This window comes from Pungitius pungitius, chromosome 5, assembly GCF_949316345.1.
Source record: "Pungitius pungitius chromosome 5, fPunPun2.1, whole genome shotgun sequence".
Classification (NCBI taxonomy): domain Eukaryota; kingdom Metazoa; phylum Chordata; class Actinopteri; order Perciformes; family Gasterosteidae; genus Pungitius; species Pungitius pungitius.
In genome coordinates this window covers 18,844,311-19,092,420 of record NC_084904.1, presented here as the reverse complement: position 1 = coordinate 19,092,420, position 248,110 = coordinate 18,844,311, and the positions used below count along the sequence as shown (strand labels likewise).

The 248,110-nt window shown below is 46.2% G+C and overlaps 13 protein-coding genes across 19 annotated transcripts; 5 read left to right on the top strand and 8 right to left on the bottom strand.

The window, feature by feature from the left end:
* Positions 1-57,097: 57,097 nt before the first annotated feature.
* Positions 57,098-60,054, top strand: znf703 (zinc finger protein 703). Its single transcript, XM_037483519.2, has 2 exons — positions 57,098-57,773; positions 58,230-60,054. Exons 1-2 carry the CDS (start codon positions 57,510-57,512, stop codon positions 59,727-59,729), a joined length of 1,764 nt encoding a protein of 587 aa, XP_037339416.2. The 5' UTR covers positions 57,098-57,509; the 3' UTR covers positions 59,730-60,054.
* Positions 60,055-73,135: 13,081 nt separating this feature from the next.
* Positions 73,136-83,781, top strand: erlin2 (ER lipid raft associated 2). 2 transcript variants are annotated; one of them, XM_037483039.2, is made up of 12 exons: positions 73,136-73,244; positions 74,361-74,468; positions 75,543-75,624; positions 77,043-77,089; positions 77,288-77,349; positions 77,466-77,591; positions 79,467-79,540; positions 80,396-80,454; positions 80,690-80,781; positions 80,864-80,953; positions 81,460-81,539; positions 81,624-83,781. In XM_037483039.2, the coding sequence occupies exons 2-12, from the start codon at positions 74,362-74,364 to the stop codon at positions 81,798-81,800; spliced, it is 996 nt and encodes a 331-aa protein (XP_037338936.1). In that variant the 5' UTR covers positions 73,136-73,244; position 74,361; the 3' UTR covers positions 81,801-83,781. The 2 variants fall into 2 exon arrangements, with proteins under 2 accessions (XP_037338936.1, XP_037338934.1); XM_037483037.2 differs by having other exon boundaries at positions 73,200-73,299.
* A 2,146-nt stretch (positions 83,782-85,927) lies between these two features.
* On the top strand, positions 85,928-88,447 carry ch25hl3 (cholesterol 25-hydroxylase like 3). The gene is made up of 2 exons (XM_037482810.2): positions 85,928-86,747; positions 87,492-88,447. The coding sequence occupies exons 1-2, from the start codon at positions 86,308-86,310 to the stop codon at positions 87,865-87,867; spliced, it is 816 nt and encodes a 271-aa protein (XP_037338707.2). The 5' UTR covers positions 85,928-86,307; the 3' UTR covers positions 87,868-88,447.
* A 3,386-nt stretch (positions 88,448-91,833) lies between these two features.
* On the bottom strand, positions 91,834-95,250 carry bmp10 (bone morphogenetic protein 10). The gene is made up of 2 exons (XM_037482065.2): positions 93,468-95,250; positions 91,834-93,064 (listed from the first exon to the last, which is right to left on the bottom strand). Exons 1-2 carry the CDS (start codon positions 93,865-93,867, stop codon positions 91,998-92,000), a joined length of 1,467 nt encoding a protein of 488 aa, XP_037337962.2. The 5' UTR covers positions 93,868-95,250; the 3' UTR covers positions 91,834-91,997.
* A 485-nt stretch (positions 95,251-95,735) lies between these two features.
* On the bottom strand, positions 95,736-105,359 carry arhgap25 (Rho GTPase activating protein 25). Of its 2 annotated transcripts, none has more exons than XM_037482063.2 (11): positions 105,053-105,359; positions 102,184-102,386; positions 100,886-100,973; positions 100,156-100,269; positions 99,661-99,865; positions 98,394-98,526; positions 98,208-98,281; positions 97,937-98,058; positions 97,505-97,659; positions 96,578-97,119; positions 95,736-96,149 (listed from the first exon to the last, which is right to left on the bottom strand). In XM_037482063.2, the coding sequence occupies exons 1-11, from the start codon at positions 105,114-105,116 to the stop codon at positions 95,948-95,950; spliced, it is 1,902 nt and encodes a 633-aa protein (XP_037337960.2). In that variant the 5' UTR covers positions 105,117-105,359; the 3' UTR covers positions 95,736-95,947. The 2 variants fall into 2 exon arrangements, with proteins under 2 accessions (XP_037337960.2, XP_037337959.2); XM_037482062.2 differs by lacking the exon at positions 105,053-105,359 and adding an exon at positions 102,564-102,689.
* A 362-nt stretch (positions 105,360-105,721) lies between these two features.
* Positions 105,722-116,619, bottom strand: cds2 (CDP-diacylglycerol synthase (phosphatidate cytidylyltransferase) 2). Its single transcript, XM_037482064.2, has 13 exons — positions 116,431-116,619; positions 113,473-113,615; positions 113,103-113,199; positions 112,592-112,689; positions 111,934-112,073; positions 111,142-111,200; positions 110,524-110,606; positions 110,286-110,373; positions 109,981-110,049; positions 109,671-109,823; positions 109,254-109,373; positions 108,923-109,026; positions 105,722-108,554 (listed from the first exon to the last, which is right to left on the bottom strand). Exons 1-13 carry the CDS (start codon positions 116,500-116,502, stop codon positions 108,416-108,418), a joined length of 1,365 nt encoding a protein of 454 aa, XP_037337961.2. The 5' UTR covers positions 116,503-116,619; the 3' UTR covers positions 105,722-108,415.
* Positions 116,620-120,823: 4,204 nt separating this feature from the next.
* neff1 (neuronal intermediate filament family member 1) lies at positions 120,824-130,674 on the bottom strand. The gene is made up of 4 exons (XM_037481784.2): positions 129,709-130,674; positions 123,812-124,129; positions 123,321-123,445; positions 120,824-122,666 (listed from the first exon to the last, which is right to left on the bottom strand). Exons 1-4 carry the CDS (start codon positions 130,450-130,452, stop codon positions 122,309-122,311), a joined length of 1,545 nt encoding a protein of 514 aa, XP_037337681.2. The 5' UTR covers positions 130,453-130,674; the 3' UTR covers positions 120,824-122,308.
* A 6,098-nt stretch (positions 130,675-136,772) lies between these two features.
* On the bottom strand, positions 136,773-147,751 carry mxd1 (MAX dimerization protein 1). Its single transcript, XM_037481785.2, has 6 exons — positions 146,867-147,751; positions 146,091-146,190; positions 141,903-141,932; positions 139,856-139,970; positions 139,104-139,260; positions 136,773-138,775 (listed from the first exon to the last, which is right to left on the bottom strand). Exons 1-6 carry the CDS (start codon positions 146,931-146,933, stop codon positions 138,579-138,581), a joined length of 666 nt encoding a protein of 221 aa, XP_037337682.1. The 5' UTR covers positions 146,934-147,751; the 3' UTR covers positions 136,773-138,578.
* An 816-nt stretch (positions 147,752-148,567) lies between these two features.
* Positions 148,568-151,671, bottom strand: snrnp27 (small nuclear ribonucleoprotein 27 (U4/U6.U5)). The gene is made up of 6 exons (XM_037483627.2): positions 151,497-151,671; positions 150,415-150,541; positions 150,167-150,270; positions 149,983-150,062; positions 149,258-149,322; positions 148,568-148,871 (listed from the first exon to the last, which is right to left on the bottom strand). Exons 1-6 carry the CDS (start codon positions 151,531-151,533, stop codon positions 148,817-148,819), a joined length of 468 nt encoding a protein of 155 aa, XP_037339524.1. The 5' UTR covers positions 151,534-151,671; the 3' UTR covers positions 148,568-148,816.
* A 1,331-nt stretch (positions 151,672-153,002) lies between these two features.
* add2 (adducin 2 (beta)) lies at positions 153,003-168,302 on the bottom strand. Of its 3 annotated transcripts, XM_037482908.2 has the most exons (16): positions 167,378-168,302; positions 161,999-162,035; positions 160,890-161,086; positions 160,312-160,453; positions 160,026-160,177; positions 159,583-159,663; positions 159,343-159,492; positions 159,088-159,231; positions 158,708-158,806; positions 157,884-158,060; positions 156,722-156,970; positions 155,679-155,795; positions 155,501-155,587; positions 155,268-155,394; positions 154,447-154,518; positions 153,003-153,285 (listed from the first exon to the last, which is right to left on the bottom strand). In XM_037482908.2, exons 3-16 carry the CDS (start codon positions 161,034-161,036, stop codon positions 153,029-153,031), a joined length of 2,001 nt encoding a protein of 666 aa, XP_037338805.2. In that variant the 5' UTR covers positions 161,037-161,086; positions 161,999-162,035; positions 167,378-168,302; the 3' UTR covers positions 153,003-153,028. The 3 variants fall into 3 exon arrangements, with proteins under 3 accessions (XP_037338805.2, XP_037338804.2, XP_037338807.2); XM_037482907.2 differs by lacking the exon at positions 161,999-162,035 and having other exon boundaries at positions 167,378-168,301; XM_037482910.2 differs by lacking the exons at positions 154,447-154,518; positions 161,999-162,035 and having other exon boundaries at positions 167,378-168,301.
* Positions 168,303-176,163: 7,861 nt separating this feature from the next.
* Positions 176,164-193,553, top strand: hk2 (hexokinase 2). The gene is made up of 18 exons (XM_037482783.2): positions 176,164-176,441; positions 178,321-178,483; positions 179,871-180,019; positions 180,958-181,077; positions 182,389-182,484; positions 183,978-184,077; positions 184,799-184,982; positions 185,374-185,535; positions 185,721-185,954; positions 186,763-187,067; positions 187,188-187,336; positions 187,441-187,560; positions 188,660-188,755; positions 189,815-189,914; positions 190,040-190,223; positions 190,937-191,092; positions 192,195-192,431; positions 192,579-193,553. Exons 1-18 carry the CDS (start codon positions 176,379-176,381, stop codon positions 192,721-192,723), a joined length of 2,763 nt encoding a protein of 920 aa, XP_037338680.2. The 5' UTR covers positions 176,164-176,378; the 3' UTR covers positions 192,724-193,553.
* Positions 193,554-199,373: 5,820 nt separating this feature from the next.
* Positions 199,374-210,039, top strand: npffr1l2 (neuropeptide FF receptor 1 like 2). The gene is made up of 4 exons (XM_037482786.2): positions 199,374-199,585; positions 206,722-207,079; positions 208,004-208,103; positions 208,456-210,039. Exons 2-4 carry the CDS (start codon positions 206,740-206,742, stop codon positions 209,462-209,464), a joined length of 1,449 nt encoding a protein of 482 aa, XP_037338683.2. The 5' UTR covers positions 199,374-199,585; positions 206,722-206,739; the 3' UTR covers positions 209,465-210,039.
* A 6,419-nt stretch (positions 210,040-216,458) lies between these two features.
* Positions 216,459-246,445, bottom strand: tet3 (tet methylcytosine dioxygenase 3). 3 transcript variants are annotated; one of them, XM_037482464.2, is made up of 11 exons: positions 245,906-246,445; positions 245,130-245,189; positions 230,597-233,453; positions 228,526-228,616; positions 225,765-225,858; positions 224,889-225,097; positions 224,644-224,794; positions 224,440-224,529; positions 223,978-224,115; positions 223,459-223,813; positions 216,459-223,289 (listed from the first exon to the last, which is right to left on the bottom strand). In XM_037482464.2, exons 3-11 carry the CDS (start codon positions 233,403-233,405, stop codon positions 221,482-221,484), a joined length of 5,745 nt encoding a protein of 1,914 aa, XP_037338361.2. In that variant the 5' UTR covers positions 233,406-233,453; positions 245,130-245,189; positions 245,906-246,445; the 3' UTR covers positions 216,459-221,481. The 3 variants fall into 3 exon arrangements, with proteins under 3 accessions (XP_037338361.2, XP_037338363.2, XP_037338362.2); XM_037482466.2 differs by lacking the exons at positions 245,130-245,189; positions 245,906-246,445 and adding an exon at positions 238,651-239,347; XM_037482465.2 differs by lacking the exons at positions 245,130-245,189; positions 245,906-246,445 and adding an exon at positions 236,973-237,399.
* Between the last annotated feature and the right edge of the window lie 1,665 nt (positions 246,446-248,110).

Sequence of the window (248,110 nt, the reverse complement as noted above, 5' to 3'; positions counted from 1 at the left end):
TTATCGTAAACATCTCAAGTCACACTGGTTGAGTTGAGTCACGTATTTATGACACAAGCGCCTTACATTCCTTTTTCCTCTCACTATAAGTTTCACAATAAAAGCCCTAGTGTGCATAAGTAGTTTGCATATGTTGTTTAAGCCTCCACTGTGTGAACATTTTCAGGAATATTATCACTTTTGTTTGGTTCAGTGGTTGTTTGGCCATGAAATCCGCATTTAATTTACTGCAGCCTCACTTCTCCTTCTTCGCTCGAGAAGGAGTCCAACACGGCCTCTTTTAGCCAAAAACCACAGCCGAGCCTCCCTGACACTTCGCAGACGTCCACAGCTGACAGTGTTAAAACCTCAATACAATGATTTACAGATTATGTAATTATGAATGAATGAGCTAGTTTACTCAGTGACCTTTTCAGAATCTATTGAGTTGCCTTCACCCCGACTCTGAATAACATGTAATTCAGCGGTTCCTAATCTTTTTGGAGGCATTGCCTCCTTTGAGGCTTCATAAAGCACTTTGAGGCACCGCCGAGGAATTTCTCCATCTCACATTGTCTTTTAAGGGTTGGTTTATTTAAAGAAAAAAATTTACATTGAGTTTCCTATATTTTTAACCTGTTTGTGACCTCTAAGTTTAATTGGGACCCGCCCGAAGGAACTAAAATAAACTGAGTAAACTACAGCTTATTGTTTTCAGCTAATCGCAGTGCAGCCTAAATGATCACTGTCATAAAAAACTAAAACTTGATTGCACAAGCGACTCCGTGGTCCACTGTGTGAAAGACACAAGGCTGGAAATAGAGAAATTAAACATCGATTCCAACTGTAAGTGCATAAAGCACAATTGTTCATGCATTACAGCTACAATGGCTACAAGACTTAGACAGCGATCTTCTCTAAGTGACCCCTGGGTGCAGTTAAGGGTAAGATGGATCCACAGTGCAGAAGATCCGGTGGTCCATAGGGCAGAGGGCCGAGAGGGGCGAGGTCACTCCGGCTGCTTTGGGAGTGTGAGGAAAACAACCAGTCGTAAAGTAGCTATTGATGAAGTGGTCGAGGAAAGGAAGGAAGTCGCAGCGCTAGACCGAGAAGGTGGGAAGGAAACACATTGGGGGGGGGGGGGGGGGGAAACCATGATTCCGACATTCCCATCATGCTCTCAGTAAGCTATTTTAAATACAAAGAGATACAAATAAATAGTTGTTATGGGGCTGTCTGACGTCCTGTCGGGCCCCAAAGCTCAACCCCTTGTCTGGGATGGATGTGCAAGGGCACTGCAGCGGAGGTCTATATGAGGAACGCTAGAAAAAAAATACAAGAGAGCCAGACCAGAAAACTCCCCATCTGGGTGGCAGCGCTGATTCAACAGCGGACAGAACCCAAGACGGATCATCTGTCTCCATTATGGTCTCCCTACAAATCAGCTACATTTCCCCCTTCTTCTCCTCGGCTGCCCACAGGCTCACGGAGCCCAGCTTTTCCATGCGTCTCTTGGCAAAAGCAGCGAGAGAGAGAGAGAGAGAGAGAGAGAGAGAGACGTCCGGCGAGGTGTGTGTGTGTGTGTTTTCTGGGTGGTCGAAAAGGTTGTGCGCCGAACCCCACGCGCTCAGACGCGGGTCGACCACGAAAGCGCCCGTTCTCACAGCTGAATAAATGCCGCCGGAGGGGGTTTGCGAGCATCTCCCGCGAGCCCCTTTTCCTCTTCTGGCCCTGGAGCCGGGAAGGAAGCGTTTGGGCTCGTCCTGCAAACGTCTGTCTGTTTCTTAAAGAAATGTTTAGATCAGGATGTTCCTCACTGACAGGTTCCTAATAACTTCCACACAACTGCTGACGCTGATTCAGATGCAGAAACAATTCATCTCCCTCACGCCCCAGGGGTCAAACAGCTGTTGTCGCTCATGATTACATTTCTGCAGCTTTCGTTTGTATTTTGGGTCTATTTTCTGTGTGTTTGGAATGAAAGGGCTATTATGATTAAATATTGCCCACGGTTTCGACATTTAACGATGCCGTGGGAACTGCAGTTTAAAATAGAGTTGATATGATTGCTCCAGTAAAAAGAAAAAAACATTAGAAGGGAAATGAAGAGCTCTTCTGTTGGAGGTGAATTGCATAAAAAGCAAAGAACACTGAGAACAGGCCGTATTCAACGAGGCATCTTCCAGACACATTTTCAAGTACAATATTCTATTCCTCTGTTATATTTACTAAAGAATGGAGTTTGACGAGTTTTGATTGGTTTGAGAGAATAAGCCGATCATTCTTTTTACGGGGCAAAGATTCTGAGCATGACTATGATTGAAATGTTTTAAGGATGAAACGACCACGATAGAAAGTATTCTCTTGATTTAACGCGTTGTTCATGAAATGTGGCACTTAAATCAAAATCCACATACCAGCACCTGACATTTCAGACTTTGTTTCATCCTTACAAAGAACGAGTGAAAAGATCTGAAAGCAAACTGAAAAATGTGTTTTTTATGAATAAATATTTCATTATTTCCTTAATAGTATATTATTACGTGGACAATTTATTCTACACTGCCGGCATCGCTGATTCAACCAAAGTGTCCACTCAAAGGAGCTCAAAGGACACTCTTTTGATGGACAATCTAAACAGGAGTATCATAGCTCAGGATGATGACTGCCTGGTTTGAAAAGATCCAACTTAGGCCCCAAAACAAATAGTCCTTAGGTGGAGATTCACACACACACACACACACACACACAGATGTTTCTACAGGGCTGTTGTTGCCGTGAGCAATTACAGCTCCTTATCTAACCGTCAGGATAATGAGGTTACGCAGAGAGCGAATTCTATCATGTCGGCATAATGAGATTTGGGCCCGTGTCTCGCGTCCTAGGGTCGAGGACAGAGACGGGGACAGGGCCACAAACCGATACACGCGCACGCACGCACACACACACACACACACAGACACACACACAGCTTTCTTATCTGTTTCACCTCGGATCTCTGTCTGACATTCAGGGGAAATTGCATTCAGGCTCAGTGTGTGATGCAGTATGTGAATGACTGAGGCTCTCCCTCCCCCCCAACCCCCGTCATACCAGAACCCCCCCCCACCTTCATGTTCTCCAACTACCCCACCACCACTTCTGACAGGCTGTTTGATTTATGGCTCCAATTCCCCAGCGCAGACACATAGACGCAGGCCGCACTCCCAACTGTATGTATGTATTTTAGTTTCTCCCACAACTCTCTCCCCTCTCACTTCTCTCTCACTCTCCCTATCTTTAGCTCCGTCTCTCTCTCTCTCTCTCTCTCTCTCTCTCTCTCCGTTACACACACACACGCACGCACTCACACACACACACACAGATCTCACACACATCCTGGGTGTGGTGATTGATTATCCTAGCAGGACTGTCTGGTGTATTTTTGATTCTTTTGAAATGTAATCTCTTTGAGCAGTACAGGGAGCGTCTCGTCACACGTACGCATGCACACGCGTGCACCCAAACACACACACACACACACACACTCACACACACTCAGGAGGTGGAGGCAAAATGAGAGCGTCTTGGAAAAGGCAGTGCAAGGCTTTTTTTGGTACCATGTTTCAAGTTGAGTACACAAACAACTTAATCAAAAGTCGGGGGGGCAAAATGGGAACGGAGCAACTTTCGGAGCGCAGACTAACAAGTCGCAGTGCCGATTGACATGTCAATGGCAGCCTGGGATCGGGACAATTTGGCCAAGGCTGAATCTGGACCTAGAAACAAGAACAACACAATGTCCTTCCTCGCAAAGAACCCAAATGGCCCCACTGGGGCGGCTCAGCGGTCAGAACTGTGCGATTCAACATTTTTTTTGGTCCGTCACGAACGGGTCCGTTCTGCAGCACTACTATAGCTTAATTCTGAAACAGTTTATTCCCACCATAGAGGACTATTGACTATGGGGCGTTGACACGGGTTTTGCCGCTCGGTTGGCTGCTGATTGTTTGATTGATTAATCACGTTGACAGTAAAGGTTCACCGGCTCAGGCTGATATTTAATGGGAACTTTCATTTCCGGAGGATTTTCTGCTTGGGGGCAACCTGCTTGAACTGTATTTGTTGTTACGCTACTACTGCTCCTATTGTCAGGGCAACTATTAACGTAAAAAGGTCCTCTTCAAAGTGCCTCATCCTTGTAAAAGCCGGTCTTAGTGGTTTGTCTAACTGAACCCTTTATGCACTGGTGCAGGGTCTTTTCCTGAGAAAACTCAGCAAAAGGAAGACAGTGAAAGACTAGAAGAAGACACAGCCTATTCCTAACAATCTCTGTTTCCACTATAATTTAAGGCTGCAGACACAAACGGACCAACTGGGATGTGTCTCAGGGCTCTCTCTCTCTCTATATATATATATACTGTATATATATATAAATAAAATGATAGAGCACTGAGTGTGTACTCGTGTGAGTGTTTGCCTGCACTGAAACATGCATCCATGGCTGATCTTTATTTATTCCCCCAGGTGATCGATCGAAGGCAGGCACTCATTCATAATGGGCCCTATATCTGTCTGTCTGTCTGTCTGTCAACACAAACAGGACCATTACACACAACCTCATCAATACTCCAGAGAAACTACTTTTCTCTCTCTCTCGGGGGGAAAGATTAGCAACAGCTTGAGCCATTGATAAAGTCTGCCAGGGCTAATGATTTTGTTTTAATGTATTATTTACTAAGTGTGTATTTTATTTGATTTTTTTACATGAATGTAAGAAATTCACAGTCACACATAAGGGTTATAAGATAAGAGTTATTTGTAGTTTGGTCACATTCTGTGTATTTTTTGAACAACTCTTGGTCAGCGGTTGGCTTTTTTCGAATGAAAAACAAGTGAAATTCCGCCCCTTGTTTTGTTCGCAGCATCGAGTCAGATCGTACACATTGCACCTTCAAGGACCATCTGTAGAAAATAAAAAAAAGTCTGCAAATGCAACTTCATTTACCAACCGCACAATTCATGAAAGCCTCAGTAGTGTAAAGCCTGACATTTTTTGACAGCGGATTGACACACAAATTACATGTGCATGTCATGCAGACACCCAATAGACCATAAACAAAGCGGGATGTGCCTCCGCTGTCTGACTCTGGACTATATATATACAGTACATATATGTGTGTGTATGGCTCTTCAGAAATCTATGAGAGCCAGAAACCGCTGCTCTTTAAATGGAAATGTGGTTGCCAAGAATGTCATGGTCACTGTATTTTAAGAGCAGTAGGTGCAAGTTTCGCAAATTACCAGAAAACATGCAAGACCGCACTGATTATACGCTTCAGCGCCATCAAAAATTCTCATTTTCTCACCCTGGAATGCCGGTGGTCTTCTATCACTCAACGCAGCATGCTGAACATTTGACACGAGGCCCCGGAGAAAATGATTTATGAGGGACACATGGTAGATTTCTGTGTTTCAGTCCGTGGAGCAAATCCCTCCGGGGTTTTCTTTTAACGTTCCCAACACCAGACACTCAGCTGTGTCCTCAAACGTTTGTGTTTGCGTGTCCGTCGGTTCCTGTGATCTCCGGAGACGGGCGGACTTGAGACGGCTGATAACACACTGAGAGTCGCACACTGACACACACACACACACACATCGTGATCCGTGGGCCCACCACAGATATGTGGACTGTACATAATCTCACAGTCTCACGTTCGGGCCCGGGTTCACCGCAGCTGAACACAGACACACACGTTCCCATGGTGCACTCTGTCGGGAGAGAAGCCTCCGCGGGGGGAGCCAGCACATCGAGGCGGAGTGTGTGTTTGTGGAGTATTGGACCACTTTGAATCAACCGAACCAAGGGACTTCCATCATGTTTAACTGAGGGATTCCGATTGGCCTTTACTGTGAGGAAGGACCAGGAAACGAGTATTTAGAATTACTCAAGAGAGGAAAGTGAAGCAAAAAAAAGTGCGCAGAGTGTGTGTGGCTGGTCCATTGCTGTTGTGTTGGTATCTCAGATGGCAGAGAATATTTTCTATACCTTCACTTTAAATGAGAAGCATTGCAGCGGTTTAGTGTTTAAAATGTAAATCTCATAGAGTATGGTTGTGCATGTGGTGCCTTCACAGTCCCCAGGCCACTGTGGGGAATTAAAGCTGCAACCTTTGAACCATTACATAAACATTCCTTCATTTAGCCAAATCACATAAACAGTTCCAGTGTTTTGGGCAATGATTTTAAACCATTAAGTCAGTTTAAATAAATAAGTCGGGCAGATCAAGAAATGAAAGGATTGGGTAGTTTGACAACAGTATGTCCTTTACTATCTAAATGCAGCTCAGTGCAAACCGTGTTCCGAAATGTATAGATGATTTATATCCAATATTTTACCTCTCATATCGTGCCTGGGCCTTATATTTCAGTGATTTAGGTGAGCTGACGCTAAGAGCTTCGGCCGCTCGCTCTTTAACCCTCCTCTGCTTTCCTTTGGTCTCCTCTTCCTGCCTCCTCTTCCTGCCTCCTCTTCCCTCTCTCCACCTCCTTCACCCCCAGCCATCCGTCTCCAGACTTGGCCAGTCAGTGGCAGCTCCATTGATAGGGTAATCCGGGCCTGATTAATGACCCGATAATCAGAGGGGTCCTCAGATCAATCATGGCAGTGTGATCAATAACCCCCGGGCAAGGCGATCATTAGCCTGCTAGAGTGCATCCTCTATTAGACCCGCGGACCGAGACAAAAGATGTAAAAGAAAGAGAGGCGATACGGGGGTGAAGGATGGAGGCAGTTTTTATGAGATGTTAAGAGCAGCTTCTCCGTGCTGTGAGAGAAACTTTCCCAAACGGTGAATATTCATATTCACGCTTGTGTAGGTAAGAGGTAGGAGGTAGGAGGCAGGAGGCAGGAGGCAGGAGGTAGGAGGTAGGGAAGGACTACAGAGCGCTCCACAAACAAAGTGACATTGCAGCAGTACAGGTGGCAATGTGTCTATCGGTGTAAAAAATGTGCAAGTGTGTATATTCAGGTGTGTTTGTTGGTGCGTGTGACTGGGGGCTGTGTGTAGGTGCATCTCAGTGTGTGTTTGTGTGTGTTTGTGTGTGTCAGCGGGGTGTGATGGCTTCTGATTTATGGGTTGTGTCCCTCTGTGCCAGCTTTCTGTCTGCTCCCGCATGGAGGATGAATGGACCTCTGTCATTCCAGCCAGACCTCCCGCCTCCCTCCCCCCGCCCCCCCTCACAACTCCGTCCCTCTTCTTCTCCCCTCCCACCTAATGCAGTCGCCTCTTTCCCAAATAGCGTTTTCGTGATTGCCCGCAAATGCATTTAGAAGCAACTGTTTACGTGTCGCTATAAATGTTCTTCCTCTCAGCCGATGATGTGGGTAAATGACCCCTCGCTAAGAGGGGCTTCAGGCCCATTAGGACGAGCCCGTCTGTTGTCAGAGGCTCAGTCCGGGACGTCCCGTGTCCGTGGCAGAGGAAACATTCAGCTGTGAGGAAGCGTCAGAGCAGAGATTCGGGAAAAAACTCTACTTCTTCCATTTTAGGCTCTTGGTTCGGGGAGTTTTCATCGGCTGCAATAACATTGTTCTCAACAAGTTGTGTGACATGTTTTACTGTGTTTGAGAAGAAAAACATCCTCACAGAGAGAGAGAGAGAGAGAGAGAGAGGGGTAAAGCTGAGGCTAGAGACCAGCTGTTTGTTTGTGGGAGAGTGTGTGTCTGTGCGTGGGTGTGTGTACAGTGAGTATATGTGTTTGTGTGTGAACTGCTCAATGTGCTACACAAAGTAATACAGCGCATGCAAACTGCCGCATGTTTTAGTATACGTCAACTTGTAAACTACATCTGTACACATTCATATCCTGCGTGCATGTGTCCGTGTGTATTCCTTCGGGAATGTGTTTGTGTGTGTGTGTGTGTGTACCACTGCTCTCTGATGTGGCAGCCCGCTGTGTGTACTCATTTATGTGTAATGAATGCTTATGAGGGTAAACAGATGGTGTGTTAACATGGTAAAATATGATCCGCTGGCAGACAATATGGTGGCACGCTGGTGTTTACAACACACACACACACACACACATTGCACCCCGGGACAGCGCAGCAGCTTGACAGCCGCCTGGCTTTACTTCACACATCCAAATGGGATGAAAAGATATTCCACATACTTTGATGGATGTTTTCTTTCTGTTTTAGGCTGCACTGTGGCAAAAAGTTAGATCATCTGAAACCAACTGCGGGAGGACGGACACGTGACCGGCGGCAGGGACAGAAAAGGACACAACGTCGTGATGATAAGCTACATAGCATAAGTCTATTAAGTTTATTTGATAACGGAACAAAGTATAGTAAATACATTTGAACAGAATTAACTGGACCTTCGAGGAGGGGGGCGGGGCAAAAAAAACACCTGCATCCAGGGACCGTGTCGGGCCACCTGGGGGCAGCGCAACAAGCTGCAAACTTAACACTGCGGTACCTGCATCACATTCAGGTACACAACCACCAGCAGTCTCTGTTGTTGTTGTTGACCGCTGTGTAACCTTTATCCTTTGACCTCAGTTTTAGTCTCCACCAGCTGTTGATGGGGACGTCTGTTTCTCAATCTTTGCTACAAAGCTTCCCAGTTTGTACCACCTAGGTGGCAACTTTGTTGCCTGCTGTTGCTGAGTAGATAGTGGGGAGATGTTTGCTCTGAAACATCTGGAAACAACAGAAATTGTGAAATGTTTTAAAACCAAAACAATAAGCTGAAAGATGCTAAAACGCTCTGTGAAGCGCAGCGGAACTATATCGTTAGGCACAGAGCCTGTTTTGGTTTGTCACTTTTCATTGTCGGATTTGTTAGATTTACATACGGAAATACAAAAAGGTTTGCGTTATTGTATATGGACTATTTACTTGAAAAAAAAGTTGGGATGGAAAACCAGCCCTGGACTTGTGTTTATATGAGAGCATAACTCTTCAAACTTAATTGGATAAAGCTTGAAATGTCAAAAGTGATTACCAACTCTCACCTAGAGAGCCCATTAGCCCACAGCTCTACCACCCAGACGCACAAACACACCTCTCTGTGACCTCTTGGCATAGGTGTTCTTGACAAATAATGACAGAGGTGTTTCAGAAGAAGCCAGACTAAAGAGGGAACAAACTCCAGGATGACACACACACACACACGCACACAAACAAACACACCTACACACACAAACACTGAGGTAATGACAGATGGCTCTGCCCACTCCTTTGCCTTTCCATTGCTAGCTTAGTAATATTCCCACCATTATTCTCCTCTATATGCAGCTTCTTGGACCACAATGCCACTGAAAGGCAAAAAGGCGGCAGCCTCTCAGTTGTTGTTGTTGTTGTTGCATTTCCGTGGCTTTCCAGCAGTGCATCCAGGATCATATGTTGCAAATGCCCTTGCATCTTACACAGCGTAGATATATTGCAGTCATTTAATAAAAAAAGCACACTCAGAGCCCAGCCATATTGAATGCATGAAATAAAATGTGATAAAGATATAGCGCACTGTAGGATACTGACAATAGTACAATATTAGCATCAATAAATACAGTAATTAGAGTAGTGATTCTATCTCAGGACAATCAGATATATTTTCGGCACCTGGTTTAAATCTAAAAAGTTGGACCATTAAGGATTCCTGCTCAGTATCCCTGAAGAGCTTTTCAGATAAGTCAGATCGTCTTTCCATATCGTCATGAAATCTAAGCTAACAGAACTGACACAAAAGCCTCAGAGTTTGTTTTTTTTTGACTCGTGATTAAGACTCACGTTGCAAAAAAGCTCCACCCACAGATGCCGATTGGTTTGAGGGGAGCAACGCACCCTCACCTTGTTTAACCCCCGCTCCAGCAGCACGTAGCTCCCGGGAGGCCAGCCGGGCCCGAGACCAGCCCGTCGGACTGTGATCGGGTCTGAAGCGGTTTGTCTTGGAGGGTGGAGATTCTTTTATGTCGCCCGTGGTGCCAGAGAGGCAACAGGGGGGGGGGGGGGGGGGGGGCGGCTGTTTACCGTAACTTAAAACCAGAAAAAAAACAGCATGACTACACAGGTTTTGGCTGGGCCGAACAGGCCTCCATTGACGGAGGCCAACCCCAAAAAGGCAGCGCGGCCTGGATTCTGTCAGCAAACACGCCCGAGAGCCCGACCGGCGACGCACACATCCACGCTGCCGCGCACACTCCGGAGCCATCTCACCCCGTGTAGCATTTTACTGTGCAATCATCAAAGCACCATTAAATCAGAAGTGACTGCCAATAAAGGCAGGAAATTGCGGGCAAAGGATTACGATGTTTGCATGATGAGGGTGTGTGTGTGTGTGTGTGGGGAGGGCAGAGGGACGTAATCGGGGGGGGGGGGAGGTGCGTCACAAGATTTATGTAGCATTTACTGTTGAGCAAGTCGTAAAGCGTGATTACAGGGAGGGGGTCGAGGAGCCACAGCCCCAGCAGGCGGGCAGGCAGGAAGGCGAGGAGACAAGAGGCCGAGGCCTTTTCACCCACAGCGTCCCTCTGTTTGTCCCTCTGTTTGTCCCTCTGTTTGTCCTTCTGTTTGTCCCTCTGTTTGTTCCTCCGTTTGTCCCTCTGTCCCTCCGTTTGTCCCTCTGTTTGTCCTTCTGTTTGTCCCTCTGTTTGTTCCTCCGTTTGTCCCTCTGTCCCTCCGTTTGTCCCTCTGTTTGTCCTTCTGTTTGTCCCTCTGTTTGTTCCTCCGTTTGTCCCTCTGTCCCTCCGTTTGTCCCTCTGTTTGTCCTTCTGTTTGTCCCTCTGTTTGTCCCTCTGTTTGTCCCTCTGTTTGTCCCTCTGTTTGTCCCTCTGTCCCTCCGTTTGTCCCTCTGTTTGTCCTTCTGTTTGTCCCTCTGTTTGTTCCTCCGTTTGTCCCTCTGTCCCTCTGTTTGTCCCTCTGTTTGTCCTTCTGTTTGTCCCTCTGTTTGTCCCTCCGTTTGTCCCTCTGTCCCTCTGTTTGTCCCTCTTTTTGTCCTTCTGTTTGTCCCTCCGTTTGTCCCTCTGTCCCTCTGTTTGTCCCTCCGTTTGTCCCTCCGTCCCTCTGTTTGTCCTTCTGTTTGTCCCTCTGTTTGTCCCTCCGTTTGTCCCTCTGTCCCTCTGTTTGTCCCTCTGTTTGTCCTTCTGTTTGTCCCTCTGTTTGTCCCTCCGTTTGTCCCTCTGTTTGTCCCTCCGTTTTTCTCCTTTCATCCGCCGGTCTGTCACCAGCCCGTAAATCCGCTGCAACAAGACCTCAACCGATCATCTCCGACTGGAGGAGCTTCACGGGCAGCGCTCGGTGTGGGCAGCGACCGACCGACATTCCGACATGAGAGACGCAAACAGGCGACACAGGCAGAGATTTGGATTCTGAACTGCTTCTTTTTTTTGGGGGCGGGGGATGTTTGTCATAAAATTCCTAAAACCCGCAACAAAACCCGCTTTCTCGGGCCTCTTGGTTAGAGCAACACGTATAATCATCTCCTTAGCTCTCGTTAGCTGACGGCGGCTAACTGACCAAAACCCAGTAGACACATTTGTAGTGCCACATTCCCCCTTCGGCCCTGGGCTGGTCCCTATGTCCTCCTGAACGACATGTTTGTCTCTTCAGCTGCGACGATGCTGAGTCATGTTTCGGCACTGATTGTGTTTTTCTGGTGCTTGGTCATAGGCAGGAAGGATACAATCAGTTTGTAGAAAGAACCTGCCCAACGTGGCAGAAAACAATGCTGACGGGATCGTGAGAACCCAAACAGAACAGCTGCGCAATGTAAAACCCAAACAATCGATTTAAAGACCCTCAAACACACGTTTTAGGGTAGATAAAGCGTAAAAAACTTCATCTACTGGATGATGATGATTTCATGAGAGCGTATGAAGCAGAGCTGGTTGATACTACGATATGATTGGCCCGTCGGCGTGTGAGGGGGCGGGATTTGAGGTAAATTAGTGCACGTTCAACCTCATTCACTCACATATTTGACTTCATATGCATTCTAAAACATAGGCTCTTTAGTTGAATGGTTGCATTCTGTCTGGAAGCACATTTACATTTAAGTACTTATTGCCCGGTAAAAGAAAAAAAACACGGCTGTGCATTTCCATCCAAATAAAGAGTTACTTCTCGGTTTCAGTCGCATGTCCCTAATATAAATGGGTCGGGCCAATTTGGGTACAGCTAAGCAAAGCCCGATCATACCGCGAGGACCAACGAATCACTCCAAATATCACCACATCACGTCCAACAGTGGGAGCGGGCCGTGGACACGTGGGCTTGTTTACGACATCTTTGATGTGGATTCTCAGGGGGGAACAGGGAGGACAGGCTGTGTGAGAGAAGGCTCAAGTGAGACAGCCGCAATTTGTAGCTGGGGAAAATTCCTGGAGATTTATGTCAGTGTTTACAATTCGCCTCCAGCCCTTCTCTTAGAGGAGGAGAACATGGCCAATAAATCGGCCCCTTACAAACGGATGGGACGCCAGGAATCTTTTGAACCGGGTCAAGGGAGATCCCTCCCCTGAGTTAGTATAAACCGGGGGGGGGGCCACGGCGGAGGGCAGCGGGACGTCACAGATCATGTGATCGAGTGTTACCTTCTGTCTCCTCCCTCCCTCCTTCCTCCAGGACGACTGGCCAGCGAAGGAGGTACAGAGATGCAAGTATAACCATTAAATCAGTTCACAAATCAAACGTTTAATTTGTATGTGCGTGATGGATCAACATGTTGGTCTCTCTAAATAATGAAGGGGTTTCCTTATGTAAACTGGCTAGTTGCAATTCCACTTAATTTTCATTGGAAATAAGCTCAGATTGGTTTAGTTTACACATTCTTTCTCTTCATGTTTTATATCACAAATTAATTGTTAGCAATTGTATCTAAACAGATAATAATGATAACCATAATTTGATTATTATAGTGTGTAAAGTTAAAATACATTTTGTGTACGCAAATAGAAAAAAAACATTTCAATTTATATTATTTTGTTGTGTAAATGACCGGATGATAACATTTTAATCCTGTACTTCCTTGCATCATTTAAAAGTTTTAATAGCAATGAAGGACAAACTCACAAAAAGTGCCATAACTGCTAAAGGCCAAAAGTGCTAATGAGCCACTTTAAAGGTCATACAGGACATTCAGATGAAACCTCTCCTTCTCCTCGTGAGTATATCTCACAAAGAAAAAACAAAATGTTAACCCAAGTGTAAGCATTAAACCCTTTTATAAGTCCTTAGACCATTCCTCACCCTGCCCATGGCCGAGGGCCCTGGGGAGAGGTCTGGGGTCGGCGAGAGATCAGAGAGGGTTATTCTGAGGTCAGCGTCACTTCAAGAAGCTGTTTCATTGAAAACCGGCCTTCCTCCTCCTCCTCCTCCTCCTCCTCCTCCTCCCTGACACATGAATCACTCCTCTCCTCCCCCTGTCCTGCTAACCCAGGCCGGCCCAGGCTGCACATGCTGTTTTTCTCTGTTTGCTGTCATCAGTCACACACACACGCACACACACACACACACTGAAGGACTATTAGCCCTGCTGTTCAGTAATGTCACAACTGTCTGGCAGCTCAGAGAGGGAGAGAGCTTTCACCACATAAACATACAGGTAGTGAGAGAGACAGAATTAACCTGCTGTTTGTCTTGTCATTAGTCTACTGGGTGGCAGCTCGGGAAACACACACACAGAGACACGCACACACACACACACACACACACACACACAGAGCTAGCTGGCAGGTAGACAAAACAGTGATCTCTTATTCTGTGAAAGGCCGAAGCTCTCTCCAAACGAAGCACTCATCTGCTGTCATCACTCCTATTCTAACACTTCAACGCTCTAAACACACACACACACACACAGGCAGAGACACCTATACACTCTCTCACACACACAGACAGACACAAAAGTAGAGCGTCACAATAACATCAGGCTTGAGGAAGCAGCCATATTTGGACTACACAGCTCCAGTGAGCCGCGGTTTGTGTGTCGTGAGTTTGTCAGCCTCATAAAGGTCGCACAATCCATTCTGCACTGCCCCGAAATAATGAGATGTAGAATTTCTGTGAGATACTTTACAGTTGCTCACATAAATACTGTGTCAAACAAAAGTATTAGAGACCTGTATCAGTATTTATTTTCGCTCAACGTCACAACCGCAGATGGAATGAAATACAGTCTGTGTGGCACAGCTGTACATTGTTGACAGGAAGCCAAAACCCCACTGATAGTGAGATGGTGCTGCTGAACAATAATTCACTATCATTGCTTTTCCGTCAGCCAGAAGATGGGTTATTTCTATATATACCTATTCCTCGGTATGCGGTTCCCCCTTCAATCTGATGACATCATGCACATTCACCAAAAACTCTTGTGTCCATTTGGGGAAAACCTTGCTGCCGGAGACCCAGACCACATGGATGTGACCGCTGGAGAGGAGGGGAGACTGAAAAGAGGAGGAAGAATAAAATAAGCTTCTCTAGAGGCAGTGTGTGCGGAAACACTACCGCTTCTGTCCACAGGGGCCGCCAAAAATCCAAACAAATGAAATGCCTCCTTGTTTGGTGGAGTAGACGTTTTGCTTCCAGCTGATTCCAAAACCGGGAACATGAAGAAGTCCAATATTGGCTCCAGTGGTTTGTTGCATTTATTGCTGCCAAGCTTAACAGTACAATACAAGCCTCATTTGTCATAATCCGGAGAAACTTTGCTTCTCTCTATTGCTAAGTGTTTTTAGTGTCATACAGACCTGATCCCTGTATGGTTCACCTCACAACATCACAGATAAGCAGTAATGTGACACTCATAGTTATACAGTGTTACTTTTTAATGGAGACGCACTAGTTTAACTCTCTGGCGGGCTGTGATGGATTTTCTGTCAGAGACGGTATTCTGTGTCCGAGAGACGAGGCCGCGACATGAACATGATGAATCCCACATTCCCTTAATTGCTGTTTTACAGTTCACTGACAGCCATCAGCTAAATAAGCTGTCGCGCGCACAACGCAACAACTCCACTCCTAATTTTTTTCACTGAAGCGAATGACAGAGTTACCTTTTGTTGTGATCTTTGCGTGCATAGTTTTGAGGCCATCCCACTGCGTCGGCAGCCAACAGGTGAGCTCTTATTGCGGCTTCATGTGCACTCAATGCTCTCTGGCGAGCAGATTTGTTGTTCACATATTTCTAAAGTTCCATCCATGCTTTGTGATTTAAGGGGTTGCTTTGAAGAAGCAGTTTACAACACCATGTCACTTGCAATGTTATTGCTTTGTTAGCTTGTGTTATGGCAGCAGGAGAACATGTGGATCTAAACCGTTAAAGTATTGTTATTTACGTTTTTTTCCATCTCTTTTCCCCTCTTTCCTCATCTGTGTAGTATTGTTGTTCATTCATTTTGTTTTCTTCACTGGGGTCTGCATTGTGAACCGCTGTGTTTATTCTCGACAAAAACCAGCATAAACATGACAAGATGTTTATCTACAAGACTGTTAAAGGTTTTAAATAAAACTGAAATGTAAAATGAAAAGGGAAAATTTGTTCCACTGATATGATAAAATACATTGGCGGTTGAGGAGAAAATGTGTTTTGGAGGTTAAAGAATAACTTTATGGGCTGAAAAAACAAATGTACAAAAAAAGGTATTATTTCCAAACCTAATTCAATACTTCTGATATCTTATTCACAAAGTCTTTTTTTAGTTTTAGGACACAATATGTGTTCTGAGAGACAAAACACACCAGGTATAAACCTGAATGTCAGCACAAAGGTCCACAATAAGTTGTGCGACTCAAATCGGCTCCGGCTAAACTATAGAATCCATTTTTGCATCCGTTACTGACTGTGGACTTATTTTTGTTGTGTGTTCCATAAATTAAAATACTGTATATAGTGGATTAAATTGTAAAATCGCATATTATTCTTATTTTCAGCCTAGTCCTTGTGTAAAGGGCTCAGTTAGCCGTTAGCTGTAGCGACTTAGCATTCAGTCAGAGCTTCCTTCCCGGCAGGACGGGCTCCTGGACAACAAGGACGACAAAAATGTGAACCATTTCTTTGGGGTTTAATCAAAACGTACGCAGCGCGCACAGCCCCCAAGTTACACTAAACATAACGTTTTGTAAGTACACCTTGCACCAGCATCTGTTCCCACTTTGAGTGTTAAACAGAAGCCCTCAAAAAGTACGAGTTGTGTTTGAATCCCAAACCTGGTGGTTCAGAAGAGGAAGAAGAGGAGGAGGAGGAAGGAGGGGAGACGGGGCGGCGTGTCACGGCAGTCATCAGTAACTGTCGCTGCAGGCTTAATTAACTAGCCTCCTCGTTAGCATTGCTGCTCCCCCCCGTTTTCTCCCCCTCCCTCTCTGAATGGGAGCGCCTGATTATTCTGCGCTCCGGTCGCAGCCAATTACAGGCTCCAAATGGAACAACATTAATCAAATCTTTAGCATGGTGGCACACCCGGAGGTATCAGATTGCGGGAGGGACGCAAAACTAATAAGTCACTGTCACATGGCGGTTCTACCGGCGTTTAGCAGCCGGCATCAGGGAGACGGGTGAGACGGGCCCGTCGCCCGGGTGTGTAACATGGAGCCTGATCTGGAAACCATTAGCATGACATGGCAGCAGGAACCCAGCCTGTCCTCACTCCACACTCATTTTTTATGCCCCCCCCACCCCCCGCCCCAAAACCCCTTGTCTAACTCCTCCCTCTTGCTCTGTTCATTCTCCTCAGCTGTCAGGCAAGTGAGGAGCGGGGCAGGATGAATTGGATGAAAGAAAAGGGTGCAGACGTGATGAATAGAGAAATGTGAGACGTGGAGGGGTAATGAGAGGGAAACGGTAGGAAATGGTAAGGACAACGAAAGGGGGGAACGCTGAGTACTTTTCACGATCTTTGGACAGGGAAGATGAAGAAACAGAAGAGACACTTTCTGCCAGAGTCCTGCTGGACGAGAACACCCAGAACTAAATGCTGCTATTCAGACTCTGGCCTCCCAGAGAGTGGCACTGGATCTGGAGCAAGAGCCAAACCCCCCCCCCCACCCTCCACTACACACAACACACACACACACACAGACCTTGACCAAGCAAACTTTGTCTTGCCTTCCCAGGTTTTGGCCCAAACTATGGAGCCCCGGTCAGAGCCGGCCAGAGGACAGCGCTGCATAATGGCCTCGTTAGGACAGATGATTAAAGCCCCACTGAAATGTGCTAAATGCCTGTGTCACTGAAGTGGCCTTTAAACGGGCATAAATAAACAGGAGTTATGCGGACGGTTTGGGTGCGCACCCTGGCAGCATAATAAATTACAGGGTAATGATATTAAAAGCACAGAGTCGTTAAGATGCCAAGCGGAGACGCCATAAATCCCGGCGCGGGCTCCCACTGGCTGTCCCCACGCTGAGTAATTAAAGCAGATTTATGAGGCGCATTACATCAGTGCTAGATAGTTCATATATTGGCCTCCCTTATTGGACGGCCTGACAGGCGGCAAAAAATATTGTTTCGAGTTCCGCGGCCCCTCGAAGCCGAAGAGATTCTCCCGGCACTCCGTCTTTTGTGACGGATGTGAGGGATTGGACCGCTCCACTCCTCGGGTTTTTTCACCCTCCCTCTTTTATTCCCTCCCCTCGTGCTCGCCGGGAGGAAACAAAGGGAACAGACAGGTGAAAGGCCCGGGAGGGGGGGGGGACATCGGGAGAGAGGAGGAAAACTGATGAACACAATAGTGTTGAGGAATTAAGGCCAACAGAGGTAAACACTCGGTGGTTTGTGTCGTGTCCTCCAGGCGCAGGACGGGGTGGTGGACTTTCACCCAGGAGACCTCTGACTGTGACCCATACAAAGACCTAAAGTAAACACTCTTCTTTAGGCTTTGTACATGATAAAGATGTCATGTGGGTTGTGTTTCTACGCGGTGCTACTAACTTTTTGGCGACTCCCCGATCAGTCGGATCCAGGAGTGAGTTACCACGGTTACGGGTATCACCGTCACCCGGTGTGACGCAAGCAACACAATTCATGGATTGTCTGGTAAGTGGAAGAAAAAATGTTGGGGTACGTTTTTCAATTCATTCTCCCTTCGCACTTACATATAATGAGCCACTGTGCATAGATGAGCATGAATAGAGCTCGTCTAAGAATTAAATCCGGCTGTCCAGGCTAAGCCTCAGAGTCTAAGTCACGTTCACTTGTATCGCTCTGGTTGGTTTCAAATTCGCATCCAAATTCAAAACACAGAAAATAGTCCTGTTCTATTCGTTGAGCAGCATTTCCACTGACTTAAGAAATGTATTAACTGTCAATATCTTCACCTGTGTTGTTTGCAATAGGTCCAACACACATGATATACACAAAGATATGCAGAATTTACTCATGATTGCATAATCAACCTGATAAAGGTATTGAAGTCATGTTTCCATTGTGCTTGCTTATGAAAAAATCGTATATATACATTTCCATAGTTGTACACTTTTTAATGGTTACAATTCACTTAATATCTCAATTAAATCACTGTTCTCCTCGACTGCTGATGAACCTTAAATGCCCCCACAGGAAACACACTCCAAGAGCTCGACAACTTAATTGGTTTTGCTGCATGTAATTTTAATAGCTCCTGTAATTAGGTTGCTTATTATAAAGAATCAAGTCATAAATCATTTGAAACATAGTTGCACAACGACATTTCCCGTCATTACAAAATGTTTTTCTACTGCTCCGAGTGAGCCGCTAGAAGCCACATGCAGGTAACCTGAGCATCGTGCTGCTTAAGGCCAGTCGGAAAAAAGAAAAGAAGGAAAACAGGGAGGTAAAAAAAGTCAAGTCAAGCGGATGTTAACTACCTCTGACACTTGTATTATCATTATTAATCAGTGCTTTTCAAGGAACAGATTTAAATCAATATGAAGGAGTGAAACTAATTACTGTGACCATTCGGATCAATTTGGGGGACTTACATTTACATTTATGTCAGTAAATTCAACCTGTTACCCTGGACCCGAGAGGTTGGGAGATATGGTGTGATTTCTAATTGCGAGGACATGAACCAACTAACCATCAGTCTTCTCTCATCTGCAGCCCGAGCACACTCGCACTTCCTCGCTAACGTATTCCCCCTCCGACGTTACACACTACCTCCTACACTCAATGCGGCACAATGCCGTTCTGCCCACAGACTAAATATTACCGTCACAAGACTCCAAAACAGCTCAACCACTGGAAATGAACACTATGCACCCAAACCCCTGCAGTGTGTTCCCTCTTTCTCTCAGTCTGGAAGCCATGTGAAACCATCACCTCTTAAACGAACCGGTGACCAATATGCCACTACACACTGGAGAGTTGAGCCTGACTGCGAGTGGACACGTTTCCAAAGAAGGAAACGAGTGGACTCGCCAATCCCATTTTTCAAATGTTGAGACCTGGCTCATTATCTGATTAGCTTATGAAAAGTTGGCGTTTGGCAGAACCTTGGTCTTCACAGCACAGCGCTGATAGCATTGTGGGAGCAATCAGAGCATTTTCTTATTCAAATGACTTATTTTTTCTACGTTAACCACAAAACAAAAGGTGGCAAACTGCATCTCTTATCCTCTGTACGTTTATATTCAACTCCTGTCTTCTTTATTGTCTTTGTTTCAGACTGCCGTGCTTCCCAAAAAGCGTTAAATATCTTGTCATTGCCTTTGTCAGTGCTTTTTCCCTTTTTTAAATATATATATATATATATATATACATAGCAGCACCTTTAAAACCCACTTTGCAGGTATCAAAGGTTGATGTAAACATTAGCAGCGTCTGCATTCTGCAGGTGTTTCAATGTGAGACGGAGTATTTGATGAGTCTCTGCCAGAGGAGCAGCTGGGTTTCTCCTAATGTCCACCCTGAGGTCTATCTGCTTACTGTGTCGTTTAAAAAAAAGTTATCCAAGGTACAATTTTAATTTCTTTTGAGAGAGGGACGTTTTTAAAAACGCAGCGTCTCTGCATGTTTCTCCCAACAGGCGGAGAATGAGAATGAGAGCGAACCGCGGCACATCCACTCCATCACCGCGATGGGCCTTGTCATCCTCTTCTCTCCCTCTCCTTCCCCTCTCTCTCTCTCTCCTGCTCGTGCACTCGCCAGTCCACTCCCAGTAGTAAGGGCGGGGTGTAAAAGTTCACTCCTGCCTAATCCATCAACCACCCTCCCTCCACAGCCCCATCAGCTATACGCACACTGACGCAGCGCCCCGGCCCCACACCCGACCCTCATTTTTTTGTCTTTTTACAGCAAGGAAGTGGCATCAATTAATTAAAGGCTAAAATGGTCCCTGTCCCCAGGCTACGCAGAGGGCCGAAGGGTTGTATCTGTGGGGATGGTTGGGTGGAGTCAGAAGCCTGGGTGTGTCGTTGTGTGAGAAAAAAAAATTGCATAACTCTGTTGTTTGGAGAAGGGTAACCTTTACTGCCCACCCCTCTTGTTAAGGTGAGGGCCCGCGCCGACTAAAAACAAACTGTGGATCGTTGGCGCAGTGGAAGGGATTACTCCACGACTCTGCATTTTTAAAGACCAACTGACGCAGCTGAAAATCTCCGCTGACCTTTGGTGGTTTAGCTTCTCATCTTTGCTGCAGTGAGAGTAGAAGTGGAGGTTGGCCAGTGCACTGTGACGTCACCTTCGGGGTGCCGTGACTCGTGCAGGACGTTGGTAGTTCATCTTACTCCAGTGAAGTTTGTCGTTTGGAAAGTGAAGCCTTTTCACAGTGAACGGGTTGCGAATCAACACTCTAAGCGCGACGAGTCGAGTACAGAAGACAACAGTCAAGTAAGTTCAAATAAGCCAGAGTGTTTTTGACCTAAATATTTGTCACGGGAGCTTCGAAGGCCAGGTGACCAAACGCCCCCCACCAGTATGTCCTAACAGGTGCTTCAGGCTCAGTGCCCTTGTAAGGACACACGCTGCGGTACACTGCTCGGCTGTTTACTCTCCCAGTCAACCAGCTGCACTGCGCGTTTATAATACTCTCATAAGCGCGCTACAGATGGATATGGGTCTCCTCGCCGCCGCTCGCGGGCTCGTGATTAATGAGCAGCACTCGGAGCCGCGTGTGTTGCCGCCTCGCAGCTCCAAACGTGTCTTTCCGGACCCGACATTTTGTATCCTCGGTGAAAAATGAGCTCCCTGGTGTCGTTCATTACGCTGTTCCGCTGCCAGAACTCTCCCGTGCATATTCCTCTTCACTAAGCCTCGCGCCATGCTTGTTCTGCGCGTGGGTGTCCGTGTCGCTTTGCATCTAACTCACTTATCGAGACAGCTATCCAGTGAAATGCAATACCGGGGGGGGGGGGGGGGGGGGGGCGGGATGGCTTGCCTGCAATCCGGGAGCCGTTACAAAGGCAGACAAGTCAATAGAGGAAGACCTGACAGGCAAAGCAGGAAGGATTTCAGCGCTCCTTTAGGAGGACACGCCGCACGAGGAGCCACTTTGCTGCTGTGCAGTAACACTGACATGACAGCAGGCCAGTAATCACAGTTCCACCTCTGAAGTTATAGCTGTTATTTGGTCCGTCGGAGAACGGAATCCATTTTTGTGACATTGCCACAGTGAGCAGACTGAATCGTACACACCTAAAAAAAGAGAAGTACCACAATCTATACACACACACACACACACACACACACACACACAGTGCCACACACGTACACACTCCCCGCTACTCAGTAGTCTCTCAAGGGCACATTCCAATAAAGCGGCGTTGGAAAACAGCCATCTGATGGATTGGACCTGGATACGGCAGCGCAGGCAAATCCCCTAATGTGGCATAAATAAGGCCGCCGCCGCGCGCCAATCGCTCTCTGCAGACAATGCAAATTACGTTGTCAGGCGCAGTCACTTCCTGCTCGCTGTGCAGCTAACAAGAGTCACCTGCCAAGGCGCGACAAGGAGAGGAGGAGCTACCGGAGGGGGGGGGATAGAGAAATTAATTAAAGTGGCAACGGACCACACGCACGAGCAGATACGCGTACGCACACAGTTCTAAACAGATGCGGACGCGGAGCCACACGCACACACAGAGGTGGTGTATATGCATTTGATTTATCTCCCTTTGCTCCATGTAAGCTATAGCCGCTCTCTCCTGTGGATCTCAGTGAAGGTCGACGCGACAGCTCTGCTGAGGAAACAGAGGTGATGTTGCTCAGACATATTGGAGCTTAGCTCCCCTCGTGCCTGCCAGCAGATCCTCACGAGGGCCGGCGAACTCAACACGGAGGCCTGTGGATAATATCAAGTGCGATGCATTGTGCTCCATCACAGCAGCAGAACTTCCCACAGCTGCCTTGGAAAGAATCAAAGCCAAGGGCAGGAGATTCAGGGTCTGCTTCTCGTCTATCCTCTTCTCTTCACAGTCATTGCCCAAAATTGTACCTGTGTTTTGCTCTCCATGCAGCTGTTGTGTTAAATCACGTTGGTTCCAGGCCAGCGCTGTTTTATTCTCGTTAAACTTGCATCCAACGGGGCTTTATTGCAATGGAGGAAATTATTATTTGGCTTGGGTAGTCTTCTACAAATGTAATGTCCCCTTGTAAAATGTAGTGAAGATGCGGCACTACGCCGACGACATGATGCTTTAGCTTTCTAGACCTTGAAGGTCGGAGCAATAAACAGACCTCACAGTGTTCATTGTCAAACAGTTAAAACAGATAGTTCTCATTAGCCGTCAGCTCAAAACGTACAGTAGATCGCAATTATGGCGCCATAAGTGGACGCATTCATGAGAGGAATGCTTCAAACAGTCTGCAGCTTTCACACGGCCCCGCATTCCCGCAAACAGGCGAGAGACCCACAAGTGCTTCTTTCCTCGCGAGCTCCCATGTACAGAAACAGCTTTGCCCTCTCTGTGTCAAACATTTCCTCCCTCGGCCGCCTAAAAAAAGTGTTTCCCGACGCTGACAGGGAGAATGGATGGCCTCCATTACGCCCGGCTACAAACACATTCCGCCAGGATGAAGGGGCCGTAAATTATCCTCCAAGCGAGCAGCCCAGGCCACAACCGAGCCAACAAAAGCCCCCCCCCCCCCCCCCCCCCCCCACACTCCTAATGGGGTCGGCCCATCCGCAGCCTGCACCGCACTGAATCACACACCCCCTTCCCAAACATACACTGTCACCTGTGTGTATATAAACAGCGTGTGAATGTGTTTGTGTGTATATCTTTGAAATGGCAGAGGGGTGTGGGGGTGTGGGGGTGGGGGGGGGGGCTCCTTGAATCAAGCACCTGATAAGAGGTCCCCAAAACACACCATTGGAATAAGTGAGATCTAACATCTCTATCTAAGACGTCCAATAAGCGGCAGCATGGTTGCACAGCAGACTCACGCCACATTGCAGCACAATAACACGTCTAACGCCACCAGGCTGCAGGGCGTTTCCGCGGGAAACGGTGTGTGTCGGGTCAAATTCGGTTCAGTTCAAGTCATGTTGGCAGCTAGATCAATCAAATACGCTGAGACGTTGCCCTGTGACGCGGTTAAATGCTTAAGTGTGTGCCCATACCTCGTTACGTGCAAATGGCGGAGTGCGAGGAAACATTGTGTTCCCGCCTGGTGCAGCTTGTTCCTCTGGTGACAGGAACCTCTCAGCCCAACCTGCAGCTCTGATAGGAATCTGGGTCCCTTTCACCGATTGACAACAAAACCCCCCGGAGGAGAAATCCTCACGCCGTAACTACCTCTCCCTCTTCTTCCTCGTGACACTTCATCCACACGTTTGTCTGGGCCGTTATTTTTTCACACAGCTGGGGAATTCCTGAGAGGCCTGTTGTTAAACATATGGGTAACCAAGCGTGGGACATTTTTTGGATGCTTTGTGTGTCTTTGTTTCTGAGTTGGTGTATCTTTGAATGACCATTTTGTATTTGTATAATTACTTATACACTAAAGTATTTCTATCAAGGTACATTTTGCACATTAATATAGCGTGGTACGGATGTTTGTAGGTATTATCATGTTTAAGTTTTTATCCATTTTTTTTGCTATTGCGTTATCTTTTGTAAGGGTTTACATTACGTGAAGAGAACAAAGAGTTTTTTCTTTTGCAATTCATAGCACGTGGTGCTGATTGCTTTTAGTGGATCCACCAATTCAAAGAAATTCAAAGCTCTGATGAAAAGAGTGTTCTGTGTGTATTATTCTGGGACTGTTGGAGAAAAACAGTGACAGGTTCTTGTTAGTTTCAGCAAGCTAGCTAGCAGCTAAAGTGTAAGCTATAAGTAGCCCCTACAAACTGGCAAATACAGTAAATACAAGTCACCAGATAAAATTTGATCCAACATTTTAGGTCAATATTTATCAGTGTATATATATTTTATATATATATACATTCACTCGGCAGGGAGAGAATATGTTTTCATGATTTGGGTGAACTGACCCTTAAAAGAGGTCCAAATGGCTGAATCAGCACTACAGCTCACTGAACCCTGTACCTGAACCTCATAACCTAAGGTAATGACCCCCCTCCTCCCCGCTTAGGCTCTCACCACGGGGCCGTGGCCAGCTGCGGCATCCCGCCTGAGGTGGAATGGTGACAGGTCACATTATACCTGGGTGCTGACAGGGGGAAAAGAGGTCAGCCGTGCCGTCAGGGCGGAGAGGGAGGGAACAGAGGAGGTGACGGGAGCGGGAGGAGGTGGAGTGAGGAGGAAGGGAGCTGCTCTTGTCGGGGCCTTTTCCTGAGTGACAGGCGGCACAGCTGTGACACACCGATGGCGCATACCAGCACACGTGGGCTTGAGTCCACGCGGGGGCGGAGAGAGTTTTTTGCTCAAATAGCTACCAACAAATATTTTGAAAAAACACCAAGCCGCAGCAAGATAGAGTCAAATATTGTCTGCCTAGGTGCACGTTTTGGATAGTATTATCTGCAAATAGATTTTAGCATTTCACATATTCACTTTTTGGTCTACTTTTAGTAAACAACAGTTAATAAATATAATCAACCCGAGCCAAGATATTGCTGGTTGGTGCACTGTCCTCCCCAGGGCCCCCCTGCAGCCCTCAGTGAGCAGCTGGTGTTTGGTTGCAAAAGCAGCTGTGTCCAACATCAACTGTCTTTAGGTGCATTAACTGATAAAAAGGTAGAGTTGAGATCCTCCCATCTGGGAACCCCCCCCCTCCCCCCCCCGCTCGTCTTTCTCTTCTCAAGTTTGCACAAAGAAACACACCTGAGAACCGCACACCTTCTGCACATGAGCACATCACATCAGTAAAGGAAAGGAAGTGACTCCCTACGTCATCCGCTGCATCCGATATCCTTCTAAGTTCTCTTTTTAAAATGATATCCTTTCATCCTGGAGATGGGGTTGAATGAAAAAGTCCTCGGTGACCCCAGAGAACCTTTTGAAAGAGCTGGGTCAACCCCACAATAAATCTTCTTGACTAGATGTATTTACTGTGTTATGATAGTAATCAAAAAGAGTCAGAGTTCCTGTCCCTGAAGGCTTTGAAGAGTCAGAAGCAGGAAATCCTGTGACGCATCAGTACCAGTCAATACTTGCAGCAGTGTGCTCCTGGTGGTCATCCTTACATCCGTTCTCATTGGAGTCCCAGCTTTGGGAAAACGTTCAGTCCTTGAGTTTGGGAAGCGGGTCAGGTCACTGAGTTCAGGCAATTCAGTTTCAGGACAAAGAATTAACAATAACCGTGAAGGATTCTACCATCTACCGTCTGATGGTCTCGCTAAGCCAGTGGTACAAAGTCAGTAACTTGAGCACAAAGGCTAATCCAGTAGCACAAGAGGCCATGGAGCAGAGGAAGCACGAACATTTGTTACGATTCATTCTCCAGGTGTTTACATTTTTCATTCATGTCCATTCATTTATTTATTTTTGTTCTTACGTGACACCATTTGCCAACATTTCATTTCACTATTCAATCACGTCAAATGGAATTATCCGTACATCTCTTCATGAATTAATTGAAATCACAAAGACAAACTCAATATTTCCAGCATGCTGAAAAGTATTATTTGACAAGAATTAATACGAAAATGTATAAATTGTTCTCCCTTCTTTGGTTTTCATTTCATTTTCTAGTATGCATGCATTTATGTGTGTGTGTGTGTGTGTCCTCGGCTTCCTCTCCCCGTGGCTGTGGCGTAGGAACTGGCCACCACGAGTCATCGCTTTCCTGTCAGCGCCCTTCGCCCCATTCATCAGCCTTTTAATGAAGCACCAGGTTTATTAGGCTCCCACCGGCTCTGTCCCGACCCCCCCGCGCGGGGGGGCAGCTGGCGCCCGTACTTTGCCGACGGAGCGGGTGTGCTCTCGCTGTGGCCGCAGGTGGGCAGGCCGCGGCGGCCTGTTGGCGACGGATCGTAAGCGAACGCGCCCCCAGCGCGACCCCCTTCTCGGTTCCCTCTTTCGGGTGCCTCGGGCCTTCCAAGACAAGATGGATTCTGGTACGAGAACCGACGTGTGAAGGAAGAGTAACCAACCTCACCAAAACTGTTCCCGGGACTGGGCCGAATCGACAGAGAACAGGCAACAAGTTGTGCGTGACGCCGCACCGAGGCTCACAACACAACACAACATCAACAACGGCCTTTTCCCTCCTTTAAAACAGTTGCAGAGAGGTTTAACCTCTAACCACGGTTTAATCTTATGCAACTCGGATTTGAATCATTTTGTTCCTTGTTTTCCCTCGTTCCTATCTCTCTCTTCCACAGACATCCACACACACACACACACACACACACACACGCACACACACACACACACACACACACACATACACACACACCGTTTGACATGTTCACTATGATGACAGGCAGTCAAATCACCCTGCTCACATGACATTTGCACAGTGTCATCTTGCTGGTCTTATTGCGCCTTCATTAATGACCACAGACACACACACACACACACAGAGGGAGATAGGAATCGCGGAGCTATTTGGGTATGTCAGTCTGATGTGCAGAGCAGTTGGGCGGCTCACCAGGCAGAATTACATCAAACAGACAGGCCTCTTCTATGGAGGTCTGGCCTCTCTCGCTCCGCCACGCATTGACACACACACACACGCACACACACGCACACACACATACACACTTTGTCCTGCAGGTAATTAGAAGCTGGAGGTCTTCCATCCAACACAAACTCACCCACTTGACTCCACAAATATTGATAAAGAGTCTGTCCACAGTAATTCAAGAGCAACCACGCAGAAACAGAGTGTCTCATCAATGCGCTGGCGGCCATATTTGATTTCAGACGCACACAAAAATATCCATCGACCAAAAAGGTCACGTGGGGACTTCCGGTTGGGGCATGTAGGGAGCAGACGCATGCGGACTACTACTATGTTTTACCTTAAGACCTCCTTTGTGTTACTCTTCAAAAAGGTCACGTGTGCGACAATAGAGACAAGACACACAAAGTGAGTTGAAATACCACAAACTATTAGAGTGAAGTCAAGCATGAGGCACCAGTGTCAGCCAGGGCAGATCCTCCGGTCGTCTTTGTCTGCCTGTCTGTCTGTTCACCTGTGTGTGTGTGTGTGTGTGTGTGTGTGTGTGTGTGTGTGTGTGTGTGTGTGTGTGTGTGTGTGTGTGTGTGTGTGTGTGTGTGTGTGTGCTGGCTGTTTGCCGCTCAGCCTGGAGTCTATCCAGGCCATCACTCACACTTTACCCAAGGAGAGGGCGTCGGACAGGTTTTATTAAAACTCTGTCAGAGGGTGTTTGTTGGATACATTGTGTGTGTGTGTGTGTGAGAGAGAGTGAGCGAGTGAGTGTAGGTGCATCGGCCTCGGGCTCAGAAGAGATATGATCTCTCCCTTGACGTGTTCTTTCGTCTTGCCTTTTTTTTCTTCTCCTTGATGGACACTATTTCGGTTTGTCCTTCCACAGGACCGACTTAATCCACTGTGTGTGTGTGTGTGTGTGTGTGTGTGGTTTGTGTAAAGCAACCTTAATCATGAGAAAAGCAAATACACAAACACACCAGAAAACTAGGATGGTAAAAAATAAGTTCAGATATTTGTTTTGTTTATCCGAATACAAAACTCGAGTCACGTGCAGCGGAAAATAATTGCTTGTAATAAATCCTCTTGTCACAGAACCTTCAGTGCACAAAGTGATGCTCGAAACTCGTCTCCGATGTAAGAGATGTGGAAAACATTTCCTCAGTCTGCACAAAGATGATTGACAGCGGTAGAAGAGTATCGTACTCAAACAAAAGTACTGCTATTTTTGAGAAATTTTACAAAAGCAAAAACTTCTTCACACACACTTTTCACTTTTACTTTTCACACACAAAAAAAAAACGACAAAGGAGCAATAAAATATGCAACAGAGATTCCCACAGCAATGTTTACTGTTTTCACCACAATGACGGCAACCCGGGTCCACAGCGGTGCGGCGCATCACAAACCCCCCCCCCCCCCACAACACACATGGAGCTGCTGAGAGAGGCGTCACAGATGTTCTCTCTCCACAAATGCATTACTCCGCATTGTGAAGAGGGCGAGTGAGAAGGCGCAGTAATTAAAAATGCCGAGACAAGGCCTTCCCTGTACGACAGTCACCCCCCCCCCCCCCCCACGCTGCTCGCTCCCATCAGCGGGCCGTTAGCTTTTAATCACGTTGAGATGATTTATTTAAACGTCAGGCAACGTGTCACCTCGCTTCCTTTCATTTCTCCCAATGTTTGTGTTCTCTGCCGGGTGATGGATTCATCTTCAGACGACTCCAATACGACTGATTCACTTTGAAAGATCAGAACCAGATGTCGAGCCGAAAGAAAGTTCTGAGCGGGCCAGGAGAGCCGGCTCACCTCCTACCTCGCTCCCCCCCCGGCCCCCCCCCTCCCTCCCCGTCCAACCTGCTCCTCCTAACTTCCGCTAAACTCTTGGCTTCAGTTTATTTTTTATAACACACCTTTCTCAGAAGTTTGAGCCGTCCTGTTGAGAACCGACACGTTGCACCAGGTCGTAAATCTGGCAGTGTGAAGTTAACCTGTATGTGCCCCGTGTTTACCTCCTCCCCCCCCTTTTTTCCCCCCTCTTCGGTCACTCAGCACCTTCCACCTAATTTATTCTCCTCTCTTCTTCCCTCCTCCTGACCAACTGGCTGACGTTCTTTCTCTCTTCAGCTCCAACGATGTGGGTTTTACTGATTTATTGAGCCCATGCCCAGAGAGTGTGACCAGACCGGTAAATACATGCTCGAAATGAGTCCACATACTAGTTTGAAACTTATTCTGCTATCCCAGAAATATACATATACTTTTTCTCGATTTATGTCACTCTTCGCTTCCGCTTGATGTCAAAAGCGTTTGGATCATGAGACTGAAGTGGAACACGAGTCCTGTTCCTCGGGATTCTGGCTCCCACAGCCACAGTGTTTGGAGTTTGGTGGTGAAAAATCCTTCTGTCCCTGCAGAAACGCCTGGAAAAAGCAAAGGGCCCCTTGCAGGGAACGCTGCAGCGCTGACACTTTGACAGTTTGCCATGAGTGACGTCTGATCTGTACAAATTTCAGGACTAATAAATCTACCTGTCAGAGCTTGGAACTTGAAAGGGCCGCAGCCCCGCGGCACAGCTTTAACACAACTTGTGTTGATGAAATTCTGTAGGCTGGAGAATTATAGCTGTCAGAAAAACGCCCACATCAAACCTGAAGCCTTGGCGTTCCTTCTTTTTTTCCCCCCTCCGCTCTCTCAACACTCATATATTGCTCATTCACCTCTTTCCTCCCCCCCCCTCCCTCCCTCCCTCCCTCCCTGCTGCCTCTCCCCTTCAGACGTCTCTCTTTTCCTTCCTTGTCTTCTTTCTCGCTGCTCGGAAAATGAAACATAGGCGTCCTTTCATGGTTTGACGACCATCATTACATCATTTTGACACCCTGCAGACCTGCCCCCACCCACCCACCCCCCCCCCACCCTTCACCCCCCGAAACACACACACACACAACTCCCAGTTTTTTTAATCATTTGCTCTGCCAATACAAAAAGTTTGCCAGCAGACAATGAGTTGTCAGGGGCTACGGGTGTGACTCGTCGGCTCTCTGCTGGCATCAGGCCATGACGGAGGACAAGGAGGGCGAAGCGGCCCCATTGGCCGGCCCCGGGGGGGTTAAGAAATGCAGCCCCCCCCCCCACACCGTCAACGGAGTGTCAGAGTCACCAGCCGGGGGTCAAGCTGGCTGAAAGGTGGGAAACGCTGCACATGATTTCACAAGAACGGGGTGGTGGGTGGGTGGGGGGGGGGTGATTTAAATACCAAAAAAAAGCCCATAAATCAACTTCCCCACCACTCCCCTCTTGCCACCTCCTCCCATTTCCACATCCTTCCAGGCCCACATGCCCGAACCGCTCCCTCCCCTTCTCACTGGATTTATTCCTGTTTATCTTTGATCCTGGACCCGTTTGCTCCTCACCTCCTTTCAAGCCCGGCCGATGCTTCCTGTTGGTGATAAATCATCCCCGAGTGTTTGGATACTTTGCTGCTGCCTCTGATTTTTCCTGTAAACGCCGAGGGAGGGGGGAGGGGGGGGGGGGGGATCACATTTGCATTCTTCAAAGCGCTGTCGTCGGTGTAAGAAGTTCACTGGAGTCCCGGGGACGAACGGCAGCCCGAGCTTATTCGATTTAAATGTCAAAAGGTGTGTCTTTTGCATGAGGTCGGGGCCCTCCCAGTGACTGTGTGATCATTCACTTGCCAGATGAGCCTGTGAAGGTGCTCCGCTTTGTCATTGAAACGATTCAGTCAGCTGCGTCAGCCAGGTGGAATTACACCTGTGGGCTTGACAGAAAAGTGAAATTAAAGTGAAATCGCAGTTGGAGACACGGTGTCCCAGCGCCCAGGGAGGCTGTCACGCCCGCCAAGAGTTCAGACGTTCAGCCCTCCCCAGCAGCCACTTTGTGCCCGTCGTGCCTGACTCACTCCTTTCGGCGTGCCGTTCAACGTGGCTAAACCGTGAATCGGATCGCGTTCCGTGACCTCGATCCGCTTTGATCCGACCCGAGCTGTTGTTCATCAGTCACGTCGCACGAAAAGGGCGACAATAGAAATATCTTCCGTTCATTAGCCCCATGCCGAAAAAACAGCGGCAGGCATTTACACTACACACACATGCGGGCCCTGCCGCGGCAATCTGTCAATCCGCGTGCTTGTCAATCACCGCGTGCCCCAGCGGGGAGTCAGCGGTGACTGACAGCCCCGTGTGATCTCTCCCAAGGGCTGGCAGAACGGCAACAAAAGGCCCGGCCGCGGTAATTGGCAAAGATAAAGACGTCCCGCAGAAGCGGCACTGTCACTCATTTGGCTTCAGAGCGGCAACGCGGCACGCCGAGGGTGAACCGGGGGGGAAAGTTTGCCGGCCAGAGGGGCCAGAGGGGCCAGGGGGGCCAGGGGGGCCAGGGGGGCCAGCTCGGGGTCACTTCCCCCTGGCGACTTGGCTGAGAGGTGACCTGTTTAAACTAACACACCACAGCCCCCCCACCCCCCCCCACCCTCCAATCCTCCTCTGGATTCACCTCTCTAACCTTCTCACCTCCACTCTCCCCTCCCATGTACGCCCTGACCTCTGACTGACCCGTTGGCCTTCTGCTTAGGTCAGCTTCAGGTCTGTCTGCCCAGTCTCGCCCCCCATCCATCACACACCTGGTTCTCATTTCTCACATTTCACCTTCTATCAGAGCTGCGGGAGGGAGAGGGGCGGGGGGCACCCTCTGCCCTTATGTCTCCTTGTGGGGTTGTGGAGGCAGAGGGTGGACAATGTTAAATAAAGCCTTGATGTACAAGACCGGCCTATTGAAGCAGTCTTGAAAGGCAGACTCTCGTCTTATAAACAATAGCAGGGACCACAACTAAAAGGGGAGATCTAACACAAATGATCCAATCCAATAATAGTAAAGTTAGTAAACAGGAGTCGCTATCCACTCTTAGAGGTCAGATAAGGTATCCATGTCCTCTGAAGAGGCCCTGTCACAGTGTGAGTGGGTTACCGAGTGTGTCTCCGGGTGCCCTGTATCTGACCTCGCTCTCTGTCCTCTCTCAATCACCCATGTCTCCTCAGACACCTCCCCTCCTCCTCCACCTCCTCTTCTTCTTCTGCTGCTACGGGAGAGCAAACCGATGGAGGAGGAGGTTGGTGGGAGGGCTCCCTCGCAGTGAAAGCCTCCAAAGAGGGACCTCCTGCACAGCATGTAAAAGCCCTCTCTCATACATACACACACACATACAAGGGGATCCCGTGTCCGCCTGCCTGGCTCCTCCCAGGGTAGTCATTAGTCATCAGGCGGATCAAAGAGCAACCGCAGGAAGTGAAAGGACCCTGACAAGGAGGAGTCCATCTGGCTGGCAGGCCATCGCTCATCCTCAGCCGACAGCGAGGGACACTCTCCTCCCGACTGCCGCTTCCGCCTGAGGGGGCCGCTGCCTGAAATGTGGCTCGCTTCTAAATACGGGACAATTTGTCTTTGACTGAGGCGGGTGTGGCTGCATGACAAAAACGCGTGTACTAATATTTCACATTTCACATGTCCCGAAACCATTTTTTTCCCATCATATTAAAAGTCAATTTCATGTGGTGCAACTAATTTCCCTCGTCAAACGAACCGCTTTCTCCATATAGGGCTTGTGTGCTGCTTCTCTGCTGATGGCCGCCGTGATGATTGCGACGCTGTCGGGGGAGTCCCTGTACGCAACTGATGTCACTCTTGCACAACAGACCAGTTTTCTGTTTGTGTATGGTCAAAGCAACCAAGACAGAAGAGGATTTGGTAGGTCCTTTCTTTTCAACTTCCTAAGCTAAGCTAAGCTAAGTTTGGCTAATTGCCTCTAAGCTCCATCTGAATACAAAAGTCACTCTTGTTAGGGCTTCAAAAAATGTATTACATTCTTTTCAGCTCTTGCGGAGTAACGCCGGCGGTGTCGGTAATGATAGTGATTACGAGTCCTTTAAAACTATAGCTGAAGCGAAAGCGAGCAGAAGTTACCACAGCGTTGTGGTCCCCTCGCCCGTTCCCCCACTCCCCCCGCCACCCGCCGCGGCCTGTCTGCAGGGTGACCCCCAGTCCTGTTCGTGCTGTGACTGAGCGCCTCGCCTGCCACACAGGAGGCATCAATTACAGGCCCGGGCCGTCCCGGTGTCACTGCTCTGTAATTAATGGGCTCTGCCGGCACTGCGCCATGGGGCTTGGCCTCACCGTGAACTCCCCAGGAATTTGGAGACAAACACTCACTCACACACACACACACACTCACATACTCACCTGGGCTATATGTTGCGTGTGAGTCGTTGGATCACACCTGTTTATTTGATTGTAAAATGCGCCAAAGCCACGCACACACCGACACGCGGAGGAACAGCCCCTCCGTGTGTCAATCAGCCAGACAAACAGAAGCACAAGGTCACGGGGTCATGGGATCCGGATCCCCCTGCTGCCCTAGATCTCAAAACACACACACACACACACACACAATGTTGAGACTCCAGCCAGACCAACACACGGAATTCAGTCGACTTCTCTTTTTTTCAACACCCTGAATCCCTTTTGACTTTGAACCAAAACCTTCATCCTTCAAGCCAGCCATCCTCTCAGTACTTCCCTCCAGTTCAGTTCCTGCTTTCAATTCTCTTTGTCCCGTCTCCCTTCCTCTCGCCCTGTCCACCCTGCTTTTTTTTTCTTTCTTTTTTCTCGTCTTTTCTTCCTTTGCCCCGCTCCCTCCTTCAAACATCACGCCTGGAGCTGACACTGAGCGTGACCCTGCCTTTATTGTTGCGGCGGGGGCAGAGGCGCAAACACAGGGCAGGGACTGTCACCCCAGTGATTAAAGAGCGCATGTTTTCAGTCAAACCTCTCAGAGGGGAGTGATCCCAGAGAGAGAGAGAGAGAGAGAGAGGAGGGGGGGAGGGAAGGGAGGGAAGGGGAGGCTCAGTCGAGCAGGGAGATAAAGAGCTTTTAAGGTTTTCACAGCTGAGGAATGAAAGCGTTTCGGAAAGTCACTAAAGTGACATTTGGGATTGATGCGTTGCGCTATTAGGGGCTTTTTTTATTAAAATGAAAAAACGCGTATCAGTCAATGCTTTTCACTGATTACACGATAAAGGCTTGACATATTTAAGAAACGAAAATCCTGCTCTGAACTTTGTGTCATGCCTTTTGGGAGCTGCAGACCCACTGAAAAGATTCAATTAGTAGGGAGTTTTGACATCGCATGATGCTCTAAGTGCAGTTTCAGAAGCTTGTTATGCACTAAACCTGTCCTACTTCAACACGTTATTAGGAAGAACGAAAATTTGGCATTGTCACCGTAGCTCCATAAACCCTAATTTGAACCAGCACGTGTGGAGGAAGGACCAACAAACTGCAGCTACGGGGGGGGGGGGGGGGGGGGGGGGGGCGTGCCCTTGGCGGCTCGGGACGAAGCAAATAAAAGAGCGGCTTGTTGAGTTATGACTGCGCGTAGGAGAAAGAGTGAGTCATAGCTGGGACATTTTGACCATTAGACCTTGCTCCGCAAAATATTATTTTTATTAATGTGAACAGGAATGGGTTTCTCCTACAACACTCACGAGGATTAAAACAAATAGGGCCATGAAAGTGCCAGGCAAGGAAATAAATAAACAAATATCATCCCTGCCTCCATATTTCATGTAACAGTCACCTCCAAGAGCTGTGGGCCTCTGTGTTAGGCGTCCAAGCTAAACATTTGGAAGTTTGCTCAGTCGTAAATTAGCGGCTCGACAGTCAAAAGTGTTCAAACTCGTTTGTCAAGCGCTGCCTGCCTGCTTTTTTTTTTTTTCCCCCAGCGTTTAAATTCATTACGCCGTTTTTTTCTTTCTTTCCAAAAGGCCTCCAGAAAAGTGTTTGCCAGTGCCTCTGAAACTAAAAGCCTTTGACTGTACCTCACTGTGTGCTGAGACCGAAATCCATCAATTTGCCCACACTGAAGAACGCTTGAATTAATTCTCATCAAAGTACAATTTATCTCCACTGGTTGCTGTCAAAGGATTGAGCTCCGAAGAAGCTCCAGGCATCAGATTGGCATTCACGCCTCATCAGCTCAACAACTATTTTTGTTTAACTCAACAGTGGTGTTCTGCTAAAGTGGGATCATTTCTATTGACACGCTTTTTTTGCCTAACATGCCAGCGCGGGGTAAACACAGACGATGACGCCTTCGGCTCGCGACTGCAGACAAACAAAATGTCAAACAAACAAATGTTGATTATACCTAACATTTCCTTATTTACCCTTTACAATTCACAGACATGACACTGACAAAATAAACTCACCTGTCCAGCTACGACAGGAACAAATGCGCAGAACAAGCCACGTTTTTTTTATCACTTGTCGGAGTGAGTTTTGACACCGGAGTGAGTGTGTGTGAAAACTGGTCATCCAGCTGTTCTGCCACATGGGGAAAAAGGGAAGGAGGCCCTAAACACTGACACTTCTAGGATCACATCATCCCGGGTGTTTATGCACCACCACAGCCACTGTTTTCTGCACTTCTAAAGCTCACAAGTGATTGCGTTATAAGTTGCGCCGTATATCTTAGCGTCAGCTTTCCCTCCAGGTTGTTAGGGGGGGGGGCGGCTGTAACTGAGCAACAGTTACAAACTACCTAAATGCATGAGCGAAGGCCGCTTTGGTCCGGAGTTGTTTGGGAGTCTTCTTGACCTTCTCGATGGCTAGTCCGGCTCTTATGGACAACCTTTACAACGTGATGTCTGTTTTAAAACGGCCTGCGGCCACAGTCGTCACGGTGCCGCTCGCCCAAGCCGCCTCCTCCGCTCTCCACCACTCATCCGGGAACCTGCCACATGCCAGCTACCATCTTTCATCACCACTGCTAGAGCCACGTACAGATTCATTTTCCCTTCCCACCAACCCCTTGTGTGTGTGTGTGTGTGTGTGTGAGAGAGAGAGTGTGTGTGGTCTGCGCGACTGCTATGGAGTGTGTGCGTTGTACCCAAAGAGACAGAAAGGCATACGAGCATGAAATCCACCGAACCTCCTCTAATTCCCCCTGTAATTTATGGCTCTCAGATACATGTCAAGCTGAGGCTAAACAAACGGTCCTTTGTCGCTGACAGCAGCCTTTGATCAGAATGAATCGGATTCGCTGTCTCGCTGCTGCACCGGATCTGCCCGCCATTGCTGCCGTCTGTGCCACAAGGATTTCTACTCATGCACACACACACACACACACACACACATACACACACTCATAGCACCGCCTAATGGCGCTGAAAGTTTTCCACCCGCCCCTTAGCTCACACTGGCTCTTCCTAAACTCAAAGCACGACACCCCTCCTCAGCTTACCCTGAACTTGTGACCCTTGCTAACAGCCCCCCCCTGCCCCCCTCCTCTCACCCCCACAGTCCCTCTGCAGGATGTCTTCATGGCAGGCCCCTGGTGTGATTGACAGCCGCGGGGGGTGGGGAGAGCGGGAGGTGAAGCTCTCGGGTCGAGCAACAGCAAGCAGAAGAGCGGGTTCAACATCTGTAAAGTCAAACAAGCTGACGTGATCCCTGTGAAAAACCGCCAGGCCGGCTCACACACACACACACACACACACACACACACACACACATTCTCACCTGTTGGCGACCATGTTGGAAGCCACTCACCACGGATTGCATGTAAATGAAAACATCGGGTTTTGGCTGGGATGCATTTGAAGTATGTGGAGTGGTGAGAATCTATTTAAGCTGTCAGCCAGAGGGACTGTGTGTGTGTGTGTGTGTGTGTGTGCGTGCGCGTGCGGTAGCACCGTGGCGTGATTAAGCGCGTCACTGTTGGCCTGTGGGATTGACAGTAACGCCGGCTGACTCGGGCCCACAAGTGTGGGGGGGAGGGGGGGTGGCACTTGTGTAACAGAGACACACACAGGCAGGTACTGTTCTCCCCGCCGAGCTCAAAACAAACCGCCGTTGACGTCGCTGTCACCAACACTCATCTCTGGCGCTCAACGAGATTACGCTCAACCGGCGGCGGAGACAGAGGCCTCAAATTAAGCAAAAGCGTGTGACAGCTAGCATGTTCAGCGCGCCGGCTTCCTGCAGGCTGTTTTCTTCCGCTTTGCTTCGCGTGAAATGTTATCTTTCAGCGCGCATTCCAAAGAGGGGGGGATCAAAGATTAAGTTCAGGGTAGATCCCGGGGAGCCGTTTGATGAGCAGGCACATGAAAAGGAGCGAGGGCGGGCTCCAAAAAAATAATAAAAAAAAGGAGACGTGGACCTTTTGAGGCAGAGATGCACTCGAGACATGCCCGGTGGACAGATTGGATTATTTGACTTTCGCAGACGTTGTTGTGATGACATTCATCGCTGTCTCCATCACGGCACACACGCCGATACCGTCCTCCCCGCCCGTTCACTCACCCACACGCACACGCACACACACACACACACACACACACACTTTGAGACGTCTTATCCCCTCGCACACATGCGCTCGCAGACAAACACGCGATCCGCGACCCGCCTACCTACCCCGCGCGCTCACACGTAGGCGTTTTTGGACAGAGTGAAGTTGTCAGGGAAATTGAGAGGAAATGACACAGGGCATATTTTCACAAATCTCCCCTGTTGGCATGCTCCGCTCTGGCACGGGGCCTGTCAGCAGCCTGTCTCCTCGGTTTAGCCGTCAGACACAGTCAGAGTGCCAAACGCACTGGGACGCGCTCGTCCCCCGACAGGAGGGAGGACAGAGAGAAATGTCAGGAGAGAGAGAGAGAGAGAGGGGGGGGGGGGGGGGGGAGGAAAAGTCAGATGTGATTGAAAGAAAAAGTCAAAGTGAGTTAAAGCAGTGGAGCGATTAAGAATGTCGCATCTTTATAAAGAGGTTAACTCTGCTACTCTCATTGCCGCCCCCTCCCCCCCCCCCCCCCCCCACCCCCTCCAAACAGAAATGTCAAAATGCCCAGGCCATTATCCCTTTCTACCGGTAACTGTAACATAAACCGCGCGGCCTCGGGGCGCCGTGCGTCACCGCGACTTTGCGAGAGTGACTTTGACGAAAAAGGTGGCGGCCGGCCAAGGCGCGCAGTCCCCCCATCTACCTGCTGCACCGGAGGCCCCTGCGTTGACCCTGATGGATGTCTCCCGCATCCCCCCTCCCCGCTGCTCTGCTGTTTACCCGAACGCACACACACTCGCTCCACCGGCGGTGTGGCAGAGTGCGCCGTCCCACGACTGCAACAGACACTCTCACTGTGCTGTCGCACGCCTCGGGGGCCTCAGCCTCCTGTCACACGGCCCAACTAATTAGCTTGGCATAAAGAGGAAAAACACACACCGGAGATGTTGCACATATTTTAGAACTAATGCCCGAGACCGTGTTTTACCGGATGACAGACGCGGTGGATGAGGTGAGGCGTTCGGGGTGTTGCGCCGTGTCGTTTTTTAGAGGCCGGAATCGCAAACTCACAGCGAAGGAACCGGATCCACAAAACGGAGCCAAATACGTTTGGAATATATATTGATGAACGTGGGATCACAAAGCTTGTGCTCGCTGACAGCTGCTGTAAGTAGAGCGGTTGAGTGGGTTCCTAAATATGGTCAAAGACCGTCTCTTGCCGCTCCTTGCTCCTCCTCTGGCCATTTGCGTCAGCTGAATCTCACTGTCTCCCAGAGATCACTGTTGATCTTCCATGTTGAGTAGAAATTAGAAAAAAAAAGCTGCATTCCGTAGAGAACAGATCCCTTTTGGGATATTTTTCAGTCACTTCAAAGGTTTAGAAAAGGTAGAAAACACAGCGGCAAGCTGGCGACGTTCATGTTGCAGGGTAAACATTTGAGGGAGAATGGAGGTCAACCTGCTCTGTGGAGCCTCGTGGGAAAGACCCGCGGCCAGAGCCACCTCTCAGCACCAGGCCGTCTGCAGCGTGGACATCGCCGGGGGTACAAACAAGGACATGCACGCCTGCTGCCCTGTCCCGTGTGTGTGTGTGTGTGTGTTTACATCATTCCACTGCTTTCTGCCGGGGGGAGAGCTTTTGATTATCCTGTCCTGGGGGAGCCATCTCTCTGGGGGGAGCACTGGGGTGATCAGCTGGTGGCGATAGCCTGTCACACGCACCACCTTGCGGCACGCGCCTATTGCCTATTGGTTGTTGTTGTTTTTTTGTTTTTTTTACATGTGCTCCACGGGCAGTGTGAGGTCACCCAGTCCTCCATTTCAAAAGGAGACAGGGTCGAGCCAGCCGGGGGGGGGGGGGGGGGGGGTGGGCCCTCGTGGAAGCGACCGGTCACGTGTGATTTTCCAGTCCGCTGCTCCATGGACGAGCAGGTCCTCGGGGACACCGACGGGCTCGGAGACGGTCAACCCTTCTGCTGCGGCCTCGTCCCGGGGGGGCCAGTCGTCGTCCCCCCCGCCAACCGTTTTTTTTTTGTTGCAGTCATCGTTCTCCCTCTGGGGGCCTCAGCCGTGGTAAATTATGCTTACCCACACCATTATTAGACTCATTATAGACCCATTTGAGTGGCTTTCAGCCTGTCACCGGCGCTCGACTATGTCTTCGGCTTGACTTGATTTCCTCTGACAGGCTTTTCTTAATCTAAAAGACAGGGGAGGGGGGGAAGGGGGGAAGGGGGGAAGGGGGGGGGGGTGGAGATGAAAGACTGCAGAGAAAGAGAAAAAGAAAAGGAGTCAAGCAGGACGTTTACAGGCTGATGTGGAGCGTTGACTTGGTTTTATGGGGAGGCACACGTTGCAGGTTTTGGCGTTGCTCGCAGCATTTTTTTTTAATATTTTTTTTTGCAATTCACTTGGAGACACATGGATAAAAGTGGTTTTAGGGGAAAGAAAACTGGCAGGCTGAGTCCATCTTGCTGGTTGTTGACACATTTTTAAACACAGTTGAGAAATGACCCTGGTTTCTGGAAAGCCGAGGCCTTTCAATTTGACTGCGCTTGGCAAACCGATGCAACTCACTCGGATCCCCGATTGCCTGTCAACTGCTGGGTCCGCCGTCCACTCGTCTTCCTAAGACCCGTCCCCGCTAAGCCCTCCGCTACATCTTGCGTTCTTTCATCGCTAACATGATCGGGAATTCCCCGGGAGGAAGGGAAACTTCGTGAAAGTTTGCAACAGCTCAACTTCTTGCTAAACAGAGCCAAGATCTGTTAATCTGGGATGGCTCATTTGGAAAATGTGGCTTTGGGGCTCTGTTTCCCTCTCGCCTTTGCCAAATACAATAAGTATTGTTCATTTATCCGGTTGAATTTGATTCAGCGTCAAGCTACGGCCCTGCTGAAGTGTTTGATTGAATTTCCTGCTGGACTCGTAACCTTTTATGTCGCCGACAGCAACCTTTTTTCTATTCTTTAAAAACTCCCCAAACTGCATCAGTCGCAATCATTATTTCTTCATCTGTGTTTCCCATTATTTTTCCAGATATTTCTCTTCATTTCACCTCTGGAGCTGTCAGGGGTAGCTGTGGGTGATATCATTGTCATGTCACTGCTCATTTACGTCACGTGGAATGACAGCGAGGCCCGGGGGCCAGCTCTCTGCTCCTGATAAAGGCCGATCTAATCCATACCACGGTGTACTTTCTCCCACTCAGCTCTTCTGTTCTTGGCATTGATGTCTTTAAACCCAAAAAGCATCTCTCTCTCTCTCTCTATCTCTGTCCCCCCCCCCCCCCCCCCTCCTTACATGTGTTTGCAATTCCCCTCCAGGGGCGGAGGTTATGATTCAACAGCGGCATCATCTCAATTCGTCTCAAAGCACGGAGCGTCGCGGGAGAAAAACCGAAGTGGGAGACGAGACAGCCCTCTCTGCCCCCATTTCGGAGGCAGGAGCCTGAGTGGGTTTGGCGGAGTTGGACGCGAGGCTCGCTCTTTGGGATGTGGGAGTTTTCAGAAGAGAGTGCCACGCTGGCCTAATCACATTACGGGTGTCATATTATGTGTCAAGCTGTCACTTTCAATTTGAGCCACCGCTCGGGAGGGGATGGCGTGGGGGGGGGGGGGGGGGGGACTCTGGCTTTTCTTCATATTTCTGTTTTGATTGGGTCTCGATAGCCGATGACCGCCGATCATACGTTCACGTTTAGCTTTGTTTGCGGTGTGGATGCGGGGTTGTTGTGCGTCCGTGGGAGCTGGGGCAACCGTTCCCGCTGACCTGCCCACTGAACCCATGTCAAATCCTATTCTTGTCTCCCGTTTGAACTGATGTCATGTGTCTCATCGTCAAATCTGTCACACTGGTTGACGTGGAAACTGTGTCGAAAGGCGCACAGGGTGTGTGTGTGTGTGTGTGTTCAGGGAAATCCTGCTCAACTCAATGAGCGGGGTAAATTGAGGAGATACAGACTGACAAGAGGGAGAGAAGGGGGGAGGAGGGGTTATGGGGTGGGGGGGGGAGAGAGGGGCGTGAGTGCAGTCAAAGCCAATTGTTCTCCAATTGAGTGGAATGACTCAGAGGAATTGGTAGAAGTTGGGTCTTTTGTGTTTAAGCGGCCGAAACATTTGAGCGATGGAGTTGAAATTCTCCCTATTTCTCGACTCTGCTGTGTTTTTACAGCTATTTCGGATCCAGCAATCACTGTCCTCCCTTTCTCCCTCTCTCTTTGCCTCCCTCCGTTTATCTATCGCTCTCTCCATCTGTCCCCGTCCGATAGATCATCGCCGCGGTCGTAAAGCCCAGCAACCTGTCAAGGCTGAGGGCTTCTGGCTGCCCTTTCAGACGAAGCCGGAGTTTCAGTCGACAGAAGGAACAAAAGTAAGTGGAGATGAGGCACAGAGGGAGGAGGGGGCAGAGAAGGGGAAAGTCTGGGCCTGGTGGCCATGCTGACATCCTGAGACATCCAACTGGGTGTCTGTCATTTCCAATGGGTTTTCATCTCAATCTCCTCTGAAAATGCTAAATATTCCCCTCGATCAGAAGGCTGTAGCTGGTAGATTTCCCACATATGATTCAGGACAACAGTGTGTGAAAGATACAAAACACAAGGAACAAGGTTATCTTTGTTAGTTACAAGACGCTAAATGGCCCGTAGCTGATTCAAGTCAAAAGTTTAGATAGATAAAAAATAGAGTGAATGTGAAAAAGAATGCGTCTCTCTATTGAGAGGGTCATAACAGGGCCTCTGGGAGGGCTTCCATCTCATACAGTATGTAACTCTATGAGACAGATGCAGCACGGAAGTCACATTTTTTGCCAAATCCTGTATGTCTCATGCTTGTGTGAGGCACTTTGAGCCTTTTAATTCAGTCACTTTATTGTAATGCAAGACTGATCCTTTGAAGGGCCGTGCTTCCATTGGTCGTCAGCATTATTCATGCTTATTTCCACTGTGATTCTGGCCAAATTACAAAGCCCAAATGACACAGCACAAGGACTTGATTATCCAAATGCAGTTACCAAGGCATCCATATGAGCACAAGTAACTTGTCATGCTCCGAGTGTTTCATCTGACTTGATTTATTGTGGCTCATTTACATTCCAGCCTCTCACAGAGCTAATGGTCCATAAATCCTGTGTAGATAATGTCCATAGATTAAAGTGGAATAACAGGCATTATAAATCAATTCCAGAACAGAGTGATCTGTTGTTTCAATAATGCGCACCATTAGTTGGAAAAGCAGACCTCGGACACACATGAATGCATGTGCAACACTGTATTTGTCTTTCTCAGTCTTGTTTTAGTTCTGCAGTTGAATGAATGTTTGTCCCCCTGGCTCGGTTACCAAACCCACCAACGTTGGTTTTGGAAATGCTCCTAGGTGCTGAGTGGGAAGATTGGCAGCACATTTTACAGGAAATTGACTTGGGGTTTTACAGAATTATGTAATGAAAGAAGGGCATAACTTTCCGTTGACCCTTTTGTGACTAATTGAGGGTATGTCAATATTGAAGGCAAACAGTGCTCAGGGAGCACAAGTTGCAGAAGCTGAAGGTGGGTGTTCAGCAGTTTAGATCGGCCATCTAAATGTACAATCCACAGAGCGTGCATGCTTTAGGAGAACTATGACGATGAGGTAAATCTCCACATTAAAGGGACAGCGTACAAAAGGTTGTGGAATCCAGCCGCGTGGTCGCATAAAGAAACCAATTGAATTCACCTTCACTTACTCCTCCTTTTTAAGACCACAGTCACTGGCCCACTTTATCGTAACAGCTAATCAGCCACGATGGTGAGATGGCACATTCATAGTTCATCCATATTTCTTGTACTGTGTTAATTTGTCTTATTGTTCAATGAATGTACCAACCGCCACAACAAATTTCTTGTAAATCCAACGTACTTGGCAATAAATGGTTGTGATTCTGAATGAAATCAAAGATTGATTCATTTTTTGTGAACGTTTTATTTCTGCAAACTTTCTCCGACCCTTTTATTATCAATTCTAGTTTCAACCAATGTTTCCATACTGCCCGAATGAACGTTTGCACAACTCATTGACGTGCAGCGTTGGAGATGCTTGTAGCTTCTGGGTCTTTGCAGACACGGGATATTTTTGGTGGCCCAGAACTCTAAGAATTACATTTAGAGCTCCAGTCAAAACACTGGTTTAAGTTCTCGGGTTCCAACACAAGATCCCTTGGTTGTGAGAAAAGTTCCTGCGGTTGAACGCTCTGTTTCTTTCTCTCTCACACACTTCATTGTCAACATTTTTAAACATATTGAATCTAAGGTGGTACCCGAAAAACTGAAAAATGTGGGCTGGTTTGTGAACCAAGAAGGAAGGGAATAATATTTTACGATGGAGCAAAAGTTATGGACTGCAATAAAGATGCACAGATGTGCTACTTGTGCAGAGTTTTTGGCCCTGGAAGGCCACATTAATGTGTCACATTAAAGTAGACCGCCTTTGTGCACGCTCCACACATACTTTAAAGAGTTGTTATGCCAAAATTCGTAGCAGAATACATCGTGTCTCTGGTTCAAAGTGCACCGTGCAATGCAAATCTTGACGTGTGTCAATCAGCAATCAGAGGAAGCACCAGTGCTGAGAAAGACAGAGAAGATATAAGTGAGAAGGAAATTCAGAGGGAGAGAGACATCAAAGGCCGAGTGTTTTCCATACAAGAGGGCGAGCAGGGCTTCAGATCAGACAAGCTCTTCTGTAAACAGCCTCCTCAGATCCTGCCAGCAGGAGGTTCCCCTTCAGCACGCTGCTTTGTCTATCAAAGTGCTCCCACAGTGGTGAGGGGGCCACTGGAGCAGTGCTCCTTGCCACTTCCCTCCCTCCCTCCTCGTGTAGAGAAGGCCGGGCAGCTACACCCCCCCCCCCTCCCCCCACTCCCCCTCACCCCCCCCCCCCCCCCCCCCCAAACACTGAATCACAAAATAAAAGTGATTATCTCCTCCCCTCTCCACCGGGACTTCCACCTCCTTTTTCCCTTTTCCTCCCTCCAGCTTCTCCTTCAAGTCTTTCAAAGGTTCCTCTCTCAAAACATCCTCTTTCACCTCACTGCCTGCCTCCCCTCCTCTGCCACCCTTCAAACAGCTGTTTTGTTCTAGGGGGGGGGGGGGGGGGGGGAAACACTTTTTTCACCATATATACTTCTACTTATTCTGGTCTTTGGACCGTGGCATAGTTTCATGCATCTAAGGCAACCACAGGAAGGAAAAATGAGTCACGGAAACAGCAAAGAAAAACGCTCCACGCGGGGGCCAAAAGACAATAAAGTCCGCATGAGCATACAGCTCCTGCTTTTGAGTAGAAAGTGTGAGGCACATTTTTCTCCTTCTTCCTCTTCCTCTTCCAGTCTTTGCAGTGGGCTTCAGGAGCCGGCTTTACAAGCCCTTCCCCGCTCTCATCCTCCGCTGATCAAAGCCCTCTCGCACAGATATATTTCCCCTCGCAGACAATGCCTCTTCTCAAGGTGCTGTCAGGTTCCCTTCTTTGCTTTAATTTCATCTCTTAAACTTTTTTTTTTTAATCCCCGTACCCCCTGCCTCCCTTCCCTCTCCTGCCTTTGTGCGTGCTGTCAGCCGTGACAGTTTGTTGCCAGGAGGGACTTGTGGGAAGAGAAGGTAGGTGCACTTTTACAAAGAGCCGCCGCCTGGCTGCACCTCACTCACACTGTCACTCAAAAACAGCTCTCACACACACACACGCACACACACACGCACACGCACACAGGCGGGGTGACACGCCCCGGCTTTTGTGCACCGGCGCTCACACTTTCACACTCAAACCCGCACAGCGAAACATGACAGAAAACCTTGACCTTGCGTTTGTTGTGTCACGTAAAGGTATCAGCGCCAGAGGAAGGGGGCGGGGGGGGGGGGGGGGGGGGTGTTTGGGGGCTGTGAAGCCAGTTGAACTGTCTGGTTGTCTCAGATCATAAGCCAGGAGGAAACTTGGAGCGACAGAGGCGTGATGGAGCGCTGGCAGAGCCGCTGACAGGGGCTTAGATGACAGACAGGGGCTGACGTCTCCACGTCGCCTCGGGGAGACACGCGGCCCTGGAGTGAAACCCGAGGAAGCCGTGAACCACCGCCCCCCCCCGATCCCCTCGCAAGGCCTAATCCCTTAAAGTTCACACACAAAGACGCACCAGTGACAGAAGGGCTGGAGCAAAATGAGGAAGACAAGAGGAGCATCTTTTAATTTCCTGAAAGAGGAGAGAGAGAGAGAGAGAGAGAGAGTGAGGGAGAGAGAGTTTGCCTCGAGGGGAAGGGTTGAGTTTGTGAAACATTAATCAGCCGCACAAAGCCCTTCCCCAACCGCACGTACTCCCTGCCAACCTGAACGGCTTCATCTGTTCTCGTGGAGGCGAGCTGGGGAATTATTCGGAGGGTTCAGCGCTCACTCGTGATTTGACCTTTGTCGAAGATTTCGTCCAGTCATGTTTTTGCACATTTTACATTACGGAAAAAAGGTTGTTTTTCAGGTTAGAAAATGAGTCAAAAGGACCGGCTTGTGGTATTTTGGGGGCATCTGGGGCAACGTTGGCCATACGGTGATGGCTGACAGGGTTACATAGAACCAATGTTTCGTTCTTTCATGGCTGCCAACTAAACGTGTGAAGTAAAGAAACTCAATGAAAACCCAACTAATTGTGGTTTTATAGGATAAAAACGCATTTTCCATTCCATTCCTGCCAATTAATACCACTAAATCCTCTTCCCTTAGACATTGCATTCCTCTTTCGGAGGCACGTCACCAGTGTTTCATGTTTTACAGCTATCGTCACGTAAGGAGGAACAGCTACCTGAGTGCGTTATTGTTGTCTGACAATTGAAGGAGCATCAAAGAGGGATTTTTAAATGCTACCTGTTAACCAAAGTGAAGAGTGATTCATTCACGTTTGAATTGAGACATCAATCAAAACCGGCTTGACAGTGTAAACCATTGTTTCCCTCACGTAGAGACGTCTGCGGTAGTTCGGGGGCACCACACCCGCTTGTGGAATCCTTAATAATAATGTTTATCAAACAGTGACTTGATTTATTTGTTTGTTTTTTTCCTCTTGTACGTTCATCCTGTCAGTCGGAACGGTGGTTTTGGCCGGTCGGTCATTCCAGCGCTGATCTGTTGTGTTTCATGGTGATTTTTTTCGAGACCGTTTCAAAATGAGGGGCTATATGACGAGGCAAGGAACATATACCCACAGTGTAACGGATGGTAAAGGCTCGAGGTAATTTGGTAGATCCTTTTAAGGGCTCAGACAGATAGCGAGGCTCGTAGAAAAGACCACGTACGGATTTAAAACCGTCTACGCATTTGCAAAATCATCTGCATTAGTATAAACAAATTTCCACTCCGCATAAGGCCCCCCGCTGCTTGTAGGGGGGGGGCTTTTCTCCTCCTCTGTCAGTCTCGCTGAATAGGCAACCAACTGGGTGCCGTAAAAAAAAACCACCTCCAGCACTTCAGTAACCTTCAGTGTAGAGTGTCACGGGCTTAACAGAGATGATTGTGCTGTCTTTGATGAGCAAAGGTGCCTCGTCTCACACCTCCCTTTAAAACTTCAAGACTTCCACCACCCAGCACCCGGGAATGAGGATATTAGCTTGTCAGGGGGGGTGACAAGTTTAGCACAATAGGGGCGTTTGCCCCGGAGTGGATGTGTCGGTCGAGTCAAAGGGCCGGAGAGAAGCAGTCACATGCTATTAGGCTCATGCTGGTTAATTTGAAGGAGGAGGCATATTTTTTTGCGAGTTCAAAGCACGTTAGAGGCTCCGTGTTCAAACCCACTCGTACTTTGATATCTGTCACAAAACAATTTGGAAAGTAAAAACGCCATGTTTGGTGTGTCTGTGTCCAAATGGCCGTTAACAACTTCAGTTTGGTCACGACAAAATGCCCTCGGGACAAAACTTTCCCAAATATGAATCAATGTCTCTACGTGCTCACTGAAAGTCTCCGTCAAGTGCATTTTATTTTATTTCCTTTAAAGTTTCAGCTCTTCCCCAAAGTAAAAAGAAGCATTCGAACACGTTGATGTGTGAGTCGAGGCTTGTGCGCCCGTGCATCTGTCACCTTGAAGGCTGTCTTTTGTGATCTCAGGCGTGAATACCGAGTGGGTATCTATGAGACACGATGTATTCTCCACAGTTACAACTCTCTCTGCCTTCCTGTGTCTTTCTCCCAGTTCCTCCAGTAGCAAACAACGCATTACTTTGAGTGACAGCTCCAATCATTCTACTGTGTTTTGCCAGGCAAGTTCAAAATGTGACTGACACTCAGCTCATTGGATGGAGGGGGGGGGGGGGTGGAAAGGGAAGGGGGGGGGGGGGGCGAGAAATTAAACAGAAAACAAAATCCTCCCTGCATGACAACTCCCCCCTCCTTCTGCCATCTTCATCCCCCGCCCCCCCCCTACCCCTGCCTCCACTCCCTCCCTTCCTCTCCTCCATCCCTTTCCATCATCTCTCCATTCCTGTCATTCCTCCCCCCCCCCGCGAAATCCTTTTTGATAGCGAATCACCACGGGCCCCGCCAAATGACAGATAATCCTTCACAGTTTTATCACTAAACCCTCTTCTTCTTATTTTGTCTCGCAGCATGTACAGTGCGTGCAGCGGGCGTGTTTGCTGATAGGATCTTCCAGCCGTCACCAGCCACGGCAGATCACCGCCAAACAAGGGAGGAAGCTCGCCTCCAGAGCCGCGGATAAATAACCATAATATGCCCTGGTTTTTATTTTTTATTTTATTTAAATGGGAGAACATTTACATGTGTTTAAGGACTGATGGTCACGGTTCTTCAGTTCTCTACATTTATTACACCTCCCACCTCTTACAGACTAAAATAAAGCTGCTGGATAGATCTATTCAGGATGTGTAAGGTACAACCATAAATTAATAAGATTGTGTCATTTTATTCAGCTGGGTTGTTTACCCGTACAAAACCCCTTTTTCTGTATTTCATGATATCTTAGTTACAGGAACTACATTTGCGAATAGAGGTGAAAGTCAAAGGGACATTTGAAGCATCGAGGCTGAAACATTTCAGAGTTACTTTTAGTTTTAAAACAAATATTCCATTCAACATTTGACGTAATCTCATCAAAAGGCGTGTAAATAGCACGCCACTTCAAGGACATCTGAGCTTTATTTTAATTCCCGGCTGATATTATGTCACTTCCTTGCCCTGAGCGATGCTTTTTTTTATTCTACTTGCTCCCAGTAGACAAAATTGTGTGAATCAACACGCCAAAGCAAAATGTTGTGATAACGACCAGAACGACTTAAGGAAATGGTTTGAACTGAATGCCAATACAAACAACAATTTATAAATGTATTATTTCAATTTAATGATTCAATTTCAACCTCCTTTCAAAGACATTTTTTTTCTTCCCAATCCATTAACAGATGTCCTTAATTTTGAGAAAAGTATGGATTACATGTTGTCAATTGTGAAAAGATGGCACCAAAATAAGTCACAATCGAAAACATGAAGCTACTTTGAGAACTGTCTTTGAGGGCTTTGACGGAGGTTACAAGTCAATCGACTGTATGCAAAGCTGGGTTTTGGGAACGTGTTTTTGAGCATATTATAGCTGGTCATTATCATCTGTAAGTTAAATTTTTGAGGAATGCAGCCTGGCTGGATTATGAAAGAGAGCAACGCCTCGTAGCACCGCCTGATGACAAATGCAGAGGAATTAACCAGATGATTTACTCCGGAAATCTGTACCTTCGGTAGTGTGTTGGGCCTGAGGGATGACTCTGATCCAGCAGAGAGAAAGGAAGACGGACAATATAGACAGCAGAGAGCCTCGATTTCCTCTTCATTGTTCACAACATTTGCCCTTCGATGTTAAAATTCTCCTGTGATGAGGAGGTAAATCCTGTCGGCCCTTTTATTCGGCGCTCAGATATATAAAGAAGGGTGAGCCTGAGAAATCATTTCTCACACCTGCACAGGGCGTAATGCCACCATCCCTCTCCCTTGGAATCCAACAGGCAGTAAATCTCTCAAAAAACACTTCCTGTTAGCTGCCTCATAGCAGATCCACTTCTCATACAGATGATGTTATTGAAGAGGGGATGTCTAGAAGCACAAAAAAATAATAAGAGAAAGAGGGGTGGAGGTGCAGATCAGGATCAACGTGGAGAAATGATAAGGCAGAAGAGACTGGAAGCAAAGTCAAGAACAAAAGAAGGATGAAAGGTTGTGTAATAAGCAAAGGGTACATGAAAGAATGAAGCTGTTACGGTTAATTATGACAATCTGACGCACTGACTTCTCAACATCGCAGAGGTATTAAATAATGAATCAGCACGAGGGATATTCGTGGCATAGTTTGTGTCAATACATTATACTTTCTGTGTGTGTGTGTGTGTGTGTTTGTGTGTGTGTGTGTGTGTGTGTGTGTGTGTGCACACCACGTATGAATGTGGTTGGATTTGCGGGGAAAACATGATTTATGTTGAGCAACTTTGATCTTCTAAAAGGCTGGATTTGGATTTTACACCACAATAATTCCCCCTGGGCTCAGCTTAAATAAATGATGTGCCTGTTGCTGGTGTCCAGGGAAGCTTTTATTAGACTGATCGGCACAGAGGAGGACTCATGTGCAGACTGGACATGTGTCCCCAAACGTTCCGTTTCATCAAGTCACAAACAAAGGCTTTAGTCCCTCTGTGGCTTCGTTCGGTGAACAAAGTAAAAAGAAACGTGCGGTTTAATCCATTCCTTCCCGCTTATTCGCGTAGCCACGGTGCACAAGGTCAGCGACGCAGCCCCGGAGATGGACGGGGGCTCTGTGCTCTTTGCTAAAAGGCACTTCAGCGCAGGGGTGTTTGCTGACTTGCGGGGGGGGGGGGGGGGGGGCCTTGACCTTGTCTCCTAATGTCCAAGGCCACATTCACCCTATAACGGATACAATATACACACACCCGCATCCCTCGGGGTCTTGTAACCGTTGAAGAGTTTACAAGAAAACCTTTAAATGATTTAAAAGAGGGTGAGATTTCTGTTCGCTGCGGCGTGATCTCCAGGTGTGTTTACACGCGCACGCGGACGCACAAACACACACGCTTTTACAGTTGTTTTACAGAATGAGGTCGCCTGGACATGAGAACACGTAATGCTACCCGCCTTAATAGGTCAGGTCTGCTGTCGGTTTATTCTTTTGTCAAAGCAAAGGCCCGAGGTCGTCCGAATGGCTCTTTTCTGCACATAGAAACAAGTTCACGCCGCGTTCACAACATCGGACCCGAGATCTCAGATCTTCCACGTTCTGACACAAAATGATCCGTGACAATCAGCTGTCAGTTGAATGAACTCTCATGAATGAATGTTATCATGTAAAAACGACCCGGTGTTGATTCCCGGAACTCTGAATCTGATGCAAGGAAAGGGTTCATTCATTTGCATAAATACGTTCCAGCTTCCTCCTGTCTCAGATGACAGGACCTGTCAACAGAAGAATAGTTTCCTGCAGGCGCGGTGAACGAATGACCGGCCAAGGCCGCGCACTTTTAATAGCAGCTGTCACAAACACTGTAAATTTTCAACCCCGGAAACCCGCTCAATGAAAAGAAAAACCATAAATCCAAGTCGCTCTGAATGTGTCGTCTCTTTCAGTGACTCGCTCTCCTGTCGCAGAAGCCTGCGTCGGCTCCTGCAGGTCTGGTATTTATCGAGGCCGATGACGAAAGACCAAAACCTGAAAAGTGGAAAAAATGTTGACACTCAAAGGCAGCTGCTAGCTACGCTAACAGTTTAGCATTAGCCCACCACTTGGCTCCAAACTGACATATGGAAGCAACTTTTGAATGTTTTGCCATCACATTTAAACTTTGAATCTCCCCTGACCGTCTCATTAAACATTTTTTTTTAAAACATCGTTTTAAAATCTTGTATCATTTAATCTGTCCCCGTGAGGCGACTTGTCTCTGTTAAACTACTCCCAATTCCACATATGGTGAGCATAGAAATATCACCTAATCTCTCCGAAACGCCCAGATTTTGTGGTAAAAGACTTGTGGTAGAAAATGTGGACCACAAAAACCAGGACCTGACTCGAGAGAGAGCGAAGCAACAGTTTTGGGCTCCGAGGTGTTAAAGGAGTTCCTCTGTCTCTCCTCGTTGCTGGCAGCTGGAGGTGCTCAGCACTGACTCTAACGTGGAGCTTTGAAATAGCAATCAATGCCTTTATACGGCAGGGTGGGAGGGGGGGGGAGGCTCGTAAAAGTGTCGTTGAGAGGAATATATGATGTCGTATTTCACCCTCCCCTCACTATTTTTACACACTGAGTTATGGCAGCAGAAATGTGTCCCCATTAAAGGTGATATGATGTATTTTTTGCCTTGTCCAGAGACTCATTCGTCACCGCGGACCACAAAGAAAACTGCACTTACTCTTTCACCCTTTCCTCTCCCCATTCTTCCTACACGCCTCACTCCGACGCCGTTCTTCTAACGCCGTCTTGAGTAATTTACGACGCAGCGGTAATGCGACCTGCTGGCAGGAACTGCAGGATTCTGTCTGCTGCTGCGCATGAAGACGGGACGGAGCTGGACACGTGCACACGGCCCTTCACGCGCTTAGAGGGGCCGATATATGAGAGCCGAGGAGAGGCAATAGTATTTTGAATATCGTTAATAAATTCTGTGAAGAAAACGGTGAAAAAGGCCGACCCGATCCTGTCTGCCAGACAACAAAAAGCTAATTCAACTAATAAAGTTCATTCAAACCTTACGCATGCTAGCTGATCTTAAAACAACGTTGTAGATGCTTGGAACGGCACAGTTCACCAAAGATGTGTGGTTCCCAACAAAGAGTTTAAATGTCTCAGTTGGAATTTTCATCTTGACTTTCTGTGACTGAATTGAGTCCTTTTTCTCCTTTATGTGGGTTGAATTTTCAAGTCCAAAATGCCTCATAAATAATTACGATTAATGACTATTTTAGTTCCAACAGCACTGAGAACATTTCAATTTCCCACTTTTAAGTTTACTTCAAGTACTTTATTTGAAAAGTCCTTCCAGCCTTTATCTGCTTCAATGCAGCGAACACAAAAATAGGTTTGACGTCGTATAAATATCATATTCCCCAGAAGCTGCTTGGTTCCATTATCACCTTCATCAGTATTTGCTGCAGTGTGTGGTTCGAAACCTTCACCTAGCGAACCTCCAACCTCCGCCTTGACCAGCACTCCATCACGTCAAGCTGAAACGAATCAAGAAGCTGTATTCATCACTACCATAAGGGAGCACAGTGTGTTGCCGCCGCCGCTGCTATGTTTTGCAGTCACCGGGAGGAGTGCGTGCGTGCGAGCGAGTGTGCGTGCGTGCGTGAGTGAGTGTGCGTTGGCTGCTGTTGCGTTGTGCTCTCAGCGTCCGCCGGCCCAGGATTAATCTCCCCGGCGGAGGCGGTAGCTAAGGTCAGCGAGGGAAATATTTCATAAGTGTCACTTTGGCCCCCGGCCCTCAATGCGGAGTTGGAAATGAGAGCGCACGGCCGCATAACAAACGGCCATGTGTGACTTTGTGAGGCATGTAGGGGGGGTGGCGTGGGGGGGGGGGGGGTGCGTGATATATGGCGGTGCTTTACTTTCATGTATTCATCTGAGCTGGTGAATTACTGCCAGGAGCAAGCACGGTGCTTTGTCACCACAAGGACCCTGTTGAGACAAATATTTTTGGCCACACGGGGGTCTTGCCTGGAATCCGTTTTTTTTTTCCATTAGCGGGCCGTTCTCCAAACTTTTCTTTTATTCAAGGAGAACTCATGAAAGTCCTCCCCAACTTCTTGCCACACCCTTTTTTTTGTCTCAGTTCAACTCAATGCAGCAGGTTTGCACAAAACAAAAGTGCATTCGCTTTTTTCTTCTTTTTTTTCTTCATTGGGGCTTCGATAGGTTTCGTGCACGTGACACTCTCACGGATGCAGGTTGTTGTGCTCCCGCGGTGACCCCTGGGGCGGGTGGTTGGCAGGCACATGCCGAAAGATTAACGGCTTGGGCGGAGCGCTTCAATAACCGTTCTGTTTGATGTGTCGAGCCTGAAGGGCGTTGATTTACTTACACGTTCATAGGCTTTTAATTGAGCAATGCCATCCCCTGTCACATCAAAACGGCGGCGGCGGCTGACCTGGCTCTGCCTCGCCTGCAGGGGTAATGGTGATTGACACGCACCACTGAGCCCCCGCCCCTCCCGGCCCTCGTCGCCGTCCTCGGGTGGTGTTTGGCAGGAACTTTTCAACCACAACTTCAAGAAAGTCCTGTTGTTCAATCAGGTCACGGATTACGTCTTTCTCAGCTACTATTGAGTGGCTGGATTGAGCAACTCTCTTTTTCGTTTTTTTTGGTGGTTGCATGGGAAGGGAGGACAGGTTGAGCGTTGCAGCACTGCTCTCCTCCCCCAACAAGGGTTGACGACGAAGACACAGATACGGTGACTCGGCCCGTGGGTGCAGGGAGCCGGATTTACTTTAACAGGCACGAGGAAGTTGTGCATTATCCTTACGCGGCTTTTTGTTGTTCCTTTTACCAGACCTGTTATGGTTCCAGTAGATACCATGACTGTGCTTCTATCTAAATGCCCCCCCTCCCATACCTCCTCCATCATCAAGCCAATGGGAAAAAACGACAAAAACATCTTTTGATCTCAACTGAAATTTCACACAGCGTAGTAGGACAATCTGATCTGGCCCGTCCTCCTCCTCCTCCTCCTCCTCCTCCTCCTCCTCCTCCTCCTCTTCCTCCTCTCGCCGTGCCTTTCAGGTGGAGCGTGCGCGGCCGAGGCGGGAACCGTTCCGCACCCCCCCACCCCTCCCCACCCCAGGATTCGTTAATAAAAGTGGCAATCCGAGAACAGAGAGGGGGAAGCCTATTATCCCGGCGTGACAATAATGCAGACACATAGACGACAGGTAGGCAGAGTGGATAAGAGCGTTTAGCTCGCGAGACGTGATGAGCTGACAAGGGAGACAATCTCCCTCCTAAACCAGAGAGATAAGGTTGTCAGCCGCAGCACACACACACACACACACACACACACGGACACGGACACGTGTTTGAGATGGCATCTTGCACAGTACAGCCTGTCTCTTTGTATTCGTGTGGACGGTGTACGTTTTGTTGCGTGAACGCATGCACATTTAGCTGTGAAGGGATTAGGACGTGTGTGTCTAAGGCAGAGGGAGAGGCCACCGCAGAAAGACAAACCAGGAAGTGTGAATACATTAAGTACACTGGTGTAGATATTGTTTGTGGACCCTTCAGCTCAAGGAAATCCTTGTTTCAACATTCTGTCCGGGCCTGGAATGTTGCCTGCAAGGCTCTTTTTAAGTGTTTGGGTCTAAATGCCGTGTCTGCTACACCCCATGAAACTGTCTTAATCCACTCCCCCCCCCCCCCCCCTTGGTTTTATTACTGCTGGAGAAAACACTCGAGGCAGAGCAGAGCCCCAGCCTCAGGCCTCTATTCCCATTCCACACACCCCATAAGTCAGTCACAGATAATTAAATAGGAGTTATTTACACTTGTTTTCCCTCCTCTGCCTCGCTGGCGCTTTTATCATTTCTCTCCCCTTTCTCTTTCGTACAGTACTGCGCGCGGCCAGACCTCGTCAAAATCTGGCCCGACACCACCGAAGGCCTGTACAACAAAAAAGGAAAAAAAGGAAAAACAAGACTCTCTCACGGGCTCACATCAACGTCAGCCCCTCGTTAAACAATCACGCGGAGCATCTACGCAACGCTAATCCCCGCGTGTGCCCTAAAAACACCTCGGCACTTCCAGACAGAGCGGGAGGCAAACGAGCACATGAGCTATTTGCTCGAGCCAGGTTTGAGAAAGAAAAAAAAAAAATACCGCTGCCTGGTGTCGGCGTTGTGTGTTTATTCTGCAGTCAGGAAAAACAGCAGCCTTTCAACGCAGGGGATGAATTAGTCAACGCGAACCAACGGAACCATGGCGTCCATTACGGGCCTCGTCAGCTCTGTAAATCACAAGAATCGCATCGGGGCATGTGGGGTCCGCTCCTCCTCACTCGGGTCATACGGGGGCCTCATCCTTTGGGGGGGGGGGGGGGGGGGGGGGGGGGGGGAGATTTTGTTTGGCTGCTGTCTCGGTTCGAACCCACTGCTCGGACAGAGCACATGGAAAATGCCCCCCCCCCCTCCCCCCCCCCCCCCCCCCCCCCCCCCGAGGGCCAGCCGGGACCTGGTCATGCTGAGAAGCCCCTTTTAACGGGGAGAGCTGTTCTCTTAAAAATATCCACAACAGGAAACAGCCATCAGTCATCGACACGCCAAAACAGCTGTTACCAGCCTACATCAAGGGGGCACATGAAAGGACTTGCTCCCTGTTGTTTGAGCCTCATTCTCTCGCTGCCTTTGTCTGGCTTTTCCCAATGCCCTCCTCTTTGGTCTCCTTTTATACGCCCCCCTCCTCCCCCCTTCCCCCCTCTTCCGTATTCACCTCCACCCACACTGCAGCGACTTACCCACTCGCACTTTTAACAAGTGGATGACTGCGAGATAACAAGGGCTCTATCGGAAACCGGCACAACTTAACTAGCAGTCAGGGCTGTAAAGAAAAGTTTGAAATCCCCTTTAAGCTCTCGGCGTTACCTTTGAATCTCGCATGGATAAAGCAGTTGTTATGTTATGCGTCACCTGTTTATGTGTCTCACCGCCAAAGCGGTGACAGACAGCTTTAAACAAACAGACGGATTCAAAAGAAGAGTGTAATGCACTCAGCCCGCCGGCGTGCATAACTGCGCTCGCATGGTGCAGGGATCTCTGCAGGTCATTGAAGCGTGAGTGGCAGTGCGTGGGCGATGAGTGAGGACTAAGCCTAATGATGACAGGTCAAACAGTGTCGCTGTTGAGTGAAGCTGAAGGGATTTCATCTTCCTCTCAGCTGTAGAGGAATATGGGCAGCCATTGTGATCAAGGAGCAGGCTGGCGGCAGGGACGGTTTGATGTGGCCTGACTGTGTTGTGAAATGATGTTCTGATCTCTCAAGGCAATAAGCAACGATCCAATGGCACTTTAAATGGACGGTGTTGCAATATTTCTGATTATGGATTGGGTGGTTATGAGGTGTTGGAACGAGGATGGAAATCCCCTTTAGGACGCCTTGTTGTACTTTATAGGAAATTAAATGGTTTGTGGGCTACTGAGGAAGAATATCAACTCTTGGGTCATTCGTTTTTACTTAAATTAAAACCTCAAATAAAAACTAAATGTTTTTGCTGTGTTTGACTGTCAAGTAAAAAAAAAGTGAAGACATAATTAACAAATGAAAAATTTGATAATCATGATAATTAGTTTTTAATCTGGCAAAACGTTATCTGGCCGAGTAGCAGTGAGAGGTATCATACAAGAAAGTTATTAGCATAATAAGAATTATAGTTCATGAACAGTGTGTTATTTTTATTTCATTTAATGCACCCAGAGAGACAGAGGCAGACAGATAATTCTCCATAAATGAGGCTCACCGGGGTCAAGAGTCTTTTACTACACCGTGTATAAAGTCATATTTATGATACAGTATTTATATCTGGCAGGTTTAGTTTGCATATGGCTTACGGAGGGTCACTGACACACATTTCCACCCACGGCCCACATTACTGCCTCGTAATGAGGGTGTGGCCAGAGCACACGCCACGCCCCCTCGCATGGCCCCGCCCCTCCTTGCGGAGCGCACACTTGTGATTGGACGGCGGCGCCTTGCTTTGAAATCCCTCCCATCTCGTCGTTAGTATGTGGAAGAAGTGTGAGAGAGACTGCTGCAGAGGGACGGGGATGCACACGCTGCGGGATTGTCACGCACACAACGAAATCTGCGGGGATATTTCTTTTACTTGCACTCCGTATTTTGATGAGCAGTTTTTTTTTGTTTTTCTCTCTTCTGGCTTGATTATTTCTTTTTAACACTGGATGAAAGGATATTTAGGAATAATTAGCGGTTGGTAGAGGATGACATTTGACCAATTCTTTCGTCTTTAGAGACAGCTTGGGTCCGACGCGGAGGACGCGCACAACGCAGCTAAATATTCTTCCGGATTACCGCACTCTCGCACTACTTTAAACGTACCACCATGAAACGTGCCGGTGAATGATTTTGCCAGCAAACCGTGGGTCCACTCGTTACGTGCCGTCATCCTTCCTCGAGCCCCGCTCCAGATGAGAGATTCCCCCGGTGGACCTGAACCGTTTTTACGCAGAGAGTCCCCGGAGCGCAGCATCGCAGACGCCAGCGGTGACCATCACCGGAGAGGGGCGGAGAGACCGTCCGTTTCCGTACCCACTTCTTGTCCTCCAGCGGATCCCGCGCGTCAGGCTAAAAGGCTTCCTATCCGGATCGTGAAGATGTTGACGGCGCACAGCGGCCACTTGCTGCACCCGGAGTATCTCCAGCCACTCACATCCGCGCCAGTCAGCATTGAAGTGAGTTCATACTTTACATTTTCTCCAAGAACTGTTGGTATCATCTGCTGTCGCTTTTCCTGCTGAATTTAATCATATGATATAACTCCGTGGCGTAGGTGTGACTCTAGATAAAGATGCCCGTATGTGCGCCATTTTACGCATAGCGTTTTATTGGCAAGCATCGGGGATATTAATACATGAGTAAATGACTACAGTTATTAAACAGTTCAAATATAATATTTAATAAGAAGAAGAAAGATAATTTTCCTTTCCCAAAAGTGTATTACTTACTTTTTCTTTATCTCGGCTATAAATTCCCAACTCAGGGCAGATTATTTTTACAATCTAGCAGCATGTAGTGTCCGTCATATTTTCATTCACGATTGAGTTTGTCAATGTCTTAAGATGCTATAATTTAATCCATGTAAAAACAAACAGTTTATTTACTTCCTTGCTCTCTTTTTTCCTTCTCAGCTGGATGCCAAGAAGAGTCCTTTGGCTCTGCTGGCCCAGACCTGCTCTCAAATTGGCAAACCAGATCCCCCCTCCTCTTCCAAGCTGGCCTCCCTTTCCTCAGGCAGTCTAGGAGACAAGGAATCATCAAGCCGTTCCTCCAAGTCCGGAGAGCAGCACCAGTCCCATGAAGACAAGTCCAGCTTCAAGCCTTACTCCAAGTCATCAGGCGACAGCCGTAAGGACGTTCTTGTGTCAAAGGGGCATTCAGATAAAGCAGCCTTCAGGGTGCCAAGCGGAAGCTCCGGCAGTAACGCGGCTCCGTGTCCATCCTTTCCTCCCCATTCCCAGTCGCCCAGCTCCAGCCCTCCTCCCATGCACACACAGAGCCAGAGCCACAGACAAAGCCATTCCCCCTCCACGCAGCCCCCGTCACACTCCCAGGCCTCGCACATGGACAGCAAAAGTGGAAGCTCGGAGCAGTCCAGCTCGGACAGTAATAGCAACAGCGCTGGCAAAAAAGACTCAGATAAGTCAGGAATGGACGGGGCTCAGTTAGCCAACTCCAGCCACATACGGGCCAGCGCCAACTCCAGCAACGCCAGCTCCGCCGGCAGCCCGCGTCCGGAGAGCAAGTCCGACCCACAGGTCTCCTCGCAGTCCGGCTTGGGCTCCGGGCACATCGCCCCCGTCTCCCCTTACAAACCAGGACATTCTGTCTTCCCTATGTCTCCCGCTACCATGGGCTACCACGGCTCCATCGTGGGGGCCTACGCTGGCTACCCCTCCCAGTTTGTTCCCGGATTGGATCACGCCAAGTCCAGTTTGGGGTTAGGACTTCCTGGGAAGCACCCGAGCTCCAGCCCGCTCACCGGAGCCTCACCTCCATCGCTGATGCAGGGCTTGTGCCGAGACCCGTACTGTCTGACGTACCCCAACGCACCCCATCTGGGAGGAAGCAACTGCTCCACCTGCGTCCACGATCCGTCCAGCCTCAAGTCCGGTTTCCCCCTGGTTTACCCATCCCACCACCTCCACTCCCTGCACCCCAGCTCCTTGTCAAGCAGCACCGCCCCCACCCTGTCTCACCCCCTCTACACCTACGGATTCATGCTCCCCAACGACCCACAGCCTCACGCTTGTAACTGGGTGTCTGTCGGAGGGCCCTGTGACAAGCGGTTCGCCACGTCGGAGGAGCTACTAGCCCACTTGCGCACCCACACAGCAATGCACGGCATGGTGGACAGCAAGCTGTTGTCGGCCTACCCCTCATCGGTGTCATCGACAGCCTCCTGTCACCTCCACCTGTCCCCGCACAGCAGTCCCGGTACCCTGCCCGGCTCCTTCTCCCTCAGAGGCTCTCCCGGCTTGGGCCTGGCTCGCTACCACCCCTACAGCAAATCCCACCTTCAAGGGCCACCGGGACTTCCCATGACCAACTTCCCCTCCTCGGCCTATTACTCCCCCTATGCCCTCTACAGTCAGAGACTGGGCTCGGCCTCGGCCCTTGGATACCAGTGATATATCCGAAATAGCGGTGGCGTCAAAAGACTGCCGGCACCAGCTTGGGCTCTGCAGAGCGTCTCGGAGGATGGATTCTTGAGATCGGGGGCATCGCGCCCGATGGCCCGCCTGCCAGGAATACCACCTGACTCAGGATCGTGACTGACGCTCCCAAGGCGCAACAGACTTTAGTCATTGAAGACGGCAGAGCTTGAAATAATGGAATTGTGGGATTATTACAGTCTATAACAGTCTTGATTTCTCTTTTTATTTCGGTTGTCTCTAAATCTGTCTCCCAGAACTGAAAGTCTGTATTTATTTTTCACTTAAGCGCTTGGTATTCTCCGTGGAGTGGGGTGGGGGGGGGGGGGGGGGGGGAGGGATCGGGGGGCAGGGGGATTTGCTGTCGGAATAAATTGTTCTGAAATATTCTAACTGAAAGAGAATGATATAAGTATAGTACCATTCTGCCTATCATACACTCTAAAAATAAAAACATTGCACCATGATGAAGATGGACTGTGAAGCTTTATTTGGAGGACCTCTTTTCATCTTCTATCCTGTCTCGTGTTGGTATTCTTTTCCTGCATCTTACTCAGACTCTGGAAATTGCATGTCCATGAGAATTACCGTGAACAATGCCATTATTTTTATTTGTAAATATGCAAAGATGTAATATTTTTTGATGCTTACTTGGGAGCAAGTTGGGGTCACCAACGCAAATGGTACAAAGGTCGGAAACCAACCAGAAGGGAAAAGGTCTTATTTTGATAAATAAATCATACCTGATTGCATTTTACCTTGATTTCTTCTTTATTGTTTGCATTAAATAGTACCCTTTTTTTGTCAAAGCGTCAGAGGAAGGAGTTAATCTGGCAGCATGCTGCACTGTACTTCTCTTGGTCTATCAACCATTATGGCTTTTACAGCCAACGCTCTACGTGGCTGCGCGTATTAACTCATGGCTGAAATCAGTTGACAGGGTTGTCCCAAAGAGGGCAGGCCAGGTCACATTAGCCTTCTAGCCATCTCCGAAGACCTCCATTCCTCCTCCCTCTCCATAACCCACATTGCTTTTGTTGTTGGGAGTTCTGCTTTCAATTGCAGATTCTTGTTTGTCAGGCCCGAAAACAGCCTCCTCAGCAAAGTGGATGGAGCTGCGCGAAGTTGCCGTCGGGTCACTGGGACTTCAATAATGACCTGAGGGAGGTGTCGACCCACGATGCCCTCGCGGTCTGACGGATCGGTCTGCAGTACAAAGGCCACGGCTGGCGACCACGGGAGGCGGTTAATAGATAAATATTCATCCAAGTCCTGGCATCTCCCCCCCGAGGAGAGCGTGCTTTCCTACAGGAACCACGGAAACAGAGGCCTCACGTCCCGAACGCGAAGAGGCGTTTTCTTGCTGCTCTCCGCATAGCTGCGGTTTAACTGAAGTCAGCGTTCTCGACTCAGGGCAGTTAGATACTAATTCGAGGGGAAGGAGTCGGGTCTATCCCAAAAGCCTCGCCGCTGCCATTAGAGCGCTTCGGCCTCGATAATGTTCCCGTGTCTCCACTCTATTTGGCTGTCAGGTTGTAGGTGGCACAGAGCGAGGAGGCCGCCGTCTCCGAGGCGGCTATTGACCCCGACTCCCAGACACCTCTACTCTCGCGGTTCATTAGCACTCCAGACAGGAGAAAGGCGAGCACAGGTGTCACTTGACAGCACCATTAACAAAATGGATGACCCTCCCAAACCGCATCCAGCCCCTGCCGCACCAGCAAGGTCACGGCGCCCTGATCACTGCTTGCGTAGCTCTTTATCTTTAGTAACTGGAGCCACACGCTTCTCTGGAACACGACGGATGATGGAGTCTATTAAGCGATTTGGACATTGATAGGTTAAGGATATTCTTGTTTTAAGGCTGTATTATACATATTTCTTGTGCCACTAGAGATTCACTGGATTGTGTTGCCCCCTAAAGTTGTCTCGGTGAAGTACAGACCAAATCTGTTTGATATCTGGGTTGAAGGCAGGTACCTCTCCTACACATAGGGTGCAATATAAATCTTACATATTGTAGGTAGAGAACCAGTTACATTGGCTTGAATTTGCAGATGATTCGCACTGGAGGTCACGCAGAGGGGAGAACCTTCAATCTTCGAAGAGGAGGAGGAGGAATTAATTCCACTGTTGCCAGTTTACACTCGTTCATCAAATGCCTCACTATTCTCCCTTTCCCAGCAATCATCAATCTACTACATCCACCCACCCGACCCCTCCCTTTCCCCCACTACACACTACCACTACACACACTCTCAGCTGAGTCAACACACACACACACACTCCATTTATGTCGCCTATGTGAGGCTGTGCGTGTACAAGTATGTGAATGCAGCACAAATCCTTTGTCCAAGGACGGCTGCACAGTCTGAGAGTGTTGAGTTATAAATCTTCCTGGTTTAATATTTAAGGGCAGTCACTGGATGAAAGTTCAAATAAGCCCAAAATCTAGGGGACTTTTCTTACAGACATAAACCCCCAAATTGACATACATTTGTTGAATATTTCAATGCAAGTATTTTAGTATTAGTACAAATGTTTCTCAATCGAATCGATACTCCAGAGTCACTAAATAACTGTGTACATTACTTTTTAACCCACAGGAAGGTTTTACTTAGATATATCAAGATCAACAAAAATGTTTACATTTTGGGAAATAATCAAATCAACTCTCTTGATCTTTAGTTGAACTGTAAGGGCAATGGTTGTCGTAGGTAGTCGAGCACACAGGTGCAATGGCAGTTGTTAGTTAACATGAACCACCTTTTTTTACTAAGCCTAAACTTCCTGTAGCTGTGGAGATATAAGTTACTGTCTACTGAATTTGAAAGTATATACAGTTTAATTCATATCTAAGATACGATTGACTAGATTAGCTAACGTCTGGGTTAGCATATAGCTCTGTATCTTTCAAAATCCATCCACCAGCTTTAAAGCTCACTAATTAGCGGTCGAAGCTAAAGTGTCAGTGGTGGATAATGTCAGCTGTGTGGCGTTGGCAACAGCAACAACAGCCATGTTACAAGAGTGATAGTGATAATCAGACCGGCGGTGGCATTATCAGTCGAGATGGTGATGGAGGGGACTAATATTTTCCCCTCTGTGCGTCAGTGCAGAGACGGTGCGGAGTGCCACTGCGAGGTCCTGAGCAGCCGGCTGACAGGCCCGGTGATTAATGACGACAGGGTGTGGAGCTGCTCTTCAATTAGACGCCGGCTCTACCCCCGGCTCACCATTCCTGCTGACAGCCAGGACAGAGGGAGAGAGACAGAGAGGGAGAGAGAGAGAGAGAGAGAGAGACAGAGAGGAGTATTTCTCCCCCCCCTCTCTCTCTCTCTCTCTCTCTCTCTGTGTCTCCAGAACAAAACATTAACCTCGACTCCATGACTACCACCTCTGTGTTTAACATCAGGACACAATACAGAGCCTTTGGCATCCAACAGTGACCGCAGTGTTAAAGCAACCCAGATGGCGTGAACACATCCCTCATCGGGGGCCTGTCACACAACCTCTGCTTTATATCTCCACATAAACCCCGTGACGGACTATTCTGCACGCCCTACTGCAAGTCCTCTTCTCGTTCACCGGCGCTGCAGCCATCGCTGTGGAGACGACAGCAGACTTCCAGGTTGTTGAGCAACTTCTGCGCTACAATTACGAGTCGACTGCAAATGGTGTCCTCTCGATTAGAGAGATAACAGTAAGGTGACGGTCAGAACATGTTCCAGCGAGAAGGAATGGATTGATTGAAGACAGTACCCTGGGCTGAAAGGATCCAGTGGCCTCTATTAGATGGATCCGGATTTGGCGCATTGTTTTGTCTTCTCGTTTTGAGTGTCAAAAATAACGTTTTATGTATCCAGTGTGTCATTTCTTCATTCATGCAGTCATCTAATTGTTCAGTAAAAAGGGTTGTAGCCCCTTTTTGAACCACATTATGTTGATCTTAGCGCTGTTGTTCTTGTCTGATTTCAAAAGATCGTAATTTTGAAAAGGAATTTTAGGGAGTGACAAAGAACAGTTTGAGGCACCGACATTGTTAAGTTTGGTTAATGTATTATTTTAATTGTTAGAAGTGCTACAATTTCTTTATAATCTAAAAATAAATAGTTCATATGGTTGGCTTGTAGCTTAGCACAAAGTGTTGGAACAGAATAATATAACGATAACGATATAGCCAGACTATGGCCTGGGTCCTCTAAACGATAATTAATAGTACCTCTCAAGATCAGTAATTAAAACACTCACCTAACTCTCATTAACTCTGTCAAATACCCCCCAAAAAACAAACAGTTTCCCCCTATTTCATGTATTTACGCTAAGCTAAGCTAAGCTAAGCTAAGTGAAGTTAGCTGTTTCCATGAAAGTGGAATCAATCTTCTCGGCATGAAGCACATATTGTTGAGCTGTTTCTTCAACAGGCTCTAATTTGGCACATGACAAAATATATTCTTTTCTCTGTTTGTGAATGAGCAAGTCCGTTAAAACTACATCTCTGTGATCATTTCATTTCACGATTCAATCCAATCGCTATCCTTTCAGTTTGTAGGTGAGCCGACTTTTACACCTGTGTTAAGCAGCAGCGGTGGCTGATGAAGGGTGACAGCCGTCACACAATCACCTGAAATCACTCATCGAGGACATTGACAACTCTGTGACAAACTTGGCTTGTCATTATTCTAAAGGTAAAACATTGCGATGCTGCTGTTAATAGTCTTTTGTCACTTTAGTTTCAAAGCTTTAACAAAACCTTAAATATAACCTTTAGGGCTGAAATATGTTGAAAAACCAGTTTCTGCGTGAGATCTGTCACCTTGTAATTAAGCCCTCAGCGCTGACAGCTCTTGACATCTCATTGACACGATCCTCTGAATGTTATCTAGCAGCCTTGATGCTGGTGTGTTTGTGTGTCATCACTACAAAATGTTTTCCTGCAGACACGTACATTACTGTAGCTGGTACAGGCGGTGTTGATGCCTGTAGCTGGAGGTGTTCGTGTTTCTATCTGTCCGTGTGTAATGAAGTCACAAACCTTGACGGTTCAAGGTGTGTAGTTCAAAATGAAGGCTTAGTGGGTGGTCCAATTTTGGGTTACAGAAGGCGTTATCCCATAATAAGATGCTCTATTTTATACTTATGTTTTAATTTAAATCAATAAAACGTTTCCATTTTTAAACTTTTCTTTTTAATTGATCAACTAGCTGCTGCTGCAGCGATGGAGGGTTGATGCTTTTAATTTTATGCGCTGCTGCCGGGCCCTGACCTTGGCGAACCTCGCTGGGCCTCGACATTGAAAGCTACCCGCGGGGCTGCCGCGGCCTCTGCAAAGTTCCAGCGGTTTGAGCGAGCGCCGTTAATAGACACGGCGCCCCTGTGGGGGAAATGGACATTTCATTTACAGTGCACGGCGCACTGCTGATGGCTCTCGGACTGCGCGTCCAGCTGGATTCCATTTGTTGACGCGGGGGGGGGGGGGGGGGGGTAGATCGCCCGCAAAGAGGCCGCAATTGCGCTGGGAATCCAAACCTTAGCGGGTAAAGAGGAGCATCTCTGGTGGATTCATGAGCTTCAGGGTGTGCTCACTTTGAGCATCGTGGGCCTTATTTGCGTTTCGGGCATCCAGACTTAGCGGCGGCCATTAGGATGATTGCACTCATCTTAGCCGCTCCACTGCATGGCTGCTCGGTTTATTACCACTTATGTGTCATCATCTGCTTCACTTTTCTTGCAGGATTAGCGCAGCCACATTAGGCAGCGGAAAATAGACTGAAAATAAATCAAAACTTGCCCGTACTGGAGGATAAACACGTTCAAGACTTAAAAGTTACAATGAAAGCAAAAACAAGCAAGGGCCAATTGGTGATTAGGTCAATTGGAATAAATTACCCATAAATTGCCCAAAACTATGCGAGTGTGATTGTGTTGTGTAGATTAAACTCCTGGCAAAGCTCAGACAGCCACACTTTCTCTCTTCAGTCACTTTACACACAAGACGTTTGGTAACCAGACGGCGACTTCAGTGTGTCTGTGCGCCGCCGTCACTCATCTGCGTGCTGCTCTCACAACTGTTTAAACATACATCATCGCACATATCAAAACATCGTAAAACACAAGCGCACACATGCTGTAACACACGTCAGCATACATTACACATTCCCTCAATAGCAAAGGTCAGCTGTGTTTATCGGCCTCTTCAACGTTACACACAGTTATTTACAGGTTATTAAGGAAGCCATTCCTCAATTTTTTGTCAGAGTTATATATCATCTTCCTATTTTGTAAAATCCCCCCCCCCCCTTGTCTCGTCTTAAGCACTCGAGGTTACGAAATGAAACATCCTACACGCTGAGGCCGATGTGTCACATCTGTATCAGCTGTCCATTGTTCAACCTCCATAGTTTCCACAATTTTCATATTGTTTCAGCTGTGGTTCAAGCCCCTTCCAAAAAGGGCGATATTAACTGCCGTGTGTGCTAAAATAAAATGTTTTTGTCCGTTTTGATATGTTTATGTTCACAATGATCATTTAGGGCGAGCGGTTTTGGAGGCAGAGAGACGGGCCGAGGAGCCGCTTACTTGTTCTCACTAGATTTACTTTTGGAGTTTCTTATTTGGAAAGTATCTTACTTTAAAGTTTGTATTCATGACTCTGCAGTTCCCTTCAGCCCCATGGAGGGATTTTACATATTTCAGCTCATTGTTCTGGTTTTAAAAAGCAGTTTCTCAGCTCTACCCCCCCTCGTCTCCCTTGGGTGCTGCACTGACAGCTCCAGGACGCTGTTGGTCAAGTGTGACCCAGTGGCCTGATTTCATAATAAGGGGCTCAGAGTTTAAACATTTCACCCTCGATGTTAAACATCCACTAAGGTTTTGACCATTTGCTCATCAATTTCGGCTCATCTCAACAGAATTTCAAATCCTATTTTTAAGGTTTATGTTTTTAGGATCCCGACAAGCTCCTCACATTAGGACGTTCATGGTCCATGCTTGTGTCCATCCATGAGCTCCCTGTGTTTAATTCAGCAGGACCGTGTCAGTGTGTGTTTTTGCTCTCATACATACACAAGTTTACATTAGCAGAGGGGGCCTTGCGGCTTGTTGAGTGAAGGTGAAATAGAAAAAAAAAAACCTTTTTCCACAGGCAGCTTGATTATTTTACTCTTTTGGACGTTGAAAGACCCCTCCCACAATCTGCACAGTCCTTCCTACAGCTTCTCCTCCTCTAATAGCGCATTACCCTCATGTCAATGACGGGGCTTGGGGCAAAAGAAATGGGGAGGGGAAAGGAGGGGGCGAGCCGGGGAGAGGGCGGGAAGGGAAACAGAGCTGATTATCCAAATACAGTCATTAAAGGGGAAATGTGTTTTTCAAGCTGTCAAGATGATTAATGGCCGAGAGCAAATCCCTCACAAATGCTCTTGTTTAGTCTAACTGGCAGACACGATCCTGCCCATTGATTTATGGCAGGCCTGCTGTGTGAGACCACGGTGAGGTTACGGGTGGGGGGGGAGGCGGCGGGGGGTGAGTTCATGTGTGTGTGTGTGTGCTGCGTGCATGTGTACGGACGCCGTACTGGTGAAACTGGGGGGTTGTGTCCCCGTGTGCATATACGGGCGGCGGGCGTGCTCGTCCACGTGACCAGAGAAGCAACAGAGGAGGGCAGTGAGTAAATTCTCCTCATCAGCCCGCCCCCTCCCCCCCCCCCCCCTCCTCCTCCCCTCCTCCCCTCCCTCGCTCTGACAAATCAGCTACACATACCGGAGAAAGTTTAAGCTGAGCCCTTTTTCTTATTTTATGGCTCCGAGATTGAACATCAACAGCAGGATCGATGTTACATTCAGAATGAATCAAACAGCTGTCCAGAGGGACTTGAGCTTTCATCCGTCACTTATCGCCAATATCCCTCCAAGCGGAGGAGATTAAAACTAATAAAACTGAATAAGCAATATTTCTCCTGTTGCTCAAATGCGCGTGACGTTCATTTGGCTGTGATGGAGATGGCATCATCTACGCTAACACTTCTTTGTAGGGCCAGGCTTGTTGAGTTAGACCAAACAGCCCCGTCTTCTTTAGCATTTTTTAAAACCCACTTATTTTGCTTCCTTGGGGAGAGATGGATGAAAAGATGAACGGATGTGAAGCTGGAGCCGGCAGCCGGTTACACCTTAAAAGGTCAATGTTCCGGCAGGTGAAGGAACTTTTGTTAACGTTAATGTTTTCCATAAAAGAACAGGAGCTTTATACAGAAACGTTAAACTTAACTTTGGTCTGTGTAGCGGTATATACAGCTGATTAATTCGCTTTGGACGTGTTGACAGTGGATTTTACTTTCTTTACTTTCTAATCAGAGGTTCCTTCACTTTGTCCAAACCTGTTCCCTCACAAACGGATGGACGCTACGTGTCCAATTCCGTCTCATGTTACAGAATCAGTTTACATAGTGTCCACATTGTTCACTAGAAGATCTCCAAGATCCATTTAGATGATTAACTGCATTGTTTACAAGGCTTACATTACATAAGCCTATACATATGTGTATATACATGTATATTCTTATATACATGTATATACATGCACATATGCACTTATTTGGACACTTTGTGTCATCGACATAACTTCACCCCCTAAGGATGATTGAAAGTTTCTATTTGTAAGCGTTTTACTTCTCGGTTAAACTTTCACAGACTATTTCACAACCAGGGATTAATAAATGAAATTTCCCAGGAAAAAATCCCTGAGAACCACAGACAAACTAGAGCGCCCCCCATCAGAAGCGCAAATGTGAACAAAAATGGAAGAAAGTATCACATGATCACCGGCCCTGTTTAGTCTGACAGTGGAATAATGTGAACTACAACGATGTCAGTGGATGTAAAGACCTAAAAAAGAAAAAGCCTGATCACATCTTCCTGATGGATTAAGCTTTACTTTTCACTTCCAAAGAACTATGTAGTAAATGCGTTAGAAATCCAATACAAAACCCATTCGTTTCACAGCCGAAACTCAAGTTTTGCTTGCGTTGCTTCTGAGAAAAATCGGATTTTAAAACAAACTCCCAGAATCGATCGCCTCGCTGACCCGGCTGTGACGAACGGTCTCAGCGCACGGTCCGGTTCGCCTCTGCGGGCCGGTCCGGATGGATGGCTAGCAGCTGTTTGGCCCCGGCAACCTCTTCCCTCAGCACGACCATTAGGCCCATCCGTCTGCAGCTCCCTCCTTCTTCCCGAGCGCCCTCTGAAGCGCTCTGATCGCTTTCCCACACCCCCACGGCTCGGCTCGGCTCAGCCGTGGACGCGGATACAGTGAAGCATCGCTCGGCCTGAGCGGACCCCGGCACATTCGCACACACACACCCAATTACCCCGTCCGCCCCCGCGTATGCGTGCTCATAATCACACACACACACACACACACATCCGCTAATGCATTGCACAATGAAGCAAAGCAGGCATGAGGAAGATTTTAGAGGGAGATTCCAACCAGGGGAAGATTAATGTGGAGGCCAGTTGTGTAACTTTGTGCCAGGACCTCCTCTGGGACTCGGAGTCAGACTCAGACTCAGAAATGGGATTCATTTCTCTTTTCTGTTTTTTTACTTGTTGTTGATAGACACATCTCTAAGGTGATTTGGGTCACAAACCCACAGAGAATCATCACCTGACCGCCATCCACAACCTGATTCTTGATTCTCAATCACCGCTTTCATTATTTTTTTCAACGGCTGTTTTCAGACGAGAAAACTCTAAATACTCATGACATGCTTAACCAGCAGAAAGACAAACTTGGTGGTGAACTCGGTGAATCATTTGGCAGCTTAATCAAGACCCATGTTTTTTCCGTTGGTGGAGCCCAAAACAGAGCTCCCAGGACATCAACATGACTCCAAATGTTGCTCCGTCACTGATGTTATTTTGAAAAGGTAACACTGTTTTGCCACATAGTTTTTTATAATTGTGTTAATCAGTCAGCGATGATCTGGGGCTGAGGAGCATTTACCTTCCAGCTCTCTTCGAGTTTCCAAAGCAACACAGAAGGTTTTAAAAGCCAGAAGTCACTCGGGATCGGAGCATTTGTCACAGATCCTGAAAACGTTTGTGTTAAATGACTTGTAAAAAAAACGTTCATGTATGTAAACCTTGTTACGGTCAAAGCATTAAAGTGCAAAGCCTCTGTGAGCTCTGGAACAGAGGAGCCAGGGGGCGGAAGTCCATTCAGATCTGAGGCATAAAGTCCAGCTGTGAGCGTATTCTCAGTGTATGTAAACACTGTGTATGTTCCCCTGGTGTGTGTATACATGTCCAGCTGCAAGCTCAGCACCACGACTATGGCTGCATCTGTGCACGTGTGCAGGAATATACGTGCGTGTGTGCGTGTGTGTGTGTGTGTGTGTGTGTTCATGTGTCACTGACCTCGGACGGATGACCCTGCTGTCTTCGATTTCCTTCCTCTCCAGTCGTGTCCCACACATCATCACGCGTCATAAAGGACGCCGGCTGTGTTTGGTGTTGTACACAGCTCGGGCCGGGGGAATACCCCTTTTTGCATTGTTCCTCACTCAGTGTAAATGTATTCATCAGAAGTGAACAAACTACCTAATGGTTGCATGAGTTTGTGTCACCTCTTATAAAGCTGATGATGGACCAGTGACATTTCACAGAAAATCTAAGTTGGAACCGAAACCTCAGAATGAACCAAATGTTTGGAAACACAAGTGCGCCAAATGGCAAGGGAGAATTTAAAGGTATGCAGTTTTTCAGTAATACATTCATTATCTAATTTAGTTTGAAAATGACCTTTTTGAAGAAAGTAGGTATAAAACCTCCAAATTCACCTTTGGGATATTTACCCATATATTTGATGTTAAGCATATGACGTAGGCTTGAAAAATGTTAAATAAACAAAGAATTAGGAGGAGGAACAACTTGCACACATCTAATCCATCAAAGAATCACAGACTTCCCCAAACCTCACGCACCACACACACACACACTTGTATAAAGGATGCCGCTGCAAAAAGCAAATGTGCGTTGTGTGAGCACATGTCTCCTGGACTGTCTGCTGACATGCTGCAATGTGTGAAAGGGGGGGGGGGTGGAGCGGCACTGACAAAGAAAGAGGAGAGAGAGTGAATTGATAATAAAGGAAGAAAAAGAATGAGCAGTGGAAAAAAGCAGGAGAGCGGAGAAAGAAAAGGGAACGACGGTGAGACAGAAAGGCAAAGCGAGCCTTGCATGTGTGCCGGTTCCCAGCCCTGTCAGGGCCCTGTCAGCCTGTGATTTATGGCACCGAGACCGGGAGCAGTCTTCGCTGCCAGCTCAGTATTGTTACAACTGACAGCTAATGAGGCCGGACGGGCTTTCAAGCACAGCACTTAACAGAGGCCTCCATCTTCACGAGTCACGAGCTCTTCTCTTTCTTTTCTCCCTTCTGTTTCTCTCTCCCATTTATTATTTTCTTCCAGGGTGGCAGCAGTGTGCGCGGGCCACCACGGGCTTTCTGGGGGCGCGGAGAGGAAATAAGTCAATGCCGACAGAGATATATGGGCGACGCTCGGTTACTGCAGCACTTCCACTCTCTCCCTGCTCCGGCACGCTATTAAGCCAGAGGCTCAGCTCATATAAATGAGGGGGAAGTAGGGAGAGAGGGGGGGTGGGGGGGGGGACACACACAAAGAGGGAGAAAGAGAGAGAGATCCAGCCTCTGCGTCTCGTCTCCAGCCAAAACGTTCCACTCCTTCCTCAATTACCCCGGTCCCGCTTTCAAAGTCACGGAGCTGCAGACGTCTCCTCCGTCCGTCTGTGATTATGTGAGCGAGATCTTTGTGAAGGCACCTGAACTTTATAGCCTCGGCTGTGGTGTGTTTTACCTTCAACACCCCGGGCCCGGACCCGCTTGGACCCCGTTCTATAATCACTAGCAGAGTCTCTGGCAGAGCTGCCCCTCCCTCCCACCTCCTCCCACGGCCCCTGGTTTCTTGTCAGACGTGATTAATGGCACCAGGGCCCCGGCGCGGCTTACGCTGCCAGTTCCAGCGATGTTCCCTTGATACTTAATGAACTCTGACAAACTTCTTTTCCCTTGCTCGGTTGTTCTTTTTTTTCCCCCCCTATACGCACCCCCCCCCCCCCCCCTGTTTGAAATGCACGGCACAGAGCTGCCACTGCAGCACCTAGGGGTTAGCTCTGGTCCATTTCTCAAAAGGGCCAATGCCTAAAAATAAAACGCCACAACCATTTTAATGTCATGACCCTTAGTTGTTCATCACTCCCAGTGGCTTGTTGCCGATCGAGGAAGAGATAAATGTACTTTTAGAGGTTTGTCACTGGTTGACTCTTTAATGGAGTTTAGCGAATTCTATTTTCTTTAACATATGTGTTGCATCTGCCAACAGGTGATAGTATGCAAATCCATGTAAAGCAATTCTGCAGAAAGATATCTATAAATAGTTCTCTAAAATGTTAAAATTGTTGCAGGTCAAGGTAGCAAGACAGTGCAATGCTTTTCTCCAGTTTTCTCATAGAAATGAAGCCGTGCATCTCCGCTGGTCTGTGTCGCCACCTGCTGTTCACACGAGGAGAGTATGAGATGAGACGTTTAGCAGTCCACAACATGGAGATGTAATGAGTTTTTTTAATTACCTCCTTCACGAGGCTACTGCAGCAAATGTATAAACACTTGGGATACACACATACATTTATAACATAGAACAGCAAAAATCAAACCAATTTGCAAGGGTTTGCCATATCTCAGGGTTGCCATTGGGACATGTGAATAAACAAAAAAACTGTGTCCTTTTTATAATTGTTATTGGGGATATTTATGTCTCGAAATGAGGGAGAGAAAATGCAACTTAGATGTCCAGACTTAAACCAAAGACATTGCTGTTCATGCTCCAGTGCCTTGATGAACCCCTTAGCCGCAGGGACAGAGTCTACATCGTCAACCTCATTAATTATGCTGTCAAAATCCCTGCAAGTTTATTCCAGTATGACAGAAAAGGAATTGAAGACTTCACTGGTATTGTTTGAAATGCTGTAGTTTATTTGTGGCCTTCCTGTTAACTGTTTTGCATATGCCTAAATACCTAATTTGGGTGTATTCATATTGTTGTGTTGTTGTGTGTGTTGTTATTCTACAATGAAATGCCCCCAGTCAGGTATGGAAGACAAGCAGGGTTATTCTGTGTGGAGTTTGCATATCTGTTCCATGTTGCTGTGTTTCCTCTTGGGTTTCTTTTTACACTCTCCAGGTTTTTTTTTAAAGTACTTTAAGTACAAAAATGTTGTCAAACAAACACAATGGTCAAATTTGCCAAATTTGTTTTATTTAGGCAGGCCATCAAGTGGTCCAAGCACCAGCACTGTTCTGTGGGTGAACAACAATACGCAGTTCCTCAACCGACCACGAGGGTGGCGCTCGAGCGACGCGTTTGACGCCAACCAACCACATCCTGCAGGAAGAAGAAGAAGAAGAAAAAGACTGTAGCAGGTAACGTTACCTGCTTCGTATCTGTTGCCAGTGTTCTCTCAGGCAAAAGCTACAGGTAAGACCGACCTAGCAACAGGAGCATGTGTCACCATCTGTTTAAACAAAGCCTGCGCTCTCCCGACCTCCCGTTTAGCATGTCGGAGGGAGCATGAGACGCGCTGATAGCATTCTGACAACTTGTGAGTGAACGTTAAAGCGAAGGTTGATCAATAGGTGTCGCCGCCTTTGGGCGTTGAGGCCAACGGCAACGCTAGCTGACGTTCTCGGCCTCCGCTATGTGACTAATAACGTCAGTGTTCAAACAGGTCTGCTATTGGACGAAGCTCCCACGGTACAAGTGGTTGCGTTATGCTAGCAAGGCTAACTGCAGCCCCGACGCCATAGAAACCCAATCCCGTTCAGATGTTTGGATATTTCATGCTTTTAATAAGTCATCCATACTTGTGATACTTCGATGATCGAACAACTGCATGACAATCTGTAGATTCGCCCCCCCCCCCCCCCCGCCACTCGAAAACACTACGTGTTTTCTAAGATTTAAGTTCAGTTTTTAAGTGTTCATTTTCAACTTTGAACTGCTGTAAAGGCGCAGTCCGCTAATTATAAATAAAAATGGTTTCAGACAGATTCTGTTTGGTAGATGATTTGCATTGAGATTATTCCAAAGTGTTTCTTTCTTGTATCGGCCCTAACAAACAATGTGTTCTAAACACTGCTGTAAAACACAGCTTCTGAGACCTTTGTTGAATCAGCAAGGTCACAAGGTTGTAACCTTTTAAAAAAAAAACATTTTAAATCCTCCAAATATTTCATCTTAAACTTAAGTTCACCCAACTGGACGTCGTTGCCTCCATGTGTATGAAGACCACTTTGCACACTTATTCCATGCATGGCGAGAGGTTACAATGTCTTTGCACTCCAGCCTCAATCCTCTTAAAGTGTGACAAGGTCACCGAGCATCAGCTGATGCCTGGCTAAGCCTTGAGCTGAGAAGAGATAACCCAGTGAGCAGGAAGCCAGCGTGGGTACTTCAGCGGCGCATGTAGTTGCATTTGATTGAAATTACGAACTCTGTTCCCATGTGCTCATCCCCTGTCTCCCTCCGCTTCCTGCCAGGATGGCACAGTTGGGTGCCATATTCTCAATAGTCGCCGCTCTCGGGGGAGCAGCTCTCCTCGGCTCCGTGCACAAGATCGATGAGGGACACACCGGTGTTTACTACAGGTGAGGCTGCGGCATAAATGGACAAACCAACGTCTTCCACACACAAAGACGGCATTCTCTAGGTCGCCTTCAACAAAAAACGTAGTTTATTTTACAGATTTGGAGATTTCCTCACAGTAAAAGCCCTGTTTTTGTTCAAAAACTCCATATTTGGACTGCAATAAAAACCTATTCCTCAATCGTTCCAGACAAAGACCAATGCATGGGACTAGCACGCTAAATATGAGTTTTTTTTACTGTACAGATTTGGAGATTTTCTCAAAGTAAAAGTCCCAAGTAGTTCAAATATAAATTATCTTTTTGAACTTCCTCTGAAATATGGGGCTTTCACTTGCTTACTTGTACAAGAGTTGTCCAATAGGACCTGTACAGTCATGCTTCAATCATGGTCTAGAATTTGCAATTTTGCCTTGATTCCGTAAATGTCAGCATTTGCGTGAACTACAATTAAAACCGTCTGCTGAGTTGACCACGCGGATCTGAGTGTTTGAGCCAACAGCAATGGAGTCTAAATAAGAGCATCTGTGTCAGAGGTGCTAATAAGCAACCACTAAAAATGAGTACTAATAATGTTAGGAAATTACCACTCCAAAGTCAGTGGTGCAGACGGTGTCGCGTTTCATGAGAAAGCTCTTAAAACAAGCTTTGCGGGACCGCTTGTCTGCAAAAACTTTCCAGATTTAAGAGGAAATGTAATTATTCTGTGACGCACTGTGTGTTTTGCCCCTTTCTTTCTGATGTGGGTCTCTCTGTCTCCTTCTCTCCCCCCTCTTTGCTGCGCTCGTCTGCTTGTGATTTGAGTCTCTGGGGGGCATAATTCAAACTCAACGCACGTTGAGTTCTCATGTCTGTTTTGCTTTGGGATTTTTTTACCATGGCAGTGTGTCAGGGTTTGATGAAGCCGTAATCTCTAGTTTGGGAACCACTGTCGTAACCAGTAACTTCCAGGAAAATGAACAGGCCTGAGTCGTAACTTCTTTTTTTTATGTTATTAGTGGTTAAAAGCCACAGTCCTCTAGGGCATGGTTTAATTACAAGGACTAACCAGCGTCTGTGTGTGTTTCTGTAATCCAGAGGAGGGGCTCTCCTGACCACCACCAGCAGCCCTGGTTTCCATCTGATGCTTCCATTCATCACCACCTACAAGTCTGTTCAGGTGAGTCAAGGCAGTTAATCATTTTATAACCTAAAAAGCAAAAACACTAGTAACCTGTAAGACATCAGACATCCGGTTTGCTTTATAGCCGTAATTCAGATCAGTGAAAGCTCCCAAAAATCAATTATTTGAGCATAGTGGATCAATCTAATAGAGCAGTGTTAATTCTTCTTAGTTTTAACTTTGTGACTGGCGGACGACAATGGGTTCTAAAATTTGACAGAAGGGCCAAGAACAAATGGATGAAGTGTTTGTGTGAGCTAATATAAATGGCATGTGAAAAATCATTACATGAAAGGATTTGGCTTTTAGCAGCAAAGCATTTATTTGCAAGGATATTTAACAAATTTGCAAGGGTGTAAAGCTCCGCCGACGTCATGAGAACCAGGGACCTGAACGCAACACTTTGTTGTCTTTGTCTGTTTACTCGCGATGCTTTTGACCTGTCCAACGAACGTGCGGTGGCCGAGGCGGTTTAACGCAGTCTTCTCAGGATGTGCCGTGTGAACTGGTTGAAGTGCGCGCGTCTCGAAACGCAGGCTGCCGTCACCAGAAAACGGAGCAGCCGGCCATGAACGTCTCTGCTGGCCGACCCGCCCCGAGCTGTTAAACGGGTCTTCATCTCCACGCACATCGGCCCCTGGAGTTCCGCGGCTTTAGCCCGCTAACAGTTAGCTAAACTGAGACAGCTGAGCCATCGATGACAAGAACCGCCGCTGCCCCCACAGTGACCGAGCGGTCTGGTTCCGCAGATGACGTCATCGCGACACTTTAATAACCGCCGTTACGGCCCATGTCTTGGGTGCACGCAAATTTTAAAAAAAATTGACTTCATCACCACCACCAACATTTTCGTCTTGTTAACAAAGTAAGCACAGATTTAGTCATAGTTTTTATTTTTTAGGATTTTGTCTCGTCTTAGTCATGGAAAAAGGTCATTAACAAAAAGTTTTGGTCAATGAAATAAACACTAATAGTTTAGAACCTGGTTTTATGCAGATTTTGTTTCTGTAAACAAATGCAAAACCTGCACCTTCTTGATTAGATAATGCATCATTTTTATTTTCGAAACCTTTTATTTTCAGACAACCTGTAGCATAAAAGATGATTTTCTAAATCTCAGCTATCAAGTTTAATGGCGCGAGCTTTGTCACATATCTCCATAAAGAGCCGTGTAATGTGAACTTCTGAGTGGGGTCATGGGAATGTTGATTTAGCTCTTTGTGGTGTTGCATTGATGTTTACAGGATGTCCTGTAACGGTTCCTCTTGTGTTTACAACTGAGCTTAAGGGTTTCTTCAATTTAAAATGATTATTCATTCCATGTGCATGGATTAGATCTACGTTGCTAATACTGTCTTTCTCATTGTGATATTCTCGGCTGACTTGAAGAGTACATTTTTGTTTTTGTCTCGCAGACGACATTGCAGACAGACGAGGTGAAGAATGTACCGTGTGGCACAAGGTAACCTTAAGTAGTAGCAGATGTGCTCTCCGTTACACTGAGCATTCATCACGTAAACTACACACTCCCCCACGATGCATTGTGTGCGAGCGACTCTGCTGCAGTCATCTTCTCTCACGCACACGGAAAATCCCAACTTTTTTTGGTGCTTTGGATGAAGGCGCCCGTTTAAATTGTCACGTATTTGCTTTCTTTCAGCGGAGGAGTGATGATTTACTTTGACCGCATAGAGGTGGTGAACTTTCTCGTCCCGTCAGCAGGTAAACTCCACAGACGATGAGTTCGCCCCGACACATTACACGCACCTTCCATCAGAGCAACCTGCTCTGTGTTTTCATCTATTATTCTGACTGAGCCCTCGTCTCCCTCTCTGCAGTGTTCGACATAGTGAAGAACTTCACGGCGGACTACGACAAAGCTTTGATATTTAACAAGGTTCACCACGAGCTCAACCAGTTCTGCAGCGTCCACTCACTGCAGGAGGTCTACATCGGCTTGTTTGGTAAGTGTTGCGTGTAATTTAATTTGAATCGTGACCACGAAAAGAAATGAGCACGATATTCAGGGATATTGATGTTCAAAATGAGTGCTTTGCTACATGTCAAATCATGTACTTCCTCGCCTATCGGTCAGCTGACCACCAGGGGGAGAACTAGGTGGGAGCAGTCAGGCGCACACTCTGCAGCAACCAGGGAACGTTCAGTCTGCAGACGTCAGGGCAGAGTACACAGGTGTGGAAGGCAAATACAATGAGCAGAAGGAGAGTAGCTGCTCCCTCCAGAAGGGTCGTCGTCTGTTGTCTTGACATTTTTTTGGATTTAGGGCAAGTGATGTTAACCGAGAACTAGGGTTGGGTATCGAGAATCGATTGGAATCGAAACTAGCTTTGCGATTTACCCGGTATCGTTTAAAATTCGATTCCTAGGTTCGTTTCTCAGTCCGCCGGCGCTGACTGGAAATAGAAACCGCTGAACACCAACGAAGAAGCGTCCACCGAAAGTGTTGGCGATCGAACATGTGTAGCATGCGTCGGCGGTCCAAAGTGGGGTTACACTTCTCGAAACAAACCGAAAACTCGGCAAAAAACTTCCAGGTTGTTGTGAATTTGTGACGCATCAGACCAGTGCGCGCGCGGGTGCCGGGTGGCCAGAGCGGAGCGGCCCTATCTGTTAAAATGAGCAGTGAGGCTGGCGCTGCAAAGAAAAAAAAAAAGATTGTGCTAGCACTCCCCGCGTCGACCGCCAGCAGCCCCCCGTCAGCGAAAGTGTCCCTGATTTGAGGTTGGGAGAGTTGCGCGCCCCCCCCCCCCCCCCCCCCCTCCGTGTGCCCCGTGTTTGACGCGCTGCCTCTTCCTCTGATTCCAAGGGTTCGTCCATCAGTGGGAGCAAGGTAACGTTTAAGTACCTGCAGTATCACACACTCACGAGTAAATGTGTTTTTGTGAGGTTTCAAAAATAAAGCTCTCTGGTGGAAAGTGTACCCCTGTTAAAATATATTCATAATTTATAATGTTTATACAATATTCAAGTTCATAGTTTGATATTTATATTGTAGTTGAAAACAGCCCTGTTAGAAATTCATAGTAAAGTTAATAAAGAGTTCATAGAATTAACATTGATGGAGAAGGTCAGACTATTTCCTTCAGAAAGACCCTTGGTTAGCTAGCTCATTTAAAATATCTTAAACTTAAACTTTTTTGACCCTGCCTCTTAAAAGAATCGGAATTGAGAATCGCTGGGAACCGGAATCAAATTCAAACGATACCCAACCCTACCGAGAACAAATGAAATGAACATTGAACACAGTGCGTTAGAGTTGTGTCTGCGCTGCTGTGGCATAAGGATGAAGCCGTTATAATGATGGTTGAAAACGGTTTCATGACAGCAACTTAAAAGGTTCTCTCTCGTTTTCTTGCAGTAAGTGAATTTAAATACCAATTGTGTATTGGTATTGTAAAGATTCATTTTCCCCCAAATTCAGATCATCATTCTTTGTTCATTGGGATCATGATGGATAATTTTATGTTTATGCAGACCAATACCTAAAGACCAACATTTTTGTATTGATCCCAGTACTGATAACGTGCTGGTAGTGATAATGTTCTCTGCTCCTGCTGAGGTTACTAACTGAGGTTGCAAATTTCAAATTCATTTTTGAAATTGAATGTCCAACTTGAAATGTGTCAGTAGCTTTTTCTCTGGGGTTATTTAAAACAACTTCATGAGATTATTTTGTTTCTTCTGATCTGATCAAAGCGCACTGACATGATCCCCATCGGATGACATTGAAATTGACCCTGTGTGTGTGTGCGTGTGTGTGCGTGTGTGTGTGCGTGCGTGCGTGCGTGTGCGTGTGTGTGTGTGTGTGTGTGATACAGACCAAATCGATGAGAACCTGAAGTTAACTCTGCAGGAGGACTTGACATCCATGGCGCCCGGACTCATCATACAGGTAGAGAAGAGGCAACGCAAAGTTGATCAGCTGAGTTTGGGGTCGAGTCAAAACGAAGCCCCCGCTCATTTCTGACATTTGATGCATACTTTCTTTAGCTAAATGGATTGATGCAGAGTTATATTTAAGGAAACAAGAGTTTAGAAAATATTGGTGCATCTGAGAGTTTATATAAGTGAGCGAGACGCATATATCAGAGCACAGAACAGTGCAGGTTGCTTTATGTATCCTCACAATAATCTCATCTTGAAGTGAAGCAGCGTTGTTCAGGTGTGGTTAACAGGAAGGTGAGTGGTAAGAAGAATACTTTCTTTAGCTAAATGGAGTTATATTTAAGATAACGTTATCTAACAAGCATAATAATTGATTATAACTGAACTGAGAAAGTATCACTTACATTATCCTTCAAGACATTTTCCAACATCTGTTAAAAAAAAAAAAAGAACTCCCGACCACTTGATTAAGACATCTAAGCTCACTGAGCTATGAATACAGAAGTAGAGTCCCAGATGATTTTTATTTTTTTACATTAACTTTCACAGACTGTGCTGATTCCCAGCACAGTTTTATTTATTTTTTTAATAACTCAAGATCTAGTTTGTCCGGAGTTACTTGTTAGAGGACGCCATTGTGACTACAATCAGCCAGTGTGTCCCACACACAGACTTCTGGGCTTGTTTCCTATAAATGTCTGCAACTCTTCCTGGGAAAAGCAATGATGTTACGCCTCCGAGGGCCCTAGAACAGGGCCGCGTTTGTTTCAGGGCCAGTTTAGTTTCCTCTTGTCTCTCTATAACTGACTTCCCATGACATTCTTTCTCTGCCTCTTTGTGCGTGCCTCACACTGGTCGACAGGCGGTCCGAGTTACAAAGCCCAACATCCCGGAGAGCATTCGAAGGAACTACGAGCTCATGTGAGTTTTAAAAAACAAAATAGAAAGTGTTTATTCCTTTTCATGTGTTGCGTAACTGTGCGGATGGGCCTGGTGTTTACCCAACTCTTCCGAGCCAAGTGAGATGTGGCTGTGTAACACATTTAGTAGCTGTGCCTGTGCCAGGGGAGACACTGGGTCTAATCGGTAACAACACGGTTAATGAAGCCTACCAACACCGTGTGACGTTACAGCGTGTGTTTGCGTTGTTTTGCAGGGAGAGCGAGAAAACGAAGCTGCTGATTTCCCAACAGACACAGAAGGTTGTGGAGAAGGAGGCAGAAACGGAGAGGCTCAAAGCTGTGATAGGTGGGAAATCGGGAGGAACATGCCTTCAAAACACTCCGCAGTTTGACGATTCAAATATTCCATATTTTGTTTATTTCCACAGAGGCTGAGAAGGTGGCACAAGTGTCGGAGATAAAGTTTGGACAGAAAGTCATGGAGAAGGAAACCGAAAGGAAGATCTCCGAAATTGAAGGTCTGTAGAACCACTGAGATCGTCTGAGTAAGAGTATCTGTTCAAAATGCACAAGTGAAGGTCATTAATCTAAAAATCTTGTTTGGTTGTGGTTGTGAGGCAACACTTCCTGGTGGTTCAATAAACACGTCCTGCAGTAAATGGCCCCTTTCCATCTCTTCTTGTCTGTCGTTGTCGGTAAATCACTTGTTACATTTTTGAGAAGTCTGAGGCGCCCTGGAGCGCATTGTACTCTTCACCTCGCTTTTGTGTCGTAGACGCGCTTTGACTTGTTTCGTCCCCGCATGCTTGTATTATTGAGCTAATTGCTTGCAGATGATATAAGCTTCTCCTGCTCAGGCAAGTCCAAAAGTTAGATTTCCTTTTGTTGAAAAGAACCAAACATGCCGCCCCACTTGGATGTGAAGGAGCGCATCAGAGTGGCAACGAGTGGATCTGAGAGCTGCTGTTTGTTTGCTTTGGCTTTGCATCGTTATCAAACCGCTGTTTACTGTTTTTGATTCCAGACAGCGGTTTCCTGGCCCGGCAAAAAGCCAGAGCAGATGCAGAGTTTTACACATCCCAGAGAACAGCCGAGGCCAATAAGGTAAAGAGACGGCACGAACACAGTGGAAAGTGCTGGCCGCTGGTTTTGCAGCTTTTGTGACCCCGGTGCCCCCCCCCCTTGCAGCTGAAGCTAACACCCGAGTACCTGCAGCTGATGAAGTACAAGTCCATCGCAGCCAACAGCAAGATCTACTTCGGCAACGACATCCCCCAGATGTTCGTGGACTCCGGCTCCGCGGGGAGCTCCATCACGGCCTCCGCGCTGGACGTGGTCGCCGAGCAGATCCTGGACCTGGATTAGCGCGTGACCCCGCCCCCCCCCCCCCCCGACCGAGCGTGGAAAGGACTGTCGGCCGGAGGGCGGGCGCCCAGCCCTCAGCTGGCAGGAGCCGCAGCCCTCTGACTCTGAGAATCTCCGCTGACCAACGTCTGTAATTCTCAAACTCTTTCGGAATAACTGCCAGAAAGCCCCAACGTAAGTACGACTAGGATGTAACCTCCTCCGAGCCGAGGACTTGAGCCAAGCTCCCTTTGCGCCTACTCTGTTGGGATGGATCACAGAGCAGTAAATAATGTGGAATGAAGACTACTCGAACTGTGGGTGTATAATTAACTAATTTAAAATTCCGCAAGCGTAAAACCACTATTTTTAAGTCCACTTGCCCTCATTGTAGCAATCGTGCCGCATTCGTTTAGCCACAACATCAAGGACCACAAATCCATTATTACTCGTGTGTTCATATCAGTTCTCATTAAGCATTTGAAGTGACAATTGTTCAGCGGCGGTGGAATCAAATGTGTTAGTTCATCTTTTATGGGCAATGAATTAATTTGCCAAACCGTGTCTGCTAGTTGTTGTTTTTTTAAACCAAGAAATCAATGGCATGATTAAAATCAATTATTTCTAAAGTGATGGGTTTCTGATTTCAGTAGTAAAACAAAATATTAGCCTCTCATTGCTCTCCGCTGACAGACCATTTTTATCAGCTTTTGCTAGTTACATAATGAAGCTAACACGCTAGCGCCATGTGTTGAAAAACGCCTTGTCCATTTTAAATGTTTACAGCTGACTCCTTTAAAAACAAGAATGTTGGCAGCAAAGGGATCATAAATATTCACTTAATTAATGGATAAAAATCCACCTATAGTCTGAGGCTAAAGCCACATGGTTCACGTGAAGTCATAAACTTCATTTTTCAATCCTCTCAATGTAAATGTGGTGTGCTAATTATTTCACTCCGAAGTAAAGCAACTGTTAGTAGTAAACTAGTTAGTTCGATATGCTAACAAATGCAACTTATCCGAGCACAGATGCATCCATTTCTTGTATTTGGTGTTTTGAAAAGACGGTAAAGGGATCTTACTAAACTTTTTCAAAATCAGCACATCTCTCTTTCTGCAGGCCAAAGCGCACTGAATAGTGGCGGGATTTTGCTAACGATCAATTGCAACAACGCTGTGTGAGTGAAGCACATCCATTCCAAAAGGAAAGCAAATAAAAATGTTCCTCCAGAAAGCTTTTAAGCCCAGTACACGAGTTCGCTGCTGGTTTAGGACAGTTCTTAAAAATGTTAATACTGCTGTTATATGTGTCGCTCTGAGGATGGTAGACTGTGATTTCCTAGTGCTTTTATGAGTACAGGCCTGAGTGTAGTTGAACCACAGGGACGATGAATGTACCGCGTCGTAGCTGCTGCCTGTCAGATTTCGAATGCGTCACTCCATTTCTTTGTTTTGTCTCTGTATAAAAAGTTCTTTGGGCACCTGTTGAATTTGTCTGTCTGAAGTTGCTGTACACGTATCTAGCACTTTTGTTTTTGTCACTGTACATTCAGGGGAGAGATATTCGTGCAATGTGAGCTGTGATCCAAACAGGGCGTCCTTTGAAAACGTTTGGTTGGTTTATGACAATAAAAGCTTTTTGTACTACAGTATGCTCTTCATGTGACGGCTCGGAGACAAACGTGTGGGAACATCTTTTCTCAACGGGCAATTTTTTATGCCGTTATGGACAATATCACTTCATGAATGGTTCATATGCGCAAGTGGCAATCTGCCAACAGCCTTTGCCCTGGAGGAGTCTTTTTCATAAGTTTTGACTTGATTAGGAACAAAAACCACCAGGTGGTCTCGCACTGATTACATGAGTCTCCTGTAGAGACACAAGTTGGTTTGGATGCCACCTGCAGCTCAGCTGTGAGAGTGAACCTCTCACAGCTGAGCACGCAGTGGTTGTGATCTTTTTTTTTCCCTTGCAAGGAAATAAACTGAGAGACATTTGACTCTGAGCCTTTTTTCTTAACGATTGTCTGTGCAGGGAGTTTCAGAAAGTGACTTTTTATTTCATAAAGCCTTATATTGAGGTTTACACTAACGTTAGTCACTTGACAATGAAGTGCTGTGTGTTATTTGATCACATTTAGAATTGGTCTAAAGTGCTGAAACTGACTGTACATGCCTTGAGTTAATTGTTATGTTCCAGATGCAAACATTTAGTATGTTAACAATTGCTGCATATCAGATAACGAAAACTATATTAAGAAAACACCACCCGGGGGAATTTCACCCCGAGAAATAATATGGGAAGCAAAAGTCACACAAGCAAGTTTACTCGTTGAGGCAAGAGACGCAGTTCATGGTTTAGGAAAATACAGAAAAAATGCCATTTCATTCATCCCAAAAGAAAATCAATTAGAGGGCTGGAGCTGAGTTGATGGACAAGGCTAGGTGTAAGCGGGGGGGGGGGCAAACTTAGTGAGGAACCTGCATCCCAGGCAACAGCAACTAAAAAGATAAAGCAAAATTACAATAAGAAACATCCATTCGAACAATGCCACTTTTAAACTGGCCCGCCTCTTTACAGCCACCTGGTGTTAATTACCAGCAGGGTCACCCAATGACCTGGCAACTCCATACTGCTACACATGCCTTGAGTTAATTGTTATGTTCCAGATGCAAACATTTAGTATGTAAACACTTGCTGCATATCAGATAATTGGATAACGTTGAACACGTGAAGCTGCATGCAAATGTTATTACTAGGGCCGGGACTTTAGCGTGTTAATTATAATTAATTAATTACAATGTGAATTAAGATTAATTAATTACACAAAAAATAACACATTAAACATTTTTTATGCATTTTACACTTATTTTTTGCATCGCAGAACGTTTCTCACTGGATGAGTTTCGGAGGACCGATTATACTGGAGCACCAACTAGCGTTCATGACTTCAGACAACAACAAACCACAGTGAACATGAACGAAGAAGCTGACGAGACCGTGTCGGATGGCCTCATGATTGGGAAATCTTGTTATAATAAACACACGGATGGAAGCGTCGATAAGAGCGTGGTTGTGTGCAAGCTGTGCAACAAGGAATTCACATCGAGCCTCAAGTATCACCTCAACGCAAAACAATTAGCAGCTAGCATGGACATACAAGGACCCACACCCAACCCACACTGCACCAGATGACTGGTTTAAGGACCAGGGTAACTAAGTCCACGTCTGAAAAAATAACCAATGTTCTGAATGTACTTGAAAGTATTGGTCTACTTAAAAAAACATAGTTTACAGAAGGTCTACTTACCTATAGGCTACCGGAATTTCTGAAAGTACTAAATTTCTAAATACGCTATTTCTACACTTGTCTGCTGGAATTGGTTGAACAAAAATAAAAATCCATGTGAAAAAAAAATACTTCTCACTGTTCTCAGGTCAAATATTTATGCAATTAAAATGTGATTAATTTCGATTAATTAATTACAAAGCCTCTAATTAATTAGATTAATATTTTGAATCGAGTCCCGGCCCTAGTTATTACCTTTCTGTATTCAGTCAGATTCGTTTTCCTCTTTGCGGAGTGGAGCGCAGCACTGGATTGTTGCATCACACACGGGGGAAAGGGGGGGCGGTCGTCGACTGGTTCAAACACATCCCACACACCTCGATGACACCGCTGAATACCCTTTTATTATGACTAGGGAGAAACTGGCAATACTTCCTTTTAATCTTCATCTATAGCAGTGTTGACTTACTTGGAAGACACTTAAAATAGAATATTGAAGAATGGTGTCATAGTTTGGAAACCCCACCATCAAGTTTCCCATGTTACTTAATCATCATGTGGTTATTCCCATTTTAAACCTTAATGCAAAACGTCACCCGGACTCCCTCAAAAGGCTCCTGTCGACCTTTTGACCTTGTGTATGTGAATTAATGTACGAAATGGTCCGTTTGAGACACCCCAGTGAGCATTTCTTGGTTGAAAAGACGTTGAAAAGAGGTTGCAAATTAGACTTTCAAATTAGACTTTCACTTTTAATCAATTTTGCGTCTTTTCAACGTCGGGCTTAGACGTCTATTCTAAAAATCTAAAAATTGCTCAATGGGAAATCAAACATCAGAGCGAAATGTACGTTTTATTTAATTTGTCACATGAGTGGTGTAATCATTATCTTGCCCAGAAACTCCCTGCGTTTCCACAGTAAACTTTATGGAGGTGGTGCTTGTGCGTAATGGTGAAAACGTTGGTATCGTTTTACTTCATTTGTGCCTCTTGCGTAAGACACAGCGGAACCAGGGCTCCTCCCCATGTGCACAGAAGTTATAGCCTGCAGTATGGAGCTCTTCTTCTGACTCTCTCCAAGGAAGTCGAAGAAAAAACATTCCCCCTTTATGTAGGAAGGTTTATTCAGGGCACTCCCTTGTAGTGCATTGTTCCTATAGCTGTATCCGCTGTAACAAGGTATTTAAAATAAAAAAATAGAAACAAGATGCAGAAGATCTTGCTTTCGGAGCCGTGATGAACGCGCCCCCCGGAGCGCATGGAGAGCTGCGTGCGCCTCTCCTCCAAGGGCTGTGGGAGCACGTGAGATCCGGGCAGGAGGAGATCCTCCTCTCCCCTTACCTGTCGGCGTCCTTCGCCTTCCTCACCCACATCCTCCTCTGCTCGCCTTTCCTCGCGCTGGACGTGCTGGGCGGCTTCTGTCTGCGCGTGCGCTCGTGGAGGATCGCCGCGGGTTCGGGTCCGCCGCCGTCCCCGCGCCGCTGGCTGGACTGTTTCTGGAGGGTTCTGTGTGGGTACGCGACCACCATCCTGCCGGCCACCGCGCTGGTCCACGCGCTGAGGAGCCCCGCGCTGCCGGCGCTGGCTCCGTCCTGCTGGCGGCTCTTCACGGAGGTCTTCGCGTCGTTGCTGCTCTTCGACACGGTCTTCTTCATTTGCCACGTCGCCATGCACAGGTGAGCCCGCCGGAGACACGAGACACGGCACTTGGGTTTGAGGCCGCTGTCCGTGTTGCGCAACGCGGTTTCTGGAATTCCTGTCTCTGGGTTTGCTTTGGGTTTTGGTTCCCCGTGGAGTCTTCATCCAGCCAAGAACACACGAGAGAGCCTTTAAACTTGGGATGAATACTAAAAGCATCCTTCACTGTCCCCGTCACATCACATTGTGATCAGTGGTTGAAAGGAGGTATATTATTATTATTACTAAAGTAACCCTTTAAGTAGAAGCTTGCAAGCCTAATCTACACATAATCTACACATCTACACTCCTTTCCCAGTGAAAGTCCCCTGCGGCGATAAGCCTCCCACAAAAATCAACAAACAGTCCCATATAACTGTGCAGAGATTACTCAGAGATGACTGTTCTCATACCATGGAAGAAACATGACACACCTATGACACACAACCTTCTTAAATTAGACCATATTTCGGTGATGTTTGAAGCTCTAATATAAATAGCTTGAAGTAAAAATCTAATGTTAAGGCTATGAATAAATCTACACCTGGGTCACAGGTGTAACACTGCGCTAAGCGCAGACTAGTGTGGTGATGACTTTTTGTCATCAAAGAAAACACTTACTTTGAGAGTGTAATTGAAGTACTAATCTAACACAATAGCACGTCATATTGCATATTACCATAATGAATACTGACACGTTCCATTCGGGTTATCCGTAACATTCGTCACGTGTTTCTCCTCAGGGTGCCGTGGCTCTACCGCAACACCCACCAGCTGCACCACCGGCACCACACGCCCTTCGCCCTGGCCGCCCAGGACAGCGGCTCTCTGGAGCTGCTCACCCTGCTGCTGCTGTCTCTGGGCAGCGCCTGTGCGGTGGGCTGCCACCCTCTGAGCGAAGCCGCCTTCCACCTCATCAACACCTGGCTGGCGGTGGAGGACCACTGCGGCTACGAACTGCCCTGGGCTCTGCACAGGCTGCTGCCCTGCGTCGGGGGAGCCCCCCACCACCAAGTCCACCACAAAGTCCTCAGTGTCAACTTCGCCCCCTACTTCGTCCACTGGGACGTCCTGTTCGGCACGTACCGGGCACCGGGGCGGCACTCGCGTCCACAATGACACAGCTGGTCGTCCCGCGCCGAGCTGCCAGGGTGCAATGAGGGACGGTCTCTGCAGGGTTTTTTGGTCTTTCCGGGTGTTTCAGCGGGGAGCCGTCGTCGCGATGTCTGCAGCCGACCACCCACGTTTGTTTCCTTCTCCCATCCTATCGAGACAGCGTTTAACACAAAATCGCCCATTACCATGAGGTGTAGCATCCGCAATGTGAAGCACTTGTATCTTGCAGCTGCTGTTTATAGTGTTGAATACAGATGAGATAAATCAAGACTGCGAAAGAACAAACAAATATGCAACGGATGTGTTCTCCCCATTGCAGGGGCGTAACACCCTCGTGACATGGGTGGCTTTTTGAGACGTAAGGCAGATGATCCTCGGTAGCTAATTTTGTTCGTGCTCAAAAATCACAAAATCTGAGTATATTTTTGCTGATTTGTTCTCGTGCCATTTTTAACTTTACAAACCGGCCAAAGGAAGTTTTTACGAAAGTCTTAAGTTTGTAATCAGCTCAATCGCAAACTACAACGTCAGGGCTTAGCCGCTTAGCTTAGCATAGCGGTTCCCAAACTGGGGGCCGCGGCTCCAGAAAGCGGCCCAAAAAAAAAACAGGAGAGCGATAAGAAAACAACAATAAAGACACTGCAACACAGAATAAGTGGTTTAGAAAAATGGGTTTTTGCACTGTTTCCAACTTTACATTTTAATATTTGAAGTCAATTTATTTGTAAATATGTTTAAAAAATGTAAATGAAACATAAGTGCAAATGTAAAATGATATGTAATTATTTTTTTAATAAAACACATATGTAATTAAGTTTCTAAGAATTATCTTTTTTTTCTTTTGGGGTGGGGGTCTTCAATGGCATAGCAACCAGGCAGATTAAACGATCGCGCTGAACTTAAAAAATAAAAGTGGCTGCTAGATTTATACCCTTCATCAATTATTTTTTTTTGATCTGTCAGGAAAGCAAATAAATTGTACTTCGCAAAAACCCTTTGAGCCACTAGCTGTCGTTACATTTTTTACAGTGTTGTTGGTCCAGGGTTCTGTTGTGTGGGACTGCTGTGTGTGAACTCCATGTACTTTCGGCTCACTCCCTGTAGACCAGCTCCATGTGAATTTTACTAAGCTATCAAAACCACATGTTGCCTTGTGCCTTCATGTAACTTATTTGGCAGTTGCAACCTTTGTATTTTAGTTTACGAGAGAAGAAAAGAAAGACAAATGTTTTTTAACAATCAAACACCCCCCCAAGGCCAGAATGTACTTTCAACAAAATCCAACTGGAGTCGTGCCAGATGCCGTTCCTTTAGTACTCATGCTCCGCTTGAGGTGTCACCTCATTTTAGGGTTAGGGGCTACACAGACCAGTGGACCCCCTCCCCCCCTGTGGTGCGGCCATTTTTATGTGGCCTGCGCTCACAGGCACAGTGCGACCCCCTGGTGGACTGATTAGGGATAGCAGCACTTATAATGTGCCTGGCGGGCCGCTCTATCCAGATCCACGCAGTCCTTCATCTGACATACGTAGGAGCTCTGACACGTCATTAGTCACCACACGGGGCCAAATGCAATTCTTCTAGAGCAAAAATAGCTACATAAATTTTTTCTTTAAACTTCACACATTTCTACACAATTTTGACAAGCAATCATAATTATTAATTATTAATAATTATTCGATTTTTCTCACCATCAACCTGTTGGATATTATGTGAGTCTGGTGAGTGATAGTCATCGCTTAATGAAAAACAGTTCAATCGAAATGAACACAACGTTTTGATTAAGCGACCTGGACGTTTTACAACTACAGTGAACATCTGGCTTTCATTTCTGTCTCATCCAATGGGCTTTTTACAATTTCGCAACTCCGGAGTCAAATGGCAATTGTTAAAAAACGTTTAACAAGTTGGAGGAACTTCTACGTATGATTATTTACAAGTTCTCTTTTCATGGGAAAGAAGAGATCCGTGGAAGGAGGGACAGGGGAGTGCTGGGTGGTGGTGTTGGCAAGAGATGGAATGATGAACATGTGACCCAAAGCGGAAACAATCAGGCTCTATTACGGACCCCACGTCAGAGTCGGGCAAGTCGTGCAGCTTTGGATGAAACACACCAAAACACACGTTCGCAGGCGTACGTCGTCGCCGTGAGGTCAGACGCCGGAGCATTAGCGGATCTCGAAGCGCTTTGAACGCGTTTTGAAACCTTCACCTTGTTTACTTGTTGATAAATGGACCACGTAGGCCAAGTACTTCACAAACTCCAGAAGACGGACTCCAATCGTTTCAAAACAAAGAGGAGGGAAGGGGAAAGGAGCCCTCTCCACAAGTCCTTATCAACAATGCAAACACTAAAGACTTCCTATTTCATCATATTTCCTAAAAGCTTGCCCATCAGTGACAAAGACCAGATTTTATTTTCTTCCCCCGATCTTTAAATATTTAATTAGTGCTGAGATGCTATTTTTGACAGTTTTAAACATTTTTATGGAGCTGCAACTTCTGTAGATGGGAAATCCGTTCATAGTGTAGGCATCATCAACATTTTACCTGATGGTGTTCTATTTTCAAGTGGTTTAATCTGGGCAATGTTACCGTCCTCATTGTGCTTCTAGATCCTTGTCTTATTTACTTAAAACTGCAGCTTTGTAATTAGCATTGAGACATATTCAGAGAAATTGATATCAATCTTTTCAGGCCCCTCTTGGCAAAAAAATGCAAATGAGCACGCTTCCAAAATATGTCATCACAAACCTTCACATTGCAATCCATCTCTCGCATCGTACCAGTCTCTGTGTCTATTTTTTTTATTTCCCTCATCATTCTGGACCTCAATTGTGCAGCTGCTCGCTGTCAGTGTGAGCTGCAGGCAATTCATTTTGTTCATTAGCAGGCACTCACTCAGTTTTCCCATGGTTCAATGTTTGTGTTGTTGCGTTTCAAGGGCCAAATATTTACATTCATCTCGATATGAGTTAACCCCCGAAAACGTTTGGATGGGCTGTACATATTCTGAAAGAGAACAGTTCAGTTAAGGAGACTTTTCATGTAGAATTTGTAAAGTTCTTTATTGTTCTTGACCATTTCTCTTCCCAACAGAACTCATTTAGTTACAAAACCTCCACACCAAGCAACTTACCAATATACATATATATATATATAATTATCTACTCTGTTGTAAAAATTAATAAATTATAACAATAAATAGTCTTTCATTCGACATAAGTAGCAGAGGTATCAAAAGGCCTTTAAACAAACAAACAGTCTTTCTGTAGCTGTGTTTCTTGTGACAAAGCGTCCTTTTCTCAACTCTAGAGTTCGGCCCCTCAGATGACAGCCGTCCCCAAAAAGCCGTTTTTACCATAAAAGTGATGGATGACTGAACTGAGGAGTTGAAGAGATGTCAGGGACCCCGTGGTGCCGGGTCACTAGGATGAGCTAGTTGAGATTGCTTGCTGCCTCGGGAATGCGGCCAACCTCCCCGTCCCACTCCCCCATCCCAGTGCCTTAAAAAATAAATTCCACAGAATGCCGTCCAGTTCCCCCGAGCCATGAGTGATGACATTCATGTTTCTCAACCCCCCACACCTCGCTATCGCTGTAGCCAGGGGGAGCGGGAAAGAGGCATGCGAAGTTGGAAACGGGATTGGAGAAGATAACCCTCCTACGTCGGACCCCTGCACAGCGCCTGCGTATATCGGGAGGACAGGAGGAGGTGGGCCTGGAGAGTTCACGTCTTGTCAGGTTGCCTCTCTCGGGGGGGGGTCATTTCACTGCGCCAGCACACATGAAGTGCTGATTAGTGTTTGCATCAAGTGGGGAAGCCAGAGATAAGAGGAGAGAGAGGAAGACAGACGTCAGGGGGGGAAGGAGAGGGAGGGGGACAGCCGGCCCACTGGTTCCCACCAGGCTGCACACACTGTAGGATGAGCTTGTTTTGGTCCTCGGGGGGGGGGGGGGGGGGGGGAGTCCTGTGCCGTTTCTTTCTTGTGGGTTTGAGGACGCACCCTGGCGTCACCGCGTTTGACTGTGAATCTGCAGCACGCCGCCTTATTGGAGCGCACATTTGCCCGGTCTTCCCTCCTCCTGTCCTACGGCTCAACGAAGAGACAAAACCATCTCAGAACTATGGACTATCTGCAGCCGCACTCTGCCACCACCATGCCTTCATACTTGTACTTGTAGGTGACCACGCCCGTGTCATCCAAGTACAGCAGGGAGATGGGGTCCAGCTTGGTGGGCACGCAGCAAGCTCGCGCCGCCTTCTGCGGACTGTTGATGTTGATCAATGTCTGGACGATGGCGTGCTTGGTGGGCGTGACGTGCTTCGTCAGCGGGAACGAACACATGCCAGTGCACTCGAAGGCGTCGTAACCGCTGGGCGCCAGGATCCAACTGTCCCACCCAATGTCCTTGAACTCCACGTGCAGAGACTGCTTCTTGCAGTGGTTCCCCTTGGCATTGCGGCGGGTGCGGGACGCCGTGTCGTAGATCAGGTTGGAGCGCATTTGGATGAGGTCCTCCTCGTCCGGCTCTGCCTCTTCGTCCATCTCATCTCCGTCCCTCCCCAGTTCTCCCCACAGCCCGTTGAGGCCCGTCCCCAGGTCATTGTGGAGAACCACGTTGGAGGTCTCGTGGTCGATCATCTCGTTCAGCTCGCGCCTGTCGTCGCGGTGGTCGCCGCTTTGGTCGTCAGAGAAAACAATCAAGAGAGGCTTGTGTTTCTCCTCCGGGCTGGTGTCGATCTTCATGTCTCCTTCAGCTGGGTCTTCGCTGTCCCCCGCGTTGCCTTGAATGTCGTTGTCATTGGCCACGCTGGCAATGTGCACTTCCAACCGGCGCGTGGTGCCGCGGTCGGATGTGCGCCAGCGTTGAACCGCGGCGGTGAGGTCAAAGGCCTCCCAGCCGCTGTCGGTGCCGTAGACCTGGCGTGAAGCTAACGGCCTCCGCTCTCCTCCGCCTCTGAATCCGTCGCCTCTCACAGTGTTCTCATGGGTCGCGTTGTCCTCTGCGACGTACAGCTCCAGTTCGTAGACGGTGACCTTGCGGTCGACGCCAGCATAGAGGTAGCGGTCGTTCTGGACCAGTGTGTAGAGGCGAAGCTCGGCCGCTGTGATGCGTTCATGATGGGGGACGGACACGTTGAAGAGGAGCGGGTGACGCCTTATTCCTCCAACACCCACAACACTGGGAGATGAATCTAAGGAAGGGAATTACATGGTCAACAAGGAAATTCTGTATTTTTTTTAATGTCTAATGGTTTTCAGTTTTGCAGTTTTGCAACGTAAGGATATATAAGGATGACATATACTAACTACATCCAAAACCAAATAAGGACAACTTCTTGATTTTTTTAATTAATTGGGAAACATTAACCTATCAGTGCTATCAACTTAATGTTATTTCACATTTTCCCATTACTAAATAATAATAGCATTTACATAAACATTGCCTTGCACAGAGAAATACAAGCACAAGGCTTGGACTATTGGCATTTAAACTGGTCAAATGTATGCAAAAAACTCTCTTCTACTGAGTATGATGAGAAAAACAGAAATCATAAACATATATATATATTAACCTATATGAACGAGGGTGTCTACCTTCATTTTTGAAGCTGCGGATGATGGTGGCGCTGGGCATGGCCGTACGGTCATTAGCGAAGCGGTTGTAGAGCTCCATCATGTACTCCGGTGGCTCTTCCCTCGAGCCTGCGTGAGGCGGCGGAGGGGGAACCAAGCCAGACAGGTTGAATGTCTGCAGAAACTGCTCCTTCAGGCTCTCCAACAAGCTCTGCATGTTGTAGTCCTGCTCCGGCAGCGAAGGGTCCACCGCCCCCCCAAGCCCGTCTCCCATCCCCGGAGCGGGCCGATGCCTCTGACGGACGTCGGAGATCGGGCTGCTCTGGCCGCAGAGCCCCTGGAACAGGAGGATGGAAAACAGCAAGAGCAGAGTCCTGGAAGTGCAGATGGTTCTCGGTGGAAAGACCCAAATTCTCGCCATGGAAAAAAAAAAAAAAAATCTGCAGCTTTCTATTTGATGCCCTCTGGGGTTCTCTGTGGACGCGCTGATGCAAAAGAAAAGACCAAATGATTGGGATCTCTAAACACATTAATCCAAAAGGTCAATTAAAGTTGTGGTCAGCACATCTGTGGTCAAAGAAGGTTCTGGATCCAGCAGACATTAGTGTCGTTGACCCCTGCCCTGAGCTGTGTGATCCTCTGCAGGAGTTTGTGTTTCCACTGCTTTCCTGATCCAGATCTCACAGCATTTATTCTCATGCACACCTCTTGATGTTCTTTGAGACAGGGCTGCAGTTCCGGTCACAGGGTGGCCAAGGCTGGGCTTTGTGCGTCCGAGTCATCTCTGTTGTGTTCTCTCCCCTCGTCAGTCTCTCTCTGAGCTTTGCTCTCTTCTTCCCAGCACTTTTTTTCTGTCCCTTATCTTGGTGGGTTGCTCAGTGCTGTTCCTCTCTTTGCTGGTGTGTGTGTGTGTGTGTCTGCGTACGTGCCTTCAACTTTGTGCGATGCACATGAGTGTGTGTTATCTCCCAACTTCCTTAATGAGGATTTTGTAAACACGGTGCTGTAGGCTCTTCCTTGTGGAAGTGCTATTTTGTTTGGGTGGGTGCTCCGGGGGTCGATGTTTATTAATTTGTTTATTTGCCTTGTAAATGGTGGAGTTCTGCGAGCTCACGCCTAGGCTCCATTGACCATTTCTTTTTGACAAACTACGCCGAGGCTCTGTTGATACCGTTGAATGTAACAGGATGCATAAAGTAGACAACAATTGGCCAAATGAAATGGAAACGCAATGAGGTGTGAGGCCTTGGCGATGGAGGGCGAGAGATACGGAGCCGACGGGGGGGACAATAGACTCGTGTAAAAATAATCCCATCCATTAGAGTAACAATCGACCCCTGTCGCGCTCGCTAAAATGTTCGGTGTGTACATTCTTTTCTGGTAAATTCACCAATTCCACAACAAGGCAAAAATGGATGAGGCACCCATCGGAATATAGAGACATGTTTAAGCAAGTTCTACCAACACCATGAGCCTGTCTGGCACGTTTTCCCCATCGGATTAACAGTGACTCACACGGGCTCCACATGGGTAGATGCAAATAGCTGTTGCCTTCGTCACCTGAAACCTCGTTCCACTACGCAACTGTCCTTCATTCCTGAGCTGCTTCGTGTGACCTGCAGATACACTCCAGATTGCCGCGCGTCACAGAGATGGGAAGGAATGAGCCTTTCCTGCCTCTACCACTCATCTGCCAGGCTGACAGTTGACAGATGTGCCGTTATCTGTCACCCTGTTCAACTGCTGCCGCACATCTTCCCGGCGGCCGTAGGAAGGCTTGATAATGGCCTTTTTGCAAACACACACACACGCGCGCACAGTCAGTCCGATCCATATGCCCTGTGTTACTGACCTATGAGTGGAACAAATGAGGATGTGTGTGTGTGCTTTAAAAATCCGATCTTTTGTCAGTGGATAAACCTCTTTTAAGAGCATGTCATTTGTTAGAAGGTTCTATAGAAAGGTTTGATTGATTAATATCCGATCATTACTTTTATGACCAAATGCCTGCAAAACTGCAGATGTTCCCATCTGCCCTTTGCGTTTAGTGCTACTTAACAAACGTGTAATAAATGTTGAGAAGACGTTGTAAATGTGGTGTGCAAGATATTTTTTTTTATACATTAACAAAAATCACTTAAATCTCTGCTGTTTTATTAATTTACCACTAAAATGAAACATCAGATAATGAACTAGTCAATCCACATACACACAGTATTTCCAAAGGTCAACCTTGGATCAGATGATTCAATCGAAGCCGATGTTGCCCCCCCCCCCCCCCCCCCCCCCCCCCCCCGTGGAAAGTCCAGATCAAAAGGCAGCTTATTGTAGGGAGGAACAAATGTCTGTAATGTGAATACTGATATTAAAACCTATTTAGGCCCAAATTAAATGAGCCGATGCAATATCTCGAGGACCAAATAGAGCTCAAATAGAAACACTTCCGTGAAATTAGCTCTGTTGGGGTCATAAATACAAATACCAGTCCAAAAAAAGTGACGCTAGGTAGCAGCTTGTGTCTTTTTGGCGAGGAACTGCTGAATGTCTCTTTGCAGCTGCTCGTTGCGTCTCTGCGCCTCGTCTCGGCTGCGCTCAGCATTTCTCAGGCAGATCTCCAGCGCTGCCGCTCGCCGGCGTTCCGCCTCCAGGGCGGACTGGAGCTCCGCCACTGTGGCCTTCAGCTCCTTGTTCTCCTGCTGCAGACTGCAGGAGACAGGCCAGCAACACCGAGGAATTAGACATGAGGTTAAAGAAACTGTATTATTTGGAAACTATCCATGGCATATACTAGGTCATCGTTTAAAAATAAACGTAATAAATCTCAAAAAGATGTCACTGTCACTAAATTGCTTGCGAGCAGTAACATCTGTTTTCAATCTGAATCAGCTTGTTTTAAAGTGTTCCCGGCAAGTGAGTAAGAGAAACGCCACATGTTGTCAAGCCAAGTTCCACTTTGTTTCACTGCAATATTGGTGTTTGAATTAATGAATGAATTCTCCACTTTGGGTCTTGTATAAAGCCCCATTCAGTTACTAAAATGTTGAAATCCTGAAGCTGTGACATAATAATTCCTGTAAAGCCACCGGACATCACTGGACCCCGGAACCACTGGTCCATTCTGGTGAGCTCACCTGTCTGCGAGCGGCTGGCCGTCGGTCACCTGCTCGGCCGGGCCGCCGACCTGCTCGTCGGACCCCGTCGAGCCGCCCACATTCCTCTGGTGACACAGCACGCGGGCGGGCTGGACCCCGGCGTCGGGTTTTGGGGGGCCGTCGGTCGGGGGACCCGCGTTGTCCCTCCCTCGCCGGGCTGCCGGCGCCTTGTCTTCTCCTCCCTTGTCGCTCACCTGAGACGCGCCGAACAATGAGCCCGAGCTCCGCAGGTCCAGGATCTTAAAAATGTCCTCGGACAATGTCCCGCTCTTCTCTTCCACGCTCTCGTGCATGTGACTCCAGCGGTTGAGAGCCTCGGCCTTGGCGGCCATGCCCGTGAGGGGGCAGTTGAAGGTGGGGAGGGTCTGGGTGCGTTTGCGGGAGCTTCCCGTCCAGTCGTCTGCCGAAGTGGAGCGAGGCTCCTGGCACGTGTTTTGGGGGCTGCAGTCTCCTCTGTTTGGACCCGGGCTGTCGATGTCCTCCTCCTCCTCTGGAGACTCGGACAGCGACGCGTCCCCCATCTGAGACAAATTAGGAAAATACAAGTAGAAATGCATGAGTGCAGATTTTATTCTAGAGTCAGAAGGATGAACTGGAGGACGAAATAAAGCTCTGCTTAAGAGCGAACCATTGACTGAGTATCGAAAATATGAACTATATATGAGCATATTTCATTATTTATTACTGAACGACGTCATCACCGAAAGTAATGGTTCCTGATTGTTATTGCAACGATGATTTATTTATTACAAAATGTAAACCAGACGTTGGTGTTTCATTTTAACCTCTTCACTTTTTTTTTTCTTTTACAAAATCCCTTCCCTTCATTTGGGATATTCTGTGTTATTTTTGTTTCATTGTGACGTTCAAAAACAGCCCAAAGGGGCCCTAAACGCGTGGTCGCACCTCTGAGGACTCCCAGCCCACGAAACTGCGCGGAGCGTTCTTCTGGCTTTCGGTCTTCTTGGCGGGAGGGGAGGGAAGGACGTCTTTGGAGAGAGGAAACAGAGTCTCGTGCTTTCTGATCATCACGGTCATCAGCTTCTGGATCTGAGGAGTGGCTGCAGAGGAAAACAAACACAAACGTGAAAAGATTACCATCAAAAACTCTTCTAATTGGGTTCATATGCAAACTCTAAATTCACTTTATTGAAATCTTCTAGGTTGACATTTACTCCCTGATAATATTTTGTTCTCTTATACACACACATAGTTTTTTCCAGATGAGCAATAAAGAAAAATGCATTATTTAATAAGTCTGCTCTGTACCCGATCATCAGACTCATTCATATGGTTTCAAAATGGACCTGGACACAGCTGCGTTCAGGGCGTTCTCACCCTTCATCACAGATATGGGGTCTTCTATCTGAGGCTTGAGCAGGTTGATCCCCATCACGGTGGCCAGGTTCTCCACGTTCATCTTATTCACCTGGGAGTGCTGCTGCACCTCAAACAAAAACCTGCCAAGCAGAAAGATGTGTTTTGGTTCTGGGACACAAGTCGGAGGATGGAAACTGATCTCAGTACTCTGCTGTTTTTTTAACCAGTTAAACTTAAGATCTGGTTAACGGGCGGCCCCATAACGCCGCGTGTCCCGTCGCCTACTCACCGGCAAACATAACTGAGAAGGTTGTAGTGGATTCTGGGGAGGAGAGCGATTTGACTGTGCAACTTTTCCCAACCCTGTGAGGACACACGAGCAAGAGACTGAAGGACGCGAGGACACACAACAGCACAGGACCTCTCCCATGGGCAGAATGCAGGCACATAGCCTTTTCCACTTGGATGAGCGCACCTGTGTGCTGCTGAAGTCCAGCGGGTTGGTGCAGTCCAGGAAGTCCTGGTACTGGTTCCATGGCACCACGGGCTGAGGGAGCTCACGGAGGTACAGCTTGAGCAGCGACGCCACCGTGTGGACGTCCGTGTCCCTGCGGGGGCAAAGCCACAGTTAACCTCGGATGGAACCTGTGTTACAGCACTGGAGCGTGTGTTTGGTAAGAAATACACTGGCATCTCATTTGCTTGATGGCATCTTTGTTAATGACAGCATTGACCTGGCTAAAGGGAATTAGCTCCCCCCCAAAATCCGGGAAATAAATCTACTTTATTTTTTTCTGTGTAGCTGAATGATGGAGACAAAATGTCTACCTCCTCTTCGGGCATAAATAAACAACGTGGCACTCTGCTTGTGCTCAAAGCGTCAGTTTGATGTCCAAACTATTTTCTTTCCAAGCAAACATCACGATTATCCAAATCATGTAAGCTGGTTGTGATCTTGAGATTTTGTTTCGACATTTTCATCACCACAAGCCAACAAACACATCTCCAAGACCTGCTGTTTTAGTTTGGATATTGTGTATTTTGTATTGATTGCATGCTTTAAGAGTTGCCTTAAAAACTCTTTCCATGTCTACAGATAAACAAAAATAAGTCATTGGGGTTGTAGCATCAACAAAGTCCTCCAGGACTTCGTTGTTCTTGGAAATTGATGGTCTTTTGGGCCTCTCTTTGTATATTTAGCTGGTGCAGGAGGCTTGGCTTCACTTTTTTTTAAATTTATACTAAGGGAATTAAAAGCTTGGTCTAAAAGTTGCCATAAAGCATGTAATAGTAGCCCTGCTCTTTGACTCTGCTCACACTCAAGGCAACCAAGAGTGCTCTGTCAGAGGAGCTTGTGATGTTGAGAAATACAGGCTTCCTCCTGTGTGCCGGCTACAACAGGATGTGGTATCGCCTTCACTTCAGACACAAATGTTTTCAACGTTCTGCATCTCTTTCATCCTTGATTTCTCAGAAAGAAAGCTCGTGCTAAACGATTGAGGTAAGGATGGTTTCTCTCCTTGTATAGCAGTGATCTGCTTGAAGTTCTCCACCCTTCAGACCACCTGGGTTTCAAAAGGGCTGAAAGGGATTTCCAAGGATATTTTAGGCCTTGCTTGGCTGCTTTTTTTTTTTTTTAAACACACGCCCCTTTTCTTAAAGACATGAGACATACATCTGCACAATGCAACTTCATCTGAATAATAAATGGTTCTTTTGAGAGGGAAAGACGGGTTCCCTACTTGGGGAAAGAGGGTCTCTCTCCTGCATCAAAAGCGTCTCTGAACTGTTTGACAGCGTTGTCCTGACCCGGGAGACGAAAGATGCCCTCTTCGTCCAGGCCGTTCTCTTTGATGAACTCCACACACTTCTGCACCAGGATCGGCACCATTTGAGGCCCGAACCGTTGCTCATATGTTACCGTGTCCATGAGAGCTTTTCCAAACACTGCAAGGGACAAATCAATAAGGCGTAACGGATCGGACCAGTAATGTCCAGAAAGTATAATGAAAAAAAACATGAACACCATTTTAGCTTTTTATGTGGTCTTTGCAGTAATTGTAGGGTGGTACTTGATGATTCTCTCGCTAACAGTTAAAGCTAAAGAATGAACGTTCATATTCAGTTTATAGACATGTGAGGGATATTCATCAAACTATAAGGGACAAAAGTGAATAAATGCACTCCCAAAAAAGTGGCTGCAGTGCTATAGGTGACAACATAAGGTTGTACTGAACCTCCACTCGTTGGTACTCCAACGACTTTGCGCAGGGCGCGGACCCATTCCTCCATGTCACTCTGGGAGTTTGCCATGAAGACATAGGGACATCGCTCCCTGTCTTTAGTCGTACCTGTGAAATGACGGGTATTGTTGGTAAAAGAAAACCTTCAGTGGGACAGTCAGAACATGTAAAAGTCTATTTAAATATTTCCACTAAAGATCGAGATGGCTCTCAGCAACTTTTCGTTATTTTACTTTGACTTTTTGAGACGGATATCACAAAGGGACATGTGACCTGAATTTAAAATAGTTATTAGTGGTGCACAGGAAATGTAGAAGGACAGGGTTTTTTTTTTCTGTTCCCAAACATATGCACTACTGATAAGTCACACATACTGTAGCGTGAAGGGACGTAGTCGATGTGCAGAGTAGAATGAAGTAGAATTACTGACTCACTCTGTAAGTTACTCAACTATATATTTCAATGAGCGCATTTACAATATAAGACACAATCACATATCATTACATAACATTACATTTACATTTTGCTGATGCTTTTATCCAAAGCGACTTACAATAAGTTATACCTGATTAAAGGTCTGCTTTCAAGCAATGTTACCAAGATAGTTTGCATTCCATTGGTAGAAGTATTTTTTTTACAAGCCGAAACACATTGCATTCATTGTTGATGGATGTCTTTCTAAAGGGCCTTTTTGGCCCTTTTCATAGGTCGATAACATGCTTACGTGGTATGATCTCAAACAGGTACTTCCCGGGGTCATCCGAGTTGGGCGGGATGTCGTTAACTTTACTGAAGCGCAGCTGGATGACTCCCTGCAGAACAAAGACACGAGCACAAAGCCCAGAGAGCAAAGCCTGTTAGTGTGACGTCCAAGCACTGGTATTCATGCAACGTTGTCCTAAAATACCCTGATATTAATGTTTGACTTATCAGACCTACCACAGAGTCCATGCGGCCTGTGTCTTTTTAAGGTGTCAGCAGGTATCTCCGGCACAATTTCATTTTGTGTGGCAACGTTGCACGAGAAGGGCTTTCGAAGATGTACAACCTTTCTGAAACATCTATTTGTAGGACTTCCCTGTTTACTACACAGCATGTAGAGTACGTAATGTATATTCTCCACTTGGCCACATCTGCAACCCATTTCCTCTTTCTTCCCTCACTGTCCCACACGTATCCTTCTATTTTATAACCCAACAAAGAAACCACTCTTTGACCTCAGCGGATGGTCATTGAGATTCATTTGTTTGCACAACGAAATAAAGCAGCACAAACAGAACCGTGGAAGAAAAGAAGTAAATTGTACTGGGGTGATTTAAAAAAACAACCTTCTGAGATCTTAGGAGGAATCTCAATGCATTAAACACTGTCAGCCGAAACAAAAAAGGTTGTATAATTAACAACAGAATACAACATGAATGCAAAAGTATACAGAAAAATATAAATAATATGAATAAGAATAAATGTGCCTCCACTTTTTGGTTTCTGAATGCGATTTATGTTTTATGTATTTTTTAATTTTCATAATTTCCACTCTCCCTTCCTGTTTCACCATCACTCATTTTGACACAGGAAGTAAAGAGAAAAAAAAAACATAAAATGTAAGAAGAGGGGTGAACGTAAGTCCACTTTCTAAAGTAAACCAGTGGATTAACAGTATACAAAACAAAACAGTATTTTAGCAGCAGCAGGCTTTGAGGCTTCGAGCAGCATTTGTATTGTTTGCAGGAAGTGAGTCACCCAGTTTGAGTATTTGTGGTCCTGACTGGAAAATATAAATTACACATTTCTTATCAGCCTATAAATCAGCCTATAAACTGTATAAATTGAAAAGCATTATTCATAATCATTTTGATCACAGTCCCATTCTCAAATATGAGAGTTATTGCAGCATTTCCATGCTGATTTCTGCATGAATTGTGTGTGATGCCAACAAAGGACCCGAAGAAAAGCGCGTGACATCATCCATGAAAGCACCAGCACGGGCTGAAATGGACTCAAATCGAGGGGGGGGGGTCTCACCTGCACGGTGGTTTCCTTGTCATCTTTGTGGTAGGTCAGAGTGCTCCCTCTCAGCACAAAGTAACGCTGCTGCCAGTTCTTCACCAAAGACCGTTGTTGTTTCTTGAGCCAGCCGGCCTTCAGGGCCCTCTCCATGGACCTGGGGGAGCGCGGTGAGCCCGGACCAGGGCCTCCCTCTCCGGGTATCACGCTCCTGGATCGTGCTGCCGAAAACACCACAAGGAAGGGTGTGGGTGAAAGTGTTGTGAACAACAAAATACGCAGACTCACTGTGCCACAGCTACACGCTACAAAAAAAACCCCCATCAGCGCTCTGCTGAGCTGGAGGACTTCCTCTTTTTGATATGAACACGCATCCGCCTATTAAGTTAGAGACTCACTCTAGTTCATTTCTGCTTCCCGCAGTCTCGGGCTGAGAGGAAACGGCTCTTTTCAACTGACCACGTTCCTTGTGGACGTTGCAAAAAAATGCAGCTGGGGTGGCCTCTGCACAAGTAAACACGGCGGGTTCCGGAGGAGTCCGGCCCGTCGGACATCAGCTAGAAAGCCTCGGACGTCCTGTTCTGCATTTGACTGTGGTGACAATGGCGGCCAAAATTGGCCACGAAAGGGATGTTTTAATGGACTGATGAGAGAACAAAAAGGCCGAGGTCTGCGTGGCCCAGAGAGGACACAGTCAGGTGGAGGCGGACTGAGCGCTGCAGAGGTGGCCGGATGGCGGGTGCAACCCACAGCCTGGGGTCGCTCTTAGATTTCGCTGTGTCTTGATGAGCGAGATGACAGCGCGTGCAGAGAAGAAGCAGGGGGCCGCGCCGGGACAAACAGGAAGCTGCCGCTTCGGCGGCGGCCTCCACCTAGAGGCTTTTAGACGAGTCCATTGGTCTCATTTTAATAGCATCACGCTCGCTTGATGGGTGGAAAGTCAACGCGCTGTTGAGGAAACCCTGAGGCCACACACAACGTGAGACCACACCCACAGCCGACAAACACACGGCTGTTTCAAACCGTCCCAGAACACCACCACCAAGTGGCACCCGGGGCCCCCCCTCACTGAGTCAAGTGCGAGATTCTCTGCATCAAGATGGGTACAAGGGAGAGGGGTCTTATGTTGGGGCGACAGCTGTCATGCAGTCAGGTTTCAGGGCCAAATATTCGCCTGGTGGAATTCACATGATCACACAAAATAGTTAATTGATAATAGGATCAAGATTGGGCCGTAATTCCAAACAGATCGTGAGCGAGACATCATTTATATTCAAAGGAAGTTAGGATTACAATTTGACATTTTATGATATATTTTATTTGCTTTCTTGCTGATCGTTAGGAAGTCACGTTTGCGTGTTAGCGTGTTAGCGTGTTAGCGTGCTAGTTTAGCTTAGCATAAAGAATGGAAACGGGGAAACAAGTAACAAAAATCCACAATGTATCTATCTGTTTTGAGTCTCTTTGTTAAGCTTCTGAATTTAACTTCTTATTTAGCTCACATGCACAAAGGTTGGTTCACTCTCGAAAACTTCCAAAATGTACTTTACTTCTGAGTGAAAAACAGCGGATGAGCAACTTTAAAGCACCAAGAAGAGTGAGGTCAGCTGACACTGACTGGTTTGTGGTTGTCCTTTCCACGTCTCGCTGAAGTGCAAGATGCAGTGCGACTTTGCACAAGCATCCATCACTCCCACGTCACACGCACTCCTACACATGTGGGTACAGTTACACACAAACAGATACGACGTCACAGCTCTGCAAAAGCTGAGCTGCTGCTTCAGTTTCCTGTTGAAAAACGCTCCGGTAAATAGTTATATAACCTGTCACTGTAATGGCCCACGTCACCAAGGCTAAAGAAGCACGTGGGGGGGGTCCACCAGCTTTTAGGAGGTCATGCTTCATACGTGGCGATAGTATCGGCCGATCGACACCAAAGCAGAGAAAACAACTGCGGCAGGTACTTCCCTCCACGGTGCCCAACCACCGGTGACATTGACGAGTTGTCAGAGTTGAAAAGAGCAACGCTGCAGTGAACAGCAGCAGAGCGCTCAGCCCATCACTGCCGTGCGCACGTTACACAACTGTTGTGCCATCCAAACCAGAGCGGTTTACGATCTACCCAGATCTGTGGTCAGCACTGTGGGAGTCAGTCTAGACGGCTGTACGGTTGCTTAGAAATAAGTTAATACTTCATCTCTGGCCTCAGTCCCCCCACCGCCCCCCCCCCCCCCCCCGTCACCCTCACCCCCACCCACATAGTGTTCTCACTTCTGAAAATACACAATACAGTGATTTACCAAGGTGCTCTCTCTGTGTCATCCATAACGTATTCTCCAATGCGTGGTCTTCTAAAGAAGAACCAGACCTTACAGCCCCAACATTGTACTTCGCTTGGGTCATATTTCTGGACGTCATTGGCCAAAGAAAAAAATTGCATGAATGTCGAGCATTGCCATACTTCCCCCTCATAGCAAAGCGCTTTACATTTTTAGACCTCAAGACATGCTTTAAAGTAGCGTAATATAGAATGTAAACATTGTAAAAGGAGATGACAGTGATTCGTGTAAAGACAATTGCTGCAATAACCCACTGGTTACCAAACCACTACCCGACATGCTGAAACACAATTGACAATTAAAGTACAGATTGTGTCACTATTCCGTTTCCTTACTGTAATAAAACATCACTTCTCACCCCAACAGCACCATCCAACCTCCGTTAATGCGACCATGAATTTCTATGCAAAAGCTAATAACGTCCCTGATGAAGAGGAAACCCTGCTTTGTTGCTGAGGTGTTTTCCCTCTGGTTCGACGGAGCTAAAAGAACCGTTAAAAAGTGTCCAAAGCCAATACGAGTGGAAGCACAGCATCCAGTCTGCTTACCTACGCGACCCGAGTCAGCCTTGAAGGTGCTGAAGTCCCAGTTGCGAGGAAGCTTCAGAGACATTGTCCCCCTTCTCACGCCAGAGGTCAAGGGTCTGAGTTCACGAATACAGCCCACCGGAGCACATTCACACACAGAATCGATACACACTCCGACCACACAGTAACACAAACGAGGTATGGCAGGGTCACACACTTCCTACTTCCTGTGTTAATCTTTCTTCTTCTTTTTCTGTTTCAGCCCTTGTGAACGCGTGCCCTCGCGTTGCTTTTTACTTCCACGTTCATTCTCGTTCTGATATTTTTCTGCATAAGTGGCTTCCAAGTGGATTCTCTAGAGAGCGGCACGGTTATGTAACACTAGTGGGACATTTCCGAGTGACTAAAGTTTGCTGGTGTAGTTAAATAAAAATTAAAAAACACCTTTTTTTTAAAGGAAGTGGTTGAGTGTCACTTCACGGCTCAGGGTGCCATGCGACTTCAGCACAGAGGGAGGATTTACACAAGAGGATTTACACAAGTGCATCTTAAGGTCGAAGCTTCAGGCACCATCGACTGACCTTCGAACACTGGTTGCAATGTTTCCCCAGTTGGGGGGGGGGGTCAACAAAATGGATGGTCAAAATGGGGAAGAAGACAAAGAGGGAGGAAACCTGTCACAGATTCGCATAGTTTTAAATTTTAAATTTTATTTGAACTAAAACGAAGCACATTTCAGCATCAAAGAGTACAACTTTTCTCTAGACAAGTGTACAACTCAACACAAACCATTGCACAGTTTAAGAACAACATACTGAAATTATACAGCTTTATAAAGAGAATCTATAACCACAAAATGAAATGTCCACAAAAGGGGAGCCTACAGCATGTAGGCCAGTCGCAACTCCCATACATTCCTTTCAGAGGCTCCTGGTGGACAGGACTCACTGCAGCTAAGTGGCACTGCGTCGATTGCGTGGCATGGTGTTCCCTAAATGCCATCAAACGTAAAACAAACTTTTTTTTCTCCCCCTTTTCGACAACAAGTAAATATGTTAATATCTTGATGTGTGCTCGCACATCTTAGGAGGGGGGGGGGAACAGGAATGTATCAAACATCTCCGCTCGGATGCAGCATCAGCGTCACCCTGCATCCGCCGACACCAGGAGCTGCAGCCCTCTCTAGTGGCCGGCCGGACCAGCGCAGAGGAACAGGCAGTACAGAGCCGCAGGGGTCTCAAAAAAAAAAAAAAAAAAAAAAAAAAAGACACCACGGGAGGCAGTGGTGCTGGAGAAATAGAAGATAACTACGAATGCAGAGTCCTCACGTTGGTGTGTGGATCCTCAAAAGGAAAATACTAAAGGAACACTCAAGATTATTCTTAACATCTTAAATATACAATATAGTGATTTTGAAAAGATTCAACAGTAGATAAAATAAATACTTTAAGAAGTTAAGCGTAAGACAGGTTTGTTATAAATAGGAATAGAGTTAGACATTCAAATAGGGGCAGAAATCAAAAATACACGTCTGGTTTGGCATGTTGAAGAATTATCCATTTTTTCCTGTACAAAACATTGGCTGCCTTTTCTTAAAAATACATTATTGGGACAGGAGGTGGTAAGAAGAAACTTGATGGAGCACATTTTTTCCCAAACTGGACACAGATGAAGGTTGTTTCGTAGGATGACCATTTAGGGACCTGGATACTGATCACATTCCTGCTACACGGATGACTGTAAGGTTGTTTATATTGCTCCTCTAACATTTAGCACAGAAGTAGTTCTATTGGGGTACCGTCTATGCTCTGATTCAATGAAGAAGAAAAAAAATGTGATGAATGTTCATGAACATGATTGACAGCCTGAGGCGATTAGTTGGTGAGCTAATAGAGACTATGACCCACATACACATACACTGCTGCTTGCAGCACCGTTTCTACACACCTTTACGTGTCTTTAAGTACAATCAGAGATATTTCAGACTCGTGTGACACACAGGACCTCAAACAACGTCAGCAGGGTGGTAAAACCAGTCAACTGGTGTCCCTATGGTGAACATAACTACACAATTGTTTGAAATTAACATAACACTGGAGAATCTTTAATAGTTTACCACTAAACAAATGAAGCAAACAAACATTTGCCATTGGTATGAATATCTTACTGTAAAACCTCTTAAGCTGCCGGCTGTTGCTGTATATGTATATATGTGTGTTTTTATATATATTGTGTGTATATATATATATACACACAGCAGCTGGGAACTGGACATCACACGCAGGAGACCAGCTGTAACACACGGGGGGCAACGCAACCAGTGACAGACAGAAGAACTGTGCATATCCGTCTTTCTGCGCCGAAGCGTAACCATGACAACAGAGAGAAGCAACATAGAAAGCATTATTGTGCCTTACTTGTACTGTCCAGTCTCAATAAACGTCTCAAACAGAAGCCCCACTGCGACAATCACATCAACTTACAACGCGTAAAACCTAAACCAGATCCTTGTTAGGTAAGTGTTAACGAGTCAGTTAAACAAGAAAGAAAGAAAATAACTACGCTTTTTTTCTGGCTTTACAATGAAATGGCAACCAGGTGTGGGAAGAATGTGACTTTCTCTCAAGAGAACTCTCTCGAAAGGGAAGGGATTTTGGCCCCTATGATCATCGCCCACTTACAGCAGAAAACCATCAAAGCGTTGTGTCTTTTGATAAGACTCGATACTCGGATGTCAATGAACTGGCTGAGCAGAGAGGCCTTTTTTTTTTAAATGATGAACAGCAGCAACACAGATAGACACAAAAATGCAAGCGGCAGATGGCAAAGATGAATTCGGTCTAAAACAGACAAAACATCAAAGTTATAAGAAAAACCAAATATAAAATTCATCAATGTATAAATAGAAACAATCACCACACAGAATTTAAACTAAAACCGGGGAGGAGGTGATAAAACAGTGCGTAACAGTGAGTCGAGAGCAGTGCATTAAAACTAAAAACTTAATCAAAAAGTACAATAGAATGTGAACACACATTAATATGTGAACATATAGAGGACATCTTGAATACAGCTGAAAGTGTACAGCTGAGCAACACTTTCTCCAACAGTGTGAATAGATACAGGTTGGCGATAATGGAAATGTAACGTAATTCACTAACTCAACCCGAAAACACTGGAACATTATTCACAGACTGCTAAAACACAAACACACTGGACTCTCAGACCCAAAACAAATGGAATGACCCGGGGCCGTGGTTGGGGTTGTTTTTTTTGGAGCTTTCTTCGGATCGGTTTTCGCTCACACAAGAGCCCCGACAGTCTCTCAGAGCTCCGGAGCTGCGTGGGACCCTCGGGTGCTGGGGGAGGGGTGGGGGGGGCGCTCTAGACCCCGGCAGCCTCCTCCAGCGCTGGCAGCAGGCCCTTCTCCGTCAGGTGAGTCTTCAGGGAGTTGAAGATGTGGAGCTGCTGGTCGATACGCAGGGCCAGGAGCTGCTGGATCACCTTGCTGGGGTTCGGGCCCCTGAGAAGAAGGAGGCATTTCTGTCTGAACCATGCAGAGCGTACGGAGGGCACTGGGACCTGCACGCTTTGGCTTTATCGTGGTACTGATTGAGCACATGTCTGTAGTGACTAAATATACATTTATAAATCCCCTGTTCTCACTTTCACAATCAACCGGAAGAATAAAAAAAAAATACAATAAAGAGAAGACCGTAGTGATTTCAACCACCAAAAAAAAGAAAATCATAGTCTGCAAGAACAGAGAAGCTGCTTTCGTCTTGTGTGAAATCAAGAGGCCAAAATTACCACCAGCTTTGATGATAAAATCTTCCCATTTTATCACCATAAAACACTAATTAAGATATGAAAAATGTAAAGTGTGTTTACCTGATGAAGCTGGCAATGTAGACATTAACAAAGGTTGCCATGAGGTACTGGCAGTCGAATCGGTCCATGATGCCACCATGACCCGGGATAGTGTTGGCGAAATCCTGAACGCACAAATAAAATATATCAGATATTGAGTTTCATAAACATACATTAACAGATGCCATTTAATAACATTTGCTAATAAAGTACAGAATATTTCTATATTCAGCACAAAAAAATATAAAACTATCTACACTTTTGTTAGCAGCACTTCACACAGGAGACTATGCCAATGTTTTTTTCAATAATATTATAATAAGTAGCATGTACAGGGGTCGGTCTTCCCTACCTTGATCTTAAAGGCTCTTTTAAAGCCACTGGCAAAGAATCCCCCAAAAGGTCCCACAATGGAGGCGAAGGAGGAGAGCGCAATGCTGTGGATCTGGAACGGATAGAGACGCACGGTGCTCTGTGGAGACAACGAGGAGACGTGTGACCATAACGGGTAAAAGCAGTCAACTAGCGTTATGGACGGATTCAGAGCGCTTTCCTAACGCCACATCTTCACGCATTCCTTTCCTTTTTAAGTCGGTTGGTTGTCAATGTGACAGCTAAAACTACTGCTTGCTTTAATATATCAAGTCAGGCATTGTTAACCTGTGAGGATGCTACAAAAATACACTGTGCCATGAAAATGTTAAACTCCTCTGTCATATTTAGGTATAAATAGTTCCTCCTTTCCCATTAGTTTGCATGTGAGCCTCACCCAGCCAGTGAAAGACTCCAGCACGGCGGGCAGAGCGTAGTCCTGAAGCTGGAAGAGATCCGACGGCTCACAGTCCACCTGGAAGCTGTTGGAGTCGTTGTTGAATTCCACCGGGCACACAAAGTAGCGGTAGCCGGCCAGCAGGTAGGAGAACTGGGAGGGGAACAGGGACCAGTTACCCAGTTACCATTTCTAATGCTCACGGTTCACGGGCATGAAAACACTCAACGGTACTTTTATGTGACAAATGTGTACCACAAAAGAAATATTTTTGAAATATGAAGTGAAGGAATACCGTCTTCCTTCTTACCATAATGCCAAACACGATAGTGGAGAACAATCCTCCGATGAAGCCCTCCCAAGTCTTCTTGGGTGAGAGCTGCAGAGGACACACACACACACAGGGTGGATACCAAGCCAACATGTCATCAGTGGACAACACAACCCATTTGAGGTTGTGACATAATCTAATACCCAGAACTCTTGAACCCTGATTGTGTTTGTCCTGGAAACACAATTAAACCGGAGAGGCGAAGCAATTCAATATATTGGAAGAAACGACCAAATGTAATTGGTCCATTTTACAAAGCTAGAAATAACAGAGATACAACAAACCTTGATGAGAGGGGTGCGGCCGAAGAAGAAACCAAACATGTAGGCCATAATGTCATTACAGATCACGCAGGAAATTGGCACAATGAACCTGTTCAGATGGGAAGAGTTTACAGGAGATTCATATGTGAGACGTACTGAAAATATTTCAACTGGAGAATTAAACTGACTGAAGGTAATCCTCCAAATAAAAAAAAAAAATCACACTAAATATACAAAGCAAATAGCACTGTTTTCTTACCAGATCATCCCCTCAAACAGATTGTGAATGATAAGGTGAGACTGAGTCACCACAATCAGCAGAGTCACATGGGTCCAACCAAACTGGGGACAAAAGAACGCGATTAGCCAGGTGTGTTTACTCCAAGATACGTTCACACGTGCTTTAGAGAGGCGGACTGTTAATTTGATTTTTCGATTCTACATAGCTACTAACAGACAAACACCACCCAGGAACCTTGTGAACAGTGACAAATCAATAGCTTGATTATATTAATAATGTGGCCCTTCTCAATTGAAGGGGGAAATATTTGTGCATGTGTAGCTGTTAAAGTGTCATTGCTTGTCAAATCCTCCCAGGATCAATCATTTCTAAAGGTCGTCTTTCAGCATTTAAACATTTACCATTTCTGTTTGGAGCCATTTCTTGATCACGACAGTTATCCAATGAACACTCGCCGTCTTTCGAGTAACCAGGCAACGATCTTACTATTCAGACCACTTGAGTGATCGTGTGCCCCACATTTCCATTTCAGCGACCCGGACCCACTTCTTCATACACTTGAGGGGCCGTTTTGTTTTATTTCCACGGAGCCCCATCAATAACCCAGCAGCCTCGAGGGTGGAGGGTGACACTTACCATGTAGAACTGAAGGCGGTAGTGCTTCTTCACCAAGCTCAGCACAAACATGCAGAACCCTGCAACAACATGGCAAACACGCCATGAAATATTTAAAAAAATACAATAATCAGGGCTGAAATGTCTGGGAGAAGAGATTAATTGAGTCAGAAATCCGGTCATCTTTTGGTCAAACTTGACTAAATTTAGCTTGACCCACTTCAGACAAAGGCCTGAGTTAATGTGCCGTGAGGAGGTTTGTTGCAGCGTTTTGTACAGTACACAAGACTGAGGTGAGGAGACACAGAGGAGTGTGTGAAAACAAGAAGTGGGAGGAAAGTGGAAGGTTTAGTTGCAGCATCTAAAAACAAAAAAAGGAGAAGGCTCAAATACTGCAGTTTTGAGTACTTTCTGGGACAAAGCCTCTCTGGCTCAAAGAAGAGCGAGAGCACCAGGCCACCTCCGATCGAGGAGGCAACACATAGCAACAGTCAGGGTGCTTCCTTCCTCCCTACATCCTGTTTGCCATCAACCAGCAGTCTCTTTGCTGCCTGAAACCTGCAGCACAGGAAGTGGGACTCCTCCAGTGTGCATGGTGCCGTAAATAAGTACATAGACTAATGTATAAAAGTGGATGCGTTTGATATTCTGAATGTTAATATCCATTTTTTTAACAAACACAAGTAGGGTCCATTTTTTATATTGCCCCTTTATGTATAATTTTTTGGCCCGGGAAGACATTCACTGACCAGTAGATCACCCTGTGATAATGGAACGTTCTATTAGAAAGTAAGCTGCAACCAGCCTTTGTACCTGTGAGGTAGAGGGCAAAGGAGATGAATCGGTGGTATTTGCTGAGGATGCGAAGAGGCTCCTCCCTCTGCACCAGTGTGAAGAAGTAGTCGGTCACGGTCTCACCGTAGAAGAAGTAGTTCACACACAGCAGGAAGTACCTGTGGAGGGGGGGTAAATGTACGTATATGACCCCTTAATGACAGCAGATAATCAGACTGCGCATTCAGTATGCCTCCAGAAAACCAGTGAGGCCGTGTGGATATACTTTAAATCCACTCTGTGACAAAAGTGGGAAGGTCAAAGGTTGTCCGAGGTCAAATATATAACTACACAGAGGACAATTTAGATTTTTCCGGCTGATGGCATATTGAATGTCAGGATTCTTCTATCTAATCACACTATGTTGTACACCACTATCTCTAAAATCAAACCGCTCTGATGATTTCCAATAATTTAGCCTTTTCTATTGATTGGCTTAAAATCTACAACCTACTTAAAAACAGCCTGAAAACAAACCTCAGGAAGTCTGCAACAAAATCAAACATGAAAACAGTAAGAACAAAGCAAGTGAAGGTATTTGATGTTTTAACGACACCTCTGTCAAATGTGTTTGTTACAGTGTGTGTGTGTTACAGTGTGTGTGTGTTACAGTGTGTGTGAGTGTGCGCGGCCTCACCAGCTCAACGTCCTGAACCAGGGCAGGTGGTACGAGTGGTACACGCTGTATCCGATGGTGATGATCTCCTGGAAGCACTTAATCTGAACGATGAGGACCTGTGCAGAGAAACACTGTCACCGGGGGAGGAAACTACAGGAGCACCTCCAGGGGGAGGTGTGCGAGCGTACTGAATCCCGGTGTCCCAGTGACACTGAATGTTTGACAGGCCTATTTTTAGTGAATCCCAAGGTGACCGGAGCAGAAAATCCTGCATTCTATTAAAGAGCCTGAATCCCATTAATCCAAGAGAATATGGTTCAGTTGAGTGATGAAGTTCAACTAAAATGTCCATAATCCACCTGGATACAGTGTAAAACTCATTAAGGAAAATTATGTCTGCCTGTACATTCAATATGTGTAAATATATGACATTTTGGCATATTCAAATTGTTAGACACATTTCTCTGAACGACGACCTCCGGGGTGTCAGAGCCTTGGCACAGCATCATTCTGTGTTGGTACTACTCACAATCATCATCAGCACTATAGGCCCCAGGTAGATGATGAGAAAGAAGAAGGAGATCATGGCCAGTGTGAGGATACCTCGGACCCACCAGTTCCTCCATCTGAAGGAAACGCAGACAGAGGGGCTTCTTTTCATACATTACTGTAAACTGGAGATTACAATCAATCCCTTCAACCATCCAAAACAACAACATCAGCACACGGAAATAAAAATATTTTATACCGTATATCCTAATATTTCTCAGTGTTAATATTGAGCTTGTTTGCATATTACAATTCATTGGTACAATTGTAAACGTCGACTCTAGAGACAACTTTTATTACTGCAGACAAAACTGAGCAATGTCTTTGTTTCCCATCAACAGTGTCGGTACCTCGAGGAGAGTCCAGACAGGGCCTTGTTCAGAACCTCCGGGGTGTCATCACCTGGGGCCGGCACCTCTGGGACCTCAGAGTCCGCCTTGGCCTCGCCGTCTGACGCCACATCTTTTTCCACCTTCAGCTCGCTGTCAGAGCCCTGACAGACACACACACACACACACACACACACACACACACAAAGTAGTGAGGGGGCGGACAATTGGTCAAGATGTGTAGCTGTAGACAACATTGCAAAAAACACTGAGATGACATATTTTGTTCCATCTGGGATTCCAGTTTTACTGATATTCATATTCATAAATCTAAATCAGCATTGCCCAAAATGTTTTTTTCTTCAGTAACTACCCATTTTTACAGAATAAACAAACTTCAAGCAAAACAAGGCCTGTGCAGCTAAATTAATGTAAATAAAGCTGTCTCACAGTTGTGTGATTTTCTAGCTAGATCTCTCTCTCTCTCACACATATATATATTTATTAAGGCTGTCAACATAAATGCATTAACTATGCAATTAATATGGTGAAATTAAGGAAAAGTTGCATCTGCAAGATGAGTAAATGAGTGTAGTTTTGTAGTTTTTTTGAAAATAACATTAACAATTAAACAGTGACAGTACTCATTACCTTTAAGATTTAGTCTTTAGATGAAATACAAACATTCATTAAAAACAACATTGTAACAACAGAAACAAAAATATTTATTCTTTGCCATTAATCAAGATTAATACATTTCAAAATGTGCGATTAATTAGTTGATTTTTTTAAAAGTCTATCGACAGCCCTGAACAGAAATGTCATTGAAGCAACAGCAGCAGTGAGATTGCCGGTGTAGGAGTGAAGGTGTGGGCGGCGAAACGCTGCACCAAACCATCTCCTTCCATATTGTTGGTGCCCCAGAAGCATCTGTTTCTGACAGATCTCAAAAACACTAATCTCTGCGTCTCCATGGTAACGGACACAATCACAGGAGGCGGCGGATACGCGCGGTGACCGCTCGTCCAATAAATACTGTTTTCTTCAGGTCAGTTTGTCCCTCGAACCTCCCTCCCCCCCACTCTGCTGCTGGGGACCAAATTAGGCTCGATCTCACCTCAAAATCACACAGCGGGTCTCACCCCAGTCGCACCCTTTAACCATTAGACCATCTCATGGCCCTCTGGATCAACTCGGCTAAATTAATCCAAAACTGCAAACTATATGAAACGCTCCTACAAGAGACTGTCGATAGTTTAATGAATGCACAAGCAAGCACAAGCAGACATTCACATGCAGGCCTACTTTCCGCCTACTGGTTTCTATGGAGACGATTTCCGTCACTCAGGATGCTTGAGTTAAAAATAGGCCCTTGCTTCACATAAACGCTCCTCCCCTTTCAACACTGACTGTCTCCTTTTTTCCTCCCCAAAAAAAGAAACTACACCTGCAAGCCGCGAAGGGTTAGTACATGAATGACTTCACAGCCAGCTTTACTGGGACTTTGAGATATGTTAACTTAAGATTGGGAAAAAGACGAGGTGTGTGATTCACTTCCTCGGCTGAGCTCATCAGACAGTAATATTTCCAAGCACATTAATAATAATAATAACAAATAATAATCTCTAGAGCTGCTCCTTTTAAGCTGATCAACCTTTTCTATTAACTTTTTAACTGGTTTTGATCACCATATTGTTGAAAGCAGGGTTGTCCAGAACAGCTGTAATGGAAATTCACTTTATCTTGGGGATGAGTGTTGAGACATATGCTGTCCTTACTCACCTTAATCTGCTTTACACTGGTATTAATGCTACATGCCAACGGTTTAGGATGATCTCCCAGATTAAGTCTACATGAATCGTTATAGTAGCTGCTTTTTTGAGATTTACATCCCAAACTGTAAAGTTACTTCAAAAAATACAAGATGGCCTTTCTTTATTTGTAGATACACAACTTAAACAAACCGCATCAGATAGAAGATATAAATGATGCCACTCATGAATTGCATTTCTCGTAATATTCCCAATGATGTTAGTTCCGAGGATGCCGTAAAGGTCTCGACCATTAAGCTGCTCTTCGATGATCAATAATCACGTCATACGGTCCGAACCCCACATGCATTACCACGCCCCTTTGTGGGCTACGGCTAGTCCCTGGGAACTACTTCGACACCCATGTTGACGTCACAGAACATGCTTTTTGTATTCCCCCTCAGTCAGTTTAAATACGTCACGATAATAAATATGTTGTAACGTTGCGTCTGAAGCAGTTGTTGTTGTTGTTATTGTAGCAAGCTAAGCTAAGCTAAGTTAATGCTACTCTGGTAGAGACGATGTCGGCGAGCCGTTGGCCGTCCACACGGTGCACGAGTTTTACCAGTTTAATTTAACGTTATATAACGTTATTTCACCTAAGGTAACGTTGTGGGGGTAAAAACAATGACGTTTGTTTAGTGCAAATATAGTCTTCAGCACGTGAGGCTTTTTCGAAGCGTCGTAGACTTGACGTCACACCGTGGCCAGCTGCAAAACATCTCACAAACGTAATGCAAATTGTTTAAAATTTATCGTCGATTTGGTTAGCATGACCTAAAATATATGCTCTCTTTTGTACAAGGAGAGCATTCTATACTATCGGCATACATACGATAAAGAAAGCAGCGGTTATATGGATAGAATTGTAACTTGTGCCTTTGGTTTGCCTGTGAGAGCCTAAAAGGAAGCCCGTGCCTAGCAAAGACCAATCAAGTTTAAACCCCGACGAGGGTGACGGGTGATTTGTACTGAGCGCCTTTCAGTTGTAACCGACTGCGCACAGATGAAAAGACACGTACAAAAAGACACCGCATCCAAATCCATCACGACTTTCCCTCCAGCTAACGTCACCCGGGGTGATGCGTTAGGACAGCTAACGTTAGCTAGCCTGAGCGTTAGCATCGCTCTCAAGTGACTGGAAGGACGGAGTGCTGGCGGGCGTTACCTTGTCCTCTGACGGCTGCTGCTGTAACGTGGGGTCGGTGTCTTTGGCTCCACGGTGCCTTAGATCCGTCATCTTAGCAAGGTCCTGTGTCTCCGAGACACTGGCTCGTTTTGGGGACGGGTCTTGTGTTGAGCTTGTGATTTGCACAGCAACACTTTTCACTCGATGTGACCAAAGTGCCGTCAAGTTCGGAGGAATAAAAGATTTATGCAACTTCCGGATTTCAAAATAATCTCCAACGGTAATCATATTGAGTCGGAAAAAGTCATGAAAAAAATATAAATATAATGGGTCAAAAAATGTTGTGAAAAAAAGTCAAACGATAATGTGTCGAAAAATGTCCCAATATATATATATATATATATTGGGTCAAAAATGCCATGAAAGAAATATAAAAATATTGGGTCAAAAATGTCATGAAAAAAAGTCTAAATATATTGTGTGGAGGAATATCATGAAAAAAAGAAAATGTATATTGGGTTGAAAATGTCATGAAAAATGTGTGGAAGAATGCAAAATATATTATATGCGATCGGATTTCTTAAATCAGTTATCAAAGGTATTTTCATACTTTGGCAGGCTACTCTGGGAACTCACATGTCTCAACATGTTTGTATTGCTGTAGGCTTTTCTTCTTCTAAATGTTTGTTGGTTCAATGTCATTTTGAATAAACTGCAAGATAAATAACAATATCATATTCTTGTTTGCTGTGTGGAAGTTTGTGAAGTGGCGATGCATGCTTTTATTCTGAAGTTACAACCGCCTACGTTACGATGAGAGTTCTATGATGTCACGGGATGAACGGGCTATATTCAAGACAAATATTTTGGGGGTGCAGATCATAAAAACAGACAACAAGCAACACTGCATCAGCTCTAACCATGTTTAGCCGTTCCTCCATTGCAACATAAAAGGGTGATGTTCTGATCCAGTGAGGCCGTCTGAAATGTTACTGTTGCTCTTGATGCACAAATGATCTCATATACATGACTGGCACTCACAATGTAAATATGAAGATCTAACATTTTCAACTTAACTTTTGTTCTTTTTGTTCATCAACGACAATACATTCAACAATTATATTTTATTATCAATTGTGCTTCTCTCTCTGTAGAAAATGTTGCCTGTGTCCATTTCCTTCAAAAATGGAAAGAAAACAGTACCTGAACATCTCAAAGGACCACAATTTCGAAATGCATATGGAATTATTTTTCACTGTAAGCTAACTAAATAGATAATAATAGAAGAGTTAAAAAAAAAGAATAGCTAAATATAAAACTAACTGTAATTTTCACCTTTAACACCAAGTGGCAGCAAAAGCTCACTCTAATTGTGCGTGTGTGTGTTTGTGTGTGTGCGTGTGTTTGTGTGTGTGTGTTTGTGTGTCAGCTCTGTGGCCTGACAGCAGCCAGCATTTATAAATACATAATGCCCCGCCGCTGTTGCAGCAGAAGTGAAAGAGGGGAGAGCTCTGCAGCCCAAATACAACAGTTCAATAGGATGTGACATCAAGCTGTGGGGTGTTCACTGTCTCTATTTGCAAATAAGTGATAAATGGCATGAACAGGCCTGATTACTGGAACGAGCACCGGTGGAAGAATGCATTGCCGATTTGGCCTGTGAACACAACTGGTGCGCTGGAACACAACTCAATCATGACTCAGCACAATGTGAAAACACTGAGTAAACCGCTGCAGGTGATGCTCAAAACATTCACTAATACTGATTACTGACTAACTAAAACGTCAAAATAAAGCTGTCGATAGGTATTGTTTGATTAGGCCATGCTGATTCCCTCTTCTGTTTTGTATTCATCTTTTTATATAGCAAATCTTTAATGTCTTTTTATTTTATGTTGGCTTTCTGTCAATATCAATGCCTTGCCTCTCTATTTCTTTCTATTTCCTCTGTGAAGAACTCTACGTTTACTTATGTTGAACCTGTTATATGAATGCTGTTGTATTATTCACAGGACAATACAGATTTTTTGTCACTATAGCTGTCATTTCTGTCTTTGTTGTTTTTAGTAATTACAACTGAACGTTGATATTAATGTCTAAACGGCTTCATTGATTTTCCCTCCTATTCTCTCACTATTCCTTCCTTAAAAATGAAAAACGTATCCGTCCTTCACGGACTTCTGCAATGATTAATTACAGACATGTTTCAAATCCAAAATCACATTCATTGGAGCCAACAAACGGTTTCATTACACTTCTTTTTGAATGTGTGTGATGTGCTCAGGTACTGTCAGACCTTAACATATACGACTCCTAAAACAATAATGGAGTCATGACTCGGCAGAAATCGTGACGGTAAGAACACGGGGACTTGGCTCAGGCGCCTGGCAACAAGAACACACTCTCATACCTGCACACCCACGGATTATGACTGCAGTGCTTTTGACTCCACTCCGTGGGGGCCCTTCCTCCTTGCTGCAGTGTGACGCCCTGGACGTTGCTCAGCACTGTTGCACGGCTCGCTGCACGTGTACACTGTGAAGACTCCTGTCTCATGCTGCAACTGTCCCCATCCCGCTCTGAGCGGCTGCTCTACTGTGTTGTGTGTGTGTGTGTTTCATGTCAGGCAGCCCACATGGTTGGTCTGGGACCCCTCAGCAGCTCCCCTCAGAACTGCAGGGCTCCGGGACATCTGCAATGCAGAAGTCTATATATAGCCGGGGAGTTATAGGAGAGAGAGAGAGAGAGAAAGAGAGGAGGGGGGGCTGAGGGGGAGAGACATGGAGACAAAGACAGACAGTGAGACAGGAGGGTGGAGGAAGGACAACACAGAAACAACAGACAAGGAGAGTGAGAACTAACCAGGCCGCAACTTTGTCAAAATGGCGAATGATTATTTCTATAATGGATGAAAGCTAAAATCCAAACACTTGGACACACTAGATCCGCTAAAGAAACCCAGAGAATCACAAAGCCAACCAAAGGCCCAGGAAGGATGTCCCCTACGTGCCGTTTCAAGGTTGTGAAGTGAGTTAACTCACTCGAAGGGTCTCGGAGGGTCTTGGAGGAGGAGGTTTGCAGTTCAATTATGAGTGCCCCCCCCCCCCCCCTCCACAACAATGGAATCCGCTGACGGCAGAGCTCGGCACTCACGCACAAATCAAGGACAACTCCACGGTCATTTTCAATAAACCTGCCCTCTGACTCGTCCCGTGTCGAGGATGAAAGAGGGAGCATCAGTCGCTCTCAGTCCGGCACGCGGCGCCGTAGGGACCTTTACACAACATGCTATGAAGTATTTATCTACGATTGTAGAAAAGTTATGACTTCAAAGAGATATTTGTTCTAGAGGCTGGTAGCAAAGCTGTACACAGCACCGTCTTTGATTGGAACGACGTGTCCTTTCTAGGGGGACACAGGGGGGAACAGGCTTGTTGTTTCAGGCAGTTGAATGGACTCCAAGCAAGAGAGAACTACCATCTTCAGATAGAAACCCACTGAAAGATGCAAATGTGCGGTTAAATTCAATACACAATCTTTATCTCTAACACGGCATTATGGAGATCTAACTTCTTATTGATTGCTGCACTTACAGAGAAAAAGGCATCGGCCTTTAAAGCATCACGTTGCATTTTCGCTTCTGCGAGACCCGAGCGGGCGCCTTTTCATTAAATACTTTAGCTCGAAATATTTGTCCTTGACACTTTTCAGACAGATTTATTGATTGTCTGTTAGTGCTGATAATGTTTTCGCCGCTGTGCTGGTGGGCCAGCATCGGGCTACTGTCATCCATATTGGCCATCCCCATCCTTCCCCTCTGGGTGCAGGCCGGCAGAAGCCGATAGCGACACCCGGCCGACATTATGCAGCTCCGCCCCCGCCAATAAAAAAAGGTGTTGACTTAAGCTTAAGCGCTCAGGACGCCGGCACATTGGTACTGGAAGTAGACGGTGAGTAGACGTAAGTAAATGGACAGCTTTAGGTGCTGGAAACATTTATATGTTACGGATGATTGATACATCAGCAAGCCTTCTCCATAGAGGCCTTCTCCATAGAGGCTTGTCACAGTAAAAGCACAGGGGTAAATGATAAAAGTAATGATGCAATCATTCGTATGCTGCATTAGTTTCAAGGTCCTGCTGTTGTGCAAGAATAAAACCTGCAAAAGAAGGTACAAACATTGAAAAGTAAAGCCGCTACATTTCTTAATTCATAAAAATCACTATAAATAATGTCTTTTACTGATATAAGGTTTTGTCCCATTATTGCCTTTCATTCAACTGCCTTTCACACATATTGCATGCTGGGAAGCTGCCTAATGCTTTGCCATGTGTAACCATGAAAAGAAAGGTCAGATCAGGCACAAATAGGTTGTGTTATCATTCATCTTGTCCCTATCTCACAACAATAAAGACGCCGAGATGCAGTGACGTTCGGTTATTAAATGTCTTTATTTGGCTTTGAGAGGAATATCACTGAGTGAGACAGCAGCACGTCTACAATCACAGTTGTGTAGCAGAGTTCTGGAAAGTGGCAGCACTGCTCAGCCTCTCAAAGAACAAGTGAGATGGAGGGAAACACATTGTTTGTTTTAACTTTCAGTCATGATTAAGGCAAGTTTTTTTTAATTGAACACACAACAAGCAAAAAACATCTATCCCATCCAGCAGATATTCAAGCTCGAAGAGTCAGGCCATGCATTCATGCCCATTGGTTGATTCATTTGTCAAACAGAAAATGCCCAAAAGTCAAGTGGTTCAGAGGGAAGTGATAGAGGGGGCCATGGCGAAAGTAGCCCTTGTACACGGCTCTGTACCATTCAGCCACAACTGCCACTTACAGTCCGAGCGGAGGGCCGTCAGTGTCACCGACAGCTGCCGGACACTGACAGCCACCCCAGGTCCTTTGTCCAGCTAAAAACAAAACAAAAGCACCACTACATTTGTACGTGGGAGAATAAAAATGGTTGGTTATCTAGAACAGACTTGCAGATCAATGTTTAAACTCTTACGCGTTTGGCCGTTATATTCCCCGACTAATGAATCAATCAATGAATCAAAAAGATATATATATATACACAGCGGCAATATAATGTCTACATTATCATTCCCAAAGATGCATTCCCTCGTCCCAAACCTCCCAACACACACTCGCGTGTGTAACCGTATTTCGTGCCGTGAAGCTGCAGTGAATCAAAGAGGACGAGGAGGGCGGCTTGAGTGGCGGTCGGTTCCGTTTGTTCGCGGTCGAGTTGAGATGCAGAACCAGAGAGCAGTGGAGAGGGGTTGAAGGAATGAAGGGACAGGAAAGCAATCCCCCCCCCCCCTCCCCGCCGTGGGACATGTGGGGTCTTTCCTCTCAACGTTCCTGGGTAACATTCAGCTGGTGGAGCTAAGATTACGTCCCTGTTAACTTACAGGACTCTCCAACTTCTACATGTAAAAATCAAATAGCACCGTAAAAGTTGGACTGGCTGTTAACCTGTGCGTTTTTCTTAAAGTCTGCGTGCCGACAAAAATGGTTACTTTGATTGCTCTTAATATTTATCATTGATGGCACATTTGTTGTTACTCCTGTTGAGGAAAAAATCCTCCTTTCGTCAAACTAAAAAAAAAAAAAAAATAGCATCATGCGAGCTTTCTGCGCCTGCCTCTCAATGAATGTAAAATAATGACGACCTCTGCGGAGTGTGTTCGTGACCTAAACTCTCCTGTCATTGTAATACATCTACTCCTCTCTAAGGTTCCCCCCCCCCCCCCCTCCTCCCCCCATGAAGTGACTTTGCCTCTGAGTGACGATGTGCAGAGGTGTGTTTGACAGAGATGATGTGAACAGAGACCAGATCCATGTAAGTGAACGCAATGAGGATGAAGAACGTGTTACTGATAACGATGGAGACCAAGTGGACACCAGCGGTTTAGCTCTTGCTGGTCTTGCCGGCGGGGCTCTCCTTCTTCTTCTCCTTCTCTTTCTGCTTCTCGTCCTCCTCTTCCTCCTCCACCTCCTCCTCTCCCTCACCCTCCTCCTGGTCGTCGGCGTCATCTCCCTCCTCTTTGGTCTCCTCTCCTTCCTCTTCCTCCTCCTCCTCCTCGCCCTCGTCTTCCACCTCCTCCTCCTCCTCCTCCTCTTCCTCCTCCTCGGGCTTGGCTTCGGGCTTCCTGTAGGCTCCCAGGGAGTAGGAGCGGGCCGACATGTAGGAGAAGCCCTGGTAGCCCGACTGGACCATGGCCCCGCCGACGGAGCTGAGGCGGCACTCCTCGCCTTCCAGCAGCTTCCTGCTCGGGCAGAAAGAGACACGGACAAGAGATGACGGACAACAGATGACGGACAAGAGATGACGGACAAGAGATGACGGACAACAGATGACGGACAAGAGATGACGGACAAGAGATGACGGACAACAGATGACGGACAAGAGATGACGGACAAGAGATGACGGACAACAGATGACGGACAACAGATGACGGACAACAGATGACGGCGCCTCTCGTCTGGTTTCGCTGTCTCAGCGTTTGTCTGCTGAGGGATCAAATGTCTCTGTGGCGTCAGTCGTATTTTGATCCTAAAACGTTACAGTTTCACCTCGAATTTCTTCCAGAGAACCGAGAGGGACTAGCAGATGAAATTACACTTTTCAAGAAGGAAAGGAAAAGATTATTTATGGGGGACGGTTTGCTGTTGCTGTAATATTCATACGGATGTGCACTTGCATGTTAAAAAACTACAGGACACTGAAGAAGTATTTGATTCAGTAATGAATCTTAAAATAAAGGCTCGAGTGCAAGTGAAGCAAAATACGTGAATTATAGTTCGTCTTCTTGTGAATATCCAAGGTATAAATGCAAACTATAAGAAACGAATACTCTAACTCCGGTTAGTTCAATCTCCCAAACGGATGATCATGTTCGTGTGGTTGAGACGTAGCTCACCTGTAGGCAGCGATCTCGATGTCCAGCGCCATCTTGACATTCAGCAGGTCCTGGTATTCGCGCAGGTGACGGGACATTTCTCCTTTGGTGCTGCGCAGCGCAGCCTCCAGCTGCTGAATGGTATCCTAACCCACACAAAGTCATACCATGAAACACTACTGACTCACGCTCTGTCAGTAGAGATGGATTGAAAAACACCACAATGAGTGTGTTCCATTTGTCTTATCAAAGTGATCCATGAAAGACACGCTGCCCGGTTTTGACCTTCATCAGGGTTCACAGTGTCCTTGAGATTTAAAACATGGGTATGATAGCTCAAACACAGTTCCAGACTATAGTTTCTTCTGTGAAACAGTTAATTCAATTTAATGCTTCCATCCCGGCCCTGCTGGTCTCCATTTAGCAAACGTCTCCACTCCCGGCTTAATTCAAAGTCAAACAAATCCCAACAAGACATTAAACCATCTCACCGCCCCGGGTCATCGCCGTACCTGCATCTCTCCCATTTCGTTGCCGTGCCGGTCCTCCATCTCGGCAATCTGCCTCTCCAGGGCCTCGTTGTGGCCCCTGAGGGCCTCGATCTCCAGGGTGCGGGCCTGCACCTGCCTGCGGTACTCGCTCAGCTCCTCCCTTGAGTGCTTGACGGCGTCCTGGTTGCGGGCGGCGGCCTCGGTCACGCTGGCGAACTTGGAGCGGTACCAGTCTTCTGCCTGGGTCTGGTTCCTGGCCGACAGGCTCTCGTACTGGACCCGGATGTCCTTCAGAGCGGCAGTGAGGTCCGGTTTGCTCATGTCCATCTCCACCGACACCTGGATTCAGGAGGGGAGATCAACGGAGGGGCGTTTATTTGAGTATTAGTAGGTTCAAACAACATCTGTAAAGGAATGCAGTAGAGAATTAATAGGCCTTATATATTCAACAATAAGGGTACATTTAAACAATTGCACAATTGACTAAATACTTCATCTTTTTGTTTAATGCCTATACATTAGTTTTAGATTTTACTGCTCTTTCTGCAGCAGGGACTGTGATTTGAAGATAACATGACAAAAATAACCTTTTAAGCAACACTGGACTACCTGTAAACTAATTACTAATTATTTGAGGAAAACAGCCAATTGGGAAAGTTGAAATGTATCAAAAAATGATATGCTTTAATGTAATGTAATGTTTTTTAATGGAATATTAACTATACCTGAATTACATTTCCTCTAACACAGTTCATTGTGGTTCATCTATAGTTTAAGCATGGCGTGGCTTTTGTTGAAATGCATGCATAATGTGTTGATGCGCTGCTGCAGGAATCAACTGCTGACTCAGACATCCCTGCTGCCATGTGAGCTGTGCTGTCGATAGCTTACATGGCAAATATAGAGAAGGGACCCTGGAGAAATCTACCCAGCAACCATAACTAATGCACGAGTTAACAACGTCGTATAGCACATTCAATACATTGATTTCCTGCCCCAGTGATGAATGCTGGCACACCCAACAACTAAAAACTTGAAAAGATGATTTGTCTTGCCATCTGCCCCCTTTGGGAGACCACACCCCGAGACGATGCGCTATTTCGCCGCATTTTTCTCCCTCCCCCTCGTTTGAGGCCCCCCCACCGCCCCCACCTTACCTCCCACAAAAACATTTTTTGGATGACCTGGTTGCACCTGCAGCATTTAAATTTGAAGTGGCAAAACTTAACATAACTTAACATAATAATCACACAGAGAATGCCCATTTATGGCATACTTTGCAGATTGGCATTGATTGAGCCGCGCATCTCTCGGGAGGGGAAGGGGGGGGGGGGTTGAGGTGTGGGAGGAGGAGGTGGAGGCGCGGGAGGGGGCGCGGGCAGCGAGTGTGGCCGGCTCGGAACTGCAGTGCCATCAATTATCAAGTGCGCAATGTTTAGCGCGTGGAGGACGCAGTGTGCGGCCAGGGCCTCAGTTCCACGGGCCAATGTTACACATTCACGTGGGCTCATGGTCACACATGCGTGGATGCGACATCGCAACCCAGTCTCCAAAAAAAGCGTGAAATGGCTACGTTGGTCCACCGTGATAAACGTAGTCATGTTACGTTTTCCCCCAAAATAACGTTACTATGTTACGTTTCTTTTGGCCCATTCATTTACATTGCTTTGCAAATAGGTCACGTGACTATCAAGTTTCCCGGTAGCGAAAAGAAAAACATGGCGGACGGTCAGCATAATCTCCGTGAAAAACACAATATTTTAAGAAAGCATCAGCATTTGTATGCATTTCGATGGCATTTCTAGCGAGAAGTATGCGTTATTCTTTCATAATCTTCTATCAGAGACTGTAGAAGACCTTCCGTTTATTCGTTTCTGCGAAGATTTGAGTGTCCCTTTGGCAAAGCGTGGCTACGCAACGCCTTTAACGGCGCATTATTAAAAAAACACTTCCAGTGGGGGCGTAAAGAGGCGTTCAGCCTTAAAGCCACTAATCGCCAAACAAAACAAACTCAAAGCACTCGAATCACATTATGACTTTTTAAACATAAATTCCGTTATTTTTATGAGTTTTCAATGAAAGAATGCATCATTTCCGGGGGTAGGCATGCCCGGGACATCCCGAATTATGGGCAATTTTGATTTGTCCAGCTTTTTGACAGCTCCAGTCCCGACTTCCAATCACAGCCTCCTAAATCAATGACGCGCCTCAAACTCTCGGTTCGAACATTACGTCTTGTTTACATGGGAAAGGGGGGCGGGGCTTCGCCCTCAGAGCGGAGCGTCATTTCTCGCTCCACACGTCTCCTCTTTTTACTGGCCAGGAAAACGGGCGATCTATCCCACGTGGGTCTGGCTCCATTCCATTGGCTCTGACGAATCCATAGAGAGGCGGGACTTATCATTTTCCCGGCAAACGGAGAGATTTGAGCTGCATTGCTTCCACTGTGCGTGAAGTGGCCGTGAGGCCTCCACTAAAGTCTCTCTCTATTTGTTCTGCTTTACTCAATAAAAGTAAAACCTTTACAGATATACTGTCCACACACTAGGCTAACATAATGGAGACTTCCAGGCTTCGTCCTTTATGTTTTATGGGGATAAAGCCCCTGTAAGTAGTTTTTTCCCAAGCAAATCTGAGTTTCTTCTTTTTTTGTGTGTCCCATACAAATATCAAAATATATATACTGATTTTCACATCCAAACACACTCACTTATGTTCCCTTTTATCATGACAACAAGAAATTTCAAGATATACCTTTTGCTTTCATAAATATGACAGTTTTAGTGTGTAAATGCCCAGCAGTGTACGGTCCGGGGGCCCCTATCGGGCCACTTGTTAGATGGTTCGATTAGTCTATCACTACTATACTTTGATCTGACGACTAATTTGCACATCATGCTCGTACCGGCATGGCTTCGCCCTTCCCAGGCATAGTTCATCATCTTCCGGGGTCCTATAGCCAGTGTTGGGAAAGTTTACTTTCTACATTAACTAGTTCAAAGTTTAGTTTACAAATTTTAAAAAGGAACTAGTTCAGTTCATAATTCAAAATATTTGAACTAAGTTCACGGTTCCAAAAAATGAACTAGTTCAGTTCTTTTTTTCCATACGTTGCTGCGAGCTATTTTTTTTTTAAATTATTGCCACAGCCCAGAACCACAGACAGCAATTATTTTATCAGTTTTAACACTGAAGCGATGCATCAGATTTAATCTTCTTATCCAATTTGAATCCTTATCCAACCAGGGTTTACATTAGCATTGAGGGGACAGCATTTCCCTAATGATTCTTTGATGCTATGTTGCTGTCTATTCACTCCACACTAGCAGCAGTTGCAGAGTTTACCCCTACACTACATTCTCAAACACATGCTGCTTAAATGGTCTTTTTTAAATAAGGAATTATTAAAAGAAAAACAGGACAGTAATCATTAAGGTGCAAATGTTTGCAAAGAAAGGTCAGATTCCTCCCATCCTCACCGACCTTGTCAGTAACTTCATAAACTCTTTAAAATTATTATACGCCGCCTCTTTGCTACACTTATTAATGCGCGTTTATGGTGTGTTTTCTATAGAAATCTGGTACCCCATTGAACGATGTTAAGCTGAACGAACGCGCCGTTCATAGACACCAGAATGAACGAGAACAGTGACGTTCATCGGGCATTAATACAGTACGTTGAGTTCACGTTCGCCCAAAATATCAACAAGTTTATGAACGCGTTCAGGCACAACACTGTCCCAAAAGGGCCGGGATCGCACCTCACCCAGCATGCCTCGGCCTTCACTTTTTTCACTACAGAGTTTTGTTGCACCCTGTGACTCCGGCGTTAGACTCCTTCGACTGAGTTTTAAGATGGGTTGGATGGGTTACTGACTAAAATTTATGCCCCCACCCCCTAACTGCCTCAGGGAAACTTGTAAATATAATAAGTCAAATAAGTCAAACAAGCAAGTTGTATCTGGTTTAACCCTTTTATTCCTGTAGGCGTTTTTTAGGTCTCATGCTGGAAATTGCATTTACACACTAAAACTAGGATAACGCATGTCTGATGATAGTGACAGTGAGTCTGTCGATCAAGATGAGGATGGAGACATAGTAGAGGTTGAAAATCCTCCTTGTTGAACACCCCACAATACATTCTGTGCTCCCTCTGGCATAACATTTCTAATGATATCATGTCCCCCCCTTCAGTATTTTAAGACATTCTTCAGGTTATTGTAGGCCAGTTGAATGTGTATGCCATAAAATTTGACACAAACAAGCCCTTTAAGTTTACATGTTTTGTATGTGGATTTTGTACATACAGTGTTGGTCATTTCATTTCTTTGTTTAATATTTTTGAATTTATGTTTGAATCCATTTGTGGTTAATGTGCTCAAAATGCACTACTTTCTTAATGATTACATTGCTTGTTTGACTTATTATATTTACAAGTTACCCTGAGGCAACAGACCTAAATCAAGTTAGGGGGTGGGGGCATATATTTTAGTCGGTAACCCATCAAACCCATCTAACAAGTGGCCCGATAGGGGCCCTCGGACCGTACACTGCTGGGCATTTACACACTAAAACTGTATGATTTATGAAAGCAAAAGGTATATCTTGAAATTTCTTGTTGTCATGATAAAAGGGAACATAAGTGAGTGTGTTTGGATGTGAAAATCAGTATATATATTTTGATATTTGTATGGGACACACAAAAAAAGAAGAAACTCAGATTTGCTTGGGAAAAAACTACTTACAGGGGCTTTATCCCCATAAAACATAAAGGACGAAGCCTGGAAGTCTCCATTATGTTAGCCTAGTGTGTGGACAGTATATCTGTAAAGGTTTTACTTTTATTGAGTAAAGCAGAACAAATAGAGAGAGACTTTAGTGGAGGCCTCACGGCCACTTCACGCACAGTGGAAGCAATGCAGCTCAAATCTCTCCGTTTGCCGGGAAAATGATAAGTCCCGCCTCTCTATGGATTCGTCAGAGCCAATGGAATGGAGCCAGACCCACGTGGGATAGATCGCCCGTTTTCCTGGCCAGTAAAAAGAGGAGACGTGTGGAGCGAGAAATGACGCTCCGCTCTGAGGGCGAAGCCCCGCCCCCCTTTCCCATGTAAACAAGACGTAATGTTCGAACCGAGAGTTTTAGGCGCGTCATTGATTTAGGAGGCTGTGATTGGAAGTCGGGACTGGAGCTGTCAAAAAGCTGGACAAATCAAAATTGCCCATAATTCGGGATGTCCCGGGCATGCCTACCCCCGGAAATGATGCATTCTTTCATTGAAAACTCATAAAAATAACGGAATTTATGTTTAAAAAGTCATAATGTGATTCGAGTGCTTTGAGTTTGTTTTGTTTGGCGATTAGTGGCTTTAAGGCTGAACGCCTCTTTACGCCCCCACTGGAAGTGTTTTTTTAATAATGCGCCGTTAAAGGCGTTGCGTAGCCACGCTTTGCCAAAGGGACACTCAAATCTTCGCAGAAACGAATAAACGGAAGGTCTTCTACAGTCTCTGATAGAAGATTATGAAAGAATAACGCATACTTCTCGCTAGAAATGCCATCGAAATGCATACAAATGCTGATGCTTTCTTAAAATATTGTGTTTTTCACGGAGATTATGCTGACCGTCCGCCATGTTTTTCTTTTCGCTACCGGGAAACTTGATAGTCACGTGACCTATTTGCAAAGCAATGTAAATGAATGGGCCAAAAGAAACGTAACATAGTAACGTTATTTTGGGGGAAAACGTAACATGACTACGTTTATCACGGTGGACCAACGTAGCCATTTCACGCTTTTTTTGGAGACTGGGTTGGACATCGAGGGCACCGTAAGCCATGAGTAAGGTGTACTTGGGTCAGTGTGGCCCTGGGCACCACAGTACAGTGGGCCTTCGGGGCCAAACAGTGGGAGGTGTACCTGAGTGGCCTGCAGAGACGCCTGCATCTCCTGCAGCTCCTCCTCATGAACTTTCCTGAGGAAGGCGATCTCGTCCAGCAGCGACTCCACCTTCTTCTCCAACTCCAGGCGCGCCATGGTGGCGTCGTCCACGTCCTTCCGGAAGCCCTTCAGGGTGTTCTCCGCCTCCTCACGCAGCCTGGTCTCCTCCTCCAGCTTCTCCCTCATGTGCTCCAGCGTGTCGTTCATCTGCACGCAGTCCAGGTGCATCTGGCTCCTCTCGTGCGTCAGCTCCTCGACGCGCGCCCTCAGCTCGCGGATCTCCTGCTCGTACAGCTCGTGCAGACGCGAGGGCTCGTTGTGGCGCTGCCGCAGCATCGTGACCTCCGCCTCCAGGACTTTGTTCTGCTGCTCCAGGTTGTGCACTTTCTCAATGAAGGACACGAAGCGGTCGTTGAGGCCCTGCAGCTGCTCCTTCTCGTTGGTGCGGACGATCTTGAGCTCGTTGGTGACCGCGGTGGACTGGGTCAGGTCCATCGCGGACTCCGGCATGGAGGAGAAGACGCGGCCAGACGCCGCCGTCCTGCGGTAGTTGGTGGAGGACGGGGAGCCATAGTTGCGGTGGCTGCTGCGGTATCCCGCGGAGTGCGGGCGGGACGGGCTGCTGCCGCCGCTGATGCCCAGACCCACTCGGCCGGACCGGGGGGCATCTCCGAAGATCTTCCGATAGGAGCTGCTGCTGTAAATGTCGCTGGAGTAACTCATGTTTCCTTTTGCCGTGGTGGTGTCCGGTCCCACTGATCTGTACGGGAGAGAGAGTAAGAGAGAGAGAGACGGAGAGAGGGGGTGAGTGTGTGGAGTTCAGGAGTGTGTGATGGTGAGAGTGTGTGTGTGTGGGTGTGTGTGAGCGAGAGCCAAAGTGAGATGCGAGTGATGTCTGGCCCGGACAGGTGCTTATATAGTGAAGGCGCCGGCGCATCATTTGACGCAGGCACAAAAGAAGATGAGGGGAAACCTGCAAGCTTTTGCAGAAAGCCTCCTCCCTCTGGGGAGACACGAATTCACTCATGCAGATCCCCGTTTCTGCCTTCATGGCTCAAGGCGTCAACACACAATGACTATGAGGAACCCGTTCAGTATAAGGGCTTTATTTATAGCTGGTTTGACCTGAACGCTTACATTAAGTTAGTAACTCGCCCTTTGCTTTCGCGTTGTGACTCAATGGCATTCGGATTACATTAAAATCTCACTTTCCCAATGCATGCATCATCCCGCTCGACTCGCTCATGTTACTGTTGGTACTTTAGTCCACGCTGTCATTGCAGTTTTTCTTTGCTGTCCCAGCAGAATGGCAAACGAACGGGATCGATGCGCGAACTGTGCGCCAGAGTTTGTTTTTTTGGTGCTGCAGTCTGCATCTAGCCGCCCTCCCCCACGCCCCCCACAGCCCCCACACCCCAGACCTCCGCAATATCGGAATACGGGATGAGACTCGTTAAAGTGGCCCGATTCTTGCACCACATCGTCGCCGTCTCGTCCGCAGCCCTCGAGCGTGATGGATTTGTATGTCGTCAACTCAATGAAACCCGCGACATCCAGTCGATCATCGTCCGATCGCGACAACAACAACATAAATCATGATTGTTCCACAATGCAGTCCTCGTTATAAGTCATCCCGAGCACCCTAACCCCATAGCGTGGACACTTTGAACTATTCACGTTCCCTTAAAATGCGTAAAGCAGTATTCTCAAAAAAGTTGGACAGAAGTTCATCCTTTGTTGACTTAACATTGTATGTCTAAATATGACTTATACTGTTGTCCAGGGAAATAGTGATCTGTGGGGTCTGTTGAGTCATGTCTCGCCTGTGAGGTGTTGCTGTGCAGAGCTGTCGCTGGCCGTGGTCCTGACCCGGCCCGGAGGCAGGAGACGGACCACGCCCATATTATAGAGAGAACCCCCCCCGCCCCCCCCAACCTTTGCTCCCTCACTGCAGCCTCACCCCCTCTCCAAACACCGCACATGGCGCCTCCAGTGGCTGGTTCACGCCGCCAGTCTGGGAAACAGGCCGAACCAGTGGGGAAAACCACGTGGAACACTCACTGCCGAGTCATCCTAAATCTCCTCAGGCCATCTCTGTTGGTGCTACTCTTACATTTGGAAAAAGAGGAAGACAAGCCATCTCAACAAGAATGTTTTTTTAGTGGGAAATAACTCAACACAGTGGGAAGACGTTTAATGCTGGGTGTCCATAACATAACACTTCCTTTTTTATACACGTGCTCCTGCAATGTAAACAATGACAACGTTATACGAAATGGGGAAGGAGTCGTTTGCCTTTTACTTCCACATATTAACCACTAGAGGGAACTCAAGTATTGGCGTGGTGCTGCATCTACAGAGAAGGCCTGAGCTGATTCCGAGCACGTCTCAACAGTCACATCCACATATTTGTCATATTTTTGTTATATTAGTCACCATTTTTATTTTCTTATCCTGCATGCAGATGCACTAGCCAGTTTGTTTGTGCAGTCCGACGCAACATTCCTGCCAACGATCCCTTTGAAGGCCATCATATTTTGCTTTTTGGGGGTATATTTCTGTCAATTTAGAAGGAATTATGATTACAATAAATCTGCAGGAAAGAAATGTTAAATAATGCAATGCCCTTAAAATCATGAAACCCCTACTGTGTGTGTGTGTGTGTCGAGAGAGAGCGTCTCTGCCATTGACTCACGTGCAGTGCAGTTGGCAGCCTGTGGCAGACATCATGCTACCTTTTGCATGCAGGTAGCGCCACTGGCTAAACTTCAGATGAAATATGCTGTGTTTTTTGTTATTACAATAAACAGGAAGAGGGCGCTGTTCTTCCAGCAGAGACAGGAAGCTTTCTGGTATTGAAGCAAAAGCAAATGGTGGAACCACTGAAAGAAAGACAGCCTCTACACACATATATATATATATATATATATATATATATATATATATATATATATATATATATATATATATATATATATATATATATATATATATATATTAAAGGCTTTTATTCATTGCATAATCTTAAACTTTACTGTCTAAAAATAAATTAACCTTTTTCCAAAATAGTGATAGTATCACAGTCTGACAGCCTCACAGAGTACCAGCAGGGTTCAAGGCCTCAGGAAGGGTCAACTGAAGCTACTACAGCTCAGCTGACTGGGTGTCCAGCTCCTGCGCTGGCCTCCATCCTCCAGAAGCAGTAAGCTGCAGAGGACAAGACACAGCAATTTCTGAATTAAATCCAATTTATCAAACAAAATAAAATGTAAGACCCCCAAATATAGTGTTAATACAAAAAAGCCAATAAAATCTGTAGGCCGACTCCACTCGTGAGTATGACATGGTAGTGTTATTTTAATTCACTCTCAGAATACTCTGGCCCAGCTGTTAGTTAATAATTGACTTCACTTTGGCAAATTATGACGGTACATTTTGATTTTATGGATCTAGTAGGGTAGGTGGACAGAATCCCTTATTTGTTTGGAGAACCTGGCCAGATCTTACACCTTTGACAAGTCAATAAATATAATTCATCATCTGGGAGTGAAAGACATATTGCGTCTCTCGCTCTGCTCATTTCCTTTAAGTTCATAATGGCATCTAATAACTCGGGAAATTCCCACACGGTCCCGACACGAGACGCTCGGCAGCAGCACGGCTCCTTTGAAGCCGCTTTTCCCTTTGTTGCTTTGATATGGCAGGTGTTCCTCGCCGAGCGAGGGCTTCTGTGAGGGGCTTCGCTACGTGTCACGTGCCGGCCACTCAGACCCCCCCCCCCCCCCTCGCCTTTGTTCCGTCTGCGATGCACTCATCTTGTCTGATGTGCCCTCTTCCCTCAGGTCCCACGGGACGCCTCGTTTTCAGCAGGCCAAGACCACCTCCTCCATCTGTTTGCACACACACACACACACACACACACACACACACACACACACACACACACACACACACACATGCGCATACATGCATACGTGCACATGCAAAGCACACACAAACACACACTCAAATATCTCTTGATCTGAGCTGCCAACTGGGATGGAGGATGATCATGTAAGGCGTGTGCCAACCAGCAAGTTTCTACTGAGGTGATGAAATCCACTGAGGCCCATTAGATGCATTCAGTGATATGTGCCATCTACTGCTCGTTGATCTTTTTAAATCCATTTCCACGGAGACACCGCGGACCGCCTTCAGAAACGGTGGATTGGCCGTAAGCCTTTTTCTAAAACGTACTTTATTTGCACTCAAATCAAGTGGCAACGTATCACCTAAACCCAATGCGCTCATTATCAATACAACTTCTTACACGCCTGTTTTTCCGTTACTAGAAGCGTGTTAGTGATTAAATACAGAACATCTCAATCGTTTGCCTCGTGTCGTGTTGATGAATCACATGCTGTTGTCTGTTTTCGTAATGCCTCGGTGTGAGTGGGTGTCACGCGGCTGTGTCCCCGCCACTACGTGTCTAAATGCACGTTTGCGTGTGTGCTCGTTCGCGGGTGAAAGTGCCCAAGACAGGTCGCGGCGGTCCGAAAGGCAAATGTCAAAAGAAGGTGATGTGTGCTGGTTTTGACTAATCTGATAAGCGAACACACATGGCGAGATGGGTCAATAGGCCTTTGACCCTTAAAACAGATAAACACGCCTCCTAACACAACTCTGTTGCCGTCAGTGACATTTGAAAACACACAGCAGCAGGCTGGCCATCGCCGTACCGGCCTGCTCGGATCAGGCCAAGCTGCATTGCGGCGTCTGTGCTTCGTGTGCAGATTACACGTAAGGTGGGTCTTTAGTGCTTTACAGCAGGATGGAAGGAGAGGACCATCATACACCAACATGGAACGAGATGAATAGATAAGATGGATGCATAGAAAAATAGATGGATATAAAATGATCTGACACTAGCTGATATCTTTCAAAAGCCAGAAGGTTTAGTTGTGTACTGATCTTGTGTATGTATGGAAAACTAAAAGATAGCGTCTTAACAGATTTCAATGTAAATCTTTAAAATGAACATAATTATCGAGGATATCCTGAAAACTACCTGACATAACTGATCAATATGTTTTACTAAAGATGAGACAGTTGATACCTCCAAGGCTGAAATGAAACAGAAAATCCTTCTGCTTGTGATGACCTCCCATGTATCAAAATGGTGTTTGTGCGAACGATGAACTCCCCGTGATGGTTTTTCCCCTCTGATTGTGCCCCCCCCCCTTCCCCCCTCCCCCCCTCCCCCAGCAGCCAGACAGCTCCAGGGGGGATGGGGTGTCGGTTATTGAGCGGCTGTGATCACACAAACCCGGGATTACTCCGACAAACAGTGGATGGCGGGCGAGGATCAAGGCCCCCGTGGAGCTTCTCTCTCCTCTGCATCTATTCAACCGCCACATCACATGATCAACTCTGTGAGAAACGTGCTGGCGTCCCTGGTAGAAATCAAGACACGGACAGGTGTATAGGTAGGTAAACAAGTGTTTCAAATGTTTTATTCCTTTAATATCAATGGCAAATACAAATTGCTGCTCAACGATTCACTTTTCCTCCACATTGGAAGTGACTTCTTTAGACGACAGTGTCCAAATGATCCAATTCTCAGTAAGTGCACAAACTCCCTCCTTTAAGTTATTGTTCAATAAACATACATTTGATCTTTCTGAGGAGAAAGGGAGCGACGATGTTCATGGAGCTATGACGGGGTGTGTGTGTGTCTGTGTGTGTGTGTGTCTGTGTGTGTTGTGTAACGCATGAAAGCACCACGCCTGAAAAGGAATGGCCCTTGTGTGATACATCATGCTTACTCATTACATATCACATACTTCCGGTAGGTCGTGTCTGTTTTTAAGGCATTAGCAGCCACTTTGTATGCAGGGTCAAAATGTGCAAAAATCAAACATACAAACAAGTGAACACATGTTGCCCCTGAAGCTGAAACGTGTAGCTTAAAACGACTGGTCTGTAGTCGTGTTCTTTGAGAGATTCCACGCCTGCTTCTTTAAGGCAGACGCCGAGAGCACCGGGGGGGGGGGATCATTCACATACACCCCAACCCTTCCTCTCCCTCCACACACACACACACACCTGCCTCGCTGCACCGGGGGGGACACAAACGCAGCGAGTGGGAGTCTCTCTCTCTCACACACTCACACACACACACACACACACACACACACACACACACACACACACACACACACACACACACACACACACACACACACACACACACACACACACACACACACACACACACACACACACACACTTATGGAAGACAGACAACAGGCCATGGATGGGAAGAAAAAAAAAAAAGAAGGAGAAAGCGGTTTTCTCTCAGAGACAGACGTCAATGCTGAGGTTCATACATGAAGTGTTTTTTTTTTGTTGCATTTAACTAGTAAACAAATGAACAAAGGAACCAGAACAGAAATTTAGCCATACAATTCATTTCACCCACCCTCCACCACCCCAACATTTCTCTCTGAAGACAGTGACGAAACACACACACACACACACACACACACACACACACACACACACACACACACACACACACACACACACACACACACACACACACACACTGTATACACATGCACACACCGACTGTTGGCATTTCAGTGAACAGAACTGCTCATCGCACCTTGTTTCCATTACATGTCCCCCTTTAGTCAGTCTCCCTTTTATGACGTGGCTACACAGCGCCTTGGAAAAAGAAGAAGAAGAAGAAAAAGGAAAAAAAAAAAAAAGCAGCATTTCACAACCAAACACTAAACATTCCTAGACCTATATTTTGTGATTCCTCTTCATGCTTTAACTGAGCTTTGCGAGCGGTGGCCCTGTGCTGCCACACTGCCGGGGGGGGGGCGGGGGGGTGAGGTCACGTACATTCGAGAAGCTGCTGAACAAACGAAGCGCTGCGCTCTCACGAGGCGGAGCGGCGACGCAGCTTCGGCGGAGGAATCGTAGCCGCCGCTCATCCCACCGGCTCCTCGCGCTTTTATACTTTTTTTGTTGTTGTTTATAATAAATTATTTCGATTTTTTTTTTTTTGTCCTTTTTATTCCCGCACCAAAGGGCGAGATGGCTTTGAAAGCTAAAAATGAGGATCAACCACAGAGAAAACATTTCATTTTGGACACAGAAGCCTCGAGGCACAAGGGACATGTCTACACACTGTATGGGTCGGACGAGGCTGTGCAAACAAACTACACATCAGCAACTCCCCCAAGAAAACGCACCAGAAGACCAGAAGCTAGGACTAATTAAATATATTCTATTCATCTATATATTTAGCATATCTAATAAATACATTTGTTGATAGACATAGAGATCTTTCTGTAAACTATTTACATGAACATTTTTTTTCTTTTCGCAGAGACAATAAATAGCTATGCGGGCAAGGCAAAGGAGGGATAATCTGTAGCTTTTAACATTTTAGTGCTCTTTATCCGTGTGTGTGTGTGTGTGTGGCGAAGGCTGAAGACCACCCTTTATAAATAAAGTCTGAGAATAATGCTGTGAGTCTCACCTGCCGTCCCTCTCTCTCCCTCCAATGGAATGTGCTCCAGTCTCTCGACTGCTTTCAGTAGATCTGCTCGTCCCTTCCTATTAATACCTGGTGAACGGGGTAGGGGGGGGGCGGGGGGGGGGGGGGGCAGAGGTGAAGCAGCGCACGAGAAATATACCCCAGCACGTGCCAAGGTGTGCCGGCGTTCAGCCCGAAGGGGAGGCTGGTGGTTGAAAAGTCGCCCCCCCCCCCGTCTCCCCCTCCCGTCTCCCCCCCCACCCGACTGGCTCGTGACCGCCAGGCTCAGACGTGACAGACACACATTTACGATAAAAGGATGCTGTAAAAAAACGCCACCGTCGTCAGAGAGAGGCAGAAAACACCGAAACCCGCCCCTGAAACCTCCCCACCGCCCGCTCACAATCTCATGCTGCACACATTTGTGTTTTTTTGTGTTTTTTTTTTTTTGCGTGTTACTTTGTACCCCAAATGCCGAATGGCAGGCGCGGACAGAAAAAAAAAGGACGGAGTAGTTACACCAAGGGGACGTATTGCTGTCGGCCCTAAACAGCTCAGCACAACACACTGTTACACGTTACCGTCCCTACAGCACAGCAGACCACGTTTTTAAAAACACTCACTTCATCCTGTAACAGCTGTAGTAGTAGTGGGGGGTGGGGAGGGGGGGGGGGGGGGGGGGTCGTTTACGATTTTCAGACATTTCTTAAAAGTAGAAGAAAAAAAACAAACAATTATAGTTAAAAGCAATTAAAAGTGCACAACAGCATGCACAGGTGGTTGATTGGTGACTGGGGCATAAAAACAAGCCCCCGGGTCAGTGTTACACCTTTGGGAGGACTCTGTCTCGCTGGGGCAATGGAAGGGTGTGTGTGTGTGTGTGTGTGTGTGTGTGTGTGACTACGTATGTGTGAAGCTGGGGTGAAATCTCATAAGTGCTTCCCATGGCTCTTGAGGCATAGAAAAAGAGGCAGTGGGACATTGTGTGGTAACATTCTCTGGCTGAAAGTTGCGTTTCCGACGGATGGAGAGATGGAGTGTCTTTAAAATCCCACTCGTTTGATTGGTGCAGGACAGAACGGGGGATACCCTGAAGACTGACCGCCGATGATGATGATGATGATGATGATGGGCTGGATGCGGCCTTCGAGGAAGTCATCGTGGGAACAGTAAGTCCACAGAGGGCCCCCCGAGAGGCCCCAGACTCGGTCAGTCGTTGTATATATGGAGAGTGAGGGGCGAGGGGAGTGGGGGGAGGAGGGGATTTAAGGAGTGATGGGATTGGCGGAGGGGGGAGAAGCTGGAGTCGTGGCGCCGTCTATAGGCTGCAGCCGCTCTGCTTGGCCCTCTCCTGAGTGTCCTGCAGCAGCAGCAGGCTGGCGCTGGAGTAGCCCTCGTCGCTGCAGCCGCTGCGCAGGCTGCCCCGCTCGTCCCCGGAGTCGCTCACGCTGCTGGTGCTCCACTCCAGGTCGCCCAGCAGGTAGTCCGTCCCCTCCACGTCAACGTCCAGGTCCTCTGTGGGAGCAAGAGGGAGGCGTTGGGATGGGTCTGAACGAGACGAGAGCGTTCGGCGCGGTGTTTCGAGAAGCTTTACGGGGCGAACTGCTGCGCGGCTAATTAAAAAAAACTCAACAATCCGTGTGTTGATGTTTTGTTTTGTTTCCTATGTTTTTTTTTATATTTAAGGGAATATGACAATGCCTTACACTGACTTTCATTGTTCTTTGACGCCCACGTGGTAGACCACAGTGGATCACTTTGTCAAGCATTTCAAATGTAAAACGCTCTCTTCTGGACCGCCCTAAATGTGGCGGCGGGTGGTGAGCGCATCGCGTGCACGTACCTTGGTCGGAGTCAGACTTGTCTGACGCGTTGGAGCCGGTGCTGTCCATGCGGGTCCTCTCCACCCCGAGCTGCTCCAGGCGCCTCCTCAGGTGCCTCCGCTCACGCTGCAGTTGCTCCACAGTGTGCTGAGCTCTCCTGTCGCTCTCCTCCAACCTCTGCAGGGGGGGGCCGGGGGGGGGGGGGGGGGGGGGGGGGGAACACACACATGGAGAAAATGTCAGAGATCTGTGCTCTGTGTGTGTTCTGCCTGTTCCCTCAGTAACTTATCAAAGACATTTCAGTCCCCCAAACAAACGGAAATGTATCTTTTACATTACATTACGTGTCATTTAGCCGACGCTTTTATCCACAGCAATTACAACGTGTTATAGATAAGAGCCATTATAAGTACAATTTAAGTGCTACAATTTGTGAGTGTTTTCGAGGTCGAGGTACAGTCTGAATCTTCTTGGGTCTTATCTTGATGACTCGCGGCTTGGATTTTGACCCCGTCACTGAACTGAGATTACAAGTTCATTGCTCCGTTCGAGACGGTCGAGTACGGATGTTGAAAAGGCTTCTTGTTTTGTAATTAATTATTAATAATTTAGCAATTAATCACATTAGATTTTCATGCCATATGTTCCTCTCACCTGGGTCTTTTTTTTAAAACTTCTTCAGAGTCGCATTGACACGCGCTACGCAGCTAAACCTGCTTTGCCTCCTTGCGTTGATTACGTGGGAACCAAACACGCAAATAGGAGCACGCACCTTGATGTGATCTCTGGCCTTCATCAGCAGGCTGAGGGTGGTGTGCCGGTTAGCGTCGGGTCCCAAAGGAACGAGGGACTTCAAGCGCTCTAAACACAGCCTTAGATTTGCCCGTCTGAAAACACAAGAGAGAGAGAGAGAGAGAAACAGTCAAACATGATGAACCTTACCTCTGGTGAGTCATTCACTTTTTATTAAGTGCCATCATCAGTTAAAACATGACGTTTTTCCCAAATTCCTGCTTTGACATCGTCAGCAGCTTCAGCTGCAATTTGAGTTTAGTGCTGATCAGAAAATATCAGCAGGCGGCTGATTGGTGAACGCAGTCGTTGTGACCACGTTACCATGCCGATCTGGGCGTTTAACACAAAGCACCAAGTGCCTCAGTAGAACCTCACAGGACGGCTAGCATGGCTTTAGACTGGTATAGGGCCTATAGAAAAAAATCTTAAAAAAAGAAGCTAAACCTCTAAAACCTGAAGCAACAATAACACAATGTGCCTGGATAAAATAGAATAAAAACGTTGTGATAGAGATGGAATGAAGTGCATCTATTGTTGGATATTTGAAGATTTATTAATGAGAAGTTCGCTGCCCAATAAGACATTTTTTTTTTGGATGGATAGATGGAAAACAAATTTCTCCCATGTTTTTGTTTGAGGAACAGTGTGCGAATCCTCACATCCAAGAACTAAAGTGTGCTGGAATCCAAAAGGCGGACAGATCTGAACTCCATGTCGATGCCAGCAGCCCCCGGCACACAGCTCACAGCCGCTCCAAGCTGGCGGCCCCGTCTGCTGCTACTGTCCACTCGACCCGCTGTTACGCAACACACACTTCCAGCTCCAGTGTGTAAGTGTCCCTCTGCCCGTGTGTGTGTGTGTGTGTGTGTGTGTGTCAGAGAGAGTGTGGGCGTGTGCGTGCGTCACACTCTCCCCAAGATCAAAAAAAACTGTATTTTTGGCGAATGACGGCGGGCTCAACGATGTTCATCGGCTCGCTGCGAGTGATCCGGATGCAAGCGCCACGGCCCCCCCCGAATGCGCGCACGCTCAAAACCGCACACATGCAAACAGGGAAAGACCGATTTTGGCAGCTGACCAGCGATCAACGCTGCAGTTTATTTTTAATTTTTTTTGCGCGGCAAAATAAATCGCTCTAGTTGTCGAGCAGCTCATTGGGAAAAGGGCCGGTCCGTTTCAAAGAACACGTCTCAGCTGTTGAAAGCAAGGGCCCGTTTCCCAGCTGGCTTAGTCCAAAGGGCACGAAAACTAACCTTACATAACATGGAAATGCCCTCGCTCCTGTGTTGTTCCAACATAGTCGGGGAAATGTCCATTAAACAAACAATGTGCAAATTTCTCGTTGCTCTCATCAGGCATGAGGTAATTTACTGCATATGACGGCGTTCTGTCCTCACGCTACTGGTGGGACAAGCTGGCTGAAGGCTTTCAATGTTCTCAAGTGCAATAGGCTACGGTGGTCATTTTGAGGCATCTCTGGACACACTCACGCACACACACACACACAAACACACATGCACACACACGGGGGGCCAAGTCCAATGCACAGGCCTCGGTGACATGTATTATTCAGCCGCTCTACTGGGCTGCTGGTTTGGATCGACTTGCACAGGCAGCAAGATGGAGGCCGACGGCGACTTCCTAACTGAATGAATGGATCACATGTCTAAAACGTCTGCCTGAGAAACTGAGTTTTATTGTACACAGCCTTTTATAACAGCTGTGGCCTTATCGAAAACATCAGCATTTACTTACAGTGTCAATGTTTACATGCAGAGTTTCACATGCTAACATATGCTCATTAGCAATGAACACAGCTACAGCCGAGGCTGATGGGAATGTCATTCAAGTATTGGACCAATAAAACGTAGACCCCCCCCCCCCATCATTATTAATATCCATTCCTTTGTTCTTTTTAACTACTCAAATTAAAATAATGTATCGTCTTAATTGTGATTCTGGGTAAAAAGCAACAATCAACAAACACGTACAAACACACACAGAGGAGAGCATTTTTTACACACCTGTTCTTTTCCATTTCATTGTGCGTAGACCTGCGGAGACAGAAACACACATGAGACACCACACACGACTACTGCTTTAAACAGGCTACGGTTCCATCATACAGCACCAAGGCCTCGCTGCCGGGGGACTGAGAGAGGCACAAAAGGGCTGCGTGGGAGTTTATGAGCAGTCACTACGGCTGAGAAACTCATCAATTCGAAGAAAAACACGGCTGAGAGGCTTTTTCTATGGAGGATCCTTGTGCTTTTCTGAGGGCCACGCTTCAAACACGTGACGGCGAGGCCACGGGGAAACATAGTAACAGTAACTAGAAAACACAAGCGAGGGACTCTGCCCTTTTCAAATCGCCTGATTATCCACGGCGCATGGAGCACTGAGACCGGGGGGGGGGGGGGGGGGGGACATAGCTGGAGGTAAGCGGGCAGCGTGACTTCTGCATTGCAGTTGTCTGACAAAAAAAAACCAAAACGAACAACAGAGCTGCTCCTGGAAAAAGAAAAGATCCCCTCTGCATTCCTGAACCCTCATCAACCTCCACCTGACCCCTCCTGGTCCCCAAAAATAGCCCGTCTGCACCTCCAGCTCGACGCTGTCCCTCGTGACACGGCCCGAGACCCGCAGAGGACACTCGCACACCCCTCACCTCTCCATGTTTGACAACCTACTGTCAGGGACTAAGCTTAGAAATGACCTCTTACAATGCCGAACGGCGGTGGGTGTCGTGTCTGTGTGTGTGTGTGTGTGTGTGGGCTGCGGGGGGGTGTCATCTTGTTTCAGCTCCGGGTGCTCTGGATCTCACTCTGGGGGGGCCCTCCCCCCCTCCCTCACGCCGGTGTGCATTCCTGTGCAGGGCAGACAGCCGCCGGTGACATAACAGGGAACTGATCCCCCTTATTCCAGCTACATTTCAGGGTCGGGGGGGCGGGGGGGGGGGGCTTCCACGTCAGTGTAGAGTTGATATCGCCGACAGGATTGATAAGATCAAAGTTTGTATGGAATTTCCTTTAGTGGGGGTTAACAACTCTTAAAACCTTGTGGAAGTCCTCCTGGCAGCTTAAATCACAGCTGCTGTGTGACCGGAGTGTGACAAAGCCGGGTGGTGTCCCTGGGTACCGGGTGGTTAGGGCGATGTCAAAAAAATGACCGACTGTCCCAACGATGAACTCCACGCACAGCGTCGTCATTTTATCTCAAACCCCTGGACACGGTCTTAGTAAACGAGCTGTGGAGCCTCTTTGAGGACGATCGGGTCAAACACCACCGTTCCTCCACCTATGGACCTACTACAAACGGGTTTTCACTCCTGCGGGCCTCGCCCGACTCAATGTGCCTGCTCTACATAGGCAGGATCACAGTGCACCGTGGCTGCACAGGGCTGCGTGTGCAGGGTGGGGGAGGACCTGTGTAATGGAGGAGCTGGAAGGGAGAACAGAGCAGGAAAGAGAGGAGGATGGAGAGGAGGATGGAGGAGGTGAGAAGAGAGAAAAAAAAACACAAGCGGGAGCGAGAGATGCGGGGGATGGTGCGTGGGGAGTCACCACTAGTGATGCACATACACACATACATGTCAGAGCCACAGTGGCTCCCCTCCCCCACTGCTCACAAAGCCACGCCATGGTTACACAGAAAGTGGAGGAGGTGGATTCTCGCCGGGGTTGAGTGGCTTTGCACATACATACATACATACATACATACATGACTACACACATGACTGCCTGGCCTGCATTTCATCCAGGCTCAACAGCGACGAAATAACTCATCGTGCCTTATCAAATGGCGTTCTGTCAGAAATGCCCCCCCCCCCGAAGAGGCAAATTCATTCAGCCGTAGTGCTGGTCTGCTTATAAATGTTCACGTTAAATAATCCAAGCTCACGAGGGAGCGTCTTAACACAAACGCGCCGTCGCACGGAAATCAAATGGCGTAAGAAGGCCGTAGCGGCGTGAGGAGGAGGCCGCGGCGGCTCGTCACGCACGGAGCCGGTCACAGACATTCTCCACGGGCCGCGACTCAACGCACCGGACCACGAAAGCCCGCTGGGACGCGTTCTGGGGAGGAAGCAGGTGTGTTCGCGGCCGTGCTCTACCGGTCGGTCGCCGCCGCCGCGGAGCAGCAGAGGCGAGGCATTCTTGCGGGCCGACCAGGAAGTTCACTGCGCCCTAGTTCCCTCGGGAGGAAAAAGCCGGAGGGGATTTTTGGATTATGTAGAAAATAAAGCTCCGTGGTGAACAATTGTCATCACAAAGCATGACTTCATGTCGCCGACGCCATGATGTAGGCGGGTCGGTCGCTACAGTTTGTTAGACATCGCCTTTTTTAGAATACGAGTAAAAGCTTCAATGCTCAAGTAGTGCATTTAGTGATTCGTTGTGTTGTAGGACCCACTCCCATTGTTTTAGGCATCGAACCAAAATCACCAACCGTGTGGAGAGGAATCGCAAAAGGGCCAAAAAGATGACTCATTAACAGGTTTTGTGTTTTATTCCTGCTGCACTCCATGGAGGAAGTCAAGCTTAACGGCTAAAATCCAGACCAACAGGCTAGACCGAAAATTACAATAAGCACGTGTTCATTTTAAAAGAGGAGTGTTGCATGTATGTATACATTGAAATGCAGATCTCTCCAAATGACCAACAGAATTATTTAATGATAAAATGATTTTCCATTTAGCGGTCTCTGTTACAGCTTCTCCTATGCGATGACTCGCTGCGTTTCATACAGGAGTGTTTATATCTTTTTTGCGAAAGTTGGGCCAAACAAAGCATAGCATGTCTACTTGTAATGTAAATGACCACGTACATGGTGTTAAGAGGGGAAGCCGTTTACAACTTGCATGCTTTTCATCATGTGCTATGTACTTTGGATACTTCAACCATCCAGAGGACACTTAAGTCAACAAGCTCTTCTGGCATGCAAAGTGTCATCCAACAGCGTCGGGGTGGGCGACGCCTCTGTGACAAAGGCACGGCGTGATGGTTCGGGAGCGCTTTTGGGACTCGTCGAGGACATTCATGACATTCATAAAAGACACAAAAGGCTGAAAGAGAAGTTCAAATGCTGAGCACTATCTCACCTCTACACACCTGACCACTAGGACGTGGATATCCTCAAAAGCAAGAGCTTCCGTTTCAGAAGGTTGCAGCTGTTGCCGCCGGATACACATTGAATGATGTATACGTATAACACTTTAAGTCGTAACACCAGAACACGGGAAACGCCTTGGTAGTGACCTGCTTCTGACAAAGTAGCCACTCCCTCAGGCGCTGCCTGCTCTGTTGTCTACTGCACTCTTTATGGAACATGACTTACTAAATACATGTACATCATGATGTATTAAATAAGACTTGAAACTAACGGAGCAGGTTTTTTCCTCATCATCATCATTATCATCATTGCTGCTTCGCACTATTAACAGGACAATGTTTCGCTTCAAAAGAGTTGGTCAATTAGCTGGTTAATCGTTGTGAATATGCACATAAATGCAAGGTACGAATTCTCATGGGCTATGGTCCCGCTAGAGCTGCCTTGATGATGAAGCTTCTTCATCCTGTCCACTAAAAACAAACGCTCGCACTTGCACGAAGCCCAAAATGCAATTTAATCACAGCACGGCCATTGATTTCTGGGATGTGGATGCAACATAAATCTGTCCCCATACCATTGACTTATAGAACTCTTATGTGTGTGCAGCAGTGTATATTGACTGGAGCTGTCGGGGCAGTGAAATGTCTTCTGCCGTCACTGACCCAGTTTGCCTCACAGTGGCCACTCGCTTTAAGGCGGACTGATGTTTGCTGCTGTCATTCACGCGCTTTGAAGAAGACGAGGGGTGGCCGGGGGCCTTGACCCAACACACTCGCACATGCAGCCACGTCTTCTGTTATCGGATGCCTTTTTATGGAGCGCCAGGCACAAATTAAACCGGTAGAGAGTTGAATTTCATATTAATGCCGTTTGAAATATGGACCATTTCAGCATTGAAGAAAAATAGAAAAATTATATAAAAAATCCTAATTTATAATTCTGTCTTCTTTTTATTATTGTAAAACCATTTTTTTTTTAAAAGATTAACGTTGCTGCACTCAGTGGGAACACACAGGAATGGGGGTATTATGAGTGCTTTGTGGCAGAATGGAACAATTATACAGTGTATACGTTCTGGATGCAAGGAGCTGATGTGCCCTTACCTGCTACTAGTGTTTTTCTTGCTTTTGCTTTTCCTTTTCAAGCTTTCCCTCTCTTGGCTGCTGGTAAAGGGGGGCATGGAGGCATAGCCATGTTCGGCTTCTGCAAGCGGGCAAGGAAACAAACAAACAACACAGTGGTCACGTGTCCAGATATCTGCCAATACAAAACACACACCCACAGGGAAAAGAAGCCAAAATAGAACGGCTGCAGAACATGCCACGTGTGATCCTGAGTCTTATGGAATTCAGTAGCAACGTGTATGTGCTTGAGTGCAGGCACGCGATGGATGGAGTCCATGCAGTATCTTTTTATACAGCGTTTTTTTTCACCCCCCCCCCCCCAGCCTGGACAATGATGTCATCTTGAACTGTAATAAACCCCACTAGCAAACCACAACAGAGGGAAAGGAGGGGCCTCGATGAAAACAAAGTCTCCCTGCACATCTGACTGCATCGGCCACATATGCGATGTGTTCTTGTATGCGTTATCAGAGAGGGTTAAATGCACACATATTTTGCACAGTAGCATATTATTCCCAAATGAATACTTATGAGCATATATTTGGGGTAATGTGAGGCGATGCTTTCTGCTGTTGCCTAAATTCGATAACGTTACTCGATTACTTCAAATTAAAGGGCAGCTGCAACATTTTAAGTAGCTTAAAACGGCAAGTGCATTAATCATCGTGATTTAGGGGGAAGTAATCCGATCACAATTTTGAAAAAAAAAAAAAAAAGAGAAAAAAAAACAGGCCGTAGAAAACAACACACTTTACCTCGTTCCCTGCGCTCAAGGTACTCGGCTGCTTCGATCAACATCTGCACCATTCCGATCGCCGCCATTTTCAACAATAATACTGTTATTATAATAAATCCGATGAAGGATTCTATACCCACTGATCTCCTTCTCAGTAAGCTTGCAGTTCTGACAGTTGTTTTTTAACTTAAAAAAAAGGTGGAAGCGACCGTTAACGGGTAACTCCTGCAGTGTATCAAACGGGCTATTTCAAAGTTAAATGTCCGTAAAACGGGCAACAATCAGCTCGCGGACGAACTAGCCTCCTCCTGTATGATTGTTTTTAAAAAAAATGGTTCAGGTAACGCTAAGGGTTTGGAGTTAGCTGAGGCTAGCACTACTCCAACAGCTTGCTTTGGCGTCGTTTTTAAGCTAATTGTTCACTGAAAATGAACGTTTTGACGACACGGCTGGTGAAGAAAGGGGTCGCTTGATAAAAAAACAACAACAACAGTATTGCTCTGTTTAAAAAAAGGAAGAAAAAAAACAACTTGGCTAACGTCAGCGATCGAGACAAGTTGTACAATTAACGACGAAACGGTCTTGCTAGCTCGGTTGTTTATTTGACAGAATCAGCCATACGGAGAAAAAAATGACGTTGGCTGTTTGGATGTCACAGTCTTGACAGACCGTGAAAATTATAGTAGAAAAAAAATCGAGCTATCGTTGGTTGTTCTTAAAGTTGAACGGGCGATGTCATCGGGGCTATGTGGCTGGCTAGTTTCGTGATGGCTTATCGCTGATCACCCGTAGAACGTCCTGCTGGAAAGAAAGCTAGCGACTGACATCAACCGAGGAACAGAGAGTGTTTATCGAAACGCTGCTAAAACAGTGGCTTGTTGATCTGGATGACAGCAAACTACTGTACTTCACCACAAAGCGCCTGTGTGCAGCGATGTGATTGGATACCGGACGTAAGAAAGCCCGGTCCTATTGGGCGATTACGCTGCCAGTCACTGAGAGGGGCGGGCACTGAATGCCACTGACAGCCCCGGATACGCCATTTTGGTCCCGTGATGCCGTGGGCGAGGATGCACTGCGCGAGCCAAAATGGACAGTTTCTGGCTTACACATTCGCGCACCGTGATTGGTTCCTATCCAATAAACTTACCAGCCATTGGCCGGTCTGCCATGCTGTTTCGCGGTGTATAGCTACGGTTGGTTCCCGTGGTGTTGTTTGCCATTAGATGTGTTCAACTATTGGCCAGATTCACATGCTGTCCTGTTATTGGTCTCTTGTTTCCACGAATCACCAAGAACGTAGCCGCGCATGCGCATATGGGCAACTCACTGAAAAACATCAGTAAAAGGCTGCTTCAAAATGAAACCTATGCCCATTTCATAGCAGGGAAAAATACCTTGAATCCAACTAAAACAACGTGGCATGGGGGGAATCTGGGGGAAGACGGCCCTCGTCCACGACTAAATTCGATTATTGGATGAGAAACCAGTTGATAGGTTAGACTTGAAGAGAACCCCAAATACAATTAAGCCCACCACAAAGATGAACACCAGCAAGCCAAAGGAGGATGCACAACCAAGATCATTTTTTGATCAATTACTTTAGAATGCTACAATCGCTATCATGTAATCATCTAGATGTTAAGACATTGGCAAGTAGATATATGAATGTTACCACATCTTATTGCAGATGCAAAATGAATATTCAGGACTGCAGCAACACATTTTAGAAATCATTTTATTTCAGATAAAATTCCACACACATAAACAACACAGAGCCACCGCATGCAATGTTACTGTCTATTTTCTGACAAAGCTGAGTATTGCTGGGGGAAAAAAATGAAGAAAAAAAACTATATACACAAATGTTGCATACCACAAAATTACATGAAACAGCAAAATACCATCCACTACGATGGAGGGCAGAACGGAGCTCAGCTTGCCGGCTATCAAAAGTTAGTGAATGCTTTCAGGCAATGAAGTCCAGTGGTCGGTTGAACCCACCTTTTCTGTTCATGTACTGCCTAAAAAAAAAAATATATATATATATAAGAAAACATTACATCATTGTTACCCTCGCAACACTTGAAGATGACATCACCGAGCACCAATGGGAGAGCCTGGATCTCTGCATAGAAACACCTGCTGAGGTGATTGGCTACAATAACATTGGATGATGTGAAGGGGGCTCTCATGAGGGATGTGAAAAGTTGACACTTTAACTCAGCAACCTAACAGACAAGTGGGCTTTTTACAAAAACTTTAAAATGATCACTATACACTTATATATTAGAAATGAGGGCCTGTGAAACTCTTAAAAATTGGCTATGGCTATGAAGGACGCTGTTGCGATGCTGCACAAGCAGAAAAAAACGTTCTTAGCAATAACAAACTATTTTTGTTGACGTACCTGTATTTTCTCTTCATGCTCACATTGATAGCAAATGCATTGACCGACCCATCAGTTTTCCTCCCCTGTTTGGAAATATCAAAGTAGATAGCAACATATTAATTATTGAAAAAAATGTAGTAGTCATTGCTCAACTTTCACTGCTCCTTTTATCCATAAAACATATTTTGGAGCATAATTGGGAAGTATTCTTAAAGCTTTCATAATATTCATACAGATGAAATGAAGGGCTGAATTGAATGAAAAAAGAAGATACAATGTGCGTCATACTGTTTGTAAACCATGGAGCTTCCTAACTGTATTGACAGTTAAAGGTAACTGAGAAATGGTGTGTATAACTTGAGGTTTTGATGCTCTTAAAAAGAGTGCACCAGTTTTGTTCTAAATTCTTATTAACAAAGGACTTTTATTTTTTATTTATTCATTATATTTCATTCATGATATTCAAATATCACATGTTTACAGTTTAAAGTCAAAGCACAGTGAAGAGAAATGTGAAAATTATATAATCAGGAGCTATCGAAGCGGTGAATTGTTTATTGCCCTGACAATGTAAGCACTCACCATGTGTTGGTTGGAATTGAGAGCATAGCTGTGATGCATTACATCGACCAAACGAGGAATGAAAGCAACAGTATGCCATCTTCAACTGAGCCATGGACTTTACATGATATAAACTGCACCTCCTTGTGGCTGCACGACATACATTATTCTTGTGCGCTTACCTTGCTGGTTTCAAAGGAGCCAAAACCCATCAGCTTCATCATCTCAATTTCCTCTTCTGTTTTACCCTCCATGTCTTCCTCTGTCAAATTTGGACAAAAACATTGATGTCACAAGAAGTTAAATTTACTCCTTCACTCCATGTACATTTAGTAAAGAGGGATATAATATTAGTAATAATAATACCAGAAATCTGAATGGGCTTCACAGTTTTTTCCTTAGAATCTTTGCGCTCATCGTCGCGGCGGTCAGAGTGGGAGGAAGAGGAGCGATGACGTCGGGGGGGAGACCTGCAGAGGGCACAAAAATACTGTTAAACTGCCGCAGGAAAGGTTACCATGACAACTGAGGGCAGACGCTTCTGCAACTTAACCTAATTAAGCTTGCAGCTCTGTGTACTTGTGGCAAAAAGGAAGAGGAAGTGTTGAACTCACCTTGAACGTCTCCTGTGAGGAGATCGTGAGCGACTTCGCCGCCGCTCACGATCTCGAGAACGAGAGCGTTCCCTTTCCCTTCTTTTCCGCTCACGGTCCCGGGAAGTTGAGCGGGAACGCCTTCTCTCTGCAGGAAAAGAAGAAACAAGATCATTTGATTTATGTTACTATCATTATTATCATCATCTAGGCATATTGTCACCCACTTAATATTCTCACAGTAATTTAAGATATTCTCTATTGTTCCACCAGTCCAGTTTTGTATCTAGTTTCATTTCGCAAGGACTTAATTCAAATATCTGCCATCACACAAGCGAATAATTTGTATAGGGCTGATTTAAGAGAGAATATACATGCTTTAAATAGCGTACTGCCTAAAAACTTTGTGTAAACATTATTGCTGAAATGACAGCTACAGCAGTGTTCTCAAGATACATTTCAGTACAGAGTGTCCCAAGAAAACATTAGCACACAGCTTTCCTTTAATGTATGCAATCCCTTTTCCACGAGGTACAGTTCAACCGGTTTTCAGTAAAAGAGCGTTGCTCCTCGTGCTTAACACCATCAAATGGTTTCATGGTCAAATGATTAACATGAATGTTAGCAATCCTGGAAGAGTTAACCCGAAACCATCCCCACCAGTTTTTGAAGTACAGACCGCAGATGATGATATCCAGCATATTTTCAACAACACACATCTCTTCAAACTCTGCCCGTCGGTTACAAATCAATTACATACGAGACCAGCCAAACCCGGTCGAATATGACTGCCGACTTGGTCAATGCTCCAAAGCTACAAGGCGTTGAGCAAACATCGAAAGTTAGAACTTTCTGTGCAACAGATGAAGACGTAGAAAAGCGATGACGACGATACTAAAACAAAAGTCGAATTTCAATGTGTTGTGTTATTCAGGACAGAAACTGGCTGTTTACATCGTCCACAATTTACATTCCAGTGTAAATTGGGATACAAAGGCGTTAAGAGAGCGACTTCAGCCAGATTGTGATACGTAGGTTTAAGGTTAACGTTAGCTATGTTAAGCTAACGTTACCTTGATTATAACTTTTACTTCAAGTCTTACCTCGTCTTGGAGGAGTTCGACTCCGGCTTCTTCCCATTTTACCAATCAATACAATATGAAATCAGTGTAGAGGTAGTCGTAGAAACTGAATAATTTAGACCAAGAAATGTGTGTATTTGTTGGACTAACGTTAACGGCCGATTCCGACAATAGGGCTCGTCTGTTATCACGTGACGTCGGGCACTTCCGGTGAGGTTTCTACACATGCGCGCCCTCTGGCGGCCTGGATGACCACCGGCGCTGCTTTATATCCGACGGTGACGTCACTATGCGTTGGCGCCACCCGGTGGTGTGGCCTCTATTGATCCCGTGCTTCAACGACAATTAATGATAGTAGACGTAATAACATCATATATTATGAATTTACTATAGTACTTAGTGCTTCATACAAAATCTGTTAACACAAACGAATATTTTATGGTTTATAAATAAAGATTGTATATCAGTTGGAAAAATGTACAATGTAGTGGAACCTCAAGAACTTGAGTATTAAAAAAATAGACAAACTAGGTGTCCAGTTGATTTGAAATCAAACTTGATCTTTAATGACTGATACATGGTAACCTTGCAACACTCACTTATATATTCTAAGATTAAAATTAATTAAAACCATGAGCAAATATCACACATCAGCATTTTGAGAACGGCTACTGGTTAAAACAGAAACTACAACTGTTAAGAGGTATTTTGCACACATACATTTCAAAGAATATTAGGAAATTGGAATGTTTAGTACCATTAGCATCTTCTTTTACTGTGTTTCACACTGCATTGGCAAGCAACAAGTCGTTTGGGGTAATAGAGGCATTGATAGCGAATTCTGTTTTGTTGCGAGCCAGCATGTTTTCCCCGCTTTCTTTTCCCTCGTTCCTCCCCGCTGTAAAAACGTCAATAGGCAGATAGCTTTATACAGAACCAGCATTCAGAAGAGCACAATCCGTAGTAATCAGTACATTCCTACCCATACTGCACCTGTGCTCACACAGCATACCTGCAACATCTATCTGATAATTAGAAACGAATCATGACTCAAAGATGCCTATGGTGATGAATAAATGCAACATATTACAATGTGACTATACAAATGTCTATATGTGGACATGGGGTGCATAATTCAAGGGGACTTTATTTTCCACCATGTCTTGCCAATTGTGGATAAAATAACAAAATATATATAAAACGAATTCAAAGCGACAAGTGTACGGGATCACGCAAGTAATCCCATTGGCAGAAAGAAACGTGTTTATATGCCTAAACGGTGAAGTAATGGTTTGATAGCACAGCAGGTGAAAGTAAAATGCAATAAATACACAACCTCGTGTCAAAAAGCGTTGACGTGTTGCTTTGCATCCGACCTGGATCAAATAGTTTGTGAAAATAATTGTTGGTGTTTTCTAAGATGAATCACCACTTCGGTCAAATCGGTGAGTACCGGTGTTACAGTAAAGGATTTGTTGGTCAATTAATAGAACGCCTTTAGTGTCAGTGAACGACATCTTGACTGGGGGGGGGGGGGGGGGGGTCTGAACCCCTCAGGTCTCCGCTTTCTCCTTCTGCTTCTTGCTCTTTTTCAGGAACGACGGCGGCTTGAACTTCTTTTTCTTCTTGGTCGGGGACTTGGAGGGCGAGCCCTCTGGGGTGCCGCCTTGTGGTTTCGGCGGCAGGGCGGCGGGCGGGGAGGAGGTGTCGTTGGTCGAAAGAGCCTTCATCCCTTTCTCCAGTTCCTCCGTCGTCTGCTTCTCCTCCTCGCCCCCGTTCTGCATGGCCGGAGAGTCGGGCTTTGCCTCCTCTGCTCAGAGTTTCGTAGGAAGAAGACAAATAAAGAGAGAAAAAAAAGGGAGACGTTGAATAATCGGCGGCCAGACGGAGGGCTTGATATTGGGCGGAGCTACAAAGCTACATGCAAGACATGTCACTGCAGATGAACATGCTCGCTCAATGAGAAGTGAGAGGTCTGTACTTACTAGTGAGACAAGACCAAAGCACCAGAGGTGTGCCCTAATGGGTGAGTGTGGAGTGACACAGAAAAAGGACAGACAGACACAGAGGGAGAGAGTACAGCTGATACAGTAGGTACAGGGACAGGTTGGGCGGAAATGTAACACAAACAGACTAATGAAAGAAACACAACGCCTGCGTGTGCGTTTCATCCGAGCCGCTCTCGGGACATCGCTGCCTCCCCGTCAGCGCCAAGTGGGCCAGAGACACTGATGGTAACGCTGCACTATCACCACCAGTGATGGGAAGCGGCTTTAGTTTAAGGAGGCACATTGGGTCACGCACTAATAGGAGGATCTGCAGTTTGAGCGTGTGTGTGTGTGTGTGCTAATGAGCATTTCCACGGGATCCCGATGAGCGATCCACCACCTCGTCACATGACTAGAGACGCAGCATGAAAGCGATAACCTTTGTCACTCACCAGCTTCGTCTCTGGTGGGAGAAATTGTTTTGAAGGGGCCTTTTCAACAACACGACAACTATTTTTCTCATCTATTTTATATAATGCCATTTTTAATTATTGAAACTGAGAAACAGGTGCACCAAAAGATCCGGCCTTCGCTTCCGTTGACACTCTGTTTCACACACTGATTATAACTGATGAGTGAAAAATGGTTACTTTCACCCTTTTTTTCTTACTTAACTGTGTATTTTTGTATTTCTAAGTTGTAGCCTACAAATAAATGGAGGCAAATTCGTATTGAAAAGATATTTGTTAAATGAGCCTTCCGTTAGCATACGTCTCACTCTAATGTTTATATTCTAAAGGAGTTACTCTGTAGGCCAATCCTTTCACTGCACACGGAGAGGTTTAGCGAGTATATGAAGCATGAGAAAGCAGACGAAGCTCTGGACACGAGTCCGTGTGACACCTGCAGCGCTGCTGGTCAGAGACGCGGCGGCGTGCAACAAAGCGAGCGGCGCGCACACTCGGCGCTCTGCCGAGCCTCACCTGAGAGGGGAGGGGGGCTCTTTGCGGGGGAGGTAGCGGGGGGAGCCTCCTTGTCATTTGCCACCTCCTCCCCTACTTGCACAAACACACACAAAGACAGACACACACATACACACACACACACACACACACAGTGAAGTGAAGGTTCAGCTGTGCAGGAAGTTAGTGCTGGAAACACAGTTTACATCCGGGTTTCATGTGAAATCGGGTTGTTTAGTATCTTATATTTTCAAACATGTTGTGTCATGCAGATGAAAAACAGGGATTCAGAGGGAAAACTGCTGCATCTTTAACCGTTCAAAACGTGGAGAGGTTCAATGAAGAGGTTGAAAGGCACAAGCAGAGAAAAAGATTAGAGTTTCTTGCAACAAAAGATGGAATAAGTGAAAATAGGATTTAAGTTAAATCTGGAAGTCTATGTTGGTAGTTCATGTGTTCATATGCACTTAAGGTTAGATGGCGTGGTACAATGAGCTTTTGCTAATGTACTATATAGACCTAAAAAAAAAAGATGTGGCCACGCCATTTTATGTGGCCCCGGGTGGCAGCCGCCTCGTCAGCCGGTCGGACCGTCAGCTTTTTTTCTTGGAATACCTCCTCTCCTCCGGATCCATAAAAAATTCTAACTTTTTTTTTCCCATCGTAATTTCTGCCAACACACCTCGCCACGTGAAGCAAATATAAACAACGTTTTATACCTAAATCATGAGTAATAGCTTTCTGCATCTTAGAATAAGGAGACATCTACTGCACACAGTGACGGGTGAAGTGATGCCCCCGTACGGTTACTAACAGCTCGAGTGTAGTCGGATGAATCGTACCGTTGGCCCCTCCGTCCTGTTTCTTCTGCACCTCCTTCCGGTACTCCTCCAGCTCCTGGTCTGTCAGCTGGTTGAAGGGGTTGGGGGGTTCCGGCTCCGGTGGGACGTTAGGTTGGTTGACCGGAGACTGAAGAGACAAACCGGGGACAAAAATGGCGACTTTTAGTGGCGCAGAAGATGTGGAAGACTTGGGAAAAGAGAGCGAAGGTAAGACGTTAAGACGAGCGGTTCACCGGCGGGCTGTCGACCGTTATGACGCCGGCGAGGACCTGAGACTGTGGTCCTGCCGTCTTCATGTCCTGACGGTTCTGCTGTCGGATCTGAGGATCGGAGAAAGGTTTTGCATTGTGCCGTGGGTTCAATTGATGGGAATGTTTGGGGAAACAAAGGCGGCCAAAAGCAACAGGTTACCTTGTTTCGTGTCTCAATCACCTCTCGGGGGTTGGTGAAAAGAGGCACAAACTGGTTTTGGTTCTCCATCTTGATGGCCGTGCTGCCGGCTTGAGTTACCTCTTCTGCCTTCAGCCACTGAAGGGAAGACAGCCAATATCAAAGTGTTGAGTGCTTTTTATCACACTCAATCGGTTCATATTCACCACTCCCTGCTCCACTAAGCAGTCTCTCCTCAATTCTGGCCTTAAAAACTCCTCTTGATGGAGTATTAGCTACGTAAATGAGATTAAATGTATATTTGTTACTGTAATCCTGTTTTTATCTATTTTCTTTTCTGTGATTTTCATTGTAGTATGTCTTGTTTGGAAATAATACCATTTCCTTTTCTTCTCTTATAGATATTTAGCAAGCGGCCTGTCACCTGCCTCCTTAAAAGGAGAGAACTTTATCTCCCCTTAAGAATGATGTTTTTAATCAAACATATTTTATTTTGTGGATGTTTGTCCAGCAGAGGGAAGACGATGCACCACAGTCCTTATCACAGGGCGGCGGGCTTTCCTCTGCAATGCAGAGATGAGAGAGAGAGAGAGAGAGAGAGGAGGGGGGGGGGGGCAAACACTCCTCCCACTGATGTAAGACAGTGTGTGACTCTAAACGACTCTGCTTCATCTTTTCTCCACGTGTCATAGCGGTAAAAGGTCATCCACGTGAATCCGAGCTGGGTGCACAAACAGCCACAAACAGATGGTGAGTTATCTGCTCTGTTTCTGCGTCGGTTTGCTCCTTGCATTTGTCATCATCTTCCAATCCGACAGGCTTTTTCTTCCCCTCCCTCCTCAGTGCTTACTTGTTCTCACTCTTTGTTCTAACAACACTCCAATTTTTGTAATACCTCCATATCACTACAAACTACCAGCTGCAAAGGGCCTGTTGACTCTGGATTCTGCAATGAACCCTTATTGCAGGCAAATGCATGTTTCTGATCATGCAACTTAATTTCATGCTAATCCCGAACTCCTTCGGCGTAATTGGTTCACAGGAACAACACGTTGGAGCCTCACAGTGCTGCGCTGGTGTCCCGGGCTGGCTTGATCCTGGCTGACTTTTTGGTAGGAGTTTGGGGTGTTGAGCCACCGAGTCCTCTCCTGCTGCTGCCGCTGAGCAAAGGGGTGCTGCCTCAGAGCAGGGTGGACTCCGTCGTCGTCGAACTGGTGGAAAGCCGTGGCGGTCGGGGGCACCTCCACCTCCCTCCGCGTCCGCGAGCGCTCCAGCAGCACGGGGAAGCGGTAGGCGTAGCCTGTACGATAGCCCTGGGAAACAACAGAAGAGGGACGCGTCACGGTCTGAACGCTGCATCTCGTTATCAACTAAAACCTCACGATGATTGTGCAGGTGGTCAGCGAGCAATACTTAGTCACACTACGTTTAGGTTTCAGTATGAAGTTTATAGTTGCTATCAAGTTATTGCATTTCATTTCATGCCGCTTCTCTACGTCAATTTTTTCCTTTCGCAAACCACAGAAAGGCTTTAATGCTGTCATTATAGAGCAGTTACAGGAAACAGTAGCATGTGTCATCAGACCACTCAAAGGGGTCGTGAGAGGGTTACAATGTGCATTGATCATATAACATAACACATATTGCAGCGGAGGAATGGTTAAAGAAGCGATATGAAATCATTAAAAAGCGGTGTGGTTTTTCCCCAACAAACAGCAAACTCTTTTTGCTGGGCTTTGCTATCGTTTATCGCTTGTTTCAGAACCACAGACAGCACCGTTTGTTGTGTTTAGAGAGCGGGGGGGAGAACGGGGCGGCGGCTCTGTCCCCAGCGATGAAACAGACTGGAAGAAATCAACAAACTGACACATTACGGGTCATTAGTTTGTTTTGTTTGCTCTTCGTGGTTGTGTGGTGAGAGAGGGGGGGGGGGGGGGGGGGGTGGGGGACAGAGATGCAAGCTACAAACATTTCCATCCTGCTCCCTCGGCGGATTTTGGCAGGATTGTTCAATCGATATCTCTCACTTATGTCCTTACGTGAGTGCTCTGATTAATAACAGTAGTCTTTGATTTAGTTTTTAAGTCTGACTCTAAATTAGCAATATAGCCCGCCCCCACGAGCTATTCCCCGTACTAAAGAGTTAACCTCAACTACTTCTAACGTTGTAATGTTGGTGAATCCTCAATCACGGCTGTACACATGTTTGGTGTAACTGCTGCCTACCAAGTTGTCCAGGGTTCTCATGAGGGCCTCAAACTCGTGCTCCCCGATGCGGCTCTTGGTCAGCGGTCCGAAGGTGGAGCCGGCCCAGCCCACGGTGCCGGCTGCGTTGGGTTTGTGGGTGGTTCTGTCCAGCATGATCAGGTTGTGTTCACCACCGGCACAGCACAAAGCAGACACCTGGTGAAAGAAAAAAAAAAAAAAAGAGGCCATTGTTGATCCATTGCTTTTTATTCAGGAAAAGTGACTGGGCTCATTTTTCCTTTAACCAGCATAAATCTGACGGATCAATGACTACAGTTCACATATCTGCTTTCCACACAGGTCACTGTTGGTCCTGTAGGATTACCGCAGGGTGTCTTTGGCACGCAGCATTTCTGTGCTATACTGCAGTGCAGAGCCGCTGGCTCATTCCCAGTGAAGCAGTGCCGAGAGAAGGGCTCCTGCCCGGGAGGAGAACCGATGCACCTCGTTGCGTTCACACGGCGGCTCACTCTGTCTCACACACACACACCCAACAACAGCATTTTGTCTCCGGTGCATCAGCTGTTGGTCAGTGTAGAGTGTGTGTGTGTGGCCCGTTTTGTGGGCATTACACAGTGATGTTGTGGGGCCTTGCTTTTTAGGGGGGACAAAATGGGGATAATTGCACATCCCCACAGCGTAATGCATTGAGTTTTATGGGGAAGACTTGATAGAGGTTAGGTTTGGCTAAAGGTTGATTAGGCTCAAAGCAGTTATGGCCATTCTTGAGGAAATGACCAAAAGTCAATGCAATGTCCCTAAAAGGTCAGTGTAGAGTGTGTGTGTGTGTGCGTGCACACTACCTGGATCTGGCAGGCTGCCTGGATGTGGTAGATGGAGTAGAAGGCCTCCTCCACAGACTCCCCCAGAGCCACGATGCCGTGATTCCTCAGCACCAGAACCTACACACCGTGACGTCAACATTTACACGGCGATGGAAACCGCCCACGTTGCTTCTATTTTTAAAACAGGTGCTGGTTATTCTGAAATGTCTCTGTAGACTGAGAAAGAACACAAAGAACGACTCCCAAAGTCGAGCCGATAAGAAGCAGCAAGCGCTTCAGTAATTAATTCAGGATAAGTCCACCTCGAGTCCTTTGTTCAGTGGCTTCTGAAAGATGAATGTGGGACGTACTGCTCAAAGGAGGACACGCTGGCGTCTTTTCCCCGGCGGTCGGCTCACCTTACAGGTCGGGCCGAGGCTCTTCTGCAGCTCCACTCGGTCCTCCTCCTCCGTCATGGCTCCGTTGTAGTCGTAATAGGCAACATCGCCGACCAGCAGAGCCTCGTGGGACAGAGGCAGGAGGCCGCACTTCATCGCCGAAACCTGCAGACCGATTCCAGCGAAGGTGACGAAACAAGTGTCACCACATGCAACATTAGTATAATGATTAAAAGACGGCTTCTCCTCGATGGAGGACTCCTCGGGCGAACTCACCGCGGCCGTAGACGGCGTGTGGAGGTGAAGCAGACAGCGGATATCAGGCCGGGCAGAGTAGATGGCGGAGTGCAGGCTGAACTTCTCGGAGTCCACGGCCAGGTTGGTGCTGCCCCTCTCAACCGTCTCCCCCAGAACATTCACCTTCACCTGGACACCACATGAAAAGAGGTTTTAAAAACTGGTTCTGCCTCAGTGTATAAATGACCTCGTTCCCTGGCCGTGCTTAGTCCCACTCACCAGACTGGATCCGGTCACCTCGCTGTAGGCCAGGCCGTCTGGGAGGACCAAGAAGTGTTCCTGCTCTTTGCTGACGCGCAGCTGTCAGGGAGGAAGACGACATCGCAGGTGAAGCTATGCTAGATTATAATATGTTGCTGTGTTAAATGAGCAGCTTTTCTCCATTCTTATTTGCAGATAACCCTTATAGTTCCATACTTCCATTAAGGAATACTTAATCCATTATCTGTGTATAATAATAATGGTACAATTTTTAGCAAAGATGCTTTGGGAAATGTTTGGGAAAACTGAGCTGTTTTTTTTTTTTATTGTTCAAAGAATAAATGTTTTCTTCAACAAATTCAAGGAAATACATCATTTTCTAACTGCTGCCAACTAAATGCCATCTGAGAAACCGCCTCAGTCAGGAATGTGATGTGATGTGAAAAAGGTGGTAAACCAACGGTGAGGCAGGTGCGGCTGATCTGGGCCCAGCCGTACAGGTCAAACAGGCGATGGACACTGGCCAGCTTGCAGCGCATCAACCTCTCGCCCTTCACCAGGCTGCCGGGCTCCCAGCTCTGCAGGTCGTTGATGGGGGTCACCATCATCATGTCTGTGAGGGGGGGGGGGGGGGGGGAGGCAGAGCAGCAACTACATTACATTGGAGGTTTCAGTCGGGGGAGAAACGATCCCGTTTTTCACACATCAGCGCGTGAACGAAGTACTCGGTGCGTTGGGTACTCGTACTGGAGGGGGAGACGGGCAGGGAGGCCGGGGAGCCGTGCGAGGCCATGAAATCAGCCAGCTGTCTCAGAGCCCACAGGTTGGATGAGCTGCCGCCCTTCTTCATCTGTTCCTGGATCAGCACATCCAGCTCCTCCCTGAATGACTACACACACACACACAGGCAGGTAGGTATTAATATATGTGCAGATATCAGACTCACACACATTACAAAGCAAGTCAGTGTCGTAATAATACTCAATGTGCAAGGGTCGAGCATTTCTGTTTTTAGCAACCCTCGAATCGTCTCATTTTCTCATCTCATCTTTGACAGACACCATATTGACGTGGGCTTTGAACACAGTCCTACACTGCAGGGGCGAGTAAACATATCTAGTGAGTCAGCCTCTCCTCATCCACTCCTTCGCTTCGGAGTCAGCCCCTCCTCTTCAGCGTCATGGAGCCTCCCACACATATGTAGAAGCAGCTGCATCCCAAGCTGTCTAATGGCATTTGAGAGCAGATGCATTGTAATGTGGGGGGATAAACACATTCAGAGGAGAGGGAGAGAAGGAAAAAGAGCGAGACATCAAAACTCTCACTGGACTCTGAAGAAGGCTGGAGATGTGTTTCTTATGCTGTGGTCCGGAGCTGGGTGTGGAGTGCTGAGGAGACGCGAGGCCCTCGGGGACCCCATCACTGGGGGTGCGCTGCACCGGGGTGCCTTTGGGGCTGGGGGACTTGCTCATCTTCAACGTATCGCAGTGGTTGTATCACAGCCAGGAGTGGGTGGGAATACCTGTAAAGAAAGGGCACAATTATTATAAATAATTAACTTTATGGAGAAATACCTGAACAGAGGAGTTGGGCTTGTGCTAATTAAATTAAATGTTGGACTGTAAATGGCAGCAATGGGTGATCTTGTTAATGGAATTGCTTTACATTTTAGAAAATATGCTCAAAGACATTGGGCCATGTGGACAGAAGGAGCCATGAATCAAACCATCTGCTATAACTACTAAGACTCCTTAAAACTATCCACAACGATGACATGAACGTTACCTTTGAGCAACAACGGCATTCACACGCGACCTAAAACTAGCATTTATCCAACGCTTGGATTCTCTGACTGCCAACCTTTTTTTTTTCAACCAAGAGACCAGTCCGGGGATCAACTTCACGGTACATCATGATCTGGAATAATGGAGCAACTCGCGGCAGCTGGACCAGCCCTTCCTTTAAAGGGGCTTCATGCAGGATGACCAACAACCCTTCTGACAAACAGCACTAAACAAGCTGCAAGTGGGAAACATTTTCTTGCCAGAGTGGTGTACCATCATCGAATTTCATATATACACAGCGCCATTCAAAAACGTTCCATTTTCCCCATATTTCAATTAACTAAGCATTCAATTGAGTTGAAAGTGCAGTATACACAACAACGAAGGCCGGTATGATCATCAATACAAAAAAGGTTTTGAAACTATAAAAAACAATTCCAATTATCCAAGTCATATGCTACAAAAGCAAGAGCCATAATCCTGTTCAAATGAAAGTCACCAAGAAATCTGAGCACATTTCCAAATGGGAGAATTATCCTCACTTGTGTGCAATTCAAACCCGATTGAATCTTTCATTACAACGGAAACAAAACATCAAATGTGGATTTCTCTTTATTGCTGAAATGGCAGCGTTAAAATGAAAAACCTACCCTCGCAGGAAGGATGCTGTATTCCTCAGGGCACTGGCTGGAGGAAGAGGAGGAGGAGGAGAACCGCAGCATTAGCGAGGCTGGCGTGCAGGCGGCAGCATCAGAACCACAACAGGAAGTTAGCAAGGGACGCACCTTCGTTACTCGAGGAATAGTAAAGCGCTAACGTAAGGATCTTATGGGCCAGCCACTCCCCGATTTAACACACACACACACACACAGTGCTGCAGGGAGCAGATAAGGCCCCAGACACACCACACCTACTCCCCTCCGCCACCAAGTGGCTTACTTGATAAGTTAAATAACCAATATAACTACATATGCATCCGTATTCACATGCATTGTCAAGTCCATCCCATGGTGCCTCTGGCCTCCAGCGCAAACATAGAAGATGCTCGGTCACTCACTCACTCACAGGGCCTCAAACTGATGCACTTATTCTAAATCGCAATTCTGACAGATGACTCAAGCTGTAAAAGGAGTTTCTGGGTGCACTTTTGACCCGACAACACCAGGCAGCTTGCACTGAGAAGCGTTGAAACACCACATCTGCCACATCAGCCCTTCACCAACGGATTAACAGAAAAACCTCAGAGATCATACACTGACATACGAGCATTATGTTGTCTGGTTTTCATTTAAAAAAATGAAAAGCTGCTCTTACTAATAAAACGAAGGTATTTGCTTTTCAAATAAATTGTGTTTCCATTGGGATTTGATATTTTTGGGGGCCTTTATGCACATCACATACAGATATCTTCTCTCAAAAAGGTATCCAGGAAGTCGCTTTAAACAGTCTGTGATCTCCATAAAGGCCTTCATTTTAGTCATTGAGTCTCTTGTGTGGTATCTCACAATGGAGGTTGGTTCAGAGTGCTTCTGACTCTCTCTCTCTCTCTGGGAAGGGGGGGGGGGTTGGGGGCTCAGCTGCTGGCAGGCAGCAGACAGAAAGCCCCTCTCTCAAGGGACGCTCCTAATGACTGAGAAGAGACATATAGATCCGGCAACGGCTGAAGAAATTGTAGCAAAAACAAATATTCTCACCATTACTTTGGGCCCGAAATTGCAATTGAAAAATGAGGGGGAATGGTCACATGACATTCTGAATGGTATTCTTCTACAAATGTTAGGCCTCCTGCGCTTTGAAAGTGTTGGTGAAAGGGTTGATAACATTTTCATGTTCAGCTATCGATCTGGCTGTTATCCCAACATCATCGGCCTCTTCCTCTTAGCTGCGCACTGTGATGGCTGATCCTGCTGAATCATTAACGCACACGTTTTCCCTCTGCATAACATTTCAGGAAAAGGGAAAGCTGCCAATGTCTCTTCTATGACCGCGTTCTTATCAAACAGCAAAAAAATTGTTTTGTACTTTAAATAAATATGTCATAAAGTCTATTCACTTCATTTGGGAGGCATTTGCCTGATCTGTACATTAAAAAAAGGTGACCCATCCATCCACTTTCTAACTTGGATGTACAAACTTGACGGGACGTCCGAGTCAGAGCCCTGAAATCAGTCAGCAGAAAGGTAGACAAGCGTCTAAATCACTAAAGTAGTTCCGGATTGATTTTCTTTGGCTTCGCTTTATAGGGATTAAATCATAATGGCTGTCAGTGAATATAAAACAGTATCGGTAACAACTGTCTGATACAAGAAGCACAAGGTCAATTGTGGGGTTTTACTTTCTAAAATTACTGCAACTCATCATATTTGTAAAAGTCCTCAATAGCTTTCCAACAAGGTTATAATACTAAAATGAGCCCACTATAAGAAACGTTATTACGGTATAGGTGTATTAGCAAAACCAAAGAAAACTTGAGAGATACATCCCCTCATCATTATGGGTTTTTTAATTCCTTTCAGCTCATGACAAGCCGTAAAACAATGTATCATTTTATATACACACATTTATTAGTTGGAATGCTTCAAGCATTCCAAGTATTGTTCTTCTTTTCTTTATTAGTTGGAATGCTTCAAGCATTCCAAGTATTGTTCTTCTTTTCTTTATTAGTTGGAATGCTTCAAGCATTCCAAGTATTGTTCTTCTTTTCTTTATTAGTTGGAATGCTTCAAGCATTCCAAGTATTGTTCTTCTTTTCTTTATTCCGCCTTATTTAGTTGGAATGCTTCAAGCATTCCAAGTATTGTTCTTCTAATCTTTATTCAACTTATTCAATATTAATCTTATTATTAGTTGGAATGCTTCAAGCATTCCAAGTATTGTTCTTCTAATCTTTATTCAACTTATTCAATATTAATCTTATTATTCTTCTATTTCTTCCGCGCCCCCTTTCAACTCCTTCACACTTTCAGCTATTAAGACCATTCAAATATTAAAATATTCAGCTCCTGCAGGAGAGGGGTGCTATGACTTTTCAGCTTTTTAGCTCTTATAATTGAATTTATATAAATTAAAAACTTCAACCTTTTTAACATGGTTTCCAATGGAATACATTTTCAAATCCTCTCAAAACTTGTTCAACTTTCAACTTTTTCAGCTCTTCCAATCTTTCAGCTAGAGACACCATTTAAACTTTAAAATGGTGACACAAGTCTTAACAATTATATTAAAAAAACAGCTTGTTGATATCTATTATACTTTTTTCATAATCACTAATTATGTTTCATTAGTTTTGGGGTCCTTTTTGAATTTAGAGTGGGCGCTAGAGTGCAGACAAAGTCGGAAGACAAGAGAGGGTCCATGTTTTGTAAACTGCTGGTAGAGCAGTTTTAAAACACATAGAGACATAAAAACTACACTCAAACGTTCGGTAGAGTCTTGTGTCTCTCAAAATGTCATTATTTTTTGGCTACTCCAAATAGTTTTGCTCCAGGAAGCATTTGTTTGAGGTGTGGGTTCTCAGTAACTGTCTGTGAGCTAAGTGCAGCTGCTCCGTTGCCGCGACAACGAGCTGGGGCTCTTTCTGTGACTCACAGCTGATCCTAATTAGCTGATTAGTGCAGCCTGACATGACCTCCTTCTCTCCACCTTCTCTCATCATTTCAAACCGCCATGGAGGGAGTTCTTACTGTAATGTTTGATGAGGCCTTCTAATATATTCTGTCTCTCAACCCCCCCACCCCCTCACCCAATACCATCATTTCAAAATAAAAGCTGCAATGATTATGTTATTTAAACATGAAGCTTAGGATTCAGCTGTTTCGTTGAATACTTATTGCGCTTTACAATAGTACTACAACCACTACTAATATTTCTAGTACTTCTAGTAGTACTTCTAGTATTTCAACTGGTATTATTACTAAAATGACTTTTACTACTACTAATATTACTAGTACTACTAGTATTTCAACCCCAAAGGAGGGAATTCTTACTGTAATGTTTGATGAGGCCTATTAAATAATATATACTGTCTCTCAACCCCTGCACCTACTCACCCACTCCCCCAATACCATCATTTCAAAATAAAAGCTGCAATGATTATCTGTAATTTAGCCATGAAGCTTAGGATGAAGCTGTTTTGTTAAATACGTATTGCTCTTTCAAATAGTACTACAACCACTACTAATATTTCTAGTAGTACTTCTAGTATTTCAACTGGTATTATTACTAAATGACTTTTACTACTACTAATATTACTAGTACTACTAGTATTTCAAACCCAATGGAGGGAATTCTTACTGTAATGTTTGAGGCCCATCAATTAATAACTTTAGTTTTCTTAGCTTAGGGCGACTGTGGGTGAGTGGGGAGCGCGGGCGGCCGTCCTCCAATTAGAGGGTTGGCGGTCTGATCCCAGGCCTGGCTAACCTGCATGTCAATGTGTCCTTGGGCAAGACACTTAATCCCAGCATTGCTCCTCTAGCTGTGACTACAGTGTGTGAATGTTAGTTACTGGTTGGGCAGGCGCCACTGTGTGTGGTAGGTCCTGTCATTGGTGTGTGAATGGGTGAATGATGTTATGTAGTGTTAAGGTGCTTTGAGTGGTCAGAAGACTAGAAGAGCGCTGTACAAATCTATTTTACCAAGTCCATTTGGTTTGAATAACAAAAATTCTGTCTCTCAAACCCCCCCACCCAATTCCATTATTTCAAAATAAAAGCCTCAATGATTATCTGTACCTCAACAATGGGTACACCACAATTGCTTTCAAATACTAGTGAAACTAGTACTTACTTCTTCTACTGCTGCTAGTACCACAATTACAGCTATAGTACTAAACCATATATTACTACAAAAAATGTAATTTTTTAATTCTCAGCTTTTATTATTTCTGTGTTTTCAAATTCATAGAAGCTTCTCCCATTTCTATTTTTTAGATTGTTTCAAGTACATTTCAGCTTTTCTCATTTCTGTATTTTCAGCCATTTTTAAATGTATTTCAGCCTTTTCTATTTCAGCAATGTTTAGAATAATTTTAGCTTGTTGCATTTTAAGCAACTTTTTGAAATCAATTTCCGCTTTTTGCATTCCAACGCATTTTCAGCAGGAAATGCATTTTCTAGTTTATGTAGGACTCGATTCAGTAATCCAACATACGTGACATTATTTAGATTAAGGGCCCAACACTGACGCTAATTTCTACACTAATGTGGCTCATGAATCCATGTCTGTCGTGGTTCCGAGTGAGATGTAAATCTATGGTCCCCCCCCCACTCCCCGAGTCACGTGGGGGAGGACGAGATGACAGGACAACATACAACGACCTACAGCTGCATATCCAACGTGGGCGTACAATATCCTTTTCGTTGATGTTAAGTTTTTGTTTCTATTCAGCATCCTCTGCTGCCTGTAAGCGCCAGTGGGCCTCGCTCTGCGTTGCTGCCTAGCAACACTAGAACGCGCTGCAGCATCAGCACCAGGGCTCCGAAGATGGACACCCAGAGCATGCACGACTCTCTTTGATGCGTGGTTATACAGAGGGAAACAAAAGAAATCAAATGGCCAAAAGGGGGACTTTCTCCGAAAAAACATGCGCGCGATCACACGCACCCACCGACACACACACACACACACAGACTGAGCTTCAGTAAAATAACCAAACAGCCATCACTAATAAGCGGGATTAGACCGAGCGCTGGGAAAAGGCGCTGCCATCACTGCAGCCTCGGGATGAACTGCACGGGCCTTCTGCGGAGCACAATGACGCGCACGGAGAAGGTGTGCGAGCCGAATAAATGCGTTGATTTAATACGGTCATACAAGCGCATAACGCACACTGCATCGATGCGGGGAGTGTTGTGCACCGTGCGACAAGAAAAACGACGCGGTAAACACCGGGCAGTAAAAACACGCTAACGCCGCGCACACGGGGTTTCATGCACGCGTCACGGAGCATCTCGTATGTGACTACGCGGCGCCATGGAACCAACTGCGGATTGCCTTGTTCGACAGAGATATAAGACACGCGATCTCACCTCAGAGCATCCTTCAGGACGGAGTCGTCTTTCCGGGGTGCGGCACACGCTCACGGCCCGGGAGGCGCGTCCTCGTTCAAGGAGCAGATGATGTGGTTAATCGCAGTCAGTGTGTCACGATTGGGTGGCGACGCAGGGGATCCTTTGTGAGACCTCGTCTCGGGGCCTCAGCTGATCCCAAACCAGTGGACCCTGGTGTTTTTTTTTTTTTTTTACCCTTTCACCGCACGGTGCGCCCGGACCAGCCCACTGCCACGCCTGTCCACAGTCTGACTCCCAAGGGCTCCCACGCACTCAGCGTGGAGTGGGGATCGCCCCCCTTTGGCGAAAGACGTGTTAATTGTGTTTGTAAATCCTGCGCACAGTCCTTGTATACTGATATAATGCCGGCTAATGAAATGTTTAGTGGGCTAGGCCCGGTTCAAGTCGAGCCAAATGTTTGCCGTCAAGACAGGCGCCACCTTCTGTTCTAATGGAGAACAACATCTGGACACCGTAATAAAAGGAAACACACCCACACACAAAAACAAAGCAAAAAAAACAATGCGACGGTTTCGTCACATTTAAATAAATAGTCACACCCATGAAGAAGTATTTTCCCCAAATAATATAGGTTTGAGGTGGTTGAATGTCGCCAATCTACTACAAAATAAAAGTACAATTTTCATGACAGTACACAGGTATGGCAGATTAGATGAACATTATTCTCTTTTTTAAACTGTCCGGTTTGTACAAATATCTTACTTCAAAGGATATTTTAGAAAGGCTGATAATCATAAAAACTTGGGTAGTATTGGTACAATGAAGAGTTAATAACCGAGAAGGCATCTACTTGAACAAACCCTTTCAGACAGTAATTTAAACTAAATTTGCTCATTTTATTTAAGGGCTGCCAAGGATACGGTTTGTAAAAGAAAAAATTTAAACAAAGACAAATAAATTGCATAAATGGGGGGTGGAGGGGGGCTTTTCTTGAACAGGGACCCTGAAAAAAAAAAAAAACAAGAAGAAGTTTCTTAAATGCAATTACTGAGATTTGATTATATAAAGGGATTACCTGGGTGCCAAAGTAGAACACAAGGAAGACCATTTCATAAAATTGTAAATGATCTCTTATACCACATTGGGGCAGCATTTGTTTACGTTTAGACGGATATTGTCCTATGGTATCAAAGTAATGTTACTATATCCACCAGCACTATCTATAACATTAAAAAGATGAATAAGACGAAGAGGAGGAGCAAGATGAAAGGGAAAGAAGAGAATAACGGAGAGTGAAGAGGACTGAAAAAGGAAAAAAAAGGAAGAAAATCACCAAAAGGTAGAAGGAAAAAAATGACAAAAAAGAAGAATAATCTCAAATGAAGAAAAAGTTGTATACAATTTATAAAAGTGTCAATTACCTGTCAGACCACAATGGGGCAGTATTTGTATACCCTTAAGACTTGGTCAAGAAAAGGTACTTTTATCACAAGTAGACTGAGTAGGAGGAAGGAAAAATATGATGAAATGGAGAAACCCGAAGTACGTGAAAAGAGGGAAGAACACAGAAATAAAAAAGGAGATGAATCAGACCAAGAGGAGGAACAATAATGTTTTAATCTTACCAACCTTTTGTACAATTTCAGCATTCTGTATTTTAAGTGATTAGATATTCATGTATTTAATTTTGGTCCAAGATTCAGGGTTGAGACATCTGTGGAAAGAAGAAGACAGTGACGCCTGAGTTCTGAACAGTGCACTTTCCAACAGGTCAAACGGCAAGAATAAGCAATTTTTTGTGCCATCAATGAAAAGAAAATTGAAAAAAAGAAGAAAAAAGGTTAAAATTTTGTCTTCAGACAGATTTCCTATTGTGATAGCGCATCCAACGGCCAACGGAATAATATAAAAAGGGAGTCTCGTCTTGATCCAAACCGCTTCACCTTGATTTATCCAATCAAACGATGAGGTACTTGTGAGGACGCTTTGAAAGAGTCTGATGACACGGCCACCCAGAAGACAATCAAATTATTTGTGTTGATTGCCAGATGCAATTGTGGCATCTTCCCGTCAGATCATTTCAAGGATTCAGTGTCTGATTGCTTATTGTTTGAAGGGTCTGCATTTATTCATGTATACAGTATGAAGGCTGCCTGTATTGTGTTCAAAAAGGTTACATTACTTATATACAGCTGCTCAAGATTTTTCATTTACATAGTCTACGAGCTTTATTATGAAATGTGAAATAAAAGGTTGTATTTCAATGGGAAACTCCTGATGGGGGGGGGGGGGGGGGGGGAATACAAAGTAGAAAACTTATTTTAAGCTACAATGCTACATGCTATTGTTGCATTAGGTTGGTAGTTTTTTTTTTTTTTTACACACATTATTCTTAGTCGGCCCTCCCTCCCCAACGAGCATAAAGAGGCAGCGAGACAGGAAAGGAAACCAGGCACTGAGTCAGCGAGAGAAAACATTCTTCTCCGATTGACCATGGAGACTAAATATGTACATGTGTGAAGCGCGAATCAACAAACCCATCTGCCCGTCGGGATTGATGGGTTTTTAATGAATGCAGACAAAGGCTCACATCATTTTGATGGCTTTGTGTGTCGGGGGCCTCAGCACATAAAAAAAACCCCACTTCAATACAACAACAGCGTTGCAATGCTGAAAATTGATGAAACATGCTGTACCCCCTTATGTGTGTAAAAAAACTATTTGATATTTCACTCAATATTCCTAACACCACTGTTTTGTGTATATATTTTATTATATTGGTATATTGTATTGGTCCGTGGTCAAAACCAAACCAGGGATTTCAATTCTAATTTAATTTTAATCCTTTGTATTTTATTGTGGTGTACATCAGAAAAGATATTATGTTTTTAACCGGAGGCACTATTCCATGGGTTCATGATTAGAAAGCAAGCGCAGCAATTGAGTGCATAAATGAAACCTTGAATTGAGTTCTCATTTAAAAAAAAGAAGATAAAACATGTCTAGACAAAGCTCGTGAGCTATTTCCCCCCCTCAGACTGAGAGGCCGACTCAGTGTCTTCTAAATTGCTGTACTGCAACAGCCCTCGGGCCAGCGTCACAGATGTAGCTGGAGAGCAGTTGGGGGGCAACGAGCATAAAATTAGGCGGAAGAATAGGAAAGATGAACAAGTTACCAAAGTCTGATCAGGTGCCACCTGGATGACAAACTGGTAGGCAGGCATCACACAGTGTTGCAGCATCAGTCGTGTCATATCTCCTCCGTCCTCCGTTACCGGGCCCGGGGGCATGGCGAATCCGTCGTCCAAGTTCAGCAACTGTCAGAGGGGAAAAAAAAAAAGAATGCATGAAAAAGTAAGTCTACTATAACAGTCTATTTTAAAATAATCACTGGCGTTACGCGCGAGAAGTGATTCTGGGACATTAAACTTTTGTGGTAAAGTTTTTTTTTTGTGGTAATATGATTGCTGACCTCCTGCATTGTAAAATGGGATGTGATTGTTAAACTGAAAAAAATACCTCTGGCCTCAATGTTTTGAGAATATTGAGGTCTTTCTGCTCAAAAAGGAAGTTGAGCAAGTGTTGCATACTTATCCATTTGAGGATATGAGTGCAGGTCATAAGGTGGCCTCCTCTGCATTATCACTTTTATCTCTTACAAACAAAAAGCGACGAGCAAAATTTTAATTATTGATTTCAGTTCAATCGTTTCAAAATCTCTGGCATTAGAGGCGCTAAAGAAAGAGAGTACTAACATAACTCATTGGATGTTTATTCATCACTTCTAGGACACCGAAGGTTACGGTCAATTTTGATGCTGTCGGACACATGGACAGCCTTCGCTGCTGCAATACGCAACTACAGACTGAGCGTCTCTGCTGTTCTCTGAATGTGAACCTTTGCCATCAGGAAGAAGACCGGGTCATAGTGGAAAAGGGCAGCCTCCCACACGCTGAACATTAAGGCTTGATTCTAGTGCAATAGAGGGATGTGAAATGGATACACAAGCACTTAGGCATTTAAATTTTCCATCTTGAGATTTCCAAATGTTTTTAGATGGTTTCATATTCATGTGAGGTCTTTCAACGCAACAAATAATAGTCCAGTGGCCATGATAATTTCCCCTCTTAAAGACTATAAAGTTAAAGCATCTATTAATCAATGAACGCCCTCAAACACCATTTAAGCTCAAATTCAACCTTTAAACCTCATAATCATTGTTTTATGTATATGTGCAGGTGATATGAGGATGCACACGGAATGGTATAGTTGACCTAAACTGAGGAAAACTAAACTCACATCCTCCACCCTCCACGGGTCATTGCCAAAGCCGTCGGTCTGACCATAAGTGATTGCATTCTTTAGGAAATCAGTCCCACAGCCATCATCCTGTAAAAAAGAAAATAACACTAATCAACGTCTCATAAGTGTCAGCGCTGTCTTTGGAAAACAATGTAATTTGATATCGATTGGAGTCCTGATGAATGCAGTACTTACTTTGTCTGCGTCCTGCAACACCGCAACAAGCAATCGAATGTATTCTGTCGCAGCTTTGAGTGTGTCCACTTTACTGGGCTTCCGGTCCGGTCGCATTAGTGGCACCATGCGTTTCAAGCGGGAGAACATGGTGTTCAAGTTCCTGATCTATACAGAAAAAAAGGTCAGAGTTTCATACCAACTGGTCTGATTAGATCATTAAAATGTTTGTTCTGACCTTAGGTTACCTAAATGTAAACAGAGCAAAATAATGATGAGGAAAAAATATTGCTACATGCTTAAAGCAGTGACATTTGTCTTGACTTCATCCTTTATTACTTAGTTACATTTTTTTTAAATGGCATAAAAGTTTCCTCTTTGTGTTCAAATGAAACCATTAATAATGATTGCAGTTTCTTAGGTGTACATATTCTGTCGAAAGACAAACGCACAACTAAGGGAATATCATTCCTTATATTTTTTATCTTCTTTAAAAACATATTGCAGTGCATGCAAGGCCATATGTTTGCATGTGGACGGTACGGCCATGTCCCTACCAATGTTCTGCAAACACAGAATTACTGAGACAAATATTTTAGCAAAACATTATCGCTCATGTCCTAAAAACCTGCACAAATTGTGGAGGAGGAGCAGAATCGCAAGAATGGGTTGTAGATTTCTGGTGTGAACAGCATGGCTGTCACTGAGCTCCAGACCATCGGTCAATAATTTCCTAAAAAGGTTTACGGTCTTAAAACTGCACACGTTTTGAGTGCAATGCTGCCTCCAGTGAGAGCACACTGGTGCGTTGACTCCATCCAAACTATATGAAAATGCACTACATGTGTTGTGTACAGCGTTAGAAGACTGACAACTGACAAAAAACATGTGAAATACACAAAAAAGGATGCAAGTACATCATGCCTTCATTAGGCGTCTGTGATTAACATTGAATTGTACCAAACCACGTGTGGCATTTATAGAGCTATGGAAAATAATATCAAGATTAGCATTCCATACTACATCAGAGATTTCTGTAATGAGTTCTGATCCCAATCACATTTTAGTTTAACAGACAGCCAGTGTAATATCATACGAGAACCTGAACACTTAAAGACGGCTTTATTTTTAAGGAGTGTTTGGATTGTTCATTTATCCACTTCCTCTACTGGATTATTAAGAGATGCAGAAGAGAAGTGCAACAGGTAGAGGATTTTCTTTTTAAGGGAAAAATCAGCTCTGTACTTCCCTTGTTGCAGAAACACAAGACAGCCCTCCTCTTTAAATACTGATTTAACGTAAGTGAATCTTAGTGAATTTGAAATGGATGCAATCCAGCCAATTACTAAGATTTATAATCATCAATAAAATACTTTACCCGTATATTTAAGCGTATCTAACAGCGTTGGTTACATTACTAAAATGTAAAAGTCAAACTACTTTTACAAGTGTGTAACTGAGCGTTAATTTACAGAATATTCACAAGTCAATTAATCATGTAACGATAACTTTGACCTAAAATAATAAAGTCGCAGCAATGTTTTTTAAAATGCACGAAAATATAGCAGCGCGAACATTAATTTTTAATTAATTCAAATATAATGACTGAATTATTTTACATAATTGTCAAGTTGTAACATTATAGCTCACGTCAAGCTGGGCTGCAGCTAACGTTAAGCTAGCTGCTAGCTAATGCTAATGCTAGGTGAAGTGAAGGGAGTTCGACACGAGTTTGCTTGCCGAGCGGAAACTTCAGCCACAGTTCTATCAAACACGTCACCAAACCAGCCAGCATGTATTCTTGTTTAACACCGTGAAAATGTACAAATGAACACTCACTCTCAGTCGTTCCTTGGCGTTGACCAGTTCTCGTTTTTTCACAGTTTGACTGAAGTCCTCCGCGACGAAGTAAACGCCTTCCTTTCCCCGTTTGAACTTCTCAATGTTGCTGTATTCGGGGAGCGCGGACTCCCCCGTTAAGCGCTTCAAAATGTCGCTCATTAATTCCTCCTCGGGCACCTTCATTTTAACCAATAACATTTATACGACCTGGAACCCTGTGGCTACTCTCTACGTTTTTACTTTCCGCGCCGCACGTTCTCCTGTAAATTGCGCGAGCTACTGTGATCACACCTGTGCGCCACGTCTTTAATTAACTTCGGCCATCTGAGGATGGACTTAATGGTTAAATACCGTTCCGCTATAATGTGTCCCAACTACTAATAACGGTTCACTTCTGCCAGAAATATCGTTTCTTCTATTTGGAAATTAGCATTTAGTTATTTAATTAGTCTGGTCGTTTGCTTATTTAGGTAATATTTTTTCATGTATTCATATTGCTTTTTCTAGACATTAAAATAAAATGGATTCAAATGCTCTGTTCAAATAAAAAAAAATCATTGAAGTGTTAACACATGGCTCACACTTTTGTACTTGATACACAGATGAACACACACACACACACACTTGAGGTAGATACGCCATTAATCGACATGCCACAGTAAACCACAGAGATTTGGCATGAGAAGCTGGGTATCACACCAGGCTCATACCAGCTTTGCGTGGAACATGCAAGTTGACTGAGTGCCAAACTGGATGGACAGTCAGAAAAGAATCAGGTCAAGCCTGTGGTATACTTGAGGTGACAGAAAACAATCACAAACTATCACATTACACAAGTTATGCCATACTCCCACAGCCAGAGCTGCTGAGAAGGAAGAGCTTTCCACAGCTCTGATGGTGGCAGGGACCCGGCTTGATTCTTATTTAAGTTTGCCTTCAGAGAGACACACACACACGCCCACGTCATATTGTCCTGAAAAAAACATGATAGGGGCTTCTGATCACACCCATTATTTGGACAATACTGGGCACTTCAAAAAGCCCACCAAATCATCCTCAATTAAAAAAAAAATAGGGACAGCAACATTAAGAAGCTGTTAAAGTTTTTTTTCTTCATGTAGTCTATTGTCATTCATGCAAAGGGCATCATGTTTCCACGTTTCCTCCTTTCTTTGTTGCGGGTATCCAGTGCGTTTACAGTTGGGTGGACGAGCACACACTGTCACCCATGCGAATAAAAGCACATCGTTCATATGAACACACACACACACAAACACACACACACACACACACACACACACACTGGGACTGTTTTATAGACATATACAATTGTAATCCAAATGAACAGAAATGCATTGTTACTTATGAAATTTAAATTGTTGAGATACTGCTGCAACTTTTCTCACAGTATTTCATAAAGCAATAGTTTTTGCGCTTTAAACACGTATGTTGTTAGACGTAGAATGCATTATTTATCAGGGCTTTTTATATATCTGAGAGCAAATTTTAGAGGGTTTTTTTTGCCATGTATTGTGTTTTAGGTCAAGTACTACTGAAAACACATCATGTAAAATACACTTATAACTTAAAAACTCTTGCCATCAGACCTCTAATTGATTGAGTGCAAAAACGTCTCATGTTCCACATGCACTGAATCTACAACACCGCCGATATCTATACCATATAACGTCTTTCTTTCCTGTGGTTGCCATGCCAATTCCGTTCAATGATGCTGCAAAGTATTTCTCGTTCCCCAAGAGCATTGCGCCTCACAGTCTGCCTGCAGCCTTCCTGCATTTGCAATCGTTTGTGCTGATGTCAAAAAACGAGTAAACAGCAGGAGCAGAGGTTTGCAAGGTCATACTCAAGAACATATACCTTGTTTGGCTTATTGACGAGATGCAGATGAATTGTTATTGCTACATTTTCTTTTGCTGTTATCCGCTGTGAACATCAACCTCACACAAATTATCGCTACTGTTCTTTTCTCAACTCATAACTAACTATTCTTTTCTAAACTCATAACTATTTATGCCATACATATTGAAATGTCAATGTACGCCTTATTTCATGAGGCACTTGTGCGTTTTCATCAGCCTCTGAGAAATGTACAATATCTCAAAGGCTGACTGATGCCCGTGTGGGGAGTATATCACAAGTGTCAATATATATAGTAATCATACATTTTAGATTAAAATCCATAATCTCCAAAGTAAATATCTCTGTGGTTGAATGAAGAGTGCATTGAAAGTTGAATGCATTGAAACTGTGCTTCAATACAGTACTGGATGCCTATAAGTAAAAAAGAAAAAAAAACAGAAACACTCGTTAATGAGTAAAACTAAATGATGCTGAAGGCTTCTCAGAAGTTGCAGTTGTGTTGTTTTGGTTGTTGCATTGGTTTGTCCACTCCCCTTTACGTCAATGGACTATATTTTAGTAGAAAAAAAAGAGATCGTCACGGGCCTTCATTGCAGCCAATCAGCGCCAGCTTCACGGCATGACGTCAGCAAGATACCAGCGACTCCAGGAAGTTGGCAGTTTCCTACTGCTGCGTTTTCAAACTAACTTTAAAGTTTGAAGCCTTGAGTTTGGACAAGAAACGGAGTAATTCTTTTATTAGTGTTTATTAGTATTTTTTAAACTGTCCTCGGAGATCAACCGTTTTCAAGTCTAAAGTCGCCGCACATAAGACCGTAAGATGTTATCCCCGAGTCATTTGGCTGATTTCTGCGCCGAGCACCATGATGACCAAGCGCATCCAGTGAGTAACGCTACCTCTGCTAAACACCCGCCGGGAGATGTTTAGTCCATTCGGACGTTATGTCTGAAGGCCTAACTTTACTGTGTGAAAGTGGTCCGACTCCGTGTCACAGCACGTAACGTCAAGGTAATGTCAACGTAATGAACTCAGTGACGTCTCTGGACCCGCACGGCGTAGCGTGCTCTGACGCGAGTACGAACCAGCGATCCACTCTACGTGCACATCACATATTGTGTATTATATATTTATTGGGACATTGCATGTGCTGATGATTGCATTCGGGTGGTGTTCAATGCACACATGTGCTGCATTCACATCTTTCCAGCAATGTATGTAACGCCTTCTGGGCATATTTTAGTGTCATGAAGGCAGGAAACGCAGAGGTGTGAATGGGTAATAATGTCTGAATAAAATAGTAGTAATGGCTTAAGCTTAATACCTAATTCCTTACACATTGCATTGCATATACAGGTGTACAGTGACTCCTAAAACACAATTGATTGGAACTCATTTATCCATTTGTCTTGCTTTTGGCTGTCATTGTACTGGAATATTTTTTGGGAGGGTTTTATCTGCATTTGCCCCTGTTCCTTTGGTCAATTCCAGGCAAATATTATGTTTCCACCACTCACTCCTCACCCCTAGCTTACCTTTCGCTGGGAAAGACAAAAAGTGCCAGTTAGCAGGCTGGGCTTTTTTTTATGTCATAACATGAGATGGGAAAATCAGTTTTCCATGGTCTCAATCAGAAAAGTCCATCTCACCTCATTTTGTCGAGCTATTTGTGGCTAAACGCTGCTATCTCCAGTTTCACATTGCGGTGCCTGTGGAACCTTGTCCTCCATACAAGGTATTTGTCGAATGTTTTGCCCAGCTACAAGTGCAGAACGTCGGGGGCAAGGTGACCCTTTTCAAAGTAAACAAAGCAAACATCAAATTGCTTTAAAGAATTAAAGATTGGAATTTGTTGACAAGAACTTAACACGGGGCTCTTGGCTTCTTGAGTTCTCTTGAAAGCAGCCTTTTATTGGCTTTTACTTCCATCAAGGTTGCAATTGTCAGGGTGTTGGTGATGCTGAATCTTAGGAGCTCAAAACTAAATCTTCCGTAGTTTTACTGCACGATTGTTTATTTTTCCTCTCAGTGCGAAAAGTCTCCTCATTGTTTGTTTGTCGTGCGGCATATCACACTGCCGTGATCTGCTCTCCACGCCGTGTGTGCACAGCCTGAAGAAGAGGGGGCTGAGTGGGTACACGGCGCCGGACGCGTGGCTGCCAATCTGAGCCGCCCCGAGCCCTCTGTGTGTCTGATATCCAGACACTGAAGCCCACGGAGCTAAGTGCATTAATCAGTCTCACAGGGGGGATCGGGTTAAATACTGACCTTTTTTAATTAACAAACAACTGAACTGGATGAACATGATATATTTGGGGCCGAGTGGGGAGCAGTGGAGCTGTTGGCTCTCTCTGCAAAGCGGTGAGGCTGGATGGAGTGTTTTTTTTTATATGCAGGAGAACCAGTTTGTCCAAATGCTTCATCAGAGTGGGGGTAGAGGTTGGAACGCTCTCCTGTGACCGGTATATGTTCAGTTAGCTGATCGGCTCTTCTCGTTAGGAGGCCCAGTAAATACGGCTCTGCTTGCAGTTCATTTAAACAGGATTCACGCATGGAATCAGCCAGCAATGCAAAGAGCAGTGGAAAAAACAAAAAAGGTTGTTTTTCATTATCATTTCATACACTCGCTATTGAAACTTGCAGACAGGAAGCTTTACACAGTACAGAGCTTTGGAGCTTTTTCTCAATACAGAATTTTAAAATAGTGTTTCATTGTTTTATCAACATTTTCGTGATATATTTCATCCCCTTTGCAATTATTTAGGTGGACAAATACCTGGACCACTTTCAGCTGTCGGATAAGACCATTATGGATTTGTCAATAAGATTTCGAAGAGAGATGGACAAAGGCCTGTGCAGAGACACCAACCCCACGGCCGCTGTCAAGATGCTGCCCACGTTTGTGCGTTCCACTCCTGATGGAACAGGTAATAAGTTATAAAATGGTATCATTGATGTCACATTGGATCCATTTGTATTGGGCTGCTGTTAAATGATCAATAGCCCCTGGTCCATGTCATTCACACTTTCTGCACTTTCAACATATTGTATGTGAAAAACACTATTTGATTCCGTCAGTCATGGTGTCACCCAGCAGGAGACCGAGTGTCCGGACTTGTTTCTTTAGGCCCCGGGTGGCACTTTGTTCTTTTCAGACTCCGTCATTGCCGGAACGTCAATAATATTTGACCGAGAGGCACGTTAAATAAAAAATGTAATATGTTCCATTTTTGTTCAAACAGCGAGGTAAATTGCTGGCACTTGATATTGTTAGATGTGTGTCAAATATTTTCTACCTGGGCCTTCTTTGCCGTCTCACTACAGTTTAATTAACTCATAACCTCATTTCAACGCCACAGTTACAGGTTATTCTTTTTTTTTTGGTAAAACACTTCACATAACACTAACATCTAAAGTGAAATAAAAGGTTACATGAAGCTGGACACCAAGGAATACAAACTGCAGATACATGAATACGTGCATGTCAGGATGCTGCTTAATTAACAGACAATGCATATATTCATATTCATATCAATGTTGTTAACTCAATGACAAGAGCAAACACACAAAAACCAGTCACATTTATACACAACAAAACAATCCATTCAAACTGCTGCACTAAAACACAAGAGCACGGGGCGTTCAAATATGAATTACATTAGAGGATACTATTAAATAAAAAACAAGACAATAAAAAACTTAACACGTGCATACGTAAAAACACAAATGGAGTTCACTTTTTCAGACAAGGTTCCCCCTAAGCTCTGACTAAATACTAACTGCCCACTGACCAATCAGGATGCACGTTGATGCTGTACGTTAATACAGACGTAGTCATGAGGCCACCTAGCCCAACATGGCTGTAACAAGATCTGATTGGTTAAAGACGATGGCTATCAACAATATCGTCCCCATACACTGTAAATCTGCAAAGTCTTACGTCGAGACACACTGGAAAGCTCTCTTTGAAACTAGCTGCACTGGAAGCAGAGCAACAGAGGAAGACAACAGCTGTGCAATGAGAAAATAAGCAAATTGGGAAAATATTTTTTGTGTATTTATAAAAAATGAATAAATTATAAAATAGCTCTTAACCTTGTGAAGCCAGCAGAGACGGCTTAGCTGACCTTGACAGCCCACCACAGGTGTGTGGGGGTGGGTGTGTGGGTGGGTGATATCATGTGACATATTATATTGTATCTTTTTATATTCTGCATCTGTTTCTTGGAGCGTGTTGAATTCCTTGCACCTGAACTTGGCAGATGTTTGATGTGTGACGTATGGTGTTATATGTGATTTCAACTTTGTTCAAAGAGCAAGGTGAATTCCTGGCCCTCGATCTTGGCGGCTCCAACTTCCGGGTGCTACTGGTGAAAGTTATGGCTGATGGCAAGCCGGAGGTGCAGATGGAAAATCAGATTTATGACATTCCCGAACACCTCATGAGAGGCAGCGGGTCACAGGTAAAAAATAACACACAGCTAACAAGTGCCGCAAGCAGTTTGATGGATTGCATTGTAGAAATCAATGTGAAAACTTTGATGAAAGTCATGGGATGCCAACATTTCTGCATTATGCAGAAACCCCAAGGACAATTTGAATCATGTATTCAGCTACAAGTTCAACTCACTAAAAATATCTACTCTTATCTGTTTTCATTCATTTACACATGCCATATTTCATACATATTGCAAATTATCCTCAGGCTTATTTAGAAATTTCAGAAAATTTCTAGTAAATCGACGGTCTGACAGAAGGTCTTAATTGGAGATCTGCTTGTTTTCAACATCTGTCTTTGCCTTTAAAGAAAGAAGAGAGGAGGAGATTAACAAATCCAAATATATTCGCCATCTATAAAAAAAGTTCCATTTTGTAACCGGCTTCAGGAACCAGAAGTTGTCCATGACAATACTCCCCTCGGTGTACACAGAGCGAGGAGAAAGAATGACGCGTGTACATATTGGAAGGTATTCAGTGCACAAGACACCATTGATTAAATCAATGAATCAAGAAGTGGAGGGGCTCCTATTGACTAACAATCCGTTCATCAATTATATTCTTCCAGTTTTGGGGGTCGGGTGTCCATGTACAGACATGGAGAACAGCTTTCGGCTGTTTCCTGTGATCATTTACTCATAACTAAATCCCATTTTGAGCCGATGACTGATGGATCAGAAGATCGATTAGGAATCTTTGTATGAAATGGATTATTGCCAAACAGCCATTCAGAGGGAGAGAAAATGAAAGTAGAAGATTGAGGCCGAAGGAAACAATAGAATGGCAACACGCTCCTGGTGCTCCGCTCCCAACTCTGGACTGTTCAGTATGCATATTGATACACTCACACATGGAAAATGAGCACTTGGTTAATAAGAAAACTGACCTTTCCTTTGTCCTGCAGTTATTCGACCACATAGCTGATTGCCTGGCTAATTTCCTGGAGAAGTTGGGCATAAAGGAGAAAAGGCTTCCTCTGGGTTTCACCTTCTCTTTCCCCTGCCAGCAGACCAAGTTGGATGAAGTGAGTGATTTAAGTTATTTTATCTACTACACGCGATAATGAGATCAAAACCAATGGCGTGGGACTCTTGTGCTCCGGGTGAGGAGATTTTTTTGCACGAGGCAAACAAATGCGAGGTGCTCAGTGCATGAGAATCCTCGGCGTCCCCCAAATAATCACCGTATCAGATCACGTATCGGATTCATACCTATTTTTCCCCCCAATGACAACGATCAAGTCTCTTCAACAAGCGTCAAACTAATGAGCTGCTGTTTTCAAATGAGCCGCAATCTGATTGGACTCAACGCACGGAGCTTTTGCATTTGACTGCAGTAAGACAACGCGACTGCTTTCTTCCGGACGAGAGGCAGGGTCAAAACTTTAATACCACCAAGGAAAAAAAACAAAACTTTTTCTGCACCAATTTATGGTGGAAATGTTTCTATGTTGAATCACAGATTAAAGATTGGTCTTCAACGATGCAGACAGTTCACATCCACCAATCGATTGGTTGAAGATCAGATCTTCTTCAATGGATGGCAGACCTCGTGATTTTCTCTTGCTTAGTTTCAAAGTCCATAAATGTTTTTTAAGTGCAGATACTACATGTGGCATTCGTTCATAATGCTTATGGAAGCCACTTGTGATTGTGGGACACATGCCATCATCAGTAGGTAGTAGCACAATACGTCCGTGACAACCTGTAAATAGTAACTGTTTCCTGATATTTCAAGTATGAATACAATATGAATGTGGAAGTGAACAAAGGGGATCAGAGTACGGGGACATAAATACAAGCTTCATTGTCTCGATTAGACGTTACCCGCAACGTGTTATTTCTTTGCTGAGTAATACAGGGTCACCGAAGCTAATTGGTTCCCAAGCAGAAAAACATGACACAAAAAGCTGTCCTTCAAAAACTCATAGAAAAGAATACAAAAGGAAAATAGCAACAGCCTAATGCAGGAAACATTCACAACCTATTTTTGAAAGTTTAACCTTTATTCAGACGTAAGAAAATTAATCTAAATAAGAACATTGTTTTTGTTACTTCATCGTGACTTTCATATTTTCTCATAACCTCTTCTTGAAAAAGGATCCATTAGAAATGGAAGGAATTCAACATTTCAAACTCAATCGTATGGCTAGAAACTTGATGTTTGATCTCATTCATATATTCTGGTTGTAATGCTCTAAAGTGTAGTAAAATGTAAGTAGGTGTTTATTAGAGGTTTTGATAATTTTAGCTATTATTATTTTTAAATACCTAAGGTCAGGCTAGCTGAAGATCATCTTTGTTTATCTGTATGTCTTTCATTTTCCTTTTTGCAGAGTGTTCTGGTGTCTTGGACCAAAAGCTTCAAGTCAAGCGGAGTAGAAGGAAAGGACGTGGTCAGCCTTCTCAGGAAATCCATCAAAAAACGAGGGGTAAGTGTAAAAAAAAAAAAAAATCTAATTTCATGGTACATTATGTTCTATTTATATACGTTCCCAAAGAGTGCAAACTTACAACGACCTCGACATCTATTTTGTTTAGTCTATGAAGATAATACAAAGAAATGTAACAACGGAAAAAAAAGAGCACAAGCCCCTTCATACCTGTGATCACGGCAATGTGAAATGTGACAAAGAGCCAAAATGTGAACAACAACAACAAATAGTATACTTTTCTTTCCAAGTCGTAGTTATATACCTGCAGTTTTATTGTTACGGACCTAAAACGAAAACATCTTCTTGAGCACAAAGGAGCGGCTCAATCTGCGGGTTGCGCTGCGCTGACCCCCTCTGATTGAAGCTTGAGGGAATTTCTCCTCAAAATGAGCTCCAAAGAGCCCTGACAGCTCGCAGTGACCATCAGTCCCCTCTGACTCACTCAGAATCGAGCAGCCGGACCCACTTTTCCCTCCCTAAATCCCACCAATGGAGGAGAAGCATCTGGGTGGCTTATCGCTAGTGTGTCGAACGCGGGGCGAATCTTCGGCTCAAGGTGGCGCGAGCGCGCACGCCGCCAAGAGCCTGCGGGATGACGCGCCGGTGTGCTCGGGGGGGGGGGGGGGGGAAAGGGCTCCGATCGACGCAAGTTGACAATGTTTCAATGCGAGGGGAAGCGTCCGCGCACGTTCGGTACCAACAGCTTGTTCGTGGCGAATGCGCAAACACGCCCAGTAAACAACTGCGGGAACTAAGCAAAGGTTCCGAACTCATCCTGGCACACACGCTGCAGATGGGTGGAGAGATTAGGTGGCCATTGGACGTGGTTGTTTCCCCTTGCCTCTCGGTGCCTGAGATGAGGGTCGCCTAGAGAGGACGAGGACGCGTTAGAACTACGAACAACAGGAAGACGTCCTCATTAATATGTTTTCTTCATCGTTACTATTTCAACGTTGAGAATCCCATCTGCCGGCGAAATCCACAGCGATCAACATGCAGATCCGAGCAGGAGCCAGCAGGCTATTTTAAATAAACGAAGGCGTCGCAAACGATGTGTTTGAAGGTCTCACACTCAGTCCAACAACACCAAGAACAAGAGCTCAAAGGACGAGTCAAGGCCTGAAAATGACAAAATATACCACTTGTCATTTTTGTCAAGTATTTAATTCACCCGGTGGCCTATAGCCTTTTTAAGTAATTCCTCAAGTTTGGGCTTGTCTAGGTGTGTCTGCCACCTCTGCATGCGCTCTGTGAAAGTGACGTGGGTAACGGCGGGCTGAGATTACACCTCGAGTGATGAGGGCCGTCGGAGGCGTTAATGATTCTGAAGTGTATCCTAAAAAAAGTTTCAAAAGTAGTTTTGAGTAGTATATAAACCCTGTTTTATACTTTGCCACAGTCTGGCATCCAAAGTTCCGCCCGTGCTGTCAAAACCACACGCGCCTGTGTGTTGATTTCGATGTATCCCATTAAATCCCATCTCATTGCAGGACTTTGACGTGGACATCTTGGCTGTGATCAATGACACGGTGGGAACCATGATGACCTGTGGCTACGACGATCATCACTGTGAAATAGGCCTCATCGTGGGTGAGTCCGCGCCGCATGCGAACTCGCCTCAAATAGCCAGCATTGGTTTTTGACCGTACCTTATGCTGTGTCGACGCGTCGCACAGGGAAACCTTGGATGTTGCTAACAACATTGACAAAGGCTCCCGATCGAGAGCGAGCTGGCATGCACATGACCGGGTATCACGACCGTGAACCTTCATTTGTTGTCTGATTCACATCTAATAAGAGTGATCCTGTGTACAGAAATGAGCAGGGGAATAACAAATGATTTAAGTGTCCTCGTGGGTGAACCTGTCCCTGAGACGTCTTTACTGCGGGCCAGTCGGCTTTGTGTCCGATAGAGTGGGATCGGATGCCCTTCTTTCTTCTTTTTCGCAAAACATAACCAGGATGTTATTGAGCTTGTTTTCTACAGGAGAACCAATTAACTTGAGTGACCCTGTATTAGTCAACACACAAAATAATACGCGTTGCCGTCGATGGAGACAGCCTGAGACACTCGGATGAGGGAGTCCTCCGCATCCAATTGCCTGCATCGCCGAATGCAATTGCCGATGCAGGCAATCAGTGTCGTCTCTCAACGGTGCACCTGTACGAGCTGCAAAGTATCCTGGAGTCCATGTCAATGCCCCCCCCCCTACTCCCCCCCAATGCCTGTAGAAGAAGAAGAGTCCAGGTTTTTTGAATTTTTGAATGACAACTACTTGGTCAATTTGATGCTAACATCCCTTCCCCCAAGGAACGGGGACCAATGCCTGCTACATGGAGCAGATGAGGAACCTTGACCTGCTGGACGGGGATGAGGGCCGGATGTGTGTTAACACGGAGTGGGGCGCTTTTGGAGACGATGGTACCCTGGAGGACTTGCGCACCGACATTGACCGGGAAATCGATGCGGGCTCTCTAAACCCCGGCAAGCAGCTGTGAGTATAGTCTTTGAGCTCATGTCGACCAGTTCAACATTAAACATCCCTCAGTGGTAGCTCTACTGGGAAACTACAAAAAATATGTTTAATGGTTTTATAATTTATTTTACATCCGGTAATATTGACCTATAATTTAGTAAGTTAAATAATACAACAAATAAAACACCGTACTAGTTCACATTTCTACGGAGAATAGAGCAAATTTCCCCACAGTCAGTTATTTACAAACTGTGATATTTATGCAGTTCTTAACTTGACATAAATATCCAAAAGTGTTATTCTTGAAACAATCACTTTCATTAGAGTTCAGCATTTGTGTTTGGTCTGTTTTTAAGGTGTGAATCACCCTCCGGAGCATGTGACAGCAGTTTCTTGTGTTGCCGTGCAGGTTTGAGAAGATGATCAGTGGCCTGTACATGGGGGAACTGGTGCGTCTCATCCTGTTGAGAATGACCAAAGAGCGGCTGCTGTTCCAGGGGAAGACCACGGCACAGCTCCTCACCACTGGAAGCTTCAACACCAGCCACATCTTCGCCATTGAGAATGACAAGTTAGTTTGGCCATGTTTTTTTTTTTTCAAGTGTACACTTAGTGCACACCTTCAATTTGACGGTTTGGTTTAACTCCGACCCAACATCTTATCACCAAGATCGGTAGGATCATTTGATAATTTGGGATTGGCAACAGGTTCTCATCCTCGTGTGTGTGTGTATTTTTATTCTCCTTCACCTGCAGGGGTGAGGAAGGTCTGGCGAGTGCGGAGCAGGTGCTACAGGGCTTGGGTCTGGACCCGTCGGAGGAGGACTGCACCACCACTCGGAGGGTGTGTCAGATCGTGTCCACTCGAGCCGCACACTTGTGCGCCGCCACTCTGGTGGCGGTGCTGCGACAGATCCGGGACAACAAAGCAGCAGAGAAGCTGCGTACCACTATTGGGGTGGACGGCTCAGTTTACAAAAATCATCCAGAGTAGGTGTCTCACACACAGACACACACACACACACACACACACACACACACACACACACACACACACACACACACACACACACACAGGCCCTTGTGATGTTATTGATGTTATTAATAGTATTCATTTATGCTACAGGCATTGATGAGCTCATTTATGTCAGCATTGAATAAGCAGGGTCACTTTTGAATGCACGCAAGTTAGATAGGAGACAAATAATGGCCATGATTTAGTCATGTTGGAAGTATACATTCACTGCTGAATGTGTTGACTACAAGAATAATGATGATAATAATAATGATTTTCTAGTCTTCGGAAAGAGGTTTATTCTCAGAACTCATTTCCAAAGAAAAATGAATGGAAGGCCATTCGAAGATGTTCTTTGGACGAATCTGAGCTGCGGTGCATCAGCTGTGTCTTCAGTGTCTGATGAAGTCTCAGAGTAGCAAGCCTTTGATGTTGATTATTTATATATATAATATTTTATTTGTTGAGTTCAACAGCTCGACTAATAATGTTTGTAACCCTTCTAATATCTGACCTTTCACATAATTACGGTTCAGTTCCAGCTTTTTCTTTTCTTATTAAAGGTGAGTGTTGGATAGAGGGGAAGAGAGAGAGGGGCAAGCCAGGCAAAGGACCCAAAGATTACCTGTGTACACGATACAATGTGGCCTAGTGACTCTGGTTGTTACGCTTAGCGTTTCTAATGACTCTTTGTAGCTTTGGTCATTGCATTTGAAAAGGAGTGAATCGTAAATGACCATGCTTGTAACCACAGACATTACAAAGTACATCCACATGTCTCAGGTTCTCCAGGAGGCTCCACAAGATGGTACGCCGGCTTGTGCCGGACTGCGACGTGCGCTTCCTGCAGTCGCAGTGTGGCAGTGGGAAAGGCGCCGCCATGGTAACGGCGGTGGCCTACCGTCTCGCCGCGCAACACGCCGAGCGTCAGCGCATCCTCGACACCCTGCGCCTGAGCCGCGAAAAGCTGCTGGAGGTGAAGAGGCGAATGAGTGAGGAAATGGCACGAGGCCTGTCTAAGCTCACGCATGAGCAGGCGAGTGTCAAGATGCTTCCCACCTTCGTCAGATCCACACCAGATGGAACAGGTAGCCGTGAAAAGACAAGCCAATGTTCCACTTGATATCGATATCGTTTTTTTTCCTGTTCTTTATCTATTTTGCTTTCATGTGTATGTCCCTGATTGCGGTCTCTGTTGCCCTGATCAGAGCACGGCGACTACTTGGCTCTGGACCTCGGGGGCTCCACCTTTCGGGTGCTGCTGGTGCGACTGAAAAGTGGAAATGGACGCAATGTGGAAATGCACCACAAGATCTACAGCATCCCACAGGAGATCATGCAGGGCACAGGGGATGAAGTATGAACCCCTCTTTCAAAACGTGAAACTGGTCCTCTGACAAAAAGATTGCGATGTCATTCGGTTCAGACGTTTAACTTGAGTATCTTTTTCTCCCGCGCCAGCTTTTCGGCCACATTGTGTGCTGCATCGGGGACTTCCTTGAGTACATGGGCATGAAAGGAGCATCCATACCTCTGGGATTTACATTCTCCTTCCCCTGTCACCAAAGCAAACTGGATCAGGTAATGCTTCAACATTCTTCACAAGTGTAATAATAGCTATAATTTGGACTACGGTGGACAAACAAACATTTAAGAACCAGCTGGCACAGCACTCTGCAATTTCCAAATTCTTGTGTGTTTTGCATTACTTACTTAGTTTCTTTGGTTGCATCTGCTATTGATTGACCTGTCGTGGGAGTTGTGTGCAAATACTCCGCTGTTATCCAAGTGTATCACGAATGGATGGTTTGTTTCATTACTTTGAACATATTTGATTTTAAAAACCCAACATAGATGGTGCTTACATTTCACTGCATTCTACTCATGATTTATTCTTGTCGCCTAAAAATACCACAGTCAATTGTAATTGGCTATTGATTACAACGTCCATGTTCTGATCTCAAACTGCTGAAATCCTTTTTTTCCGCTCCTTTTGAGTCATCGTTCACCCCTCTGTGGTGACGCCCTTTTCACATGGAACCATTTCCTCTTTTATTTCAGGGAACAGCACGACAGTGACAGCACTGGTTGTTTTGCCAGATGCCGTAGCTTTAGCAGGTTCCTTAATCGTGTTGCTGACGCCGTTAAAATGGATAGTCAGACTGTGTTTTGGGGGCATTGTGTATGCTAATCTATAAACTTACACTAATTTAAGCTCCGGTGGATTTCACAAGCTGCTCAGTACAATGTTATCTGAGAATTAGGAGCTGTAGCTGATGTGGCGTACTTAAGACCGCCGTAGTAAAAATTAAAAGTAAGTCATGATCAGAATACCAAAAATGATCTTGCATGAGGTATTTGCTGGAGTTATAGGCCTCGAGCAAATAGTGAGCTTTTGGTCAGACCTTGATAACACCTTGCAGTGCCTCTGGTCGTAAAAATAATGGAAATCTGTAAATTAAAATTGAGCAGGCCTTTGCATTTACAAACGTGTCTCAAATTGAGTATTGAAAATGAGTATGAAGTCAAACAAATATTCTCCTGCGTTTATAAAAGTACCAAACATGATTACCAACCACTTTTGATTTTGATTACAATTCTGTAATATAGCATTAATAATGGTTTATTGTTCTTTCTAAAAGTCTCACACACACACAAATTGATGTTATTGTTTGTTCAGGGCATTCTTCTGAACTGGACAAAGGGTTTCAAGGCCAGTGGCTGTGAGGGACAAGATGTCCTGACTTTACTTAAAGATGCCGTCCGCCGCAGACAGGTCAGTAAACACAAGAATATTCTTTGTTAGAGCTGTGGCTTTTGAATGCACGCGAGTTAGAGAGGAGACAAATAATGGCCATGATTGAATCATGTTGAAAGTGTATATTTCACTGCTGAATGTGTTGACTACGAGAATAATGATTATAATAATAATGATTTTCTAGTCTTCGGAAAGAGGTTTACACTTGAAATAAGTAAAAGTACACTAAATTGTAATGCGGATCCCCTCTGGGAAATATTTTGAGATGTGTATTTCTTTTAGGTGTCATATTCGTATCTCTTATGTTAAATGTCTACAGCTGCATTGCCCTTCATTCATCTTCATCCTCCCTCCCTTAAAGCGCTTACACCCGAAGTCAAAAACTGCCTCAGACAGTGTAACCTTTATGGGTTGTTGTTTAATGAAGAAATCGCTACAAGAATCAGTAGCGCTGACATTTATTTAAATGGACCGCGTAATCAGACATATACAATACACACGCTGTTGTAACTGTTAATGGTTTCATCACAAGCTGGTTTCTTTTTTAAATCAATGCGTGATTAGTATTTACTTATAATAATGTGTATATGTCACTTATTTATTTGTTATGGGGTTTGGATAATGCAGAAGCAATTATTATAGTTAGACATGTAACTTACGATATTGTTAAAACCTTTGTTATTGAACTGTTTACTTTAGTGATTTCGATCAGGACTTAGATGGTGGAGATGTAAAAAAACAGCAGTCTGTTTAGCCTTTGGCTACCGTTAGCACAAGGCTGTGAGCCTGCAGTTCCTCTCAAGCGGTTAAATGCCTTTGGGGTTTAGGGGCGTCTCTTTGAGATGACCTGTGACCCGTTCACGTGCTGTTTTTGCTAAAGTTTATTTGACACAGTCATGGGAAGGGGCGAAAAGTGTAGTTTTCTCTTTGATACCTTGAATTACAATCACCAATTAGCAAAGACAAACGTATCCAAGGGAGAGGAATCTAAATTGAATTATCATAAATCAGATACTTCTAGTTCAAAATACTTTGGTTCCAATATTATATTGTCGTTCACTTTGTTGCTGCTTGCAGGATTTTGACCTGAACTTTGTGGCGTTGGTCAATGACACAGTGGGAACCATGATGACCTGCAGCTATGAAGACCCCCAGTGTGAAGTGGGGCTCATCGTGGGTAAGTCTGCCCCCTCTTCCTCTCTAGCGGCCATTTTTAAATCCTGTCCAGTGTTTGTGTGTAAACTTTGAAGCTCATCCATGTCGGTGCTCGGGTTAATACTCGTCCACATTTCTTGATCTCAGGCACGGGGACTAATGCGTGCTTCATGGAGGAAATGCAGAACATCGAGCTGGTGGAGGGGGATCACGGCCGGATGTGTGTCAACATGGAGTGGGGAGCGTTTGGGGACATGGGCGAACTTGATGACTTCTGCACCGAGTTCGATCGCGTCGTTGATAATTCCTCTAACAATCCTGGGAAACAGAGGTAACGGATGGGTAGTTTATTTCTTCATGTGCATGGAAAACATAAACCCAACACTGCCGACACTCCCATTAAACAGAATGACTTCCACCATTCCAGTCACAAACCAAGTAAAAAATGAATTAGCCAAAAGGTGCAAAGGACAGACATTTTGAAACTGAAAAGGCTCACTGAAGGCAACATTTGAGTCACTTCAATAAAACACAGCAGTGAGAAGACAGGTCAATGTTCTGTTGTAAACTCTCAACAAAGGAATGTCCACAAAGTCCCTATCAGCTTTATTGCAGAGGAGTCTGCTGTCCAAGGCTGTGAGCCCCTTCCAGTATTGTGTGGGAAGATGAATTATGCTGGAAATCCAGATGCAGTTCACTGTTTGATTCTACGGTTGCCGCAGTTTAGATCCAACAATTCTACAGTTTGTGTCTGAGCTGCACTAGTATTTCATTCATTAGTAGAAAATAATAATAAGCTGCATTTGTGTTGGTATTCAGTGTTTCACTTAAAGTGGATCAAAAACTCTGATGTGTTCAAATGGCACATCATGTGCATCCAGCAGCATATTTGGGCTTCCACATATCGATGTCATCTGACTTAAGCAGGGCGGAAACAACCACTCACACGTACGGGCAATTTAAAGGCCCAAATTATTCCAAAATGTCCGTCCTTGCGGGTGAAAACACTGTAAATGTTAACAATGAGTCTCCTTTTTCTTCCAGGTATGAGAAGATGATCAGCGGCATGTACCTGGGGGAGATAGTGAGGAATGTGCTGATAGATTTCACCGAAAAGGGCTTGCTGTTCAGAGGCAAACTGTCCGAGCGACTCAAGACCCGCTGCATCTTTGAGACAAAGTTCCTGGCGCAGATTGAAAGGTGAGTCTTACGGACCCGGTTCACACTCGGTTTTTTAGGAGAAGTGAGAAGCAATCCATATAGTATGTGTGAAGAAAATCGAGACCGAGACGAAAGCAATAAGACGTGATCTATATCCATGCGAATGCTGTCGCTCATGGCTTACCGGTCTCTAAGATGAAATAAACTCATGTTTGTTCAAGTTCCTGAGAGACAAAAAAACAAAATGAAGTTGCGAGCAGCATTCGTAAGCCCCTCGTGCCCCTCGTGCCGCCCGGCACCCCGGCGGCAAAGTGGAGGGTTGGCGCGGCCTTTCTGTGATCATCACAAACTTGATAACGAGTTACAAACAGCCAGATGTGTGTCGGAGATCTGTGTAAAACGGCCGCCACGTCACGTCCACGGCCGCTTAAACATAAAGCTTTTGATTACCAACCACTAGGAGCACATGAGGACATGTTATCTTAGATGAAATACACCAATAGTCAGACCGGTGAGTAATGAGCACACCACACTTCATTCAAAGACACAGAGATCTCGCCTCATTGCTGAAAACCTATTATTTTCACACAAGATTGCACGGCCGAAGGTCGCCGTGGATCTTCTAAATTCCCAAGAAGAAGTTTGTTAACAAAAAGCGAATTGAAAAGAAAAGAAAAATCCACAAGGAGATCACATAAAAAGAAGTTATTGAAGTTCGGGTTTAGAGAATGTCGCCAAGAAACTTAAAATTGACACATGGGTACCAAATGCACCTTCGTCTGTCGTGGTTTAGGAATGCGTCACCACGGCAACATCGTCCCAGGAAACGTCAGAAGCTTTGTGTCCTGGCATTATCTACACTGTATACCTGTGTTGAACCAATTGGAAGGCCAGAATCGGTGCTCAGCCCCCTTACATGAAGGGTCACAATACTGAATATTGTGAACCCATTTTTTTGTGATGATAAAGTGCCGTTGGAATTGTTTTTGAGTGCATAATAATAATTAAGCTGCAATCAACCGACTGTAATATCGCACCCTTTGAAGCGAGTTAAATCAATTAAACTAGAGAGTTCATCCCTAACCATGTTAGCCGTCTCCGTCACGTGTGTAACCCCTTTTCTTCCATTACCCCCCCGAAGCGACCGTCTGGCCATGCGGCAGATCCGCTCCATCCTGCAGCACCTGGGCCTCACCAGCTCCACCTGCGACGACAGCGTGCTGGTGAAGGAGGTGTGCCACGTGGTTTCCAGCCGCGCCGCTCAGCTCTGCGCAGCTGGTTTGGCCGCCGTGGTCGACAAGATCCGGGAGAACCGCAACCTGAACCAGCTGTGCATCACCGTGGGAGTGGACGGCACCCTTTACAAGACGCACCCTCAGTAAGGAGCTGGTACACGTCGATGACCCGTTGGGGACAAATGGATGGGGGCTCAAATCGAAATGCAGGATGATATTCATTCCATTTTTCTTCAAGTTTTGCAAATGACTTGTTCATTCGTGCTTGTCTCCCCTTTCTCTTCCGGAAGTTTCTCCAGGATCATGCAGGAGACGTTACAGGATTTGGCGCCGCAGTGCCAGGTGACCTTCCACAAGTCGGAGGATGGGAGCGGGAAGGGGGCGGCGCTGATCACCGCCGTGGCCTGCAGGGTGCAGAGTGAAGGGCAGCCCTGAACCGATAGAACCCGGTAGAACCAGGGCGACTCACTCTGAGGTCGCCACAGGATAGTTACAAACCGACTTGGCCTGAGTTTAGCGCTTTAGTACTGAAGTGTTAGATTTGACTTTTCTTTGTTTTTGGAAAGAATATTTATTGTGTCTGCTGACGCGGTGAAGAATGATTTCAGAAATGACGGTTTTGCTGGTGTGTTAGAGGAGATGCTGTTACACGATGTGCGGTTCCTTCTTTACACTCCCTGCTTTCCACATGGCCGACTTGAGGTTTCTTTAATAGCGTCTGTTATCTGCATTGACTATTGGAAAAGTTTTTTATACAGCAACTTCTCCAGATCTGAGGTGAAAAAAAATGAACCTTGTGATTTCTTCATTTAGAATACATTGTTCTATAATGCCTTTTTTATTTTTTCTTATTAAGCATAACAGTTGATTAAACAGGGGTCAAAAGCTTGGAGGTTCTCTCGGTTCTGATATGGTGGGAAAAGCGAAAGGGTTAAAGAAATGATCCACCTTTCTCTACTTGGTTTTTAGACTTTTTAATTTGGTTTCCATAACTCTTTTGCATCGTGTTTGAATGCTATGTTGTTGAAAAAATAAAAAGACCAGTACTATGTCTGCAGCTTCTACAACGTGTCCTTGTGTATGGAACTAATCCCATTTTTGTAATTAGTACATCACATGGCATTTTAGTGGTTACTGATTACACCGTATGTTTGATTACCTTGATGTGAATATTAATCTGTCTCTCATTCTAAAACTAAGTATCTCCCAAGACGACATATCCTATAATTAATTCAACCGACATCAGATCGTCTGCTTCGTGACTTGGATACAAGACGTTAACAGCTGTACTCCTAATCTGATCGTTATTACTCGAGAGTGTAAAAGCAGCGACGGCCCTGATGAAGTTTGGCCTGGACCTGCTGTTGGTCTCCTTTCAGTGGAAGTCACTCTTTGTTCTAATCACACAGAGAACTGCAGGGAAGCGGCCTCACCTTTTTATTCCCAACTTTCTTTTTTTAACTTCCCACACCTTCTCTATGTTCCGCTGTGCCGAGGTGCCACCCCAAGACATTATAAATGATAGAATACAATGGGGACCGCTTTAATTGGCACCAGAGCATAATAATTATGCCGTTTTGTAGAAGTCTGTGTTTAAAGATAATTTTGATTACTCTTTGCAAATTGCTAACCTGGAGGGAAAAGTTAATTAAATCGCGGTAGTCAACAAGTAAAAACCCTTGTCTTATTCCGTTTTTTTCATTTGTTAAAATGTATTTCCTTTCAATTACTGCTTTTGGAGGATGTGTTGTGCTAAGAAAACATCCTTTGCTTGGGGTAGAAGGAGAGATTTGAAAGTTACTTGCACCTTTTTTCGCAGAACTGAAACAGAACTCATAATGACACAAAACATCATTCCCTTATTCTAGTTAACTACATTCAGGGGAGTTAAATGTTGTTTTTCTCCAGCGTTTACATTTTCTTTATAGGAGCAGATAAAAAAACAACATTCCTCACCATTAGAAAAATCATATACTGTGGTAAAAAACAACAACTTTAAAACCACTTTATAGATCTACAGAAAGTGTGTGAAAGCAAAACGTCTTATACAACACCGTAATGTATGAGGTGTTGTGTATAAATGTCTAAGGTCACACGTAGACATGAAACTTTGGAGAAAAGAATGTTTGAGACAAAGAGAAGGCACCTGTTGCTAAAGGGAGGTAAAGGTGAAAGAAAGATCTCTTCTATTCTTTAGAACATTCTCAACAATGTGTGTCTCTTTCTTTTGAACAAAGTGGGAATGCACTTTTATAATTGTTCTGTTTACACAATGAGGTTTTGCATAAATAATCATCACAAATGTTTATGAAGTCAAGCTAAATAGTAAAAGACATGTAAAAGTGGAACTCTGTCAGATCCGCCGTTTTTTTTGTTTTTTGTTAACCACGAATGTATGAAGTCGGATAGTTCGAGGATGCCTCCTCATCCCGGATCGTGCTTCCACAGGGGCGGGATTAGCGGAGGCTCAACGCAGTTTACTGTATTGCAGGAGACCGGGTTTTGCATTTTGGGATCACTCCCCACTCGAGTGCGGCATGTCCTTATAAACCCCGGGAAAGGCCCACCGGTTTAGATGCACAGGCCCTGTGAGAGGATTCAGCTGTGGGAGGACATGTCTGTTGATCTTGTTGAGCCTTGGAGGAAAATGTCTGCCAAACGCGTTGGAACCTTTAAGTGCGTATTGTTTCCGAGGGGTTTCTCTCCAAAAGGCTCATTTGATGGTCCATCTGCTGCGTTCAGCCAAGTGGCAACCGATTCCAAATCTATTCAAAACGACCCCGTGCATGTCAGGTGGATCCGGGCCGTGCGCTTTGACAACTGAACACTGTCCAAAGACATTGTCTCACGAAACTATTGTTTGTCGCAAAAATGACAACGAATTATGCCCAATTGGACCTTTCGTGGTTTATTTTCTTGATGAGCAAAGCTGTGCCAGCGGTTTTGGCCGGCTGATTTACCTTCTGAGTGCTAACCATAAATACATCTAACCCGTGGGGAGGCACCACAGGGCCTCACCAGCAGGAACCTTCAGTAGCAGACACCCACAGAACACAAGAGAGATTGGATCGTTCAGTTCACGTCAGATTTATTTGAACCACATAGGGTGCAATCAGCCAACATCAGATTACTTGATGGATGGATTACAGAGAAAACAGATATTTCCACTTGAGGGCCAAACTCATTTTACCACATAAGTTTTCTGATCTTCGTATAGCTCTTATAAAATGGAGATGATTGGGTAAGAGCCGCTCAAGGCCAAACCGAATGGGTTGGACCCCCAGAACGAGCCCCCCTGTCCGCCATCACTGTTTATGTGGTACCGTATGCAATATAAATCAGAATGAGAAGAACTGTGAGTAAATATATAGCATTCAGTCATGAAAGACAGGTATAATTAATGAGGTCTTTGTACAAAACCTTAACCCATATGAACGGAATATCCTGCGTGTGCACATTTCTGAGTGAATGTGAGCGAATGACATGTGCTGTGGTGATTGGTTACTTTGCTGAAGGCGCTCCAAGGCAATGTACTGCTTCCAGATGACGTCAGTCCCCCCTTCTGGCGACGAACACCCCGGTTTCTTAAGAGGCAGATGTGCCCACACTTTATTTTGAGCCATATTATTTCATGTTGCTGTATTAGATGCTGAAGACGTTAACAGATGTCCCCATGATTTTTTTTATGTAAAAAAAATTGGTCCATGTGACATTACATGTTATTTAGCTGACGCTTTTATCCAAAGCGACTTACATTGCATTATAACCCACGCATTGCATTTTTGCCCAGAGAGCAATTAGGGGTTAGGCGTCTTCCTCAGGGACACTTCAACATGACACATGGGGCAGCCGGGATTCAAACTACCAACCCTGCGGCCCCCCACCCCACTGCACTACTCCATGCACCACCATCGCCCAACGTCAAACAAACAGCCGGCTGCAACCCCTGGAGAGTGAGCCCTGTTGCGTTGTCACTAGAGGTGCAGGGACACGAGAGAAACGCACACACTCCCAAACTGGGCAAAATCAGGCAAACCAAAAGGCTACCCAAGATTTTCTAAAGAACCCACAAGGAGACGAAGGGACACACCTGGTTTAAGCACACTGGGGAGGTGCAGCTGATTGTTTCCTGCTGTGTCCCTGATTGGACACAGCAGACAATCAAACACACCAGAGCAGGAAGTGAAGTTAAAGCGGGGACACAAGAGGCAGGAAAATACAAAAGACAGGAGACAAAGCCACTGTGGAAGGCCCCCGCGACACAATACGTCTGCCTACATGGCTCATTCAAATAAATACGAGTGAAGTCACAACTTTAAATGGAATAAATAATATTCAATCGAGTAGAGACCTGGACCACAGAGTGCAAGCGGTTAGCTATGTCCGGATCAAATCCCAGGCCCCGCTTACTTTGCTAACTACCAGCGCAAGGCCACCATGCTATAACACTACGTATACCAATAAGGGGGATGGGCCTTCAGCGCCACTGTAGCACTATTTGTGAAAAAAAACATGATATTCAAGTTGATCATTTCCAGCCACTCTGTGCACAACAGGTGTCCTTTTGCGCTGGAGGTGCGGCACATTGCGCAATGTCCCAAATTGTCAACAGCATTATGTGCGCTATAAGCATTGCGAGTCCATCCCTGCGAGAACAATTGGGAGAAACATTGTGCCTAAGAGCACAATTTAGATCTCGCCCCCCCCCCGCGTGCGTCTCTGCATGTGACAAACCGCCCTAATTAGCTCATCTCAAGCACCTGTGCCTGTCTAGCGGCAATCAGGGGTTGCCGTGGTGATGGCGACGGTTAAGTGGCAGGTCTTCTCATGGAATTCAAACGGAGGTAAACATAAAATATACATGCCTCCCAGACCAGACACGAGCCGTTTCTCCCAAGGCCTTTTTTTCCTTTTGTGTTTTTTACTTGAGGCTTTAGTCAATATTTTCGTGGGAAATTTGGTGTGTGGAGACGAAGAATGCGAGCGTGTTACGTAACTTCCACAGGTTTGCTCGTCGCCGGAAATGTGATGAATGAAGAAAATTGGGCATTTGATCCTTGAGTGGAACGTTTTGATGATTGACCGCTCAATCCGTGTATAATAAGACATTTGGATAACCAAAATCGCTTTGGAATGGTACAAAGTCTTTCATGTCTGCAGCAATAGTTTTCATTAAAGCAGTGGCTTTAATTTAAACCAATGTTTTATGTAGCTTTGTTAGTTTAGTGTTGCCTATTAATTCTGCTGCTTCTCTCTGCTTCAACAATTTCTGGATAAAGTCTTCACTGCTTGGTGCAAGTATCCTTCTGATCTTTCGAGTGTCTGCAAATGAGAACATACTCAAATTTTATTACAAACTATTTGATCCCTTGCTGAAGTTTGCCCAAGAAATGAACAGGCTGTAAGTGTTTCTGACTGAGAGACACAGAACAAAACAGAAAATGTGATCACATACCTTCTATACGGTATATACGGTGACACGGGACCTTCTTCAGCAGGGTTTGAAGCCCTCATGGCGTAGAGTGTTTGGTCCCAGCTGCCTTTAGATCATTAAGAAGTTCCTCCTGTGTCGTTCCGAACTGACGCCTCACCTTTACCCCCCCCCGGGGCGAGATCTTGCGTGGAGCCCCAGGCCGGGCGGGGGGGGGAGATTAGATGTCCTTTTGTGTTCCTTCCATTTCCAAGTAATTGCACCAACAGTTGTCTCCTTCTCACGGAGCTGCTCGACTATTTTCTTGTCGCCCCTTCCAGCCTCGTGTAGGTCTTCTCCCTGACATCCTGCGACAGCTCTTTGGTCCCGGGGGGGACAGGTTGGGATCTGAGCGACAGATTCCGTGGACAGGGGTCTTTTATACGGGTAACAGGTTGAGATTTGGAGTACTTTCTTCAAGCCAGGGGACTAATTGCCGGTCTGTGGGAGCCAGAATTCGGGCTTGTTGGTGGAGGATCAAATGCTTATTTTCCCACACTCACATGCAAATCAATGTATCACTTTTACATGATGGGATTTTCGGCATTTTCTTTTTATATTCTGTGTCTCACGGCTAAATAAAACGTTACAATCATCGACCGTTTCTCAAAATTACAAAAGCAGCAGTGATCAGCAGATCAAATTATTATTCATTCCACTGTAAATGTTTAACATTTAATAACCCAACACTGAAAACTGTTTTCCTTTTGCATCAAAAAGTACAGGTCGTCTTCAAGCCATTTCAGAGCACCGGACACTAGCAGAACCTTTTGTGTTCGACCTTATGTGAAGGTGTGGAAACAGGTTGCTCAAAGTCCTGATGCGCCCTGACGTAACGGACCCTTTTAATAGAACTTTGCAAGAGCGTAACCATGCATTCTTTGGGCGGTGGGAGGGGGGGTCGTGTCCACCCCCAATATTAAGAAAATGACAATCTGCCCCCCCCCCCTCAATATACAGCAGAAAATATGAAAAATATATGCTCTCCTTTTATGAACCCTGTCTCTTGTTATGTTTTTCTTAACAAACGGAAATAAATAAGACATAAGTGTGTGAGTCCCCCTCCTAATTGTAGCTACACTTGTACTTCTGTGATTTCGTTTGACACCTACTTGGTTGTTCTGTGTTGTCATGGTTACCTGTCACTTTTTCGTCAGTCAGTTGAGAGCAAAGAAAGTCACGTTAGTTAAGAGGTAGAGTTGGAGAGGAGGTAGAGTAATGGAGGATTTAAGGTTACCTAAAAAGCGGAGAAAACTGGACCAGCAGCCGAGCATACGCGTTATGTTTCGGACAGTAAGTAACGTATTCATTTGGACCCCATCAATGTCTAAGCCATGGTTACGCCTCTGGAACTTTGTAACGTTTCGGTGACCTTCGATCACCATCATCATCACCTAGTGGCGCGCATCCGCTGCGCGCTCCCCATTGGACTGAGCTCCTCCCGTGTTCCTTTAAGGAAGGTCTGAGCAGCTCATTTCCACAGCATTACGCAGAGAACAAAGCTGCTCCACATGTCCCCGCCGGTCCCCCCCCCCCCCCCCCCATCCATCCATCCTCCTCTTGGAGACGTTCGGAGTGGAGCGCGCGCCTCCGTGCCTGCGGATCGTGGGTCTGACTCTGTGGTCGCTGGGTGGACCGCTTGCTGTAAATGTTAACTTTGAACTGTACCCTTAACATTACTGTTAAAACTATATGAAGTGTGGTTGAGTATCGGAAAAGCCGCGGACGACGCAGAACGCTCGTTCATTTTTTTTTGTATTCTTTAATTAGCTCATTTTTTTTAATCGTCGTCTCTTGGCAACAGCGAGCGCGCCCGACAGGACCAAGGTAAGGTTACTTCCACATCTCTATGGCCCCACGTTGGCATCTCCTCTCATCCACAGCATGTTGTCCGCGTAAATCTCTCATCCACAGACAGCATGCTTTTCCTTAAAGAAAGCCATGGTTTAAGTAAAATAACTTTCTGGTTTGTTGAACCCTTCTGGACGTTTTTCTTTCTACAAGATTGAACAAATAAAAAGCCCAAACCTGATATTTTAAAAGCTAACGAAAAGTCCGCTGCGTCTTTTTTTCTTCACAAAGCAAGGTTGTTATTTGTCTATTTGTCCCATTATTAATATTTATTTTAGGAGTCTTGTGGAAAGGATAAATGATTGTCTCTCCAGAGAACAGAGAGATTCTTAAATGAAACAAATTGGTTTTAATTATCACGCTGTGTCAAAGCCGATCCCCTCACTCAGCACAACGCTTTAAGCTTCACATCCAAACAAGCAAGAAAACCATGATCACTATGCACACAGCCCATAGTTCTATGTTCACCTTTTAACGGTGTGGACTTCCAGCTGTTATTCTGTAGTAGCATCTGTATAAACTGGTCCGTCTTGTTGCATGCCACTACTGGTGGCCCTGTGGAGTTTGTGCCTTCAGCCTTTCCCTTTGAAGACTCACATTGTTTGTGCACTTTCACACCTTATTGGAAACAGGATGCAAAAACACAAAACACATTTTAGTTTTTCTATCATTTAAATATGAGCCCTAGTTGCTGGTGCTTACATTTAAATTATTTAAAACACTTGATTTAAAAAACGATATGGCTAAATCCTTTATCAAAATGGTTATTGGACAGGACTGTGCTTCAGAAGGTTTTCCTGATGAAGGGGAACGTTTTTTTTATTTTATTTTAATTTAAAATTTAAAGGGTTTCATTTTGAAAATGTGGTAGTTATGATCAGGACGTTAAAGCATGGAACTCAGTGCAAATGGAAAATAACATTTTTGCCCGTCTTTTTACACAACAACTTTTTTTTTAAATGAGGCTCAAGGGTTTACAGGTGTTTTTCACGCACTCATGACAGCTGTTTGTTTACGTCAATGAGGCGTTTCATTGAGCATGTGACATGTTGACATTGCACCGTGGTTTATACTGTGATGCGATGGCTGCAAAATCCCAAACCACGTTGGACTCTGCAGCCCACCGTGCTGCTCCACAGACTCAGGAGATTCCAACAGAGACGGACGTCTCTCACGAGGCGTCCGTCAGGTGACGGCTGACATTTAGTTAAGTTCAGCAGCTCCAGGATGTAACTCGACAAGAGATCGTCACTTTCCGTCTTCAGTTTAAGGGAAAAAGACACTTTCGCAGGTCAAATTCAATAATTCAATGCTCTGTGCTTGAAAACACAGAGTACAGCGAAGTGCTATTTCAGGTTGAACTGCTTTGACACTTTTTGTATTGATCAACGTTGCCTCCTCCACCACGCCGTGACAGCATGAACTGACTAATTGCGGACCCTGAAATGGATCATTTTCAGAGGAACCTCACGAGGTGACATGTGCCCCGCTGCGTCTGCAGGGGGTGGAGAAACAAAGCCTTGTCACCGGCACGCCAGGAACGGCCTTCAAAGCCATTATTGGAGAAATTGCTATCTGGGCGGGCAAATGATTTAATTGAAGGCCTCCAGCCTTCCAGCCTCGGGGCTGGTCGCCACCGTTCCAACCCGCTGCCCCGGGTAATCTTCACTGGATCTGGCTGAAGCTCGGGGCCCGCCAGCAACCGGGCTTCAATCAGCCGTACCCGGTGGCAGCCATAAATCATGCGAGCGGGAGATTCTTTTCCGTGATTGGACCCGGCATAGAACAATTGGGTGGCTCAGCCACATGAGTGTGAGCGAATCTCCACCGTCGCCGGCTAACTCGATACCCTCCGTTTCCATCTTCAGTGCCTCCACTGTTGATTTCCATGCCGCAGGGGGTTAAATGTTTTGCTGACACGTTTCACCTGGCAACAAGCTTTTGTGCCTCAACAGCCTCTAAAGTGTCAATATCCTCTGTAGTGGTCTCCGTTATGGTCATTATGACTCCTGACTGGCAGAGCACCGCCTGTAACGCTTTTCTGCCTTTTAGGAAGGGGTTAGTCCCGCCCCCTTTTTGCTGATTGACTAAATGTTAAGATTCAAAGGTCTGGTCTACATGGAGGCTCAGCATAAACCTCCGTATGGGGGACACATTGCTTTGAAAACAAGCATATACTGTATATATATTTATATATATATATATATATATATATATATATATATATATATATATATATATTTTAAGTAGCACAATAAATAATCAGAATATGACAATACAAATGCTTTTTTGCTTTTTTATACACTTTGAGACCTTACTAAAATTCCAAAATTTAAATGTAAAGTGTAAGAAACTGTTGACTTTACAGATTAAGTACGAGTTGTGATATAGAAATAATTTGCGCGCGCACATCAAAACGGTCCGGGTGAAGCCTTGTTGAAAGGACCTGGCAACACCTTATGGCCCGTAACCATAGTAACCTGCGTGGGCAAGTCAAGAGTGGGAGGAAGAGATGCTGCTGACAGAGAAAAAGGGTCGACTTTGAGCAGCAAGTCGCTCGAAGTGTCTGACGAGTCCCTTTTTATAGTTTTAACCAACTTCTGATTAGTCCGTCTTTGGGGGCCGGGTAGCGTGTCCACAGCAGGAACGCGCTACCCAGAGGGCGGGTCTGCACCCCCATTGCCCCGTCCACTTTGCTGAGGCTGACCAGTCCATACCACCTGTACAAAAAATTATTTTTTTTAAAGCCTGCGATCCCAGTGCTGACAACGCAGCCACAATGCCAGCCACAAAGTTTCACTCTGCACTGTTACTAAGTGGTTTGCATAACACCTGAATCTGTTTGGGGACCTGTTGCTGAAAGGATATGCTTTCATGGTTATAAACCTAAAAGGGCTTTTTAAAGTCTTTTGCCCTTGGGATGCTTCATGTTCGGAGGCTTTGTTCTGGCAGTCTGGAGTTGAAAATTAGATGGAAAAAACTATTTAGATGTTGCCCAACTCCCCGGGTAGACGGTCTGGACAGGGCTGAAAAACATCAATTTGCCGCCTCCCTGTTGGCATGATGCATGATTCCTTTAAAAGAAATACTGTATGAAGTGAAGGCAATGTCACTTTGAAGTATAACTGTAATATTCAACTAAGGAGAACCAAGACTTAACAAGCTTAAATAAATATTGTTCTTTTTTAATGTATTGCTGACTCTACAAACAATAAGTAAATAGAATCAATGTAGGTATTTTTGCTGCATTAACGTCATGCTTATCTTTTTCCTCCTGAATTTGACATTTCTGTGCTCCCGAGGGTGAGCTTTAATTAGTCTACCGCAGCGTCCTGCCTTCAGGTGGACACACATGTAAGCCACCGCTTTGAATATTAACGAGCACACAAACGGCACATTGACATATTGCACCCTCAGAGAAACATGACGAACCATCGGGACTCTTTTTTTGATGAGCGTTAATGCCACCAGTGGATTGCAACAGAAGGACGTCCCAATGCCAGTCACATGCCATGTAGCCACATGCTTTGTTTTAGGTCCACACTAATCAAATGAAGAACTGTTACTCAGCGGGCGTCTGTTATTACAGATGCAAGCTGAGCAAACGATCAGCTTGCTTCGTTAACAAGAAACAAGAAGAGATCGAACTAAATACGGTTGGTAATGAGGACTTTTGGACATTCTGGACCTCCGGCCTTAAGTTCCTCCTCCAACCCTTGGTGGAAACCTACACCGTTGATGTTCGGTGTAGATTCAATGTTTTTGCTTGACGTCGCCTCGGATCTACTGCACCCAAAAGTTCTTCCTCCGATGGCCTTGTGTGCAACTTTTTCAAGGACTTCCGTGTGAGGCATTGAGGTTTTATCGGCACATTACTGCACACGTTGACACTGCACAGTGACGCCATGGCTGCAAATATCCCAAACCACGTTGGACTCTGCAGCCCACCGTGCTGTCCCACGGACCCGGGAGACTCCAACAGAGACGGACGTCTCTCACGAGACGTCCATCAGGTGACGGCTGACATTTGGTTAAGTTCAGCAGCTCCGGGATGTTAACTCGACAAGAGACGTGGTCACTGTCCGTCTGTCTACTCTTGGCAAGTCACATTCAGTAATTCAACACTTTGTGCATGGGATTAGAGATTGTAGAGTAGATAAATGCTATTTCAGGGTGAACTGCTTCAAAACTAAACTGTTAACTATATTTTTGTTGTGACAGCATGAACTGACGCAGAAAGCCTCCTGCATCCTCCCGTGGAAGCGGCGCCTAGTCCGACTCCCGCCACGAGCACTTTGTTCACTTTGATTCTCTCTGGACCAAATTAGACCTTTTAAAATAGAGTGGGGCTGCATCAAAAACGAAGAGAACAGAAAAACGGACATTTCGAACTTCCCAAAAAGAGAGCTTTAATGAATCCACCTCGGCTTCAGGCCTTGCTGTGCACATGTAAGCTACCACATTGAATATTAACAAGCACATAAACAGTAAAAAAAAACATATTGGACCATCTGGCACCAGTGCAGAGGAATATAAAAGGCTGATGAGCAACGCCACCTGTAGATTGTAATACAAGTCATGTCTTATGTGTTTACATTTTACAGATCTGATGTCTGTTTTTACTCCACAGCAGAGATGAAGAATTGTAATTATTTTAGTCCAAATAAAAAAATTAAAAAAAGAACTCACTTCTGGTGTCACCCATTGTGAAAAAAGTCAATTGTGTCTTCTTAAAGTAATTAACACTAATGAAGCAAATTCATTCAACGCTAGAGAAGTGTTAGGAGTTTCACAATAAGTTTTAAAATAAAATACTGGAAATTCGGCAGCAGTTCAAGGCAGCTGCCCGAATTGAACTGAATTATTGATGACGATGTTGGCTCTTGGCCTCCGTCAACACAGACTTGATCAACATCTCTCTGCCTTTTAAAATAAGATGCAGATCAGAATGCATTCCCGCTTGGTTTTAAAACGCCGCATTTGAGACGTGCGATCCAGACATTTTAGCCTTTACGGTGTCTGCTGGGATCTTGGCCTTTGGTTTTAAACATGCTGCTGTTTAACCCCTTTGAAAGAAGCCCCCTTTAGATCCCTGCCAGTTTAATCCCACGGGACTCAGACTTTTCTTTGAAGATATTTAGTAGTTTTTCTATCCACAACATTTATCATTAACACAACACAGCTTTTATGTGGACAATAGAAAATGGGATGATAGGCTTTAAAAACACATTCTTGCTTCTTCAAACTGGGAGCTTGCGCTGCGATCTACTGTTTATACACTAAGAAAACATCTGGCAACACCACGTTAATCAGTTCAATGAAATATCGCACTGCCTAAAGTGATAATCTAGTGAATTAGGATTCAAACGTCATTTTGGGATTTAGCTTCGTTGACTTGTGAATGTGAATAATCATTTTATTTAACAATGTATATCAATCATTAATAGCTAAATCCTACATGACCGGCTAATTCAAACTGTGTGCACATTGAGCTTATTCAGTCTCCATGGAGATTGGCCCTTCCTCATTTGTGTCATTTATTTCTTCTTTTCATGTTCAGCGTCAGCCGGAGGAGGTAAATCAAGACATCAAGTGGCTTTGTCATGGTTTCTCTGGGCTTCATTTATTCGATTCCTGTTCTTTTTTGTAATCCCCGGCTCGTGTGTCCCGTGTTCGTTTGACTTGTTGTCTCAAATTGATGTCTTTCCTCAAATCATATAAGTCTACTTGTGTCTTGTCCCCCTTTGAGCCCTTCCCCTCATGCCTCCTCTTGACAGGCTTACTGCAAGAACAAAGCAGACCAAACCACTAATAAAGATAGATAGACCACATATTCCTATTATTATGATGAAAAAGAAAAGCAGCGTGCTGTGAGGTCGAGTGAGGATCCCCGTTAGTTAATGCAGATACTCTTCCCAAGGCCATTAACATAAAAAAACACAAGATAATTATACAACACTCCACCACCGTAATTTAGAAAGAACATATTTATATTATTGTATACACAAGGGGATTTGATGTATGGTTACTTTAGGTCAGTAATTAAGATCCAATGTGAAAATTACTACTTGTGCTTTACTCAGTGTTTCAAAAAATGGGATCTAGAAGTGAGTGTCTTCTCATCATACAGCGTTTCTTTGCTGGTATTTTGTCTATTTAAGCGTCTTGTGACCTCTTTTTTGGATTGTGAGTGTTTGTACATTTCGTAATACCAGTTCCCTACGAAAGACAGTGATGATCCTTTAATCTCTCCTCATCTTTTAGCCAGAGAAATGAGTTCATTTTTACCAATATTCTTGGGTCATCATCATATGTCGTGTCAAAAGGGAGAGCAGCATCTCTTCACCACTGATTCCATCTGATTTCCATCATCTTTGCCACCGGCGAGTCAAAGCATTTAGACTCCTGATCGTCTGGTACCAGACTGTCCCCTCGTCACTCTCTTTCTATCGTCAGTCTTACAACGCATCCACTCTGATCAATTTCAAATCAGTCAATTTCCGCGCTTTATTAAAAAAATTCTGAAATGCCTCACTCGAAGCTGGCCCGGAGCCTTCAATCAAACAGCTATCATCTTAACTGTATGCGATATTGATTCTGGACCGCGAGATGCAGTTCGTAATGTGTGACTCACATCTGTGAGAGGTGATTTGTTTTTGACTCCGCTCTTTGCTCTCCAGCTGCTTGTCGCAGCGCATCCCCATCATGGTTGTAAGTGACCATTATCTTCAGATAACTGTAGTCCGCAGGTGCCCCGGACAATTATTTTGACATCGGTTGCACTGGTGCAAAAAAGCGAGAGGCCTGTGAACGAGGGTAATTCGACGCGTCGTGACGCACGGCAGGGTGCTGTGCACTGTATTTACACCCAACACAACACTTCCAACTAATATAAATATAAATGTGGTTCATTTACACACTGGAGGATCTTCCTTGAGAACTTTTTTCTCGTGGCGTCAAAAACCCCCGGATTAAAGCAACTTTCTAATCTTTAAGACTAACTTTTAGACTTACATGAACTCCTGACCAAATTCAGGCCTTTGATTCAAAACAAATAATAATCGCGATATCACAATAAACCTCTCCTTGTCACTATTTCATCTCCTCTACAGTGTCTGATCCCCTGGAGGATGGATGTTCTGGAAAACATGGGCGAGGAATGGAGGGAGTTGGAGGCGTCGGCCAACAAAGGAGCCATCATAAACGTCAGCCTTGGCTCCGCCAATGACACCAACATGACCTTTTTCCCCTATTATCAGCACTCTCTGTACGTGGCCGCCAGCTACATCCTGGCCTACTTCTTCATATTCCTGCTGTGTATGGTGGGGAACATCCTGGTGTGTCTGATTGTTTTGGAAAACCGTCGAATGCGCACGGTCACCAATCTCTTCATCCTCAACCTGGCCATCAGTGACCTGCTGGTGGGCATCTTCTGCATCCCTACCACGCTGGTGGACAACCTCATCACAGGTAGTCCCCCTGTTTCTCTGCAAACAGAGACCCGCTTCTCAGCTGTTTTACTTAATTAAATAGAGTGACTGATTCCGACCCTGTTCCTTACGCTGGCTTTGATGTGGGCTGCTCTCTTACTCTGGATGCTCTAAGGGTGCTTTGTTGTGGGGTTTTATTTCTTGTGACGCTAATGCCAAGGCAAGAAAACGGAGAAACAGGTTGCAAAACAGGTTGTTTGCCGTACTACTGCTGTGAAATCCCTCTGATAGTAGAGGGTTTACAGGGGGGGCGGGGGGGGGGGGGGGGGAGATGGGAAATAAAGGTGCACTGCGGCCATATTCAAGCTTTAAATGGCCTTTTGAATCGTGGATCGAGCTCTAAACGCTGCGGCTCATAACATTCACAGTACCAAAGTGGTCTCAGGGTGGGAAAGTTCAGGGTTGGATGTTTATTCATTAAAGGGCCCTCTTTGTGCGCTCATTGCTTTACCTACTATTCGGAGGAGGACTCTGAAACTCCCGGATGCTCAAATATGAAAAATCATATTTTAGGGGCAGCTGTTGTTATGTGCCCTTGCTTGCAGAAAAAAAAAAAAACACCTTTGCTCTCCACTGGACTCAATCATCAGAGTAAAGTATACATGATGTGAGGTCAAGCTGGCCCACTGATGGCAAATGAGGTGGCGTCAGACAGGTGTGATGGATTATTTCACCTGTATTGCAGGTCACAATCCCGCTCTGGGGGTGTCTGAAGGCTTTTTTTCTGCAGCAGAAGGAATGTTGAATGAAACTGAAAAATGAAACAAAGAAACGTCTTCTCTGCATTTCCATTTGCAAGAATATCGGTAGCCTTGAATATGTTCGCTCCACATTAATGAAATTCTCTGGTTCTGGATTTATAGAAATCCTAATAGGTTGACCATGATGTTACTGCTTTCAACAGGTTGGCCCTTTTCCAACATTGTGTGCAAGATGAGCGGCTTTGTGCAGGGAATGTCTGTTTCCGCCTCGGTCTTCACTCTTGTCGCCATCGCCGTTGAAAGGTTTGAATTTGATTTGCTTTTTCTCTACTCACAACCGCATTTGCCTTAAAAAGTGAAATATTAACCATTTGGATCAGCACCACCAAAGTACTACAGGAACCATGAATATCCGCACAACATTTAGATCAATGTTCACGTATTTCCCAACTGAATCATGAGATCATAAGTACAAAACATTTGCTGATCACAGCTTTAAAATTCCATTTTTAAAACATTTATTATCTGTTAATCTGAGATGGAGGTTTGTCATGATCGTGAAGAACAAAAATGAGCCCCAATGGTATTTTATACATTGTTCTTTATCCGTAGACGTGCGGCTGACTTGTTGACTCGGCTCTTCTCTCTCTCACAGGTTTCGCTGCATCGTGTTCCCTCTGCGACCCAAGCCCAGCATTCTCGTGGCCAAGGCCGCCATCGTGTTGATCTGGGTGCTGGCGGTCGGGATCATGTGTCCCGCCGCCGTGGCGCTGACCGTCGATAGGGTCCCTTACCACACCATGGTGCACGACGGCGACTTCAACCAGACGTTCCCCCTGTACACCTGCTACGAAAACTTTGCCAACCCCCAGATGAGGAAAGTCTACACGGCGGTTCTGTTTGCTCACATCTACCTGGCGCCGCTCACCGTCATCACGCTGATGTACGGGGCCATCGGAGGCAAGCTGTGTTCTTCCGTGGTGGCGAACAGAGAGCCGCAGCTGGCCGACGCCGCGGTGCAGGCCAGGCGCCGAAGGCCCGGTCAGCCCATGATCTCCCAGAAGAAGGTCCGGGTGATAAAGATGCTGATCCTGGTGGCGTTGCTTTTCATGCTGTCCTGGCTGCCGCTGTGGACTCTCATGATGATGACCGACTACGCGGGCTTGGACAGGCAGCAGCTGGACCTTCTGACCAGCTACATTTTCCCCTTCGCCCACTGGCTGGCTTTCTCCAACTCCAGCGTCAACCCCATCATCTACGGCTACTACAACGAGAACTTCAAGAGGGCCTTCCAGGCCGTGTGCAAGACCAGGCCCCTCTGCTGCCTCCCCCGGTGCGACCTGTGGAAGAGGACGGCCAGGAGGGGCCGCAAAAACCGGCCCGGGCCGGCGCCTCGCGGGGCGGCCGACTTCAGAGACGTCATCAGCAATTACAACCAGCTCATCATGGGGCTGAGGAACCGCGTCCACAACGTCAACGTGTCCACAGAGACGGCCGAGATAGACGGGAGCGGCAGGGCGGGCTGCGCGCTGGTCCACTCGGAGGGAACCCTGTCGGAACGAGGGTTGGAAATGACGGTTGTGAACAAGAAAGGTAGCAGCGGGGAGGAGTCCGAAAAGGTCAGCTCAATGGCAGCCTCGGTGTGTCAAGCGTGGGACAACTAAGTGTGCACAATGCAGCCTGGGAAGAAGAAAAAAAAAAACATAAGCAAAGCCATAGTGTGTTGGAATGTGGCCTCGAGGAAGAAACTATTATTATGTTAAAGGTGGTAACTGTTTAGACGGGTGGTTAAACATTTCAACCCTGGTTCTGGGCTTGGCCTCACGCTCATTTCCATCAAGGACAGCACAGATTATGCCACTAGAGCGTGGGATTATTTTATATTTGGGAAATATTCCATGCATATCATACATCTCATTGTTTTGGGCTATGCTTATTAGGTGAATTCGGTCAGCCATGTGCAGTTAGTGGTTTAAATGTTCCTATTTTACTTTGACCATATTTTATTGGTCCATCTTTTTCTCCCCTCTATGGAGAAGACGTTGCCCATAAAATAGATGTTGACATGTTGACTTTTTGAATAGCCCATCAAAACCCATTCACTGTAAATTCACATTGTAAACCTGAAAGGAAACACAAACAACGTGAACCATTTGAATACGGCAGGAGAGGGAAAACCGACAACTGTTTTTCTCACATGACATCCCATCATCACCCATCACATTTCAGCGCCCTTCAATCGCAGGCCAGAGGCCACTGATGAGTGACGCCCCCCCCCCGCGCGCTGCTGTCTGTAAAGGCCTCCGCCGACACAAGGTTCAGCAGCTGATTGAACCGTGTGCTTTCGCAACATTTGTTGCAATTTATCGCTTTTTTTTTTTACAATTAGCGTTGAAGTGATTAACCAATTGAGAAATTGTTGGACGGACGGTGAATAAACTGATCACGATTCAGTTTGATGTCAAAATCAGCAACAATTTTTCGTTTAATTCGTAAAGCACTTTTTTTTTGTTATTGCCAGAATGTATTGTGCTACTAACTTAATAATTGATTAAGTTAAATAAAGCACTGGGGCCGTCCCTAAATGACCTTTTTATAACTGTCACTCTTCACATAAAACTTTACTGTGAGCTCAAGAGATCCCAGGAAATGTGCACATGTTCTTTCTGTCCTTAACAAGAAGTGCATTGTTTAAGGATCCACAAGGCCGGGGTCTGTTTAAATAGGTAATGCATCACAGTAAATGTCTTCTCGTAGATTATCTTGTCAGCTGCCACGGCTCTTTACCACTCTGTCTAACCCTAGACGAGGAGTGCAGGAGCAAAAAAACTGTTCTTAGTCGATGGCTCTATACAACTAATGTGATGGATATTGTTATATAAAACAATCAAAAACTGTGCCTTTTAACGAGTGTCTCCGTCTCCATCCTCAAGCCTAGAAGAGTTGAAACTCACTCAATTGTCACTTTAGGTTCCTTTTAGAGTTTGGATCATAACCAAAAGCGATATTTATTTATCCAGTTTCATGCCTGACTTTGATGGATCACAACAGAAAATGGAGTTCATCTGCAGATGCTCCAGTAAAGGTTAGAATAGAAGCACACCAGAAAAACAAGCTTCTCTTCCAGTTTCTACAGTTATTTCACTGGGCACCCGAGGACATGTAGTACTAAATATGGAGACACGCGCTACATTCATTCCTAATGAACTTCTAATAAACAATTGAATAGTTTGACTCTTTTCTCAGTCGAATGCGGCTGCTGGTGATCCAATGTGATTTCTTTTTCACTTGAAAGCTTGGCATTTCTAGTTTCAAATGATGCACAACCTTGTTATTAGAAACCGACTTGAAATCTTTATATATACACAAAGGCCACATTTGTGCAAATGACCATATTCATAAAAAGACATTGCTTGGAGGATAAGTAGTAGGCTAATGTTAGAATAGCAGTAAATAGCAGTGAGTTTTGCTAATTAACAACAAGCAGCTACTCCCACTGAGTTTTTTTTTCTTCTCAGTAGTTATTTTTGAGTTTACATAGGAATAAAGCGCACCAACAAAACAGTGACTGGGATGTAACATGAGGGAGACAAATACACACATCAATAATCCACAAGAGCCACAACCAAAGAATCGGGTGTAACGATAGACACGGTCGTCAGTGCTGGTCTGTTTTTGGGATCTTCAGTGGTGTGATGTAACGTGAATGCCTTCCCCAGTTGTTGCAGCAATATTGTTTTGTTTTTTTAACTATATATTTGTTTGCCCTATATGACAGCTATTTACGTATCCTAAGGGAGGGAAAATCAGTTGCTCTACATGTGCTTATTAGATTTGCATTGGAAATTGTATTGCGGCAGCTTCGTTGTCAAGGACAAAGGATGTTTGTGCCACAGTGGGTTGTAATTTACTGCGTCGTTCATTTGAATACGCTACTGACTTCAGAGGATTTATTTGAATTAAATGGGCGTTATGAGAGTAAAGATGTGTTTCAGACTGCTGTCTGACCATTTATTATTGTATTGTTGTTCTTTCTGCCTTTCTCTTGCCGTGTAAGTAGATGTAACTTTGTCGTTTGGCACTTGTGTGTTTTTACTGATGTTTTTTTTCTAGTATGATGGTTTTGTATTTTGTTCAAATATCCATCCATCATTTCAGCCACTTTTGTGAAAACATGTTTGAGAAATGTAAAAACGTTTCTGTTCAGCTGCATACTATAACAAACCGGCCTTTTAACATTCCTCACGAAACTGCTTGTAAAATACTAAATATATCAGCAGCCTCATTAGCATTTTGGTATTTAGCACTCCCACATAGCAATTAAATATGAATTAAGTTAGTAGGTTTTGACATGTTAATGGGGTGTTGCTGTACACGTCACAATCACTGCTTTTGTCTCAAGCTTATTACATTTTATTTAGATTCATTCAATGGCCACTGACACAATTTTTATCATCATCGCAATTGTCGACCTCATGAATCGCCGTAGTCAGCAGGATTCATCCTACTCTGACGCAGGTGTTATTAATTATGCCACGCTGTCGCGCCGCATCTATTTTTTGGGGGGTTTTCATGTTGGCGCATACATGAATTGTTAATGTGTGTATCCGATTGTAAGCAATCTGCAGCGTGTTAATATTCAATGTGTCCCCCCCACCCCTCTCTGTGTTTTCTTGTATACCTGTTCCTTTTTTTTCCCGTGTGATGGTCAATAAATAAATGATGAAAGGCTTTTCCTATGTTATTCTGAGCAAATTCAGATGACTTCAAATAATTATTACAGACGCATGGTCCTTTGTATCTAAAGCTAAAAGCTAAAAAGCTTCATCAAAGCTCACTGAGGCGATTGTAGGAAACAGAGAAATGTGAGCTCTCCGGTGCCACAACAATACCTAACAACATTAGCTGAATGCTGCTGCTGTGCTGATATTACTAAACTTCAAGATCCAGCGTCCTGAGGAGGACAAACGGGTTGATGGACAGAAGGCAAGGAGCACCTCGTTATTTAAAATTAAGCCAACGCACTTTTATTTAGTGATGACCGCTCACAGACTATCCCTGAGTAGCAGCTAGGAGACGTTGAGTCCTCTGGAATGGACCACAGCTGATTGCCAGAAGGATGGAAAGCTCTGCAGCCATAACTGCGTGTGCACAGCGGTAAATACACACAATTACACTCCGCCATGGTTGCACAAGTCTTTCTTAAGGAAAGCGAGCCCAAGTAAACGGTGTTGATCAAAGTCACATAAACTGCGGCAAAAACGCGTCGCGAATGCTAACATCAACAGCATGGCTTCCGCTCGCAGGACGCAGTGTGAGCACTTTGTGCGCGCTCCCTGTGACACGGCATCATTTCATGTCTGCTGTGCACCGGCCAGCCAATATGCCACCGACTGGTGTGACCCCCCCCCCCCCCCCCCCCCCGCTGCTATACCCTGCAGTTACATCGGCATGAACTACGGGATAATGGGTACTGAACACTATAATTAACAATGTGTGGTAGACACCTATTTGATAACACTCATTTTTTAAATATGCCACAAACAAGTTTGTCGATGTGGAGACGGCTTCCTCGGCAGCTGATGGCTGCAACGGCAGGACGACTACTGCCTTCATCACTAACATTGTTGGTGACCTTGTGACCTACTGGTATTCAAGTCAAGCCTTGGCGTTGGTGAATTGATGAAATAATGCCACGCCAATTCCTTGAATACATCTTTTGAATTCATCCAAATCTGTTGATTTGTCAATTTTACATTTTTATTCTTTCTTCGAACCCCGGTGGTTTGATCCCTTGATGTGTTCAATAACCCATCATTGGAAATGTGTCTTAATTAGCAGTAAAAAAAAAATATTTTGGCTTTTTGGGACTAAATTATTAAGTCCCCAAAAGAGTCCCTCATCTTCTTTAAATCCAGATTAGAGACGTTTCTGTTTGCTGCTGCCTTAACTGACCATTTCTGCATTTTGGTTCTCTTAAACTACATTTACTCCTTCCTCTTCCTTACTATATATATATTTTTATTTAAGATCTAAACGTTTTTTCTTCTTCATCTTTTTAATGACTGTTTTTCTTGTTTGTTCATACACGTTTTTAAATCTCCGTGCTTTATGTTTGGATGTTTTTAATGGTTTTACGTGAAGCGCTTTGAATTTCCTTGTTGTTGAAATGCGCTGTACAAATAAAATGAAGAAATGAAGGCTGGTTATCGTGGTCTGCATTGGGCTATGGTGTTTTGCTAAGGCCAAGTACTGTAACACTAATTAGGCTTTACATCACGCACATGGAATTCAAAGAGAGACAATGCAATCTGCCTTCAGCAAATTGGAATGCACAAGATGAAATACCTAATTGGCACAGAACGCCGTTGTTAGGTGTTGGTCTCAGCGAGCGCATGACAAACAGTCGAAGCTCATTACAAGATACGAAACCTATAATTCATAACCCCCCACCCCCATTAAACATCATGAATTAACAGTCTCCTCAAAAAAAATGATGACAAAAAAAAGCCCAGCATGTGAGACAGAGTGTATCTAAATAAAACTAGGAAGATGTGATTTGAATGAATGCATTTGATATAATACCACATTTGCACTTTTCCTTTTCTTCAAAAGAAAGTCCTAATAGGCGAATGTTGTGCGTGTGTGCTCTCGGCCCAGTTGAAACAGCTGGGTTAAATGCAGAGGTCAAATTTAATGGATGTACCTGATGCTCATGAACATCGTGATACAGTTTAGGTCTATGAATAAAACAAAAGAATCATTTAAAATGTGGTAAAAAAAGGCCTGTGACTGTGTTTACGACAGTCAGCCGGGGTTTCCTCTGATCCATAAGCGACAAAGTGAGCTTCATACTATTAAATTGAGAAGCAGCCAGAAAGGGTTTTGCACATTACTGTGTAATTACTGTGTAATCAGACCCATGAAAAGAGGAAGTTGCACTCGGGTCAAGTGTTTGCGCGCCGGTGAAGGTCTGAACCGGAACAAAGGATCTCCTCCCGGTGCCACGCACCAGATCACCCCCCCCCCCAAAAAATAATAATAATCTCAGTCCTTTCAATTTGGCAGACCAATGAACACAGGTGTCGGACCAGCGGTTGAGACAGAGACGGAGGGTTGCACTGATGAAAGGGTGAAATATTTAGCGAGCTCGTCCTGTTTGTGCCGTCGGACCGCGAGTAACAAGGCACCGGGGGGGGGGGGGGGGGGGGGGGTCGGACTACGAGCACGGGCAAGCAAGGGCTCGGCCCAGCCCATCCGGGACAGAGGTGACCTCTACATCCTGCTGAGCTAAATGTCACCTCTTTCCAACAGCAATATGTGATTATAAGGAGCCACGATAAAGCTCGGTACAAAAGGTGGAGCGCCGGCAGGAGCTTTGGCAGCAAAACGAACGTGGTTCAGTGCAGTTGACCTTTAACGACTCTAGGGTGAGAAAAGAAAAGCAGAATGAGGTTTCTAAACCTTGCGGCTAGCTCGGAAATATCTTGGCCTAATAAGTACAGCGTTTTGCAAGATAACTTTGGGAAAATAGATCATGTAAAAATCATCATTATTTTTTTATTAGAAGCGCAAAGCCTCTTGGATAATAAGAGCATACAACATGAATCTGAAAATGTTTTTTTATTGACATTGTTTTTCTGGTGGGATTGGAATTCAGATGTTGTTACTTATTATTGATGCTGAAAAAACTATTGGTGTCAGGGGATCGGTGCTGGTGCAGGCGGAAGGAGGCAGGACCCAAAACGCAGGATTCTCAAAAACGGTGCTCTTTATTCTCGGACCAAACTGAGACGTGCTCCAACAACGACTGACAGTAGACAATGACGCAACAGGGGACAACAGGCACACGGGGCTTAAATACACAAGGGAGGTGCAGGTAATTGGACACAGGTGGGAACACTCAGGCAATCACAGGACAGGACAGGAATTGAAGCTCACCCAGAGACACGAGAGACAAGAAAACTACAAAATAAGACAGGAAGAGGACCCAAACCGTGACAATTGGTCTGGAACCAGTATTTTTGTTTTGTATCTTTTACATTGTCACACTACTATTTTTTGTATGTAATTCCCTTCATTCGATCTTTGCACACTGACAATTGTTTAGTCATAGTTAGTATTTTGTTTTGAAAAATAAAAAAACGTCTTGCTAAAAATAAGTCTGAAAAAATGTCTTATGTTTGTTGCCCAAATGTCACTATATTACCTGTCATATAAACATCATTCAGTGTGAATGTAGAACCAGTTATTCTGGTATGTATGTATGCTTTTCATTTAAAGTTGTCACTTGTTTCCATCAGGGAGCGATGCAGAGATGTAACTCGCACTTTTGTGCCGAATGATTCTTGGCAGATCGGAGTTTTCGCATTGAAGTTGGATATTCATTTACATTTTATAGTTTTTAAACACTCATTTTGTCTCTACTGCTATTAAAATCAGTAGGCTTTATCAAAAATGACCTTGTTGAGATCATTAGAACTGTGTGATTTTATACGCACATGGAGCCTGTGGAAATGAAGTCTTTTGCAAACCAATATGCTGCAAAACTAAAACTTAAACCAATATGCGCAAAACTTAAACTTAATGCACCAGAAGTGAGACACAAAAAAAACTGGTTAGGTTTTGACCAGAAAATAAAATGAACCAAACGCAAGATTTCACTTCAATGTTTTTATTTATCGCGCAACATAAAACAATATTGTGGGCTTTTTATCACATACACTATGTATTCACATAATACACCATACAGCTACAAAGAGAGAGAGACTGAACAAAAACACTTTTTTACATACTGCATCCTTGACATGAAAATAAAGAACCAAGAACAATCTAACTCAAAAAGGAAAGTAGCTGCCAGTTGTGTAGGTTCATTTTTTTGTTTGTTTAATCAGGGCCAGGGTTCAAGTCTCCATCCCGAATTTGGAGAGTGTTCGTTAAATTAGGTTTTCAGCAGACTTCTAAATGTGGGCCATACACAGTGAGATGCATCTGTATATCTATGTTTGTGTGTGTGTGAGAAAGACAAAATATACAAGGTGTTAAGAATAGGAGGGCGGTTGAGTAAAGGAAGTGCGTGACCAGGGAAAGGAAGGGGGCAAAACACAACAGATATTCTTCTATTGTTCAAATATCTCAGCATTAAGTGTACAACTTGCTTAACGATCATTTCAATAGCCTTTGATACTTGCGCTGTACCAAAAAATGAAACCCAGGTAACAGTTTTGATACAATATGACTCTATATTTCATCATAGTTTAAAGGAGCTCAAGTACAATATGGGAAAGCATGTTAATAAGAGATTGTAATCAACTGTCTGAGTGCCCCCCCTGCCCTCAAAAAGAGACATCAATTTGTTGCATCGTAACAAAAGACTTCATAAAGTCAGCACCAGAGCAGCTTCTCACGAAACTGCTTGAATCAAAAGTACATTTTTCTTGCCTCTCGAAGAGCTCAGAAAATATTTGTGGTAATCATTTATCCCTCACATTTTCTTCTTTTCATATACAGTGAATTATTAGGTGTAGCATCATAGCACCAGCTGACCGGTCCCCTCCCTCGTCTCAAAACGAGCTTGGGAGGAGGCGCTCCTCATGAAAAGCACCCACCAACCAATTGTGAAGTTAGACATTTTAAGATATTTTATACACTGTGTCCTCAGCACCCGTTTACGTATGTGTGTGTGTGTGTGTGTGTGTGTGTGTGTGTGTGTGTGTGTGTGCGTAATGGGGTCCATGCGTTAGGGTTAAAGAGTAAAATGTGCCGTTACTGTACCAGTTCCGGCCTCAGCACCAGTCAAACCACTGTTGGCCATAATGTAATTATTACAAAGTCAACACTCAAAGTTGTCTTCCGAAGGGGCGTCATGATTCTTAAGCCAAGTACATACTTACTATTATGAGTAGATAATCATAGATACGTCTAAACAAGCAGGGAGTCTCTTACCTGATAGTCTAACACAACTGACAAAGATCGCAAAAAAAAAATCCCCCCTCCGTCCCATTCACCTCCGCCTGGCTCTGCAACTACCAGTATGTTCCTAGACTTCACTCCTTTGGATTGGGGCCTGCACACCATCGGGGGGCAGATTTGTAAAGGGCAACATTAATGATATTAAGGGAATAGGTTCAATATTATGGGAAATATAAGATGGTCATTTCCGTACGTAGCCGGTTAGCTTAGCTTAGGGTAAGTGACTGGAAATTGGGGGGCAACGGGCTGGTTTGGCTCTGAGCAAAGGTCACAAAATCATACTACCAGCACTCGAGAAGCACTACTGATTAATCCGTGCAAAAACCACACATTTTAGTCCATGTGCCATACGGGAATTCGGCTGGGCGCGGTTACTCCCGAGTGGTGTCCACTGGTTGCCTGGTTACCTGGAAGCCATAGTCTCGCCACCGTAACCGTAGCATGGAAGGTGTTTGTGGGATTTTAGAGGTACTGGTGGGTGGGTTTTGTTGCCTGTTCACAGAGTTGTTCTACTTGTTTCCCCCGTGTTTTCGGTCGTTGCGCTAAGCTAAGCTAAGCTAACTAGCGGCTCGCTCCAGCCACATCATTCAGAATACGGATGGCAGAATGTACTTATTGTCGCACCTAGCTCTCGCCAACTTCCATTAAATCCTTCTTGTTGAGTACCCTTCAGTTATTTTGACTTTTTTGCCAGTAAGTATGTCACGATGTTACATAATGAGCTGATGTATTTCTTTGTAGAAAGTGACAGGTCTCAGTTACATGCTGACAAGGGGTTACAGTACTTACAAAAGCAAAACAGCAGTGTTACTAAGCACACATTTACACACAACACATCGGGACCAGGTGTTGTTGAGGGCTGTCAGAGACTTCAAAATACCCCCTTGTCATTTATGGTTTATTTACTATCATCACAAGTTAAATAATCTTACCTAAATATTTTAATATTTACATTTTTATCTCTCTCTTGAGAAAAAGAAAACAAAAAAAAACAGAAAAACTAAGCTTCAAGTTGTCAATAGTCGGCTCTTTCTTTTTGTCATTAAAATCAAGATTAAAAGTGCTTTTATAAATCTTTTCTTCTCTATGTACAATTTGTATTAGCTATATAAAAAAAGATGGGAAAAAAACCAATAACATCAAAGACAATCATTATCATCATCACCATGTAGTAATAAATAAGAGTAAAAAAAACAACAACCAAAACAGGTTAAAATGAGTGGAGATCTAGAGCACACAAAAGGACATAAGCATGATTTCTGCCCTCAGTAGCAAGTTGTTGACTGTGACCAGTATCTCTACAGCGCGAGGTAGAGAGCCGGAGACCCTCGGGAGAGGTATGCCCGGGGCCTCGGACCAAAGCCACCGCCGGGCAGCCGGGAGTCTGCCTCTATCAAATGTTAGCCGCTCATTTTCAGTTCTGACAAGTGCCGCGAGGCAACCATGTCCCCCGCTCCAATACCACGAAATCCAATAGTCCCACTGTCGATGCCCGAAAAACAAAAAACAAAAACGAGTGGTTCACAAGACTCTTTCCAGGCCATCAAATAGTCTCTCTTTGGCTTTTCTCTTACACGCACCGAGAGATTCATTGACTCTTGCATTTGACGGCTAGTCCTAGGGTCTCCATTTCCCTAGGTCCCTTCGTTTTGCTCTCCATGCTATTGTTATCTCTGTGAAAAGGGTTATGGGCAATGCACTGACATTACTGTGCTTTCTCTGCCCCGCCCCCCGAGTGCCGTTCGAGACAAAATCACATTTCTATAACAATTTGCAAAAAGCACCTAAAAATGAAACCGGTCCTGAGGCCCAGTGTCAGCCCCTTTGATTGACTGTGGAGACGGGGCGCCTGCAGAAGGACACGTCTCTCTCTCTCTCTCTCTCTCTCTCTCTCTCACACACTCTCTCTGCTCTAAGATGACAGCACCATGCAGAGGAAGGAGGGAGCCCTTCACAGTATATCAAGTGTAACAGGAGAGCACCGGAGTGTGTGTGTGTGTGTGTGTGTGTGTGTGCGTGTGTGTGGTAGCACCAAAAGCACCGCTGTCCCGCCAAACACACCATATCCTCCCACTCAACCCCAGGATGGGCTTCCAACAAAAAAAGCATCCGTGCCATGAGATCAACTTGATGGCGAGCTGCTCTGGGGACGCCCAGCTAACGGGTTTGAGATCCCCCTCTGCTGGCAACGGGTTATTAAAGTAGCGAGGCGGGGCTGCTGGTTTCTGTAACGGGTCTCACGTGCTACAAGGTTTGTTTGCACACACCACCTTGAGGAGGCAGTCACTGCTGCCCTCTAGAGTTTACACTGCGAGGTGCTCCCGCATACTTGAATGTTAAGAGGAAGAGAAAGTGTGCCGCCTGTTACCGATCCACGTGGTAGTTGCCGATCTGGGTCGAACGACATTTGCAAATAGCGTCACTTATTTTGGCCCGCCGCGGAGTGCCAGATGTGTACAGTCACAGGAGCAAAATATCCACCGGCGATGTTTTAGAGCAACAAAGCTCCACGATCTGACACTTCCACCTCGGTCAAAACAAATTTGACTTGGAGCCAGGTTAGAGAGCACCTAAGTTCAGCATCAAGTGCCATGAAGAGTAGCGGAATGAAAATCAAGCACAGCTGGAAGTTGAGCACCAGTCTGAAGGGGCACAGAAGAGGAGGAGGAGGAGGAGGAGCACGTCATCTGACCACAACACAGGCAGCTAAATCTTTTCCAAATGTGGTTTTAAGGGGCAACTGGAATGATTTGCCGGGAAGCTGAAGTTCACATTTTCCCAGGTCATGGGAAAATGTGAAATCATGCAAAATACAAAGATACAGTATATGCACATTCCATGCAATAGAAAATATAAAAATGGCTGTTGGAAGGCTTTACTACAGTAATACTGTATTTTGTGTATAAGAAAGCAGGGCTGTTGGTCAACGTATTCATGGTCAGGAATAGTAATAAAACTTTGAACACAAAACTAGAAAATAGAGGCCCAGGTTGACAATAATTGGAATTAACTTTTACGGAGGGCTTCCTGTCATAAAATCAAAGATACATATCTGTAAATCTTTTAAATAGAGATAGATATCTAAGACAAGCCTACTGAAAATATTTTTTTAGATACATACATGTGATTTCTATAATATTGATTTGCTGTCTTACCAGGCAGATAATGGCTCCTCCTCTAAGTACAGCTGGAAGATTGACAAGAACAAACAAATCAAAAACAGAAAAAGTACACTTTTTCCAAACATGGAAAAGCAATTGTCTAAAGTCTGACAGACTGATTGATTAAAAAAAAAAAAAACCAAAACAATCACATCATTAATAATAACATTAATGAAAACAGCAATAATAAAAAACAAACAAGTCTTCATTATAATAATACCTGTAATAACAACATTGACAGTAACAATAGCAATCATAATAATAGCGATAATAATAGCAATAATTAGAATCATTAAAATTCTATGAACAAGAAAAAGCAATGGAGATCCTCTACAGGGAAGAGAGAGGAAGAGCACCACAGGCAGTGTGTCTGAAGCCCAAACAACTGCCTGACATGAGGTAAAAAACAATAAAAATGTCCCCTCCCTCTATTGGACTGGAGGGGTCCAGGATGGACTGTGGGACGGCTGAGAGACGTTCACGCCGCTCTCTCCAGCCCTCCGCTGCACCGCCCTGTAGCCGCCAGTCTCTCTGTATCCGCGTGACCCTCAGACAAAGTGGCTGTAGGGCCCAGTGAGGCGGGTGAAGGCATAGGGAGACGCAGTAACCGTCGAGGAGGTGTGCAGCGTGGGCGCTAACCGCGTCACTGGCCCCTCCCTCTTGTCTTTACACTGTCCCGGTCCTGGACTGGCACCTGCCGCCGCAGCCCCCCACTTGCGTTTCTTCCCGAGGGCCTTGATCTCATCCTGGGAGAGGCCGAGGAGAGCCGCTTCCTGCTGCCTCTCCAGAGCTCGCTCCGCCAGCAGCTTCATTTTCGCCTCCCAAACAGCCAGGCCGTGCATGGGCTGGTTGAGGTTCTTGTGCTGGTAGAAGACCAAGGAGATGCGGGTCGGGTGGGAGCGATCGGGCTTTCTGAGCGGAGTGGTTGCATGTAGCTCCCGACGGGCACATTCAATCAGGATGGAGCCGTGGGCTGGTGCTACGGCTACGCCGCCAATGTTGGGATCCAGGAAGTTGTGCTCGCTGTCAGACCACTCCTCCTCTTCGTCGTACTCCTCGCGGCCTTTGGTGCTCTCGGCATCACTCTCGGCTCGGTTGGGCGTCCAGCAGGCCTGATCGGACTGCTGCAGGGCGTCAGGGAAGAGACGCCCCTCGGGCGTAGGGGACGGCGAAATGCCCGCCATGGAACCCCCACCGGACTTCCAGGCCTTCTCCTGGAGCCCCAGAGGGGTGGAACACCGACTTTCCCCGGTCTTGGACCAGATCTTGTCTGCGTAGGCCCCTGCGGGATTGCTGTGCTTCAAACCGGGGCTATATGCCGCTGGCCCCATGGCCCAAGCATTTGGCTGAGGGCTAGGAGCAGGGCTGGCCCAGTGCCTGGGGGTGCCTGGGCCCGGCGTGCCCGGCGTGCCCGGCCGCGGCGTGACTGAGCCTGAGTGAGAGCTGCCAGGCTGCGGTGTACCCGCCTGAGGGGCGGTTGACCGCGGCGTAGAGGGTCGTGTGTTACCTGGGAACGCTGTCCCTGCGTGAGGTGACGGGGACGGAGAGGGAGGTACCTGGAGTGATGGCGAAGGAGCAGGGGAAGGGTTTAGGGCATTTGAGCCCGGGTAGGATGTCCACTGCGGGGGGAAAGGGGAGGACTGCCGCTGCTGGGGATGCTGGTGAAACTGCTGCTTGTCCGGCGTCAACAACGAGCCTTCGGGACCTTGCTTTGGATGCAGATGGCCTTCCCAGTTGGTGGGAACGATACTTCCGTTAAACTTATGCCCTTGCCAGGCTGCAGGCTGGGGGGTGCTGCTCGGCGTGTTGGCACCAGCCTGGCCGTGCGCCGTGCCTTCGTAGACCGGCAGGTCGGCAGGCTCCTGTTTGATGACCGGGGTGCCCCTGTTGGACTGTTCGGAGCACGCGGAGGAAGGACGGGACTGGTTGTGGTCTGCGTGCTGGGTGTAAGCGCTGAGGTTTGGTTGGTTGGCTTGCTCTGGGTGGCCGGGGAAGGACTGGGTCAGTCTGGCCTGAAGGCTTTGAACGTCGGGCTTCAGGTCAGCCTGGGCAACCTTGCCGCCTGCTTTGGGCAAAGAGCCATTTCGACCCTCGTAGGTCCTCAGCTTGGGGCGGAAAAGTGCATTGGGGGAGTAGTTGTAGTAGCCATAGTGCATCGCGGGCAGATTGTGGTGGTAACCGTTTACTGGGTCGGATGCAGAGGGCTGGCCAGTCGGGGGAAGGCCTCCCCTTGCATAGTAGGCAGGGTGCGGATAGATGTTGTTGAATGGGTCTGCTGCCTGCACATGGTATCCATCCATCGATCCATTGAAAGGCTCCTTCTTGATGTTGGGCTTCACCTCTTGTTTTATAATTGCTGAATATTTTAAACAAAAGGAAAAATTATTTAAAAAGGTTTCTTGAAACTCATTAAAGTTTTTAATTGTTTTTGTTTTCTGTTGTATTTGAGTTCCCATGGTACATGGTACAAATAATTTGCCTTGGAGCCTGGACATACAAAGTACATACAAAAACAACCAACCAACCTTTATTGCCTTGGGGTTGAGGGGAACCTGTGATGCAGACCTCAGCCTTGACGACTGTTTTATCTGGTGTCGCTCCTCCCTGCTGGATGAGTTTAGTTTTCTTCTTCTCCGAATTGGCCTTCTTGGCCTCCAGTCTGCGCTGTCGGCAGGACTTGGCAGGTTCGGGCAACTTGCGTACCTCACGGCGAAAAGCCTGAAGCACTTGGAGGGCTTTCGTTTGCATCTTGAGACGCTGGGCCTCCTGGCTGCCGAACTCATCAGTCTGGGAGATCCTATAAAGAGGCAACACATGGAGCTGCTCATCCTCTGGAATCTCCTTCACTGAACGGTTGTCCTCCTTAGTCAAAGTACATACCTTACAGAGAGAGAGAGAGAGAGAAGGAAAAGCAAGATGAAATGTAAACTGTTCCAAGCTACAAAACATCAACATTTTAAATTAAATAACACATCCTTTATTAAACCCAAATACCCACCCACCCCCCAAAAAGATGCCTTTGTCAGTATGGTGAGTGATCTTACCACTGTGCAACCATTGTAGAGGTTGTGCTGATCCTTGTGAGCGTGGGCACAGAAGTCCATGCAAGCAGTGACCCCAGAGAAGGGCCGGCCTTCCTTCGAGCCCAGCCTGCACTCCGGAGCCTTCGACTCAGTCTCGCACTGAGGGAAGAAAAAAAGAAATGCATTTGCTTATTTCTGGTTGAAATGGCGAGTGTCTTTGTGAAGACGTGATGGTGTAGATTGTTGCCAATAATGTGGACGCAAAGGTCGCACGTGAGTAACTTATTATATTCTATCATATTCTATTATGTGACTGCAGAATCTGTTCATCTGTCTGTCACTCACACTTAAATAAATGAAAAGAATCATGCATTTGTTTTGTTTTTTCACTGTACTGAACTATAGTGTCCATAAACCCGGGTCTGAAGCGAATCAGAGCTTTTCAGTACTGTTACATTCCGACAAGTGGCCTTTACAACAAACCTGGTTACTGTAGGCCTGCGGCGCGAGCTTCTGGTACAAAGGAGCCACCTCAGTTGCCAGATGCTGTAGGTTATCCCTGAGTTTGTCCTCCTGACGAGCACAGACATACATCCCAGGTCAAAACAAAACACGGAGCAAAACACTCCAAAAGTGACAAAACATTGACGTATTCCCATATGACGCGAACCAACAGTTGCTCAGTACCTCTTCAGGGTGATCTCCTTGCAGTCTGAACTTGCGGGGTATCTTGCTGCGGGCGTATTTGCAGCCATTGAAGTACATACTCCAGGAGCAGCCAAAGGAGAAGGAAGCACCAGCAGACTCGCTGTCCTTGCCTTGACACGCACAGGTACGACTGCAGGGGGAGACAGTGAGAGAGAGCGGTCTCAGCGTTCGTGGCTCACTGCGGGAGAGGGAATTATGAGCGGCGCTCTCAATCTGCTACTCACTCGTCATTGAGACCACAGCGGCGGCTGGTGGGGTTCCCGTAGCTGGTGAGGGTGCCACTGAGCTCGTGGTACAGCTTGTCAGCCAGGGCCCTCGGGACACCTTCCCAGGCCATGATGAGGATGATGATGACGGCGTTGGCACAGTGGTGGCCCGCGCGATGACGCACCAGACACAGCAGCTTCTCTGTTTCGCTGCCTCGACGGATCACCTGACAGGAAACAGAGCTTGTCATTATTTTGTTTTTTTTTATCTTTCTTCTTAGGTTCTTCTAAACCTAGGAACTGGATACCGATCCTCAATCTGTTTATGATGTGTTTTTTAAATTACATTTAGCCAAAAATTTAAACTGGTGGACCGAGAATATACATCTCCAACACCAATGTTCTGGATAATAAGCCTGATCTTATTCACTTTTACTAACGGCACACGCCCTCTCTGCCTCTAACACACACCAACACTCAGTGGGATCGCTGTTTTGAATCCACAAAGTCATTAGCAGGATGTGTCAGGGGTGACACAGGAGGGAGCTTGACAGTCGTTACAGAGAGTGAGACCTCCTACTTGTTTAGTCAGGTTAGGTGACAAACTTGGCTTGATGTCTCCCCAGGACTTCTCATTATACACACACACACAAACACACTGCACTGGTGTTGATTGGCTCTCACTGTTTTCCTCTCTCTCACCTAAACACTGTCAGACCTGGGCCGAGTCGTTGGCATAATATCACAATGTTTTTTTTTTAAGAGTCATAAGAGTCGTTATTTCGTCATGTCAACTCGATGGAAGAAGCAAAAGAGAAAACTTCAACGATACCTGCGTGGTTCTTAAAGAACATTGAACCCATAGCAGACGCAATGTGACGAGATGCTACTTACCCACTTAGCGATGGGACATCCTCGCGAGCTCTTTCCCTCTCTGCCCGTGAACACCACCTTCTCAATCCGGATGGCACTCCCCTTCTCTCCATACCTGCAGAGGAGGAGAAAAACACTTCAGTTCTACGTCCTGGATCCTGACTTTTGGGCTCTGACGCGGCAAGCTGAAGCTCACCGGGCCGGAACCTAAAACATGCAGTGTTGTCTTTCTAATGGGTCGGGGGGCCTGAAGAGGGGGGGGGGGGGGGGGCGAGCTGACCACGAACGGTTTGCTTATCGCCTGATCAAACACTCCTAGTGGTCCCATAGCAGCTGCTTTTAAACAATGAAATAACCGTATAGCTCACAGTCACCTGTCCTACTGGGTGCTCTGCAAACAAATCCACCCTCCAATCCAAAGATTGAAACAATATGCCTACATTGTTGTGTTCTGTTTAAACCATCTGCTCAACTTTTGATACATTACACGTATAATTAGTTGCTGTTTTTTGTCGCGTTGCTCGGTGGCATTTGGAAGTGTTTGCGAGAAGTAGCGGATGTCATTTGTGATAAAGGCGGGCCGACCTCTGCAGCACCGGCTGCTGAGGGGTGTTCGCAAGCCTCTGCTTGGATTCACACGAGCACGGTAGAGTAAACCAGAACCCACAAGCCTGGACACGGCGCCAGACACTCTGGGACTCTGTGCTTGGGTTTCCTGCGTCGGGGCAACAGCGTAGCGGCTTAACCGGTTAACTACGTTTCTCGGTAGTGTGGTGGAAACGTCGCCTTCTAATGGGATCTCATCTTGGTAGCTTTTATTGATTAAGCAGAACAGCAGTATTTCTGAAGCTCAAGCCCCCATCGCTGTTAGTATTAAGGGCGCATTGACAGATTCGATTTAATGAAACTTCTCTAGCTCACGATTCTTTCGAAGCATATACTACACTGTGTGTTTGTGTCTGTGTGCCTGCATGTGTGTACCAAAATGTAAATCTAGTTGTGTGAATGTGTCTGAGAGCACCTGCCTGAGCAAATACTGGAGTGTTAGGAGATTAAATAACAGTGGCCCTCATGGTGCCCGTGTGTGTGTGTGTGTGTGTGTGTGTGTGTGTGTTTGGGCTCTGAGTGTCGGGGGTGTATAGGAGGAAGAGGAGATCTCAGAGGTTGCATTGGTCATAAGAACTTGGCGGGAGTTTGCTCGCGGCTTAAATCACTTCTCCTGCGTGCTTGATACGTGCCATTGTGAAAGCTTCAGCCCTGAGTAGATTCGGCGTGACAGTGAACAAAAGGGGCTCCTTCTGAATGAGAATCCCCCGAAGGTGGCTCAGAGATCGGGAGGTGAGTGGGCTCTGTCACCACAGGGGTGGCCCAATAGGGTCAGGGGTGGGCCAAGGGTCATTTAGGGACATTGGGGCCTTAACTTCTTATGTCATCTCTCAAACAAAAAAAGGGGGCAACCCTCCCCCCTCCCCCCCCCTCCCCCCCAGTCATCCTGTGCTCCTCTAGGACTAATGGTTCTTTTGGGAAATCCAGCCTTTCAGCAAAATAAAAGCAAAATTTGTGTCTGACTACAGCATTCAGTCATGTTTACATGAAGAATAACACAATCAGGCATCTGGGTACAAGAAGAGCTTACACTAATAGATAGATAGATAGATAGTGTAGCTGAGTTATGCTTTAGTAAGGACGTCTGACAATGATTTAAAAACGTGGTTATAAAAATAAAGCTAACCAGCATTTTGGTGTTTCTTCCTAAATTTAATAAATACTAATCCTATAAAGAGCAAAAAGCTAAACTCAGTCTGTCTTTTTATTACCACGTCTGCTGATGCATAGCAGACAAAGTAACAACAGTTTATTAGATGGGTTTACTGAGGCTATCAAACAGTGATCTGTTTTTCATTTAAAAAGAGAAAGTTCATATATCTTTAACTCAAATTTTATCCGGAGTTTATTCGTTACATTGGAGGTTTTAAAGAGAGCAAATTACAGCTTTGTATGTGTGAACATTACTTGCATCTTGGAACACCAAATGGCAGCCTAATAAATGCTGAGGGCTGTTACGTAATATAAAACTTGATATTAGTGAGCAAAATATGCACCATCGTTCCTCCCTTGAGTCTCTTTTCCTCTCTCTCCATCTCTCCCTCTCTCTCTCTCTTTTTGTGATTTTATATAGTATATATATATATATATATATATATATATATACACTCCCTTATTTATCTCATTCCCAGCTATCATCTCCTGCCACCCTTGTTTTTCTGCCCGTGTTATGCTGATGATGCTGATATTTCCTGTTTCTCCTGGGTCACAGATTCCCTGGGGACAAAGTGAGCGCAGGACAGCAGGGGAGGGGGGTGGGGGGGGTTGAAGAGGGGGAGACAAGGAAAGCGACAGCATGTACGTGTGTGGTCATGAAGCCCTTTATGAGGCTAGTGTTGACGATACTCAGTGGATTACCAACTTCCCTCCAGAACCCGGACAAACTCATGAAGTATGAGGATGACTGGGATGAGTCCCCCCCCCCCCCCCCCCCTCCAACATTAACATCATAGGAACCTCCCTCAGGATCTGTTGGAGCTGCTTTGTGTGCTGTCCTATCATGTTTTTTTGTTTTTTTTATATCTACCTCGATCATTTTGTAAAAAGAGACTCAATGTACAGTACGTGGAGAGCAAAGGATAAACCGTAGTACAATTCCATGTAAGCCAAAAAAGCGAATTCTGATTCTGATGATTCTGAGGAAAGGAAAAAGGGAAGAGAAGAGGAAAGGACTCACCTGTTCTCCATCAGGATTCGTATGGAGGCTACAGTGGGTCCAGATCCAAGGTGATTGTAGTAGGGTCCTTCATCCTTCTCCAGGATTTGTTCTAGAGAAAGAGGCGGTACAGGGTGAGGGAAAAACACAACCTAAAAAGGCGCTATTGCCAATTCCACACTTAATTGTACATTATTATTTACAATAAACAATGAATGGTAGCGTATATTCAGCCTGGTTTATTGTTATGAGATATTAACAGAAGTAATACCACATGTGGGTTTCATTTCTTAACTTCCTTATGCTACACTAAGAGAGGAAGTGAAGCAAAATTTGACTCACTTTAGTAGCACATTATTTGCAGGGGCTACAATAACAGCTTTGATCATGTAATCTCATGTAACTTCAATTTGTAGAGCGACAATACCAACATTTAAATATTAACACTCAACAATGTCACCAAAGTTTTTTAGCAGTGATTTAACATAGAATTTATAAATGTTCTTGTTGACTTTGATAACAAATATAGGTATTTCTCTGACTCAGATCCTAATGTACTAGGACCTGGAGAGAGTCCCGCGTGAGGCTGATGATGCTGAATGTTTTTACCTAAGTTGATCATCTCAACAGTAGAAGTCCTTTGACTTCAGTAAGTTCCTTTGCTAAAAATCACATCAATCACATACAGTTTTGTAAAAAAAATCAAAGATTATTTTCTGATGTATTTTTGGACCGACTCTCTGTGGCTGAAGTTAAATCCTCTACAGCGTGGGACAGACAAACACACATGAACACACAGGCAGGGCGTGGTGCTGGTGTGGAGACACTTAAAAGCAGGAGCTTTTTGAGGTGGTGAGTCTGTGCGAGGGTGTTGTGAGGCAGTAGGGTGTGTCTGTTTGAGCATCTGTGTTTACGTTTTGTATGACTCTGTGTGTGTGTGTGTCTGTATTTGACCATTGTCCTACACACGTCTTTGGTCATAACCCGTGTCCTACGACCATCAATCTCTTTGTCTCATACTGCTCGGTTGAATGTGCCACACTGTAAAATCGCTTTCTTATACTACATCCATTACTGAGTTGCTCCTGCTTCCGTACACAACACGTATTCCTCATACACACTCTGGATAACCACATTATCTAAAAGCTCTGAATGCTTTACACTCTCTGCTGATCATCCAGAGTGTGGACACACAGTCGGGGGGGGTTGTGTGTGTGTGTGTCTCCAGTTCAGAGGCAATATGAGGTCACATTCCCCTGTTGGTGGGGTGAGGCACCAGGGCGTGGCTCAGAGGCAGGAAGTGGAGGAGTCAAAATAAATTCTTGCATGGAAATTGTGTTGTGTGTGTGTGTGTGTGTGTGTGTGTGTGTGTGTGTGTGTGCGCGCGCTGTACACATTGTGGCTGCGTACTGTATCTGTTTGTGTAGGAGGAAGTCTAATTCCAGCTTTTCAACACTGTTACAGGGAGTTGACAGGGCAGTGTGTAACCAGGCTTTACTATAGAGACTTATTATCTGCCTTCATAGCACAGCTACTAGTACTACTACTGCTTACTACAGCAAGCTGGAAGAACATGGGACCCCTTTCTGCCTAATAAAGGCTCTGTTCTGCTTGCCTGGCAGAGCCAAACTCACACAAAAGGCTCCTTCTGCCACCAGTACCATTGTTCATGCCCGCTGCCCTTAGTGCCTCACACTGTTGCGGGCTGGATGGTCGCAGACACACACCCTGGCAACACAAACATTCTGGGACACACTCCAACACGAATCCAACAGGCATCCAGACAGAGAAACTACAAAAGCAGGGGGGGTTGTGAAAAGACCAGCTTTCCAGCTTGATCGAATCAAATGAAACATTTCCAGGTAATATTTTTTAAATAAGTCCTACTTGCAGAACATGCTCTCTTGCTGCTGTAAAGCCTTTGCGCCGCTTACAGAAAAATATCAATTCTACTGCACACAAAAATGATCTGGCATTATTTGAGTGGTGTGATTTTTTCGTGAGATTATTAATACTATTATTTATAGTAGACTGAAAAGTAATGTATGTTGATGGAAAGCAACCACACACAGACACCAACACACTGACTTACCCACACAGGTGCAGGTAGGGAACTCTGCCTGCAGATCCTTCGAGGGAGTACTCAGCAAGGTCTTGGTGGGGGTGTCCAGGTAGCGCAGAGGAGACTCCAGGAAGCCTCTGAGGGATGGCGAAGCAGGCAGGCTGTCCTTGGTGGGGGTGTCCTCCTCAGAATAACATGTGGTGGAAAGTACTGCTATGTCACCCGAGGTCTCAATCTTCATGCGTTTGGGTAGCGGAGAACACGGCATGTTGAAGGCATTCTCTGACAGCTGCTGCTGGTTCAGAAGAGCCTGACGATGTAGTGAGATATCGCGCATGGGGCTTTCTGTGGAGGCCTGGTTCAAGGTGGCCTCACTCTGGGGCCCCGATTCCTCCTTGCTGACTTCCATCTCCCGGTTATCTGGATGGGATGTCGAACCCGCTCGGTTGGCGAGAATTGAGGGAGCTGATTGGGAGGTGGAAGATGACGGGAGACTGATGTCCTGAGTGCCGGTCTCGGACTGATTCCTCTGCTGAGGGGCTGTGGCACCGACCTCCTTTGGCTGACTGGCAGCTGCGTCTGGAGGCGAGTCCCCAAATTCAGCCTCAAACTGGCGGATCAGATCTTCGTACTTCGGGTCTATGTTGATGACGTTCTGTAATTGCGAGGCGCTGGATGTGGTGGTGCTGGTGTTAACTGGGGCCAGGCTGCCCACTCCCTCTGACGTGGCATGAGCTACGGGGGCCGCAGGTTGGACTAGAGGAGGGTTTTCTGACAAACCAGAAACAGTGGAAGAGGGAGTCATTGGGGAGTTGGAGATGGATACCTGAGATTGGGCTGGGGCAGAGAGGCCTCCAGCAGCAGCCTGAGTGCAGTTACTGTGGAGGGGCAGAGAGGGGTGAGGACCTGGTTGCAGGCTGGTCAGGGCTCTGTTCATCATGAGGGCTGATGGTTTTTGTACGGTGATCTGAACCGGAGGCAGGAAGGTTGGCAGGGAGGCTTTCTGCTTGGTCTTCTTGATGACTATCTGTTTAGGTTTGGGCAGGGGAGGGCCTGGAAGCATCCCACTCGCAGCTTTTATGAGAGGAGATCCTTGACTGCTTTTCCTCTTCTTGGGTTCCTTGGGTTCCTGTTTCATGGCGAGATGTGGCAAACCTTCTGCGTTCACCTGGGGCCACCATTTTTTCAAGTTTTGACAAGTCATAGGGGCACGAGGGCCCGGTGCTCCGAAGCCAGGGGAGTGGTTAGAGAAGAGGTTCCTCTTGTAGTGAAGGTGTTGTTGCAGAGCTGCCTGAGTGGATAGGCTGATGGCTGCTTGGCCAGGAGACAGAGGAGGGCCAGTGTAGTGCTGACCCTGCGGCTGACCGTTAACCATACCGTAATGTCCCATGGAGGGAATGTGATGGTAGCTCTCCCCAGAGTCCGGTTCTTGCTTAATCCTGGCCAATACTGGGTTGTCCTGGTCCTGGATACCTCCATTCTGGTTCAAGGTGATCGGTTGGGAGACTGGAAGCTTGAAATGCGAGTGGCTGAACTTGCCACTGGTGTCACCAAGCAGCTGTTTGAGCTCCGACATGGGGTCTGAGCTGCTGTGAGGGGCAGCGGCGTAGTGAGACTGAGGCTCGGACTTTTTACACATCCACGGGTTCCTCTGTTCGGAGCCTCTGCCTGAGCCTTGCTGCCACTGCGGGGGATTAGAGCTGAAGCCTGGATGTTTTCCCTGACCCGGGAAGGGAGAGGTAGAGGATGGGAGAGGGGTAGCATGGGGTGGCTGGCCCTGGGATTGGGGCCTGTGGTGCTCAGAGGAAAGCGAGCCCTGCTGAATGGTGTTTTGTCCCGGAGGAACTGATTGAGAGCGTGAGGAAGATGAGTGGGTGCTGGGAGAGGACACGATCAAGCCATTGCCATTGGAAGGTTGAGATGGGAGGTTCTGCGTATGGTGGTGGTGGTGGTGGAGGTTGCTGTTGTAGGAAAGTTGACCTGGTGAGATGGCCGGTTGTGGACCAGTGCCAGACAACTGGGTCAGGGCTTCAATGGCAATGGCTGTCTGAAGACTTATGTTGTTTTCCTTGGCTATGGAGAGCACCTGGGGAGAGCAGGGAATCGGTGGTTTGGAACACGGCCCTTGGCCTGGATTAGGGGCTTGACTTCCCTGCTGCTGCTGGGGGTATGAAGTAACAGACAGACGGTGGCCACCGTTCATCTGGCGGGGCTGCTGCAGATGGTTTGTTTGTAGGTGAGGCTGCAAGTGCGGGGGAGCATCGGCCATCTTGCAGGCACCTTGGTCCTCATTGGCTGCAGACTTGATCTTCTTCTCAAGCCACTCCAGGTAGTCTGGACAGTCGGGCCCATCACAGTTGCAGTTGGGGGGCTTGGTTCCGTGTTTGGCTTGGCTCAGTGCTGCCTGTAGGGTGTTGAGGTCTTCTGGAGTATCGGGAGCTTCCGCAGAGCCTTTGGCCTGTGCCCCCTCAACACCCTTCTCCTTGCTGAACTTCTCATACAGCTGCGCCGTGTTAGGCCGCACGAGGCAGGACGAGGAGGATGGAGGCAGGGAACCGGCAATAGCAGAAAAAGCCACTAGATTGTGGGCGTCCTCCATGTCCGCGTGGTGGACAGGTTTACCAGGGGTCGTGTCGCTGTCGCGGTTCCAGCATGGTTGTTGGGTGTCACTGACCTTGCCGTGTACTGACAACCAGCTCTGCCTTGGAGGCACGCTTCCTGCCCTCTGCTGCTCTGTTTCACTAGATGTCGAATCATCATTAGGGTAGTGTTTCACCCCGTTGGTCAGTTCCAGGCTCACAACGCCTTCCTGGAGGCGGTCATGTGACCCAATTTCCATCTGGCCTCCACTTCTGTGGCCATCCACTGAAGTGACTTCGCAAACAGTCTGAAAAACAAACAGAGAGTGAGGTTAGTTGGATTATAAATCCAATCTGCACCAAAATGTAAGCCCACATCATACACTGCGGATTAGGCATTTATTTAGAAAATAATCCCCAGGCTCGTGGTAAATAATTGTTGTAAAATAATTCAATTTTTATTTTTATTAAATTGCAAAAAAATCTTGAGAGATTGATAAGTAACAACCATCAAAGTAATAACAGACTCCATTCCCTTCTGGCTGCTCTCAGCCAGGGTTTCCTTCCTACCTCACACACACTATACATACATTACTGCAGGGTCGGGTCAGCAGGGCTGAGGAGAACTGCATTAAGTATTGCTTTCATAGCAGGCAAGTCTTTTGTCAAGCAAGTCAGGGGTCACGCAACATAGTTTCACTGTTTATAAATGGACACTGTTCTCCTCAGTTGGGCTATGCAAAGCTGGCAGTTGCCGTTTAAAACCGGTCACCCTTCACATTGGGGGATGTTGTGTATGTCAGAAGGAATACAACACATAAAATATAAGTGAGTTCAAGAGAAGTTCACTTACGCAAACTGTTTATATTCATAATTTACTCAGATCTACAACACTTGTTCTTTTGTAGAGAAGAATCAACAGAGAAAAACTTTAATATTTTATTCCAAGGAACGCAATAAATAAGTGAAACAAATCAAGATATCTCAGAAAAAATTGTCATTCCTATTATACACCGCGAATATCTTTCATGTGCAAAAATGGGCAAAAGCACACTTTGATTAAGCACTGAAATGAACTGTAGCTGAACACAGCGGTTCAGCAGAGTAGATGAAATTGTGCAGTTACAGCCTCAATTAACTGGTGATATTATCACACACCCAAGACATTTTCAACCCAAACAAGACCTTAAATGGCAAAGATAAAATGAGCTAAATATCCCGAGACTTGTAATGTGATGCTAAGATAATCCACAATGGAAAGCAAACTGCACAAACACCGTACTGTGCTAGTTTGTAAAGGACCTTTTTGGAACATTACAGAGGTTTGTTGCAACAGTGTGCACTGAAGTCTCTGTTCACTTGACTGTCCAGCAATCTAGAAGCAAACCACAGCGCTGTCTTCAGATACACACAATTTGATAAAAAAGTATTTAAAGAGAGCTAAACTAAATGCTAATAAAGGAGTTAAATCGCCAGCGCAGTTGTTGTATGCATACAACATTTTGCCTCGAGCTTTTGAAGAAGTCGTGGACATGAATGTTCAGATGGATAACTGACCGTTTAAACAAAGTGACTTCCATGTTTGGCTAAAAGGCCAAAGAGCTTCAGTTGAGAAGCGTCATGAGACATTGATGCAGTGAGTAAAGAAATATTCAGTGGCTTTCATATTGTTCCTTACTTACACTCACAGACCTGCAGCTTTTCAGGAACATAAGAGGACAAAGTCAATATAACATCCCGTCCCATTTGTTTTTTAAATTATGCTTGCAAATGATCTTAGTCTTTCCTATAGTCAAAAATATGCCACGACTGACTTCCCCTGATCGTATCACCTCTTTTAAAGCTGAATCTGTATGAAATATTTCCGGTGCTAATTTTTAACATTAACTACATTTGTTGCATCCCAGAATACAGTGAGGTGTTTCTCAAACGTGCCGAGAGTCACAAATAAGGGAGGGATGGTTTCTGGCGTCCCTTTTTGGTAACGTGGGTAGATTTAAATGTCTGCAGACAGTTGGTAATACTTATCAGGAGCTTATACATGCAGCCACTTTTCTCACTTCCTCTATGAGTCAGAATGAGGACAGTTACACTGAAAACTACAAACACATCAATTTTCAAGTATTCAGGGTTATTTTACTCAGCCAACTTATTATTTGAAGAAATAGTATTCAGCCCTGGTTAATTCATAGCAAATTATTATCAAATGAGTGTAGAGAGGAACAGAAAACAAAGATAATCCAAGGGCAGCCTCACAAATCATTGACAGCGCTCATGTTGGTGACTAAATAGTGTATTCCAGCATATCTAGAAGCCCTTGTGAGAAGAAAACCAAATAAGACTCACTGTATAAATACATCTTTTGGGGGTTAGTCTGACGGATGGAAGCCAACACAATGCATTAATAACCTTTCTAGTGTCAAAGTGTACAAAGAACAGAGAGCATACCCTGAACAGTACAGTGGCCTTAACGTTAGAGGACACTCACAGGCGGCAAAACTTTCCCTCAAAGAAGACAAAGCAGACACGGAGATAAAAATAATTCCTTACACAAACACAACCTCGAGCAAGGCGAAGCTCCTTCCTGATTTAGAAAGAACATGGCTTCAGTTTGTAGATTTATCAGAGACGGTGGAAGTGAGCCCGACGTCCAGCTTCCCCATCATTTGAATATTATTGAAATGGGCCTTTTGAAGCAGCTAATTACCGGACAGGCAGTATGCTCGGGTCTTTTGAATCCACCTTCTGCGCCGTGTGTCTGTTGGGGGTCCCAAGAGGGGTGGGGGTGGGTCGGGGGGGGGGGGGGGGGGGGTGGTATTAGTAAGAGACGGTGTGGGGTTGGAGGGGAAGGGCGCTGCAGTGAACAGCCGGCATGCACTACGTGAGAGGCCCCATGTCTGCACTATCAGCGGCATCAGACGGGAAAGAGGAAGGGGGAGGGAGAGGGGGGGGGGGGCACGGCAGTTACAAGACCTGCAGTGTGTTGAAACAGAGCGACTGCAACACTGCACAACGTCCCCCGGTCACGTACCTCGGTCGCATCGGCGCTCTTCTCACAGTTACATGCGAAGCGCTGCCGGGCCGTGGGTCACGTGGGTTTAAAGCGCACTCGGGGGCGGACCTTCACTCCACTTTGCAGATAGCAAATAAACGCGCTGCAATAAGGGTCCTCACATGACCGGAGCTTGGATTAACCTCGATTCACCTTTTGTGCATGCACCTGCAGCGCGTTTACACCTGTGTGTGTGTGTGTGTGTGTGTGTGTGTGTGTCTCGCACTGTACGGACCACGTGCTTTGACAAATATTCACACCGTGACAAAAGCCTACTCTGCTGCCAGAAGTGCACCCGTCCGTTTAACACACACACACACACACACACATACTACTACGTGCTTGCCACACACCAGAAAGTGCATCCGATAACAGAAACACACCCAGCCGGATCAGATGTGGCCCGACCTGGTTAAGAAGCCTTTAACCGAGATAAGCCTTGGCATTTCTGGGGCTACTTAACGGCGCCGCTACAAAAAAAACTAGAGGCAGCAAACAAAGCCTGTGCAGAAACCAGCGGTGGAGAGGGGGTTAAGTTCAGCTTGCGAGTAGACAGCTGAACCTAAATCCCAGATACACAACACCCCCCACCCCCCCACCCCCTCCCTTCGCCCGCTCCCTGTCCGTCCTCCCTCCTCCTCCTCCTCCTTCTTCCCCCACCCCTTCCCTTCCTTTTTTGTTGCTGCCGTGCCGAGCAGGAACATGAAGCAGAGCCCCTGACAATATGCAGCCGGCTGTGAGGCTGAGGGCAGGCGGCGGCGGCGCACATACTCACGAGGTCTCAGGCGTCCAGGCTGAGCTGCCGGTCGCAGAGGGGAAAGCAGAAGAGGAGACAGAGAGGAGCATGGGAGTTGCTCGCCCGGCACGGCAGCCCTAAAGGCGACCCGGACTCGTCGGGGCTGTATTCCTGTGTGTTCCCCCCGGCCTGTGGGCGCCGCGCACGGACGGAGCGAGCGCCGAAATCCACACGCACGCGCATTCACGCGCACAGCGACAGCACACTTCCCCCCAGCACGGCACGCACGTTTCTCATTTCTCTCTCGCCTCTTCTTATGGCCGACGCTTTCTGTTCTCTCCTTTTTCCTTTCTCATTATCTCTGTCTGCTCCTCCCTTCCCTTTTTCAATATCCTCTTTCTTTCTCTCGGCTGCACATGCAGTCGGCTTCTCTTCGCAGCCCCCACCTTCCCCTCTCTCTCTCCCTCCCTCCCTCCCTCCCTCCCTCCCTTGCTCGCTCGCTCCTCTCTCTCTCTCTCTCTCTCTCTTCAACGTGTGCAGAGCGAGAGGCCATTATCTGAGCCACAGCGGGCACGTACGATGGAATGGAGGAGTGTGCAGTGAGCAGAAAACAGAGAGGGCTGTGAGAGGGGGGGAGAGTCGCGAGTAGCGGCAGCCTAGGAAACAGCACAGTGCAGCAGAGCTCTTACCAATGGGAGAACCTCTCACTCTCTATCCACGCCCTTCGGCGCCGCAGCATTTGATGTTGCTATCTATATATATATATATGTGTATATATATATATGGCTGCGTTGTGTGTTTGGTTTATCCACAAAAGTCGAGCGCTGGCAATTTCGGCGACGACCGAGCCGCTCCGCTTTCGGGGGCCGCGGAGGCGAGCGAACGGCCGACCGGCGAACGCACAATCTCGACTCGCGGCGGCATCAACGGGAGGAAAAAGGAAAGGTGCCCGAGAAAAGCCGCGCTTTGCGTCTGCGCTTGTTTGTGCCTTCTGCGAGAACCGCTGTCTGGTTTTCCATAAGGATGGTTTCCTTCCGCGTTCGGGGCGTCTAGATTCGACCGGGTCGAGGGAGAAAGCCCCCCCCCCCGAAAAAAACGGTCTCCATTCTCTACCACGCCGGCCGCACGCGTCCCTCGCTCGCTCCGAACGAAAACGCTTTGATCTGATACCTGGCGGCTGATTACAGACTCTGTAGCGAGGCTCCCAGCACGAGAAAGACAAGCGCGCGGTAGATTAAGAGGGAGGCGGTTCGCCGGCGGTCCGCTGGCCCTTCCTCCAAGGTCCAAAGGAGACGGAGGCGGGAGTTTTTTTTTTTTTTTGACTGAATGTTCGCTTGACATGCAATCACTCCTCGGCGCTCTGTGGCGACAGCTCCCTCGCCTACACGGGGGGGGAAGGGGGGGGGGGGGGAGGGGGAACGGCGGGGCGCACTTCGGCATCGGCAGGAAAAGAGTAGCGGAACGAGGAGAGGGGAGACAACAAGGCGGAGGACATCGGAGGAGACGAGCGGTCGACGAGCCGTTGTGTGGCGGATTCTGTGAAGGGGCAGCGCGAGGATGACGAAGAAGAAGAAGAAGGGGGCATAAGCGGCGAGAGGATCGAAGACAGCTACCGAGTACGAGTAATAAACCCGCCACAGTTCGCTGAGGACGCAAGACTCCTGTCCTCGCTTGTCCACCAGTGAAGGTCCTCTTGTTACTCAACCCCCCCCCTCACCGTTGTTCTGCCTTGGTGTCATTATCACCGCCAACGTCGTCACGACCGGCGGATCTTCCCCCTCGCCGGGGCTGAGCGGCCTCGTGGCGTCTCCTCTCTTCGCTGGAGCATTGCTGGAGTTTTGGAGCAGATCTAACCAGGAGGAGCTGGAGGGAGGTGGGAACGGAGGGAGGTGGGAGCGGAGGTGGGAGGGGGGGAGGTTTGGAGCGAAAACATGGCCGTCTTCCCCATGCAGATCGCTGTCAGCTCCTGCTTAGTAGTTTTCTCCTGTATTGCTGAGCACGTTCCGGCTACACGGCGCCATGGTCGGATCAACTTGAAGTAGCCTCACCCTGTTCCTCGCGATCTCTCGTTTTTCTCTGGCTTTCTCAACTGGCCTCTCGCTTTTGGTTCCCTGCGCCTTTTTTCCCCCGTTTCCATTGCCGTTCCGACACTTTGTGACGCACCCTGCTCTCCGGCCCTCTAAATTGTACACTGTCCGTCTCTCTCTCTTACCACACGTATTTGGACACACACACACACACACACACACAGATGAGCGTCAATCCCAAAGAGAAACACGGCGCAGCCTTAAGCTGTCCAAGGGAAGGAGAGGAGAAGTAGAGCATCGGGTCACATGACCGAGGGCTACCAATGAGCGGCGGGGGAGAGCAGTGAGCAAGAGAGGTAGGAAACACATGTGGCGATGACGTAGCTGCGTCTTCGTCGTCATCGTCATCATCGGCGCTCCACCGCCAGGGCGCTTGCCTCCGCCACTGGGCGGGCGCGCGTGTGTGTCATCACACGCGCGCCCGCCCCTCTACTACTATCGCCGACAACACGCAGCGGCCCGGCGCTCGAGCACACGCTCCTCCATTCGCCTCGGCTCACTGCCGCTCGCTCACAACACCCCCCCCCCCCCCCCCCGCCCCCCCACACCCGGCTGAGATGACACAGCTTTTCATGCCGGAGCCTCGGCTTAACCCATGAATCGCACGCTTCCTAGTTCCAAAAAAACACAACAGGAGCGTTTCTGTGCCTGAGCGCAGCGCTGCACGTTCAAAGAGACCTCGGCAGAGCGGCAGCCATCCCAGCCCGGGTCTACTCTGAGCGGCTCTGTGAATGGATCGCCAAACACACGCGCGGTGGCCCCCGGGTTGACGCCGTCGTACACTTTTAAACGAACATCCCAAGGGAAGCACGAGCGAACAGCGTGACTGCCGCCAGAGGAATGATCGGAGCTGACCACAAACCCGGGAGGAGCCTCCTCGACACGTGACGCTGGGGGCCAAACGGCACGCAGTAAATACACCACGGTAGTAAACTGATGAAACATTACAGCCGGCAGCATGAGGCAAGTGTCATTGCAGGTAAAACATTGCTCAATGTTCCTGATTACCTCAGCTGTGTGTGGCGGTTGGCCTGGATGATCTAGATAAGCGACAATGATGCCATTTGCCAAAGAGTTGCTCTCCTGAAATATCAACAAATGTGTTACTTCTCATTAAGATAACAGAGCGACGTGAATGATTTCACCACAACGGGAAGGAGGACATGGCGTCGCCACGTCCTGTTACAAACCTGTATTATAAACCTGTATTCTGTGCTCACCTCAAATACAAGCCAGAACTAAAGAGAAAACTCCCATAAGAGTCGGGGTATCTTAACTTTTGAGAGAGAATAAAATGGAAAAACATTAACGAGCACTTACGGTAAACCTGCTGTAGCCCGGCATTGAAAGTAGGAAAGTCCTCACGCTGATGACTTCGTCTCACCATCAAGTCAAACTGTTCGAATGAGTCCAAATGGGTTGTTTCACACCCTCGCCTCTCTCTCTCTCTCCCTCCATCTCTTTCCCTTCTTTGTTTCTTACTCACTGTTTTCAGCAGCACGGGGGAAAAGGTCTTGCTTGTAGGAGGGATGACTGACAACAAAAGTCCATCCTCATCAGTGTGTGTTGGGGTGACTTGCGCATGACTAAGTCTGAGTCATCTTTTCTTTTTTTTTTTGTTGCTTTTCTTCTCGACAAAGACATGGCGTAAAAAACTAACCCTCGCACACCGAAAGCAAGCTTTTTCAAATATCGCCAGTAGTCGGAGGTCTGTTTGCGTGAGACGCGCCGACGGCAACGGAGAACAACTTGTTCCGTCTCGAAAGGTACCAACGGGGTGAATTATTTTGTTGATTTCACAATTTCAGCCCTTTCATCACCTCTCTAATTAGCGCCACCATTTTTGGGCCATTTAAGGTGGGAGAAAAGGAGGAAAAAAAGAGAGACATTCCTTTTCTTACTGCCATTAAACAACTCCCATGAGCATCAGAGTCATGACACCAGGGTCCTTCCCCCGCCGCTTCCTGTCAGCTGACTCCCCTGCTGCTCTCGCCTACCTCCATACACCCCCACCCACCCAAAACCGGTAATGCCCAGCAGTCCACCGGCATCAAGGTCATCTGATCTGACACACATTATGACTCCCCCCCCCCTCGTTTTGTCTCTCATTGAACGCGCGCTGGCTCTTTTTTTCTCATCACACGCAGGGCAGAGACAGTGAGCTAACGCACAAACAGGCAGCAAATGTAGAGGCCATATATCTTCTTTTTTCTCCGTGCACACACGCATGCTAGAATGCATACAGTATTGGATTGTTCACCGGGGGGGGTCGCCGGGTTTGTTTGTGGGCGGGACAAGAGGCTGCGGGGTCATATTTAACAGAGCAGAAGCAACGCAAACGGTTTCTGCCTGGTCAAACAAACAGGGCCAACGCAACGCTGGAAACTCCCATTAGTTTCATAATATTCACACACAAGTTTTGTTGTTCTGCCGGAGAAACTAGGCACAAAATGTGTTTTGTTTTGAAAATCCCTAACACCATGAAAGGGATATAAATGTATTTTGTATTGGAGAAAATAAAAGGTCCTTTCTACGCGGGGTGAATGAATATATACACCTATGAAGGTGCTATACCTCACCAACCAGTTTCATATTGCAATCGCCACCTTGTTACTTCGACCCTTGCAGCTCTCTGTTGGGCTACTTCTCTCTTTGTCTTTGCTTTCATTGACATCTGCCCCCACCCACCCCCACTCCGTCCCCTTCCTCCAACCCTCCAACCGCGACGCGCTGCCAGGCGGGATGGTGTTGAGTTCAGGGCGTGTTTGTGTGCAGGCCGTAGCGCCGAGTGTAGAGTATCCACTGAGTCATACCTCCTGACTTTCGGCACGTGCAAGTCGGCACGAATAGCCCAGCTGGGGAAGGCCTACCCCCACCCACCCTCACCCACTCTTTCACTACTCCTCACAAAGAGAAAGGGAGGAGTGGTTGTGGAGGGAGGAGAGAGAGAGAGAGAGAAAAAAAATAGAAAGGTGGCGATGGGGGAGTGGGTGGAGCCTCTACAAAACAACGAGGAGGAGGAGGAGGAGGAGGAGGAGGAAGGGGAAGAGGAGGAGGGAGGGGGGGCGCTGTTTTCAAGAGGCAGCTCTTTGTGCCTGAGGTTAGGAGCATGAAAAAAAAAGGAGAATAATGTAATCAATATATAGAGTAGGGTTTTGGGTCTGAGACAAAGAGGGAAGGGCCAACCGACAGACGGAGAGCGGATGCAAAGCAATTAAGTTCCAAAAGGTCCAAAAACTATACAGGCACATGGCGCGCTACTTAATGCCAAGTCATGAAAAGAAGACGAGCCGGGCCAATGCGATTGGACAATGATGTGAGCATTAACAGAACGCCCGGTGTTTCTAATACTGGAGCGCTTTTCTGACCAATGACAATGGGATGACTTATTTTGGAGGTGACGTTTTGGGGTTTGAATGAGAAATGGCTCCGACTTGAGAGATGTGAGGGCAACCTTCCTCGGCTCGGCACACTGGCTGGTTGCCAGCCTTGTCTCCCCTCTCAGGATTTGGGCTAAGATTAGCTTCCCATATGTTCAAGTCAGGCACAGCCGGACTTAAAGGGACAGCACTTAACTGTGCACTCTGAAGCCGTGTGGGGCTTTAAACAAACACTAAATCACCCTGATTTACCTTGAGATCAAAATATTAATCTTAAATGATTCCAGGTAAAGCTTTACGTGCCATGCAACTCAATACACGCCGTGTCTGTCATTATTATCATTCCACCTTTTTTTTTTTCCGGGCTGAACTCCCAGGAATTTACTTCAGGTGTTTCATAAATCAGTATTTTCATGTGCGTGTGATGAGAAGCCGGTAACAGCTGTGGCTGTGTGTTACATAAAACCCGGCAGCGTCGGGCGGCGGTGGGATCCGGGACGGAGTGAGACTTGGGGGGGGGGGGGGGGGGGGGTAAACAGCAGCGCAGCCACCAGAGAGGTGGGAGTTAAAGAGCTCCAGCAACAGCTGAGTGCTCCTCCCTCTTCTCTTTCCATTCATTTTTTATTAACTGCGGCACCAGGCAGCCGACAACCTCCCCAACGACATCAAACACGCACACACCGCCGCCGCCGACGGGCCGGCGGACCGCGGCGCGCGGCGTTTCCATGCAGAGTGTCGATCCAGTTCCGGCCCGCGACCACGGGGCGGTTAAAGCAGGACAGACGGTGCAGAGGCAAACATCTGCTAATCGTCGGTAATTAGCGAGTAAAACAGCGGGTCCCTGTGTATTAATGATTGCACGTTAGCCAGGTTAAAAATGGCACGTGAAATCCCGTGAGGTTTTTTACAGAATGGGATGTTTTCAAGACTCGGGGGCCGTTTTTATTCAACCATTGAAGGAGATGGCAAATAATTGCACTTCAGAGCATGATTCACTGGGGACTGTAGGTATTTTAGACAGAAGACAACTGCCATCAGGCTGCTAGAGAATTCTGTAGAGAATAGGAGAGTAAAATGTGTATCTATTAGATCACTAGTTTTGTGTCAAGGCACATGGGAAACAAAGCTGCAGTTCTTGACTGACTGAGTGGAAACTATACACAGCAAATTCATCGAAAGCCAACGCTGAATGGAACAGGTGATGTCAAAGCCTCCACTTCCTGAGTGTGTACTACATACCAAGCCACTTACTACACACACGCACACACACACAAGTACACAAGCGCGCACGCACATGTGGCGGCGGCTGCTTTTGTTCACGTGACCGACCTTGGAGGCCCGGACTTGAGTTAAAATTATAAGAATGATGTCACCGTTCGGTGTTGCCACGGAAACTGGGTCAGTTGTTAACCCTTAGCCGGCGGGGCCGGGGGATTCCATGCAAATCTCCACATATGATTAACAGTCCTTCCATCCGCCCGTCACGCATGGTTTGAGCGTTGCCGCTCTGCTTTTGACTCTTTGCCGCCATCGTACTGTGCGAAGTTCATGGAAAAAAGAAAAAAAAAAGTCACGCAAGTGCGGTCTGTCTGTCTGTCTTTGTAACCTGCTGTGGTTGACTTTAGATTCAGTTTCCTGAGCGGCAAAACACTGAAACTAAATGATAGAAAGTGCAGCCCGACTTCCTTTAAAAACAGTCGCACGACTGCCGGTCAAAAACACAAGTGTGTGCGTCTCACAGCATAGACGCTCCATCCAGGACCGTGAACTTTACCAAAGAGGAGCTTGGGAACACAGACTCCTTAAACAAACTGCACCCCCCCCCCCCCCTTCAACTTCCCAGATGGTCAGATGTACGTTGTGGATAAACAGAGCGTCTACGCATGGACGCGGATTAGAGGCCGGCTTAGAGGTAAATTGGAGTGCGTCGCCGAGGTGAACCGATTCAGGACATTTGAGACTAACGTATACTTCATCACTGTGAGGGCCACCGTACCTGCCCGATAAATCTGTTTCCCCTCTGAAGCCTCGCCGCGCAAACTTCGTTTTCACTATAAACACCCGACTCAGCGAGCCGCGGTAACAGCAGCGTTACTACGGCCCGCCGATCAGGCGCCTACGCATGCGTGACCCACTAACTTCTACTCCCTTCACCTCATTTGACTCCAAAACCTAGGAGAAGGAGAACGCCGCCTAGCGCCCCCCTGCCTCCCGAGCCGGCGCCAAGGCTTCCTCCTCCCTCCCTCCTCCTCCTCCTCCTCCTCCTCCTCCCTCCTCTCCCTGGTCGCTCGTATCTACACATGCTTGGCTCCGGCACCAATCAGCGGGCAGCGTGGGGCGCTTTAAACCGAGGATGCCGCCACTTCACCTCACTGACACATCTAATACGCCTTTATTCTGCCCCCCCCCCGCTGGTTTTATTCTGCTAATAAAAGCAGATGGTCAGGTGACGACCTGGCGACAATCACAGCCTTTTTGGGGTACTAATGCTTAAACCTATTCGTAGAGTCACACACATTTAACGCAGCGTTGCGGTACGCCACCAGCTCACGCGCACTGAACAGACAGGAAGGAAGGAAAGGGTCGTGCACCTCTGGCTGTTGTTGACAACCACCATCTTTGCGCCACCTTTGCACCTCGCGGGAGGCTCGCTGCGCCCCTGAGAGTCAGAGCAGCCGCGGGGCGCAGGTGAGGGAGGCAGTGTGACACGCAACGGCGCCGATTCTTACCTCAGCTGCCAGTTCAGGGTTTCCCAAGCTGCCTCGTCGGTTGTCTTCAAAATATTCCACCTGTGTGGCCATTCAACAGAAGATGAGGGGGGGGTGGTGGGGGGGGGCAGAGAGAGAGAGAGAGAGATGGGAGGGGGTGAGAATAATAATCAATAGAATAATGCGACAAGGGTCCGTTTCCGAAGACACTCGTCTCCACGGAAGAGGACCACCTTTTGTGCGCCTTTTCCACGCACTATTTTCCCCCCGTCGTCCTCGGCAACCGTCAAAAAGGCAGCCGTTTGCACGCAAAACGCATCTTTTTCTTCTTTTTTTTCCTCGAGCGCCGCGTTCAACCGGTGAGCCGGCACTTCCCCCTGCCGCCGGGACGGAGGACGAGAGGCGCGCGAAAGCCCCCGACTCAATTTCAAGGATGCAATTATGTAACGTCTGTGTTCTGACCTGACGCAGCCTTTCCTGATACACAACTCCCGCAGGAAGCCGCCTCTTTAAAGGCTAAATTGGCCCAAAAAAAAAAAAAAGAAAAGGGGGGTGTCGGTGAATGAGGGTGAGATGCGATGGATGGGAACGGCTCATCAAAGCAGCATCTTGTCTACATGGGCCCCGTGGATGTCTCAATGCTAAATGATGTGTTTTGTCTCTGGCTGTATCCCAGTCCCGCCAACCTAACCCCCCCCCCCCCCCCCCACCCTCGACCCCCTCGACCCCCTCGACCCACCCCCCCCCCCCCCCCCCCCCCATCAGACCTAAAATAGTCTGGAGTGATGGATATTTACCCTCTAAGCCTGTGAGCTGCCGTGGTTTGTACTCCTCCGTCCGCTGGCCGAATCCCCATCAGAAGACTCAGGCTTCCTCTTGTCCTCACCTCTGTCCCTTTATTCCTTTCTTCTCGCGCTCTCGTTCTCCCCCTCTCTCTCTACCTCTCCACTCTTCTTTCTCCGTCTCTCTCTCTCCGTCTCTCTCTCTCTCACGTCTGTGTTCCAGCAGCCCATTCAGGAAGCCATCTTGTGTTTTTAATCTGGTTTTACATGAGCCCTCGTACACACACGCTCTCTCTCCCTCTCTCTCTCTCTCTCTCTCTCTCTCTCTCTCTCTCTGTCGCTTGCTCTCTTGCTCTACCCCCCTCCCTCTCTCCTGCTAGTATGCCAATAGGTCCACCGCACGCACGCACACACACACACACATGCACACACAATGCAAGGTTTTTTTTTTCTTCTCTACACGGTGATCGCTATCACTCCTTCCTCCCACTTGTTCAGTTCTTTTTCTTTCGTCCCTTCTGCATACATGATGTAAAAGCACCGTCAACCACCGACTCCCCTCCCCTCCCCGTCCCTCCCCCCCCCCCCCAGCTCTCTTTCTTCAAACAAATACAGAAATGTACACACAGAAATGTACACACACACACACACACACACACACACACACACGCACACACAGCTCGCGGGAGAGACGTCACGCTAGAGATAGCACACAAAGGCAGTGCGTCCACCAATCAGACGCCGGTGCTGGGCTCTGCTGCTAGGGTGAAATAGAAGGAGAGAGAGAGAGAGAGAGAGAGAGAGAGAGAGAGAGATATAAGCGAGTAAAAAGAGGCTGCCATAAAAAGAGAAAGGGACTGTTTCTGCGCATGTGTCTTTGTGTGTGTCTGTGTGCAGCACCCTAAAAGAGAGGCTGACATAAAGGGACGGAGCGGAGGTGGACGGGAGGTGTATGTGTGTTGCAGAGGAGGAAGGGAGGGAGGGAGGGAGGGTGGGTGGGTGGGTGGGGGGGGGATGGGTCCTCTCTATGCCTGTCAATTATCTCCTCGAACTCGCCTTCCCTAAACAATGCCTCTGGTATGTGGTATCACTGAGCACCATCTGTGTCAGGGCTGCCTGCAATAACTGGACTGGACTGCACGCACGCACACACACAAACACACACATACACACAGACACACACACACCCTTTCTAACAACCCTACAACCACTGACAGGCAGAAAGGCACAATTACACAGCAAAGCCCAGCGTGTTGACTCAAAGACCCCCCCGAAAATGAACACAACGCACTGTGCAGTTTCCATGTGTTGCGAGTTTACACATTACAGCCACACGACAAACAACAACAACAAAAAGGATCACAGATCCTCAGGTGCGATGGTGTTCGTTCACGAACGTGCTCACAATCAGGGAGCTCCAGAAGCACACGCGTGCAGGTAGCGCCGTGACACGTTGTTTACATTCTCAGAGCAGCTTGCACCTTTCAAACCTTCGCGGGGTTCTGTGTCGCCGGGTCCCGCCGCCCGGATGCATTTCTCCTCCAAGCCCTCTAAAAAAAATATATATATATATGCTTTCTTTTCAAAAAAGGTATAAAAAAAGAAACGTTTAAATCAAGATTAAGGTTGATCTATTTTCTTAAACAGCAAAGTCTCAAAGGCGGCGGATTCAGTAACCGCCACGAGACGGGACAAAGTCAGCGAAAGTTCAGATGGAGACGAAGAGGACAAGGAGCAGACAGGGACACAGAAACAGGAGCGGGGGGGGCGGGGGGGGGGGACACGAAAACAGCGAGGCAGCCACACAGTGACGCAGCGAATGTGGTTTCTGAGGCTCTCGTACAGCTCGGGAAAGCCCCTCTGCTGACGTCAGACGGGGCACGTGTGCGCGTGTGTGCGCGTGTGTGTGTGTGTGTGAGAGTGTGTGTGTGTGTTTACGGTGAGCGCCAGCGAGCCTGCTCGGCTTCCGCGGGCCCGGGGTGTGCTTGGCGCCGCTTGAAGGGAGAGACGGGGCGTGTTTGGATGGTGGATCTCTGGGAGAGACGCACCGACGCTAAAAAAACACAAACATCCAGAGGGAGAATCCCACACGTCACTAAACCTCCCCCCCCCCCCCCCCCCATTCACACATTCACAGAGCTTACTCCCACACGGGGGCCTTCATTCGGGAGCGCGTCTCTACCTCTCGGGGGGGGCACAAGTTACGTTGCTGGCCGTGCG

What these genes read in the sequence shown, in the direction of transcription:
- znf703 (XM_037483519.2), top strand. Translation starts at nt 57,510, where the DNA reads ATGAGAGATTCCCCCGGTGGACCTGAACCGTTTTTACGCAGAGAGTCC. An exon ending in CCGCGCCAGTCAGCATTGAA is followed by an intron (nt 57,774 to 58,229) that starts GTGAGTTCATAC and finishes TTTCCTTCTCAG; the next exon opens with CTGGATGCCAAGAAGAGTCC.
- erlin2 (XM_037483039.2), top strand. Translation starts at nt 74,362, where the DNA reads ATGGCACAGTTGGGTGCCATATTCTCAATAGTCGCCGCTCTCGGGGGA. An exon ending in GAGGCTCAAAGCTGTGATAG is followed by an intron (nt 80,782 to 80,863) that starts GTGGGAAATCGG and finishes TTATTTCCACAG; the next exon opens with AGGCTGAGAAGGTGGCACAA. An exon ending in GAACAGCCGAGGCCAATAAG is followed by an intron (nt 81,540 to 81,623) that starts GTAAAGAGACGG and finishes CCCCCCTTGCAG; the next exon opens with CTGAAGCTAACACCCGAGTA.
- ch25hl3 (XM_037482810.2), top strand. Translation starts at nt 86,308, where the DNA reads ATGAACGCGCCCCCCGGAGCGCATGGAGAGCTGCGTGCGCCTCTCCTC. An exon ending in TGCCACGTCGCCATGCACAG is followed by an intron (nt 86,748 to 87,491) that starts GTGAGCCCGCCG and finishes GTTTCTCCTCAG; the next exon opens with GGTGCCGTGGCTCTACCGCA.
- bmp10 (XM_037482065.2), bottom strand. Translation starts at nt 93,867, where the DNA reads ATGGCGAGAATTTGGGTCTTTCCACCGAGAACCATCTGCACTTCCAGG. An exon ending in CCGCAGCTTCAAAAATGAAG is followed by an intron (nt 93,065 to 93,467) that starts GTAGACACCCTC and finishes TCCCTTCCTTAG; the next exon opens with ATTCATCTCCCAGTGTTGTG.
- arhgap25 (XM_037482063.2), bottom strand. Translation starts at nt 105,116, where the DNA reads ATGTCTCTGAAGCTTCCTCGCAACTGGGACTTCAGCACCTTCAAGGCT. An exon ending in ACAAGGAAACCACCGTGCAG is followed by an intron (nt 100,974 to 102,183) that starts GTGAGACCCCCC and finishes TTTGTTCTGCAG; the next exon opens with GGAGTCATCCAGCTGCGCTT. An exon ending in TGGGCTGGGAGTCCTCAGAG is followed by an intron (nt 97,120 to 97,504) that starts GTGCGACCACGC and finishes AATTTGTCTCAG; the next exon opens with ATGGGGGACGCGTCGCTGTC.
- cds2 (XM_037482064.2), bottom strand. Translation starts at nt 116,502, where the DNA reads ATGACGGATCTAAGGCACCGTGGAGCCAAAGACACCGACCCCACGTTA. An exon ending in AGCAGCCGTCAGAGGACAAG is followed by an intron (nt 113,616 to 116,430) that starts GTAACGCCCGCC and finishes TGTGTCTGTCAG; the next exon opens with GGCTCTGACAGCGAGCTGAA. An exon ending in GCCGCACCCCTCTCATCAAG is followed by an intron (nt 110,050 to 110,285) that starts GTTTGTTGTATC and finishes TGTCCTCTGCAG; the next exon opens with CTCTCACCCAAGAAGACTTG.
- neff1 (XM_037481784.2), bottom strand. Translation starts at nt 130,452, where the DNA reads ATGAGTTACTCCAGCGACATTTACAGCAGCAGCTCCTATCGGAAGATC. An exon ending in CGTCTCTGCAGGCCACTCAG is followed by an intron (nt 124,130 to 129,708) that starts GTACACCTCCCA and finishes TCCTGAATCCAG; the next exon opens with GTGTCGGTGGAGATGGACAT. An exon ending in ATCGAGATCGCTGCCTACAG is followed by an intron (nt 122,667 to 123,320) that starts GTGAGCTACGTC and finishes CTGCCCGAGCAG; the next exon opens with GAAGCTGCTGGAAGGCGAGG.
- mxd1 (XM_037481785.2), bottom strand. Translation starts at nt 146,933, where the DNA reads ATGGCGGCGATCGGAATGGTGCAGATGTTGATCGAAGCAGCCGAGTAC. An exon ending in AATGAAATGGAAAAGAACAG is followed by an intron (nt 139,971 to 141,902) that starts GTGTGTAAAAAA and finishes TTGTGTTTTCAG; the next exon opens with ACGGGCAAATCTAAGGCTGT. An exon ending in CAAGTCTGACTCCGACCAAG is followed by an intron (nt 138,776 to 139,103) that starts GTACGTGCACGC and finishes TTGCTCCCACAG; the next exon opens with AGGACCTGGACGTTGACGTG.
- snrnp27 (XM_037483627.2), bottom strand. Translation starts at nt 151,533, where the DNA reads ATGGGAAGAAGCCGGAGTCGAACTCCTCCAAGACGAG. An exon ending in GAAGCCCATTCAGATTTCTG is followed by an intron (nt 150,063 to 150,166) that starts GTATTATTATTA and finishes CAAATTTGACAG; the next exon opens with AGGAAGACATGGAGGGTAAA. An exon ending in AGCATGAAGAGAAAATACAG is followed by an intron (nt 148,872 to 149,257) that starts GTACGTCAACAA and finishes TTTTTTTTTTAG; the next exon opens with GCAGTACATGAACAGAAAAG.
- add2 (XM_037482908.2), bottom strand. Translation starts at nt 161,036, where the DNA reads ATGAGCAAGTCCCCCAGCCCCAAAGGCACCCCGGTGCAGCGCACCCCC. An exon ending in CCAGCCTTCTTCAGAGTCCA is followed by an intron (nt 160,454 to 160,889) that starts GTGAGAGTTTTG and finishes GTGTGTGTGTAG; the next exon opens with TCATTCAGGGAGGAGCTGGA. An exon ending in GCCTCGGCCCGACCTGTAAG is followed by an intron (nt 158,807 to 159,087) that starts GTGAGCCGACCG and finishes CACGGTGTGTAG; the next exon opens with GTTCTGGTGCTGAGGAATCA.
- hk2 (XM_037482783.2), top strand. Translation starts at nt 176,379, where the DNA reads ATGTTATCCCCGAGTCATTTGGCTGATTTCTGCGCCGAGCACCATGAT. An exon ending in AGCAGACCAAGTTGGATGAA is followed by an intron (nt 181,078 to 182,388) that starts GTGAGTGATTTA and finishes TCCTTTTTGCAG; the next exon opens with AGTGTTCTGGTGTCTTGGAC. An exon ending in TGCAGGGCACAGGGGATGAA is followed by an intron (nt 187,337 to 187,440) that starts GTATGAACCCCT and finishes CTCCCGCGCCAG; the next exon opens with CTTTTCGGCCACATTGTGTG.
- npffr1l2 (XM_037482786.2), top strand. Translation starts at nt 206,740, where the DNA reads ATGGATGTTCTGGAAAACATGGGCGAGGAATGGAGGGAGTTGGAGGCG. An exon ending in GGTGGACAACCTCATCACAG is followed by an intron (nt 207,080 to 208,003) that starts GTAGTCCCCCTG and finishes TGCTTTCAACAG; the next exon opens with GTTGGCCCTTTTCCAACATT. An exon ending in GTCGCCATCGCCGTTGAAAG is followed by an intron (nt 208,104 to 208,455) that starts GTTTGAATTTGA and finishes TCTCTCTCACAG; the next exon opens with GTTTCGCTGCATCGTGTTCC.
- tet3 (XM_037482464.2), bottom strand. Translation starts at nt 233,405, where the DNA reads ATGGAAATTGGGTCACATGACCGCCTCCAGGAAGGCGTTGTGAGCCTG. An exon ending in CGAATCCTGATGGAGAACAG is followed by an intron (nt 225,859 to 228,525) that starts GTGAGTCCTTTC and finishes CCTCCTCTGCAG; the next exon opens with GTATGGAGAGAAGGGGAGTG. An exon ending in CGCTGTGGTCTCAATGACGA is followed by an intron (nt 224,795 to 224,888) that starts GTGAGTAGCAGA and finishes CTCCCCCTGCAG; the next exon opens with TCGTACCTGTGCGTGTCAAG.